At 41.9% G+C, this 278,053-nt stretch overlaps 1 protein-coding gene and 1 long non-coding RNA gene across 2 annotated transcripts; one reads left to right on the forward strand and one right to left on the reverse strand.

Moving 5' to 3' along the window:
• Positions 1–807: 807 nt before the first annotated feature.
• Positions 808–140,062, forward strand: PXDN (peroxidasin). The gene is made up of 23 exons (XM_045011683.1): positions 808–1,091; positions 37,858–37,929; positions 38,474–38,545; positions 50,203–50,274; positions 64,217–64,288; positions 64,899–64,970; positions 67,089–67,258; positions 71,789–71,906; positions 72,996–73,165; positions 74,912–75,184; positions 76,625–76,741; positions 78,450–78,608; positions 84,734–84,846; positions 88,335–88,491; positions 97,702–97,810; positions 98,379–98,536; positions 101,637–103,140; positions 103,854–103,988; positions 117,680–117,888; positions 124,038–124,158; positions 130,708–130,840; positions 134,276–134,389; positions 137,177–140,062. The coding sequence occupies exons 1-23, from the start codon at positions 883–885 to the stop codon at positions 137,300–137,302; spliced, it is 4,455 nt and encodes a 1,484-aa protein (XP_044867618.1). The 5' UTR covers positions 808–882; the 3' UTR covers positions 137,303–140,062.
• A 5,775-nt stretch (positions 140,063–145,837) lies between these two features.
• Positions 145,838–175,615, reverse strand: LOC123367632. Its single transcript, XR_006578572.1, has 4 exons — positions 175,509–175,615; positions 153,147–153,206; positions 150,115–150,188; positions 145,838–146,267 (listed from the first exon to the last, which is right to left on the reverse strand). It is a non-coding gene; the product is annotated as an uncharacterized LOC123367632 (long non-coding RNA).
• Between the last annotated feature and the right edge of the window lie 102,438 nt (positions 175,616–278,053).

The following is a 278,053-nucleotide window of genomic DNA, read 5'->3' on the forward strand; positions in this document are numbered from 1 at the left end:
GGTTCAGACCCCTGCCGGGGGCTTGTTGCTCAGCTCTGTGCCCCAGGAGTGGGTGGGGGCGGACCTGTGCAGGGGGCCTGCCGCTCTGCGCCCCAGGAGGGGGTGGGGGGATCGGACCTGTGCATGGGGCCTGCCGCTCTGCGCCCCAGGAGGGGGTGGGGGGGGGATCGGAACTGTGCAGGGGGCCTGCCGCTCTGCGCCCCAGGAGGCGGTGGTGGGGGGATCGGAACTGTGCAGGGGGCCTGCCGCTCTGCGCCCCAGGAGGGGGTGGGGGCGGACCTGTGCAGGGGGCCTGCCGCTCTGCGCCCCAGGAGGGGGTGGGGGGGCATCGGAACTGTGCAGGGGGCCTGCCGCTCTGCGTCCCAGGAGGGGGTGGTGGGGGGATCGGACCTGTGCAGGGGGCCTGCCGCTCTGCGCCCCAGGAGGGGGTGGGGGGGAGGCCCTTGTAGGGGGCCTGCCGCTCTGCGCCCTTGGCGGTGGTGGGGGTCAGACCCGTGCGCTCTGTGCCCTGGTGGGGGTGAGGGGATTCGGCCATGCGCTTCCCCGAGCCGCCCCCTGGCGGAGGAAGCCGCTTCCCCCTCTCCGGGCGGTGCCGCGCTGCGGATCGCTCCGCTCGGGCCGGGGCCCTCTCGCGCCCCTGCTCGGGCCGGGGAGCCAGTGGCGGGGCTGCCTGCCCAGCTCTCCGAGCGCGCCGGCTGGGGCGGTCCCACTGCCGTCCGTCCCTCCCCTCCCCTTCCCACTCCAGCCTGCGCCGGGCAGGGAGTCGCCTCCGCCCGCTGGCTCCAGGTCCAGGAGCGAGAGCAGCCGCAGCTGGGAGCGGAGCAGGCACGGTGGAGACCTGCTACCGCCCCTCGCCCTCCTCCTCCTCCTGCCCCTCGCACCATGGCCCGCTGCACGTCGGCGGCCGGGCTCGGCTTCGTGCTCCTGCTCTGGAGCGGGGCGCTTTTCCTCGCCGCCTCCCCGCAGCCCCAGCCGCCGCCGCGGGGCAGCGTGTGGTGCCCCAGCCGCTGCTTGTGCTTCCGCACCACGGTGCGCTGCATGCATCTGATGCTGGAAAGCGTCCCCGCCGTGTCGCCCCAAACCACCATCCTGTGAGTACCCCTCGAGCGGGGGGCTTCAGCAGCCGAGAGGGAGGGAGGCCGGGAGCTTCTCGCCCTGAACGTAGGGAGAGGCCTGGAGGGAGCAGTAAGGGGGGGGTGTCTCGGTCGGGACACCTGGGGCGGGGGGCACCGTGCAGCAGCCGCCACAGCCCTTTGTCTCTAGCCTGTCGGGTTGGAAGCCCCGATCACTGGGCTGCCCTCTCCCTCTGGAGTCTTTTGTTAGCTCCAGTGGAGACTGATTTGTAGAGCGCAGGGGGGTGAAACAGCCCCCCCCTCCCCCGGCTCTGGTAGCTATGGCCAATGACTTGCTCGCCGGTTGTCTCTGCCTGGCGTATTCCTCTCTCGCTTTTTTGGTCTCTGTCTGATTATCTGCTGAAGGCACCGAGGTGCTGCACCGTTCAGCTCGGCCCGCAGCTGTGTGGCTTCCCCCCTCGAGGCCTGGAGGCAGGACGAGTGGTGGTGAAGTCACTCAGCGGGTTCCAGTTTTCCTTTCTTGGATCATTTCATTAATTATTCTCAGCAACATCTTTCGGAGGGAGCCGAGCTGCAGAGAGCTGTTTAAGAAGCTGTTGCTTCACCATAGGAGACTTGGCTTTGATTCGCGTTTTTATGTGAAAGGTTTCGTCGCACTCCACCCAGCCCTAGATGTTTTCAATTGAACGTACTTTTTGGTTGCTTTCATAAATCAGGCTGTTGAATTTTAGAGCTACTGGATTTTGATCAATCCTTGTGGATTTGTAGGTGCTCTTAAAAAAAATCTGTTATTAGATACAAAATACCATGTTTTCACGATTACTTTTATTTAAATGTATGTGATTCCTAAAATCTTTTCACTGTGACTCTTACTAGTGGCTTGGTACAGTATATTTCATTGGTGGCAGTGGATCATTTCGGAATGTTATACGTTTGGCTCAGTTTTAAGCAGCACCATGGACATATAATAATACACCAGGGGCCAAATTCTGTCCTGAATTATATCCAATTCAGTCCAAGCCCCCAATCTCGCAAAGATTTCTGCAAATGCTTAACTTGATGGAGCATGAATGGTCATATTTATGTCAATGGGATTAACTCCTTGCTGCTTGTAGAGTTAAGTACATGAATAAGACTTTGCAGCATTGGGGTTCAGTTGATTTCAGTGGGATCACATGGGGTGAAAGCCAGTAAAGAATTTAGTCTACATATTTTTGACAATGATTTTTTTAAAAGAAACCAGTTTTATCCTTTTCCTCCACACCCTTTTAATAAAAAAGAGAATCCATACAAACCTCACACACTTTGATTTAGAGTTCACTATGAGTAAGGGATTGGCTCCATTAACCTGTTTGTATGTTTCTTGGGATACAGAAACACTTCTGGAACTAGAGTATTTGTGGCACCTTAGAGACTAACAAATTTAGTTGAGCATAAGCTTCCATGGGCTACAGCCCACTTCATCAGATGCATAGAATGGAACATATAGTAAGAAATACATATACACACAGAGAACATGAAAAGGTAGAAGTAACCATACCAACTGTAAGACACCAATTAATTAAGATGAGGTATTATCAGCAGGAGAAAAAAAAAACTTTTGTAGTGATAATCAAGATGGCCCATTTCAGTCAGTTGACAAGAAGATGTGAGGATACTTAACATAGGGAAATAGATTCAATTTGTGTAATGACCCACGGATCATTTTTCACATTCTCAGTGTGTTTATGTATTTCTTACTATATGGTCCATTCTATGCATCTGATGAAGTGGGCTGTAGCCCATGGAAGCTTATCCTCAAATAAATTTGTTAGTCTCTGTGGTGCCACAAGTACTCCTGTTCTTTTTTGCGGATACAGACTAACACGGCTGCTACTCTGACTCCTGGAACTAATTCCTGCCCTCACTTACACAAATGCAACCATGGAAAACTAGGAGAGCAGAGGTTGGCCCTGGGTATTTTCTGTATGACCTACTGTAGCATATTGACTTGTGACTTTCAGTTATTTTCAGAAAGGGCCCCATAAAGCCTTGCTGCATTTCAGACTCTAAATATCATAATGTGAAAAGTACAATTATTTAACATTTCTGATTCCCTCTTTGGCATGGTGTGAACCCTTTTGGCATGATTGGAGCAGTCCTGAAGTAGCTGTAAAAGTTTTAGTGAACAATACAGGAAGTGGGTGGTTAATGTTTCTTGCATTTGGAACTAAGTACATATACAGAGCACATTTTATATTGGTCATTGAGCTTTACACAGTTTTCTGTAGTCTCGTGTTGTGAATCATCTTGATTTTTTTTTTAACTCCTAACCATAGGGATGTGAGTCTAAAAGGTTTGGACACATGGCAAAGATATTGATGCCTACAATAGCAAAATATATTAGATTAAAACTGGACAAGGCAGAGCTCTCTCAGCATGGATGTTTATAATTTGTGAGTAAGTAAGAGGAAAATATATGAACAATATTTGTCTAACCTCTCCAATATCAAGCCCTCTAGTCTCTCAAATTTGAGTAACTGTTCTAGCCTATGATTTAGTAAAGAAATTAAAAAAAAAGATTAACCATTTATATATTCTCAGTTTGGTTTAAGGCAACTGTTCTCAAAGTGACAAGGAGTCCTTGTGGCACCTTAGAGACTAACACATTTATTTGGGCATAAGCTTTCGTGGGCTACAGCCCACTTCATCAGATACATAAGAGTAGAAAATACAGGAGCAGATATAAATACATGAAAATAACTTTTGTAGTGGTAATGAGTGGCCCATTTCAAACAGTTGACAAGAAGGGCGGAAATTAGCATGGGGGAAATTAGATTTAGGTTTTGTAATGACCCAACCACTCCCAGTCTTTATTCAGGCCTAATGTGATAGTGTGCAGTTTGAAAATTAATTCCAAACTTAAAAAACAGATTTCAACAAGAAACTGCAGAACTGTAATTAATTTGCAAACTGGACACCATCACATTAGTGGATTAGTATCAAGTGGAGTGCCCCAAGGATTGGTGCTGGGGTCAATATCTTCATTAATGATCTGGAGGATGGTGTGGACTGCACCCTTAGCAAGTTTGCAGATGACACTAAACTGGGAGGAGTGGTTGATACGCTGGAGGGTAGGGATAGGATACAGAGGGACCTAGACAAATTAGAGGATTGGGCCAAAAGAAATATGATGAGGTTCAACAAGGACAAGTGCTGAGTCCTGCACTTAGGACGGAAGAATCCCATGCACTGCTACAGACTAGGGACCGAATGTCTGGGCAGCAGTTCTGCAGAAAAGGACCTAGGGGTTACGGTGGATGAAAAGCTGAATATGAGTCAACAGTGTGTCCTTGTTGCCAAGAAGGCTAATGGCATTTTGGGTTGTATAAGTAGGGGCATTTCCAGCAGATCGAGGGAAAGGAAGGAAGGGGGGGGGGGGCTAATGTCACGGTTTCCCCCTCCCCCCTGCTCCTTCACCCCGCATACCCCATCTTCCATAGAGCAGGGGGATTACACACCAGGGCTCAGGAAGGAGGGAGCTTGCAGCCGCTGTGGTCTCAGCAAGCTGATCTAATTAACAAGGCAGTGTACTTAAAGGGGAATGCGCATATCTCCCTCCATTCCTGCTGCCTTGTAACTTGAGAGAGTTAACCCTTGAGGGCTCAGCCAATCGCTAGTTCATCATTTAGCAGTAAGGGAAATATCCCACCCTCTGGCTCCTCCACCTCAACCAAGCTTCACAATCATCATCTGTGTACCAGTATTAAATTGTTTGTTTAAAACAGGGGTCGGCAACCTCTGGCACACAGCTCGCCAGGGTAAGTACCCTGGTGGGCCGGGCCAGTTTGTTTACCTGCCGCGTTGGCAGATTCGGTCGATCGTGGCTCCCACTGGCCGCGGTTCACCATCCCAGGCCAATGGGGGTGGTGGGAAGCTGCGGCCAGCACATCCCTCGGCCCGCGGCGCTTCCTGCCGCACCCATTGTCCTGGGACAGCAAACTGCGGCCAGTGGGAGCCGCGATCAGCTGAACCTGCCGACGCAGCAGGTAAATAAACTTGCCCAGCCTGCCAGGGTGCTTACCCTGGCGAGCCGCATGCCAGAGGTTGCCGACCCCTGGTTTAAAACTTATAGTGTGTGTGTGTGTGTGTGTGTGTGTGTGTGTGTGTGTTGAAAAAAATTTCCCTGGAACCTAACCCCTTCATTTACATTAATTCTTATGGGGAGATTGGATTTACTTAACATCGTTTCGCTTAAAGTCGCATTTTTCAGGAGCATAACTATAATGTTAAGTGAGGAGTTACTGTACAGACTAACCCGGCTACCACTCTGAAACCTGTTCTCAAAGTGTGGCCTATAGATTGCTGGTGGTCTGTTGAGCTCTTACTAGTCACATGGTGATGACTATCCTCCATGTTTCCGCCTACTATGTCACCATTAAAAGGCAATTAGAAATATATCAAGTACTTTCCTAATAATATTTTCCATATAAGCAATTTCTGTAGCTGCTACAGTTATGTTATGTGGTGGTGAGTGGGAAGGAGGTGGACCACAAGATACTCTTACAGTATGGAAAAGTTTAAGAATCCCCAGGCACAGACACTGATAAAATTGATCTAATAAGCAGTACTTTGAAGATCTCCACTTGATACGAACGTATCAAAAGTAATATTTTTACCTGTAGCTCAAAGATATACACTATGAATACTTATCGTTATTTATTACATATGTTTCTGAGGTACTTATTGCAGTAATACTTAGGCACCAAATGGTTACATAATTATACTTCACTTCACTTAGTGCTACTTAGTTTGTTAATAGTATGTCCTATAAACTCTCACAGAAATTTTATGCTTTTATGGAGACACGTCATCACCCAAGTAGGAGGAATGTTATGAACTTTCCACCTTCAGGAATGGCTTACTTTTTTAGATAAAAAATAAAATACATTTAAATCACTTTCAGTTTGTGAATCATCAGATTATATCTCTTTCTTTTGGAATAAGTATTTTTAAGTGCATTAAAGAATATAAGATTGGCAAGGTTGCAAACAATGTGGTGTGGACCCTTGTCCATTATGAACTAGACTGAGCCAGCTAATGCATTTCACAGGGGTAAGGACAATAGAAATCTGTAGAAATTTTCCAGCCAAATCTATAAAGCATCTGTCAGTATCTATGTTTACCTTTATTTTCTATTCTATTTAGCTATAATTTTATGTTAGTGTTATATTTAGTGTAAGGCAATATAAATAATTTGTCCTGCATGGCAACAATAGCTGGATTGTTTCAAAGTATTAATTAACTGATTTAATTTAAATACATTCATTCTTGCTAGAATAGGAACCTATAAAAATCCTGCAAACAACACTACTGGAGTCTTAGCATGTTTTCACTGGAAGCACTTTATTTGCCATTCTTACCTTATCTTTTTTTTTCATAATGTATGGCTCTACTCTGAAAAGTGACTCTGTAAAAATGGCATAATGGGACGACCTTGTATATTATGTCTCATTGATTTCCAGAGCTCTTTTTTTTTTTCAGTTTATATCTGCCACACCATGGGAGCTGAGAGCTGAGCTGTATTCTTTCTGGCTCACACATCACTTCCAGTGGTGGATTAAAACAAAATGGACCTGGATACAATCCAGACAAATGTTCCCTTCACAGATCAAAAGTCTTCCTTCTGCAAAAGTGCTTGTTGCAGTACTGGTTTCTTACCCTCCTGCTTCCCTACTTTCTGACATTGCCGTTTCTGTACTGCATACTTGGAGATCCATATTCTGGCTTTGATTCACACAGGCAGACTCTTACATTAGTGCAGTCCTACTGAAGTCTATGGAGCTCTGCATAGACACATCATTTCACCTGAGTGGATCAGAGTGCAGGATCAGGTCTTCTGTGTGTCCACGGGCTATGTCCCAGTTCAATGTCTGCAGCTCCTTGAATCTACTTTCACTCCATCCCTGGTCCAGGGAATACCCTCTCCAAAATAGCTTGTAAAGCTAGTACCCTCTCATCCTTCTAATGGCATCTTCAAGACCCACTTCTTCCTGATGCCTACAGAAAATCTCCAAATAAATAATGACTAAGTAGAGTTCCTGTGGGAATTGCTGATATTTATTTATATTTTAAACATTTAAATGATTCAGAATCATCAGGTTGTGCATATAGCATCTAAGTAAATGTGTGTTCTTACTGTTGTTACTCCTGTCCTCCCTTTCCCTAGTTGCATTTCATCCTAAATTTAATAAAAAGTTCTTTGGGTCAAGGGTGTCATTCAGGGTTTTGTGCTCATGATTTGGGGCCTTTGAGTGCTGCTGTAATACAAATAATAATGGATCTTGCCTTAATTTACTCCTGATCATCACCAGTAAAAAAGATTCCACAGGCCAGATTCTGCTCTCAATTACACCTGTGCAGGCCTAGTCTGAGCTTCATAGTTTTTTTCCTTGGCTACACCCAGGCAGTCCCAGTTAAAAAACTGGGGTTGTACAGGTTTAATTGAGTTCACTGTATCTGGAATTCTGAGGGTGAATAAGAACAGAATACCAGCTTATTGTCTCATAGCTTTGTTAGCTATGCAGTGTGAACAGGACTAAAAAGTAGTAAAAATTTCCCACACAAGTGGATATGGCTTGTAATGCACATAGAGTGCAGATCTATTAAACATAAAGCTGCCATTTATGCAAAGTCACTTTCTTAGTAAGAACTATATTTTTATGACCATATTTGAAACATTTGTAAATCTTACATTGGGCTCCATGCATTTAGTACAGACATTCCACTATTTTGGCCCTTGATAAATCAAGACGCGATAAATCGATCCCCGAATGCGCTCCCCGTTGACTCCAGAACTCCACCAGGGCGAGAAGCGGAAGCAGAGTTGACGGGGGAGCCGCGGTCATTGATCCTGCGCCATCAGGACGGGAGTTAAGTCGATCTAAGATACATTAACTTCAGCTATGCTATTCTCGTAGCTAAAGTTGCGTATCTTAGATCGATCCTCCCTCCCCCCCCCAGTGTAGACTAGGCATTAGGTGCCACAAGGACTCCTCCTCATTTTTGCTGATACAGACTAACACCGCTACCCCTCTGATGTTGTACTATCGTCCTAAGTCTGCTGACAGATGTCTTCAATACCTCTGCTACAGCTCAGTTTTCCCAATTGGCTGTAGAATGAAAAGTGACTAGTCATGTCAATTTTCATTGCATCTACTGGGAACTCCAAAGGAAGCAGTGAGATTCACTAGAATCAGATCAGTTTCAATCTGCTGCTTTTGAAAGTTAAGAGCAACAGAAGCAGGCACTGGAGCTATTCACTGGGTAGAAAGATTCAAAAATGGATGCTTCGGAAGGGATACAGGAGCAGAGACATGGCCACCCTCCCTTCCCCAATCACAGGAGCCAGGAGGCTGGGGTGAGGGTACAGTAGTGAGATCCCTAATGCTTGCAGCAGTCAGGAGGCTGTGGGTTTAGTATTAGGGGGGCAAAGGTGTTTGGAGCAGTGGGTCTACATTTTTTTTTAAACACCTGTTAGACAAAGGCTGATATGAGAGGTAAGCATAATGAAAGGAAGGCACACTGATAAATATCCCAGCATCCTCCCCTTTCCAAGTAACTCATGTTGTCTTCTTACCAGGGAGGTGCTGCTCATTAGTGGGCTCTGTATCTTTTATTTAGCAGGTAAGTTTAGTCCTCTGGCTATTTAGTGTTTGGTAAAATTTTCAAGCTCTCTCTTTGTGTAAATTGATTGGTCTGAAGGGGAAGTAGTTGTTAGTTTGAAAAGAGAATTGGTACTGAGAGGGTGAGTTTGGGAGTAGAGGAAATAGAAAGTACAGGGGAGGAGGTAGATGTAGGGAGAAAATGAGAAGAGACTGAGGCTATGGCTACACTTGCACTTCAAAGCGCTGCCACGGCAGCGCTTTGAAGCGCTAAGTGTAGTCAAAGCGCCAGCGCTGGGAGAGAGCTCTCCCAGCGCTGTCCGTACTCCACCTCCCAGCGCTGGGGCTTTGACCACACTGGCGCTTTTCAGCGCCGCAATTTGCAGCACTGGAGAGGGTGTGTTTTCACACCCTGCTGCCGCGCTGCAAATTTGCAAGTGTAGCCATGGCCTGAGGCTATGGCTACATTAGAGAGTTTACAGTGGCTGTAGCTATGTTGGTGGAAAAGCTCTCCTGGCGATATAAGTGCTGGTGGGGACAACGCTAGGTCAGTGTAACTTATGTTGATCAGGGGGTGGCTAACACACCCGAGTGACGTAGGTTATATCGACATAAATGGCAGCATAGATATAGCCTGAGGGAGGCAGAAGGAAAGAGAAAACAGACAGTAAAACCACTGCTGGAGAAGATAAACTGTGATCATAATATGGAAAATAAAAGAGGAAAACATGGTAGAATGAAGTTAAGAAGAGAAATAAGATAGAACTAAATAAAAAGAGAAGTAGTAAGTTACATTTCAAATAAAGATATTAAATATAATCTTAACTAACAATATGTAGCAATTACACAAGAAATACATTTTATTCTTCGCTTGCTTGCACAGGTATTTTTAACCTTGTTTGAAAAGACTAGAAGATGGTGGGTATATTTTTCAAGCCCTGATTGCATGAAATAGTATAGAAATTTGAAACATTCTTTTTAAAACAAACTTTTCATAATTTTTTTTCTCAGGGGATTTCTCTGTCAAAATTGTAATTTTTACAAATATTTCATTTTGGGTTTATATATTGATATTCTTGGCAAAGATGGAAGGTAAAGATTGTGTTGCCCCATAGTCAGACTACATCTATAATGCATCAGTCCATATTTTAGTAGCTGTATATTTTGAATACTATAGGTCTCATCCTGGAAACATTTATGCTTATGCTTAACTTTCCTCAGGCTTTGGCTACACTTGCATTTCAAAGCGCTGCCGCGGCAGCGCTGCCGCGGCAGCGCTTTGAAGCGCTAAGTGTAATCAAAGCACCAGCGCTGGGAGAAAACTCTCCCAGCGCTGTCCGTACTCCACTTCCCTGTGGGGAATAACGGACAGCGCTGGGAGCGCGGCTCCCAGCGCTGGGGCTTTGACTACACTGGCACTTTGTAGCGCCGCAATTTGCAGCGCTGCAGAGGGTGTGAAAACACACCCTGCTGCAGCGCTGCAAATTTGTAAGTGTAGCCAAGCCCTCACTGTGAATAGTCCATAGGGTTCTGAACCTGTAAAGATTCACACTTGTGATGGGACTATTAAGAATGAGTAAGTAAGTCTTTACAGGAGTTGGGGCTAAAACTTTACTTACTGGAAAACTACAGTTGTAAAACTATTTTTTATAATATACATTGCTCAGCTTTAGAAATTTATAATGATTTATATGTTTGGAAGGGTTGCTGTATAAAATAATAGGATTTCTGAATAATTTTCCTCCCTTTAAAAAAATAATGAAATGGCTGGTCCCATTTACCTTAACCATTTGGTTCCACTCAGAAATTTTTTTTTTAAACAACATTAGCCTTACTACTATAAACATGGGCAGAAATTCAAAACAATCCAGAGAGGTGGTGCAATGAGCATTGGATGAACTAAAATGGAGTGACTCAAATGTGTTGAGGTTGTTTTTTTTTGTTCATTCTCTTATCCTGCTGCTGGGTTTTGTTTCTTTTTGCTATGAAACTATTACTGTTAACAAGAGCCAACTGATTCCGATACAAATAAAACTGAATGAACATCTAAGGTACAGCAAATAAAACAAGGATTCCCAAACTGTGTGTTTTTTGATGGTGCAGGCTTCCCTGTGGTCTCTCATGGAGATCTTCAGAACTACCATTGGCAGTGTGTGCTCTCAGCCTCTTGTCCTTGTTTGTCTAATCTGTGCTTATATGGCACTTCTTTGGGGCTGGGATTTATGAGTTGGTAAAGTGCCCAGCATGGGCCCCCTGATCCTTGTTAAGGTCTGTGGGTGCCACTGTAATATAACTTTAGACTAATAAGCACTACACAAAATTACGAAGCAGTAAAAGAGTTCAGAACAAAACTTGTGTCCTCTCTCTCTTCCCCTGAGTTACAAAAGGGAACTCTAACCAAAAACACTGGGATATACCCTGCTACCTTTTACTCTGATTTTACCTTAAAGACACTTTGCCATTACTCTCCTTCTCTGTGGGGTCCTCATGCTGCTGTTTATGTACTTTTTTAGTTTCCCCTTTTTCTCTTTCCAGTTACCACTCCCCCAAACCCTATGGAATGTTCTGACTCCAACATTCCTTCCTTCCTTCCTTCCTTCTTAAAAAGGATATGAAGCGTAACATTCTACTTGCTGCCTGTCTAGTAGAAGAGAGGAAAATAATATCACTCAATATATGCAGTGTTATATTTATAGTATTGGCCACTTTTAATGGGGATCATGCTCAGTGTTTATTTAGTATTAGCTAGATTGGTGCACGTAGAATCCTTTTATTAATCACTTTGCCTCCTTCCTTCTTAGAGAGTATATAGAGTATCTTTAATTTTGATTTTGATACTGTTTTCCAAAACATTTTATTCTTCTATTTGGCTGTAAAACATATCTGTGACCCTTAGTGGCGTACATTTAATGATTATTTGAATAAATGTGTCCAAAGTACCAGAACCTTTAAACTTTGCCTTAACTGAGGTTCTAACATGTTTTATTTGGTGGTCTTCTAGAGAACTTTTTTCTCTTGGCATTTTTTGAAAATATTTTCTAAGTGTACAGAGTTGCATGGTCCTAGTACTCAGTCAACTCTGAATAGCTCATTAAAAAATCTGTTTAAATAAAAATACTTCACAAATGTGAAGAAGGAAGGCATAACAAGTGGATGGTGCAGTGTACATTCGGGTGAGAAACCAGCAAACCCATATTTTTACTGGTTTATTGCGGAGAGGTTGCTTAACACAACAAGCTGCCTTTGAGCAATATTGTAACTCTTGTTTCTGAGATCTGATCATTGGAATCATCATTCTGGAAAAACAACTTTGGACAGGTTACATTTTGACAGCAACTTTTCTTGATCACAGACTGGAGGCAAGATCATTGGATATTTTAGAAAGGGTCAATCTACAACATGAGTTGCTGGTTGCTTGCCCTGACTTGGGGGCATCAGTAAAGGACGCAAACAATTGTGTTCAACAGCCAATAAGGGCAAAGTTCCATGTTGTTATGCAAAGTTCTTACAGAGCATCAAGATCCATTGTTACTGTGACCAGCTGGAATTTGATTAAGTAATGATCAGGGCACTTATTCCCTTTAGATTGGAATCTAGTCAATAATTTACTGAATTAAGCTAAATTGATGTAAACCAAGTTTAAATCAATTTAAGTGTCTACACAGGGGTTTTTCACCCGTTTGAACTAGCTAAAATTATTTTTTAAACTTAGTTAATTTTATGTGTAGACAAGGCCTGAGACTGAAAAGACAACAGGCAGGAGTATGGTAGATATGAGCATGTTTGGTTTTACTACCCACCAAAAAAAATCCCTTTTAATAAGGGGAGCAGAAACCTCCTTCCCTTCATCCCTTCTTAAAACATAAACAAACAAACACCCCCCCCTTAGCCCTCCTCATGACATTCCATTCAAAGGGTGCTCTATCAGTAATTTTTTTTAAAGCATAGTCAAAACAATTGAAATTTAAAGTGCCCTTTTAATACAAGCCATGACCCATTCTTCTTCTTTTTTTAAAAAAAAAAAAATTCTCCCCAAAAGTATTCTCATTTTAATCATTACATACCTTTTGTGTATGCTTTACATCAGTGGTTCTCAACCTTTCCAGAATACTGTACCCCTTGTAGGAGTCCCCCAAGTTACACCTCATTTAAAAACTACTTACAAAATCAGACATAAAAAAATACAAAAATGTCACTACTCAAGTTAGCCTTTTTTTAATTATTATTTTTTTCAGTGTAGACATGTCAGATGTGTGTATCTAACATACTTACTGAACATATGTAATCATGAATTGATCAGAGCATCTCTCTTTTTTTATGCCTCTCTGTTCCATGCAGAACACAGGGCCTTCACTGTCTTCCATCTCTGGGCCAGTCTCCTGCTGAAGTCTTAGCTTTTTCCCATGTCAATCAGAACATGCTGCTCAGTTATTTGAATCCATGTTTGATTGCTGACAACCTATTTTCTGTCAAGACAGGAATTATTTTTTTCTTCTTTAATTGGTAATATTTTTGGACTAATTCAGTTCTGAATATCAAAATTAGTCTGAATCAAAATAACAGTTCTTTCTTGATTATTGGTATATTTTTGAAAAATGTTTAAATCATTTAGGAGCCTAAGTTACATTTACTTTCAATGGGACTTAGGCTCCTAAATGACTAAATCACCTAGACACTTTTCAAAATTTTACCCAATAGAAATTATTTAAGATGTAATGATTCCAGGATGCCTAGTATAAACATGTAGCTATTGATTCATATATTAACTAGTGTAATATGTATTAGCTAATTGCCATTCTCATTTCTATTCAATAAACTTTATAATAAAGCAGCCTTTCCAACTGAAGGTCTTTACGGGTGGGGACTTTTTGTTTTGTGCTTGTACAGCGTCTAGCACTGTGGAGTCCTGCCTCCTAAGTGTTACTGAAATACGAATAATATAATTATGTAACAGTTTTTATTTGCAAGGCAGCTTAATTATTGTCAGTAATGATTTCAGAGGTATACGGCCTCCGTATCTATGTGAAGAAGTATCTCTGCCCTAGTATCTATGTGAAGAAAAGAAACTTGCTTTCACATTCCAGTAATATTCACAATCCAGAGACTCCAGACAATTCAGGCATTTCACAAAACAGTTTTCCATGAAGTTTCCTTCACTTTTTTCTCTGGATTCCATTGGGAATGGGATTTCTAATACTATTAACATATGATCTCTATCTAACTTAACTTGCCTGTATATAATTATTGCTCACATGGTTTATATTCTGCTTATTTCTCTTCTACTCCTCCATACTCTTCCTTAGAAGTATGATTGAATATGTATCTGAACACTAATCCTAAATGTTCATCTGTCATAGAAATGAGAATGTACATTCGTAAGATTATGTAAAGACAAAATATCTTTGATTTATTTATTGGCAGTTGAAATGGATTCTGCTTTTAAAAGTATCTTTATAACTTTGAAGACTATATTTCAAAATTCTGGTTCTTCCAGATGCTTTAATTTAAGAGGTATTAGACACAACAAATGTGAGGGCATAGTGGTGGTTTTTTTTTTTTTTTTTAAATCTTTGTCTCCACTTACTGTATATCTGGAACAAGATCTGAAAATAAGTAGAAACCTATTGCATCTGGTAAATGATTTTTCTATAGCAACCTGAACTTTGTGGCATTCATAGCATCTGTTGAAATTTAATTGGAAGCTAAAAGAGACACTTACTAACATTTTTTTTAAAAAGGGAAAAATCCCTGTGACTAATACGTAGTTAAAAATAGATAAATACTTTCCAACTTCTACTTTTCCCTATAAGCAATTAATAGAGCTGTCACAGGAATATTGTATTGGCATGAACAGGAAGTAGACCTGGGTGATCTTGAATGGAGTTGGCTGAATTTTTTCATGCACAATTTTCCCTTTGAAAAATATAGTTTTGTCACTTGCTGCTGCAATAGTGGTATTTCCACCATTCTCCTGCTTCCCAAGTCTCCATTTTGAATCTTCCTCTAGCTCCAGTACCTATGAATCTGTAGCTGCTTGCAACTTTCCCAGAAATTGCAGCATGAAACTGACTTAATTCGTATCAGTTTCTGAGAAGGTTCCCAATAGCTGCAATAAATACTGCTAAGTATCTTTTTGCGGTGTTGTAGGCCTGTTTGGTCCCAGGATATGAAAGAGACAAGGGGGATGAGTTAAAAACTTGTATTGATCCAATGTCTGTAGCTTGCCAGCACCAATAAAAGGTAAGTATCTGGTCAACTATCATTCTCCTAGTACTTGGAAAAGCTGTGAGCAGCACCAAAGGCAATGGAGCTGTCTCCCTGCAGATTTTAGACAGCAGTGAATCAGTTTTATGTTCATTTCACATCTGGAAGGTTATCTTGGGAACTTAAAGGGAAGACACTTTGGATACAACTCTCTGGTGGCCTCCGGCAGCTCAGTATCTTTGTGGTGGGACAAACTAGCTGTAGCATCATCTTAAATGCCTGTGCCTGATTTCCCCTATGGCATTTTCATAGTTAATCATTACATCCTCACAGTGTGTTAGTTCTGTGTCAGTGCAAACTAATCACTCAGAATTCTGGACAGATATCTCATAATGCACGGTTCTTCCACTCTGCTCCATGCTCTGTTTTTTCTCATGGTGCATTATGGGATGCATACTTGGAACTATGGGACTTGGGATCAAATTAACCAACTCCCATTATTTCTTTCCTGACAGTGCATATTGTTTGCTTGCCAATGAAAGTGTGGGTGAATTTATTTTGAGACGTGTATACTACCGTATTTAATATTCATATTGGAAAGAAATTCTCAGTTTATTCTCCAATACAAATTTTTCAGTAGGTTAGAATGCATTTTTGATTAAAATGTTTTTTTGTAAAAAAAAATCCATATTTCATAGCTGAGAAACTAATTAGGAGGGAATACTTTTCCTTATTACTGTTTTGAGTTTTAGATACTTGGCTACACATGATGTTCACAACTATGACGCTTTTAGAAGGTCATCTACTTACTATGTTCTGTTTCTGGGCAACTTCATGAGAAATCTTGTCTATTTCAGCATGATATATTTAGTATATTAATGCTACTGTGTGCCCGTTTGATTTATTTTAAAATACACCTATCCCTTGCTTTAGGCACAAATGCAACATTTTAATTACAAAACAGAGATTGCACCAATCCCACAATTAAAGAACCCAGACACACCTAAAGTAAAGTTGTGTTTACACTACAGAGCTTACAGTGGCACAGCTGTTCTGATGCAGCTGTGCCACTGTAAGATCGCTCATGTAGCTGCTCTAGAGCTCTTCCGTTGGCATAATTAACCCACCTCCAACGAGCGGCGGTAGCTATGTCGATGGGACCACTTATGCCACTGTAACTTATGTGCCTGGGGGGGGGGGGGGTTTGGAATATTCACAACCACGAGGGACATAAATTTTGCTTACATAAGTGGCTGTGTAGAAATGCCCTAAGACTGCCCTTAATCACTCAATATCTTATGCCCCCAGGGGAAGCACAAGAGAATAAACTAGCTTTGTAATTTGACTTCAAGATCCACAAATTTGGTCTCTGTCAAATAAAGAGGTGGGAGGAAGTGAATTCCACCGTTGAGGACCCTCTTGTGAAAATTTCCTTCTATTCTTTTGCCCCCTTCCTCCGCCACCAGTTAAAACTGATTTAAAACAGTGTAATTATTCAGATGGTCTTAATTGCCACAATATCGCATGAGGAGAGAGGCAGTCTCTGATAGCTAGGTCCCAAACCATTTACAGTATTCTAGGTATTCAAAATATTGACAACTAAATTATTTTAAAAAATATTGGTCCCATCTGCTCAATCTGTAATGTTAGATTTTTGGGTGTGTGTGGGTATTTTCACACACCTGCTTTTCTTAAGCACATGTCTGTTTATGCTAGGATATCTTGTTCTAAAGATGTTCTTAATATCAATTTCTATTTTCTCTGCTTATTCCATTTTTATGAGATTAATCAAATATTAACCTGCACAAGATTTAATTGTATATGTGTGTGGTGTGTTGGGGGCATTTTTTTGTATTAGGAACACTGTCTAGTAGAGTAATAAGTACCCAAGTTAAATATGTTGTTTTTGTAGGATGTGCGTAAAACTGCTCTCAGTGCCCCAAGTTGTGTTTTCATTGACTTGGAGCAAGCTGGTTTTACCTCACTGATGATAACAGATGATGCCGGTGCACAAGGAACTTAACTGTTAATTTTAAGATTTGGGTGCCAAATGGAAAGAACTAAGTCAATAATGAAAATAACTGATAGTTTTTAAGCTAATGTTAACTGATGGGAAGTGAAACAAAGTATAAAAACGTATTTGACAGGGTATATGTCAAGGCTGATGCCCCATTCTGGCACTTCAAGTGCAGAAGGTGGGCCTGCAAGGATTCTAAAAATTAATACTGGCCATTCCAGGCTGGTATTAAACTCCCAAGGTTGCAGCTTTTTTCTGGCCTTGGATTGGTAGATGCTGCCACCACACAAGTGCACAACCCCTTTGAGAGCCCATGAAGGTGCACTTGGGAATTCCTTCCTGTGGGGTGCCCTCAAACCCTTTCACCTCCCATCCAGGGTAGAGCTGAGAAAGACAAGGAAAAAAAAAAAGAAAAGAAAAAAAATCAGCTGTTGCCACCAGCTAATTAAACCAGATGTGCACATATCTCTTAAGACACACAAATCCAATTCTGTTCTTTAAAAAGGTAAATGTTATTAATAAATAAATAAAGAAAATACATCTGGGAACTCAGGCTATTGCTAGTTTTAAAAGAGCAACTACAAGGATTAAGCACCAAGAATAGCTTTCTTGAGGTCCAGTTTAAAGGTTACAAGCAGAACAAAAGCACCTGGGGTTAGCACAGAGGAATCCACAAGCCATAACGAAATAAAAGGGATAAACCTAATCATGTCTTTCTAGACATTTCCTGATCTACTTACATATCTGGGGTTTTAAATGAGTAGTTTCTAGATATGATACTGATGATTTTTTTCATACCTGGCCCAAGCTTCTTACCAAGCTGCTGCCCTGTCCGCCTCTCCCCAGGAAAACAGACAAAAGGGGAGTGTTTTTTCAATTTTAAAAGTTCTAGCTTTCCCATTGGCTCTTTTGGCAAGGTGCCCCCTCTCTTCCTTTTACCTATGCATAGCAGTGAGACTTTAAAACCATTTACAGGTAGAGCAATTAGAGAACAGCTACTAAGAGGGATTTTATAGGTACTGGCTGGGTGGGTGTCTATAAAAAGGAGCTATTCCTCTCCCCGCCCCCCCCCCATTTATCACAGTATATCTTCATTTATATGGAAGAATGAACTTTGTGTATTGTCTTCTACCACTTTGGTGTCATTTAAAAAAAATTAACACACAAAAGCATTTGTATGTGTACAACTGCTTCTTCCTGCTGTTTTATGTTTCTCTTCTTTGTTTACTGTAATAAAAGAATTAAAGGAGATTATAATTGATTTTGAAACATGTAGTCTCCTATTTCTGTTTCGCTTGGATTCACAAGACTTGGATGACTACTTCCCCCTTTACCCACATTTTGTATGTGTAAGCAGTTGCTGGCTGAACACTGATGATACTATCATGGCTTTGTTTGCTAGGAGGAAGAAGGTAGACAATTTAGACTAAACGAATTTGATAGCCTGAGGCTGTCAGTATGTAAAACGATTAACAACATATACAAGACTAGCAAAGTCTTCTTGGAAATGACAAACACAGCTATGGAATCTGTAACAGTCATGTGTTCTACTTGTCCTTGTGCTTTTTTGTTAAGCAATTTAGACTTACTTTTGCTGGGCAAAGGATGAGAAGAGATGTGTGAAGGGGAAAAAGTTTCAAATGTATCATATAGTTTAGTCCTATTTTCCAACATGGAATGAAATGCTTTGGTTGTCAATAATATCTTTCCAATGTGCAAAGCACATGGCAAAAAACAATAATACATCAATCTTTTATTTCCTAAATGTAAATATGAACGTAGGATTTAAGGTAAATTGTTACATGATGAGAGGACTGTAGCTTTAAAGCTGTTATAGTAGAATTGTTTGTAAACTTTTATTATCAGGACAGATAAGGCAAGCATAACATGGTCTTTCTATTGGTCTCTTTTTATCACCACATATCTTGTTGCTTTTCAGAAAGCACTCTGCAAGGCTATCTCATTGATCGCTCATTTCTGTTTTCAGACAGACAGCACTGCTGTTTGTGGGAGTGAGTTCTCTTTTCTAGAGCAGCAGCAGGATCATGGAGAACTTTGCCTCAGTGTTGCTTCTCAACCACAAATGTAGCCCAGGGTGGGATTTAGTGGGAAAACGTGTCCTTTTCTCCTGTCCCTATTGCTAGAAATCTAGTCTGGAGGTGTAAGTCATAACATATCTATACCCTCTTTCCCCCATTGAGATAGGCAGTGTCAGCATAAAGATGGTACTAAGCATGTGAATAAGTGGGGGTTGCCATAGAATGCAGTCTGCTCTCCTGACACCTGACATCATCACTGAATCTTCTCCTCTCCTGCCTTGTGGGGACAGAAGGAGCCATTACCAGGGCACTCTCTCTTGTGGAGATAAGAGTAGTTATGCTCTGGGCATGTCTCACCTTGCACAGGTAGAAAAAGTTGCTAACCAGAATGACCTGTGGGGAGGAAAGACGACCTCTCGTCCTAGAGCTCCCCAAGCAAAGGAGCTGTTCTCTCAGCTTCCTGTGCAAATCAGAGGAGTTCTAGTATATGCCAGCCAGTCTTTCCCCTTCTTGTGTTGATGAGTCTTTCACATCTGCTTAGTTCTTTCTTGGGGTGACCAAGCTTACCGGTACTGGTACCGTCTAAGCAGGCATGGAGATTTTGACTGACTTGGAACCTGTGAATGGCGGCTTCTTCTTGTGGGTTCCGGGACAGAGGTTTCTCCTCACTTCATCATTATTATTTATTTCTGGCAATACCAACAATTTCCAAATAGAAAAAAGGGTGTAACCGCTGCTCCGAGGAACTCATCACATGGGAGAATCCTAGAGCAGCTCCACTGGACCCTGCAAGATAGTTTGACTCCTGAGAATAACTACTATTGCCCCTTGCAGGAGGAGGGGTTATTCTGGGGGTAGGCTTTTCTGCCCCAGAAAAGGGGATGTCAGTAATAACGGAAATTGGGTGGGAAAAGATAGATGCAATTGTAGGATTGGGATTCTTAGGGCTGGTTTACACTGGGGGCGGGGCTGGGGGATCGATCTAAGATACGTCATAGCTGAAGTTGCATATCTTAGATCGACTTAGATTGACTTACTTCGTGTCGTCATGGCGCGGGATGGACGGCCACCGCTCCCCCATCCACTCCGTTTCTGCCTGTCGCCCTGGTGGAGTGCCAGCTATCACCAGTTGATAACCTCCTATTTCTGGGGGAAATTATTGAAATTGTGGTGGAGGGCTGACTCCAACAACATTTGATATCCTCCAGTTCTCTGCAAATGGTGTCAAGTGCTTGGGGCAGTGGTCTGTTGTCAAGCTTCCTTGCCCTTTCAATACCATTGACCATGGGGCTCTTTTTTTATGTGACTGTGGACCCCTGGCTGGGATGGACAAAATCATCTTAAAATGGTTTCACAAATTCCTTTCAAAGTGTTCCTAGAAGGGTAGAGTTGGCTGATTGCTTCTCCCTAGGACTCTTGGCTGTTGAATCCTACAGACGTCTGTCCTGGTCACCCTTTTTGTGAAATATGTCTGGAATGTTGCTGGTGGAGATTAAGTATTACTGCCTACAATGCCATCAATATGCTGATACTTCTCTGTCTCCCTTTTATTATGAAGAGAAACATATGAAGCTGGATATTTTATCAGTTGGATAGGGGATGTTTGGGGCTTTTGGAACCCATGAGGGACTGTAGGAAAATTAGCTGGATAATTCTGTTATCCAGAATAATCTGCAGTGAATTAGTTGAGTGTTAGAGAGACAAGGTGGGTGTCACCAAAAGATTGTCATCATTTGGTTTCAGAGGTATTGATTGTTGAGATGGATAGGGACAGTTCACACCTTGTGTAGTGTTATTTCTTCAGGCTGCATGCAGACAGAAGTGCCTCTTTTAAAACTCTATTCACAATTTTTAGCTTTTTTTAAACCAGTTGTGAGGATTAGGGAAAAAAAATGAAAACAAAAAAACTTGAAATCTTAGATTTTGAAGTACAGTTTTGGTCAAGTGGTGGACTTCAGTTTCTGACGGTGCAAAATACAAGAAGTTATGGTTATATCTATGTAATTGTAGTGCTTCCATTTTTAAATCTAGTGAAGTAAATGTATATGCCAGATAGCTTGCCTAACTACCCTGGCAATTTACAGCACTGCAACTTTCTCGCTCGGGGGTGTGAAAAAAACACCCCCCTGAGCACTGCAAGTTTCAGTGCTGTAAAGAGCCAGTGGAGGTGGGTTTTTTAGAGGGCTGGGAAAGTGCTGCACCGTGACCACACAAGCATAGGCGGCGAGTTCCATACCCACATGGTGCTCGGGCACCAGCAATATTCAGAGCCTAGGGGCCCAGCTCCATGAATATTTAGGGTGGGGGAGGGAGACCCGGCCCCACCTGCGGCCCCCCCATGCCTTTCCCGAGTGTCCCCGGGCCCTGACTTGCTGCCCCCACTGCCCCATGCTGGGGAAGGAGGCAGCCTCAGCCCCAGTGAGGCTACAGTCGGGGCAACAGCAGGGGAGGAGGCGCACGCAGCACCCCCCGGCACCCACCACGGGGGAGGTGGGGGAGATTCCTGGACCTGAGAGAGGCCCTAGAAGCACATGCAGTGACAGTGGTGGGGGTGAGTCTGCTGCTGGGGGTGGGGGGCAGGAGACGGGGGTTCCTCCCCCAGAGCTTGCTGCTGCTGGCAGGGAAGGGCTGGGGGGAGTCTTCCTCTCTGGCCCCTGTCCCGGAGCAGCCTGCCTGCACCCAAAACTCATCCCCAGCCCTGCCTGACCCCAGAGCCCACACCCCAGCCAGAGCTTTCACCCCCTCACCGCATCCTCAACCATCTATCCAAGCCCTGAGCCCCCCCAGCACCCCAAACACCTTATTCCCAGTCCCAGCCAGAGCCCTCACCCCCGACACTCCTACTCTCACCCTGAGCCCCTCCCACACCCCAAGCCCCCATTGCCAGCCCCAGACAGAGCCCTCACCCCCTACACCCCTACTCTCACCCTGAGCCCCTCCCACACTCCAAACCCCTCATCTGCAGCCACAGCCCTCACCCCTGCACCCCGTCCCTCTGCACCCTTCCCTCACCCAAACTCCCTCCCAGAGCCTTGGGCAGGTGGGGGGCCGAGTTGGGGGGGACGGAGTTTGGGCACCACCAAAATTTCTACAAACCTGCCACCCCTGCACACAAGCCGCGGCAGCGCTTTAGCGTTGCCAATGTAGACTAGCCCAGAGTCTTGGGCATCTGTAAATGGATATAACAACAGTTATCTAACTTTTCTGTTTTATTATTGATCAATGAAATTGACCTGTGCTTTGTTAATTTCACTTGCACAGCTGATTGGAAAAGCTAGCAAGACAGTAGCACCAGAAGCACTGAAGCTAATAAGATGACTGCATCGATTTTCATTTGATTCAGATTTGGAATATTTTCTTCTCTTGAAACAGCAAACTATTATTATTATTTATTTATTTATTAAAATTAACTTTTGCAGAAATTAATGACTTAGGTCTCTCCACATTCATCTGGAAAAGCATATTGTGAGTGGATTTTTACAGTCTGTAAATGCAAAAGGTACTGATTTAAAAAAAAAAAAAAGTGTGGAGAAACCAGCATGTATTTGTGCACATTATAGACTATTTGAATAGGGCAGTGTTTCCCAAACTTGGGATGCTGCTTGTGTAGGTGTAGGGAAAGCCCCTGGCGGGCCGGGCCTGTTTGTTTACCTGCCGCGTCTGAAGGTCCGGCCGATCACGGCTCCCACTGGCCACGGTTTGCTGCTCCAGGCCAATGGGAGCTGCTGGAAGTGGCGGCCAGTACGTCCCTCAGCCCACGCCGCTTCCAGCAGCTCCCAATGGCCTGGAGCAGCAAACCGCGGCCAGTGGGAGCCGTGATTGGCCGGACCTTCGGACGCGGCAGGTAAACAAACCGGCCCGGCCCGCCAGGGGCTTTCCCTACACAAGCGGCATCCCAAGTTTGGGAAACACTGGAATAGGGGAATGTACAAATGAGTAAGGCTGCACTGTTGATAATTTTTACAAGCTATTTTGTAAAAAAAAAAAAAAAAAAAAAAGATCACTGCGACGAAATGAGTTTGCATCCCGTGGTATTAGTTTCAGTTGTGGAAGAGTATTTTAAAAGCTTTACTATTCCCTTTTGTTATGAAATAATAGTTATTAAAATGAAAAATAAAATAAAATCCATTCACCAGTTAAAAATCCTCTCTTAGTTATTGATCTAAAATTGATAGGGGTTGTATTTTTATGTTTGGGTCTCTTTTATAGTTTGTGTTGTTTTTACTTATGAGAATTTAGGATGATTGTGTTTTGATATAATCAAATACTAAAATATTTAATTGTTTAATGAAAGGAGATCACTTACTGCTTTTAATGATTAGCCAGTGGGGAAGAAATCACCCACAAAATGAAATGCAAGGAGAAAATAAAACTTCAGATTTAACATTTTAAAATGATTGATTTTTAAATTTCCTTTGTTGGTTTTATATTCTAGAAGATTATAGGCTTTTGCACAGAGGGTTATTATAAGTAGCTAATATTGTTGAGAATTCATTTTAAAATAGTAACAAACTTATTATCTTGTTTGTTCAGTGTGTCACATAAAAGTGTCACTTTTTTTTTTAAAAACAGGGTAGTCATTAAAACAGCATTAATGTGCCATTGACATCTTCCAGTTACTGCATTGACTTGATTATATGACCTCTTTTGTGCAATTTTCATGCTTTGTTATGTTTGAATGTTTTTGCTGTGCTGATGGTTGTTTTTCATTTCCTGCTGCAATGACCCTGAATAAAAAAGAATAAGAATAAAGTAGACATAAGCAACGTAGTCTTGTTGGCATTTGCAGATCTTTTGTTCTGCATTGAGAAACATAGTGGCTTGGCATTTATGCTAGAGGATTTTCTGTTGCTGATAATTGGTCGTCAGCTGTTAGAAAAATATTTACTATTTCCTTAAAAAAAAAAAAAAAAAAGGCTGTACCAATGACAGAGTGATCTATTTGCGAGCATTCCGAGAGTAATGCTCATTGTTCTGAAGTACTCCTAGGAAACTGGAATGAATTACCAAAATATTTAATCAAGAAAAAAATTGTTTAATCATTAATCTTTATCTGTAGAATTTTGGTAATATAGGCCATTAACTTACATCTCTCTCTCTTTAAAGGGGAAAAAAAAGTTTTCTAGAGATTTGCACTATTTTTCTTGACAAAGGAATATAACCAGTTAAGACCAACTACATTTGATGAGTTGGAGGCATCACCAATTATTGCTAACTGGAGTTTCATAAGTGCCATTACACGCTGATGGGAGGATACATTCATTACATTTCACATCCAACCTTTTTTCAGACCTCTGCTGTCATACAAATTTGGGAGGAAAGTGCAATGATGAGCGAAAGGCCCACTTCTAATTTGATTAAAATCCTTTGAAAACAGTTTTGAGGAATATCATCATCCCTACCTATTCAAATAGAATCAAAGACCATGTTTCCTCCCTTCAACTTGCCAAATTAAAGCAATGAAGATTGTTTTACCATAGTATAATAATTATTTCTACATATGGAGGAAAGGTTTCATCTTTAAACAAGTGTCTAAGTTAAGATTTTGGATGGAACTTTCAAAACTATTTATCTGAGATCTTGGTCTCCATTACAATATGTAGTATCTGATCTCCTTACAGCGGTTAATGTATTTATGGTAACAACACTCCTGTAAGGTACCAAGTACCGCTATATTTATTTGCACATGGGGCAACTAAATGACTTGCCCAAGGTCACAAATGACATATGTGGTGGAATGGGTAATTGAGCCTAGGTCTCCTGTATCTAAAGATAGCACCTGAAATACTGGTCCATCCTTTCTCTCAAAGGAGCTAAAAATATGTAAATGATCAGGTGCCTAACTCCAATAGGCACCTTTAAAAATCCTAGACTTCATTCTTTTTCACTGATAAATGTTGCAGATTTGTCCTCATTTTGATGAAAAGTCACTACTGGTGTAAAAATGTCATGTTAGAAACACTGGTACATTGTACAAGTCTGGTGTATGTGCATCCAAATTAACATTTTTTTCTTCATAAAAGCTATATAAATCATTTTTTGGATGGAAAAGAGCAGCATCTCACTTTGCATATACTGTAGTTTGCTGTTTTTAATGGGATAATATAACTTCTGTACTGCCAACCCTATATAAGTTAATGTCGTTTTACCAATCTTACCTCTGATGCAGGCAATCTCACTGCATCCTCTGTAGATGACAGATATTATATTGAGACAATCTGGCAATGCTGCCTTACTCCCCTTTCCTGTGGAATTTAGTAATTTCCTTGCTTTTATTAATGTTTTTGTATGTAGTGTTGTCATGACACATCTTTAATATTGTAATCTGTAGTCTGCCACATTTTAGACAGTACACTGAAAGAATTAGCGCAATTATTGCTTCAGAACAACTTCTGTAAAGTTTGCATTTATCAGATGTTTATTTGCTGTGTTCAATGAGTTTTACTGATTGCATTCCAGCATTATAAAGCAAATGAGCAATGTATTTCCAGTATGGCTGGAAGAACTGTTGTGATGTAGGGGACTATTGAGCAATCACAGGGAGCCTGTGAAGTTTTGATGATGTGGAATTGAGGTTCTTTCATGTCACAAAACATAGGATTTCTATTTAAGTGAAATCCTTTATTGGAAAAATCTCAATGTCCTCTGTCTCCTCAATATGCTGTGAAACAGTAAAATAGCTAAATGCATTATTTTAAAATTTGCTTTGTCAGCTGAAAGGAGTCTAGAATTTATAACAAAGAATTTTGTGTTGACCCTCCAGGAGAAAGGACTAAAGCACAAACAAAAGAGAGATTACACATTATGTCTAAATCTTGGCATATGCATAAAGATAAATTCACCCTTAGGCAGTTTTTACTGCAAGAACAAAGAGGATGTCCAATGTAAACATAAGCTCCCTGATTTACTCAGTTTCAAGATTCTGCCGATATCATTATACGGAAAGTATGTTAGTGCATTCCAGCTGTTATTTCCAGAAACTGTTTCCCTATGTTCTGTGTTATAAAGCTCTTTACTAAATATTGTACATAGCAAATGACTCCACTGGTTATAATATTTCTGGTTTTGTTTTCATTCTTTCACTGTGTGGTTGGTGTTAGTTATCTCAAGGATGTTTAAAGCTGTTGTTTCCATCACTTAGCCAGGAAGCTGAGGCTTTTGATTTCAAGAGTTCGGAGTAGCTTTCAGCTGCCCTTCCTCTTTTTTCTATGTTTTATTTGAAAGAATTCATTTGAAGAACAACTGCATGCAGTTTAAAGTGTGCTATTCATTAACTGATGAGAACACTATGTATAATAACAGCTTTCCTGATTCTGTACATTACCTTTGCATAGGAACATACCGAACTTGTTTCATGATAAATATCATACGTTTATCGCCGTAAAGATTTTTGCTGATGTTCTGATTCCTTGCAAATAATGTACCCATATATAAGACACATGTCATAGCAAAGATGTTTCATTATCTGTCAATAAATCAGCATGGCATAAGGCATCCTTTATTCATGTGAGTTAGAGTATCCAAATTTCTGATACTGAAGTTTTTTCTTGTTGTTTTTATTGATCTGAGAACTCCTTTCAGAGGATTTTTCTTGTTTGGCTGTATATAGCTTCCCTCCCATCATTCACCAATCTGAACATTCAGGAGGCAAGCAGCGCCCAATAGACAAAATAATTGATACGGTGAAGCCATGATGCTGGGGGACTATGTGATGTGGGGAGGAGGAGCTCTTTCTGCTGTATCAGATAAGGGAATTGTGTATCTGTCTAGTGGAAAATTAGGGAACCTGGATCCACAACTGTGTGGATCTACCAGCTAAACACAAACATGTCCAGTGTGGCTCTGCTTCCTGCCTGGGGAGGATTTGGTCTGTCATCCACTGCCCAAGTCCTATAGAACTCCCCTATCTGGGTGATTTACTGGGGATATTTTATGGGGCCAGGATTTGGCCAGTGGAATATATAGAGATGGATATGCGCTAAGCAGTATTTAATACACATTTAATACAACTCCCGCATCTTGGCAGGGGGTAAATCTAAATCAGTGGTTCTCAACCAGGAGTACATGTATCCCTGGGGGTACGCACAGGTATTCCAGTGGGTACATCAACTAATCTAGATATTTGACTAGTTTTACAACAGGCTACATAAAAACCACTAGCGAAGTCAGTACAAATTAAAATTTCAGACAGACAATGACTGGTTTATACTGTTCTATATTCTGTACACTGGAATGTAAGTACAATATTTATATTCCAATTTATTTTATAATTATATTGTAAAAATCAGACGGTAAGACATTTTTCAGTAAATGTGCTCTGATACGTTTGTATGTTTATGTCCGATTTTGTAAGCAAGTAGTTTTTAAGTGAGGTGGAACTTGGGGTACCCAAGACAAATCAAACTCCTGAAAGGGGTACAGCAGCCTGGAAAGGTTGAGAGCCACTGGACTAGATGACCCTTGCAGCCCCTTCTAGCCCTATGATTCTATGGTACTATGCTCTGATTTTCCTTTTCTTTTTGATTACTTTAGAGATTTGCATTAGACTTACCATAGCAATCAGAGTCTGGTGGCACCTTGTGGATACAGACTAACACGGCTACCCCTTTGATACTTCATAACAATCAGGTTCTTCTTTGAGTGCTTACTCATGACCATTTCATTGTAGGTGTGTGTGCTTGCCACGTACACCGGTGTCAGAAGTTTTTCCCTCAGTGGTATCCGTAGGGTACAGGCTCTGGCGCCCTCTGGAGTGGCGTGCAAATGCACCGGTATACGTGCACCACTGGCTCCCCCATCCCTCAGTTCCTTCTTACCACTAGTGACGGTGCTGGAATGTCTCCTTTCCTTAGCAAGCTTTCCTATCCCAACTGTGCCTAGTAATGAATTTGTTGTATATGGTTGTTAAAAGTTGTATAGTTAATATTTCCCTTAGTGTTATGTTAGAAATAGTTAATTAGTCCCATACGAGATTTAGTCTAGGGACAGGGCATTCCCCGATCCCCAGGCTTCAAGACTTGTGACTGCTGCAAAAAACCTATGCGAGTCAGGGATCCCCATAGAAGCAGTCTGAAGTGTTTAGGGGAAACCCACATAAGCGATAAGTGTTGCATTTGCAAGAGATTCAGGCCGTGGACCAAAAAGGCTCGGATATTCATCTCTCAGCATTCCTTATGGAGTCAGCCCTCGCACTACACTCAGAGCTGATGAGATCAGACTCTGCTCCAAACACCGCGCGGCCTCATGGCAGAGCACGCCGCTGGCACCAACCTGTGACCGGCACCGACCTCTGACCAGCGCCGATCCCCATCCTCAGTAGGATGACCAAATGTCCCAATTTTATAGGGACAGTCCCGATTTTTGGGTCTTTTTCTTATATAGGCTCCTATTACCCTCCATTCCCATCCTGATTTTTCACACTTGCTGTCTGGTCACCCTAATCCCCGGTATTGGCTAAAAAGTAAGGAAAGGTGGGGAGAGGGTGTTCTCCTACATCCCATAAAGGGAGGGAGAGAGCTGGAGGAGAGAAAAGGTCTGCATGGGGCAGCTCTTCCCCTAGGGATGGTTGCCAGGTTCCAGCTCCCTTTTTTGGGCCCACTTCAGGGCCCACCCGCTAGGGCTTGAACAATGCTAGTGAGACATCTATTAGCCAGAGACTGAAAAGTATGTGTCAAACCAATGATTTCCAGGAGCAACACCCTGATGAGAAGCCCTGTTCTGCTCCTTCTCACCCTCAGCTGATGTAAAGGTGGAGGATGTTGGGATTCTTGCCAAGGAGCTGTACCTTTACCTTACCTCAGACTCCATCTTTTGGATTAGCCTCAAGTTAGTAAATGTCTGCTACTTACTGATGGTTAACAGAATTTATCTCAAGTGATAGGGAGGTGGGGTTTTGGTACTTTCGTTCCAGAGCTCAATCTGTACTGGTATCCATTGTGCCTGAATGTCTGTGACCACAGTTCATCACAGAAAGAATGCTGATTCAAGGTTCCCATTGTACCAGATTCTACATTTCACTATGAGCACTACCTTCTAGTAATCATATTAACATTATTCATTCTTTTATCTTACTTTGGTTAATCAAAAGAGTATTTAAAAACAAGCACATGCAAACCCTGAAAAAGAATATTTGGATTAATCTAGTTAAAGTAACACACAATTATTAAAGTAAACCAAGTGCACTCTGTTGTACTTAATGAAATTCCAAGCCTTAATTTCCTCCCTTGTATACACATCTTCTAGACGATGTGTTTTCCATTTACTGGAAAACAGACTTGTTTTTTAAAAATCACAAAAACCAAACAAACAAAAACCCCTTACATCAAAAGAATGTTAAATGTAAATATTTTTAAAAGCAATTTCCTGATTACAAAATTTAATTATGTTAATTAAATTGAATAATATCACTGCCTGAGTATAAGAGCATGTTTTGTTCTGACTAAAAAAGTCTCTTCACTAATAGAGATTACTGCTACTGGAGTGAAAGATGAAACAAAATATCTTTAACATGAGCCTTAACAGTTGTTTGGTTTTTAAATTCAGTCATTTGGTACCTGGGGAATTTATTGTGTAGCACAGTAGTGTGGTGATATATTCCCCACCAACAGCCCCAATGTGATGTAATTTCCTGTGCCTTAAACAAGGCTTTATTTCTTTATTTAATCTTTTAGTTTTTAATTTAATCTTTCAGTAAAGGCCTGAGCCTCTATGTTCCCCTCCCTTACAGAATGAGATTATATAATTCGCTACTTTCTTACATGTAAAATAATTTTTCTTTTGCTCAAATAATAGAGCCCTGGCTCTAAATAGGAGGTCCCAGGCTCCATGCCTGCTAAGACTGGAATCTGTATGTGTATGTGGCCTTGGGTTTGTTATGTTTCTCTCCAAGGGCCACCTCTATGCATTCAGATAAACAGAACTAGCAATGTCATCTGATGATTCCGAATAATCACCGTACTGCACCTGAAAGGGGGAAGGGAGACAGGGGCGGGATGGGGGCGTTGTGGCACTGACACACCCCGTGGGAATGTGAGGGCTGAAGCCTTTAAAAGGTGGAATCCCGGGAACTGGAAGCCCTTTCTCCGTGCAGCAAGCAAGGCAGCACCCATCCTCCTACCCACCCTTGAGGTGCGAATATCGGGCTGGGTTAGGTCCTGCTGTGGGCATTGCAGTAGTTGCTCCTTTGTAGAGGGTCTGGGAAGGAATTTTTCTCTCATCACCATATTGGCTTTGGTGGAGTGGGATTTTTTTTTGCCTTTCCCACAGCAGGTGTTAGGGAGGACCTATTATGGGAGGAGAAAAGTGGTTAGGCTACCTGTTGCAATTTATTTTGCAAGTGTGGGGCAGATGTCCAGTGCAGATACTCCATAGGAAAGGCATTCAGTGACCAGATAAATGCCCTGGTAAGGGACTTGAAAGAGATGCTGGTTAATGGAACAGGGCTGGGGGTTTGGTATGGCAGAGAGCCAACTCCCTCCCTTTCTTATGGCTCATCTTAACCCTGCTATGACGGGGAGAGAGGTGGATGGTAAGGTCCAAGCTATGGGCTGACTGGGGGACCTGGATGGAAAATGAAAGGGGGCTGGTGGAAACCCTGGGTAGTTATTTGAATGAACATGGATTTGTCTGCACTGTACACTTATCCACCAGGTAGTCCAAGACATCCAATATTAAAGTTGCAGCCTGATTAAATCCATATCAAGTGTCTCCTGTCCTTCTTTCGGTATAGCCAGGCAATGCTACCTTGCCATTCTGGAATATGAGATCTGTAGAAGTATTTCTGCTGACAGTAGATTTTGAATTTCAGGGCAGAGGGCGAGTGGTTGTATGGCATGGTCTCAGGTCTGGAATTCACTCTCCCTTTGTGATAGAATCAGTCTGTTGATCTGGAGGCAAGGTACATCTCTTTACATAGCTTTTAACTCCAGGTGGTTAGTTCTTATGGTTTTGTTTAGATACATTGGTCTGCTAATCCAGTGGCTCTCAACCTTTCCAGACTACTGTACCCTTTTCAGGAGTCTGATTTGTCTTGCATACCCCCACATTTCACCTCATTTACAAGCTACTTCCTTACAAAATCAGACATAAAAATACAAAAATGTCACAGCCCGCTATTACTGAAAAATTGTGTACCTTCTCTTTCTTTTTTACCATATAATTATAAAATAAATAAATTGGAATATAAATATTGTACTTACATTTTAATGTATAGTGTATAGAGCAGTATAAACAAGTCATTGTCTATCTGAAATGTTAGTTGGTACTGACTTCGCTAGTGGTTTTTATGCAGCCTGTTGTAAAACTAGGCAAATATCTAGCTGACTTAATGTACCCCCTGGAAGACCTCTGTGTACCCCCAGGAGTATGCACACCCCTGGTTGAAAACCACTGTGCTAATCATTAGGCATGGAAACTGCTGATTATTAGAGTCAACATATTGCAACAGTAAGGGCTAGTCTACACTTACCGTCCGGGTCGACACGGTGAGTTCGACTTCTCGGAGTTTGAACTATCGCGTCTGATCTAGACGCGATAGTTTGAACTCCGGAAGCGCCGCGGTCGACTCCGGTACTCCACCATGGCAAACGGCGGTGGTGGAGTCGACAGGGGAGCCGCGGAGTTCGACCCCACCGCGTCTGGACGGGTGAGTAGTTCGAATTAGGGTACTTCGAATTCAGCTACGCTATTCCCGTAGCTGAATTTGCGTACCCTAATTCGAACCCCCTTTTTAGTGTAGACCAGGCCTAACTGATGCTGTATATAAATTGTAAATGCTCTTGGAGGCTTCACAGTTGGCACACATTTTATTCTTAAGGTGATAAATATCAGGAGGAAGTCTTCCTTTCCCTTGAAGCGTGCTAATAATTTTTAAGGATTGTAACTTGCTCCATCATGGTAGGGTTCCCTCTTAACTTGTAGTTGCATAATTTTACATAGTTAATGACAGCTTGAGTATTGGGATACATTGTACATTCTAGAACTTCAAGAACTGGCCAGCAACCATTGGGGTATTAGATCACATTTGTTGGTAATATCTACACAATGCTCTCTAATATACGCTTAGAGGTTTGCATTTAATTTGGCCAGGAAAAATATTATTAAAAGGTTTTATATTTTAAAATTGTATTTCCACAGTGTTGCCCTTAGAAAAGACTCAAACCTAACCAGTGACTGATGAGCTTGCTTTTTCCAAGAAGCGAAATTTACAAGAACATGTTTTCCTGTCGTCAGTGTCAAAACTAACTAGAGCGCAGCTTTTCTATTTTGCTGTCCAACACACACTGCTGGTTTTTTTTTTTTTTTAAAACGATGTTAATATTTTAAAATATCATAAAAAAATGAAAATGGAAGTAGAATTTCAGTTACTGATTAAAAAATACAAGATGCATATTTACTTTTTTTCCACCTGAACTGATGGGTTTTCTTTTATTTAGGAACTTTTATCACTCAGATATAGATTTATACAAAATACGTGCACATATTGGAGCATAGGATGCACACTAAGCAATCTCCTATGTGACTCTCTGAACACTGTATTTATACTCATGTTATACTGTAGGGGCTTGATCCTGCAGACTTCCGAGTGCCTTCAACTTCTACAGAAGTCAGTGAGATTTAAGGCTGCTCAGTATCTTTAATGGTCAGGCTCTAGAAGAGGAGGGAGGGGGACAGAAGAAAACAAAACAGATTGCTGGCTGAGAGGTTTTAGTTCAGGGGCAACAGGGAAAGATCGAGGGTGGGCTTCATATAGGAGGCTTTGAAGGGTTTGTTGCAGTAACTCTTTTTCTAATACATGGGAATGGGGGATGGACTGTAGTTCAGAAAAAGAAGATATTTTGTATCCTTTTGGGGTACTATTCTTTGTATCTGACTTCGTAGTGGAAGACTCTAATGCTTATTTTTCAGAAAAATATAATTATTGCAAAATTAATATATATACCTGACCAACCAAAATGTCATTAAATGCATGTATAAAAGACAACTTCTGTAACATACAACATTACAGACTTTAGATGTTGAACTCTTTTCATTATTTAATTTATAATGAAGGATAGAAAATTGGAACTGGTTGCTGAGCTTGCCAAATTCCACTAGAAAAATTGCATGTTTGACAGTTGGCTTTGGCTGATGATTTAAAAGTCCACAGCCTTCAGTGTGAGTGTTTGTTTTATATGTGTGTGTGTGTATGTATTTTGCAATAGTTGAAGATTAGTGATCAATGGCTCCATGTCTAGTTGGCAGCCGGTATCAAGCGGAGTGCCCCAAGGGACGGTCCTGGGGCCGGTTTTGTTCAATATTTTTATTAATGATCTGGAGGATGGCGGGACTGCACCCTCGGCAAGTTTGCAGATGACACTAAAATGGGAGGAGTGGTAGATACACTGGAGGGTTGGGATAGGATACAGAGGGATCTAGACAAATTAGAGGATTGGGCCAAAAGAAATCTGATGAGGTTCAACAAGGACATGTGCACAGTCCTGCTCTTAGGATGGAAGAATCCCATGCACCGCTACAGACTAGGGATCAAATGGCTAGGAAGCAGTTCTGCAGAGAAGGACCTAGGGGTTACAGTGGACGAGAAGCTGGATATGAGTCGACAGTGTGCCCTTGTTGCCAAGAAGGCTAATGGCATTTTGGGCTGTATAAGTAGGGGCATTGCCAGCAGATTGAGGGAGGTGATCATTCCCCTCTATTTGGCATTGGTGAGGCCTCATCTGGAGTACTGTGTCCAGTTTTGGGCCCCTCACTACAAGAAGGATGTGGAAAAATTGGAAAGAGTCCAGCAGAGGGCAACAAAAATGATTAGGGGGCTGGAGAACATGACTTATGAGGAGAGACTGAGGGAACTGGGATCACCACCTTCCTAGGAAATCCATTCCGGTGCTTCACCATCCTCTTAGTGAAATAGTGTTTCCTAATATCCAACCTAGACCTCCCCCACTGAAACTTGAGACCATTTCTTCTTGTTCTGTCACCTGCCACCACTGAGAACAGCCTAGCTCCATCCTCTTTGGAACCCCTCTTCAGCTAGTTGAAAGCAGCTATCAAATCCCCCCTCACTCTTCTCTTCTGCAGACTAAATAACCCCACTTCCCTCAGCGTCTCTTCGTAAGTCATGTGCCCCAGGCCCCTAATCATTTTCATTGCCATCTGCTGGACTCTCTCTAATTTGTCCACATTCTTTCTTTAGTGGGGCGCCCAAAACTAGATGCAGTACTCCAGATGTGGCCTCACCAGTGCTGAACAGAGGGGAATAATCACTTCCCTTGATCTGCTGGCAACGCTCCTACTAATGCAGCCCAATATGCCGTTTGCCTTCTTGGCAGCAAGGGCACACTGCTGACTCATATCCAGTTTCTCATCCACTGTAATCCCCAGGTCCTTTTCTGCAGAACTGTATGGTCATAATTTTTAATGAAACATAATTCCGTGAAGATGCCAGAAGAATCTGACTTTAAAGAAATGTTAGGCACAGTAAGATGCACTGTAATTTGTTTGTCATGGCACTTTCTGAAAACTACTGAACAGAATGAAATAAGTTGCCATGCCTTTCTGCTTGACTTGTTATTCAGTCTTGCAGAAATTAATATGCAGATAGAAACTATAGCAGTAGCTAGGGTAAACAATCTTAACACATCAAATAATGTGTATTTATGGTGGTCAAGATTACCTATCCATAGTTATCACAATGGTATTTGAGTTACTACATTAAGGGCTTGCTCCTGCATTGTGCTGAGCGCTCTGATACTGATTCAGAGGGTTAAATGCTTACCTAACATGTTTAAATTAACCACATACTTGTTTGCTGGATGAGGGTTGAATGCTGATTCCTAATTTCCCATTCTAAATATAGATCATGATCATTGTGCTTGTTTTGGGTAAATGTTGACTTTGGTCACCGGTCCTTCTTTTAAAGGGATAAAGTGACCCAGAAGCCCAGGAGCCTAAATCCCATTGACTAACAGTGGGACTTAGGCACTTTTTAAATTTTACTCAAAATTAAAAGCATTGAAAGTACGGTGTTATTTTTACCTAAATTACAAAGAAATAATATATTTTGCAAAAAAATAAAATAAAAATGGAATTATTGTATGTGTAACACAGTGGTGAGTGTGTTTTACAAGTCCCTTTCTGTGCCAGTCCACAGAGGATATGGATCTGTTAAAGCTATAGCTAAGGAATCTTGGCTGTTTAGCACAAGCTGTTTAGCACTTGGCCGTTTACCTTTGGAGGTCCCTGGTTAAATCCTCAGAGTGTCTGATGTTAGTGGGAATTTGTTCTGGGATTCAAACTGTTGTGGGTCTCAGGATGAGCTTCCTTTTGTCAAAGGAAGTATGATCCAGTGGTCAGTCAGTGTGTGTTTTATGTCTGCCTGATCAACAAAAGATGTGAGTGCTTCAGCTCTCATCAGAGATCTTTAGCTCAACCTGTAGCAGCTTGTGCCTTTAGCTCTAGAGATCCCTAGTTCAATTTCTGGTGAAGATGGCAGCTGTTATAGACACATGCAGTTTAACTAGACGTGTCTGTGTGGAATGTCTTGAGATAAAGATAACATTTTATGTTATGTTCCTGGCATATAAACAGATACAAACAGATAAATTAGATAAAAACATAAAATACTCTTGCTGGAAGTTTGCAATGTGATGCTACTTTATTTCTTGGAAACCAGAAACGTAACACACAGCAACCCAAAACAGAGACAAACTAGGCTGCTCCCTAAAACAGGGAGGCACTACTCATCCTACCTTATTATGGGCTGTCTAGCTGCAGACTGACTCTGCTTAGCTGAGTAGAAACTGAGTAAGCATTTAAGGATTTGGTTCATGAAAAATAAGGGTTTAAGCTAGGGTGGGCAAACTTTTTGTCCCGAGGGCCACATCTGGGAATAGAAATTGTATGGCGGGCTTTGAATGCTCACAAAATTGGGGTTGGGGTGTGGGAGGGGTGAGGGCTCTGTTTGGGGTGCGGGATCCGGGATGGGTCCAGAAATGAGAAGTTCAGGATGCGGGAGGGGGCTCCGGGCTGGGGTGGTGGATGAGGTGCCGGGGTGCAGTGAGGACTCCAGCTGGGGATGAGGGCTCTGTGATGGGGCTGGGGTTGAGGGATTTGGGGTGCAGGAGGGTGCTCCGGGGTGGGATCGAGGGGTTCGGCGGGTGGGAGGGGGATCAGGGCTGGGGCAAGGGTTTGGGGCATGGGAGGATGAGGTGATGCAGGCTTTGGGCAGCGCTTACCTCAAGCAGCTCCCAGAAGCAGCGGCATGTCCCTTCTCCAGCTCCTATGCGGAGATGCGGCCAGGCAGCTCTGCGCACTGTCCTGTCCGCAGGCACCGCCCCTGCAGCTCCCATTGGCTGTGGTTCCCGGCCAATGAGAGATGTGGGGGTGGTGCTTGGGGCAGGGGCAGCATGCAGAGCAGAGCCCCCTGGCTGCTCTTAAGCATAGGAGCCAGAGGAGGGCCATGCTGCTGCTTCCGGGAGCTGTGCGGAGCAGCTTCTGACCCTCCTCCCCAGCTGAGTGCCCCAGTGCTGGCAAGCCCCATTCCCCAATCCCCAGTGGGAACTTGAGGACCAGATTAAAACAGCTGGTGGGCTGGATTTGGTCCACGCGCCGTAGTTTGCCCACCCCTGGCTTAAGCATACCCTTTGCAAAAGACTTTGGGCTAAGCTATGCCTTCAATTATGTACAATCTCAGTCAATGCAATAGGATGGGTGTAGCAGATGGCTGAATGTGGCTTTTCTGTTCTGTGATTTTTCCCGATTAGTTTAAGACCTAGCTCGGGGATTTGGTATGTAAAATAATTAAAATGTTATATGTATTTTTCAACTGAGGTGATTGTTTTGATTCAAGTAGTGAGATGATTGTGATGTATGTATTTATATGATATCTTTTAATAGGTGGATTGAAGCTATTAATTGTAAGAACAGTAAAACAGTAGTGTGACCTACACCACCACAAATTCCATCTCCTTCTTAGTCTTTCCCTTTGTGTTTGCATGCTGAAGCTTGATGGCAACACAGCTTACTGGGAGCAGACTCTTCTGTCCATGCTCTTGTGTGAGACTGAATGGCAAAGTGTAGGCTCCAGAAACGCTTTACCGTCAGCATGGTTCTTTTCTCTTTGATATTCTCTTTATATTACCCATACTGCAATAATTTGAATAAAACATCATTTATTAAAAACAGAGAAAATGGGATTAAAACAAAAACAGCTTGTTTAATGTAGTTAGATTTACACTTTTCATAAGCTACACTAGATAAGTCATTTTCATCTTTGCTGTTGGGGGAAAAATAAGATGTGAATAGCTTATGTCTCTTGAAAGCAATCCCCTTGCTGGCCAGACTGGCAGCCTCTCTGGCTGTCCTTATACCCACTCTTCTTTTGTCTTCCTTATTGTCCTTCCTTATTATCTGCCCTCCCCCATTCTTTCCTCATTTTTCCCAAACAGTTTCTGAAGAAAAAGATAAATCTGAACTTCAAGCTGGAATGTTTAAATTCCAGTTCAAGGAGACTACCTATACTAGCTCAATCACACACAATTGGAGCTGGAATTTACATCTTCCAGCTCGAAGTGTAGACATACCCAAAGAAAGACAGTAGAGTTTTCACCCTCTAGGAGATGGCCCTCTGAGGAAGCGAAGACCCTTCATGATTAATGGCTACTATTCAAAGGCTTAATAACCTAGCTTGGATACCGCCCTTCACAGACCACATTGTCTGACTGTATTCATTTTTGTTCAGCCCTCGTTTTAAATGAGTTTCACCCACCCTCCCCCTGTTTGATCTTGAGCTATGAATTATGCACAAAGGCGAGGACCCTTTGCCAAAATGGTGACCCACAGTAATGTTCTTCATACTGATGTGTGTTTGTTTTTTTACCCCACAGAGATCTACGGTTTAATAGAATTAAAGAAATTCAGCCTGGAGCATTTAGACGGCTTAAAAACCTGAACACACTGTAAGTTATTTCCCCTTGCGCCCCGAAGACACTTTTTCCCACCTTCAGTCAAATGATTTTTCTTAGATTATGTGCCAAATCCTGCTAATCGTACTTAAAAAGTCAATGGGACTATTCACCTGAGTGTGGCTAGCAAGATTTGGCCGAATTGTGAATGAATATACATGTCTTTGTTATTTGTTTTGTTTGTTTTCAAATATGTTGGACATTTTGTTAGAACTTTAGAGGCCTTAGAAAACACATTGACAGCCCCAATATTTTATTAAAGTTTATTACGCTTATTATGAGCATTTAAGCACATGATTTTGTAAGGAAATAGTTAAGCACATTTGGATTTAAAACAGAGAAGGCACAGATTCATCACTGTGTATTTCTGGTAGCAATTGCTGATGTGCCATTAGTTTATTTTTGTTTAATCTAGTTTTTGATGCTTGGCTTGTATAAATTTTCAGTCAGACACCCTGGCATTCTGGGTTCTTTTTAGTTGAAAATTGTTTTAACAATTTATGAATTAAGAAACATACTGTTTTCATTTCTTTTTTAGGCTTCTAAACAACAATCAGATTAAAAGAATACCTAGTGGGGCATTTGAAGACCTTGAAAATCTAAAATATCTGTAAGTTAATGTGACTTTTTTATATCAAAAGTGAATTAAACATGATTTCAGAAATGGTGAAAAACCAAACATAATTTAATGTTATTCACATTCTCAGGTGTCACACTCTTTTGAAAATCTTAAATGTGATTTCTACTACTGTGGGTGGAGTATAAATAGATAGTTTGGCATTTGCTAAAGTAATACTGAGCTTTTCACAGCGATACTGCTGGTTTGAATCCAGGCACAGTTGATACTAGCTGAAAATACTTGCTAGTTACATTAGAAATCTGTGTCGGGATTTGCAAAACATATGTTAAGGATTGGATTTTTAAAGGAGTTCAGAGTCCAAATCCATAGGATCCTTTGAAAATCTACGGTACTATTTCCTATACTTCACATACACCTCTTCCAGATTTGTGCAATTTCCCAAAAGATGTTTTCTATTTTGCATTCTAGTTGTTTTTGTTCCTACATTGTGTTTTATACCAAATAAACAATTTAACAGGGTAATTTAAAATTTTATGTATGGATATGCTTTCACTGCTGCTGATCAAAGCTTTATAGCAATTTTAACAGTTGTGCCATGCAAGTTTAACATTTTTTAGTTATTTAGGTTATGTATGCACCATTTTCTTCTAATTTAAGGAAAATAGCAAAGGACAGTCAATAAAATATTGGCCCATTCGTGTAATCAGAACCTGCAACTAAAAACTGGAATGGATACTGAGCTTTCTCCCATGAATACTCCCTCTGGAATTGGTCCTTCCAATACTGATTTGTGTAATATGAGAAGCTTAACTTTTGCAGCCTTTAAGATATTGAATATAATCTACCTATCCATATACACTGTATAGAAATAATGGTCTTCACTCTTAAACACTCTGACATTGTACCCTTTTCAAAATTACTTGGTGAATTAAAAAAAAAATCCTGAAATAATTCAAATTTGTATAATTATAACAGAGGTCGGCAGCCTTTCAGAAGAGGTGTACCTAGTCTTGATTTATTCACTTTAATTTGCGGTTTCACGTGCCGGTAATACATTTTAATGTTTTTTAGAAGGTCTCTTGTTATAAGTCTATATATTATATAATTAAACTATTGTTGTATTGTAAAATAAACAAGGTTTTCAAAATGTTTAAGAAGCTTCATTTAAAATTAAATTAAAATGTTGATCTTACGCCGCTGGCCTGCTCAGCCTGCTGCTGGTCTGGGGTTCTGTTCACCTAGGCCGGCAGCGGGCTGAGCAGGGTCTGCAGCCGGGACCCCGGCTGGCAAGGGTCTGGCAACCAGAACCCCAGACCAGCAGCGGGCTGTGCAGGGCTGGCGGCCGGGACCCCAGCCCACTGCCACTCAGGGTTTCCATCCGCCGGCTCCTGCCAGCCGGGATCCCGGCTGCCGGACCTGCTCAGCCCACTGCCGGTCTGGGGTCCTGGCCCTGCCCACATACAGTGGGTACCTACCTTCTCTTTGGTTCTGGCCCATTCTCTTCCTCTCTCTGCACTGAGCTGAGGGTGACAGTACACTGAGCACAGGGCTCGGGGTGAAGGGTCTGGACAGGAGCTAGAATGAGGGATGGGGCTCAGGGTTGGGGCAGGAGGTTTGGGTGTGGGGCACTTACCTGGGCAGCTCCCATTTGGTGCGAGGGGTGCAGGTGGGAATGTGGTGGTGGTGGTGCAGGAGCTCCCGTTTGGTGCTCAGGGTGGGGGTGGGGATGTGGAGGGTGCAAGAGTCAGGATGTGGGGGGTGTATGGGGTGAGGGGGTGCAAGAGTCAGGGCAGAGGACTGGGGGCATGTGAGGGGGGGTGCAGGTGTCAGGGAAGGGGGGGCTGGGTATGTGTGGGGTTGCCAGAGTCAGGGCTGGTGTCGTGGGGGTGGTGGTGAAGGAGTCAAGCAGAGGGCTGGGTGTATATGAGGGTGGTACAGGGCTCAGGGCAGAGGGCTGGGTGTGTGTAAGAGGGGTCAGGGCAGAGGGCTGGGGTGTGTGTGTGTGTGGTGGGGTCAGGGCTCAGGGCAGCGGGGGCTGGGTATGTGTGAGGGTGCCAGAGTCAGGGCTGGGGTCATGGGGGGGATGAAGGAGTCAAGGAGAGGGCTGGGTTTATATGAGGGGGGTACAGGGCTCAGGGTAGGGGTCTGGGGGGGGTGCGGGGCTGCAGGGCTCAGGGCAGAGGGCTGGGTGTGTGTGTTGGGGGTCAGGGCTCAGGGTAGAGGGCTGGGTGTGTGTGAAGGGGAGTCAGGGCAGAGGGCTTGTTTGTTTTTAATTCCCCCCAGCACTGGCTGATGCAGGCCCGGAAGAAGTTGTGCCCGTAGTAAATAGACACCGGCTCTTGGAAATATTCCAGGCAGATGGAACAAGAAGCTTCATCCCGGAGACTTTCTGCAGGGCTGTCTGCAGGCAATGGATCCTGGCGGGAAAGGGGTGTGTGTGTGTGGGGGGGGGTCAGGTCAGGGGGCTGATGGGGATATGCCCTTATTCCACCACCCCCTTCCCCAAGGCCCTGCCCCCGCTTCTTCTCTGCCTCTGCTGGGAGCAGCGAGCACGCTGACTCTGCTCCTTCCCGACCCCCTCCCTCGCAAGGGCCATCAGCTGATCCGCGAGGTGGAGGAGGGTCAGAAACCCAGCACACTACGGGAAGAGGCAGGGGAACCGGCAGGACCAAGCTTCTGCCCCTTGCCCCCTGCCCCCACGGGGGGGTGAGCGGAGAAGAGTGGGCCAGGCCGGGCTGGGCAGGATTTTTAATGGCACACTGCTGCTTGCCGGGACTCCGGAAGGAGCAGCGTGCCATTAAAAATCGGCTTGCGTGCCGTCTTTGGCACACGTGCCATAGGTTGCCGACCCCTGAATTATAATATACAAATTCAAATTTTGTGGTATATTAGATGCAGCTATGAAATAGCTATATATTGTCCCCACATATTCTACTTAGATATATCTGTGCACATATGCCATCTGTGTGTTAAAACTGATTTCATTCCATGTTGTTTGTTTAAGTAAATCAATAAAAAACATTGTTTACTAATTATAAAACTGGAAGAAGAAGAGGACCACCCAGTGCGGCGACATGATGAAGTCAGTTGCAGCACTATCTGTTATACAAATATACTTTTTAACTTTACTTATTTTCTGGTGTTTGTTCCTATCATAAAGGTGTACAGTAATTGAGATAATGTTGAACACAACAATTTCAATGAAAGGTTGAAAACAAACACTTTTAAATTATTCTCACCTGAGCTTCCCCAATATATCTGTCTTCCATTGTTATTCAGATCCTATGGATCTGGAGACTATAATATCCAGACCAAGGTTCTTTCCTTTTCCTCTTCCTGTCTGAAAGCTAGGGATGTGACATGGCAGTTGAATAAGATGAAACTTGGCAGTGGACTCCTGATCAATAACAGGACTTTGTCAGCAGAATTCTTTTTTTAAATCCTCTCGCCATTGTTTAATGTAGCTTTTAATAAGCCTCTTTTTACTTTGTTTTTAGTTGACTACTGAATGCAGTATAAACAGACACTGCTATAGTGCAGCCAGAAGATTTGTCAGCAGTACTGATGCTAATCTGGTGTTAATGTGTCAGAATGGAGTAGTTTGCTTACATGGTAAAAGTGTAGTGAGAGTGGCCTGCAAGTTTCAGTTAACTAAGCTGTCACACCAGGAGTGGCTCATGACCATGAGTGCCTACCTCAGAGCAGGTTGTCAAAAACAGGCCAGACACCCCAAACTGGTGGCTGTTCTATAATTAGATTTCACCAAGCCAGTAACAAATGTGAACTCCTGCATCCCTGTAACAGTCTTACCATGGAGTCACAGACAGTCCCCTTAGACCAGTGATTCTCAAACTGGGGTTTCCGCTTGTGTAGGGAAAGCCCCTGGCGGGCCCGGCCCGTTTGTTTACCTGCCCTGTCTGCAGGTCCAGCTGATCGCGGCTCCCACTGGCGGCAGTTCACTGCTCCAGGCCCATGGGAGCTGCTGAAAGCGGCGCAGGCCGAGGGACTTACTGGCCGCCGCTTCCAGGGTGGACCCAGAGGAACTCAGCCTCAATTTAGAGTCTCTGGCCCTGTCAGAGTTCAAACAGCCAAGAAGATAGAACATTTTCCTGTAACTTGGTTTTATATCCTTCGTTCAGCTTCCAAGCTCACAGGATGAAGTTCCTGCCCATAGTATTTCCCAAATGTGATAGGGCCATTAACCAATCCTTTGTATTGTGGTGTTCCTTGATGCTTGATCTTGTTTTGATAGTCCTTCTGCATAGGTAGGTGTGTGTGTGTGTGTGTGTGTGTGTGTGCGCGCGCGCAATTCCCAAACCTCGGTTCACAAGTTCATTTTCAAAATTATAAAGCAAACTTACATATTTTCTTATAGTGTGGAATACAGACATAACAAGTGAGATTAATGTGTGCAGCAATTTACAAGCATTTCCTAGCATCTAAACACTAAATACATTCTTATAAGACTAAAACCTGTTTTGAGCTAAACTAACATGGTGAACTGGTCTGGTCCCCAGCTATGAGTTTGTCAGTTCTTATGCTTGCAGCTTGGGCAAGAGCAGGGAAGCAAAGCTTGCCCCTTAACTCAGAAGGGATCAACTAAAATCGAGATTCTTTTATTAAGAACCATATATTTTTTCATGGGAAACATTACCAAATAATCCAAATTATTCTCAAATCTTTAGGTATTATTCACTTTGTAGGGCCCTCATCCTGCTAACACTTACAAACATAAATAACTTTATGCACTTGAGTAGTCCCATTAAATTCAATGACATTATTTGTGGAGTTACTTATTGTGACTCTCCTCAGGGCAGCCCAGAACCGTAAATCACTATTACCCTCTGCTTCTGTGAGTTTTGTTGAAGATTAGACTGTATGTCAGTTTCCTGCCATACAATCTGTCTGCTCACCAGCAAACTCCTCAAAACTCTGCCAGTTTGAATGTTGCCTTGCAGGCAACTATCAGTTCCCGAGTTCCCCAGCAACATCTCTCTCTAATGTCCAGTCCCTCTCACTGGGTCCTTACAGAAATTAAGTTTGCTGCCTCCAAGAGCCAGAGCACACACCAGCCTGAGCATTTTGAGCGCAGATCAAGAAAACAGTGCTTAACATATTTACTGACAACACCGCTGTAACGTATTCTGTGAAGAAGTTAGGGAGGAGCCCGCTCCAGCTAGCTTTGCCAGGAGGCAATAAAGTTCTGGCAGTTCTGCATCAAGGAGAGCATCATTCCCTCAGACGCTCATTTATGAGGAGCCCAGAATTACTTGGCTGATCATGTCACCAGGAATTTCTCCCAGAATCATGAGTGGTGTCTGAAAAGCAGTGTGCTGTGGTTCATCTTCAGGGAATCGGACATTCCTGCTATTGACCCGTTCGCAACAAAGGACAACAAGAAGTGCCATCAATTTTGTTTGCGAGCAGGTCTCAGTCATGGCTCCTTAATCAATGCATATCATACTCATTCCTCTGGTCTTCCTCAAGCTGATGCTGGATCATGCCAGACTGGCCAAGACAATGTTGCGCCAGCTTGGCCAAGACAATGTTGGCTCTTCAACCTCCTCTGTGTTTTGGTTTGTCTTCCCATTCCTTTTCCTTTTTACCCTGACATACTGACTCAATGTCAAGGTCAGATTTCACATCCAGTGCTGATCAGTCTGTATCTCACAGCATAGATGCTGTGTGGTTAGTTAAGGAAGAGGAGTGCTGTTCCAAAACTGATTGACAGGTAATAGCAGAAAGCCCTTTACTAGGGCTACTTATTTGGCTAAGTGGAAATGTTTTTCAATTTGGTCCCTCGCTTGGGGAATTCAACTGATGCATGTCTGCATTCAGAACATTTTGGAGCATCTGTTACCCCTTCAGTCCTCTGGTCTGTCTCTCAGTTCAACCTGGGTGCACTTGGCAGCAGTTTTGGTGTTTCATCCTCTATCCAGGAGAAATCAGTTTTATTGAGCTCTATAGTAGTGAGATTTCTGAGATCTCTTTAACAGTGGGAAAGAGACAAATGATCCCTTTGTGGGGCCTTAGTACTGGGCTGGCTGTCCTCATGGATCCTCCATATGAGCCCTGGGCAACTTGTTCTTGGTCTCTCAGATGCCAAAAGACAGTGTTTCTTGTGATGATAATTGCTGTGAGGAGAGTTTGAGAGTTGCAGGCCCTAATGGCTTCCGTATACTAATTATTTTTTAAGACAAGGTGGTCTTGGGGCCACATCCTAAGTTTTTGTTTAAAGTGGTGTAACAATTTCATCTCCAATCCAGCAATATACTTATCTGTATTTTTTCCCCAAGCCTCACTTGACCACAGATGAACAGCATCTTAGTTCTTCAGTTGTGAAATGAAGCGTGGCATTTTATGTGGAAAGAACTAAGCCATTTCATTCATCACCTTGACTTTTTATTTCTGATGTAGATTGCATGAAGGACCAAGCAGTCTCTGTGCAAACTGTTTCCAGGTGGATATCATTCTGCATTATTATGGCATGTGGGATAGCTCGGACTATGCTTGGGGCCTTTTCGAATAAGCTCATAACCTCTCTGCAGGCAGAATTGATCACATTCCCCTATGATGTTCTGATATTGGACATTTGCAGGGCTGCACCTTGGTCTTTCATATGTACTTTTACCAAACATTATGCTATTATGACTGCATTTAGATCAGATGCAAACTTTGGAAAGGCAGTTCTGCAGTCCTTCTTGATGTACACTCCAAGCCCGAACTCCATTAGTTACAGCTTGAAAGTCTCCTGAATAGAATACATGTCTGCAAGCACTCGAAGAAAAAACAGTTACCTACCTGTACTGTAACTGTTGCTCTTTGAGATGTGGGTGCAGATCAGACATGACAAACCCGTGGGGAAAAAACGCATAAATTGGACTTGTTTTTTACGTAATTAGCTTGTGGGTTGCTCGTTGGCTAGTTTTTGTCTTGTTGTTTGTTTGGCTTGTAGCTTGTTGCTTCTCATTTTTGATTGGCTCCCGACAAGCAGGGGCAAGGTGGGGAGAGAGTCAGGGGTGCAGAGTGGGCCCACCACAGTCCCAGACTGCACGCCGGGAGGATCTAGTCACATAGAGTGTTGGGGTTCTTAGGGATTGGCTTGTTTTGGCCTTGTTTTGAATTGGGATTAACTTGGTTTTTGGCTTATTGTGAAAGTCGCGGTGCTTATTAACTGTTAACTTGGCAACTGTGGTGCAAATGTGTATTCCACAGCCCACCCTCCGTTCCCGCTGCATCAGAGTATCTACTTTTGATGTGTGAAGCAACTGAGGGGAGTTGGAGTGGGGCTGCCCTTAAATACTAATCAGAAGGATTATGGGGCCAGAAGGCATGAGCACCACCCTTTTGAATAGTGCTAGGCAAAGTTCTCCAGCTTTAGTGTGCTGGGTGTGTGCATAACTCGGTGGAATACATGTCTGCACCCACACCTTGAAGAGCAGCAATTAGAGTACAGGTAGGCACTTGGGTTTTTTTCTCTATACCAAAAATATTAAGTATTTAGAAAGGAATCTTTCTACATGATCTATCCTTCCTGTTTCATAAAAAGAAGTACACTTTTTTTTGTTAGGTATGTAGCTGGGGTTATTTATTTTGTTTTTTAAATCAATGACTGCTACATTGCCACAATCTCTCTCACACAGTGATGCTACATTGTCTGAGATAATAATATAACATCAAATTCTGATGCTAAAAGTAGGACAAAATGAATTTTATTGCTATTAGACAACTGGCTTTGTTTTGCTTTGAAGCCTTTTATTTCAATTTCAGATTCTTAATAATTTTTGGTAGAGATTCTTTAGCCAATGTGCAACCCCCAGACATCCCCCCAGAACACCTCATCATAGGTAACCTAGGCCTTATCCATAGCATAGCTAATTCATGTATTTATTCTGCCCTGCAGTAACTGTATATTACTTTGGCTGCATGCTCTCCCTCTGTACCCTAGAATGTAAACACAGCAGTCAAAAATGAAGACTAGAATATTGTCTTCATTTATTAACTAAATAAATGATACACAGTATGTTTTATTCTTTCTTTGCTTTGTTACTCATTATATATGTATATGCTTTGTTCACTTCTGGTAAATTATTGGGTTGATTTGACAGTAGCAGTGACACAGAAAGACGGGGAAGAAAAAACCCCTAAACCTTTAATATATTTAAGGACTTGTGTAATGCTCTGGTGGGGAAAATTCCTTCCTCACCCTCAGCAGAATCAGCTTGCCAGATGCAGACAGGGAAACTATTCAGGCACAATGTACAGCACTGGAAAAAAGGAGGTGCAAGATAAAAAGATAGGGAAGTGTGTGGGGGAAAATGTGAGTAGAAATGTAGCTGTGATAAGATTAAAAAAAAACCCTTATGGGTGAGGACAAGGAGTTTGAATATGAACTGGTAGACAGGAAGCCATTCAGGGAGTTCAAAGCAGGGGATGAGGTGCTCAGCATTGTGGGAGATGATTATTTTTGCAGAGAATTTGGGGAATGCTGGCTGAGAGAGAAGTGAGAAGTCTAAGGCCAGACATGAAAGTTACAATAATCAAGGAGATAATGACCAGGACATGGAGAATAGTTTTAGCAGTGAGGAAGGGACAGATTTTGGAACTATTAAGATGGAACAAGTGGCAAGATTTAGTGAAAGTTTGAATATGGGGGAATAGGTAGAGAAGGAGAGAGCAGTAAAATGTAATACCAAGACGACAATCTTGGGGGACTTCTTAAGGATCCTCCTCTCTAGATTCTCTAGTATACACACATTGTCCCTCACCAGTTCATACAAAATGTAGCTGCTGATATTATGTTCCTTCTTTGATGAGCTGATCATGTCACTCCTCTCTTTGAATCTCTCCAGTGGCTCCTCATCTGCTCTTCCCTACTTATACTCGCTTGTCAAGTTTTGTGTCACCCTCCGTTGACATTGCTGTCTTTTTCCACATGTCTGTCAATCTCTCAAACAATCACTTCCATGGCTTTCTTTACACAACCTTCTATACATTACTTGAATGCTCTGAACTTGTTTGCAAGGCCCATATCTTGCCCACTTTTAAGTCTCACATAAAAATCCACTTCTTTTAGGCTGCCTGTAGTGAATCTTATTGATGTATAATAAAATCCTTTTTGTTATTCCCCTTCTCTCTGTCTGTCTGTTGGCTGTCCATCCCTACACCGTGAACTCGCTGGGGCAGGGATAATCTTTTCCTGAGTATTTGGAAAGTGTGCACCTCACTGTAATTGCTACTGCAAACAAATACTAACTGTAGAATTGTGTTCCCCAAAACTCTCTATCCTAGTAAAGTATATCCACAAGTCACTAATAACTGTTTATTCACCCCTTATAAAGTTCTAATAGGCTATAGGTTATAACAGATTACAGAATTTATAGTTAGTTAAGTGATATATTACTCTGTCCTTAATTACACTTTTAACTAGTACAGTGTTTGCAAAGTTCCTGTTGTTAGACACAGTTGGAGTTTAGTGAGAGTGTTACATATTTTTGGGTGATATTTAGTGTTTTGTCTCCTCACGGGTTTGTGTTCATTAGGTTGCTCTATTACTACTTGAAATAAATTTCTCTTTCCCCCTCTGTTAATGTCACATCCTATTTTTGCATTAAAAAAATCATATAACAGAGTGCTGATGTGCAGGTGCAGTAAGCATGTCTTACTGACATAGCCCATTTAACCCCAGGTATTGTTCAAAGTTGGAGTCTCCAGAGAGGGCACATGATGGAATGGGATCAGCTGAGTACTTGGCATAATGGTCCTGGCTCAGCCTGGAGAAAATGATAGTTGAAGTAAGACCTGGAGTGAAGTTTTACTATGGGGCCCTGGGAGGTCTAGGCAATAGGCAGGAAAAGCTACCCCGGGGGAAGGATTGTGTCTTCCCTTCCCTCCCTTCCCCTCTCTTCCCAGTATGCTGCAGTTTGGAAATGCCTCTAGTGGCTGGGACCAAGTGTTTTTGAGTTGCCTTTTGTTGAATCCAGTATTGCCAACCTCAAGAGATCAAAAATCATGAGTCAGGTCCCCCCAAAATCACAAGATTGGCTCCACAAATCATCAGATATTAACCTCATGAAACAATAGTTTTTAGTCTGTCTCTTGACTTTTTATCTCCCCTCTACTCTTCTGGCTATGTGTTGTGTGATAATTTCAGATTGAGAAGTCAACCTCTAATGCACACAAAATGTATGCTTCTGCCTTCCTCAACCCATGCTTGCTACTTCCACACCCATGACCAAATGACACCAGTCACTCCATTTCATCTTCATTTGTCTAATCCAATCTAGTCTGGTTTGCTCGACTAAAGCCCTCTAAGCACCCGCAAGACCCTTTCTTTTTTGGATGACAGCAAAATTTCTTCCTCCTGAAAAGAGGAGGAGGAATCCTCATATTACCTAAACATTTTAATTGAAATAACATCACCTCCCTCATTTAACAACTGTAGGTTGCAATAAAATAAAAAAAGGATGTCTCTTAATAAAGTAAAAAGGGAAACATCTCTTCATCTAACACAGAGAAGCTGCTTAACGAAGGAAACAGAATACAAATTCAATTAATTATGTCCAAAACCTGACTTCATGGGAAATATTGGGTTTCCTTGGTGTAAGTGACAGGAGACTTTTGATCCTCTGATTTCTGGAGTGGCACCAGTACTAATGTTTTATAGAACACTGAAACATCAATGTTAATGTGAAAAGTTTATTTTGTTCCCTTCTTAAATATATAATTTAGACAGAATATGTACCAACCTCTAGAACATCAAAATTGAGATGAGTTCAAAATGTGTGTATATCCTGGGGGTACTTAGCAGTTGCTCAGATTCATCCAGCAACTTGTTTGTTTTCATCCTCTAGGGGAGGAATACAACGCACATAGACACAACTTAGTATTCTGTATGCGTTGATTCTGGGTAGTACTAGCGTGGATATCAATGCAACATATCTAGCATCCATGTCCCATACAGGGAAAAATAATTTATTTTTGCTGTCTTAATGCCGTTATACAAAGATACTGAGTTGTATTTATTTTTGAATATTTTAAAAGATGGCAGATTATTGCAGAGACACTGTATAATTTTTCTCCTTTTTGTTACCTGAATTTGGTGAAGGAGAAATAGATTTCTATTAAAATGTAACAGTTTGGTCCAGTGCTTAATTTGTAATGATAGAGGTGCCAGGGCTAAAGCAAATTTTTTTTTTTTTACTTTCATAACTGACGCAGCAAGCCCAGAGATGCTGGGGCTATGAACTGCCACGCCCTGACACAAATTAAGCACTGGTTTGGTTCAGTGTTCAAACCAAATATTTTAAAGAAAACAGGATATGCTGCAAGCAACCTCTGTGTTCTTTGGGATATCCAGTTAATCAAACTAACACTCCCATCCATTGAGAGCCTGTCAGGAAATGAGGGCAAAGGAACCTCCAAAAGGGCATGGTAGCACCCAGAGGCCAAAGGCCCTCCAACTATCAGTGTCAGGGCAGAGAGGGCCCCCGAGTCTTCTGTGCCTTTCTGGTGGGCCTGGGGAATGGATTCTCAAGCAGGAAGCATTTTGAGTGTGTACATGTTTTTGTTTTGTTTTTCTAATATGTAGTAGAAAAACTGTCTTCATGTGTCAACTTAATTCTTCTTTTCCACCTTAATGTAGCTCTTGTTTGTGTACTAATATTACTGATTGTTTCTTGTTTCAGCTATTTGTACAAGAATGAAATCCAGTCAATTGACAGGCAAGCATTTAAAGGACTTGCCTCTCTAGAACAACTGTAAGTGCCTTTTCTCTTCTGTGCTATCATCTACGTGGTTGCCTTTCAGAGGAAAAGTGCACGTCTTGATTAGTATTTTCTTCCTGCATGCTTTGCATGTCTGCACTATTAGTCAAACGTTCTTATAATCATTTGCATGTGAAAAAAAAATTGATCGGTGTCAAATTCTTCATTTCTATGTTTGTCTTTTATTTGTGATTTATATTCCAAGCGTCCTAGTGCACTGTGTAGTAGACTTGGAGAAGAAGCATGATCACAGACAAATATTGAAAACAGTGTGCATTAATTAGAGATTCAAGGTCTGATTCTGCTTTCACCTACATAGGTTTTACAATGCTGCAACTCCTATGACTGCACTGGAGTTGCTCTTGTTTTACACTGGTGTAAATGAAAGTTTGAATCAAGCACTGAAATTTATTTCAGTACTTTTATCTTTAATTTAAAAAAACCCTTTAATTATCGATACACATGTGGCTGATCATTGCTGTATATTGGGGGAGGTATCCTCATTGTCTGTAATGTGGAAAGTGTTTCAGTTAGCTTTCTGCTAGCAACATTGTGTAAGCTATTGTTCTCTTACTGAGTTTCAAGTGAAGAAGAATTTAATTTGAAAATGAATGGAAAATAGCCTGTACTAGTATGATTAAAAAGAAATGTATTGTTTCAGCTATGTGTTTGGTTATTCACAGTTTACTTAATCAGAAAACAGTTCACCATTACACAGTAATTCAAGTAGTACTTGGACTGGTAGAAACAGCGATAACTAAATAGATAATATTGCAGATCTGTCTGCGAAGTCCAGAAGTCTTAAAGTTCCATTAATTTTGCAGAGGAGTTTTGCTTTGTAGGGTGAATTTCATTGTCTGTCGTTGAGTTCCTATAAAAGAGAATGTCCTTTCCTGCAGGGCAATAGGAGTTTTGAGTTTCCAGACTATATTCATATATCTGTATTTGTGCTATACATACTGTCTCTGCATTTTTATCCATCATATGAAGTTTTATATGCAAGAAAACTACACTTTGGAAAATACACAGAAAATCCATATACACATATTTTAGAGGGCATTTGGGTGCCTTTTAGGGGAACAGGTTCTATTTAGGTACTAAGTGTGAAACACACATGATAACTGTCATTTGTCTCCTTAATGCCTTTCTCTTCCTCCCTCTCTAGCACTGGTTACTGCAGCATACTGACAGCAACGGGTAGGGCTTACTGGCATGCTAATAGCAAATCTTATTTTCTTCATAGTACATTAATTATTTAGGTGTGCCTGTTAAATTACTAACTTCTGTAAAATAATAAGCTTTCATTTTAGGGTACGTCTACAGTCCAAAATTAATTCAAACTTATTCTATTCGAATTTTTGGAAGTGATTTTATACATTCGGTGTTGTGTGTCCCCACTAAAGCACTAAAGCTATTCCACAGTTCCTGCTGCCCATTGGAATTGTGGGTTAAGCTGCCAGTGCATGATGAGGCAAAAACATTCTTGCAGGTGTTTCTGGGTGTGTGCCATCACTCGCTCCTCCCTCCGTGAAAGCTACGGCAGACGCCATACTGCCAGCAGACGGTGCAGTATGGTGCAATGCCTGTCTCCTGGTACTATGAATCCACCTCGCATGTCCTCTCGTCTTTCTATCTACTCTTTTATCTAACTATTTCCTGCCTTTTTTCCGCTGCAAACTCTGCTCTCCCGCTCTTGCATTGCTAGCTAATTTTTCCATGTTGTCTGTCCTGGGCTCTCATGCAAGCTACAGAAGGCAACAATTCCCCGCCGTTTTTCAGCCATCGTGAACTGAGCCGCACAGCTTCTGCCGCTTTTTCCATGTTGTCTGTCCTGGGCTCCCGTGGAAGCTACAGAAGGCAACAATTCCCCGCCATTTTTCGGCCATCATGACCTGAGCCGCACAGCTTCCGCCGCTTTTTCCATGTTGTTGATTCTGGGCTCCCATGGAAGCTACAGACAATAATTCCCGGCCGTTTTTTGGCCATCGTGACCTGAACCGCACAGCTTCCGCCACAAACTCTGCTCATGCTTCTGCTGCAAATATTGCTCTCCCGCTCTTGCAGCTCTAGCGAGCTTCCCAACTCTGTGAAAGCTACAGAAGACAACCATTTGCTGCCTTTTATCGGCCATCTTGAACCGAATAGGCCTCCTCGTTTCGTGCCCTTTTCCCAGGATTACCCGTGCAGGTGCCATAGTGCGGCAATCATGGAGCCCGCTCAGATCTCCTCTGTAGTTTTGACTATTGTAAATATCTTGCACATTATCCAGCAGTATGTGCAGTACCTGCAAAACCGGGCAAGGAAGCGATGACAGTGTGATTACTATATTGATGAGGACATGGACACAGACATTCCTAGAAACATGGCATGTGGCGATTGGGTGATCATGGTGGCATTGGGCCAGGTTTACGCCGATTCTGGGCCCAGGAAACAAGCGCAGACTGGTGGGACCACATAGTGTTGCAGGTCTGGGATGATTCCCAGTGTGTGCGAAACTTTCGTATGCGTAGGGCCACTTTCATGGAACTTTGTGACTTGATGTCCCCTTCCCTGAAGCGCAAAGACACCAAAATGAGAGCAGCCCTCACAGTTGAGAAGCGAGTGGCCATAGCACTGTGGAAGCTTGCAACACCAGACAGCTACCGGTCAGTCGGGAATCAGTTTGGAGTGGGCAAATCTACTGTAGGGGCTGCTGTGCTGCAAGTAGCCAACACTATCATTGACCAGCTGCTATCAAGGGTAGTGACTTTGGGAAATGTGCAGACCATTGTGGATGGCTTTAATGCGCTGGGGTTCCCTAACTGCAGTGGGGCGATAGATGGAACGCATATCCCTATTTTGGCCCTGGCACACCGGGGCGGCCAGTACATAAACTGCAAGGGGTACTTTTCCATGGTGCTGCAAGCATTGGTGGATCACAAGGGACGTTTCACCGACATCAACATGGGATGGCCAGGAAAGATGCATGATGCTCGCATCTTCAGGAACTCTGGTCTGTTTGAACAGCTGCAGGAAGGGACTTACTTCCCAGACCAGAAAATTACTGTTGGGGATGTTGAAATGCTTATAGTCATCCTCGGGGACCCAGCCTACCCCTTAATGCCATGGCTCATGAAGCCGTATACAGGCAGCCTGGACAGTAGTAAGGAGCAGTTCAACTATAGGCTAAGCAAGTGCAGAATGGGGTGGTAGAATGTGCTTTTGGATGTTTGAAAGTGCGCTGGTGCAGTTTACTGACTCGGTTAGATCTCAGCACAACCAGTATTCCAATTGTAATTGCTGCTTGTTGTGTGCTCCACAATCTCTGTGAGAGTAAGAGGGAGACATTTATGGCGGGGTGGGAGGTTGAGGCAACTCTTCTGGCGGCCAATTTCAAACAGCCAGACAACAGGGTGATTAGAAGAGCGCAGCAGGGCGCGGTGTGCATCAGAGAAGCTTTGAAAGCCAGTTTCATGACTGGCCAGAGTACGGTGTGACAGTTGTGATGGTTTCTCTTGAAGTTACCTGCCCCCTATATATATGAAAGGAAATAAAGTCAAAATTGTTTAAAAACTGTTCTTTATTATTTGTTGCACAACACATTGAGAGAAATCCGAAGGTAGACCGCGGTGGGATGGGGGTATTGGGATAGGGGGGTGGAGGAGGAGGTAAGGACAAGTCCAGAAACCAAATCAAAAGTTTGCATATGCCAGCTTTCTGCTGCATGAGCGATCCTCTGGGGTTGAGTGTGTGGGTCCCTGTAGCCTCCCCGCTCGTGTTCTTGGGCGTCTGGGTGAGGAAGCAATGGAACTTGGGGAGGAGGGAGGGCAGTTATACAGGGGCTGCAGCGGCTCTCTGTGGTCTTGCTTCCTTTCCCACATTAGATCCATAATACAGCAGAGCATATGAGTTTGCTCCCCCATGAGCTTGACTATACCGTCCTGCCTGCTCTCATCGTGCACGTCCCTCTTCTCTTCGTGTTCCTGTAATGCTTTACGGGACTCCGCAATTGTTTGCCTCCATGCATTCAGCTGGGCCCTATCAGTGCGGGAGGACTGCATGAGCCTGGCAAACATGTCATCCCGAGTTTGTTTTTCCCTCCTTCTAATCTGGACCAACCTCTGGGACGGAGTATATAGGGGCCGCGTTGAAACATTTGCACCTGCGGGAGGAGAAAAAGGGAGGATAGTACTTTAAAAGATACATTTCAGAGAACAAAGGGGACACTTTGGTGTGAGCAAGCCATCACACACGGCCAGGCAACAGAATTCAGCTTGCAGGCAGCCTAGGGGCATGCAGGTTCTGCTTCTTCTACATTCATTTAAATGCTTTCAAACTGCTGGGCCCCCTTTCCCATAGCAAGCAATGCCTGGTGGGTTTTCCATATAAAAGGAGGGCCTGTGGGCTCTCTGGGATGATCACTTCGCACAACACCCTCCTTTCCCCCTGCACCCACTCCGTGGCTCCGATGAGGCTCTGAGCAGGGAAGAGCCCTTTAAACATGAACAGCCCATCGCGGCTGGGTTTCCCTCCTGCCCCCCACCGCTTGGCTCCGATCAGGCTCTCACTTACCAGAAGTACCTTCTCCAGGGTCATGGTCTGGGAGCCCGCCTTAGGAGTGGGTGGAGGCTATTGGCTCCAGCATTAAGAATAGTTCCTGGCTAGGGGGGAAAACTAATTTCCCACTTGCCACCTGTGCACTGTCCTCCTCCTCCTCTTCATCCTCAAATGACTCTGCCTCCTCGCTCCTCTGCAACTCCATCTTTGCAGGTGTCCACAGACAGTGGTGGGGTAGTGGTTGCGTCACCCCCCATAATTGCATGCAGCTCGCGGTAGAAGCGGAATGTATGGGGCTGTGACCCAGAGCGCCCATTCGCCTCCCTGGCTTTTTGATACGCTTGCTTGAGCTCCTTGATTTTTGTACGACACTGTTGTGTGTCCCTGGAGTAGCCCTTCTCCGTCATGGCCTTGGAGACTTTAGTGTACGTATTTGTGTTCCTTTTTTTGGAACATAGTTCTGCCATAACAGACTCATCTCCCCAACATGCGATGAGATCCAGTACCTCCCGTTCGGACCATGCTGGAGCTTGTCTGCGAATCTGGGACGCCGTGATCTCCTGTGATGGTGGACTCTGCCTGGTCGCCTGTGATGGTGGAATGTGCAGATGGTGACCAAACAGGAAGTGAAATTCAAAAGTTCCCACGGGTTTTCCTGCCTATCTAGCTAGTGCATCTGAGTTGAGAGTGTTGTCCAGAGTGGTCACAAGGGAGCATTCTGGGATAGCTCCCAGAGGCCAATAACGTCAAATTTCGTACACAATACCTTTAACTCGGGATTGTGATCTCGATTTAAGCGCTACTCCACTTGCCAAGGTGGAGTACAGAAATTGGATTAAAGAGCCCTTTAAATTAAAAAAAAAACCGTTTGGTCGTGTGGACGGAATCATTTTTCTTTTTCGAGTTAGCTTGGCTAATTCCGAAATAACAGACTAGTGTAGACCAGGCCTTATTCACGGGTGTGATATGCTGTAGGTAGCAAAAGACAGGTTTTCCCATGCACTGCCTTATTAGTGATCTGCATTATGACTGGGACATCTAACTCTCCGTGGGGGTAAATAACACATTCTTTATGTTCCTCTAGTTTAGATCTCAGTTGTGCACAGACTCTCTGGTTTGAGAATTGTCATGTAGTATTAATTTAATTTAAGAAATGACTTGAGACCATCAGTCTTATTACTTATAAACTTCATTTCCCTGTGGGATTCAAGAGACTTAGAACTTAGATTTTTGACAGTTTCAGTTTTATTTTTAAGTGTGAAGTGACATCGGATGTTCTGCTTCACTTGGATTATGTTTGTTACCCCAAGCAGTGAATATAACTTAGTTGCTCTTTTGAACAGTCTCCCCATTATGGAAACAATATCATTCTGTTAAATGTATATGCTAATATTAATGTAGCACTTTTTATTTGTATATATGAAAAGGAAGGGCAAGTATCATTATCCTCAATTTACAGATGTGGAAACTGAGGCACATATATGAAATGTTTTGCCAAAGGTTACACAGCAGTTCAGTGGCAGAGCTTGGAAATAAAATCGAAGTTGTCTGATAGTCTAGTGCCTTATCCACAACACTGTGCTACTTCACTATATTCCAAGCAATACAGGCTTCTTATTTTCTTTAGTTATTAACAAATTTCCTTCCTAGGTTTATTGACTAAACCAAATTTTGTACTCCAGTACACAGTGCAACTCCTTCTGAAGTCCTGAGAATTGCATGTACATATCGAAATGAAAAAATTGGTTCATAATATTTGGCATTCACACAGAATGAAACAGTAAGGTTTTCTGTGTGTATATTTTATTGTTACTCTATTCAATTAATATGTATATATGTATACATTTCAATTTAATAGAATAACAGAAAGTTTTGTTTGTGTCTTACCTGAGTTTCCTTAAGTTATGATGTTGAGAGAGAAACCATATATGCAGACAACAGTATAGTTTGCCCCCCATCATTGTCCGCAGGCAGGATTCCACTTTTCCCATAGGCTTTGTGGCATCATCCTCACCTAATGACTCATTAGAAACCTCCCACCCACCCATCCTCCGAATTTAGCAACTGGAGTTGCATCTCTGGACTAGATTCTGATCTTCTTTGTACCAGCGTAAATTTAGAATAACTCCAATAAAGTCATCAGGGTCGTGCATGCTCATTACCACTGAAAAATCAAGTCAAATTTATTTAGAAACCTGAATATTAAGTCAGTCATAGCAAATTGGAAGTGCCATAGATACCTAGTTTGATGGATGGCAGATATTATTTTAGCCCGGGTCACAGAAGCTGACCCCTTAATAAAATGAAATTCTAAATGCTTGTATGTATTATGTCCTGTGGTTTCTTCCCCACATTTTTCCTCCCAAGTAACTAACATATTATAAAGAGAATTGCTGTAGTACCTTTCACACAAGGAGAATAAAGGATTTCTGTGAAATCCTTCTAACAAGAAAAGCCTTCTTCTCCAAAATGCTAATTTAATTATTGAAGTTTTAGCTATTTAATTTTAGTGGAATGTTAATTATATATATGATTTTCACATTAACATACTTCTGCTTGTTATAACTTTATCTGTTCTAATATAAGAGCTATGCATTCAAATGAACATGTTCTTTGTTAACTGAGTCAGTAATAGTGTGCAATCTTACATACTATACTACAGTTTCTGAAACTAATATTTATCATGATTTTTTCTATTCAGTCTTCTGTGGTTTTGAAATGTTGGTATAAAAAGATGACAACTTCTTTGGAACAAAGACTGCCTTTTTATTGTGTGTTTGTACAGCATCTAGCACCATGGGAACTTGATCCTCGATTGGGGCCTCTATGACTTGGGTACCTAGGTGCTACAGTAATATAAATAATAATAGTAATAATAATAAATAATATGCACTAGCACAATACCTACATTAAATAGTAATAGTAAAAGGTGAACATTTTGCAAAACAAATGCAGGAATTATTTTGATCAGTTTTGAATAAAACTTTTCACAGTAGCCTTTTTAAACACTCAGAATGTAATATTATTTGCTGACACTTAAACATTCAGTACGTAGTTGGTATTCACTTTATGGATTTAAACACTTTTCCCCTACAGATCTGGAGGTATTATTAGACAAGAACAATTGACAGATTTTGAACTACAGACTATAAACTTTAACTCAGTCCCTATTCTAGAGTGCTTGCACCATATAGCTGTCCATTGTAGCCGATGATGATACCATGGCATGACGTTTTCTCATGTCTGTGATGCATGAATGCCTGTGCACTTTTTTTAAGTGAGAAGACTATTGCACAGAGGCAATCTCACTCTCTCATCTGCTGAAGTCAAAGACTAATGGCATGCAGGGTTGCAACAACTGGGAACTTTATTAGTTGCACTGGATAGCGATTGACATCTTTTTGCCTTGTCAGGCTTACATATTCCACACAATGTTGCTGCAATGCCTTTCCGGCTGTTGGAGCAAAAGTTCTCCTCTGCCTTGTCCACCAAAGCAGAATTACTATGTGGGGGATAGACATTTTCCATCACTGTGGGTGTTTCCATATGGCAACTCTCAACTTGGGTTAACCCACCAGTAAAAGAGGTGTCTCATGGTGTGGCTGCTGTTGCATACTGGGAGCTACCTTGACCTACAGGTTAGAGCTGGGTACAAAGTGGGGACCAATGAAAGTGAACCACTCGAGGGTGCGACTTCTCTGAGTTTCAGAGGTACTGCCTCTCTTTGTACATGCCATACTCCCCAGTGCTGCACCAGGGACATACGGGAGAAACTTTATTTTCAGTGGCCTTTATTAGAATGTTTATTCTGTAAAAATAGGTGGGAAGAGAGCACATGCATGTCTGATGCTGAAGAAAAACTAGTTTAGGAACTGATGCATTAACACAACTGTTCAGAAACTGGTATCTGTGAGAATCTGATCTTTGTATTTGTGTGGTCATTAAAAACCTGATGAGTAAGCAGAGCTGTATAAGATTCTGGTGAATAAGTGCTGTGAAGCAAGTTAAAAAGTTAATGCCACCTGGAGGGTAGCACCTCTTTTTCTTTTTCTTTTCCCCCTATGACTGGAGAGGAGTTAATGAGCCACTTCACCTTGAATGGTCACTTGAAATATGTGAGAGACAAGGTGAGATAACATCTTTTACTGGACCAACTTCTGTTGGTGAGAGAGACACCCCCAACTCACCAAGCTCATCATCAGAAGGAAGCTTCCCACAGACTAAGGCTATGTCTACACTGTGCACCTTACAGTGGCACAGCTGTGCCACCACAGCAGTGCCGCTGTAAGGTACGCATTGTAGCTGCTCTGTCTCGGCAGGGGTATTTTTTTTTCCACACCTCGACGGACAAAAGTTTTACTGCTGAAAGTGTAGTGTAGACATAGCCTAATACTCACAAATTCAAAGCAGGGTCTGGTGTGACCCTGCCAGAACAACACTGCTAGAATGATCAACACCTCCACAGCACACCTTTCAAGATCCATGTGTCGTATACTTGCCCCTCACAAGATGTGTTGTAGCTCATCCAGTGCACTAAATGCCCCAATAGCAACAATGTGGGTAAAACCAGACAATGCTCTGGAATCAACTCTCACAGGAAAATGATATAAGACAAAAATACCAGATCATCTGTGGGTCAACACTTTTCAGAAAGTATCGGAGAGGTAGCCGTGTTAGTCTGGATCTGTAAAAGCAGCAAAGAGTCCTGTGGCACCTTATAGACTAACAGACGTATTGGAGCATGAGCTTTTATGGGTGAATACCCACTTCACCCACGAAAGCTCATGCTCCAATACGTCTGTTAGTCTATAAGGTGCCACAGGACTCTTTGCTGCTTTTACTTTTCAGAAAGAAGCATGATTGATCTATCCTTATTCTCAAAGGAAACCACAATACCTTCTAAAAATGAGACTGCGAGCATAAATTAATAACTTTGCTAGATACTACAAATCATGGACTGAATAGATACACTGTGTTTATGGCTTATTACAACAATCTATAATCCACTTAATCCCCCTGCTCAGCTTTTGTTTGTATGTTTTTTTGTTTTTTCCTTCCCCCCACCATTCCTGGAGAATTGTTAATGGGCCACTTCACCTCCAACAGTCCCTTGAAATACGTCTTAACTACTTATACTAAACAATCTGTTCCATCTTGTATTTAGCTGTGACACTGAGACTATGTCCACACTAGCACTTTTGTTGGTCACCCCCTGACCAACATAAGTTTCACTGACAAAAGTGCCGGTGTGGGCAGCACTATGTCTGCGGGAGACGCTTTCCTGCTGATATAGCCACTGCCACTTGTTGGGGGTGGTTTAATTATGCTGGTAGGAGAGCTCTCTCCTGCTGGCACAGAGTGGCTACACAGGAGACCTCACAGTGGCACAGCTGTAATGGTACAGCCGTGCCTCAGTACAGCTGTGCCACTGTGAGGTCCATAGTGTAGACCTAGCCTGAGTACATTTTCCAGATCTGAAGAAGAGCTCTGTTGTAATCTTGAAAGCTTGTCTCATTCACCGACCGAAGTTGGTCCAATAAAAGATACTACCTTACTCACTATGTCTCTCTCATATCCTTGGACCAACATGCCAACAACAGTACTGTAAGCAACATGTTCTAGGATAAACAGTATAAGATATTTCCTCAAGATTATTCACTTTTGGGCCATGATTTATTAGTGTGGAATGTCTGTCCAATGTGTGTATATATAAATGAATTGATTTTTAATATCATCTTTCGTATCTCAATTTGAAAAACAACATTAAAGGTCTACATCCAAGTGTGTTATCCACTCTATGGCTTCTGATAATATGGAGTTAATCAGGGTTGTCCCTCTGGAGAAGGATCTTAGAAGGCAATAATTCACTAGATGTTCCATGGTTTGGGTGACTTCTCCACATTCACATATCAGGCTCTACTACATTTTCCATTTGTATAATAGGTAATTGCAACATCTGGGTCAGATTTGCTGTGATCCATATGTTACGTGAAGCCAGGTGGGTGATCTGCAGAATTGGATTTATAATCAGGCCTTGATTCTTGACCCTGCTATTTTTCCGCAGCCTCTGCTTTTTTGGTGACAGTGCTGATGTTTTAAGAGCTTTGGCCGCTAACCAGAAAGGGTCCCTGGACTTAAGGAGGCATTCTGGGTTGTTTTGGAGATCTACATATATGGGCATGTTTGGATGTGTTATTGTGCAGTCATATTCACATACTATTGCTGCTTGTCTTTGGAGGGATGGTAGTAAGATATGCATAAGGAGAAGGAGTCATTCTGTCAGTTTTGAGTTCAGCACTCTTGTGACAGTTCTCATAGCAGTGTTCAATTACACATTGACAAGTTTCATATGTACACTAACTGATCACAATGGCATGAAATATTCATCAGCTTAGAAGATGAGGGTCAAGGTGGTTGTTTTCAAGGTGTGAGCATCTGTTGCCCAATTGGTCCCAGTTAGTTTGTGGATTATATTGTTCCTAGCCTTTATGATGGCAGTGGTCTTCATCAGATGTTGGCAGGATGTGAGGTTACAATCCAGAATTATTCCAAGATATTTCAGGAAATCCTTGTGCCTGAGTTTGGTGTCACAGAAGGTGACATTCAGGTGTTTCTTTGCATGTTGGTTGATCAGGTGGAACACGGAGACAGCCGTTTTTGAGGGTTTGCTTGTAGTCGCCGTAATCAGTAATACACTTATAGTGTGGTCACATTTTCTGCTATGGTGCATTCCGCTTGGGTGAAAGTACTCATTTGATTGGCGAGTGTGAGATCATCTGTGTATCCAAATTTCAGTGACTAGGTCAATAGTACATTGTTGATACAAATATTAAAGAGCAATGGTGCCAAGACGGATCTTTATGTGAGCCTGTTCATTAAACAACAGGCTGGTCTGTTGTATTAGATGTATGCAAAACTTGTGGTTGGTGAATTTTAAAATACTTAAACAAGGAGGTTTATATGAGTTGTTGGTACAGACAAAAGTGAATAAGACATAAGTAATAGAGCGCAGGACATAGAGCGAGGAACTCTAGAGTTCTAGTCCTGGTCCTAGTTTTGGAATTGAATTTGTGACCTTAGCCTCTATTGGAGCTAGTCAAACTATTAGTTGCAAATAATTTCTTCTTCTTTAGATTTGGCCCCTTCTCTAGTCATGTGAAACAAATCAGGGTTTATATTTTGTCATTATTCAAAATTAGTTCAAATAACTTCACAAATATATTTGAGTTTATGGCTAGTTAATGAATTATTCATTATCAAATAGTCAGAGTATTACCGTAGTTTAGCTGCTGACCTAAGTCATATGGCATGGTTTCTGATTGTATGACCTAACGTCTATAAACCACTTGAGTGCCTGAAGAAACTGAGATGTTAAATCTCTCAGGAAAAGGATGGAGAGCACTTTAGGGAGAGATGCATTGGAGACAAAAAGGGGAAAGGATTTTTTGACACTGAAAGTCTGCCCTATCTCCTGTACAAGAAATAGCTATATATATTGATGGTATGAACCTTTATGCATATGAATTTATGTTGGCTAGGTACATTGGCTCCAGGTGTAAAATAATTCTGAGTTGCTCCATGATTTAGCAGAGAGAAGGTCACAAGCCAGGTTTAATGTCTAGTAGATTTGACATTAAAATTTCACTTGTCACATTCACCTAGGCTTATTGCTTTGGCTGTTTCTCTGGTCTCCCTACTGGAACCACTTACTGGCATACACTTTCTCCTTGATGATAGTGCTGAGGCTGATGTGCCTCTTTCCTGTCAGCAGCCCATCAACATTGGATTGTTGGGCACTTGTCTGGTTGCTAAACCATGTATGTGGCCCTGTGCTTTGAAAGGAGTAGCTTTATGGGGCAGTGGTTTCTGAGATTATCACCACTGGGTTTTTTCCCATCCCTCTCCCCACTTGATTTCCAATATCTGGCCATGTGGCAGGCACCTTGCTCTTTGGTCTGGACCTGGAACATGGTCAGAGTGTTTCCAAGCAAGAGAGTTTCTGCTCTTTAAGTGTCTTCCATCTTCTCATGCTGCATGCTTCTCAAGCTTCTCATGCAGCGGAGTTGGTTTTTTGATGGTTTTTTTGTTTTTAGCTTAGTGGTTTATTTAATTACTGTTTTTTCCATATTTTCATTCCTGACAGAATTGTTAATACTCACTAATATGCATAAACCAATATGAACCTAACCTTGCAGCCCTTGATCATGAATAGCCTGTTACCATTAGTGGAACTACTCATGTGAGTAAGGATTGCAGATTCAGACCTTCCATAAGTGCCAAGTATTTTTTTAATATCCAAGGCTTTTGTACTCCAGAAGGAACCTTAATAACCAATATATATACACCAAATAGTGGGCATCTTTTTCTTTTTAGTATTGCAGTTAGATGTCTATTCATACACCAGACAGTAATAATTATTGGGTAGACTTTTTGGGGGGAGATCTGTCCAGTTGGTGATACAGCCCACCTGCACTGATTTTGTGTTTATGAATTTCTTTGAGAATAGTATCCTTCTGGTTAGAGGACAGGAGTCTTAAATTTTTTTTTGAGAGGGGATAGGAGGAGGTTAGAATTGCCATAGCTTTAAGTTTTACTGATAGGGCAGTGGTATTACAGGCAAAAGACCTCTCTTGAGACAGCATCTTTGAAAGGTTTCAGTCATTCTCACGGTATTCAAAAGGCGAGATACCAAAAAAAAAAATGTTGGGATGTCTATTGAAGGTTGCAAATCTTTACTAATAAAGCTACAACTTTTTCCTACAGAAAATTCTTTCATATTCATTTTTTTCAACCACACAAAATAAATCAAGTGACTTCATGTGGTGGTCTGGGTGGTAGGATTCGCTAGGAAAATGATAGTTGCAGGAGAGAGGGTCAGAAAATGTAAAACCAATATTTCTCTAAAAGCCCTGGTTCTACTGTAAATAAAACAAGTTTTATTACATATTAACTGGTTGATCCAAAATTTGTAGAAAAGATTCTATAAGATTTCTAATATTGATAATAGCTATCTGGGTTTTTATGAAAAAAATGTTTTTTGGATCTGTGATCTGACGTTTTTTGCAAATTCTATACTGTCGTTTTGTCCCATGAGTTCTTGTAAATACTTAGTTTTGACAGAAGATTGTTTGAAGTATGATTAGTTGATACAAATATATTGTTATTTTTACCAATATAATAGCAACTTTTAAAACCTTCCTATTATGTAAGGCCTCTTTCTTTCATGGAAAAGTGTAGGATCCAAAAGACATGAAAAGACAATTATGCCACTACATCATTAATCTGTAATCATTTACAGATGTGCTTAGCAGCATGAGAAGGCCTTTACATACCAAGTTTCTAGCTGCACAGTACCACTTCCATTAAATAAATTATTTCAGTGATGTTTTGGTATCTACAGGTATCTGCACTTTAATCACATAGAAACATTGGAACCTGAATCCTTTACGCATCTTCCAAAACTTGAAAGACTGTAAGTTTTACTTATGTTTGGAAATTTTGGTAAGCTGTAGTAGTCAGTAGCTTCTTTGTCTGACCCAGATCAATAGCTTTTATTTTGTACTGAAACTTTCATGGTGTAAGAGACTGAGGAGCGAAGTGCTGAGCCCCTTCTGGCAAGTGTGGCGCACCTTTATCTCCCAGTGACTTCTGGTCAGGCCCTAGTTGGGGAAATGGTTTAATAACACTGTTTTGTGTACAATTTGCAATCTCTAAATGAGTTCAAAACAATTGTGATTGATGTTTGTCTATCATAAAATAGATTGTATGAAACATGACATAGGAGGATTAAATTTGTGTAAAAATGGTTCATTTGATTACTCCCCCCCCCCCCCCGCCGTTGTCTGTCATCTAGTTTTGTCTCCAGAGTAGACTAAAAATGTTTTTCTTGGGTGGAGGAGGAGATGAGGAAAGGGAAGTCTTCTTTTAAAAAAAAAAAAGTAGCAGAAGAAAGTTGATTTAAAAAATTTGTATTTGTACGTTGTAAAATTAGTTTCTCTTTAAGGAATTCCAGAAGAATGTATATGGAATGAAAACATTTCAAAATCTGAACTCATGCATGAACTCCTCTGTATTTTTAACAGATTTTTGCATAATAACAGAATAGCTCATTTAGTTCCTGGGACATTTAGTCATTTGGAATCTATGAAGAGACTGTAAGTAAATTAAATTTACATACTGAAATAATTGAAATAGTCTAAGTATACTTATGTCTCATCTTATAGTGTCCACCTCCTTTGGCAGTTTGTTCCACTGCCTAATTGTTCTTACCATTAAAGAATCTAGTCTAAACTTTTCCTTCCATGGTCTTTATCCTTCAGTCTTTTGTGACTGTGACTAAACCCCTTCCTTGCTTTATTATCTTGAATTTATTTATAGACTGTGGCCTTGTCTGCAATGAGTCTTTTATATTGTAGACTAAATAAGCTCAGCTTGTGCAGTCTTTCCTCCTAATTCTGTTTTAAATTCCTTTGATCTTCTTGTATAACATTTGTTGCCCATTGTATTTTCTCTAGGTTGCTTTTTCTAGATCCTTCGTAAACTGTAGAGACAGGCTTTGGCTACACTTACACTTCAAAGCGCTGCCGCGGCAGCGCTTTGAAGCGCTAAGTGTAGTCAAAGCGCCAGCGCTGTCCGTACTCCACCTCCCTGTGGGGAATAACGGACAGCGCTGGGAGCGGGGCTCCCAGCGCTGGGGCTTTGACTACACTGGCGCTTTGCAGCGCCGCAATTTGCAGCGCTGGAGAGGGTGTGTTTTCACACCCTGCTGCAGCGCTGCAAATTTGTAAGTGTAGCCAAGCCCATGTAAAATTATCTAAAGTGCTTTAGTACTTTCGGAACCTAAGGGCATGGCTACACTCGAAACTCCAAAGCGCTGCCGTGGGAGCACTCCCGCGGCAGCGCTTTGAAGTGCGAGTGTGGTTGCGGCGCCAGACCTGAGGGCACTGGGCTGGGGCACTGTTTACACTGGCGCTTTACAGCGCTGTAACTTGCTGCACTCAGAGGGGTGTAAAGCGCCAGTGTAGCCATAGTCTAAGTGACATTTTTCTAAAGTGACGCAGGCACTTTGGTCCAAGTTCACAAAGGGACATAGTCATTGCAACACTTAACTTTCAGGTGCTAGCTACCCAGTGGAATCCTCAAACCCTGAGTTAGTTGCCCAGGCTGCTTATACAATGAATGAGGAGAGATAGAAGCCTAAGAATGGGCTCCACAAAAACCAGCACGCTCGGCGGGAAGTCACCTAAGTTAGCCAATAGCAGATGCCATGGAGATCATTGTGTCCTAAGCCCTGGACCTCTCCGAGCATTAGGCACCTAAGATTGGGCTGGAGGGAGGCTCCTATCTCCCCTTGGAAGCCACAGTTGGGAACCCTCTCCTAGAATCAGGTGGCTCAGACGTTCCCCTCAAGAATGGAGGTGGCACATGCCTAACTCTATTCAAAAAGGCCCAGAGAAGAAGGCAGCGGCCTCCCTTATGACCGTTAGTCCAGTGGTTAAGGCACTCACCCGGAATATGGGAGACGCACAGTTCAATTCCTCCCTCTGCCTGACAAGGGGAAGGTATTTGAACATGGGTGTCCCACCTCTCAGATGATTGCCATTAGCTATTGGACTATGGGATATTCTGACATGGGTCTCTCTCAGCCTCACCTGTTGAAGCTGTTCCATTGTATATAAATAAATAATTATGCATTGGGCCAGAGAACGAGTGAGAGTGACTCCATAGTCCAATAGTTAGGCACTCACCTGAGAGGTGAGAAACTCATGTTCTACTCTCTTCTCATTAGGTAGATAGGGGAGTTGAATCAGGATTTCCCCCATCCTGGGGGAGTTTCCTAAAAACTGGTCTAAAGGTTGAAAAGGGAGTTCTCCTCCTCCTCTCAGCGATTTTGTGTAGAGTTAGGTATCCTCAGAGAACAGCTACCAAATTGGGGTCTGCAGGTAGGATAGGTGGGGGAACCATTATTGAATGATGAGGATAAAAAGTATTGAATAGCCTGTGACAGAGAGCACCATCTATCCTGTACAGTGAGTGAGTAGTGGTCGGGGTGGGGAGGGGCGGGGAGGGGCGGGGGAAGAAATAGTATGTGACGATGTCATTAAAAACTATATCATAATGCATGTGCACAAGGGGACCTAGATGGCTTTCTTTTAATGTAGGTTTTTGTATGTAAGAATAAATAGACAGGGAGTATTGCCAAGTCATATAAAATCTACTGAATTGTTCCGGCTGATTAGGAAGATTTAATGTATGATCCTCATTTTACATAGGCGTCTGGATTCAAATGCTCTGCAGTGTGACTGTGAAATCCTATGGCTGGCAGACTTGTTGAAGACATATGCAGAATCTGGTAATGCTCAAGCAGCAGCTACTTGTGAGTATCCAAGGAGGATCCAGGGGCGATCAGTGGCCACAATAACACCAGAAGAACTTAACTGTGGTGAGTTTTCCACTTAATGTTCAGGGAAAAAAAAAATTCCAAAACCACCTATGTTTTTCATGGGATTTTTTCCCCATTGTTTTGGCCAGTGATGCTAATAGCTACTTTCTGGCCATCTCTAAATCTCTCTTCTCTGTATCCATTCCCCTCTGTCTATCTGCTGCTTTTTGATACAGCTGATCACTCACTTGACTCAGTCTCTACTCTCGGCTTCTTTGACCACATTGTTCTGCTTTTCCTCTTATATCTCCACTTGCTCACTTTTTAATATTGTCTCTTCTTCTCTCCTTCTGTCTCCCACCTGTTTTCACATGGTTTGAGGATCCCTCTCGGGCTTAGGTGTGAGACAGGCATCCAGAATGAGGTGTTGTGCCCATTCCCAGAGGGAGAAACTTAGGCACCTAGGGAACTTTTTCTGACTAAATTTAGGCACTGAGTAAGTTTAGGCACCTACAGGGTTAGATGTCAGCCAAGCAAGGGTTTTGTGGGTCACAGTGGCACCTAAATCTGAGGTTTAGGTTCCCTTTGTGGGTAATGGATTACAGTAAACATACAGGATGATAACCTTAGGTAGTCAAGATGCCAAAAATCCAACAATAAATATGTCTATATAAGGGACGTGCAGACATGAAATAATTGAACACTTACTGAAGATAAAATCAGAAAGTATACTGGAGAGAATACTTTGTACTTTTGTATTATAAGCAATGGAATACAAAAAGCTGACTTCTGAGTTTGCCTTCTTTGCATTCAAAACCCCTATTGACTCCAAAAGGAGACCTGAGCATAAAAAGAATGCAAGCTGAAGTCTTTAGTGGTCAATTTTGAAGTTTAATATTATTTTGTATACTGCACTGCTCCTCAGACAATGGAAAGAGGGAAGGAAATGGTATCCTTAAGGAATTGTTCCTGATTCCTCTGAAGTCACTGTTAAATCTCTCATAGATGTCAGTGGGAGTAACATTAGGTCACTGGATTTCTATCACTCAGCCGGGTTTGAGAAGCTTAGTTAACAATCCGCGAACCCCTCTCATTAAATTGTGAACCCCTGAACCAGTGAACCCCTGCCTAAAAATGAATATTTCCAGGGATTTAAGTTTAAATTTCCTCACTTTGATGGATGTGCTTGCTTTGCTTTGCATAGCTCTTGGAAGTCCAGAACCACTGGAAAAAAAAACCTTTTGAAGTGAAGGTTTTTGTTTTTTTGTTTTTTTTCTCCTGCTGACGATAGCTCATCTCAATTGATTAGACTCTTCCTGTTGGTATGCATACTTCCACCTTTTCATGTTCTCTGTATGTATAAATATCTCTGTCTGTGTGTTCCATTCTATGCATCCAAAGAAGTGAGCTGCAGCTCACGAAAGCTCATGCTAAAATAAATTTGTTAGTCTTTAAGGTGCCACAAGTACTCCTGTTCTTTTTGCGGATACAGACTAACACGGCTGCTACTCTGAAACCTGTCTTTTTCCTCAGTGTTCAATATCTGTGTTGAGAAAGTGGTATCATCAAAAGGGTTGTGAATCCAGTCATTATTGCCTGATATAGCTGGAAATTATTCCCTGAAAGTTGTGGAAAGTCCTTTTAAGTGTGCAGTTATATTGGTTTTAGTGCACTGATCCAACTGAAGTTTATGTTCTGCCAGGAAGTCATGAAGATTACTGAAACACTCAGTTTGATTGTTTTCCAAACAACTTTCCCAGAACTGCAACTTCTTTATCGTGGATTCAACTCACTCTTGCACATTGAAAACTGTTATATTGAGGCCTTGAAGAGATAAATTTAGGTCATTAATTCTTAAGAAAATATCTGCAAAATAAGCTAGGCTCTGGAGCCAGACATTATTTTCCATGCAGCTGCCTAGGTGGAAAAGGTGGCTGTTGAAAAAAACTAGGATTTCTGTTCTAAGCTCAAACAAGTGCACAAGGATTTTGCCCCGTGAGAGCCATCTAACTTCGGTATGGGTCAACAGACAATTGTGTATACTACCCATTTCTTCACAAAGTAAGTGAAATATTCTGCAATTTGTTGGCCGTGATTTTATGAAATTCTCCATTTTCACTGCATTATCCAGCACTTCCTTCAGTCCCTCAGACATGTGTTTTGTTGTCTATGGATACTGCAATGACTCCAAGAGACTTTTGATGCAACCTTTTTTGTTCGAGCTACAAATCCAGTATACTTCCCCGTCATTGATGTGGCCCCATCAGTGCAAATGCCTAGGCATTGAGACCAATCTATTTCCTTTTCTTGAAAATTTGCATTAGTCAGATTGAAGATATCTTCTCCAGTTGTACATTTTTCCAGTGGTCAGCAAAACAACAAGCCTTCTTCAACCATACCTTCATTCACATAATGTACAAACAGTAGCAAAATAGCTAGATTAGCTACATCAGTTGATTCATCCAACTGTATAGCATAATATGGACTATTTTTCACTCTATGTACAATTGTAGTCTCTGCATTATTTGACTTGTCATTAATTCTTCGTGACACCGTACTATTGGACAAAGGTACCATGTCAATCCTTTTTGCAGCCTTTTCTCCCGGCATGCAATGAATTACGTCTTTTATAAATGGACCAATGATGCGCTCTGCCATGGTATGGGCTTCTGATGCTTTTGCTACGCAGTAGCTCACGCGGTATGACGCTTCAAGTGCATTTTCATTATCAGTACTTGCTTTGGATATAAAACTGGTAAAGTCACTTTTCCTCTCAGCTAATTTTCACTTGAAAAGATCAACAGGCGTATCAAGTTGTGCAGGATGCCTAGTTTCTAGATGGCACTGAAATAGAGAAGGTTTGAGGTTGCTGTTTGCTAGAACATTACCACAAGTTACACACAGTGGTTTCAGACGTTCTTGATCACCAATGCATGTAAAGGCATATTTTATATAATCATTGTCATATTTTATTTTATTTTATTTTATTTTAAGTGACTTTCTAGGACCATCATGATCATTAGACTTAGATTTTCCACAATGTGGACTTGAGGAAACACTAGCTGATTCTTCTGTCTTTACACTTTCCTTTTTCAGCCATCTATACATTGAACTTGTGCACAAAAGTTCTAATAAAAATAACAAAGAGAGAATGCTAACAACCAACAAACTAGAAAATGAGTCAATTGTGTCTTGCAAAATGGCACTCCAGAGAGAATGACTTAGTATCGAATTACTGAGGCACCTTAATGCTGCTACACTGGCTACAACGTGGTTCCTGCTGGTCTGGCATACAAACACTTTTTCTTCCGACACCAGGGCTGTCACTAGGGGGTGCCCACGAGGGACAAATTAGCCTGGGCCACCTCCCACATACAGCCTGGTCCCTGCTCACTCTGCCCTTCATGTCGCCCAACTTCCCCCGTCTGCCAAGGACAGGAGTCCGAGCTGCCACCTGCGCCCCTGGGGTCCCAGCTGCCCCCTGCCCACCCTGGGGCTCAGGCTGCTGGCTCCGTGACGAGGTCTGGGCTGCTGGCCCCAACTGCCCAGCCCCACGTTCCATGGGGCTTGGGCTGCCGACCTCATGCTGACAGCAGGGGCTCTGGCTGCTGACCCCCCCCCCCCCCGCTGATAGGGGCAGGGCTTGGGCTACTACCTCCAACTGCCCAGCTCCGCTCTCCATGGGGCTCGGGCTGCCAGCCCCGCACTGACTGCTGGAGTTCGGGCTCCCACTGACCGCGGCACAGCTGCGCCTTCTGCAGAGCTCGGGCTGCCAGCCCCAACTGCCGCGGGCTCTGGCTGCTGACCCCCCTGCTGATGGGGGCAGCTGTGTGCTCCACAGAGCTTGTGCTGCTAGCCCCAACTGTAGGTTACGTTTGTTAATACTGCTGGGGCTTGGGCTGCCAGACCCAACTTCCGCGGGCTCGGGCTGCCGGCGCCCCCACTGACCAGGGCCTGGCTGCCTGCTCAGCGCTCTATGGGGCTTGGGCTGTCTGCCCTGCAACTGGGTCTCACCTGCTGCCTCCCATGCCCGGGTTCTCTGGCCGCCATTAGGGAAATTTTTCTGGCGAATCCCCTGTAACTTTGTGCCAACCCCCAGGGGTTTGCGAACCCCAATTTGGGAACCACTCGTCTATACATACACTGAAGAATTTTGTTACTGAAAAGTTACTGTTGCTTATGTTGCAATACTTTGCCATGCTGTAGCCCCAAAATATTCCAGTAGCCAGTATAAATAATTTTAAATGTCACTGTGCTGGTTGGAAGCTCTTTCTTGTAATGCAAATCAGATTTCTGTAAAACTAAATATATACAAGTTCTTTGCTTCAGAATCTGATATAAATTTACAAAAGCCATGTTTTAGTTTTTAAAATTGACTCTAGTAAATTTTGAGAGAGGTCAGAAAACCAGTGATAATTTTGTGTAGAGAAAAATATGTTTAATCTTGATTGATAAAGTACTTTTACTTGAAATATTTGTGAAAAATGTTCATCTATATACAGTGTGTGGGGGGGAATAAATATTTAATGATTTACTTTAATCGTTTTAAAACAAGCAAGTTTTCCTTGATACCTTTTATTGTTGATACAGAGAGGCCAAGAATTACGTCAGAACCTCAGGATGTGGACGTTACCTCAGGGAATACAGTGTACTTCACTTGCAGAGCTGAAGGCAATCCCAAACCAGAAATTATCTGGCTTCGAAACAAGTAAGTTAAGGAAAAAAAGGAGAGAAAGAAAGGAATTGTTTGTTATGTTTGCTTTAGTTGGTGTATGAAATTCACCATGCATGTACACAAACATGAAATACTTGAGAACATCATATTAGTATTATAAAAAATTAATATATTGGCAATTATAATTAGATTTAGTTTCTTTGCAGTTCAGAGTATAACAATCATATAATAAAGAGCCTTATATAATAAAGAACCCGATCTATGATACCATGGGCAATTTTTCAACTGCATTTGCATCCACAAAATTTCAGAGACCTGCAAAACCCTAGATTAACTAAAGTAATAGGCTTTTGTATATAAAGATCAGGTAATTCTATAAATGCATGTAATATGTAGTTTGCAGGTGCAGCAGATATTGGTGAATTTTGTTCAAGGGCACTCATTGTTTCATTACCTACTATGTGATATCTGTCTGCAGTCCCTATGCTGTAGCTAGAAGATCAGTTTCCATCCTGAATTAATATCACTTTAGCAAATCAAAGAGAAAACTTGAGAGCTACTTTTAAACATGAGATGGTAAAATATTTTATAGGCTTTTTTTAAAAAACTTCACTTTAAAATCTCAACACTGAAATTATCACCTTTTTATAATCATCAAAAGCATGTATTCAGAATCCACATATGAAAGAGTTTTAAGAAGAAATAAGAGAGATTCGGGTGTGGGTTTATTGACACTGGCTTGAGACATTTAGAGATGTTTGGCAATGAGAACAATTGATATCCTGAATAAAAAACTGGAAATGGATGTGTGTAACTCACTCTTGTTGTTTTTCCCTCCAAACTGTATAAAACATTTATACTTCTAAGATTAGTCTAGCTTTTCAGTTCTGAAGTCGGAATGTTTACATTTTTTAAAATGTCACACTGTTTGGTATTCATCTCTGCTGCTTTTTGTTAATTTAAGACTAAAAGTTCTATTATTACACTTACCTGGACCTATTACGCTAAAGACTTATTCTTGTAGGTTACGTTTGTTAATACAATTAGACTTTTGTTCTTTGATATGTTTTTTCTGTGGTTTTGATTTAAAAGATTTAGTTCAGCAGATTTCTGTCTTTACAGTAATGAGCTCAGTATGCAAACAGATTCCCGTCTAAACTTGCTAGATGATGGCACTCTGATGATTCAGAATACTCAAGAGACAGACCAGGGTATTTACCAGTGCATGGCGAAAAATGTGGCAGGAGAAGTGAAAACTCAAGAAGTTACTCTTAGATACTTTGGGTCACCAGGTAAACAGATTTTAGATACAGAATTGTTTGTTTTTTATTAATCAGAAGTCCACTTTCACAGTGAAGTACATTTGCTTTTATACATTAACTGCAGGTTTATACTTCCTTTGCATATTTGCAACTTCATTTGCATCACCATCTAGTTATTGCAATCCTGGAAATTATCAACCCATTATAGTAGTAGTTGTATTATACCATTTAATCAGAGTAATAATGTAGATTATCTTTAGTAGTATATGAGGGAAGGAAGAAGAGAATTAAATGGTTCTGTTGTTATAGTGTACTGATCTTTAGAAACCTGAGTTCAGATGCTCCAAACAAAAATAACGATGTCACCCACCCAATTTAATGGGTGGAAGACTTGATAGGACCTACAAGGTGCCAGACAGCTTTAGAATGAAAAGGGGAGTCTATCAGACGTGCCAAACCCGTGGAAAAAACACAGAAAAATTGGCTTAATTGGTTTGTGAGTTGCTTGTTGGCTAGTTTTTGGCTTGTGGCTTGTTGCTTGTCTGGCTTGTAGCTTGTTGTTTCTGTTTTTTGACGGGCTCCTGGCAAGCAGGGGTTGGGGGGGGAGAGAGTCAGTGGGATGGAGCAGGCCCCCCCACAGTCCCAGACTGCACGCCGGGGGGATCTAGTCACATAGAGTGTTGGGGTTCTTAGGGATTGTTTTGGCCTTGTTTTGAAATGGCATTAGCTTGATGTTTGGCTTATTATGAAAGTCGGGGTGCTTATTTACCGTGTGAAAGTTGGCAACTGTGGCGTCTATGCAGGCATAGGACTCTTCTTCTCCTGGGCACTCTGCCACCTATTGTCCAGGCAGAGGGAGATGGGAGCTAATTGTCTCCTTGCTTCCCTCAATCATTCATTTAAAACTTTGCCCAGGGTTTCTTAAGTCTCTTGCTCCATTTCAGCCACCCATTTTAGGGGTGTGTATGGTCCTGAGTTATGGTAGGTGATAGGAGACCTGTAAACCCTGCACTGGATCTACTTCAAGGGGTGGTACAGGGAGATGGGACACATAGCAGCCTTCCTCCATATTAAGTTTAATAAAGTTATGACCTAACATTTTAAATTCATCCCTGTGCCTGTCATTATTCACTCGCATGTCCTGCTTAATGAGCTAGTTTGTCACATTACAAAGTCAAACAGTTTCTGGTTTTTGTTCAAGAAGGAGCCAGGATGGAGAATAGCAAAAGTGGTACAGGTCAATCATGAGATGCATTGGAGATGCATTGCAGAGGACTAAACAATACTTTTGGTACAACCCCTTCTAGCACTATGTCAGAGTCTTGCCTGTGTTTCATATATATGACCACTAACTTCACCCATAGAATTGTTTTCTGGAGATGTATTACATATGTTTAAAGGGACACCAGCAAGTTAAAAAATTACATTCCTGAAAATATTGTACCTACTTTAGTCACAAGTTACACTTATGATTGCTATAATTGAAAGAAGTTATTTAAATTTTTTTAAATCTTTTTTTCTCTCATTTTGTGCATTCTCCCATTTTGTGCATTAAACACTTTGTCTGTTTTTTCCCCCCTCTGTATCAGTTTCTTTCTTAGTGAAAATAACCTTTTAAACAGCAACAGATTATCTAATGTGTGCTTTGTGCTCTGATATTTTTTTCATAAATTCCTTAAACACAATTTTATAAGGGTTTTTCTTCTAGCCTGTTGATGTTTATAAAGATCTGGAAATGGATGAAAGCCACATTTAAGCATGGTTCTCTTCTGACAGCCAGGCCAAGTTTTGTGATCCACCCACAAAATACAGAAGTATTAGTTGGAGAAAGTGTTACTTTGGAATGCAGTGCAACCGGCCATCCCCAACCGCGGATCACATGGACAAAAGGCGACAGAACTCCTTTACCAAATGATCCTCGCATCACAATAACTCCTTCAGGAGGCCTATATATACAAAATGTGAACCAGGAAGATAGTGGCGAGTATACCTGTTTTGCAACCAACAGTATAGATAATATCCATGCAACTGCTTACATCATAGTGCAAGGTAAGTAATATTAAACAAGGAAAGACATTATATTTTTCAAAACGACAAATTAATTCAAAGGAAGCATATTTCTATTTTGTTTTCTAAAAAGCTGGAAATGAATTAAACCATAAGTGCATTATTTTAATTGTGTACCTTGTTCCCTCTCTAAATATTTTGCCATTGACTTCAGCGAGAGCAGAATCTCAGGCCCTTAATCTAGAAATAAAACTTTGGAAGAATTATACACAAATGTTTATATCCTCATTCATGTTTTGAAATGTCTGCTGTTCAAGATTTTGTCTGCTGGTCTGTTTATATAATCACATTTATACACGCTGTCAGTGCCCAGTTTGTGTGGGACTCAAATGTTTTCTGCAGCACCTGGCATGTCTAAAGATGTACGCATATACTACTGGACGTGGAGTTCTGAGTATTGTTCTGTGTCACCCATCTTTCCTAATCATTTTTCTTTTGACTGATTTGCTGCATGGAAGCTAGCAATCCCTCCAGCCCCCTGATCATTTGTACAGCTCTTCTGTGAACTGGCAATTATAGTAGTACAAATTATTGTAATCAGAGTAACTTTATTTTCAGTATAATTTGCCAATAGCCTAGAATATAAAATATTTTCCGGAACACTATATGCAATACATTTCTTTTATACATAGGCTATTACTTGCTAGTTTTTAAAGCTGGTAGTGATACTAGCAGTTATATTTTTTCATAGGTTTCTAATATCTTTTAAAAAATTAAATTTGTTCTTTCTTCATCAGTTTTGATATTTTCCCACTTTTTTTCTTTTAGATTGTAAACTCCTTAGAGCAAGAACTGTGTCAACCAATACATAATTATTTTTCAAATTATAGAAAACAAATTCCCCATATGTGTTTAGTTCCACTTTTCCATCAGCTAACAGGTGGATGTATTTTGAGAACTGAACAAATGCCTGCTCTCATTGGTAATGCTACAGTGTTACTGCAGAATCTGGCCTGTACTTCGTTCATTGGTTTTCTTTTGTATAAAAGCACTGTGTGTGTGTTACAAGAAAAGAGCAGCTCAGGCTGGTTGTGATCACGTTGTGTTTTCTTCATAATTTAGTTGAGGATTTTTTTAAAGAAAGAAAGCAAGCAAGATATTTTGAATCCAGAGAACATATTCTACTTGATTATACCAGTCTTAAGGTACATCATATTTTGGATCTATTATTATGATTATGATTTATTATTTATTTGTATTATAGTAATGCCTAGAGATCCCAATGGAGATCAGGGCCCCATTGTGCTAGGCTCTGTTCATATATGTAAGAGACAATTCATGCTCCAAAGAGCTTACAATCTAAAAGAGCTAGCAGGATCCCTGTCCCCACAGAACTGTGCAAGTCACATAGAAAATAAGTAATATCAACCAATGGAGCATCTTTCAATTGTTGTTTAACGTGTTCTTTTCTCCCTCCTGTAGCTGTTCCTCAGTTTACTGTCACTCCTCAAGACAGAGTAGTGATTGAGGGCCACACTGTTGATTTCCCTTGTGAAGCGCAAGGCTATCCACAGCCTGTTATTGCCTGGACTAAAGGAGGTAAGAAGTTGATTAGACGTTTTACTTTTAAACCTTGAAAATATTACATCCCTTTTAGAATCACTTATGAAATAGCAGAAAATGTGCATGTGTTTGCTATACAATTGCCTTAAAAACCTCTTTGTCTCTGATGGAGGATATCAAGTTGTTCAGTTAAGGTAAAACACTTAGTAGTTATAAATCTAAGTAGATTAAACATATAATGTGATAATCTTTAACTGCAATCTGTAAAATGTTTGTGCAAGAAATATTCTTTCCATTCATGTGGAGTAGATGAAAGACTTTGGCACTGATCCTGAGCTATAATCCACTAGCACTGGCACCTGTTCCACCCCTTAAAGACATTGACAAAATAAATGACCAAATGGAGGTTCAAACTGGAGGTAATATGACTTGGCCTGGGCACAGGGGTCCACTCTAGTGGACTGTATTTCAGGAATGGTAGTGTAAAGATGCTAGGCCAAATTCAGGGGTGATAGAAATGATAGTGTACATAAGATGAGTAAGTAGATCTACTACAGGGGTCGGCAACCTTTCAGAAGTGGTGTGCCGAGTCTTCATTTATTCACTCTAATTTAAGGTTTCACATGCCAGTAATACATTTTAACATTTTTAGAAGGTCTCTTTATATGTCTATATTATATAACTAAACTATTGTTGTATGTAAAGTAAACAAGGTTTTTAAAATGTTTGAGAAGCTTCATTTAAAATTAAATTAAAATGCAGATCCCCCCGGACCAGTGGCCAGGACCTGGGCAGTGTGAGTGCCACCGAAAATCAGCTCACGTGCCGCCTTTGGCATGTGTGCCATAGGTTGCCTACCCCAACCTACAACATGTGCCAGCATAGTGGTAGGGTGAGGTTATAGCAGGAAAAGCAACTCACAGGAGGTTGCAAGTGGTGGCAGATAAAGCAGAGTTCTAGTAAGAACTTGATCATTGAGGCTCTGACAGTGTCTATGGATTTTCCCTCTCCTCCACTTCTTGAGGTGGCTCCAAACAAATGTTATGTACAATGGCCACCAATGAAGAAAAATAGAGTATGGTGGAAAGGTAGCAGGGGTGGGTGGACAAGACTGGCACTCAGCATTATTTTTGTGCATTTTGTTTAATTCCTTTTACATTGATATATCCGGTTCTGCAGGGCTGTTCACTTTTTTCTGATAGTTAGGTGGGTGAGATGGAAAAAAGAGATGACATGAAAGTAACAATGTTCTCCATTTGCATACTTCCTATAGTGATTTGTTGACTTGATGCTTCTTGGGTGTGAATATCATGCTTTTCTCTGTTTTCTGCTGTAAAAAGTAGATGTGATAGAGGTTCTCCCATCAGCTTAGGTACTCCACCTCTCAGAGAGGTGGTAGTTAGGTTGATGGACGAATTCTTCAATTGACCTTACACTGTCTATACCAGGGATTGGGTCAACTTTACTTCATTGTCCAGGGTTGTGGATTTTTTACACCCCTGAGCAATGTAGTTATACCGACCTAATTTCGTAGTGTAGACCATGCCACAGTGTGTGTTCTGGAGAGTAGGTAGTAGTTTCAAAACATTTTTTCTAAATAATTTGTTTTGTGAAACCTACTTTTTTATTTAAAAAATTGTGTAGGCTTTGTCAAATACTAAATGGCTCTGGGTTGTCTCTGAAATATAGATAGTATTTTATTTTACATGGCTGTAATTAGTAAATAACAAATGCTGTGTTTCAGGGAGCCAACTCTCTGTAGATAGAAGACATCTAGTACTATCATCTGGAACACTGAGGATTTCCAGGGTTGCTCTTCATGACCAAGGCCAATATGAATGTCAAGCCGTCAACATTGTAGGATCCCAAAGAACAGCTGTACAGTTAACAGTACAAACTAGAGGTATGTTCACTATATCCATATTTGCATCTGTTCAGAAAAAGTACATTTAGGGCCAGATTTTAACAGCTATTGAGGGAGTATCAAGGGGAGTTAGGCGATTAAACACCTTTATAAGTATGGGTCTTAGACTTATGTTAAAATACTCAATGGAATGCTTGACTTATTATTTTCCTCTTCTAAACCATGTTTGAAAGTTGGAGTTAATATTTATGAGTATCAGAATAGGAGACATGTTAGTCTGTGTCCACAAAAACAAGGAGGAGTCCGGTGGCACCTTAAAGACTAACATTTATTTGGGTATAAACTTTTGAGGGTAAAAAACCCACTTCTTCAGATGCATGGATTAAACATTACAGATGCAGGCATAAATATACTGATACATGAAGAGAAGGAAGTTACCTTACAAGTGGAGAACCAGTGTTGACAGGGCCAATTCAATCAAGGTGGATGTGGTCCACTCCCAATAATTGATGAGGAGGTGTCAATACCAAGAGAGGGAAAATTGCTTTTGTAGTGAGCTGGCCACTCCCAGTCCCTACTCAAGCCCAAATTAATGGTGTTAAATTTGCAAATGAATTGTAACTCTGCAGTTTCTCTTTGAAGTCTGTATCTGAATTTTTTTTGTCGAAGGGAGCCTACTTTTAAATCTCTTATAGAATGTCCAGGGAGATTGAAGTGTCCTCATACTGGCTTTTGTGTGTTACCATTCCTGATGTCTGATTTGTATCCATTCATTCTTTTACGTAGAGATTGTTCGGTTTCGCCAAATTACATGGCACAGGGGCATTGCTGGCACATGATGGCATATATCACATTAGTAGATGTGGAGGTGAATGAGCCCTTGGTGGTGTGACTCATGTGGTTGGGTCTCCTGATGGTGTTGCTAGAGTAGATATGGAGATAGAATAGGCAGCAGGGTTTGTTACAGGGATTGGTTCCTGGGTTAGTGTTTCTATGGTGTGGTGTGTAGTTGCTGGTGAGTATTTGCTTCAGGTTTGGGGGCTGTTTGTAAGCGAGGACTGGCCTGCCTCCCAAAGTCTGTGAGAGTGAGGGTTTGTTTTCCAGGATAGGTGGTAGATCCTTGATGATGTGCTGGAGAGGTTTTAGCTGAGGGCTGCATGTGATGGCCAGTGGTTTTCTGTTGTTTTTCTTGTTGGGCCTGTCCTGTAGGACAGCATTTTGGGTGACTTCTAGGTACCTGTCTTGCTCTGTCAATCTCTTTCCTCACTTCCCCAGGTGGGTATTACCGTTTTAAGAATGCTTGCTAAAGATCGTTTAGGTGTTTGTCTCTGTTTGAGGGATTGGAGCAAATTAGGTTGTATTTTAGGGCTTGGCTGTAGACAGCGGATCGTGTGATGTGTCCTGGATGAAAGCTGGAGGCATGTAGGTAAGTATAGTGGTCAGTAGGTTTCCAGTATAGGGTGGTGTTTATGTGACCATCACTTATTTACACAAGTGGATCTCTTGTGTGGACTGGTCCAGGCTGAGGTTGATGGTGGGGTGGAAATTGTTGAAATCCAGGTGGAATTCTTCAAGAGCCTCCTTCCCATGGGTTCATATGATGAAGATATCAGTGTAACACAGGTAGAGGAGGGGCTCTAGGGGATGAGAGCTAAGGAAGCATTGTCCTAAGTCAGCCATAAAAATGTTGGCATACTGTGGGGCCCTGTCAGCACTGGTTCTCCACTTGTAAGCTAACTCTCTTCTCTTCATGTGTCAATATATTTATGCCTGCATCTGTAATTTTCACTCCATGCATCTGAAGAAGTGGGTTTTTTTACCCACGAAAGCTTATGCCCAAATAAATCTGTTAGTTTTTAAGGTGCCACCGGACTCCTCATTGTTTTAGCTTAGAACCTTGTCCAGCAAATCCCTTAAATACATGCTTAACTATGGACATGTGAGTAGTCCCATAATTCAATGGGTAGCAGAGATAAAGAACTCAATTGTCTCTGTTTGTTCAACATCTAGCTCAATAGGACTGTGATCTTGACTGAAATCAACAGGAAAGCTCACATGCTTATAGTTATGCATGTGTTTATGTGCTTTGTTGGCTCAGAGCCTAACAGAATAGGATTTTTTTTTTGTCAGCTGGAAACTTTGCTACTCATTCTGGATTCCTAGTTCATAAATTCTGACGACGTGTATTTTTAGCTTCCGGTTTTCCTTACTGTTTGCTTAATAAATGAAAAGGTCAGAAGCTGACCAGTATTTATGTCAGAGTACTTTTGTTTGAAGAAAATGCTGCTGTCTTTGAGACATTTTTCTGATTTTTTTTTTTTTGTGGAGGGAGATTTACTCTTTGGATGACTGTTTTTTCAGATTTTGTGGGGTATTTTTGTGTTGTGAAAATTTTGCCTTTCTTCTGCGTGTGTTTCCCATAAGACTGCTGTACATGTGTAACTAATTAGGCTATGTGTTTTTTCATGGTGGCCAGAACCCCAAAATTTTCTGTTCCCAGAGCAAAGGAAAGATGGCCTTCCCATAGTATTTAGTGTCATTCCTGAAACAGAAAATCAAACAACATGAAAAATGTTGTCCATTTCCCATTTTTTTTCTTTTTTTTTCTTTTTTCATAAGCTGCCTCTAAGGATTAAGTGGGAACATTTTAGTTTGTGTTTTGTACTTGATCCTCTGTGTTGACATATCAGTGTTTCAAGTAATATTACTAGCTGAAAATGCTTTCGAATTACATGTTTAATCTAATTGAGTTCAGTCATTGCTCAGGGAAAATACCCATTGACTTCAGCTAAAAAAACCAATACTGATCTCAGTGAGGAATCTAGAGTGGACAAGGACAGAAGCTGCAGGACTAAAAATGTATGTTCATTGACTGAACTCATTAATTAAAGTTAAATCTAAATGTTGCTGAATTTATACAAAATATTACATTCAAGAACCTATGTTAAAAGAATATTATTTAGATTGCAAAGTCAATCACATAAGTTAGAAAGTGCCACAAAAAGTTGCCTGTGCAACAGAATGGATGGTGCTCACTTAATGAGAAGTTACTCAAAATTTTGTTTTCCCCTCATTGTTCAATATGTTGCCCCATGCCTTAATTGTGGTATGCTATTTAAACCCTGTTCTGCAGACAGAATTACTCCTTTTTACCTGAGCTGTTCTGTGGTGCTCATCATTATAGTATCTGAGGGTGTCATAAACAGATAGTTAAGGGTTAAGGTCTGTTTTACCTGTAAAGGGTTAACATGTAGTACCTGGTGACCACCTGACCAGAGGACCAATCAGAGATAAGATTTTTTCAAATCTCTGTGGAGGGAAGCCTTTGTCTGTGAGAGAACTGTTTTTGGATCTAACAGAGGACAGTCATGTCTCCAAGTTCTCCTGGAGTAGTTTCTACTAATTAATAGTGAGTATTAATTAGAAAGGCGAATTAGTCTTATGATTTGATTTCTACATTTGCAATTGTGTGTTTGCTAAAGGAAATGCTTTATTCCTGTTTGCTGATATTGCTTTTACTGAGAAAAGGGGGAGAGGGGATTCTCTGAGGACAGATTCAGTTACTGGTGTTTCAAAGCAGAACAGTTTTATGGCTGAATGCTTGAGGAGGCAGGGGAGAGCAAGCCAGCTCTCACCCTCAGACCCTTTGAATTGGTGTGGTATCTCTGTAAGACAAAGTCCAGCCGTGGAATCCATAGCAGCTAAGAAGTTAAAAGCTAGTGTCTGTGTTAATGCAAATTACTTGGCTGGCAGGGAGAAGAAAGACTTGCTAATAGCTGTTAGCACAGAGGGCCCACCCCATCAGCCAGTGAATTCTGTTAAGCAAGAGAAATCAAGGTTTAATCCTGCAGGACAAGGAGGAAAGAGAGAATCCCCTCTCCCCCTTTTCTCAGTAAAAGCAATATCAGCAAACAGGAATAAAGCATTTCCTTTAGCAAACACACAATTGCAAATGTAGAAATCAAATCATAAGACTAATTCGCCTTTCTAATTAATACTCACTATTAATTAGTAGAAACTACTCCAGGAGAACTTGGAGACATGACTGTCCTCTGTTAGATCCAAAAACAGTTCTCTCACAGACAAAGGCTTCCCTCCACAGAGATTTGAAAAAATCTTATCTCTGATTGGTCCTCTGGTCAGGTGGTCACCAGGTACTACATGTTAACCCTTTACAGGTAAAACAGACCTTAACCCTTAACTATCTGTTTATGACAGAGGGCTTCACAAATATTAATGAATTTATTTTTGTCAAATCTCTGTGAGATGAGGGAGTATTATTATCCCCATTTTGCACATGGGGAACAGGGGCACACAGAGATGTAGGTCAAACATATCCATTAGTTTTGGGTGCCTGTTTGAGACACCTGGCACCTGATTTTTTACTTAGCATTACATACCACTTTATATGTCAAAAGCACAGCTCCCATTTTCTCCATTTCTCAGCACTTTTGACATTTCAGTGTCTGGATGAGATGGCACAGACTCCTCTGCCCATTTCCCCCAGCCATGACCCTTTGTGTCCTGTCCCCTCCAACCTGTCCCAATCCTGTCTCTCTCCTGATTTCTCATCCCAGTCCCATTCTCCTCACTTAGCCAGTCCCAGTATCCACTCTTCAGGCTTCTCATCCCAGGGCCAGTCTTATAGCCCAGCAAGTCCTAGTCTCACCGCTTTGGACGACCTCGCTGTTCTCACTCCCAGTCTCTCCCCCTGTGGCCTACCTGTGTGTCCCAGCCAGTCGCAATCTCTCCCACCCTTGGCTCCTCATCTGATGTCTCTTCTCTGCTCCCCGCATCCATCTTCCCCGTCCCCACTAGCTTCCTGTCCCAACCTCCCTTCCTGTGCTCCTTGTCCAATCTCAGTGTCTCCCCCTCACTCCCACCAGCTGCTTGTCCCAGTCTCTTTGTCCAGCCAGTCCCATTTCTCCTTATGCACCTTGCTTCTCATCGGATCTGTCTACCCTTCCCTTCTTTCCCCCATCTCACTGGTCCTTGCTCAGACAATCCTTTTTCTTAGTCCCCACTGCAGCTCCTCATCTGTTGTCAGTCTTCCATCCATATACTTGGTTCCAGCCCCTTCCCTCTTGGCTTGGCTTCTAGTCTTCTTGTCCAGCTAGTCCCAGTCCCCCTCACCTCCCTGATACCTGGACCAAGTCTCTTTGCCTAGCTTGACCAAGTTTCCCCCATCAGTCCAATTTCCCTCTCATCCTTCTGCCAATCTTCAATCAGTCTCTCACCACCTGGCTGTTTATCCCAGTCTACTCCCCCATTGCCCACCCAGGTCCAGCTCTTGTCCCCTCTGTATTCAAATCACTCAGTTTTTTCCTCCATACTTCCTAGGCCTAGCAGGGGGCCTATTGAAAGCACAGGGGAGTGTCTCCCAATTCTCCGTTCCTGTGCCTGGACCCAGCATGGCCTGTAGCAGCCCATAGCTGCAATCACAGGGTAAGTCCTGCTCACATCTTGACTGGAACATGCCCAATGTGCATTGAATCTTTGGGGGGATTTAGCTGGTAAAATCTAAGTTGTTTTAACAGAGCATTTGTGAACTGCAAAATTTTAAATAAGTCTTCCAATTTTAAAAAATTTGGTCAGATTGGCCAGGAAAAGCACATCCCTCACAGAAAGGCCATACATACCCCTGTCAGATTTCAAGTGCCTGCTCCAAAGCATGGCAGTAGAACTATTAAAAAAAGATCTCCAGGGACAATAAGCATTTTAACATAGGCAAAACAACATATTTTTACATAGCTTCATGCTTGGAAGTGGCTGCACTATTCTACCTAAAATTTTTTAAACAAAAATTCAGCCTGAGGAAAATGGAAAATTTCAGCCCAGTGGTTAAAGTTTGGCAAAGTAACAAGCAACTGAAAAGAGGTTCTTATAATGGGAAGGGTTGGGGAAATAGGTGGTGTATGAGCCCCACCTACAATCCTTATTCTGAACTTTTTGTGTGCAAATAATAGGATGAGTAGTTTATTTGAAAAAGTTTTCCTGTTTTTAGTGCCATAATAAAGACTCAACTGTTGTATATGCAGCTCTTATTGCATTCGTTCAGCTAAGTTGTTGTATGTGATTTTGAGCTATGCCGTTGTAATTTTCTTTATTGTATAAACTTAAAATACTTTCACATTTTTTATTGTGTCCATGTAACATTGTTTTAGTTACTCCTGTGTTTGCTAACGTTCCGAGTGATATGACAGTAGAAGTTGGCACAAACGTTCAGATTCCATGCAGTTCTCAAGGAGAGCCTGAGCCAGTAATAACATGGAATAAGGTAATAAATCTTTGTTAGATTGCTTTAGAATGCAGTGACTTTTTCAGATTTCACCACAGTTAAATCAGGCTTTATTAGGCGTGCTGTGGCTGATTGTTGCTTGTTCTGTGTCTAACCTCAAATGACATCAGCAGCTCAGGCATCTGTGCTGCCAAGGGTGTTCAGAGTGTAGGTCCTTAACCTGAGAATTTGTCTACGCTACAGTGGCACAGCTATTGCACAGTGGCTGTGCCACTGAAGTACTGTAGTGTAGATGCTTCTTAGAATGACAGAAGGGTTTTTCCATTGATGTAGGTAATCAGTCTCTCCAAGAGGCCATAACATAGCTGCATCTACAATGGTGGGTAGGGTGACCTAAGTACATTGCACAGGGTGTGAAATTTTTCACATCCCTGGGCGCTGTACCTAGGTTGATCTAAATTTTAGGAATAGATCAGGCCTGTGGAGCACCTCTAATACAGGAATTGTGCCTAAAATTCACATCCCATTTTGAAAAAGGATGTTCAAAGGTATTGCAAAGGCTTTTCTATTTCAGTTTTGTGCAGCTCTGAAAATTACAAGTCTATATCAAGAATAGGATAAGGACTGCTTGCAGACATTTTGCTAGCATTGTGGAGGCCCTAGACAGTACTGTAACTTCAACCAGGAGAGTGGTTGGTGGCTCATGGTGAAGTTGTTGAATTGTACCTTTCTGTCTGTGCTTCTTTGACAAATATCTTTTAAAAATATTTTCTGTAAATGAGAGCATCGTAATGAAGAAATCTCACACGGAGATGATATTAACTTAAACAAATGAAAACTAATGAAAGCAAGAAAAGTCAGGCAGGCCTCCCACTCAGTCTTCGATTTCCACTGTAGTCTTAACCATTGCAGGAATCTGACAACAGCGGATGATCATGTATAGCATGCTACGCTGTACTAGTGTCCAATTACATGAGTTAAGAATAAAGTGCCAATATGAATCTTGAATTTCCTTGATTCTCATACCACTATAATACTGCTTTAATTGTTGCATAACAAGTCTCCCCATATGCTCCAACTTTCAAAAGCATGTTTTTTGTAAATGACTGCAGATACATAACATGTGTATTAGATGAATATCACTTTCAATTGGGACTCACTGCACTTTGATGGCCTTATTCTCCACAGTTCTTTGGCCTCCTTCCTTTCTTGGGTTTGTGTGGTTCCGGTTTTTATTTTTTAGTTGCATCTGCTAATCTTGTTTTATTCCCATTCTTTCTATCAATGATTAATTGATTTCTTTTGGTAGTTGACTTTCCTGATGGTTAACAGGTTTGCCTTTTGCCACCTATGTTTCATATGATGATTGTGTATCTGGGTTGGTTGGCTTCTAATTTTTTAATTATTTTGTTTTGTATTTTTTTCTCTTGATCTCTTGCAATAAGCACTTCCATACATTTTTAAATAAAAATCAATTATTCAAAATTTGATTGACAATTTTAGCTTAATGTTCATTATATGTCCTGCAGGGAACAGTATCTGCTGTCCCATCTCATTTTGGCAAAAGCCAGGGAGCCCTCATCACCACTATGCCTTGCTCCCTACCCCTTTCTGGTGGTTGAGAAGCCCAGTAGCCTTTACTTTATTAAAAAAATAAAACCTCTGCTGAATCCTGCCATTGTTGCTGTATTCACACTCAACTGCAATCTGAGTCTTCCATGAGGACACTGGATTGAAAACCCTGGAGCTAATCTACAATGACCACTGAGATTTCTGAAATTTAGTGCCTACAATAAAGTATACAACATGCGCAGAAAATGGCACGCACCTCCTCTCCTTCCCCTCTGCCCACAGATTTTCTGTGTTTCCCTACAGAAAACGGCAGGGAAGCAAAGGGAAGCCACACTGGGAGGGGTTATTGGGGGCGACCATGGGCACATTTTGGGGGGAGGGGATTTCTCCCCTCCAAACAGAGGTGAAGCATAGGGGGCACATTTGGTTACATGCTACTGCCCCCACTCATTCTGCAAGCACAGAGCTGCCCAGGCGAAGGAGGCTGTGTCTCGGCTCCACTGACTCTGCAGCAGATAGTCCCTTGGCTTTTGGGAGGACGATGGGCAACCTTGTGGGACAGAGATAAAGGCAGCTGTTCTTGGTGACTATTCAGCATGACTAAACAGGAGTTTCAAATATGTGTAGGCATCTCTGGAGTCTGTTGTGGTTGAAAAATAACAGAACTCGCCTACACAGTGCAGATGAGAACATTACATAGTGGAAATAAACAAATGATAGTGCACTTGACATCAGTTTCTCTCCAATAATGGAAACTGACCTGCAGCAAGGCCCTAAGGTCAACCACTGCTTAGCTGAGAGGCAACAACAACGTACTGAGAAGGCACAGAACACAGGGAAATGTGTTCAGAGCTATGGCCCTGTGGAGAGGGTACTGAACTCCGCCTTCCTGCTGAATTATTGGCAATATTCCTCTCTTTCCCCGTGAAATGGTTGGGGTACTCAGATCAGGCTGGAGGGCTGAGTGCCAGCAGAGGGGCTACTGGGTACCTCTGTCATGAGTGGGGACTAGGATTTCCTCTTTTCCCAGTATTAGAGAGGAGGAAAGGAGTCTGAATGGAGTGTTTCTGTTCTCCCTCCTCTGAGGATAATTAGCATTTTGCCAAAGCATTCAGTTACAGGAGGTTGTATTCAAGTGAATATGAATGAGAATTTGTATTCAAGTGAATTCAATCCATTCCCTACAGCAGGCGTAGGCAACCTATGGCACGCGTGCCGAAGGCGGCACACGAGCTGATTTTCAGTGGCACTCACACTGCCCAAGTCTTGGCCACTGGTCCAGGGGCCTCTGCTTTTTAATTTAATTTTAAATTAAGCTTCTTAAACATTTAAAAAACCTTATTTACTTTACATACTACAATAGTTTAGTTATATATTATAGACTTATAGAAAGAGACCTAAAAACGTTAAAATGTATTACTGGCACACAGAACCTTAAATTTGAGTGAATAAATGAAGACTTGGCACACCACTTCTGAAAGGTTGCCGACCCCTGCTCTACAGTATATGACCCCACAGGGTCTTGTTTTAGTATTTGTTGGGCCTGCATTTTATATGGAAAGGGCACACAACTGTGAGGATATTTTATATTGCTTTTTTAAGTTCCTAGACATAATAAATACATTCCGTATACTGTTCTGCATGCAAACCATCCTGTCTCAGTAGAACTGTGCAGTACTGTGAGTTATGCTGCTTTTTCTTGGTAAATTTTGTTATCTAAACTATTAAAAAAAAGTTTCTCTGAGATTTATTAATGGATTTCTGTTGGGTTAATTTAAATGATTGACTTGGCGTATAAAATTGGTCTGAAATAAAGATAATCTATTACTGTTCTCAGAACAAGTTCACACTGCTATAAGAAAAAAAATATTTAAAATCTAAAACCAATTTAAAATGCTAATAAAATTGCCAGAGATGAAACATTCAGAATAACTGAACATTGTGCTTTGCTGCAGGATGGAGTTCAGGTAACAGAAAGCGGAAAGTTTCACGTTAGTCCGGAGGGATTTCTTACCATTCGTGATGTTGGAACAGCTGATGAAGGTCGATATGAATGTGTTGCCCGGAATACTATTGGATACTCCTCAGTTAGCATGGTGCTAAGTGTTAATGGTAAGGTTTATAAATTATAATGGGTAGCAAGATATGAGTTAGATCATACAATTTATACTGTTTAACCTTAAAGGCATAAAAATGCAGTTTCAACACCAAAGGCCAGCTTGTGAACTCCTTCCTCACCTAAGTGATTGTGTTGATTTTAGTGAGACTACTCAGGTGAATAATGGCTCCCCAATGTGAGTAAGAGATTCAAAATCTGGTCCTTGGGGAATAAGTCAGCCAAAATCTCTAATATTCAAGCATCTATGTGACTTCATGGCCTAGCATTCTTGGAGCATATTCATGACTGAAGTCCAAAAGAATGCTTTGGGCCACAGGAGGCCACACTAGCTTCCTCTTGAGATATTTTTTGGCTCTATCTGAACTTGCTAGTCCCATGCACAAACTGACTTTTGGGAATGACTTGACAATAAATCCACTGGCATTTTTAAAGGTAAAAAGGTTGCAGATCAGTTTTTAAATTAAGAGATGGGGGGAAAGCCGATTGCTGCAGAGGAACAAATGGATTGGACAGAGACTTCCCTTAGAGGAGAGTCTATTGATAGAGATTCTCTAGGTTTTAGTCAGGAGGAGAGGATGGAAGCGGATAAAGTATGGGCCAGATCAGAGAAGAAACATTCACATAAAAAAGAATCTGACACATCAGAAAAGGGCAGACAAATAAACAGGGACAAGATTTTAAAGCACTTGTACACAAATACTAGAAGTCTAAATAATAAGATGGGTGAACTAGAGTGCCTCGTTTTAAAGGAGGATATTGATATAATAGGCATCACAGAAACCCGGTGGAGTGAGGACAATCAATGGGACGCAATCATTCCGGGGTATACAATATATCAGAAGGATAGAACAGGTTGTGCTGGGGGGTGGGGAGTGACACTATATGTGAAAGAAAATGTAGAATCAAATGAAGTAAAAATCTTAAATGAATCTACATGTTCCATAGAATTTCTATGTATAGTAATTCCATGCTCTAGTAAGAATATAACAGTAGGGATCTATTATCGACCATCTGACCAGGACAGTGATAGTGACAAGGAAATGCTAAGGGAAATTAGGCGATCAAAATAGAGAACTCAATAATAGTGGGGGATTTCAATTATCCCCATATTGACTGGGTATATGTCACCTCAGGACGAAATGTAGAGACAAAATTTCTCGATACTTTAAATGACTGCTTCTTGGAGTAGCTGGTACAGGAACCCACAAGGGGAGAGGCAATTCTCGATTTAGTCCTGAGTGCAGCACAAGATCTGGTCCAAGAGGTAACTATAACAGGACCGCTTGGAAATAGTGACCATGATATAATACCATTTAACAATCATGTGGTGGGAAGAACACCTCAGCAGCCCAACACTGTTGCATTTAATTTCAGAAAGGGGAACTATGCAAAAATGAGGAGGTTAGTTAAACAGAAATTAAAAGGTACGTGACTAGAGTGAAATCCCTGCAAGCTGCCTGGACACTTTTCAAGCTAAGATACAGATGTGGGGACCCGCAAGAAAGACCCCCTAAGCTTATTTCTACTAGTTTAGGTTAAAAACTCCCCAAGGCACAAATTCTCCCTTGTACCTTGGATTAGGTAATGCTGCCACCACCAAGTGATTAGACAAAACTCAGGGAAAGGATCACTTGGAGTTCCTCCTTTCCCCTAATATTCCCCCAAGCCCTACACCCCCTTTCCTTGGGAGGCTTGAGAATAAACAAGATGAACACAAACCAACCTTGGGGTTTTTTAGACCACTAAAAAAACCCAATCAGATTTAAAAAACAAACAAACAAAAAAACCAGAACTTTATTAGGAAGAAAAAAGTTAAAAGAAGCACCTCTGTAAAATTAGAATGGAAGCTAATCTCACAGGGCAGTCAGATTCAAAACACAGAAGATTTCCCTCTGGGCAAAACTTTAAAGTTACAAAAAGAAAACCAGGAATACACCTCCCTCTCAGCACAGAGAAAATCACAAGCCAAAATAAAAGTAAGCTAACGCATTCCCTTGCTAGTACTTACTAATCCTAATGGAGTTGGATTGCTCGCTTTCTTAATCCGTCTCTGGCAAGCACACAGAACAGACAGACAAAGCCTCCCCTCCTCCCCCCCCCCCCCCGATTTGAAAGGGGAATCTTGTCCCTTTATTGGTCCTTTTGGTCAGGTGTCAGCTAAGTTACCTGAGCTTCTTAACTCTTTACAGGTAAAAGGATTTTGTGGCTCTGGCCAGGAGGGATTTTATAGTACTGTATACAGGAATGTTGTTACCCTTCCGTTTATATTTATGACAACACAATAATAGCGGCCCAACTTAAATGTATACCCCAAACTAAAAAACACAGTAAAAGAACTAAAAAAAGAGCCGCCATGGCTTAACCATGTAAAAGAAACTGAGAGATAAAAAGGCATCTTTTAAAAAGTGGAAGTCAAATCCTAGTGAGGTAAATAGAAAAGAGCATAAACACTGCCAAAGTAAGTGTAAAAATGTAATAAGAAAAGCCAAAAAGGAGTTTGAAGAACAGCTATCCAAAAACTCAAAAGGTAATAACAAAATGTTTTTTTAAGTACATCAGAAGCAGGAAGCCTGCTAAAAAAACAGTGGGGCCCCTGGACAATCCAGATAAAAGAGGAGCACTTAAAGACGATAGTCACTGCGGAGAAACTAAATTAATTCTTTGCTTCAGTCTTCACAGTTGAGAATGTTAGGGAGATTCCCAGATCTGAGGAATTGTCACAGATTGAAGTGTCATTAAAGGAGGTTTTGGAATTAATTGATAAACTTAACAGTAACAAGTCACTGGGACCAGATGGCATTCACCCAAGAGTTCTGAAAGAACTCAAATGTGAAATTGCGGAACTATTAACTATGGTTTGTAACCTGTCCTTTAAATCAGCTTCTGTACCCACTACAGACTGGTAAGTCTAACATCAGTACTGGGCAAATTAGTTGAAACAATACTAAAGAATAAAATTGTCAGACACATAGAAGAACATAAATTGTTGAGCAAAAGTCAACATGGTCTCTTTAAAGGGAAATCATATCTTACTAATCTATTAGAGTTCTTTGAAGGGTCAACAGACATGTGGACAAGGGGGATCCAGTGGACATAGTGTACTTAGATTTCCAGAAAGCCTTTGACAAGGTCTTTCACCAAAGGCTCTAATGTAAATTAAGTTGTCATGGGATAAGAGGGAAGATCCTTTCATGGATTGAGAACTGGTTAAAAGACAGGGAACAAAGGGTAGGAATGGTAAATGGTAAATTTTCAGAATGGAGAGGGGTAACTAGTGATGTTCCCCAAGGGTCAGTCCAAGGACCAATCCTATTCAACTTATTCATAAATGATCTGGAGAAAGGGGTAAATAGTGAGGTGGCAAAGTTTGCAGGCGATACTGAACTGCTCAGGATAGTTAAGACCAAAGCAGACTGTGAAGAACTTCAAAAAGATCTCACAAAGCTAAGTGATTGCACAACAAAATGGCAAATGAAATTTAATGTGGATAAATGTAAAGTAATGCATATTGGAAAAAATAACCCCAACTATACACACAATATGATGGGGGCTAATTTACTATAACTAATCAGGAAAGAGATCTTGCAGTCATTGTGGATAGTTCTCTGAAGATGTCCACGCAGTGTGCAGCAGCAGTCAAAAAAGCAAACAGGATTTTAGGGATCATTAAAAAGGGGATAGAGAATAAGACGGAGAATATCTTATTGCCCTATATAAATCCATGGTACGCCCACATCTCGAATACTGCATACAGATGTGGTCTCTTCATAGAATCTCAGGGTTGGAAGAGACCCCAGGAGGCCATCCAGTCCAACCCCCTGCCCAAAGCAGGACCAAACCCAACCAAATCATCCCAGCCAGGGCCTTGTCAAGCCCGACCCTAAAAACCTCCAAGGAAGGAGACTCCACCACCCCCCCAGGTAACCCACTCCAGTTCTTCACCACCTTGTGAAAAAGTTCTTCCCAACGTCCAACCCAAACCTCTCCCTCTGCAACTCGAGACCACTACTCCCTGTCCTGTCATCTTCTACCACTGAGAACATCTCTTCATCTCATAAAAGATATACTGGCATTAGAAAAGGTTCAGAGAAGGGCAACTAAAATGATTAGGGGGTTGGAACGGGTCCCATATGAGGAGAGATTAAAGAGGCTAGGACTTTTCAGCTTGGAAAAGAGGAGACTAAGGGGGGATATGATAGAGGTATATAAAATCATGAGTGGTGTGGAGAAAGTGAATAAGGAAAAGTTATTTACTTGTTCCCATAATATAAGAACTAGGGGCCACCAAATGAAATGAATGGACAGCAGGTTTAAAACAAATAAAAGGAAGTTCTTCTTCACACAGCGCACAGTCAACCTGTGGAACTTCTTGCCTGAGAAGGTTGTGAATGCTAGGACTCTGTAACAGGGTTTAAAAGAGAACTAGATAAATTCATGGAGGTTAAATCCATTAATGGCTATTAGCCAGGATGGGTAAGGAATGGTGTCCCTAGCCTCTCTGTTTGTCAGAGGGTGGAGATGGATGGCAGGAGAGAGATCACTTGATCATTACCTGTTCTTTTCATTCCCTCTGGGGCACCTGGCATTGGCCACTGTCGGTAGACAGGATACTGGGCTGGATTGACCTTTGGTCTGACCCAGTATGGCCATTCCTTTGTTGTTTTAATTGTTTTATAAGAAGCCAGTGTAAAAACAAATTAGTAAAAATATAAACAAAAATAATAGGCTGGCTGAGAGACTACCAAAATCATTTGTAACTCTTCCATGATCTTATATAGACTAATCCCAAAGCTCTTCTTACTGATTGTAACTGTTTTTTCATTGAAAATTTTACACAATACAGTACACATTTTTTCCTTTCATTAACTAATTTAAATCTAGGTAAGAATGGCACAATATCTGTGTAATATAAAATGAACACAAGCTACTACATATTTAAAAAATATATATATTTGGTTATTGTTTCTTGTCCTGAATTCTGTTTTGCTCTTGCTAACTTTATATAAATGTTTTACTGTGCTGATTGCCCTGGCCTCTGGCACATAAACATAAAAAAAATATGCAATGCATAAAATTATATTGCATGTAATAGACAATTCAAAGCTCCCTCCCCCCATGTACTGCTTCATCAGTGATCCATAGTCAAACACATTTCTGACCAAAAATAAGTGATGTGCTCCGATCTCTGAATGTCATGAACTTGAGCTCTGTCAGAATACCAGAGGACACAAATAGCAGAGTTGGGAGACCTTCACTGAAAAATCTTTATTTCCAGGGAATGAGGGATGCAAATCTAGTGACAGTGTACAAAGGTATCAGCTGATCTCAGCCTCCATGGTGATTCATAGAGAGAAAGTTCCTTAAGTTAGTCAGGTCTCAAATGAAACCTTGAATTGCACCATAACAAATCAGAAGCCAGTGCCATTCACATAGTGCAGATGTAATGTACTAAGTCTAACCAGGTCCAATAAGCAGTAGCCACAATGTTCTTCAGTGTTACTGAATAATATCATCAGACAAAACGCACTGAAGAAGTCCAACCTTGGGGTGATAAAGCCACGGTTAACTCTGGCATGAACAAGGAAGGATGGCTACATTTTACCTAACCATCTGAAGAAAACAAGGTATAAGCCACTTATATTACCTGAAAATCCAGTGAAATGTGGCCACGCTACACTGCACAATAATTTATGACTGGAATGTACTATATATACTTATATATGAACTATAATTTCAGAAAGGGGAACTATGCAAAAATGAGGAGGTTAGTTAATATATTTAACTGATACTTAATCTCAGTTCTTCTTCTTCTGTGTCCAGGGCCACCCAGGGGGGAGTGCAAAAGGGGCAATTTGCTCTGGGACCCTGTTTAAGATGGCCCCCAAACTGAGTGGTGTTGCGAGCTGGCACCAGGGGTCACAGTGCCACTCACTCAAATTTGGCCTGCCTACCCCTCCGTCATAATGGACAGAGGAGTGACTGGGCCAAACATGAGTGGAGCTGTGACTCTGTGCTCTAGGTTGCAATGCCCAGAGCAGGGAATTGTGCCTAGTATTGCGGAACAGAAGCTGCTGCTACAGGGTGAGTGTGGAGCTGGCTCACTGTACAACCCCAAACCTCTTTCTGGGGCCTCTGTCTGGGGCCTTTTTTTGGAAGGATATGGGGGGGCTCAATTTCAGATTCTGCCTGGGGCCTCTGTGTGGCCTATGTGACTTCCTATGTCACAACATCCACCCAGTCATAGCCAACAAAATTCTCTTCACCTCGATGTCGCACAGACTCAGACTGCAGCCTCAGACTATTTTCAAAGCATGATGCAAATCAAACTTTCTTACAAACTTCCCCTCATAAACAAAGCTTGAGGAGCAATCTGGTATCGTTTCTTGGTGGGAGGTAGGAGATTGGGAATGAGGCTAGGAGTAGAAGAGAATAGGATCCTTCATGATCAATTGGTAGCGAATATTTAAAACAAAATTAAAATAATGCAAAAATGTCTTTAGACATCCGACCATTGCTTCCATTGTTTAGATCTTGTCACGGGCTGCTCTACTCACTGCTGGTGCCGCCTCCTGGCGGTTCTGGGGATTAGCTCAGTCAGGCTGATGCCCCTTTCTGCAGTTACACCCCATCTGTTTCTCCTCTGCAGCTGTTCTCTCATGTTAGGAACCACAACCTTCTCTTTGAGAGTCAGCCCTCCAGCCTTCTGGGGGAGAGGGGGAGAGAGACTAGATGTGTATCAAAGTTCCTGCTCTACAGTAATCTCAGGCAGTCTTTCACTTCACTACCTCACAGTGCCTTTCCCACTGTGGCTGGCAGGGGAACCTGGGCACACCTGCTACTCTGGGTTCCAGCTCAGGGTCCCTCTACACAGGAGCCAAGGCCTATTCCCTGCATGTTACTGTCTTTCCCTGAGCCGCTTCCATACCTCCTGGCCCTCCCCACTTCTCTGGATTTGACAGTCTCTTCACTCCCTAGCTTCTGTTTGCCAGAAGCTGGGAATGAGTGAAGGGGAATGGATCACTTGATAATTACTTGTTCTGTTCATTCCCTCTGGGGCACCTGGCATTGGCCACTGTCGGAAGACAGGATACTGGGCTAGATGGACCTTTGGTTTGACCCAGTATGGCTGTTTTTATGTTATGTTCTCCCTCTCCCCAGGGAGTAACTTTAGGCAACTTGTCTCTGCAGCCTCTCAGACACAACTCCTTTCTCGCAGGGAGTAACTGCAACCTTCTCCCTGCCAGTCTTTCCGCTTCCAATTTCCTGTCTTTTATAGAAACCCCACCTGTCCCTCACAAGTGAAATTCTGTCTATTTAGCTGCCTTCAGATTAAAGCTCCACTGTTTGCAGCCTAGTTAGCTGATTGGGCCCACCTGGTCTAATTCAGCTCTGGCAGGGCTGGTGTGGGGAGCTGCACATCCCATCACAGATCCCCAAAATTATTTTTCCAAGCATGTTTATCGCTACTCAGAAAGACCACTCTACTAGAGCTGTAATAGAGCCAGACACTGAGCTTCCAGTTATGCAAAGGTAGTGAAACCTTGCTCTGAAGAGTGCGCTGGGAGTTTTAAAAAGCACATTGGACAAAAATATTACAGTCAAGTAAAACTTTCATGTCAAACTAACAAGAGCAAGGATGTTCAGAGTTAAAGTTGGTTTTGTATAGTCACCCATCCCATTATGGCGTATTCGCTGTGTTCTCACATTAAAAGTAACAGTGCTATTACTCTATTCATAAAATACTTTTCACTTGTATAGCATCTTCATTTGAAGATCTCAAAGCCTTTACAAACATTAAGCCTCATAACAACTGTATGAGGTAGGTAATGATCAAAGAGATCAGGCACCTACTGAAAACCTGCCTCTTTTCCCCCCTTTTCTCTCAGTGTCACTTTACCAACCTTTCTGGGGAATCTTTCGGTATTGCCACTGGATCTGGTGGCCTCCGACACAGGGTAGGAGAGAGGCACTAAGGTGTAGATTGTATGAACCCAGCTGCACTTCAATAGCAGCAGTTGCTGACCAAACATTTCATAAAAAGGCAGTTTAATGGACTCATGAGATCTTGCATTGCTAGCATTATGAAGATTTGTATGTGGTCTTTGAGCTTGTGATCTTTGGCCTACTTTTCTGAGGCTAGATAATGCTGAAAATAAAACAAAGATTTAAAGCCCCCAAAATTGGTGTGTCTTGTTTCCTAGAGAGAGCCCAAGATGATAACCATGAATGATTCCCCAAAGCTACTTGGGAATCTCTAAGTAGCTTTTCAGGAAAAGCCCCCTTTATGGGGGGAGGGATAGCTCAGTGGTTTGAGCATTGAGCATTGGCCTGCTAAACCCAGGGTTGTGAGTTCAATCCTTGAGGGGGCTGCTTTTTTTTTTTTTTTTTTTTTGGGGGGGGGGGGGGGGGGAAGCTCAGTGGTTTGAGCATTGGCCTGCTAAACCCAGGGTTGTGAGTTCAATCCTTGAGGAGGCTACTTAGGGATCAGGGGCAAAAATTGGTCCTGCTAGTGAAGGCAGGGGGCTGGACTCGATGATCTTTCAAGGTCCCTTCCAGTTCTAGGAGATTGGTATATCTCCAATTATTACCTATTACCTTATTACCTTTTATTATTACCTCTGAAATTATGTAATACAGCAATACGTGTTCTAAAATTAAAAATGAAGCCTATAAATATGTGGCTTTTGACTGTAGTGTTTCATGTTATCCACTTAAACACATATGCTTGGGGCCCAATCCAATATCCATTGAAATCAATGGTAATGTTTCCATAGACTTTAGTGGATGCTGGATAGGCTTTTGGTCGCAAACACTTTTAAGCTGCAGAAGCTGAGCTAGAATATTGACTTCACTTTTTTTGCTTTGGTCATGTTTGTATAACAATTGTAAGACTATTTAACAGCTACTTAAATAGTTTTGTTTTTCACACACTGCTTTGTTTTTACAGTAGCTTCATTTTAACTGAACATTTATTTGTAACTGGCATTTCAGAACAAAACAAAATTTAATTCTGCAGGGATGTAAATGTGTTTCAATAGAATTCCCAAATGATTAGTAATTTTAAATTTGGAGGAAGTAAAACTTAAGGAAATGTGGTTTTCTTTGTAAAACTGAAATGATGTAGTGTCTAGACATTGCTTTTATGAGTAACTTTTTTGTGTTCAGTAATTTTTGCAGTAATATGCAGCTTTGTGTTTTTCTAGTTCCTGATGTCAGTCGAAATGGAGATCCATTTGTAGCAACATCAATTGTTGAAGCAATTGCAACAGTTGACAGAGCTATAAATTCAACACGTACACATTTGTTTGACAGGTATCATATCATTTGGGGGCTTTTTATGGGCAAGTCAAAATTAATTTTGGGTATGCTGAAAGAAATGCTACAATCAGTAAACCTATTTGACTACAATACTATTACACATCTGAAAGATGAGACAATATAATGATTTAAAATATCAAACTTTAACATCTGGTAGTTTCTGGAGTTCTAGCAATTTAGCAAGAAGGCCATATTTTTAAATGAAAACTGCACTAAGTGCCCCAACAAACAAATTTAGCTAATAGGTTATTTCAGTTATTTTGGGGGAACCAACTCGTTTAAAAAGCTTGGTTTTATTCAAAAGCCTACTGGTATTTTAATGTTGGATCTAATGCATTTTAATACAAATTTAATCTATTTGCATGTTTAAATATGTTTTTCAGTCCTCTTGTATTAAATGTAGATATTTATTTTTATTGATTTTTGCCTTCCATTTTGGGATGAGTAACAAAGGTATAGTCAATCACGTCTAGTGATATCTTAAGTTTCTGAAACTTTTTAAACCATTTGTAGTCTTACAGTACTTGTGTACACACTTACTATTTTTTCAATTATCTGTTAGTCGTCCTCGTTCTCCAAATGATTTGCTAGCCTTGTTTCGATACCCAAGAGATCCTTACACTGTCGAGCAAGCAAGAGCTGGAGAAATATTTGAAAGAACATTACAGCTAATTCAAGATCATGTACAAGATGGTTTAATGGTTGACCTAAATGGAACAAGTCAGTACCTTTACTTTACTTTCTGTGTTTTCTAGTGTATAAGCCATTTCAATTCATTATGCTTCAAGGAGTATTAATTTTAAAAGCTCTGTGCCCCATTGTGCAGCTGTTACTCTTGTTGAAGTCATTACGGCTTCTTGAGTGTGCAAGAGCTCACCAACATGAATAAAGATTGCTCACTTGGGTCCTTGATTCACACATTGCTATATTTTGATGTACCTTGTTTGTCTGAGATGTGCTGGTACGTTATTTTAATTCTTCACTATTTGACATACTAAGGAAAAAATTGATGCAGTCAAATTCTTCCCTAAGATAAAACTAACACACCTCAAGTACATGGGGTTGGATGGGTGTTAACAAAGGGGTGAATTTGGCTAATAGTTTCTTAGCAAGATTTAGAATTTTTCAGTATTTGTCAGTATGTTAAGACAGTATTTGTATTGGTTATTGCATCAAAAGAAAACATGGTAATCCCTGTTTAGCTTATCACAGAGGGTATATAATATAACAGCAAAGATATGTGCACTGTTTGTGATCACTTTACAGACAAGTGTTCCTACATTTTCTGTACCAGTTTTCCTGAAGTAATTGTTACTTGTTCTTAAAGCAGAGTACAGTGTCAAACTAAGCTACAACAGTTTCCTGGTAGTCTGTTCTCAAATTTAATTTGCTATTAAGAAATATGTATTTTGTTGTTTTTTTTATAAATAGTAAGAAAAAAGTAATTCAGAATTATAATGCCCAGCCTGAAAATTTAGAGCTAAACACACTTGCAAAGAGAACTGTAGGCTAATTGTTCTGCCGTGCCTATAAGTTCTTGCTTTTGGCAGTTGATATACAATATGTCAGTGCGTGAGACTTATGACTAAAGCGTTTGGAAATGATGGAGTTTTAGGAGAGATTCTGAGACGTGGCATGTAGCCAAATGTTACAGCTAGACTGGAATCTGAGGAAATATTTTTACTTATAAATGCTACTTTTATAATTAAGAATTTCACTGTAACTTTCTAAAATTTTAACTGTGACCCTGAATTAGGCCAGTATGTACAAGGCCAAAGACTGTAAGCTTTGTAGAATTAGAGCACTATAAGATTTGTTAGTAAAAATGGACAATTACTCATAAAGCTGAGCAAACAATTTGCAAGGAATAATTTGTCACACAAATTTGACTTCTTTGAGTACAGAACATTCACAAACAGATCGTAATTTCATTGAGTTTGCTGCTAATCATTCAGAATTATTTGACATTTTCTTCAATATTTTTTTTTTTACTACAGATTGCAAGTATTTGAATCTTAACATTTGAGAAATTGCAGTTTATTAGGCTAAATAGAGGGTTTTTTTGTTTGTTCCATGATTGGATGCAAGCATTTGTAGTATAAATACTGGTGCACCCAAATCTAACATTCTTTTTTCATAAATACTCATGTATGGAACACTGAAATTTAATTTTTATCAACTTTAATGCTAGTAAAAACAACCATTCTAATGTTCGCTGAAAGTGAACACAATAGGATCGTGAGCATGGCCAAAGTGAATTCATTTAAAAATTCAAAGCTAATAATCTCAGACAACATTTTATATCTATTCACAACCAGACCTGGCTTTTGGTCCCTTCAAAATCCACAACCATGGCCCCAGGATTTCAGAAAACTAGAAATGTAAAGAGAATCTGTTTTCATTTAAACACCCCTCCCCCCTAAGTTTCTAACCCTAGTCCTTGCAATTGTTTGGTTTGTGTTTTCAAAGCTAACGAATGTAAGCTGCTACTAAAGTTGAAAAAACCAAGTGGTTGGGTCCCACTTTTGCAGCAGAAAAATTGGGGGAACCTAACAATTGCCAATCTATGAACTTTTGACTAAATGAAGCTATTGAATGTCAGCTGTATCCCAAAGAATCATCTTGCTAACACTTCAGAAAAAAATCTTAAACCAGGCTTATATATAGTGGTAATGGACAGGACTGTGTTACATTTGGAGTATGGTGGCAAAAATTAATTTTGCAGGCCAGCTTGTCCAAAAACATGGAAGTTTGATTCTGCTCACACCCGTGTTTCAGAAATTTTGATGGAAACTAGGATTACCACAACATACAATCATTTATCTCAACTGTACACAAGAAAAGAGCAAAAGGAAAGAGAGATTCAGAAGACTATAATAAATGAAGATAACTTAGAAAGGGGTGTTATTGAAAGGGTGACTTGATTACAAGGACAGGCCTTGGAGTAGCTGAGCCACAACATCCTCATCTTAAAGTGTTAAAAATCCTCAAAACAGTGTATTATGTTCTGGTCTTTAGTAGCCAGTGATGATTCTGCACCATGGTGTACCGTGTTTCAGAGACCAGAATAGTCCTTAAAATATTATTTGTAGGGCAGATAACTGACACCTACTCTTTGAATTTTGCATTCAGATCATTATTCTTGAGTGATTACCATTTAATTGTGCACGCTGTTAGCCTCTGTAAACACATTATTTTATTACCGTTAACCTCCTCCCCTCTTCCTGCCTATTGTTCGTTACGCTCATTTGTCTTTGATTAGATTGTAAGATTAAGGACCACACCTACCGATGTGTTTTGTGGTTCCTAGCATAATGGGGCACTTGTATTCTGAGCAGGGTGGAGGGTGTGTGTATCTCTTGTATTGCTGTAATATTTATATAACATAAAATAATATATAATAGTAATATATATATTTTGAAGTAATCAAAAGCTTGTATAAGATAACAGAGTTCTGAGGTAGAAAAGCTTCAGCTGAGGTTAGTTTGGGGCACATTTTCAGATGTTCTCAACATCCAGTTACGACCAGATTTTCAGAAAAGCTCATCTCCCATTTAGGCATCTAAATGAAGTGGGCAGATTTTCAAATTATTCTCAATGGGAGATGTTTGTTGTTGAGTACTTTCGAAATCTGCCTATTTAATTTAGGTGACTAAGTGGGAGATGAGATCTTTTGAAAAGCTTTTTATCATTGGTTTCATGCAAATTCTTTTTCCTTTGAATTTGTCCAAGGGTGTATGGAATTTTTTTAAACCAAAAGATGATTGTATCCAAAATCTGATAAGTTTTTAATTTTCCCTTTGCTTCTGTTCTGTTTCAGGCTATCACTATAACGATCTTGTATCTCCACAATACTTGAACCTGATAGCTAATCTGTCAGGCTGCACAGCCCATAGACGAGTGAATAACTGCTCAGATATGTGCTTTCACCAGAAATACAGGACACATGATGGAACTTGCAATAACTTGCAGCATCCGATGTGGGGTGCCTCTCTGACAGCCTTTGAACGGTTGTTAAAGTCAGTCTATGAAAATGGATTTAACTTGCCTAGGGGCATTGGATCTAATAGACGCTATAATGGATACACGCTCCCCATGCCTCGCTTGGTTTCAACATCGTTAATAGGAACTGAAACAATAACCCCTGATGATCAGTTTACTCACTTTCTAATGCAGTGGGGTCAGTTTCTTGATCATGACCTTGACTCCACAGTTGCAGCTCTGAGTGAAGCCAGGTTTTCTGATGGTCAGCACTGCAGTTCAGTTTGTACAAATGATCCTCCATGTTTCTCAATCATGGTACCACCAAATGACCCCCGAGTTAGAAATGGTGCACGGTGCATGTTTTTTGTACGCTCCAGTCCTGTTTGTGGAAGTGGCATGACATCTCTTCTAATGAATTCTGTTTACCCACGAGAACAGATTAACCAGCTGACTTCATATATAGATGCATCCAATGTGTATGGCAGTTCAGACCATGAGTCACAAGAAATCAGAGACTTGGCAAGTCAAAGGGGTCTTCTGAGACAGGGCATTGTACAGAGATCTGGCAAGCCTCTTCTTCCATTTGCTACTGGTCCACCAACAGAATGCATGAGAGATGAAAACGAGAGCCCAATTCCTTGCTTCTTAGCTGGGGATCATCGTGCTAATGAGCAGCTGGGTCTTACCAGTATGCATACATTGTGGTTTAGAGAACACAACAGAATTGCTACAGAGTTACTGAAACTCAACCCACACTGGGATGGGGACACAATATATCATGAAACACGCAAAATTGTTGGTGCAGAAATGCAACATATAACATACAACCATTGGCTACCTAAGATCTTTGGAGAGGTAGGCATGAAGATGCTTGGCGAATATAAAGGTTATGATCCCAATGTTAATTCTGGCATAACTAATGAGTTTGCAACTGCCGCTTTTAGGTTTGGTCACACACTTATCAATCCCTTACTGTATCGGCTGGATGAAAACTTTGAACCTATTCTGCAAGGCCATATACCTCTTCATAAGGCATTCTTCTCTCCCTTTCGGATTGTAAATGAAGGAGGCATTGATCCACTGTTAAGGGGATTGTTTGGGGTTGCTGGTAAGATGCGAGTACCATCACAGTTACTCAATACAGAATTAACAGAGAGACTATTCTCCATGGCACGTACTGTGGCTTTAGATCTGGCAGCTATGAATATTCAGAGAGGCAGAGATCATGGAATTCCTCCCTACCATGATTTTAGAGTTTACTGTAATCTTTCTTCAGCTCATACTTTTGAAGATCTGAAAAACGAAATTAGGAATCCTGAAATCAGGGAGAAACTTAGCAGGTGAGCTTGAGGTGAAGGTTAACAGTTAAAAATTCAAATGTACTTTTATATCTAAATGTGCATGTGAAAATAATTATTTAAATGTCTAACCTAGAAGGAAGTATTTGTTAGGAAAGGTATAAAGGGAATATCCCACAAAACTTCCTGCCAACATCAGGAGACATGTATGGAAGGCTCAGGGTTCCCGAGTACCTGCATAAGCTACAGAATGTCTTTCCCCCAGTGAGACTTACACAGATCTGATTCCTCCACTCCTTGAGTTGTAGGAACTCCATGAAGCTGAGCCCATCCAGAGACCATGTATTCATGTATACACCCATAGGAGATTTTTTTTTTTATGAGTGATATTTAAAAAAACTAAATACATTTAATACTGAAATCTCATGATAGTATTTATATCTTCAGTTTTCATAGAATCATAGAATATCAGGGTTGGAAGGGATCTCAAGAGGTCATCTAGTCCAACCCCCTGCTCAAAGCAGGACCAATTCCCAACTAAATCATCCCAGCCAGGGCTTTGTTAAGCCTGACCTTAAAAACCTCTTTGAATTAAGTGCAGCACAATGCAGGAAGAGAATGCTAAAGGTTATTTAATATCACGGTCATTTTTGCTGTGAATAGTTCAGAATAATTACCCTTAGTTTTGTCGTAATACTGAATGCTTTTATAAATGTATAATTTTAACATATCTATTTGTATTTCTCTTGTTATAGGCTCTATGGTTCACCTCTGAACATAGATTTATTTCCTGCTCTTATGGTAGAAGATTTAGTTCCTGGTAGTCGATTGGGGCCAACTTTGATGTGTCTATTGAGTACACAGTTTAAACGTCTTCGAGATGGAGACAGGTAAAGCCAAAATGCCCATGGAAAACTTAAGTGAATTTAGAATAGATTTTTTTTCATTTTTTAAATTGTTAAATTAGTGACTTTTTTCAAATCCAAACTGTTTTCTTTTTCTTTTATGATCTGACTATAGAAATGAAAGTGATAAAAAGATGATTTTATAATTTGTCAAAGCAGCTGAAATAACAGCTATGCTTATTTATTTTTAAGACCTGTTATCTTTTATGGTGAAAATAGCATATAAAGCTCCAACAGGCAATACAGTGTAGCTGACTGAGCAGGGGACTGGGACCCAGGAACTCCTAACTTTCCTATTTCTGACATTGCTTGACTGGCCTTGTGCAAATTACTACTCAGGCTACTTCACTGTAAATTGAAGAAAAACTTTCTTCAGTGATTGTCCACGTGTATTCCATTTCCGATGCACATGCATCCATATGTGTGAGATTGGATTCTGTTGGGCAGCAATGTCCACTGGGCCCTTTCCTGCACTCTTACTTCCTGTGGCTGCAAGATGGAAACCCTGTATTATCCACTTCTCTGCATACTGTGTAACCTTACTAGTTGTGTGTGTATGTGACTAGTTAGCTAGTAATACTAGCATAGTTATTGTCGTGGTTTTTGTTTTTTGTTTTTTATACCTATTAGCTATATGTAAAAAGAACAACAAAACCCTCTTCTTAGTGTTTGGGACTTTTCCCACCTTAATGGAGATTAGCTGCTATGGCTGAAATGAAGCCCCTGGGCTTCAAAACTTGCCCTTCCTGTGAAGCAACTATTTCATTTAATGACAGACACTGAATGTGCCTCTTTTGTCTTGGAGAGGATCATTTGCCCAATAGATGCTAGGTCTGTTACTTCTTCTCCAAAAGCATGTAGAAGGCAAGAGAGGCCCATCTTAAATGTTTTCTCTGGGAGCACTCAGTGCAAGCTTCCTCAGAACAGAAGGGAAAAAAAGCCAACTGGGCCTCAGCAGGCTTCCTCAGTCAGTGCTCCTGTGACCTGCTGCCCAACTCAGCTCCCAGGCTCACTCTTCAAAGAAAACTTCATCCACTGAGACTAGCAGAGCAGCCAAGTCATATCCTTCACTTAGTTGTCTGAAAGGGGTCAGAAGGGACATAGTTCCCACAGTAAGTGCAGGCCTTGGTTACCCTCCCTGGAACCTAATAAAAGGAGGCATAGATCTCACACTACTTGGCCAAAGGGTAGTTCACAGCCCAAATTTGGCCCCTCTGACAACCTGGCAAAACCTGGTCCCCGAGCCCAGAGGGTGCTGTCTCAGGCAGCAGTCCACATTTTGCCGGCACCAACCTCTCAGTAGTAATATAGGTAATCATGGATGCTCTTGACACTGACTTTCTTAGCATCAAAGTTATTCCTGGTACTGAGTGATCTGGCAAGGAAACCTAGCTCTGTTACCACCAATAGATATTGATCTCCCTTCCCTGTGAAACTTGTGGTTCCTTGAGAAGGACATCTGGCACTGACTCACATTATACCCCAGTAAGAACAGGAAAGTGAGGAAGAACACTTGCAAATAGAGAAGCACTTGATCTCAGCAGTGATCTCCTCTTCCTCACCAGATGAAGCAGTTGTGCACTCCACATCCATTCAGTCTGACTATTTTAAAAAATTTCAGGAACTTCTGCATCACATGGTAGACACATAAATTCAAGAATTTAGGGAGGAACCTAAGTCTTTTGTAGCTGAGGGACAACTGGTAGCATAAGACGCATTGGACATGGCAGCACAATCAAGACAAACTCCACTGCCATGCACAGGGCTTCATGGTTACAGTCTTCAAGAGTACAAAGGAGGTCCAGGCAGCTACCGAGGTCCTCCCATTTGAAGGTTATAACTCAAGAACTGATAAAGCCCTACGCTCTATAAAAGATTAAAGAGCTATTGTCCATTTCTTGGCGGCTACATGCCAGCCCCTAAGACAGAGCAGGCCTGGTTACAAACCACTTTAGATAAAGGGTTTTTTTATGTATTATTATAACCCTTGAAGATACTGTCTACATCAGTAGCAAGCATGTTCCAGATGCATGGAAGAAATCGAAACAAGACTACGATGAAGAAAGGTGATCCAAAAGAATTGAGCAACTACCATCTGATCACAATCCTCTCACAAGATCTTCACCCGAGTCATACTCAATTGGATTAAGAAGGATCTTGAAATGCATGAAACCAGAGAACAAGCTGGTTTCCGCTCAGGGTATTCAACAATTGATCACATCTGCTCAGTTCGGCGGCTCTTTGAAAAAATGCAAGAAATACAAAGTACCATTGTATCTTGTATTTGTCAGCTACAAAAAGGCATTTGACTTGGTGGAGATTAACGCTGTACTCAATGCGCTCAACGAAATTGGAATCGACCCGAGGTACATTGACCTGCTGGAAGAAATTAACTGCAATTGTTTGACACAGATAACATTATTCAATGTCCTGTGCATTATTATTATACATAGAGGAGTCAGACAATCACTGAAGCTGTTTTCAGCAGTACTGGAGTCGCAGTTAAAGAAATTATACTGGGAAAAAGGAATCAGAATTGACGGAGAACAGTTAACGCATCTTCTCTTCACTGCTGATTGTGTAATATTGGCAAAAGACACAGGATAACTGGAGAAATTGCAGTAATTGCAAACACTTTCACATGATATCGGGTTGGAAGTGTACACTTCGAAGATGAAGTGGATGTGGAATGAGCATTGTGCAGCAGGAATCATCACTGTAAACGGGAAAGTAATCGAAGAAGTCGACAAATATATTTAGCAGGTGAACAGAGACAACTCATTTGAAAGGGAATGCAGTAGGACGAGAAAGGCAGGGAGGGGAAGTTTCAACAAAATAAACTTCCCATGAAGAAAAGAAGTTTAACTCCAGTGTTCTGCCACCAATTATGTATGGAGCGGAAAGCTGGTCAATGTGGAAAGCAGAGGAAGAAAAATTCGCAGTCACTCAGAGAGCAATGAAAAGGCAAATGTGTAAGTTATTGGTCCATGATCACATACTGAATCAAGAGATTAGAAGGCGTACAGAGGTGACCGATGTTGTGCAGGCAATGTAGGACGCAAAGCAGAGATGGGCAGGTGATATAATCCGTAGGGAAGACAATAGGTGGACAACCCACATCAGTGACTGAATCCCTAGTGACCACAAGCAACTGCTGGGCAGAACGAAAACATGCTGGGCCAATCCCATGACAGAACTCTTTGGCCAGAAATGGAAAGAATGTGCTCACAACAAAACAGAATGGTGTGGCATTGACTTGCATTCGTGGAGGGATGGACAAGGACAAGCTGGACAAAGGTGATTATAATCCACAAAGGTCATGTGAGCCACCAATGAAGGAGCAAAGTTTCCAACACAGAGGCTGTCTTCCTTTGATGCTGCACCCCTAGATCCACCTCATGGCAGCAAGTTTGGACACCATCATTGAGAGCCATATAAAGCGTTTGGAGAATCAATACCCTTCTTGCCACCCCCATGTCTGGCAATCACCTTTTTATTTTTTAGAGGCTTGGAATTGATTTAACTCAAACCACTGGGTTTTAGAGATTAACAGTGTGAGGTATTATTCATTTGTAGTCCCTTCCTACCCCTCTTCAAGGACTCCTCTTACAAAAAATGGTTAAGGTAAGAAGTGAATTCCCTTCTAAATCTCTGAACAGTGGAAGAAGAGCCTCTGGAGTTAAAAGGGGAATGGGTTTTGCTCCCATTATTGTATAATCCCTAAGAACAAGGGAGACAAGCATCCAGTACTAGATTTGAGACAACTCAAACAGCTTCATCCGTCATTTCAAATTCAGTTTGGTAATTCTAGCCTCTATAATCTTATCCTTAGATCCTCAAAAATGGTTCACAGCTCTCAGTTTAGAAGACACATACTTTCGCATATCAATTCACCTGGCACACAGAAAATAACTAAGATTCCAAGTGGGAACTTCCCACTACCAGTACAAAGTCCTTCCCTTTGGTCTTTCAACAAAACCAAGAGTATTCAGCAAGTGATTGACAAGCTCATCTTAGGAGGCAAGGGATCTAGGTATGCCAGTACTCGATGACTGGCTCATTTGAAGAAGATCACCATGGCAGGTGAATGATTCTATTCACTTAGTCCTACATCTTTTCACCACACCAGAATCTAAAAAGGAAAGTCAATCACTGTTGCAAACCCAGAGACTAGAGTTCATAAGGGTAGTGCTAGATTCCCCATCAGTAAGGGCTAATCTGCCACAGGACAGATTCAAGACCAAGGTAGACCTCATCAACCAGCTGCAAGCTCACCCAAAGACTTTAGCTAGAGCATGTTTCTCACTTACACCACATAGCATGCCAGATTTCACCTCTGTTTCATAGAAATGTGGTTGAAAATCGTGTATCTGCCCCACATACATCACATGGACATGAGGACACAGGTGCCCTGAGAAGCCTTCTCATTATTAAATTGGTGGAAGGACTCCCATGTGTGCAAAGGAGTACTGATTTCTCCAGCTGTATTTACCTATCAAAACATTGGTGACTTCCATGCTTGGGTGGGGAACCCACTTAGACCACCCACAGGTCTGTGACCCAAGTTGCCTATGGTAACCCACACTGAGAATGGCCAGGGCAGGGCAGGCTGCAGAAAGGAGAACAGATTCTCCCAAACCTGGTGCTTAACACTGTAGTTAGATTCACCAGCCAGTCACAAACTGTGCTCCTGGTCCCCCCCCCACAAGTTATCAAGGAGCTGGGGAAAAAAAAAAGACTGCCCAGCCCTTTTTATTGCATTCCATTCTTTGGCTCACAATCAGCAAATAGGTCCAGTAAGGTGAGAAGTTATTTAAAACTGTATGCTCTATACAAAATGTTCTTCTGATCCCCAAAGGGCCAGCCACAGTACCAGATCGATATTAGTTTGGATCTTACCCAAAATATCATGCTGCCAGCAATCCCTTAGTATCTAAAACTAAAGGTTTTATTATAAATGAAAAGAAAAGAAAGAGAAGAGAGATGTTAAATGGCCAAAGCAGTCAGATACATACACATGACTTCAGAGTCCATATATCAGGTTTTAGCAACACTGGTGAGTTTGCTGGCTTGTAAAGTACCCCTGGAACATCTCCAAACTTTTCAGTTTGTAGAGAAGTTACTCCAGAGGTGAGAAGCAGGATTGAAGACAAAATGGAGAAGATGTAGCTGCCTTTTTATATCCTTTGTCATGTGGCTTGGCTTGTACATCCTTTATCCCAAACACAAGCTCACAGCACACAGGCATGGAAAAGCTCTTGGAGTCCTCTGTCCACAGGCATGTCACTACATGTCCTGCTGACTCATAGGCGTAGCCCCTGGATTCTCTCTGTTGGTTCATTGTACAGTTGATGGCCCTTGATGGGCCATGAAGCAGGCTGGATAGTGCTGATGCCAATCTGTATGGAGATGTCACTCAGAAAAACAGCACAAATTTGAGATACAGATCTATCACACATATTTATAACTCATGAAACAAAGATGATACATACATATAAACAAGATTATCAAACTTAGAAAATCATAACTTTTGCACTGATACCTTCTATGGCATACCTGGTAATATTCATTTTCTATTTTGTAATATTGGTATCAATAATATTATAAATGGTCACCCATATTCCATACAGCATCACAAGGCACAAGGCCTCTGGACTGCCAAAGAGATTCACATAAATGTTCTGGAACTCGGAGCTATTTGTCTAGGATGCAAAGCATTTCTTCTTATGCTGTGGACTAACAGTTGAGGAAATGACAGACAACACAACAGCAATATTTTATGTCAACAAACAGAAAGGAATACAATTATCCCTCCTTTGCTAAACAAGTTCATCTCTGGAATTGGTGCATTCATCAACAGATTGTACCAGTAATTCTGCTTCTACCAGACTTTCAGAATGTCCTGCTGGACCAGCCCTCTCATCTGCAAATTGCCCGCTAAGGATTTGAGCCTGCAAACCATCTTCTGCAGGTGAGGATAATCAGCAGTGTTGCCTCAGATGAGGGTGAGAGATTTGGGGAAAGGCTGAATACAGTCTTCTTGTCAGATGCTTTCCTTATCTCATGAACTCTGAGAAAGTGTACCTATTCACTGATTATGTAAGTGAGGCAATATCTTTTATTGGACCAACTTCTGTTGGTTAGAGAGACAAGCTTTCAACCTTACAAAGAGCAGTGACACTTGGGGTTATTTTCCCATACTAAAGCAGAGGTCTTTGTAAGCTCAAAAGCTGGTCTCACTAACAGAAGTTGGTCCAATAAAAGATATTACCTCACCCACCTTATCTCTCTCTGTCAGTGAAAGAAGCTGTTTAGCTGAAGTCCAGAATATTTTTGTGCATAGCAGGAAGGACTCCACTAGATTGACCTATGCACCTAAATGGAAGAGGTTCTTTATTTGGACGACACTATGCCACTTGTCTCCCTTAGAAGTCGCAATTCCTACTATTCTGATCTATCTGATATGGCTAAAGCATTCAGAGCTATCCATCAGCGCCATAAGGGTACATCGAGCAGCAATATCGTCCTCCCATTCAAGAGGAAACCATATTTTCTCACTCTATAGTTGCTATATTCTTAGGGGCCTTATTTCATCTGTTTCCCACTTTCTGTGAGCCCCCTTCCTTTTGGAACCTGAGTATAGTGTTAGATGGGTTAATGGGGACCCCCTTTTGAGCTGTTAGCAACTTGCATTCCATATCATCTTTCTGTGAAAATGATCTTTTTAGTGACTATAACATCAGCTTGAAAGGTAAAGGAGATGCAGGTCCTCACAGATGCACCACTTTACACTGTGTTCCATACAGATGAAGTGATCCTTAGGTTTCATCATAAATGTTTTTCAAGGTTATCTTAGATTTTCATTTCAGTTAGACTGTTCACCTGCCATTTTTATTTCCTTAGCCCCACTTCAACCAAATTGCACATCCTTGATGTGGTTAGGACTCTTTCATAATTCCGCAAAAGAACAAGAGCCTTCAGGGGTTCCCCTAGGCTGTTTGTAGCATTTGCCGATTGGGTGAAAGGTCAGGCAGTATCCACGCAAAGACTGTCTAAACTGGTATTTAATTGAATTAGGGCATGTCTACATATAAACCACTACAGCAGTACCTCTGCAGCTTCGCCACTGTCGTGTTTCAGTGAAGACACTACCTATGTCAGCGAAGGTAATCCACCTCCCCAGGAGGCAGTAGCTAGGTCAAAAGGAGAATTTTCCCGTCGACCTAGTGCTGTCTACACTGGGGGTTAGTTCGGTTTAACTGCGTTGCTCAGGGGAGTGGATTTTTCACACCTCTGAGCGGCACAGTTATGGCGACTTAATTTCCTAGTGTAGACCACACGTAATGTAGACATAGTGTCATGGCCTTAGATAATTCTATGAGTTATTTAGATTATAGCCTACTCCACCAGGGCTCAGGATCTTTTCTGTCTTCTGTGGGAAGCATACCAATTTCAGAAATTTGCAGTGCAGCTACAATGGGGATGAGTCCACACTTTCACCCAGCTATTCTTTAGTTGAGGCCTCAAGATTTGATGTCCTCTTTGACAAGGCTGTCTTGCAGTCTTGATTTAAATAAGGCTTCTAGCAACCTTCTCCTAATTATGAGGTCACTTCTCCCTAGTCACCAGAATACACGTGGACAATCATTTGAGGTAGAAAGAACAGTTACTTATCTTCCAGTAACTGTGTTTTTTCAAGATGTGTTATCCACATGAATTCCATGACTTGCTCTCTTTCCCCTCTACTAGGGAGTCGACACCACTTGGATTCTGAACTGGACAAAGGAACTGAGGGACACTTGGGCCCACTCCATCCTTCATGCCCTTAGGTGAAAATATAAAGGGGATAAATATTAATTATTATTGTTACAGCACCTGGCACCCCTTTTGGTATTTGACCACTCTCCCATCTCAAATTCTGATGTCTGAAAATCCACATTTCCCTCCTTTTGATGTAACTTGTAGTCTGTGATGTCTTGCCTGGTTTTGCCTCTCTTGAGGGAAGAAAGTCAGGTTTCTTTTTATTGTAGATACCTGGCAATGATTAGCCACATTTTAATAGTTACCACTATCTAATTAAGTTTATTTTTTTTATAATTAAAAGGTGCCTTAAGAGAGGGAAAATTGAGAGAGAGCATGAATCATGAAATAAAATTTAATTTAAACTAAAGCCTCAGGCAAATATTGCTAAAATATCATTAGAGAGGGTGGATCAGAGCTTATCTTACAAAACTGTAGTCTGGTAATTTAAACTCTTAGATCATAAATAAAGTATTTGGATACCCGCCAGTGAATGTTACAGCCCTCTCAGTACACTTTTCTGTCTTTTTTTTTCCTTTGCATAAAACCTACTTAAAATTTTAGAAATGGAATCCAGAACTGTGTAAATCAGATGTCTGTATGTAGATGAATGGAAGGGAGAAATTCGGACTCAGAAATAAGGGCTCCAAACTTCTGGTAACAGCATATACCCACATATGTCACACAAGGTTAATCATAGAATCATAGAATATCAGGGTTGGAAGGGACCTTAGGACGTCATCTAGTCCAACCCCCTGCTCAAAGCAGGATGAGTCCCCAACTAAATCATCCCAGCCAGGGCTTTGTCAAGACTGACCTTAAAAACCGCTAAGGAAGGGGATTCCACCACCTCCCTAGGTAACCCATTCCAGTGCTTCACCACCCTCCTTGTGAAAAAGTTTTTTCTAATATCCAACTTAAACCTCCCTCACTGCAACTTGAGACCATTACTCCTTGTTCTGTCACCTGGTACCACTGAGAACAATCTGGATCCATCCTCTTTGGAACCCCTTTTCAGGTAGTTGAAAGCAGCTATCAAATCCCCCCTCATTCTTCTCTTCTGCAGACTAAACAATCCCAGTTCCCTCAGCCTCTCCTCATAAATCATGTGCTCCAGCCCCCTAATCATTTTTGTTGCTCTCTGCTGGACTCTTTCCAATTTTTCCACATCCTTCTTGTAGTGTGGGACCCCAAACTGGACACAGTACTCCAGATGCGGCCTCACCAATATCGAATAGAGAGGAATGATCATGTCCCTCGATCTGCTGGCAATGCCCCTATTTATACAGCCTAAAATGCTGTTAGCCTTCTTGGCAACAAGGGCACACTGTTGACTCATATCCAGCTTCTTGTTCACTATAACCCCTAGGTCCTTTTCTGCAGAACTTCTGCCCAGCCATTCGGTCCCTAGTCTGTAGCAGTGCATGGGATTCTTCCGTCCTAAGTGCAGGACTCTGTACTTGTCCTTGTTGAACCTCATCAAATTTCCTTTGGCCCAATCCTTTAATTTGTCTAGGTCCCTCTTTATCCCAGTTTAGTGTCATCTGCAAACTTGCTGAGGGTGCAGTCCGCGCCATCCTCCAGATCATTAATGAAGATATTGAACAAAACCGACCCCAGGACTGACCCTTGGGGCACTCCACTTGAAACCAGCTGCCAATGAGACATGGAGCCATTGATCACTACCCGTTGAGCCTGACGATCTAGCCAGCTTTCTATCCACTTTATAGTCCATTCATCTAGTCCATACTTCTTTAACACTTTGGGGGACAGGGTTAGATTACAAAATGACCTTGATAAATTGAAGAATTGGTCTGAAATCAACAAGATAAAATTTAGTAAAGACAAATTCAAAGTACTCCATTTAGGAAAGAAGAATCAGAGGCATCGCTATAAAATGAGGAATAGTTGGCTATGTAGTAGTACTGCAGAAAAGGATCGGAGGCGGGGAGAGGGTTATAGTGGATCACAAATTGAATGAGCCAACAATGTGATACAGTTGCAAAAAAGGCAAATATTCTGGGATGTATTAGTGAGTGTGTTATATCTAAGGCATGGGAGATAATTATTCTGCTATACTAGGTTCTGGTGAGGCCTTAGCTGGAGAACTGTGTCCAGCTGTGGAAGGTACACTTTAAGAAAAATGTGGATACACTGGATAGGACAACTGGGTCCTCAATACTGTGGCACAGGGTTATGCCCTCCAGTTTCTTTTTACCCCCTGTAAACGGGCTACTCACCGCCGCGGCGCCTCCCGCTGGTTTTTCTGGGGAATTAGCTCTTTTTCAGCCTGGAGCGCCCTCTGCTGGCCGGTGATCCGCCTGTTTTCTTATCGGCCCCGGGTCCCTCCCAGGACCCCGGTGCCCCTTTAACTGGGTTTCCCCCTCCCCGGGGAACCCCCACCCTACTATCCCCACTTTGCCTCAGTAGTGACCACTGACAGTCATGGTCTAGCCCCACACCCTGGGGCAGACTGCAGCATCGGCCCACTCATCACAGGCAAAAGGGGTTTGGACCTGCTCCTGGGTTGTCCCTTGCAACCCCCAGTACCTCTTGCCCTTTCCTAGGCCGCAGCCTGGGGCTTTCCAGGCTGGAGCTTCCCTGGCTCCTCAGCCCTTCCCCAGCCCTGCTTCACCATAGGTACCTTGTCAGCCTCTAAGCAGCCAGGCCCATCTCTCTCTGGAAGCAGAGAGAGACTGTCTGGGCTCTGGCTTCCCTGCCTTCTTATAAGCCCCAGGGCTTCAGTTTGGGGCGTGGCCCCAGCTGTGGCCACTTCCTTACTCAGCCCAGCTTCCAGAGCCACCCCTCTCAAGCCCCGGCAGGCAGCTTTTCAAGCCCCTCTGGGCAGGAGCAGGGTCCACCCTGCTACACCCCCCCTTCCCGTCCCTCTTCAGGGACCCTTCTCACGAGACTCTTCTTGCAAAGGAGGTAGAAGGATTGCTGCAGCTAGGTAAGGTGGAAAAGGTTCCTTGCAAGTACAGGAACAAGGTACTATTACCAATACTTTTTAATCCTGAAGGCCAAGGGTGGTCTACAGCCCATCCTGGACCCGCAAGTCCTCAACAAATACTTAAAGAAGCTGAAGTTCTGCATAGTCTCCCTGGCCTCCATCATCCCCTCCCTGGATTCGGGAGACTGGTATGCCACCTCGATTTGAAGGATGCATATTTCCATATAGCGATCTTTCAAGGTCACAGACGCTTTCGCAGTGAAAACCGACCACTATCAGTCCTACCGTTCAGCCTTGCAACAGCACCGAGGGTGTTCACCAAGTGCATGTTAGTAGTAACCACTTACCTCAGACATCGAGGTATCCAGATCTACTCGTACCTCGATGACTGACTCGTCAAAGGCTGCTCCAGGTCCCAAGTTAAGAAGGATGTTATGGTGCTGCAGGCCACGTGCAGATCCCTGGGCCTGCTGGTAAATGACAAAAAGCTGACGTTAGTTCTAATGCAGAGGATAGAGTTCATTGGAGCGGTGCTAGACTTCACCTGTGCCAGAGCATTTCCAGCGCAGGAGAGGTTCCAGATGATGGTGGACCTCATCGCAGGAGCTTCCACGTTCTCCCTGACCATGGCCAGGGTTTGCCTGTGCCTGCTGGGACACATGGCAGCATGTACGTATGTCATCTGCTGTGCCAGGTTCAGGATGCGGCCCTTACAGCAGTGGTTGGCGCCGGTCTGTTACCAGTCCAGAGATCACCTGGAAAATTCATTACCATCTCACTGATGATACTTACCTCACTACAGTGGTGGACCAACCCCAGAGTGGTCCTGGAAGGAGTTTCATTCGACAGCCCTCGTCAGTCAATCAAGTTGATATTGGACACCTCGGACCTTGTCTGGGGAGCACATCTCGGTGGCCTCCAGACCCAGGGCATGTGGTCCCCAGAGGAGATGAGGTTTCACATAAATGTGAAGGAGCTCAGAGCGGTACGCTTGGCCTGCGGAGTCTTTCTACCACACCTGGCAGGCAAGGTGGTGAGAGTGTTGACGGACAATATGGCCTTGATGCTTTACATCAACAGGCAAAGGGGAGCACGCTCTTTGGCCCTCTGCCAAGAGGCACTGCGACTGTGGGATTTCTGCATTGACTATGCGATCCAACTAGAGGCCTGTCACCTCCCCAGCATCAGGAACACACTGACAGATCGCCTCAGCAGATCCTTTTCTTCTCACTATGAGTGGTCACTCCATCCAGAGGTAGTCCGGACCCTCTTCCAGAGGTGGGGAACTCCCCAAGTGGACCTGTTTGCTACCAGACAGAACAGGAAATGTCATTTCCTCTGTTCCCTCTCTCTCCGGCGCCTTCCTCCTTTCATGGTCGGGTGCTCTGATTTACGCCTTCCTGCCAATCCCACTCATCAGCAGAGTCCTGTCAAAGGTCAAGAGAGACAAGGGCCAAGTCATCATGGTCGCCCTGGATGGACCTAGCGGTGGCTGCTCCCTTTCCATCTGACCAGATCAGCTCTTGCAAGATCACGGGCATCTCTTGCATCCCAACCTTGCCCCCCTCCACCTCGCAGCGTGGATGCTGTGTGGTTGAATTTGGAGGAGTGGGCCTGTTCTAAAGAGGTCCAGCAAATCCTCTTGGAAAGCAGGAAGCCTTCCACTAGAACAACCTACCTGGCCAAATGGACGAGGTTCTTTCACTGGGTGTCTGAGTGTAGCATCTCTCCAACGCGCTTAGATTACCTACTCCATCTTAAGAACCTTGGGAGTCACCTAATATGGAATGGACATGAGCAAGCACTCGAAGAAGAAAAGACAGTTACTTTTTCCGTAACTGGTGTTCTTGAAGGTGTGTTGCTCATGTCTGTTCTATAATCTGCACTCCTTCCTCACTGTCAGAGTTTCCGGCAAGAAGGAACTGAGGGTGGGGGGAGCTGGCAGCACCCCTTATACTGTGGCATGTGCGCTGTGCTCCAGGGGGCGGCAGAGGCGGTCCCCTATGGATACCACTGAAGGAAAAACATCCGGCACCGGTGCATGTAACAAGCACACATCCCTCGTATGGAATGGACATGAGCAACAAATCTCAAAGGACACCAGTTATGGAAAAGCTACCTTTCTTTTATAACTAACTATCCCTAGGAAGGCGCATGAGCATGACACATTTTGTCTTCAGTCTGCATTTGTAGATAGGCTTGGGCTAGATCGATCTTGGAGAAATTCTTCCCACCAGCTGATTACATGACACAATTACATACTCTGTTCTTAATAAAGAATACTGAACTGCACACAATACTAAAGGGTATGTTTTATCTACTAACAGATACACTTTCAGTTATGTAAAACAGCAAAAAAAATCATTAACCCAAAGTATTTCTTTTCACAAACTACTGGTGCACCAAATGTACTCCATAGAGGGGAAGAAGGACAGATATTCTAGGGGTATGTATGTTCAGGAGAAAATGGGAAACAGGAGGGAGGGGGAAATTGAGGAATGTGTGCACATAGGAATGTCCGGGTGCCTTGAGAGGGTAAGAATTTGGTGCATATTTGAGCATACACATGACAGGAGGGAGAGGGAAATTGAGGTGTAAGCTTTGGTGTCTTTGCGCAAAGCAACTGTAAATCCATCTTAATTTGCAAGTATGCTCTGGCTGCTTTGTCTTTTCTGCCAAAAAAAAAATTTGTTCACTTAGGAAGATTTGTGGACAGAGGCATCATGGCTAATTAGAAGGCAACATTAAGACCTAGTGTAAAGTCATCTGCTTTTAGGAACTGTGTATTTTTCCTACGGTGATCTGGTTTTCAAAGAATACTATTTTGTGTTGATTATTATATCTCTATCTGTATGTATGTCTTTTATTTTATTTACCATTGTCTTAACTATCTAAGAACTTAACTTTTCTTTCTGTGAGACTACAGGTTATGGTATGAGAATCCTGGTGTATTTAGTCCACCTCAGCTGACTCAGATCAAGCAAACATCTCTTGCCAGAATTTTGTGCGACAACGCTGACAATATAACCAGAGTGCAACGTGATGTCTTTAAGGTGGCCGAGTTCCCACATGGTTATGGTAGCTGTGAAGAAATTCCGAAACTGGATCTAAGGATGTGGCAAGATTGCTGTGAAGGTCTGTATCCAGGGCGAGTATTGGGAGTGCATCCTTTGTTTCTGGTTACATTTTAAATTGCCTGCTTTTGAAGAAATTTTAAGAGATTTTTAGTTACTATTCAACTCTAACTCAAGCAGAACTAGGAAGATGGATAATGTGCTTACAAAACCAAATTTGGGGTGTGCAGAAGTAATATTCCCCTTCCCGTAGAAGGAATCTGGTCAGGAGATTGATTTAGCTACTGTATAGCTAAGGTTTTGGTTCTGTTGTATGAGCAGCTTATGTATAAAAAACACTGAAACCTTACAATTTTTCCTAACTGACATTAAAAATTCTAGTAAATTTTATAGTTTGATTAAAATTTAGAATGTAAGAATCAATGTTGTGCTCACTATACTTAAATTTATATGTACTAAGTCATCCATGTATTTAATTTTATAGCTGTGTAAGTAGGAAGCATCTGTTTTTGTTATCCTTCCTGTTTTGTTCAGTGCAAAATACTTTTCCACATGGAGGGCAGAGGAGCAGACACTTAGTTACCAAAAGCTGTTACCTCTTAGATTGCTTGAACAAAACCCGGATTTAATTTATTTTTAGATGCAACGCTGTTCTATTTTATAATAACAAAACCAGATTACCTCCAAAGTTTACTTAACTAATCATACAGCAGAATTACTGATTTATCATTATAAAAGAATTAGAGTTTAAATGAAACACCCAGGATTTTCTTTCTACTTTCTTGACGTTCTAACCTGCTGCTTGGGATTGTCACAGGCCCCAGGCAGTAGCGTAGCTAGGGGGGAGCAGGGCAGCGGCCGCTCTCCCACTGAGCACAAGTGGTGTCTTTTCAATTTCTTGGCACCTTTTTCATGTTTACTCACCCGGCAGCGATCTGGGTCTTCGGCGGCACTTCGGCGGTGGTCCTTTCACTCGCTCCGGGCCCGCTGCTCTTTACTCACTGAAATGCCGCCAAAGACATTCGCCGAAGAGCTAGTGAAGGTCCCGCCGCCGAGATGCCACTGAAGACCCGGAGTGCTGCCTCGTCAGTAAAAGTGCCGCCGAGTGAGTAAAAGTGCCACAGCAGGTGGCGCCTTTTTTGTGATCGATCCCCCTTTTCCCTCCACCTGGCTACGCCGCTGGCCCCAGGACCTAACTTTTCTGCAAGGTGAACTATTTGAGCTATGAACTAGCCAAATTCAACCTCTGTGGCTTTTTTCAGTATCTTAACAGAGGAACAATTACCCCATGTTTCAAGTAGTCAACTAAGACTCAGGAGAAATGGTATCAATTCATGGCTCTGCCACATACTTTCTGCTTAACATTGGGAAAGTAGCTTATTCTATCTGTCACTCAGTTCTGCACCTGTAAAATGGTGATGATGATGCTTTCTTACCTCAAAGGAGTATTGTAAAGATAAAAGTATTAATCTTAGTAAGACTCTTAGTGTATGTCTACACAGCAATATAAGCCCTTTTGGGCACCAGAGTCCCATCGATAGCATTGTCACAGTTAGGAAACAAGGTGGGCAATAGAGTTTTCCCATGGTGCAACACATGCAGAGGGCTATAGTGTCGACACTGGCAGGCAGGGACACTAGACACTGAGATAGGGTTACTTTGACTCGGGTCTGTGCACTGCAGTGTGGACTCCAGAGCCCTAGGTGTGAACACAGGTCAGAAAATCCTTAACCTAGGGTTAAAATGCAGTGTAGACTCTTAAGGGATTAAAGTACGTACTTTATTTTAAGCATGTAAATTATAGGTTTTTAGGCCAGAAGGGATCATTAGGTTATCTAGTCTGTACTCCAGTATATAGAATTTCACCCAGTTACCCCTGTATTGTGCCTAATAACTTGTGTTTGACTCAAGCATATCTTCCAGAAACAAGACATGGAGATTCCACCACTTCCCTTGGTAGTTAGTTCCAGTGGTTATCACTCTCACTGTTAAAATTTGAGCCTTATTTCTAATCTGAATTTATTTGGTTTTAACTTATAGCTATTGGTTCTTGTTATGCCTTTCTCTGATAGATTTAAGTGACCTTTGGTACCTGATATTTTCTCCCCAAGAAGGTACTTGTACATTGTAATTGTCACATCTCAGTCATCTTTTTGATAAGCTTAAACAGATTGTTTTCTTTAAGCATTTTCTTCAGCCCTCAAATCAGATTTTAACTTTTCTCTTTTCCTTCTCCAATTTTTCAACATCCTTTTAAAACGTGAACATCAAAACTGTGCACAGTATTCTAGATCTGTCTCACAAATTCTGTACACGGAGGTAAAATGACCTCCTTACTCCTACTTTGCAACTCCTCTGCTATAGACATCCAAGGATTCCATTAGCAATTCTTTTTGCCACAGCATTGCTCTGGGAGCTCATGCTGAATTGCTTGTCAACTATGAACCCTACATCTTTTTTTAGAGTCACTACTTTCCAGGAAATAGTCCTCCAGTCTCGAGGCAGTGATCATTCTTTGTTCCTCAATGTTTGACCTTCCATTTGGCTGCATTAAAAGGAATTTTATTTGAGTGGGCCCACTTTCCTAAGCAATCCAGATTACTCTGTATGACTGCTCTTGCCTCATTGTTATTTACCACTTCACCAATTGATGAGTCATTTGCAAATTATACCAGCAGTGATTTTATGTTTGCTTCCAGGTCATTGATAAAAATGCTGAATAGTATCAGGCCTAGTTTTGAAGCTTGTGGAACTTCAGTAGAAACACCTTTTTTTTTGGTGATGATTCCCCAGAGACGACTACTTTTTCAGATCTGTCATTCAACCAGTTCTTAATCCATTTAACATTTGCTTTATTGATATTAAATAGTGCTAATTGTAATGAGAATGTTGTTTAGTAACAAGTCAAATGCAATACAAAAGTTTTAAATATATTACATCTACACAGTTACCTCTATCAACGAAACTTGTAATCACATCAAAAAATGAAATTGGTTTTTTTTGACAAGACCTGTTTTCCATAAAACCATATTGACTGTCATTAATTATAGTTCCAGCCTTCAGTTTTTTATTGATTGAATACCATATAATTTTTTCCATTATTTTGCCCAAGATTGTTATAAGGCTAACTGGCCTATAATTACTTGGGTCATCCTAGTTGCCCTTTTGAGAATTGGCACAACATTAGCATTCTTAATTCAACAAGAGCCAAGAGGCTCTTGCTCTTTGACTTCAAAACCCATGCAGTAAGTGTCCGTTATACTTTGGATATTAGATTTAAGTGCTGCTAAATCCTGAAAAGCCACTTTGTAAAATTGTATTGTATTTCAATGATTTGCATAGCTGATTTGCTCAGTTTTCAAGTTAAAAGATGCTTTTGAGATTTTGACCTCTGCCCCAATATTCTGCAAATATCATAGGTAGTTCAGACTTGTCCATGAGGCTCCTGGGCTTGACTATAACCCTTTCATCCTTTACTAGATTCTCTGTCTCCCGTTTTGCAAACAGTGTGTTTGGTTAGTGCTCAAGCTTACTCCATTGCAATCCTAGCTTTTAAAACTGATTTGTGGTAGTAGTGAGCAAAATTTCTTTTCCACGATCTCTCCTCTCCCTCCAAGGGGTCTTTTATTTCCAGTTTTGTTCTCTAAATGGGACATCTTCCCATCCCCATCAAATGGAACAAACTGAACGCAAGACAAACTCTCTCTATGAAAAGACCCTCTTAGGAGTCTCAGAAGTGGAGCTCGGCCATAATTTCTCCCAGCTCCCAATCCCTGCTTTACAAGGGGAAGTCTGGGTGGCTTATTGGGGGCCTCAGCATCCCTGCATTGCAGCACCCCTACTGCTAGCTGAAACTCCTCAAGAGGTGCTTCTGCAGGAGATGGGACTTGGCAAACCAGACTGCACTTATCAAAGATACTTCAGGGATAAGTACAAAAATCCTCTTTGGCTCCCATAAGTCAAAATAAAACCTGAAAAAGCAAAATAACATGGAGGTTGGAGAGGGAGACCATAAAGCACTCCAGATTATTATATTCTTCCATTGTCATTTTGTTCATCTCCAAAGATGAAGACCGCTCTTTCAGTTTATAATCCAGAGACAGAGAAGCATGAGAGGTTCTTTCCTCTAGAGATTTTGAATGTCTTGGGAAGAAAATGGTTGTCAACACTGAAGTCCAGCCAGAGAAGGAAGAGAAGATAAAGCCAAGGACAAATATCTCCCTTCCAAAACTAGGACAGATTTTTCCAACCCCTACATTCCATTTTCAGCAGTCATTAGCAGAGGTCACTGCTGATCTCCACCACTACCCTGTCTCCTTTCATCCAATTCTACATCTGAGTTTATCTGTCTGACATCTCTTTGTACGTGGTGTTGTCTTGAACTAAACATAGTTCAGAACTAACACAGAATGCCTCATCTTCCCTCCTGTTAATGCCACCACCATCATCCACATCCTATTCAGGTCATTCCATTTCTTCCACCTTGACATCTCCAAGATCTGTCCTTTTCTTGCTATCCTTAGTGCTCAATCTCTCATTCAGGACCTCATCTCTCTCCTCAAATACTGTAAAATCCTCCTCTGTGGCCTCCCATACACACATCCCCCCTCAGTTCATACAAAATGCAGCCAATAAAGTCCTATTCCTTCCCTGTGCATGGGAATGATTTGTAGGCATCATGGCCGGTGCAGGTTTTAAAATTTACAGATTTTGACAGGAAATTTTTCCCCTGTGTCAGGGACAACATGAAGGAAAGCAAAAAGATGCTTAACAGAGAAATGGACAATTGGGCAATTGATGGTGGCTCTGTTGTCCGAGTGAATGTGGGGAGTGACAATCAAGGAGCTAGCAGATCTAATAGATGGGGTGGGCTAAATGGTAAAAGGCCTAAAAAAGGCAAAGACGAGGAGCTTGGGTCTGATGTATTAAAAAAAGGGGGAGCCAGATCAATATTCCCTCTAATTTTTCCCACCCATGTGCGGAATTAATTTTGTTATGTGCACCAATATGGAGGTGAAGTGTGACACATCACTTCCATATTGGTGCACATAACATAATTTATGTGGCAGGGGTGAGGCTGAGGGATTCAGGGTGCAGGAGGGGGGCTCAGGGCTGCGGCAGACGGTTGGGGTGCAAGGGTGGGTGAGGGCTCCGGCTGGGGATGAGAGGTCTGGGGTGCAGTGGGGCTCCCTGGGGCTATGGTGGGGAGAGAGGATTCCCCTCCTTCCCCCTTACTCCTAGCTCTCTCTGTCCCCACAGCAGCACCTGGTTTCTTATTTTTTTCTTTGTTGCTCATTGCTTCTCAAATATCTCGCACTGAGCGAGAAGTTATGACTAGAATGGAAAATTAGTTATCTGATTACTTCCGTCCTTTAGGTGCTTCTACAATGGCCTCTTTTGGTGGGCACGTCTACAATTAACAGAGTGGAATAAGAGATTAGTGTTAAGAAATGTATATTTGGAACTGAGTATTTCCTTTTAACTTTGCAAGGTCTTATCTAGAGACAGAAAAGAAAGGGCATGCTATGTCCTGGAGCTTTGTGGACAAATCTGAACTGCCTCCAGTATTTGCAGATATTTCGGACTTGGAGAGAGGTCATTTTGAGAGGGGAAATCACCATTTTTTTTCCATTTTCTAGCTTCCAGTGCTGCAACTCAAACCTGGGGCTTTGAAAGTCCTTCTTTTGAATTACTAGTAACCAGAATTCCAATTTCAGAATCTTTTTAATAAAGAGAGGTTCTGTAGAATCTATCTTGCTCTCTCATATCTCTGTTGACTGTGACAAGCCAATAGAAGGAAAAAGTAGTTTGAAAACTTATCATTGAATAGATACAAGAAGATCTGATGAATGCTGTTTTTGTTTAGCATCTTTTCAGAGTAGAACTACACTATAAACAAAATTATAGACTTCCTGAAGCAGGTATAGGTCTGAATTGTACAAGGAGGTGTGAAGATCTGATAATGTATGAAAGAGGTGAACATAGTTAAAGGAAAAATAATTTAGTACTACTAGGTGAATAATTTAAAAAAAAATCACAAGATTTAATTAAAAGAAAAGAAAAACTTCCATAAGCCACCATACTGAAGAAAACAGGATTTAATTCTGTAGTTTTTTATATGTTGCTAGTATATTATTTACAATTATTATTGTCATAAAATTATAAATTTATAATTTAATTTCCAACATATAATTTGTTGTCTTATTTCAGATTGTAGAACTAGAGGGCAGTTTAATGCATTTTCATATCACTTCCGGGGAAGACGTTCTCTTGATTATAGCTTTCAGGAGGACAAGCCCTTGAAGAAAATGAAAATGCACAAAACAGTGAGGTAAGCATTTTGTACTAAGGTCTGAAAAAGGGTGGGTTTTTTGAAGCTTGTGGTTTGTTTTGGTTTGTTTTTGTGTAAGATGGAGGAAAATTGAATGATTTCCTGCAAATGTACATTAGGTTTTGCAGTCTCCAGTCCATCAGTCTGGGAATGATGCCTTTCACTCTGACGCTTCTAGATGTTCAAAAGCAAAACAAAATTGAATGCTACAGGTTGTTGTCAACTTTAGGTCCTGTTTCTGCTGTGGTTTACCTTCCAGCTCTAATTTTTCTAAGACCTTCAACATGTGAAACAATAACACTTAAGCCCTCAGTCCTGTTTACATTTCACATTTCTTCTGAGGAAAACAAAGAAAAAGCAGCAGAAAATCTGGGTCTTCTACATCCGTCAATAACAGCATCTGTTTGCCTGGAAAATGCCCACACTCCTGCTGTCCCCAAAGTGACACAAGCAGGGATTACAGATAATATGTGCCCCACCTCAGTGTCTAGTATTTGCTTAGAAGCCAGGGCAGGGCAACTATTGGGGCAGTAGCACTGAAATCAGTAATAATGGGCTAGATTCTCTCATGCCAAGATTCATTCACTGCAGGAATGGGGGAGAGAAGAGTTTTGGTTATGGCTTCCTGATTCTCAAGTTGCACCAGCACTGATATAAGTTACAGAAGCGTAAGGTCTGTTCTGGTTTAGGAAAACTGTAGGGGACCCTATTCCAGCTGTGAACTGGCGAAGTAGAGGTGGGTTCTTCTCCATCCAGATGTGCCCTTTCCCTGCCCTTACACACACCTTACTCCAGTTGGTGTAGGAACTAGTGTCACGTGTTTTATGATATTGAGTGTCCCGTTCTAGAGGAATTCTCAAACCAGCAGTAGCAGCCAGATTCTAGTTCTTTTGCAGCATCTGGAACTTAGAAGGGGAGAATCTGTCATAGTATGTTCATATCTCCAGATCTACAAGAAAGGAGGCCCTTGCATAATAAGATTCCATCTTGTCTCCTTTTTGTCTAGTAATTGTGTTTCTTGTGTCCCAGGTACCCCGTGATTTAGATATTAAGCTGAATTCTTCAGTTATAACTCTCTCTCAGATGCGATCACACCCCAAAACAGTTTCTCAAGAACCTCACCTTCATGGGCACCTTTTGAGGATGAAAACTTATTCTTCTTCGAGTGATTGCTCATGTGCATTCCACAATAGGTATGTGTGCTCACCATGTGCACTGGTGCCGAAAGTTTTTTCCCTAGCAATACCCATAGGGGAGCGCCCCTAGCGACCCCTGGCGTGGCGCCTCCATGGCGCAGTATAAGGGGTGCTGCACGCTCCCCCCACCCTCAGTTCCTTCTTGCCGCCAGGGACTGCTCTGCTCCAGCTTGGCTGCAGCTTTCCTCTTGAACTCTTGTTCGTTCATAGTTAGTAGTACCTGTAGTTAAAGTAGTTTAGATTAATGTTAGTTTAGTTTAGTGCGCCCAGGTTGGGGCATGCCCCATGCCCTGGGCTTTAAGTCATGTGACACTTGCAGGCGACTGATGCCAGTGAGTGAGCTGCACATGGACTGTTTATGCTGTCTGGGGGAAACCCATCTCAGCGATCACTGCAAGATATGCAGATCCTTCAAGCCTCAGACCAAGAAAGAAAGGAACATTTGGCTTCTGAGCCACCAGTCAACACTGCCCCAAGTCCATGGAGCACGCCAAGAAGGCTAAGAAGAAGTCTTCTCCGCCAATAAACCCCGTTAGCCTCAAGGCGTCCGACTCAGGTTGAGCAGAGCAGCCTGGCCCACTCGGTGCCGACTTCCCCAGATGTCCAGGTGCCTTCCATGCGGGAGGTCCTGCAAGTGGCTCGGGACGTCATGTCTCTGCCAGTTCCAGCAGCACCACCACCGTTGGGTCCCCGGTCCAGAGGCAAGCCACCGCTTGGATCTCCGAGTCACCGCCTGATCGGTACAGTTCGCGTTCTAGGGAATGTTCCCGATGCTGTTTGCCGATCAGCGACCGCCCCGTGCGCAGTCTGCGCCGGTCCTTGACCCCCCACCGGGGGTTGTGACTGGCAGGGGTTCCAGGCACTGCTTCGCCTGGAGGGACCATAGACCTCGCCAGGGGAGCAGGCCCCGTCGAGACCGGGACAGACGGCACCGGAGGTCCTTGTCACTGAGGGGCCATCATAGCCCGTCGCAATATGGGCATCAACGCCATTCCCATTCTTCATCTCGCTCCAGGACCCCGCCACGGCACCAGTCCCACAGTCCCAGGTGTCGATCGCCGGCACCTCGCTGTCGCGGATCCACCCGTTGGAGCCAATCGCTGAGCAGCTGCTACTGGTGGTACTCCCCTCCTCCATGCCAGGATCACGGTCTCATGGTTGGCACCGTTCCCAACACCTCTGCTCCTCCCAGTTCCGGGACAGCGGCAGCTCGTACACCAGCCCTTCATAGTCATCACTCGATGAGACAGGCTAGTCAGGCTGAACAGCCTGCTCCGCCAGTGCCACAGCAGGTGCAGTGGCACCGGACTCCTTGTCCGGCACCGTGGTACCAATGAGCCCAGTGGCCCCCGACGCAGCCCCTGGTGGTGTCTCGCTTGGTGGCCGGAACCTCGGAGAGACCGTCAGCCTCCCTATCTCAGCCCCCCAGAAAGGAGTCGGTGGAGCGTTCATCTCTGATTCCGCGTCTAGAGGGCGACCAAGTGGTGGGACCTCCGGCACTGGTGGGTACGCACAGTAGTGCACCCCCCATCCTCATCCTACCCTGATGAGGCAATTATGGCCCCTCCTCCACCTGTTCCTCAGGAGGACTCTAAGGCCCACCAGGAACTGTGGAAAAGGGTGGCATTGAGCCTCAATCTTCAAGCCAAGGAGGTAGAGGAAACATCAGACTCCCTCTTCAATGTCTTCTCAGCCTTGGCACCGGGCAGGGTGGCCCTCCCACTCCACGAAGGGGTGGTGAAAATTTCAAAGGCTTTGTGGCAAACCCCGGCCTCCTTGTCCCCCATCTCTAAGAGGATGGATTGGAAGTACTTTGTGCCCACCAGGGGACATGAATACCTGTACACCCACCCTGTCCCCAACTCCCTGGTGGTCGAGTCAGTCAACCACAAGGAGAGTCAGGGCCAACCAGCCCCTATGCCAAAAAATAAAGACTCAAGGGGGCTGGACTTATTTGGGAGAAAGGTTTATTCGTCCTCGAGTTTCCAAGGCTCCTTGGCCTAGGAGAGGTGGAAGTGGTGCCAACGGAGTTCAGACGCAATGGGTACTACTCCTGCTATTTCCTTATCCTGAAGGCCAAAGAGGGGCTCAGGCCCATCCTGGACCTGCAAGGCCTGAACCAGTACATGGTAAAGCTCAAGTTTCGCATCGTCTCTCTGGCCTGTATCATCCCTTCCCTGGATCCTGGGGACTGGTACGCTACCCTCAGTCTGCAGGATGCGTACTTCCACATTCATATATTGGAGGGGCACAGGCGTTTCCTCCATTTCACAGTTGGGCAGGAACACTACCAATTTACAGTCCTCCCGTTTGGCCTGTCCACTGCTCTCAGGGTGTTCACAAAATGCATGTCTGTGGTGGTGGCCTACCTCAGACATCGTTGGGTTCAGAGCTTCCCCTATCTCGAAGACTGGCTGGTCAAGGGCAGCTCCAGATCGCAGGTGTGGGATCACGTGGCACTCCTCCTGTCCACGACACCAAGTACACATTAGTCCCGGTGCAGCACATAGAGTTTATCGGGGCAGTCCTGGACACAACATCAGCCAGGGCCTCCCTCCCACCGGACAGATTTGAGACTTTAAAAGGGCTCATCAGCACGGTCACAAGGTTCCCCATGACCACAGCCAGAGCATACCTCCAGCTCCTGGGTCACATGTCGGCATGCATATATGTGGTTCGCCACACTAGACTCAGGATGAGGCCCCTCCAGCTCTGATTTGCCTCGGTATTCTCCCAGTCCAGAGACAGGATGGACAAAGTCCTCACTGTGCCTGAACATGCTCCATGGGGTCCTGTTCGGGGCAGGCCCCCATCGGTGGAGTTTGTGTCCAATGCGTCGGACCTAGGTTGGGGGGCCCACATGGGGAACATTCATACCCAAGGTCTGTGGTCTGCGCAGGACCTTGCTCTGCTTATAAACGTCAAGGAGCTCCGAGTGGTCCGGCTGGCATGCGTGGCCTTCCGCTTGCACCTGGAGGGCAGAGTGTTCAGGGTTCTCACGGACAACATGGCCTAGATGTTTTACATCAACAGGCAACTCCTACCCACCTCCAACAGATATAGCTTGGAATCACCTGTTGTGGAATGCACATGACCAATCACTCGAAGAAGAAAAGACAATTACCTTTTCCGTAACTGGTGCTCTTCAAGATGTGTTGCTCATGTCCATTCCACATCCCGCCTTCCTTTCCCTGTCAGAGTTAGGTAATAGGTAATAATTAGAGATATACCAATCTCCTAGAACTGGAAGGGACCTTGAAAGGTCATTGAGTCCAGTCCCCTGCCTTCACTAGCAGGACCAATTTTTGCCCCAGATCCCTAAGTGGCCCCCTCAAGGATTGAACTCACAACTCTGGGTTGAGCAGGCCAATACTCAAACCACTGAGCTATCCCTCCCCCCCTGGCAAGAAGGAACTGAGGGTGGGGGAAGCATGCAGTGCCCCTTATACCACGCCATGGAGACGCCACTCCAGGGGGGTTCTGTGAGTGCTCCCCTATGAGTACTGCTAAGGGAAAAACTTCCAGCACTGGTGCACGTGGCAAGCATGCACACCTATTGTGGAATGGACATGAGCAATACATCTCAAAGAACACCAGTTACAGAAAAGGTAACTATCTTTTATAACTAGTCCATCAATAGAGGCCTTCATCTGCTCACTCTCCCACAGAGATGTTGGAATCCTCTCAGATTCTGAAAGAGTCTGAAAGAAACAAGCTTTTACATACATTTTGTCATAGATTATTTATTTGTGTTTATATGTATAAACCTTTCTCAACCAAAGCCCCAAAACAATTGGGACAAAATTACTCTGACTAGTCAGAGAAATCTGAGCCTCTGCTGTCAAATTTTGCATTAGTAAAATACAAGCTATACACATAAAACCACTTGTTCTTACAGCAAACAAAACATTTTATTGCTGCTTCTGTATGTCTGATGAATTATAAACAACATTGAACAAAATTCATGTATGGAATAACTCCACTGAGACTAATGAAATTACACAAGGAGTGAATTTGTTGCACAACATGTCAGCCATTTTAACAACTTGTATATACATTTAATAACACTAAGGAAGAGTAGGAATAAAAAATGCTTAACAAACACTGTAACTTTCACTTTGACTGTTAAAAGTTGCCCTGAAGTAGCAGAGCATTGTAGATTATGGTTCTCCTTCCTACATGAACTTTTACCAACTTTTACAAATTTCCATAGCATAAACAATAATATACAGGCAAAAGTTCTTTGTCACATATTTATAAAGCTATAAAGAAGTTAAGTCCCATAAAAATTAAAGTAAAAAGAAAGCATCAGTTTCTCCTACCCTGGTAACAAAGAGAATCTTTTGAACTCTTTTTTAGTTAGAACAGAAATATCAATAGGGAGGAATTTCCCAATTTGCTAAGTGAGAGATGTAGAAACTACTTATACCAATGGGATGCAAGGGCTATATTCATACTTGATGTAAAAATTGTGTTACTACAGAGATGCCTCTGGCATCAGCAACCCTCAAACAGGAATGTTTGGCATACTCTGCTACATGGGCCCCGAGTGCTTCATGCGGTAAATTGTTTAATAATTAATACTATCTCTATTTTTACTCAATGTTTTATGAAATCTGTCTAGATGATATAATTAATACTGAATATGTCAATTTTCTCTGATGTCTTTACACAATATTTTCACTGAAGATTGAACTGATTAAAATGATTTTGGAATGTAAGTTTGCCAGATGTCAATTGCAATAGGCAATAGACAAGTGGCTCTACATTATTCTGTACTGTAAAAACACTATTGCCTTCAAGTGCTTATGAAATTGGAAACAGGCAAGTAAACCAACTTGTTCCATTTTCAAAGACTGAGGTTTTAAGCACAGATGCTTTTTCTGACGTCTATTCATGGAAGAAATTTTAAAGTGAGTCCAAGCACAGTGCTGATTACAATTACACAAGTAAATCAGTAGTATTCTTTCACTCTGAATTATTGTTGGATGTTTAGCTTAACTGCTTCACTGGTTCTTTTCTTTTGTGAATAGTAGGCAATGCCATGAAAATGGTATTGACTAACAACTTTTTTTGTCCCCTAACATAGTAGACATAAAACTTTTAAGACTGATGCATTCTGTCCTCAAAACTTCCTGTCCCTGCTGGTATAAGGAATAATACGTTAATCTACCCTGACACCATATCCTGCTACAATGGCACTGGTGTTCTGTTGTGCTTCATAAAACTCATACAACCAGCTTCCTATACTTAATTTATTCATAATTTACATTTTGGATAGCCCCTATGCAAATAGCCTGTCTATTGAAAATTTATTGGGTGAATATCCTGATATATTTTCCTCTTGTTGCAGTTCTACAAAACAGGGTAAACATTTTAATAATGCCACTTCAGCATCTGATGAACATATAAAATTACCTGTGGTGAATGACTTCAGAGAATTTGTTTTAGAAATGCAAAAGACGATCAAAAGTCTCAGAAATCAGGTAAGAAGATGTAATGAACATTTTCTAATCTTACATTTAATTTAAATCATTTTAAACTTTAAACAGCATATTTACAAAGAATATTGATCCTTCTGTGGCCTTAAATATATAGACTTCCCTTGCATTCCTCAATCCAAAATTTATCTTGTAATCTTTTGACAAAATGGAACACAGCATAGTGTACATATTATTGTTTATTTTTGCGTATTTTGTTAATCTTATTTAAAACAAAGATTATACAGTTTCTTTGTTGATTTCTGTCACCAAAACCTTGTGTAAGCAATGCATTCCATGTATGTATGAAACTGTTTATGGAATTAGCTTTTTCCTTCATGCTTAGACCTGGAATTTATAGAATCTGGGTTTATGGTTTGCATCTGATTAAAATCTGTGATTGAGTCATATCTGTGATATACTATGCAATTGTTATGAATAATGTGGTATGTGCCAAATTGTAATTGTAAATAATTATACCCAGGATTCAGATCTTTTTAAAAAGACTTTTACAGTGTGACATAAATTAAATCTCTTAATAATCAGACTAACTAAAGTAGCCATAATAGTAGCCACTCAAAAAAGTTATTATTTATGCACAAGATATTTTACATATCAGAGAACTCCCAAAGTTGGTCATAAGGAATGAAGTTCCTTCAAAAATAACTCCACATTAAATGTACTGGATATGTTAGTGATTTCTAAGCATATATTTGTCTGGACTGTAGTTTGACCTCCCTGTTCACAGGTGCAATTTACACTCACAGTGTGTATCTACAACCTAGGTAATTCAGCTACTCAAACTTGGAGTTGAATGACCAAAATTCAGGTACAAATTACAAAAGGAAGTCCACCCATTTGGAATTTTCACTTTATTATATCACAAGCATGTTCAGAAACAACTAACATTATCTAGAAGCAGCAAAGAATCCTGTGGCACCTTATAGACTAACAGACGTTTTGCAGCATGAGCTTTCGTGGGTGAATACCCACTTCTTGCATCCGAAGAAGTGGGTATTCACCCACGAAAGCTCATGCTGCAAAACGTCTGTTAGTCTATAAGGTGCCACAGGATTCTTTGCTGCTTCTACAGAACCAGACTAACACGGCTACCCCTCTGATACTTAACATTATCTAAATATAGTTTAGGTCTAAATCAGAACTCCAGATCTGAACATCTTACAGCTTTGGACAAGTTTGGATTTGGATCTGAACTGTACAACCATAGATAATTTGTAAATTGGAGCCCAAAACAGTATAAGTTCAGATGACTCTGGCGTATATTTTCAACCTTACTGTCTTCATTCTGCATGCAGGTTTAGTCTCTAAGGATGAGTATATATTTCCCAATAAATGTCTAAAGTTTTCTTTTGTAATACAGAAATTGGTATGGAGGAGGTTTGGTATCATGTAAATTGACCTTCTTACCTCAAACTCTAGCAAATTAAAAATGCTGTAAGGAAAGTCTCATATTTCCATCAGTAGAAGTGGCTGCGCAATTGTTCTCCAAAATATAAACATTAATTTGGAAAAATAAAGCCACTCTTGGCCATTTATGGTTTAACTATGATTTAATATTTTGTATCAATAATTACTTTTACACTCACACAAACACTAAAGCCAGTAGCAAGTTACCATCATACAATTCAGTCGTTGCATTAGTTCCTAGAGCACCTGACTAAAACCTTTTAAAAAAAAATCCTCTTAACATTTAAATTTTCTCTTTAGATGGTAATCTAATCTTTATTATAAAAGATACTTGTTAATAAGTACATTTTAATGTAAGTTATGTAACTTTGACATGTGGCTACAATACTGAGGAAACCAGAATTATGGTGCGATTGTCATTCAGGAGCAAACTACCCTTTTGTGAGAGAATACAAAATACTATGGGCTGGCCAACCTCCATTCAGCATTTCCATTCCCAAATGAGAGATTGTCTTTTAGCTGGTTCTGCCACTGGTGCAATTAAGGGTTTGTCTACACTGTAGAAATCTTATGGTGGCATGTAGAGTACATACACTGCACACAGTCTATCACAGGTATAAACAGTTGATTGTGAGGCACTGCTTAGCCAAGTAGAGTACAGACATGCCAGAACCTTAGAGAATGGTTCTCTATACCCCCAAGCAGTGCCTCTACCATCTACATTGCTATTTTTAGCAGTGTGGTATCTCCCTGTTGGAGCCTTTCCCCATCACCAGAGCCTTTCACTGACAAGTGTACCTACACATTGCATGTGGACGCAGCATGTTTTTCACTGCAGCATGTAGCTTCACGTATAGTGCTGGTATCCTACATGCCACTGCTAGTGTGGACAAAGCCTAAAAGATATCTGTATGGGCTCTAAGTTGTGCCCTTCTGTCTATGGTTCCAAAGGATCATTCTGACAGCTGAGTGTTGCTGCAGTGCACGGGGTCTCCAGGTACACTCCCCTGCCTTAGGTAGACAGGTAAACTAGTTTTATGTCTCCTTTGCATCATTAGAATGGTCACGGAAGTCAACAAGAGTGGAGAAGTTACAAATGCTTTCAAAGTAGCCATTTACTCAGTATTCTACAGCTGAATAAGCTAATCTTCCTTTTCCTTATGGCAGTCTTATGAGTTTAGTTTTCTCTCTCTACATTTGTCATCTTTTTGTTTGATGCTCACATGTTTGTAGGTGTGTATTTCAAGGGTAAGAAAGAAAATATGTTTGTGGTTAGTTTTCTCTTGTAGAGTCTCTTTCTATATGTGTTGCTTGCCTCCAGCCTTTTAGTTTCTCAACAGTTATACTGAGTAGAGTTGACCGAAAAAGGGGAATCCTTTTCTGCATTTTCGAGGAAAATTTTTGTCCCCAAACGTCAAAAATATAAAAAAATTAATGGAAAGGGATTTCAAGAAAAGTCCGCTTAGAAAGAACCAAACTGGAATATTTTGGCTTCCCATCTACTTTCAGAGAATGTCCTTGTTATTTTTGCTTGTGAAATTGACATGAGCCTGCCAGTGTGGCGACCAGAGAGGCAGAAAACCCAGTCACGTTGCCTCCCTGCCAACCCCAGAGCTTCAGGAGGCTCTGTGCCTCTCCATCACCTGCAGTTGGGAATGTTGGGGGTGGGGAAGCAGAGTCCCCTCGCTCTGGGCTTCTCCATCCCCTGGATCTGGGGGGTGGAGAGGCAGAGCACCCGAGGGTTGTGCCTCTCTATCTCCTGGAACTGGGGGGAGTCATAGCGCCTGTGCTCTGCTGTGTTTCAGCCAAAGTTTTGCTGAATCTGTAATAGATGAAGTGAAACATTTCACCACACCCAATCTCCAGTATATCTGACCAGATCAAAAACTGAGTAATCAGCCAGATGCACCCACATGAATGTTGTTAGGGGATTGTATATAAGGTTAAGGCCATCCGTAAGCAGGAAAAGCTTTACTTTGGTTCAATTAATAACTTAGTTTTTTCTGTCTTCAGATAAAGAAACTGGAATCACGTCTCAGTAGAACTGATTGCACCGATGAAAAGGGTAAATCGTACTCCAGCAATGAAACCTGGAAAAGGGACCCTTGTACTATGTGTGAATGCAAAGTGAGTATGCTGGAATCCATTTTCCATTAAGCCATATTGTGATTTGTTTTTGAGATGCAGCCTCTGATGATGATGTACCCACAATTTTGTAGATTCTAGTCATTATTGGTTCAATCTGTACCTGCAGTTAGTTGCTGGGGAAATTGACACCATTCAGACATCCATCTATCTAACAGTACTTACAAATCTAATGATTAGACAGCTACATAACCTAATTTCCATCATTTGGCTGGTGTTAAATTATACTTGCAAAATTGTGGGTAAAAAGGGGGAGGCCCCAAAGAAGCCTTTCCAAAAGCAGCATCTCATAGAACGTAAAAATTGGTAAAAGCTCATATACCGAAATCTTAATATTTCCCTTGTTTTTTTACCTTTAGTGAAAAAAATAAAATAATGTAATGTAGGGAGAAAAAACTGGCGTTGTGGGATCCCTGAACTTTGAGTGAACTTCAGATGATAAATCAATATATAACTTTTAAATTGTATTATTAATCATGTTTAGTCTGGTAATGTCTAAGGACTAAGCAAGAATATAGCCCCATTGTGCTAGGTGCTATACAAACACAGATTAGTAGATAAGAACTTACAGTCTAAATCAAGGGTGGGCAAACTTTTTGGCCCGAGGGCCACATTTGCAAATAGAAACTGTAAGATGGGCCATGAATGCTCACAAAACTGGGATTGGGGTGCGGGAAGGGGTGAGGGCTCTGGTTGGGGGTGTGGGCTCCAGGGTGGGGCCAGAAATGAGGAGTTCAGAGTGTGAGACAAGTTCTAGGCTGGGGCAGAGGAGTGGGATGAGGGGTTCGGAAGGAGGGAGGGGGATCAGGGCTGGGCAGGGGGTTGGGGCATTGGGAGAGGCTCAGGGGTGCAAGCTCCAGGTGGTGCTTACCTCAAGCAGCTCCCGAAAGCAATGGCACGTCCCTCTCTGGCTCCTACACGAGGCACAGCCAGGCGGCTCTGCACACTGCCCCATCCGCAGGGACTTCCACTGCAGCTCACGTTGGCTGCAGTTCCTGTCCAATGCGAACTGCAGGGGCGGCACTTGGACAGGGGCAGTGTGCAGAGCAGAGGCCCCTGGCTAACCCTGTGCATAGGAGCCGGAGCGGGGACCATGCTGCTGCTTCTGGGAGCCGCGTGGCATGGCCCCCAAACCTACTCCCCAGTTGGAGTGCTGGAGGGGGCTGTGCAGCTGCTTCCAGGAGCCGCATGGAGTGGCCCCCGACACTGCTCCTCTGGAGCGCCAGAGCGGGGCAAGCCTGCTCCCCAGTGGGAGCAGATTAAAACAGCTCAGGGTCAGATTAAAACAGCTGGTGGGTCGGATCCCGCCCGCAGGCAGTAGTTTTCCCACCTCTGGTTTAAATAGGCAAGACAAATGCATTGTGGGATAAAGGAGTATAACATACAAGCAGCGTTGTTAATTATATGCAGCACAAGGTCATAAACTCACAGAATCATAGGCCTGGAAGGGACCTTGAGAGGTCATCTAGTCCAGTTCCTGGCACTCATGACAGAACTAAGTATTATCTACACCATCCCTGGCAGGTATTTGTGTAACCTGCTCTTAAAAATCTCCAATGATGGAGATTCCACAACCTCTCTAGGCAATTTATTCCAGTGCTTAACCACCATGACAGTTAGGAAGTTTTTCCTAAAGTTCAACCTAAACTGCCCTTGGTGCAATTGAAGCCTGTTGCTTTTTGTCCTATCCTCAGAGGTTAAGGAGAATAATTTTTCTCCCTCCTCCTTGTAACAATCTTTTGAAAACTGTTATCAAGTTCCCTTTCAGTCTTCTCCAGAATAAACCAACCCAGTTTTTTCAGTCTTCCCTCATAGGTCACGTTTTTTTAGACCTTTCATCATTTTTGTTGCTCTTCTCTGGACTTTCTCCAATTAGTCCACGTCTTTCCTGAAATGTGGCACCCAGAACTGGACACAATACTCCAGTTGAGGCCTAATCAACACGGAGTACAGCGGAAGAATTACTTCTCATGTCTTGCTTACAAGACTGCTGCTAATACATCCCAGAATGATGTTTACTTTTTTTGCAACAGTGTTATACTATTGACTCATATTTAGCTTGTGATCCACTATAATCCTCAGATCCATTTCTGCGGTACTCCTTCCTAGGCAGTCATTTCCCATTTTATATGTGTACAACTGATCGTTCCTTTCTAAGTGGAGTACTTTGCATTTGTCCTTATTGAATTTAATCCTATTTTCATGTTAGTTCAATGGGTTTTTTAGATGGGTTTGGTTAAGAAGTAATAAGCTAAATGGGGGGAAAAAAAGTGAAAGGGGAGAGGACATTGAAGGGCAGTGTCAGTGAGAGGGGGTGAGGGATAGCTCAGTGGTTTGTGCATTGGCCTAGTAAACACAGGGTAGTGAGCTCAATCCTTGAGGGGCCCACTTAGGGATCTGGGGCAAAATCAGTACTTGGTCCTGCTAGTAAAGGCAGGGACTAGACTTAATGACCTTTCAGGCTCCCTTCCTGTTCTATGAGACAGGTAGGAGAGGCAGGTGTGGACTGACACTTAAGAGTTGACACTGTGAGAGAGGGGAAGAAAGAGTGTTAGAGCAAACTGCCATTAAAAAAGTTGTCATATAAGGTGCTTTCTTCTAGATGCAAATTTTAAAAACCTCAAAACAAACCATGATACATTCAGAATTTGCCCCAGTAGCCAAAACCTTAGAAAGAATGCCTGGGAATACATTCCTGAATAATGTAAATACCGTATCTCTTTTTTTGTAGACAAAGCTAAAACTGTTGTTATATTTGTGCTAATACAGGTTGGTCAGATTACCTGTTTTGTAGAATCATGTCCACCAACTGATTGCTCTACACCAGTGAAGGTCGAAGGAGTTTGCTGTCCAGTCTGTTTAAAACAAACTATTAGCAAGGAAAAGAAGCCATAAATCTCCTCTAAGAATTTAAGATGTGTCCTCTTCAAATCATAACGATGCCTGGTGATGGCAAATACAGGTAACCAGAAGCTTAAAACAACAGCAAGAAATCAAGATTTTACATGACAACATTCTAATGGTGCTGTAACAGTATAAGATGATGTATTATTTTACTATTTGCCCATAAAAAGAAAACTGCAATGCAAAAATGTTGAACGGGAAATAAACAGGTCAAGATAATTCTGTGTTAAGATTCTCAGGTTAGACAAACTGAATCTGGTGCTACTTCAAAAGGACACTGTCAAGTAGTTTTAGGCACCCAAACTGACTTACCTTAAAACGTTTACATTATAAAAATCAGAACATCTCCCATTTATGAGAAATAAGCACAATAAAAATATTTACTTTTTCTTTTCAGTATTAGTGTGACTTGATGTTCAGTGCTCTGCTAATAAAGTCAGAAGAAGAAAAGCTAAAATAAAAGCTTAATAAAACTATGTTCAGAGCTGTGCTAATACAAGGGCAATTTCTGCAAGCCGTCTGTGCATTTGGATTGCTTAGTCAATTATGCCAGCATATAGACAATGAAGTAAAAACAAAAAAAATCTGTTACATTTCACCCTCTCTTTAATTGAAGAGGAAAATTAATCAGTGTTTGACAAATTGAAGAGCATAAAATTGCTAGGGAATGAGAAACAAACATCAAGTTTCTAGGACGGTATTAAAACAATGTGTATTACAAAAAGTGTTTGACAGTGTTCCTTGAATGTTATTCCTCACTTTAGGAAGCAGTACATGACTCATAAGTAGCATTTGATAATAAAATTAATATAATATTTTTTGTCAAAACATATATAATTGCTTGGCTACTTTTTAGATTCATTTATTTTAAATCAGTGTAAAGTGACCATCCAAAGTCCAGTTTGCAAGCATGCTTCTCTCCATCTCAGACGTGCTCACAGTCTAGTTACTAAGGCCCCGTTGTGAAAATGTGAAAATGTCACATGCCATTTTGCATACAAAGATAGCTACTGATTCATTGTACATATTGTCAGTAGACATATGTTCCTGAGTATATTATGGCACTGATTGTTTATGAAAAGAACAATCAAAATGAAGCATTAACCATTAATTGTGGATTGACTACTCCTTTTTATTTTTTTCTGACAAGGTATTTGAGTTTATAGGTTTTCTCCATTTTTCAGCTAGTACATGCATACTTATAACTGAGTCCCTTTATATGACTCATGTTAAAAATGATCCTCCAGTGAACTTTACTCCTCACATAATTCATTTTTTAGCACTATAGAATATATGTCTATGTCAATGCAGTGTATGTGTTAAGCACACCAATTCTTCACCTTTTTAACAGGCATATGTTATTACATTCAGTGAAAGACAACTATCATACCTCATTTTACAGTTTTGTTTTTCATTTATAGTGCATCTTCTGAAAAAATCCCTAATTTCCTACAATTCAGGGCTCAGTTCTGCAGTCCTAATGCAGAACTCTTACTGAAGTTATTGAATTCTCTGGATTCTGAGTTAATTGTTAGGATTTAGGAATCAGGGATTTAGGGATTAATGAAATCTGCACAAATGTAAACATTAGAGAGACAAAGTGGGTGAGGTAATATCTTTTACTAGATCAACTTCTGTTGGTGAGAGAGACAAGCAACATGCAAGTCTTTTCAAATTATGTAGACTTAATTTGCATAGTAAATCACATTTGTGTGTAATAGCTAATCTATTGCAACAATGCCATTTCCACTATAATATTTTGGCACATAATTTCCCTGGTTAGTAGCTTTAATGTTCTATAATTTGATAACTACATACTATGACACTGCTTTCAAACTTTGGTATATATTACAAACTTACTACAATGACTTGTTTGACGGTGTGGTAAGAGTAATATGTACATGTGAGTGGGGTGTTAAGCAAAGATGTATGTTAGAGGTACATGGGGTATTTTAAAGAATATTTCAATTGATTTTTATATATAAAGTTTTGACTTATGTAACCTATTTTAATATTTTTAGAAACTGTGTGGAAAGCATGTTTGAGTATCCTATGGTATCTAGGGCTTCACATTCCTTCCCCTTTTTTGATACTCTAGTATTTTATTCTGTTTTCTTGAGAGTCCAAATCACACAGTCACCCTGAAAGCCCTATGCACATGGAACTCCCATTGATCTACAATAAGAATTCCTCAAGAGAGAGGCTTGCAGAACCAAATCAAATATCATAATTTAAGTATGTATATGGTTATATAGACCAATAAAAAAAAAAGTGCTTCCAATGGGTTATTAATTTCATCCCCCCCACGTTTATATGAATTAAATATCCTTAGAATTTCAGATCATAGCAGAAGAGCTTTTCCATTTATACACTATATAACAGTACCATGTATCTCATTCCCCCGCTCCCTGCCGCAGAATAAAGTGAATATCTGTTGTTCTTTGATCAGTGTTTACTCATACAATATATAAAAAGATTCTGGAATAACTCTTGAAATGCTTATACCGCTTCATCTTGAGTTATTTTACATAAACATAAAATATAAAGAAAAAGCAGATCGTCACCAACAATTTTAAATGTAATAAGCAATCAAGAATTGTATAAATTTACTTGTATTAAAGTGTCTACAGATTCAGCACCGATATTAACATTTCTGAAACAGTGGCCAGTGGCTGCATGATCATTTCCTCAGTATCCACTGTGAGAATATTGCTGTAATATGTTGCAAATTGTGCATATTTATTTACTTTTTAAAACTGTTACCAAAAGCAGTCTTTGTTATTTTTATTGTAATCAGTAAATTTACCAAAGAACTGTTTGTACTGTGTAATGAATGCTTCTCAGTTGAAATAAATGGGCCACATTTCCAAATATTCTACCTGTTAATTTCTTGAAGCTACAGTGTGTATGTTTTTTATCAGCCAGACCAACAATTTCCTCGAAGAAGCTTAGTATTAACCCTCCATATCTGACACTAGAATTATCAATTAGTGGGATAAGTGAATGTCAGTTTAATAAAGTTATAGATTTGTATTTAGGTTGTGAAAGTATATATTTACCATTTACTCTATGCAGGGAGGGAGGACAGAGAGTAAAGACAGGATCAGAGAAGGAATTAGTTATTAGCAGCTGGACACTTTACAGCTTCCCAGTCTGGTCCTTTCTCAGGAAAAAAAAAATTGAAAGTTTTTTTGATATTAACCTTTCTTCACCCTAAGTAAATTGCACCGAGACACTAAGGACACTTGGAGGCCTCATATCACCTACCCATGCCTCATTCCAACACAATTCCTTCAGTCTCCCTTCCACCTTCAAAATGAGTGCACTGCCACTTTTTTTATCTCCCTCTTCTACAATTAGAAGAGGTTTCCTTCCTCCCACAAATGGGTAGTCAGGCTCAGACTGCTTGTTAGCAGCCGGCTGCTGCTACACCACTGAGCTTCTGAGGATGCCAGGCCGGGAAGTACTGCTTCTGGCCTCTGCTACAAGTGCATACCATTTTCCTTTTGTTACTTTTTGGGCTGTGGTAGAACATGCAGGAGTAAGTGTTTGTCACTGAGAAGGGCATTTGGAGTTGAGCAGGATTAGGACTTAATGCAGACAGGAGTCGTGACCCAGTCCGTCTGCTTAGCAGCCGTGGAATCACCCTTCTTTCCAGCATAGATCTTCTTAATGTCTTCCCCACAAGCTTAGAGCCCTGTTCTCTCACCATAGGATATGAGTTACTGTTGAAATCAGTGTTAGTTACTCATATCTTTTGGTGAGAGTCTAGTGCTCAAGGGATACTAGCCAGTCTTTAGGACCATCAGCCTGGAAAATGGCCAGTTTCTTAAACATTTAGTACAATACAGGTGGTGATGTTTATAAAACAACAATTTGACTAATATACCTCTGGGAAAACTAGGTATGCAATATCATGCAATAGGAAAAATTAAAGACTAATGTATTCCAGAAGCATAATTCCAAAATCTACAATAAACTGCTGTAAGAAATATCAGTAATTGAACTTGAGTTCTGCGTTCATCAAACTTTTTTCAGTTACCAGAAGAGATGAATTAAAGAAGCAGAAAACATAGATAATGCACTTTTCTGAGTAGTATTCCTCTAGGTGCTCTGCTTCAGGTATGCATTAACCTCCATGTGCCTTTGGTCAGAGATGTTTGGAAGCAATGCCCATTCAGCCGACTCATGCCCCCTACACATCTTCATTTCCGGTAGTATATAGGTCTGTGTGGGTAAACCACCCACTCTGCTGTGTTCATTAGATAGTAGTTTGCTATTTTGAGATTTCTCTTTATATTTTTCCACATTTCTGGCATAATTTTTGGACATTTATTATGGGATATGACAGGATTGCCTGGCTTTAAACATTTTTCTTCCTGCCAGGAATCCTTCTCAATTAGCAATGGACACTCTAAGTGTCTTAAGCACTTGCAGGATACAGCTTGAGAGTATATAGGTAAAATCTGCTCTTCATCTAAAAGCAGATCCCATAATAATAGGGAGATAAAATTCAAACTCTGCGTAGTAGATCAAGCCCTGAAACCAGCTTCTGACCAGAGCACCAAGAACGCTCCTGTATATAGTGTCCCATCTACTTTTAGATTGTGGTCACCAAGAACTTTTATGGGTAAGACTGTTGCTATCCCATCCTTTGTCGGGTCCCAGTCATCGAGAGCAACAAGGGTTCAGACAACCGTTACCCCCATTCTCCTCAAGGTTCTGGTTACTGAGAGCTTTGAGGGATGAGATCTACATCTGCATCTGTGGTACCAACCATCAAAAAGAGCACAACTATTAGATCTCCTTTAAAGAGGTCTCAGTCACTGGAGACCTGAGACCCCAAGAGCAGTGTTACTGAGGCGTCAGATGTGTCCAGTACTGTGAAGGTATCTAAGGCTTCTAAGAGACATGGCTCTGTGAAAAAAGACCCAGTACCTAAGACCTCTGCTACAGCTGATTACAGCCCTGTTAGCAGACATTCTACGACAAAGAGATCAGCACCATCTGGCTCTTTAGTATCCTTGATCTGTTTTTCAGCACCCCGGGCTGCTCCATCTGAGTCTACACTTGCACAGGCTCATCTTACCATGCATAATAGTCAGATATCCACCCTTGGTATTGACATCGAGCTCCATTGTTCCTCCTGTACCACAGGAGTTCCAGTACTCAGAGACCTATTTTTACCCAGTGAACCAGAGTCTCCTCTACTATCAGGTTGTACACATCTCTCAGTACTGAGATCCTCTTGGTCACCGACAGCACCTCGTCAAAAAACCCCAATTCACCAACTTCTACCATCCAAGGAGAGCACTTATCACCTCCCATGGAGAGATTCTGATTGTGACTCACAACTCTCAGTTCAGGGAGCTCATGTTTATTCAGTGGGACATCTTTTAGGATGACTGACAGTGGCTATCTCCTCCTATGCCTTATGGTCCACCACAGTGGCCTTATTGGGCCTAGAGTTCCCACTGTGATTCTCGCTCTCCCATACCTTCCCTTCCTCCTCACCAGCCAGAACCAGTAGAGGACACCTTTGAAGAACAAGAGGCAAGGGCTGATAAGGAGGTAATACCTCATATGAATATTTCATTGTCATTCCTGGATGAGTCTCTAATGCCTCCACCATCTTCCATATGAGATGATTTCAGGCAATTCCAGGAGTTGACTAAGTTAATCACAGATATGCTTCAGATTTGCCCCGAGGAAGACCAGGATTCCCATCATAAATTCTTGGGCATTTTACACGCCTCAGCTTCAGAATGTGTGGCCCTCCCAATTAATAGGGCTTTTCTGCAGCCAGCCAAGACAATCTTGCAAACTGCCACTACAACACCCTGCTACATGCAAGTTTTCCAACAAGAAGTACTATGTCCAATCCAAAGATTCAGAATTTTTATTTATACACTGAATTCCTTGATTGTGGATTCAGTGAACAAACGCGGGCAGCAGTACAACGCCAGTGGCACCCCATATAATAAGGACCAGAAGTATCTTGATCTTTTCAGTAACAAGAGCTACTCCTCTGCAGCATCACAATTCAGGATAGTGAATCAACAAGTTCTCTTGTCAAAATATGACTCTCTGAATTATAACAATTTTAACACTTTTATTGAACATTTACAAGTGGAGCACTGTGAGCAATTCAAGAACATCATTGCAGGCCTCCTTAGATGCAGAAGATACTGCAGCTCAATCTGTTTCCACTGTTATGGTGATGTGACGTGCATCTTGGCTACAGATGTCGGGACTCCCTAGGGAAGTGCAGAGCACTGCTGAGGACTTTCCTTTTTGAAGGTCACAATTTTTTTTCAGAATCTACCAATGCCTTCCTTTACAGCTTGTAGGATTTGATAGCTGCAAATAAAAGAAAGTTTAGCACTTCTCAGGCTTCTCAGAGATCTCACACAGCCCATTAGTCTACTTCCAGAGGCCACTAAAGCCATCAGCCAAGAGGCCTAGATATTCAAAAAAGAAACCAGCTACTATCAGAGCTGCATCATCTCAGCCATGTACATCATCTAAGTGGCAGTTTTGATGGATAAGTTAAGAGTTTCAACCACCTGCTCAACAGGGAGTTATTGCTCCACCATCCCAGCCTCCTTTTCCCTTTGGAAACTACTTCTCCGAATTTCAACCCAAATGAGATAGCATAACATCTGACAAATGGGCTTCTGAGGCCATAACATCTGGATACACCATCCATGTCACCTCTTTCCCTGTCCCTCTTCAGGGACACATCTCATGGTCAATTGCTGAGACAGGCTGTTGCCTCTCCCCTATATTTAGGGGCCATAGAACCAGTTCCATCCAGACATGGAAAGGGATTCTATTCCAAGTACTTTCGGTCCCCAAAAAGAATGGGGGATGTAGATGAATGTTATATCTCAGACTCTCAATGACTATGTGAAACAAAAGAAATTCAGGATGATAACCCTGGCAGCTAAAATTCCCTCTCTAGATTCTGGGGATAGGGTTGTAGTTCTCATTAGAAAATAAGAATGACCATAGTGGGTCAAACCATTTTTGAGGTGGGGTGACCAGAACTGCATGCAGTATTCAAGATGTAGGCATACCATGGATTTACACAGTGGCATTATGATATTTTCTGTCTTATTATCTATCTCTTTCCTAATGCTTCCTAACATTCTGTTAGCTTTTTTGACTGCAGCTGCACATTGAGCAGATGTTTTCAGAGAACTATTCACAATGACTCCAAGCTCTCTTTGTTGAATGGTTAAATAGCTAATTTAGATCCCATCATTTTGTATGTATTGTTGGGATTATGTTTTCCAATATGCATTACTTTACATTATCAGCATTGAATTTCATCTGGCATTTTGTTGCCCAGTCATCCAGTTTTGTGAGATCCTTTGCAACTCTTTACAATCTGCTTTGGACTTAGTTACTCAAGACAGTTAATCAAGATGATTATCTTGACTCTTGAGTTGCAAGACGCATATTTTCATGTTGCAATTCACCCCCTCACAAGACATTTGTTCTATTTATAGTCAACAATGATCACTTTTAATACAGAGTGTCCTTCCAGCCACTCTTCTGCCTCACAGATCATGGCAATTTTAGCTGCTCATCTACATTGTCTGGGCATAATTGTCTTCCCTTATCTCAAAGACTGGCTTCTCAGGGGCTGATCCTATAAGGAGTTCCTATCGGTGGTACAAACAGCTAGGTCCTTATTTCACAATCTATGCCTCCATATCAATCTCAAAAAGTCTGTTTTGATCTCAGGTTCAACCAATAGATTTTATAGGAGCCTTTCTAGATGCCATGACAGCCAGGGCTTGCTTACCATGTTCATGAATCTGCAGAATCCTATTTCAAAGATTCAGTTAAGTTACTTCAGCAAGGAATTTTCTTAGCTGCCATATGGCAGCATGTGTCTTCATAACCCAACATGCCAGATTGCATCTCTGCTCTTTACAGGGAATGCTCAGGACAATCTACATACCAGACAAGCACAGTCTCGACAAAAAGGTCTCTGTTTCTTTGGATTCTGGACTCATTCGATTGGTGGAAGAATCCCTCCAAACTCTGTGCAGGAGTCCCCTTCTTTCAAGCACATCTTGGTCCTCACACCATCCAAAGTAAATGGTCCTTCTGAAATTGAGGGCAATCAGGAATCCTTATTCCCACTTCCTCCCACTGATCGGAGACAAGTCCAAGATCACAACAGGCAACATGGCCTTCATGTTCTACATGAATCATCAGAGTGGAGCTCGCTCCCCTCACTTTGTGCTGAAGAAATAAAACTCTGGAACTGGTGCATAACCAACCAGATGGTCATCTCAGCTTCTTACCTACCAGACGATAATCTCAGCAGACACTTTTTCCAGAGTTATGAGTGGCAGCTGGATTCACGAGTCCTCAACAGCATATTTCTAAGTTGGGGATTTCCAGAAATGGACGTTTGTGCCACTACAACCAATATGAGATTCAAGAGGTTTTGCTTGAGAAGGGTGCTTGGTCTTTAGTAACTAGAAGATACCTTCCTCATTTCATGGACAAAGGACCTTTATTATGCATATCCATCAAAACAGTTGTTCGTGAAGGTTCTCAATGGGAACAAGCAGGATAAAGATAAAGTCAGTTTAATTGCACCATCGTGTCCAAGACTGGTTTGGTATCCTTACCTCATTCAACTTGCTTCTGACCCTCTACTGCAAATTCCACTCAGCCCCATCTATTGTCTCAGGAGGCAGGTCAGATACTTCACCCCAGTCTCTGGAGATCCTGCAGCTTCAGGTGTGACTACTTGATGGTCTCTGGGTTAGAGACTTTATATTCAACAGTAGTGCAAAAGGTGGTATTAAACAGCAGAAAGGAGTCCAGGCATCATGCTTATCTTCAGAAATGGAAGATCTATCAACTCTGGTGTACCCATAGACAAGTTTCTGTTGTCCACTCCTCTCTATTGGCTGACCTAGACTACCTGCTAGAATTAAAAGGAATAAGTCTTACTATGAGTTTGGTCATGGTTCACTTGGTTGCTATAATAACCTTTCATTCACTGATAGAAGGTTTTTGGGTTTTTGCTTATCCCACTACATCAAATTTCTCACACGCCTGGTTAATCTTTTTCCACAAATTAGAGGACCTACTCCAGTTTGGGACTTGAAACTTGTCCTTAATTGTCTTATGAAATATCCCTTCGAGCCACTAGCCACATGTTCATTGCTTCACCTATCAATGAAAACAGCTTTCTTGGTGGCCATCATTTCTGCCAGAAGGGTTGGTGAACTGGGAGCTTTAATGACAGATCCCACCCCCATTTACAGTGTTCTTCAGGGAAAAGGTCTCTTTATGACCACATCCTAAGTTTCTACCTAATGTATCCTCTGAATTTCATATTAACCAGTCCATTCATCTTTCCAAAACCGCATCAGACTAGGCAGGAAGATTGCTTCCATATCCTGGATGTCAGAAGGGCATTAGCCTTCTATTTGGAAAGAACCAAACCATTCAGAACATCTCCCAGGCTGTTTGTTTCAATTGCAGATGGATCCACAATCTGCCCAGAGACTTTCAAGATAGATCTCTGGCTGTATCATTTCATGTTATGATTCTGTCAGGAATGATTAAAGGATTAGAAAACATGCCTTATGGTGACAGACTCAAGGAGCTCAATTTATTTAGCTTCACAAAGAGAAGATTAAGTCTATAAGTACCTTAATGGGGAACACATATTTAATAATGGGCTCTTGAATCTAGCAGAGAAAGATATGACACAATCCAGTGGCTGGAAGTTGAAGCTAGATAAAATCAGACTGGAAATAAGGTGTAAATTTTTAATGGTGAGAGTAATCAATCATTGGAACAATTTACCAAAGAGTTGTGGTGGATTCTCCATCACAGACTAGAGCAGGGGTTCTCAAACTGGAGGCTGGGACCCCTCGGGGTTCGCGAGGTTATTACATGGGGGGTCACGAGCTGTCAACCTCTAACCCAAACCCTGCTTTGTCTCCAGCATTTATAATGGTGTTAAATATATTTAAAAATGGTTTTAATTTATATGGGGGGCGGGGTCACACTCAGAGACTTGCTTTGTGAAAGGGGTCACCAGTAAAAAAAAGTTTGATAGCCACTGGCCTAGAGGATCACAATGGTCACTTCTGGACTTACACTATAGGAATCTATGAAAACTCAACCTTCTTCTAGACTGCTAACTCATTTTATAAGGCTGCAGTCTACTTCCATGGCATTATTCAAGAATGTTCCATTTGATGAGATTTGCGAGGTGACAACCTGGACTTCCATTCATACTTTTTCCAAGTAATTTGCCTTACTACATGTCTCTAGAGTCGATGCTGTGGCTGGCAACACAGTTCTGTTTTCTATATTAGACTCTGTTCCAAAGCTCCATCTTCTTTGTGGGGATACTGCTTGGGAGTCACCTGAAATGGAGTACCCATAGGGATACTACTCAAAGAAGAAGTAGAGGTTATTCAGCTTTTGCATTAACTGGAGTTCTATGAGACGTGTGTTCCTATGGGACTTTCCTTTCTCTCTACTTCAGATTTTCTTCTGCGGGGCTTCATGGTAGAGAAGGAACTGGGTGATGGTCATCCATGGAGCTCTATATATCCTTGCTACAGGGCATGAACATATATGAGCTGCATGCATGGACTAAATGGGCACCACTACCAAAAATCTCTGATCAAAGATAAAGGAAGCTCACATGCACCTGAAGTGGAGCGTCCATAAGGACACATCTGTCAAAGAACTCTAGCTACTGCACAAGGTGAGTAACCTCTCCTTCTTGCTTATTAGCCACAGGTTAGTGAAGCTACTTGAAGTAATGGAAGCAGCAGGTAGTATCTAAATAAGGTTTTTCTAGTTCTGTTTCTAACTTGGCTTTTTTCATATATTTTGGATTAGATATAGCAGGTGTGGCCAACCTGAGCCAGAGAAGGAGCCAGAATTTACCAATGTACATTGCCAAAGAGCTGCAATAATACGTCAGCAGCCCCCCATGAGCTCCACCCCGCCCCACTCCCAGCGCTTCCCATACACCAGCAGTCCTGACGATCAGCTCCTCCCCCTCTCTCCCCACACCTCCCAATCAGCTGTTTTGTGGCATGTAGGAGGCTCGGGGGGGGGGAGGGGTGAAGGCATAGCAGGCTCAGAGGAGGGGGCGGGAAGGGGTGGAGTGGGGTCAGGGCCTGTGGCAGAGCCAGGGATTGAGCAGTGAGCACCCCCCAGCACATTGGAAAGTTGGCACCTGTAGCTTCAGCCCCAGAGTCGGTGCCTATACAAGGAGCCGCATGTGGCTCCAGAGCCACAGGTTGGCCACCCTGAGATATAGGGTACTATACTGTCAAAGCCAAATGTGAGCTTCACATGATCCTGTTGGGCAATACTATCACAGCTGAGATGAACTGAGGCTCCCTATAAATAGATGTGTGTGTATATAAAACATATGTGTATTATATAATATTTCATGAATGAAAAGTAGGAGGGAGCCGTTTGCAGAGTGTTTTATATGAAACTCCCTCAGCTCTGGAATTCAGTCCCCCTTTGGTCCACCACAGCCTGGATTTGTTATCCTTCAGGTCATACTGCAAGGGCCATCTTTGCTCCTAGACATTTGGAGAAGGTGGTGTTTATGCGGAGGGATGAGCAATTTAGAATCCATTAGGCTGCCAGTTGGTTATCCCCTCTCATACAGTGTAGACTTTGAGTGTCAACTTGAAACGAAGACACAAAGAAGCCAAACTAATATGCCACTAAATTATGCCTCCCCCCGCCCCAAAAAAAATTGTTGACAGAGAATATTCAACCATCCTCCTTTAAAATGCTTCCATTTCTGAATAATATTTTTGTCTTCACCTTAGGAGAGAATTGGTGTGGCAAAGTTTTGGGATACCCTGATCTAGTTAATTATATGTCTGACTTGTGGTTTTTTTCACAGATATACTCAATTTCTCTTCGTAATCTAATAGGGACCAAGTGCTTGAACTTCAGTAGAGGGCAACTTAATAAATAAATATGTAAAAGGGGAGAACCTACTCCTCCAAGAGAACCTTTAATAATAGCAGAGTTCATAAGTACATTAACAAACTTCATCCCTTCACTACAGTAATACATTCACAAAAATAAAGACTCAAATCTAGGGGACAAATTGTTTGTTTAATATTTAATTCTATTAGAGTGCTTTTGTATTCATCACTGAGTGTCTCTCTTTTAGTAACTTGTCATGATTGTAAAATAGATGGAGCCTTGCTTAGAAGCTTTTGCTTCCATAAATGTCTTTGTCTTCGGCCAAGCTGGAGTACTGCCAGGGTTCAACAGAGTTAACTGCCAACTTTAGTAATGGGGGTTTCTAAAACTTTCTGGCTGTATTTTGGGAAGGATTAAATTAGATTTGAAGTACTCTGGGCTAATTGATTTATTCCTGTTGTTTAACTTCATGCAAGGAAAGACGCTGGGATAGGAACAGTTAATATGGTTAGTTTTTGAATACTGGACAGTATCTTATAAAAGCCCCCCCAAAATAAATAACGACTACAGCTTATATAGTCTCTGTTCTGCTACATGTCTGCTGCCCCCTTTGGCATATGACCAGTACTATGGATGTTTGTGTGTGTACAAACCAATTCCCATGGCAACTCGTAAAGATAAAAGGCAGCCCATGAGAGAATTGCCCATTACACAGTCCTGGCCATTTGCAGGCTCTCAAGGGCCCGAACCACCTTACAGAATGCACTTCATTAGGCAGACAAGGAACAGTATGTCACTATAAATTAAGGGCAGAGTTTTCTTGAAGGAATTCCTTCTGCTACCTGCAAGTTCATCACTGCATTACCACACAGTTTTAGGTGACGGCAGCCCAGGATGTATTTCCAAGACAGAAATCCTGTGAAAAGAAAATATATTCGGTACAGGATTTGTCACCACTTGTCATCAATTTCTCATTCGTTTTGCTGAAATCTCCTAAAGGGTAAAGAAAAAGAAAAAAGGCAGCCGTGTGGGCCATGCTCTAATATTGACTGGTTACAAGTGAAATGCGGGTATAAAAAAATATCTTTCTGGCCAGACTTCATGACTGCCAAGCATTCATCCTATTGGAACAGGTGCTCCCACTGCTTCACCCCCTGTCAGCAATATATCAAATTACCCTGGGCAGTTTACCAAATTATGAGAAATGTGGCTGCTATTTAGGATTTCAATTAGCAGGTTTTGGTCTTCAGAGACAAATGAGCTTCTCAAGGTTTCTATTGTTACATCAGTCATTGCATAGCAGAGCAAGGAGACAAGCACAGAGCTCAGGGCTTACAGAGATGTATTCATTAATACTTTCTTCCTTGGGGCCTTGAAAAGAAATTCCTGCTATGTCACTGAAAAAACTAATCCCTTCCATCAGTTAAACTTTAGAGCCAATTAGCTATCTCCATGGAATATATTAACTTCAAACTGTAAGATAGGAAGAAAAAAATCCCATGGGATCTAAGTAAATGCTTCTGAGAATCTGGCTCCCTGTACTTACTCATATGAAGGACAAGATTAGGGCCCTACCAAATTCACGTCCATGAAAAACACGTCACGGACTGGGAAATCTGGTCTTTTGTGTTCTTTTAGCATATACTATACAGATTTTCAGGGAGACCAGCGTTTGGTCTTGACCCAAAAATGAGTTGCGGGGGGTTGGGGAGGTCATGGTATGGCGAACCATAGCCACTGGGAGCTGCGAGTGGCCGTACCTGTGGACACTCAGGTAAACAAAGCATGTCGCGGCCCACCAGGGGCTTACCCTGAACAAGCCACAAACCAAGTTTGGGAACCCCTGGCTTAATTATAAAAATGTTACACAAAGTGTGTTGGTGCAGACCATGAAGCATATACAAAAACTAATAAGTCATTTATTCTTGAATTGTAATAAATCTAAATCCATCAATTCTATTTTTATTTTTTTGGCACCTAATTTCTTGGTGAGTATCTACAAAGGTCCGGTCAATGTCTACAAAGGTCCACTGGCATGATTTTAAAAGAATCTTTATTCCTTCTATGTAGACTGTGTTGTAACAGATACTTGCAATATTTATTAGGTACCATTTTGTAAATTATTATTTTACTATGTTGTGTACTCCTTTGTTAATAAACTTAAGGTAGCAAATAATCTTATCGTGAAAACAGGGCCTCATTCCAAACCAGTCAGTCGCCAAGTAAACTGAACTAGCCTATATCAAGATTTTAATCGATTAATCACAGTATTAATTGAATAAACTGAGTATCTGTGGATACTCTCCTCAATACAATCTATGTAATAAGACTCCAGAATTGTCACTCTGTCTATATGTCACTCTGCAGTCTAGAATATCTGTTGAGTCAGTATGAAGCAATGGAAACAGCTACAAGCATGATTCAGAGCTGTTTTTGTTTAGAATATCACCAGGGTCAATCATTACTCGGTTGACAGTCTGTTCACATCCATTATTAAAGTTCTCAGTTATTTCACACTTTATGCATTACACCATTATGACAGCACAGGCTTACACTTAGTAGTACTATACTCCTTTGAGTTGCTACCAACATGGATTTACATAATACTAAGAAGTGTAATTTGTACTACTGTTGTGCAGAAACCTGTATTTTAAGTTGTCCAACCTGGCCAGTTATATAAAGTTGTTTATAAAAGTAAGCAAAAGCTAGAGAAAGAAATCATCTATCTGGATTGTTTCAGTTAAAAGAAATACACAAATGGGTCTTCAAGGCTTCTTGTAATGTCATGAATTGGTCTCATAACAAGCTGAAAGATTCTCGAAATGGGAGGAAATGTTAGTAGTTAAAAGCCCCAACATGTGTTTTGACTAAGTAATTTTAGCGGGATTTGGTTGCCTCACCTTTCTGGACCTTGTTTATCTGGAGCTTGCTGAAAGAGCCAGCTGGACAGCAGGTCTGTTGGACTGGAATGAGTGAGCTACACAAGCATGGCTGCTGTCTCTTTAGTCCTGGGATCCCACCAGGAAACCATTGGACTATCATTGTTCTGATCCTACAGATATTCTGACCTAGCCTGAAAGAGGAAACCAAGTGACATCCCCACCTCAACTGGCTTCGGCTAAGTCCTGAACACCCCAGTGGGAGGCAGCATGGATAGAGCACGGCCCTGTGATTCAGGACAACTGGGTTCTATTCCCGGCTCTGATATTAGTCTATTGGGCAAGTTACGGAAACTGAGGCACAAAGAGGCAAAGTATCTGTAAAATAGGGACAGAGATGCTGTTCTCTTTTGTAAAGCACTGTGAGATCTACTGCTGAAAAGCACTATATCAGAGCTAGAGAGTATTATATTATCCAAAATGTGAACCTGAGGTTCCTGATGGAATTCCTTCCCTAATGTATCATTTTCCTTCTCTCTGCTTTCTTTTTCCTATTTTTGCCTTTTGTCTAACAAGATTCTAACTTGCAGGCCAAGACAAATCCACCTTTTGAAACATTGCTGTGCGCCTGGGACCAGAAGAGCAAGCAATGCTTTGACACTCAGAAAACTGTGTCATGTCTCAAAGTGCCTGATAAAACCACATGTTGAGCCAGTAATTTCCCAGCAATTAAGATTAAGATTAAGCATCAGAGATGGAAGAGAGAAAATGTTTCTCCCTTCATGTGTGTGAAACAGGCTCAGACTTGAGCAAAACCCACCACCACCACCAGTAGCTCAAGACCATCTAAATTAACTTTTAGTCTTTTCCCCCCAAAAGGATATATAATTAATGCCATCTAAAAAGACTGCCAATCTGGGTTTTCTCCCCATTAAAAGACTCAGTAAAACTAAAGGGAAAAGGAATACGGTAAAATGCTAAAATGAGAGACTTACTTAATTCTTTAATCATCAAATTCCTCCACTGGCTATCTTCCTTCTTTTTGTGTGTGTTTACTGAAAGATTGAAAAGATTTTCAGTGGTGGTTGTTACAATGGGAGTAAACCAAAAAAACCTCACAGGAAATCCTGAACCATACCAAATGCTTTATTCTTTCTAAGCTGGTAAAAGAGTAGACTGTGTTGTGACAGATCATTGCAATATTTATAAGGTACCTTTTTGGGTTTTTTTAAAAAAAGTAATAACATTTTATCCCAAGCTGAGGTAAAACACAATACTGTATAAGAAACAGTGTGCACTGTCATAGACAACATCTCTAACAAATAGTCTCACATCTACCTGTATAAGATACTGCTTCTCTGTGAGATGTACTGCCACAGTTGCAGGCAGCAGAGGCACCTGGGTTGAAATAGTATATAGAAGACAGGGTGCCAGGCATGTAGCCTTTATTTTAATTTGACTGGCTAGTCCTGTGTTAAACTACAGTGTCCCTATTGTGTGAGCTTGGTTCCTATGGTGCTACAGTTTTCAGATCAGTAGGGTGAAAGTTACCTTTTACGATTGCCTTAGAACGGGAGACTTTTAGAGCCACACAAAGAACAAATACACTGACCAGAAACTCAGTCATAGGTGAAAAAAAAACAAAACCAACCTCCTCACCTATCCAAAGATATTATAGAGCCTGTTGAATCTATCAACAGGTGGTCATTGATAGATGGGTGCTTCCTCCTGGAGTCTCCCCAGTGAGGTCTTCCATCAGGGTCTTTCCACTTTAGCCGAGCCAGGGAACCTCTTGGTGTTCTGACCATGCCTATCATCTTATACATGAAGGTTCCAAACCTCCTTTTTCTTATCTGAACTTCCACACCCCATAAACTTTGGGATGCCCCACTTTACAGAGGTTAAGAACATAAGAATGGCCATTCTGGGTCAGACCAATGGTCAATCTAGCCCAGTAGTGTTCTTCCAACAGTGGCCAATGTCAGGTGCTTCAGGGGGAATGAACAGAACAGGTAATCATCAAGTGATCCATCTCGTTGCCCCCATTCCCAGCTTCTGGCAAACAGAGGCTAGTGACACTTCAGAGCATGGTTTTGTTATCTTAGTTCCCCTTTTCAGTATTATCATTTTATTAACATTTACATCACCTATTTCCAGGGTAACCTGCAGTCAGAACATAACTTTCCATGATGTTACAATCAGGTGTCTTACAGTCTAGATGTGTACACTGCAACATATTTCCAGAACATCATCTATTGGCACACTCTTTTTAGTAATAGTTACTTTACTGGCATGGGATTATTCTTAGGTCACCCACTTAAATCTAGTGTCATTAAATTGAAATCTTACAGCCCTTAGCCTGTAGGCCTTGCACTACAGCCATGCTTCACTTATGCACCTAATACACACTCATCACTCCTAAATATTTGACAATCCTACTTATCTCTATTCATCACACATTGATTACATATTTAATAACATAAGTTAACGACAACAATAAGCACAATTAAATGATAACATTAACTAATTGTGTACAGGCAGGGCTCTGTCCATTAGGGTCCAAGACCTTTAGTACTCACTTTCTCCCCAGATCTGTAACAGCCTGAGTTTGTTACCCTTGAGGACATCCTGCAAGTTCCATTTTCCCCCCTCTTGTCTATGAGAAGATGGATATTGGGTAGGACATTGTTACTCCAGAAAAAGAGACTATCCTGAGGATGCAGAATCATTCTCCCATCTAACCTGCCAGTCTCAGTACATAGCCATTGGTACAGTTGAGTCTGCCAGTAGTCCAAGATCCAACATTTTCTAGATGAGTTCGAATCTCCTTAGGAGTCTCTTCAATCCCAGGTAGATGCAGCCCTGGACAGAAGCCCTAGAAGGTCAGGGACCCAGCCTCTGGCCAGACAAGATTGGCCAAGTTACAGATGGTACTGTATGCCATAGGGTCCTCCCTCACCAGTTGATCCCTCTTACTGGCACTATTGGGGGCTGTCGGTGCTCTACCTTAGACACCTGGGATTGGTGCATGAACCCTATTTACCATTGCCTGGCCTACACCTACTGCCCCATTAGAGTATTCAGAAGAAGTATGATGGGATTCATTCCCCATAGCGGCACCTCCTGTTGGCTGGCTTGGGGATTAGCTCTCTCAGCGGTGCACCTTCTGGTGATGCCTCTTCCACCACCTTTTCTTCTGGCAGACCCACCTCAATCGAGAAACCACAGTGTCCTTTTCATGACTCGGCCCTCCAACTTTTCATCATCTGTGTTTTCTCCCCTTCCAGAAAGGAAGTATCTCCCAATTCTATAGTCCAGCCACTTCCCCGGCGGCAAGTGGGGGGGACCCAGTCCTGCCCACTACTCTGGATCTTGGCTGAGGGATCCTGTAAAAGAAGCCTCTGCTATGTCTCTTTGATTTCTCTGCCAATACTGCTTCAATTCCCTGGGCCACTTCCCTGTGGCCCCAGGACCTTCTGTGCCATTTTTTCAGGGCCTCCAGCTTGCAAGTCCCAGGAGCCAGCCAGGAGCACACTCTTACTCCCCTGGTCCCTGCAAGCAACTGCTCTGTCCAAGGTGCTATTTTCCTGAAGCCTGCTAGAAACACAGACTTCTCTTTTTGCTCTAACCACAGCCACTGACTGTCTCTGAATCTCCATCTCCTTTTATGTAAGCCCATGGGGACCTGATTGGCTTCTCTGTGCAGCCTCTCTGCAATTGGCTGCTCCCCGCATAGCTTCCCTAGGCTGCTTTTAACCCATTCCTTTCTAGTGTGGGGTGAACTCCCCAGCACAGGAAGAAAGCAAGATGGTGCCAATGGTTCTGGGGGCGATTTCACCAAACAAAGTGGTTACACGATCATCTCAGTCTCCACCTGATTATTTCAGACAATATCAGGGTGGTGTCTGAGCTAGAGATTCAGCTTGAGTAAGTTCAGGAGCCTCAACAGAGATTTTCAGCCTTCCCAGTCAGATGGCCCTTCCAATCAAAAAGGCCATCATGTACCTAGCAAAGGTGGTGTGGCACATTTCTGCTTCTTCTGCTCCCACCCCAAAGAGGGCCAAGAAGTGTTACTCTTTTCTGTCCAAAGTGGGGCAGGGAGTTTTTATCCTCACACCCACTACCTAAATCCTTGGTCGTACAAGAAGTTACTGAGTGATACAGGAAACAACACCCAAAAGCTACTCCCTCTGACAAGGCACCCAAGCACCTAAATCTCCTGAGAGGTTTCTTTTCTTCCACCTCCCTTCAGTTTAGGATCTTAAATTATCAGGACCTCCTGGATAAATATTATTTTATGCCAAGTTTCTAGACTTTAAGGACATGTTCTCAGTAAGGGATAGATCCCACTTCCAGGCCTTAATTAACAAGGGCAAACCAGTGACCAAAACTTCCCTTCAGGCCATGGTGGATGCTCTGGACACTGCTTACAGAGAAATGGCTACAGTTATTGTTATGAAATAGACTTGTGCTTATCACCCCAGGTTTCCCTAGAGATGTGTTGAGTACCATCCAGGATCTTCCCTTTGATATCATCAATCTGTTCCACAAAATGACAGATGCAGCTCTCCATTCCCTCGAGGACTCAAGGAAAACTGTTTGCTCTCTGGGCTTCTATATTTCTGCCCCCAGGAAAAAACATCATAGACAGTGTTATAGAGTGAGAGCATCTCCTCAATCCTCATATCATCAACATCATAGAATCTCAGGGTTGGAAGGGACCTCAGGAGGTCATCTAGTCCAACCCCCAGATGACATCCTCAGGAACTACCGTGTAAAAGACAGAGGGTTTATAGGACCAGGAATGCAGCCCTTGCAACATCCACCACCACATCTCACTGTAACACGCAGCCAAAAAGTTTCTTTTCATGGTACTGTTGAGACACACATTCCTTTATTGATACTACATCATTTCCCTCCTCAGGGTTTTGGAAGCCACCTTATCCAATTTGTCCAAAACTGGAGGCCCTAACTACTGACAAATGGATACTGGAAGTTATTCACAAAGGCTATCAAGTTGAGTTTCTCGCAACTCCTACCCATAAACCCTTTTCCTGGTTCCTTTTCAGGGACCATTCTCATGAGCCATAGAAAGGGTTTCACTTCATCATCAACAGAAGGGGTTCTACTACCTTTACTTCTTGATCCCTCAAAAGAGTGGGATATGGAAGCTGATTCTCAAACTGAACATATTCATCCAAAAGCTAAAATTCTGCATGATCTCTTTGGCATCAATAATTACATCTCTAGAAGAAGGCACATGGTTTTATGCCACAAGGCCACTGCATACTTTCACATAGACATTCACTCATCCCACAGGAGGTTCTTCAGATTCCTCCTCAGTCTAGACCATTATTAATTAGTCCTCCCCTTTGGATTAAGTAGGTATCCAGGGTCATTACAAGAGTTTTTTCAGTAGTGCAGCCTGGATGAGAAGAAAGAGTCTCATGTCTTCCCATACCTCAACAATTGGCTTCTGATGGGCAGATCATATGAAGGAATCCAGCAGGCAACCTACTGCCTTCACTAGATGTTTAAGTCAATGACAAAGAATCCATGTTGATCCCCATGAAGTCCACAAACTTAATAGGGGGGACATTGGACTCATACATAGTAAGAGTTTATCTGATTCTTGGGCGGTTCGAAGTTATGGGTGTGTTTATGGCACGTTCAGACCCTGGACTTCAGTCAGCACTTGCCTTTCCCTTCTCGGACACATGGCCTCACTCACACATGGTGCCATTTGCCAGGATCTATCTTCATTGTCTGCAACCTTGGCTCCTGTCCATGTACTCAAAGAGGAGCAACATCACAACAAGATGACAATTCTGTCCAAGGTTTTGGACTATTTTGTCTGGTGGACAAAGCTGGTAATGGTGCAAATTGGGGATCCCTTTCCTTACATCGACTCCTGGGGAAAGAATCATTACTGATGCCTCCCTCTTAGGCTGAAAAGCTCATCGGGGCAAACATACCACACAAGGCATCTGAACCCTTCAGGAGTCCAAAAAGAATATAAATTTACTAATCTCAAGTTTCATATGAGTCAAACCATCCACTTAATGGTATTTTTTCCTAAATCACATGCTTCAGATTAAGAGGATGCTGTATTCTCTGCATGTCTGAAGGGCACTGGCCTTTTTATCTATAAAAGATATTAGAAAAACACCTAAACTATTTGTTTCCATAACACAGAAACCAAGGAGTCAAGCTATAACTGCACAGAGACTTTCAAAATTAATTTCTGGTTGTATTATCCTTTGCTTCCAATTAGCCCTAGGGGGGGATGAGTGCTCATGCCACCAGAGTGCAAGCAACCTCTGTGCATATCTGAGAGATGTACCTCTACTGGAGATATATAGGGCAGATAATTGAAGCTGCTTGTACACCTTCACAAAACATTATGCTTTGGTTCAATCTTCTACGGCAGACACAGCTGTAGGGACAGCAGTATTACAGTCAGCCATCACTTCTGTGTCCTGTTTGACCTCCTGTTTGACCACTGCTTGTTACTCTCCAACATGTTGAATATATACACAGACTATCAGTTAAGGAATATATGGAGGTTACTTACTTGTACCTGGAGGTTCCTCTAAATATGTGGTCCCTATCGGTATTCCACTGTCCCCTCTGCTGCAGATTATTTGGATTTGTAGTAAGAGTAAGAACTGGAGTGGTGCTGGTCTGCACTGCTCTTTATGCCCTAGGTTTGGGGCATTAGGAGAGCTGTGGCACATGTGCAGACCAACTGACATTGCTTGCAAGAAAACTCCAGACCCGGGTGCATGGTGCACTTGGGTACCCACATGTGTAATACAGATAGGAACCATGCATCTCAAAGAACCTCCAGTTACAGGTAAGTAGCCTCCATTTTGTTAGCTGCTCTGGTCTCAGTGCAGTGTCAGGAGATCCTCTGACAAGAATACAGTGGTTCCATGAAGAAGTTGTCAGTGAGACGAGGTATAGTTTGCTAGCCTTCACTGTTAAGACAGGGCACCCATTTCCACATGAGGGCTCAAATCATCGACCTGAAGAGCAGTTGGCAGACCCTTTGCACCCCCTTGTGGCTGCAGTGCCTCTGCTCTCCTGCTTCCAGGCCCTTTTCTTTACAGACATTTCACACACTTGCTTGTCCAATCACATCCTTTAGAGGGGTCTGTGTTTATTAAAACAGTTCAAAACAAAACTCAGGGTACGTCTACACTACAAGACTATTTCGAATCAACTTAATTCGAATTTGTGGAATCGACCTTATGAAGTCGAAATTGTGTATCCACACTAAATACACTAGTTAGACTGTGTGAGTCCACAGTAACGGGGCCAGCGTCGACTTTGGAAGTGGTGCACTGTGGGAAGCTATCCCACAGTTCCCGCACTCCCCGCTGCCCATTGGAATCCTGGGATTTCCCCCCAATGCATGCTGGGGGGAAAAATGTGTCGAGGGTGGTTTTGGGTAACTGTCATCATTGAACCGTCAATCACGCCCTCCCTCCCTCCCTCCCTCCCTCCCTGAAAGCGCCTGTGGGCAATCTGTTTGTGCACTTTTCTGCTCAGTGACAGCGCGGGCGCCACAGCACTTTGAGCACGGATCCCGCTGCAGTTATGGCCGTTGTCAACTCCTCGCACCTTATCGTCCACCTCTTCCACAGTCAGCTGCTGAGAAATAGGGCTACTTTTCAATGGTGCTGCGAGCACTGGTGGACCATGGGGGACGTTTTACCAACATCAACGTCGGGTGGCCAGGCAAAGTTCATGACGTGCGTGTTTTCAGGAACTGTGGTCTGTTTAGATGCCTGCAGGAAGGTAGTTTCTTCCCGGACCACAAAATAAGTCTTGGGGATGTGCAGATGCCTATAGTGATCGTTGGGGACCCAGCCTACCCGCTAATGCCCTGGCTCGTGAAGCCCTATGCAGGCGCCTTGCATAGCGACAAGGAACTCTTCAAGTACCAGCGAGCAGTGAGCAGCGTGACCTGTGACTGTTCAGTTTCTTTACAGAGAAGCTGAAGCTGCCCCTGTTTCTTTACCAAGTGACTGTTGACTAGCATCTGCAGTTACATACCCCGCCCACCCCGCTTCCCCAACTTCCAACACACATTTAAAAATAAAATACATGTTCCACTGTAACTTTACAAAGGTTTCTTTATTGATGACTTTGCGTTACAGGGTTGAAACTGGGACACGGACTGTGCTGGGTAGGGTGTGCAGTGATGTAAAGACCGCCTGTAAACTCGAGGAATGACAGGCTCCTGCTCCCAGAGCAGTCTGCAGTGCCGGACTGGATGTTTCAACGGAGCCTGCCATCCCTCCTTTTTGGGACTCTGTGTGCGGGGGCTATGTGGCCTTTTGGCGGGGGAGGACGGATACAGATTCCTCTGCTGCGTGGCTCTGTGGTCCAGGACAGGGACCGTTGCATGAGATCTGTAACCCCCCTCCCCCGCTACAAAGTCACGTACCCCCCCACCCACACAGAACCTGCAAACCACCTCCCATACCGACCATGGTGCGTACTGACTGCAGTGTGTGTGTGACCTGCTGCTGATCCTGCCCCCATATCTGTACCCTGGTAAAGGTGATTGTCCTGTCAAATTACCAACCCCCTTCCCCCTCTTCAAACACAGTCTCCTCTAAAAGAACATGACGGAAACAGTAATTAACAGAAAAGTATTTTTTATTATCAACTAGACAGGGGATGAAACTGGGATGGGGGCTTGGGTGAGGCGGGAAGGAAAGGACTTCTCAAAATTTAGGGTATGAGAGCTTTTGGGTACTTGAGCACTCTGCTGGGGTGCAGTGACAGTTTACACGGCCTCTGGCGCCCCTCCTTCTGGTTATTTTGGGTGAGGGGGGTATGGGACTTTGTGGCGGGGGAGGGCGGTTGCCGATACACTGCAGGGGGGCTCTGTCCTCCTGCCTGAGGTCCTGCAGAACATGCACAAGGCGCAGGAGCATGTCCGTTTGCTCTCTCATTAGTCCAAGCAGCGTTTGAGTCGCCTGCTTGTCTTCCTCACGCCACCTCTCCTCCCGTTCGCTGTGTGAGCGCTGGTACAGAGAGAGGGTCTCCCTCCACTGGCTCTGCTGGTCCGCGTCGTCTCGTGAGCACCCCATAAGTTCAGCGAACATCTCATCCCGTGTCTTTTTATTTCGCCGCCTAATCTTTGCCAGCCTCTGTGAGGGGGCTCTGGAGACAGTCCAAGCTGTGTGATGGGAAAAAGGGAGTGAATTCCTTGCAAAGATAAATTTTGGCGAACAATGAACACAGTCTAGTCTGTCTCTGTGAATTCTGGGTTGAGATCCCAGTGCCTGATGGGGCAAAAACCATTTTCGCGGGTGGTTCTGGGTAAATGTCGTCAGTCATCCCTTCCTCCGGGAAAGCTATAGCAGACAATCATTTCAAGCCCGTTTTCCCTGGATTGCCCTGGCAGACGCCACAGCGTGGAAACCATGGAGCCTGTTTTGCCTTTTGTGCCTGTCACCGTATGTGTACTAGATGCCGCTGACAGAGGCGGTCCAGCAGCGCTACACAGCAGCATGCTTTTGCTTTTGCATGACAGCAGAGATGGTTACCAGCCATATTGTACCATCTACCACACCATAAATTGGTAATAAGAGGGGCATGGTTACCAGTCCTTTTGCACTGCACCATTTGCTGCTGTCATAAGTGCCAGGGGCGCAAAAGCCAAAATTGGGAATGACTCCCTGAGTCAATCCCTCCTTTTTGGTATCTAAAAATAGAATCAGTCCTGCCTAGAATATGGGCAAGTGTACTAGAGAACCACTGTATCAGAGAACCAGAGAGCACAGCCGCTCTGTGTCAGATCCTGCATAGATTATGAGCTGTATGCTATTCACAGGGGGTGCTCCTGCAACAACCCCACCTGTTCATTCCATTCTTCCCCAGCCTTCCTGGGCTACCATAGCATTGTCCCCCCACTTGTGTGATGAAGTAATAAAGAATGCAGGAATAAGACACAGTGACTTGTTAGTGAGAAATGAGTGGAAGGCAGCCTCCAGTTGCTATGATAGTCCAGATAGGACATTAAGGAGTGTGGAGGAGAGGAGCCCAGCATCCTGCTGCTAGTCCAGGGGCAATTGAATCTTTTCTTTACACATGAAGGGTGGGGGCTGATGAAGCTCAGCCCCCTGTTGCTATGATGACGATGGTTATCAGCCATAGAGTACCATCTACCAGGAAAAATTAGGGCCAGGCGCCCTTGATCGACCTCACGGATGCTTGTCTGCATGGTTACCAGCCCTTTTGCACTGCCCCATGTGCCAATAGGCTGATGATGAGGATGGATACCAGCCATATTGCACCATCAGCCATCCATAGCGTGGGGGGAGCAAGGATGTTGGTGTTGAGTGCTGCACCATCGCGTCTATCTGCAGCATTCAGTAAAGATAGGGTGACATGTAAAAGAGTCAAGAGAGGATTGTTTTCCCTTTCACTTCTGGGGGTGGGTGGGGGGGCTGCGTAAATTGCAGAGCTATGCCCTGACCCACCGCGGACACTGTTTTTGACCCTAGAAGCATTTGGAGCTCAGCCAAGAATGCAAATCCTTTTCGGAGACAGCAGGAACTGTGGGATACCTTGCGTCCTCAGTCCCCCCTCCCTCCATGAGCGTCCATTTGATTCTTTGGGTTTCCGTTACGCTCGTCACGCAGCAGCGTGCTGAGTCTCTGCTATGCCGTCTGTCCGGAGATTTTTTAAAAATACTTTGGACCAGGCGTAACATTACAGTAATTCCCCTAATTAGATGTAGGAGTCTCCGAGCGAGATCACCCTGAGGACGGTCACTGAAGGAGATAGAGAGCGCATGCTGCGTGAAAGCCAGCACAAACCAGGGCCCTATGCAGCCGTGCTCGGGGAGGCAATGCTCCCTGAGTACCTCATGAAAGCCTCGCGCGGAAAAGTGTGCTACCACGGAGCACCCAATAAGGCAGCTCTCCCCAGGAACCTCCTGCGGAGGCTTTTCGATTACCTCCAGGAGAGCTTCGTGGAGATCTCCCAGGATGATTTCTGTTCTATCCCCATATATAGAGAGACCTCCTTTTCACATACTTCAGATTCCTGTTATATTAAGAATAAAAGTTTACATGGTTAAAGCACTTACCGACTGCTCCTTCCCTTGATTCAGGATCCGGGTTAATGGCCGGGGACGGTTGGTAGGGGATCTCCGTGACGGTGATGAAGAGATCCTGGCTGTTGGGGAAACCAGCGTTGTAAGCGCTGTCGCCTGCCTCGTCCTCCACAAACCCTTCCTCATCTTCCCCGTCCGCGAACATCGCCGAGGAACTGGCCGTCGACACTGTCCCATCGTCAGAGCCCATGGTCGCTGGTGGGGCAGTGGTGGCAGGCTCCGTAGCGTCCGTTTGCTGCTTTGATTTTTTTGTTGCCTTGTCTGGGGTCCTTGATTTTCACGCGGCGCTGCGTTGCATCCCGGCTGTATCCTCTGTCTCTCATGGCTTTGGAGACCTTCTCGTAGGTCTTTGCATTCCGTTTTTTGGAGCGCAGCTCCAAAAGCACAGACTCCTCACCCCACACACCGATCAGATCCAAGAGTTCCCGGTCAGTCTATGCCGGGTCCCTCTTTCTATTCAGAGATTACATGAACTCCTCTGCTGGAGAGCTCTGCATCGCTGCCGGTGCTGCTGAGCTCGCCCCGATGTCCAACCACGAAATGAGATTCTAACTGTCCAGACAGGAAAAGGAATTCAAATTTTCCCGGGACTTTTCCTGTGTGGCTGGTCAGAGCATCCAAGCTCGGACTGCTGTCCAGAGCATCAACAGAGTGGTGCAGTGTGGGATAGCTCCCGGAGCTAGTAAGTTCGATTTGCATCCACACCTAGCCTAATTCGACATAGCCATGTCGAATTTAGCACTACTCCCCTTGTCGGGGTGGAGTACCGAATTCGAACTAAAGAGCCCTCTAGGTCGAATTAAATGGCTTCCTGGTGTGGACGGGTGCACGGTTAATTCGAATTAACGCTGCTAAATTCAAATTAAAGTCCTAGTGTGGACCAGGCCTCAGAGTCCCAAAAATCTGTTCCAAAGCATGGCTGTAACCTCAGAGCATGGGCTTGGCTTGCAGCTGGCCTGCTCAGAGCTCACTCCCCAGAATCAGCTCTCCCAAACAACTCCTTCAGCTCTCTTATAAGGAACCAGCTACTTGTGGTTCCCTCCCTGTGCCAGTTGTGTCTGGTTAGTTCATTTAGCAAGCCTGTTTCAGGCCTCAGGTCGCCTGCAGGCAGCTGCCTCATTCCCTCTTACTCCTTTTGCTCTCTCACAGACACCTAGAAAATAACTAGAATTCACAAAGCCTGAGGTTGGTGCCTCAGCTCCCTACAAAATTAATGGGGAGAGCTGTGTGCCTGAGAATGGGATTCATAAAAGTCAGCACACCAGGCAGCTCCTCACCTAACCTTGCCAAGGAGAGATAAGCCCTGCCCCTCTCTCTGAGATAGGTGCCTAAAATCAGACTGCAGGGAGGTTCTTCCCTCTGCCTGGGACTCAGTTGTAAAGCCTCTCTAAAACAAAGCCCTAGGGCAAAGGCTGTTGCTGGTAAATTTTAGCCCAGTGTTAAGGGCACTCACCTGGGATATTTGAGGCCCCGGGTTCAACTCCCCCCTTCACCTGAGGGGAAGAAGGGATTTGAAATGGGATCTGCCACCTCTCACAGGAGTACACTAGGCACAGGGATATTATGATTTAGGGACTCCCTTTGTCTCTCCTGTTGAAGCTGTTCCACAGTAGAAAAATAATTTTAAAAGTCACTGAAGTAGCAGGACTGGATCCTCGGTCTCCCACCTCTCAGATGAGTGCTTCAGTCACTAGGCTACAGCATCATTCTTATGCTTGCTATCTCTCTGGCTCATTTACTCTGTAGCCTGATGGTTAAGTACTCATTTCACAGGGGTGTTGTGCTAATGAATTTATTGATGTTTGTGAAGCACTCAGGTACCATAATGAGCATGACAGCAAAGTCATTGAGGAAATTAATAATTCTGTTTTAAGAGCAAGGATTGAATACTGTGCAATAAATGAGGTCTGGGGCCACAGGTAGAACAATAAGGAGAAAACAACTTATTCAGCGAGTGCCATCCATCCCGTGCACTGAATGAGACATAGGGTCCTAGAGAAAATTTATATGATCATGTAATTAACAATTGTATCATAATGCATACACAAAAAGGAGCCAAAGTAAGGTTGTACAGGGACTCTCAATTCTGGCATTTCCTGACTTCTGAGGGCTTGACATTGAAACTGTACATTCTTTTAATGTAGTTTTTTTTAATACAAAATTTTCAAGAAACCTTATTTCAAGCAAGGTGTAGAGTGATATTTAAGGTGTAGTCAAAGTAATAATAGTACCCAGCTCTGACCATAATCATTGTACACACCCTGGGAATGTACTGACTTGGCATTCGATGGAAATGATATGGTAGTGACAAAATTCAATCTTTGCTTTGGTTTAACATTTCAGGATAACTCTTTTTCTAGTACATCCTGTGCAAGGCAATATAAAGAACCTAGAAAATGCAGTGTAATCTTTGTAATGCCATATAATGTACTATCATTGCTGGAACTGCACTGAGTCCACATCACTAAAAAATGTTGTGCCTTCTTCTAAAGATATGGTTGACAGGGTGTGACTCATACATTAGGCTTTGTGTGATGGGGTGGATTAGGCCCTGAGGCCCCCTGCTGGAGGCCTTGTGGTCCTGCCACACCCAGCCCCAGAAAAGGGCAGTAGAGAGGTCCTCCAATCTGCCTAAAGCGGCAGTGTGGGAAGCAGCCAATCAGGGCCCAGCAGGTCAGTATAAAAAGAGCTGCAGGGCTAGAGTGAATTCAGTTCCTTGGTAGAGTTGGGGGAGACTGTATAGTGCTCCAGATTGCTTGTTGGGACTCCATGAGGCTAAGGCCCTGAGGTAAGGGTGAAGAATATGTGGGAAGTGGCCCAGGGAAGTATAGCAGCAGCAGCAGCTCTGTTTATTTAAAGGGACATTGTGAATGGCTGCTATCTTTAGGGTCCTTGGGCTAGGACCTGGAGAAGAGGGTGGGCCTGGGTCCTGCCACCAACCACTGTGAAAGTGGCCTGGACTTTGAGGCACCCCAGAAGGGGAATTGAACTGTAGTGGCCCAACTGAAGAGCTGGAGGCCAGAAAGGCCCTGAAAGGGCGAAGACACTGACTCCAGGGAAGGAGCCCTGGGGCACTGATCTAGTCTAGAGCCAGGACAAACAGAGAGACATCACAGAGGGCACTGAGTGAGGCCCCTGTTGGACTTGTATGAAAGGGGTTTGCATTGCTTTTATATCAGACAGCCTGTGTACGGCTTGGCCAGAGGGCTGAGTCACTGAAGATCCACCACAAACAGAGAGAGGGTGCAGGCACATACACTCAGCCAGGGGATGCTCGTGAGAGCTGAGAGTGACCCTATTACATTCCCTTTTTATGCTATCATCTTAAATAATTAGTCTGCCTACTGTTCTATGTGGATTTCCAGATATGTCACATACAGGATAGACAACTTTTTTTTTAATTGGGGGAGAAGGGAGGTAGAGTTAAAAATAATAAAACAAGTTGTTGAGTATCATTTAATGAGCAATTTTGCACTATGACTAAATATGTCCACTTTTAATAAAGTGAGACAAATGAGCTTCTATTCCAAATACAGTGTTACTTTATTTGTGAATGTGATTCCTCAGTTTTTGGGAGGCCCTGACCCCTCCAAGGCCCCAGTTGTCAATGCCCATGATATAATAGGCACTCTGGCTTTAAGGTTTTTCATTTGGCCAGAGGTAATAAGTAGCTGTATGTCATTTTCATCCCAATAATAGTTCAAAATACCAGACAAAACAATATACTGATGTAAACAGCATATTTTCAGCCTTTCTTTTCCTCTGGCACAAGGCCACGGGCAGGGTCAACAAGTTTAAGATTTTCCCAGGTGTAAAGCCACAGGTTTACCACTGGTTTTGTCAGATTTGGTCTATTCAGCTGACAATGAAGTAAATTTCATGTTTATTCTAAGACAGCAGGGATTCGGGGATACTGTCATAATGATATCTACAGTGGCTAAGAGCCATATCATGATCAACTGGAAAGAGAATAACCCAAAATAATTTAAAATATTTATAATCCCCAGTTTACAGATGGGGAATTGAGGCATAAACCGATTAAGGTCAAAAGTGTCCATTAATTTTGGGTGCCCAATTTGACATGCCTCTGTTTTGTTTGTTTGTTTCAGAGTCCTTAAAGTTTGATAGCACTTAATTGTTCAAAGCATGAGTGGTTGCTCCGTGGTGATTACTCAGCATTTCTGTAAATCAGGCCCTTGGGTCTCAAGTTGGGCATCCAGAAATATGACCATCTGTGAAATGTTTGGGTTAAGTGATTTGTCCAGCATCACACAGGAATTCTGTGGCAGTGACAATGTTAGAACCTAGTTCTCCAATGCAGCATTCAACTGTCTAAACCACAACCATCCTTTCTCCTGAAAACTACTGCATCATTCATGACACACCTTTCAATTTAAGTAATATATGAGGCATGAGTTCTACAGTCTCCTTCATCACACAACTCTGATTAATCCCCCCAGCAGATCCATCCTGTGTACCTAATGAGGTAGGATCCGGTGGGAAAATAGCATATTATCATTGTCACGGTTCAGGGCAAATGCACCTGTATTTCTCCTCCATGGTCCAGCAAGAGAACCCACTTTTAGGCTTCTGACTTCCTAACTATCATCTTGGGCAGATGTCTGTCTGTGTGTGTGTCTCTCTCTCTTTCTCTCTCTCTCTCTCTCTCCTGAATGGGTTTTTTCCAGGCTCTGCAGTCCCCTGCCTAAACTGCATCATTCCCAGAAAGCCAAATGGCTTTAACAGCCAGCATCTGCATTTTGCTTTCTCTCCAGAGGCTATGAACAGCAGGGGCGGCTCCAGGCCCCAGCACGCCAAGCGCGTGCTTGGGGTGGCATGCCATGGGGGGTGCTCTGCCGGTCGCCAGGAGGGCGGCAGGCAGGCAGCCTTCGGCGGCATGCCTGTGGAGGGTCCGCAGGTCCACCGGAGCCGCGGGACCAGCGGACCCTCCGCAGGCACGCCTGCGGGAGGTTCACTGGAGCCGCGGGACCGGCCACCGGCAGAGCGCCCCCCACGCATGCCGCCGTGCTTGGGGCGGCAAAATGTCTAGAGCCGCCCCTGATGAACAGTATACTTGCCCCCAGTTATAAATTACCATACAGCTCTTTCTAAGCAAGCACACTTATTGTTAAGGTGAAAGCATTACAGAGAGAACATAGAACAACAATAAAAGAACCTACACACATGCTAATAAGCTTACTGGAGATTACTGAAACTCTAACAGCTCTGGTAAGTGATCAGTCCTATAGACCCCATGTGAGTTTTTCTATGGTTACAAGTTCACAACTGCTTTAGCTCAAAAGACCACCCCTAGGAACAGTTAATTCTTTCCTTTATACAGCTTGGACCTTTGATCTTCTCCTTATGTAAAGGTGATCTGCATACAAGGGACCCTCCTCAGGGCATAGCTTCAAAAGGCTGAGTTTTTGCATAAGCAGAGGTGGTACATTTGCATTGACTTCCCCCTAGAGATTTCCTGGGAAATCCGTGTAATTTTCTTTGTCCCAGAAATTCATGCTTGTCTGGCACATTGTTTCAATAGTGCTTTGAAGTTCATAACACTTCTCAGGTCATGTCTCCCCTGCTGTAGAAGTTGCATATAATTCCACAATAATACAGAAACTTTGCATTTTCAATGCACTGGACTCCAAAGCTACTTTAACTTACAGTAATGTTTCTCAGGGACATTACAGGAAATTACCATATCTGCCACAGTCATGTAATTAAAGACTGTATCATAAGAGTTTTGGAAGGAGCAGTAAATGTTGGTAAACATCAGTTTCACCACACATGCACACAGATGCATTTCCATCAATAGTAATGAAAATTTAGAGATCAGCAAAGCAAGGAAAATGCTGCCTGAGAGCGTATTAGAGTTTGATGTACAGATATTTAGTTTTTATATTTTGACTTGATGATGACAATTTTGTGTTTAATGGTTTTAAAGTTTAACATTTTGAATCTCAACGGTTACTGTAATTAAATAATCATTTTCTGATAACCCCCACACCACATAATTTTCCTGTACTATGAAAATCTGAACAGATTAAAAATTTAAAAAAAATGCTTAAAAATAAACATTGACCAAATTCTGTCAAGCCTAAGCACAATGTAGCCCAAAGGATTAATCTATTTGCTTGCATAGATATCTCTTCTTATAAGTTTAAGTATTTTATGTATTGTAATAGGTTTATAGCTTTTATATTAAAAATAAGTTTGGGTGTAATGCAAGAGACCAACAGGCCAAAAACCTGTATTTTAAGCTAAGGCAGTTAGCATATCTATACTGGAACCTTTTACCCAGAAAGTAAAGTTGACCTTCATTTTGTTACCTAAATGAAGTACCCATGCCTATGTCTAAGACCTTTACCTAGACCAACAGACAATGAAGAAGGGCATAGGGGGGTTTTCAAAGTTGTACCCACAGACTTAACAAGTACATCACAAGAAACTGATGTGCGTACGTACATGTCATCAATATGTACATACATACTAGCCTATGGGGTAAGCGTATCCTAACATTTTTTGTGGGTAAGGAATTAAATTTGGGCATAAGAGGAAGGATTTCCAGCACTTTTGCCCTATAAAAAAAGGTGACCTATCTTGCATCTTTATCTTCATCTAACTATGGATGCTATCCATCCGCGATGGCTATTAACTATGAATAGGCCGTACTTAAAGTTTGAAAAGAAAATAAGTTCCAAGGGGACTAGGCTAAGCTTGGTTTCCCTAAATTTTTGTTCTTAGCCTTATTTATTAGGTTTTAATTTTAAGTTAAGTTAGATAAGTAAACTTTAAGGCAGCTTTGACAGCTCTTCCCATTATTTTCCTCTGCACACCTCTGCAAAAGGTGAGAAATTGGAGCCACCAGAGGTGAGGTCCTGTGTCTTTCAACACCAGATTATCAAGACAGGGTGTGAGTATATTAACCAAAGTTTTGCAGCACATAATATTGTACTACCATATGTATCTCTTGAATAACAGTAATACAATTGTAACTTTGTAACTCTGACTATTTTACCATTTACTTACTATTTCAATGATTTTAATAAAAAGTCTTTATGAATATATCTGTCTTAGTGTGAGCTTCCTGTCATACCCCCGAGGGTCCTTGGTAAATTCTGTGGAGCCTGATTCGGGACAAGAACTTTCATCTTCTGATCAAACAGATTGGTGGGCTTAAAACCGGTACTAATTAATAGTAATGAATTATTAATATTAATATTAATTATTAAACTTAAATCGATAGATTAAATCAATAGTACTAACACACCCTAGATCGGGCTACAATAATGTGTATATACAAAGGAGCTGAACTAAAGTTGCATAGATGCCCTTAATTCTGGCATTTCCTAGCTTTTGAGTGCTTGACTTTGCAACCTTAAAATTCCTTTAATCTATTTTTTTTGGGCTGAAAAAAACATGGAATTCCATCATGTGGAAACCATATTGACTCCCACACTGTTCATCAGTGAGGTTGAACCTCTTGTCTCTACTGCACCTACCTCTCCCACTTAAGCTAACAGTAACTTGTAGTAGTGAGTTGTCATCCTCTGTGTGAATCAGCCTCTAGAGTGAGATGAGGCACACATGATGCCAGTTGGTTTCACAGCTATTTGCCGACAGGAATGAATGTTAAAACTGTGAAACCTGGGTTCTGTTCCAGGTTCTGAGGGGAATGTTCTCTGGAGGTTACAGTCCTGCTTTCGTTCTCTGTACTCCCTGGTGTCCTTATCTCAATCTCACTCTAATCCACCTCACCCACATCCATACATGTATCCTCTGCTCCAGTCCCTTCTTATTGCCCCTTCCCCTTGGCTGCAAGTCCCATTCCACTTCCCTCCTTCCCATCTCCTCCTCTTAGTCCACTCACCCCCTTCAGCTCTTCATCCCAGCCTCCCCCTCCCCCATCTCCATTCCCCTGGGCTCCAAATTGAGTTTAATTGGAAGAATCAAACATGTCAACAAGTCCCAATATATCATTTTTTTAATTCTAATTGAGGCAGACATTTCCTGTAAACTCAATACCTGGATTATTTCCCTGTTACAAGAATGGCAAATGGATCACAAAATGATAGACTTCAGAAATGCAATATTATTTCAGTTAAAGAATATTTCATGGGAAATTCCAAACAAGCAATTGGAAATGAACTGTAGTCCAAATCTCTACTGAGCATCACAGAAAAAGCAAGTCCCTGGGTTCATTTAGATTGCTGAAAAACAAACTGTGGCATGATATCATCAACAGATGTTGGATATATAACTTGATGTATTTCTTGTGGTTAGTAGGCTAAAGAATTGACCAAACCATTATTCCTCTTTGTGTAAAAGCAGCAATACATCTGTTAGAAATTTCACTGGAACCGTTGGGATTTTCCAATAGAGCTATATAGCTTTGCAGATGTAACTAGTGATACATTGTTAGATATGGAAGATTTAGACATTATTTTGCATAGGAAATTATTTAATATTTTATTCAGTATTAGAGGTCAACATCTTTTAACATTTTGAATTTATTGCCTCGGCAAACAGAATATAACATCCAGTTTTGGACAGCCTTAATATTTTGAACAAGTACCAACTACTTCTCAGTCATTGTTATCAACATACAGTACCTGACATTTATATGTCAGTATTTACCCACTAATATCACTAGCTATTTCCAAGTACAGAGAAATGGTAACTAGGGTGAAATGTTGAATTTGTAATGGTCACTGTAGGAGGAAGACATAAGCGTTTTGCATATGGAGCATATTGATTGGTTACATAAGTAAGGTCTAATCAACTGAACTTTTTAATAAACAGACAAGAGAACAACAGTAAAATGTAGCTCACTCTTATTTTCAGCAGCTGATGGTTTTCTCTGAAAGTTAAATAACTAATAAACCATTGTTCTCAATGAGGAGCAAGGGATTTAATTGTAATGGAAGATGTCTGGTGAAAACCCTCCCCTTCTTTGAAAATATCAACACATTTGCTTTAGATCTGAGATGTAGTAGTATTAAAAGGAGGCACTGCCAATGCTGCTAAAATTTAAACTAATCTGCTCTCAGAGCTATCTTTAAAAAAAGTTTAATCCCTCCAAAAATATCTTCTGTGGGCCAATAGCTGAAAAAATTTGGTGAGCCATCCGTGTTCCACATTCTATGAAGCCAGCTACATGTCTTGGAGGAAAATCTGTACTCTACTTTGACCAATGATTAGTCATTAGTCTGTGCCAATCCCCATTGTCAACAGTCTTTGCCTCATTTGCCTTACATGGTGATGAAGCTTCAGGTGACAGCCAAATAAGTTCAGGCAGTGCCTCAGCTACCCTAATGTGAGTGAGTTCTAGTCAGCCAACGAAGACCTTTTAAAGGGCCCGTGAACCAAAATTATTGGGCTTTTCCATGGCCCCTGTCACAGTTCAGGGCAACTGCACCTGTATTCCCCACTAGGGTCCACCAAGGGTATCCACTCTCAGGTGATGGATGTGAAGCCAGAAGCCCATCTTGGGCAAATGCACACGTCTCACTCCCTCCTGTCCTGGGTATTTCCAGGCTGCACAGTTTTCTGCTTACCTTGTGAATTCCTCAGCAAAGCCAAAGAGTGGCCTTAGTCTCTAGTGGGGAGACATGACTAATGTAAACCCTGGGAAGTGTTATGAGCTTCAAAGGGCTATTTGAAACTATGTGCCAGACAAGAATGAACATTTAAAGTTTTGTGGCGTTCCTAGAATCTCTAGGAGGCGGTGTAAGCAAATGTGCTCTCTCCAGGTATGTATGAACTCAGCCTTTTGAAGCTCATTACACTGCCCAGGGTTTATATTAGTCAGGTCCCTTCTCTTGAGAGGTTACACATGCTCCCACAATAATATTTAAACTCAATTCAGTAAGGTGTAACTTAGTTGAACAATGTTTGGCCAGGATCTTTGCAGGAAATTATCATATCTGTCACAGACACTATGTTAGTCTTTGTCAGAGAGATTTCTGCCAGTACTTTCCTTCTTAACTTCTCATCAAGAGACCAGCAGCTAGCAAAAATGGCTCTCCCCGCCTGGTTTCTGACTTGTCATTCTAAGAACAACAAAGCGGTAAAGTGATTGTGCAGATTCTGAAGATGTAGGGAGAAGAGGTCATATGATGTTAGCCATGGATGGATGGATGCATTGCCCACAATCCAACTCCGTAAGAGGTGGAAGGTTTGTTTTGTTTATAAACAATAGTAATTCTGTGCAGCACCAGCACCTGTCCTCTGGAATGTTTTACATGTGGAGGATGTATTGTTGCAGAGTTCTTTCCCTTCACCCATACTCAGGTTGGAGATTTATTCCAAGATAGAGCCAGCAAGTTCCATTGCCCCTCAGACAAGGAAATGAGACAAAGCAAGATTATGGACCAGACGCTACTATCCGCGGAGACTATCTTGAGCTACAAAACTTCTGTGCCAGCTGCCCCTCCCCAACCCTGGCATAAGAGGGACAGTGGCGCTATACCAATTCTCCACTGGTGCAATGTCCTGATGTGACATCTTAGCGGCCACACTTGGGATTGAACTAGGGAACCTCTAGAGCTAAAGTTTGGGCATTGACTCTTTAGCAGGGGGGGCTGTAACACCTCATATCCTCTAGGGGCTGGCACAAAGGGGGACCTGTAGCACCAGGGAAAACCTACACAGGAGAGGTTCTTTCTTGGGCTGGTACTGGGCACTTCTCAATCAGGGAGCCACAACTGGCTCCTTGGGGCCCTGCATTTTCACTTTATCCAAGCAGAGTGGAGGATCAAGCCCCATGAATCTCAGAACTGAGGGGTGTGGGTGTATGTGTCCAGGCTCAACTACCTTTCCTCCCTCTATGGCATTTCTTCTATAACCATGGACTGGCCATCTGCTGCCTGTTAGCCACACAGTCTGTTGCAAGGCACACTCTCGCACACATCTGTAAATCTCCTGGTCATTGATAACCCTTCTGGCCAATGAAAGGGGTGTCATGTTCACAACATACATAAAAAGATATTAGAGAAATAATATCCTGCTTTAAAGTGATAGGTTGCAGTTCTAACACATTCCTCAATATACCACAAGAAGAATGAGGCAGAGTTGCAGCAAAGCTTTCAAAGCAGGGAGGGGAGGCGTAGGGTATAGTATAGATTATTGGCACTGATGTCAATGGTAGTGAATGGGACTTGAGGATGGGGTTCTGGCTATTGTCATTGGTGTGCATGTGTGGTGCAGAGCACCTGGAACATGACTGTGGAGCTGTTTGTTGTATTTTATTCAGAGGCAGTTTGCTGCAGGCCAACCTTTCCTTCGACTAGATCAACAGAACCAGGAATTTCCAGTGCTTGTGCTACCCAGGTGGACACAACTTTCTCCTGGATAGAAAAATCTGTTCTGAAGATGCCAAGATTGGATTTATATTTAAAACTGACCTTCACCCCACAAGCAAAGTTTATTTTAAAAATTATTATCAAACCCATAGCCTTTTGTGCCTATCAAAACCAGAGAGCACACGGCATCTTCTGCTTGTGTCATAACATTCGGGGTCTTATTAGTTTACATTGAGTTCCACAGTAAACCTGGGCTTTGTCTCATTGGTTTTAGATTTAGCACCACAGCAAGGTCACACTGGAAAAATAAACACATTCCCAGAATCCTTAAGGTCTAAAAGAGCAGGACAACTGGCAAGCTACTGTGCATTAATTTTAAGGCCTGTAAGACCCTTGACAGTATTTTTTAAAGGAAAACAGAAATTAAATAGACTTAGTCATTTGTTTTGCAGTTTAAATAATCAGAACTATTTTCTCTCCTATTAGCCAGTCCGGTTTTTGAACACCAGGGAGTTCTTATAGGCCAGCTTTTCTCAGTATTTTACTCTCTTCCAGGTGGCTGAGGAAAATAATGCATCTGTTTCAAATCTCAGTAGACCCACACATTGCAGACGTCACCAGAGTCCTCAAACAAACATGTTGTATAAAAGCTGGAAAGATTTCAAGCAGTCTCATAATTATGAATGTATTTAGTATTCACTATAGATGCAAAGCAGCTTGGAACAAATTCTGATCTTTCTTAATTGGTGGTAACAGGCTAGCTGTGTATAAGTTCTCCACTGTGGGTATGATAGGGGTGGAAAGTATAGTGGTTGGAAGGTTCCCTATTGCTTTATTGGCAGCAAGGGAAGGTAATGAGTGGGGCCTGGCACTCCTAAGACCAATGACTTTCGAATGGGGTAATAGCTTACCTGACCCAAGTTCTATTTTCCTCTGGTGACGAGTGATAGTATCCACTGATCCAAAGCGTCATTAAAAGGCACAGAGGAGAGGGAGAGCTCTCAATAATTCAAAGCAGATCCTGTGTTCCAGAATTAACTCCCTTTATTCTATCTTTATGAATTATTTCACCAGGAAAAATCCCTTTGTGACACGCCTCATGTTTGCAAGGAGATGCTGGAAAATCATTATGACCTCCTGGTGGATATTTTAGTTTGTCTCTAGCTGGAACATAGCTAACATCATGGGAGATTTAAAAAGGTTTTAAGATGGAGTTTGTATAGGATTTGATCAAGATTTAAACATCAACAATTTTTATTGACAGCAGATCATGTTGTGGCATCTCATTGTTAAAGATTCAAAGACATTTCATTAGGCTTAACCCTGTTTTCAAATGTTCTAACCTAACCATCATTTTTGGGATGACATTTTTCAGTCGTTTTCTCTGTCCAGAAGCAAATGTATTTCAAAGGTATGGGGACAGTCTTCTCAGTAATTTCTGAGCTATAAGAGAGTGAAATTTTTACACATTTAATAACTATCATTATTAATAATAAATACTTTAATACATCTGCCTTGACCCCTACACACTAGCAGAGTAGCATGATAAAGCAGTGTGAGCGATAGTGTAAACATTGTTTTAAAAAATGCCTAAACACACTTTTTTGAACAGGGCTGTAAGTCCCAGTTAAGTTAACTAAAGTTACTCAGATGTATAGGTTTTTGCAAGGCTGGGACCCAGACAGACAGATGACAAAAGTAAAGAGAAAACAGAGAAAGGAGGGGGTGAAAAACAAAGATTATAAAAGTAAGGGTATGGCTTAGCTTAGCGATACAGTCATGTCTTTATTGTTTATTTTAAATGTTGACCTGTGTCTTAACTACTCTGGACTTCATGCCAAACTGCTGCAATTTTGATTGTCTCTTGTTTTTAATCCATGCCTATTTCCTACTTTTTGTTTTATTTTGAACCATTATCTATTTTTTATTTTATACCTTGACTGTTTCCTTTTTCTTATTTGTAACTCATGATTCTTTCCTGTTGTTATTTTCACTAGTGGAATTTAGAGGTGTTTTCCCTCCCAACCCTAGATAATCTCTTTAAGACCATAAGAATGGCCCTACTGGTTCAGACCAAGGGTCCATCTAGCTCAGTATCCTGTTTTCAGACAGTGGCCAATGCCAGGTGCCCCAGAGGGAATGAACAGAACAGGTGATCCATCTCATCATCAAGTGATCCATCCCCTGTCGCTCATTCCCAGCTTCTGGCAAACAGAGGCTAGGGACACCATTCCTGCCCATCCTGGCTAATAGCCATTGATGGACCTTTCTAGAAAATTAACTACCCTCTTTCATAATTCTAATTCTGAGCTCTCACTTAGCCCTCATTCTTTTTCCCCCTCTCCAGCCCCCAGCTATTGCAATTCCTTAGCCACCCTGTCAGGGTTCCCTCCCCACTCTGAACTTTAGGGTACAGACGTGGGGACCTGCATGAAGACCCCCTAAGCTTATTTCTACCAGCTTAGGTTAAAAACTCCTCTATTGCTTGGATTAAGTAACGCTGCCACCACCAAGTGATTTAAACAAACATTTAGGGAGGGCCACTTGGAGCCCTACCATCCCCAAATATCCCCCCAAACTCCTACACCACTTTTCCTGGGCAGGCTTGAGAATAATATCCTCACAAATTGGTACAGGTGAAAACAGACCCAAACCCTTGGAGCTTAAAACAATGAAAAATCAATCAGGTTCTTAAAAGATGAATTTTAATTAAAGAAAAGGTAAAAGAATCATGTCTGTAAAATCGGGATGTAAGTACTTTACAGAATAACAAAAGACTCAAGAACATAGAGGATGTCCCCTCTAGGCAAAACCTTAAAGTTACAAAACCAGGGATAAACCTCCCTTTAGACAAGGAAAATCACAAACCAAGATAAAAGTAAGCTAATGCATTCCCTTATTAGTACTTATCAATTCTAATTGAGTTGGATTGCTTGCCTTCTTGATCTGTCTCCGGCAAGCAAACAGAACAGACAGACAAAGAACAGACAAAACAAAGCCTTTTCCCCCTCCCCAGATTTGAAAGTATCTTGTCCCCTTATTGGTCCTTCTGGTCAGGTGCCAGCTAGGTTACCTGAGCTTCTTAACCCTTTACAGGTAAAAGGATTTTGTGCCTCTGGCCAGGAGGGATTTTACAGTACTGTATACAGAAAGGTGGTTACCCTTCCCTTTATATTTGAGACACACATGCAGAAATATCAAAGCCAAGCATAGAGAAAGGATGATTCCAAATACATGAACCCAGTGCTGCTTTTTTCTGTGGCTAGTTAACATAAAAATGGCCATACTGGGTCGGACCAAAGGTCCATGTAGCTCAGTATCCTGTCTTCCAACAGTGCCAGGTGCTTCAGAGGGAATGAACAGAACAGGTAATCATCCAGTGATCCATCCCCTGTCACTCATTCTCAGCTTCTGTTAACAGAGGTTAGTGACACCATCCTGGTTAATAGCCGTTGATGGACCTATCCTTCATGAAATTATTTAGTTCTTTTTTGAACCCTATTATAGTCTTGGCCTTCACAACATCCTCTGGCAAAGAGTTCCACAGGTTGACTGTGCGTTATGTGAAGAAATACTTCCTTTTGTTTGTTTTAAACCTGCAGCCTATTAATTTCATTTGTTGACCCGTAGTTCTTACATTATGAGAAGGAGTAAATAACACTTACTTTCTCCACACCCGTAATGATTTTATAGACCTCTATCATATCCCCCTTTAATTGTCTCTCTTCCAAGCTGAAAAGTCCCAATTGTATTAATCTCTCCTCATATGAAAGCAGTTTCATACCACTAATCATGGATAGTGCATGAAGCAGAAAGCAGACTGCACACTAAAATACACAATTGTATGTATGTACAGATCAAAAGAAGAAAGAATACACCAACATATAAGTATGAGCTTGGCAGGATTGCTTCACGACACTGCCGTCTCCGACCTCACATTTTTACCAATTTTATTGTCAGAGAGAGTATTTATTTATTTAAATAAGTTTTGAAGGCGTGGTCAGAATTTTACCAGTAGCAGCTGGCCAACAAAACACTGCCTTAGGAGACTGATAGCAGACTTACTCATAGAAATAGTAATTTTACAATTGAAATTATAGTGTTTTCTCCATGCTGGCCTCCCACCTGTCAATGAAGGGTAAGGGTATTTGTGTAGCCAGATGTGTATATTTTTGTCATATTTAAATGAAAATGTCTATATTTAGAGAGAGTCTTCTTTTTCCCATATCTCCTTTATTTATCAACCACTTTTGATAAAATTTGAAATGGAGTCAGTTTTTTCTTTTTTAGAGGCCCCTCATATTGTGAGGCCTTAATCCGAAACTGCCTGTGCAGCCAGACCTAAAGAAGATAGTTCCCATCATTGTGATACTAGAATTTCATTATTTAAAACAGTAAATGTATCAATGTGTGTCTTTTTTCAAATAACTAGAGAGAAACCCAGTCTAGTGCTGCAGGGGCTGCCAATGGTAATGGGGGTCATTACAGAAGAAAATCTGAGCCTGTTCAGTTTTCTGCTGTGGGTCCTAGTTTGTCAGCAGGTGGCTTACAATGGAGGGTCTCTCATTATGGAAATCACTTCATCCGGTAGCGTGGCAGAAACTGAGTTTGACCTTTAGTGAGTGATGCAAGGCACATCTGTTTGCTGGAGAGGATTATTTTGAAGGTAAGTTGGAGCAGTGCAGGGATGAGGCTCAAGATGAGTCTTAGTCTTTATTTAGATAAGGATTAATGTCAATGGGAAATTTATGTGACTATGGACTGCAGGAGTCAGCCCATGTGGTATTGTGCAATGGTGTAGGTGACGCCTTAAACCTGCACATTTAAAGTTGCTGTGAGCACCATAGCTTTGACTTTCCTGATCTTGGTCAATGTGAACTCTCAACTTAAATATAATATTATTTTTTTGTTTTATTTTAATGTGCTTTTTGTTGTGATGTCAATAAGTTGCTGAAAACATTACTCTATTTTATGAACTGCAATTCCAGCTGCTCATTATCTCTAGTCAGTGCCTGCAATTGTCTCCTTACAATTTATGCCTCAGATATCACTCCACTTCCTGGGGCTTCTCTTAAAAGCTTCCTTCTTGCTGACTGGATTCTCTGCATCCCTATATGTAGCTGAAACAACACAATAATTTTATTACATTATGGCATTGAGCAAATATAAATGTGGGGTGGGGATTTGGAGTGGTTTTAACAGCCAATTCTGTTGACCATCTGTGATGCTTTTTAAAAGTTATTTTGCAATAAATTTCAAAGTAGTCTATGAATGCTCCCAAAGATCCTAGTTACTGAGTACTACCTTGGGTTTGTCAAATGTTGGATAAGTTGCACTGCCACTGTCAGTACTATTCATACAGCTGTTCCTCAGAAGCGCTTGGGTGGGGAAATCAGACAGAAGCCTGGGAGTGCTTTGGATGTTGAGGTGCTGCTCAGAAGATCAGCCTGGGCCTTGAGACAGGCTGGGGAGGTGAGAGAGGGCCTTGGAGTGTGTGGGAAATGGGCAGAGCAGCAGAGTCACCTAGAGAGCTCTGGGAGTGTTTAGGGAAGTGCCACTATGTGCTAATTTTAATAGTGACCACTGTGTCAGTCAGAGACCCCAAGAGTGGTTTTGTGGGATATCAGATGGGGAACCCTGGGATACTCAGAGGAAGGGAGATTAGACACTGCAGAGGGCTTGGCATGAGATCATCAATTATAGCCTGAAAATGACCTCCATACCCTTTGCCCCTCTAGAAAATCAGTCAACGTTATAGCCAACTCTTTATTTTCATCCCTTTTGTGACACTTGGATTTCTTTTTGCATACTTAGACTGATAATCACTGTGTACTTTACTGCTAGTAAGCCGCAGAGATCAGGCCTTTTCTGTGCCGTAGTTAGGAATGGACTGTTTTTCTTAACATTTTTTCCGCTTGTCCTGAGAACAACTTGTTGGTCGGCGGTTACCATAGGGACTAGAAAGACTTGCAACAGGCTGTTGCACAGTATTTGTGCAGGCTGCTATAGGAGCCTTCACAATTCCAGTAGCATAACACCATGTTATCTGTATTGTTTAAGAGCGTATCTTTTCTGTTAAGGAAAAAATGCATTCCAAATTGTAGGCTGTTCATAAAATTCAACAAGTGATTCGGAACATTTCTCTGGCTCATTTTCTTTCTATTTCTTTTCCCTCTGGTTTCTTAAAGTCACTTTGAAGACTGAGTTCAGTCTTTTATTTTATTTTTTTAATCTGTGGATCTGAGAGTAGTGATTCCCCTTAAGTTAATGAACTTTTAAGTTCTTTTGTCTGCATTCTTGTTTCATGCAGTGCCCTTTTAGACCTACCAGGCAGACAAGCTTATTCAAGATTAATACAAAAGACACTTCATTTATGTGTTGGGAAGGGTAGGGATGGAAATCCTCTTGCTATTAGTCATTAGATCAAAGCTATGCTATAGACACAACATTCTTTGTTCAAACCTTCAATATCACTCAGCAAATAGTTATGGGCCAAAACTTTCAGACGTGGTGTTTAAGTTAGGTACCGTAAGACCAGGCATCTTAATAAACAGATTTTCATTTTCAAAGATACTGAGCACCCCCAGCTACACATTTATTTCCACAGAAGCTATGTGTGTGCAGCCCCTTTGATAAAAAGACCATTGTTATGTTGGTGCCTAAGTATGGGTTTAGGATGGGATTTTCCAAAAGCCTAAGTGACTTAGGGACACAAGTCCCTTTGATTTTCAATGCACCTAAATTTAGACACCAGAGCCAAAATTTCAGAAGTGACTAGTGATTTTGGATGTCTGAATTTTTGAGTGACTAATTTGAAATAATGTAAATGGGTCTGATTACCAGAGGGCAGGTGCTCAACACTTACTGACCAACAGGCCCTTTTAAGGTGACTCTAGATGGAAGCCCCAAAATTCAGGCCTCTGAACCCCTCATCACTTTTGAATTGCCCCTGGAATCTGAAGAGGCTGTGGAAGTTTGCTGCTGATCTAGTTGTAGAACTTTTGGCTGGGATCTTCTGTTAAACATTTTGCTTGCCTTTAAAAGGTGGGTATTGTAAGCAAATGGTCTTCCCTCTCTCTCACACACACACACTCTCTCTCTCTCTGGATCTGGTCCAAACATACCCCTTCCTGAGGCTTGCCTTTTTAGTTGAGCTGAATAACAACAAACCATAATGCTTCACTGGGAAGTATTGTCCTAAGCATAGCTTTTCTTCCCTAGTTTTTCTTTTCAGGGCTCCTGTCTCCTTGACCCTGTTTTTTTTTTTCTTCTGCCTTAGAGAGACACTCAAACCCTATTTGGCCTGACTGCTAGGCTGAGTCAGGAGAAATAATGCTTCATTTCTATGCCGGGTCCTAGCCCCTGACACAGTGCGAGTTAGCAGAAATGCGAGTTAGATATAGGTATTTGCTGCACAACCCTTCAGGGCAGGTCTACACTAAGGGCGGGGGTCGAATTAGGGTACGCAAATTCAGCTACGTGAATAGCGTAGCTGAATTCGAAGTACCCTAATTCGAACAACTCACCCGTCCAGACGCGGCGGGGTCGAACTCCGCGGCTCCCCCGTCGACTCCGCCAACTCCTTTTGCCGAGGTGGAGTACCGGAGTCGACCGCGGCGCTTCCGGAGTTCGAACTATCGCGTCTAGATCAGACGCGATAGTTCAAACTCCGAAAAGTTGAACTCTCCGCGTCGAACCGGCAGGTAAGTGTAGACGTACCCTCAGTAAGGGACATTGTCCAGGTGAATGACAATGGTGCTACTCCACTTACCCCTCCACTTGGCCCACCTTGCCCCACCCACAATAGAGTCTTGTTGCACTCCACATGCAGGTAATGGCTAAACCTCTCTGGGTGTGGCTTCCAGCCCCCCGAACCCCTTTCCTGTGCAGCAGAACCGTATCAGTTCCCCAGCCAGCACAGCCCTCCATGTTTATGGAGAGGGTAGCACTACTTTCTTCTGTGTAATTGGGCTTGTAAAATATATTTTGTCCCTTGATTAGAATATGTGGTGCTCCTTTGGGTCAGCAAGAACCCCATGTCTTGAACATTGCCATGCAGAAAGTTAGCTAGGCACTCATCAAGAACCTTGTGCTTGATCAGATAAGTCCCCATGTCCCTGACTATCTGAGCAGTTAGGGCTGTGATGTTAGGTGAGAACTCATCACTTCTAAAAATGCCATAAACTGTAATGTACATGAGCACTGATGGCAGAAATGCCAGGCATTCCTTGCAGTACCAGGCTTTTAAATTGAATGTGTGTGTGCATGTAAAAAGAATCAGTGAATCAAATTAAGGATGTAGTCTAAGAATTCTTTCAGCAGCGCTTACACACTCATTGTTAATCTTTCCTTTGTTTCAGCTAAGGTGCAGCTGTAGTGTGCAGGACCGTAGGTCACTTACTTCCCTTAGCTATTTAGGCAGGTTGACTAAGTGTGAAAAAAAATCAAAAGAGTGACTGAGGGAGGTCTACGGTCAAAGAAATTGCTATTGAACCAGAAGTGAATCTGCTCCCCGGCCAGACTTTGGCTGGACAAAAGATTATTTGTTTTCCTTTTAGTAGCCCTGGTGGCATGGCTTTATTAGAGAGTTATCAGGCCAGGGTTACAGCTGTACTGGATTGCCAGCTGGCATTAGCAGCCAAATGATCTAAAAAAACCCAAGGAGTCCGGTGACACCTTAAAGACTAACAGATTTATTTGAGCATAAGCTTTTGTGGGTAAAAAACCCACTTCTTCAGATGCATGGCTACCCCCTGACAAATGATCTAAAGTAATCCATGAGAGAACAGCTGTCTCTATGAAGTCAGGAACATATGATGAATAGCTAAGTATGTAAGTGGGGAGGAGAGAAGTGATAATGAATGATATTCTAGAATGTATGTAATGTCAAATATTCTGAGAGTTGGTTCTCAATTAAATGAACTTGGCATCCAAAAGTCAGGGAGATCACTGTCTGGGAGCAGAGATGGGTCAAAAGAAGAAGCTCAAATCCATTTCCTTTTGATCCTTTGAGAAGGGAGAGTTAGATTCAAATTCCTTTGATTCAAACTGCCACTTAGCTTTTGATTTCCAGTCAGATCCCAAACCATTTGCTGTTGAGATGCAGTCTCAATCTCATAAGAACAGTCATTCTCAGGACATTGCATGAGATTTCTGCTAAAATCTCATGAGAAGAGTTCACAGGATTTTCATACTATAAGATCTGTGGCCAAACCAAATCCCAGCTCCCTTAATGCTTCAAGCCTGAACTCTGAATTCTAGTCTGAACTTAATCCAGATCTGTAATCTGTCTTCTCTGCTAACAAATACATCTGAGATTTTGTCATTGTTGGAATAATCAATAATTGTGTGAGCACCTGTGGGTGCAAGACAGTGTGATTGCACCTATTTACACCAGTGTTGAATTTGACCCAATATCTTGAGGGCTTCTATATTTATAAATAGCTAACTCTGCACATTATATGTCTGTCTTCAAATTAATTAGATGAACGTTAAACAGAGAAAAGAGTGGTTTGTCCCTTATAAACCCTCCAGGCTTTTACCATTACTGGTGCCTGGCCTACACTAAAAAGTTAGGGCAATTCAGCTATGTTGTTCAGCCATGTGAAAACTCCACACCCCTGAGTAATGAAGTTAAGCTAACTTAACCCCCGATATAGACAGTGCAAGATGAACAGAAGAATTCTTCCATCAACCTAGCTACCATCTCTTGGGGAGCTGGATTACCTGTGCCGATGGGAGAATCCCTTCTGTTAGCATAGGTGGTGGAGTTACAGTGCTGCAACTGTTGCATTTTAAGTGTACACAAACCTTGAGTTTGTTTCTCTCAAGTAGGCACAATACTTCAAGTTAATAAGTACAGCAGCATGCAAACCTCAGCTGGTAGTTGCACTCTTTGAGTTAAAAAAGAAAAGAAATTGTCCCTTTCCTTCTTGAAATGCTTCATGGTGCTTGTTTCTGTTTCTGACTTAGGTAGCTTGTTATGTGGTATAAACACCCTTTGTGCAAGTAGGTTGAAGTTGATAACCAGTATGGGGGGAAAAATGCTACAAGACTGAACAGTTTTCCATATTTGGCAATAGCCCCACATTTTCAAGGTACCTTCTGCTACCAAGCGTCTAAGTCATCCGGGTGAGCTAAGCAATAGCAATGGACTAAATCACTGTTGTAATCACTGGTCTACAATTTTTGAGAAGTTGTCTGCTTCAGAGATAAAATGTGGTATTTATTATGTATTTTGATGTGCTGAATTCAAATATGACAATTAAAACAACCGATTGGCTACTGTTTCTAAGATATTTAAGTTTTTACATTTTATGTCTATGTATATTGTGTAGATAGTAGAGTTTTAATCATAAATTGTAAACCTAGGTCTTTTCATGTGTTTATGGTTGCTTTACATGATAATATTTCACCTGTCCTGTTTATGTAACACTTTAAAAATCAGCAAAAGGGTTATATAACTAAAATTTATTGTGAAACAAAAGGCAAAAAACTATTATGTACATAGTTTAGTCCTATTCAGTGTCTACTCGGCGCTTCTTGGCTTGTCTTTTGTATTCATTAAATGGAGCATCTCTTGTCACTCCGCAGTTCGGTGGAAAAAAATCTAGATGAGGGTGCAAAAAATGTATCTTTAGTGACATGTTGCAACCAAGGCTTTTGTATGCCTTGAGGAGGTTTTCCACTGTTGGTGCCACTAAACCTGAGTAAACCAAAGTTGTGACTGCAGGCCTGAGTGAACCAGAGGTCTTCCATGCTGTGAACTTTAACCAGCCTAAGATGCTAACAGACTGCAAGCAAAATGTGTAACTGTCAGCAATCTCAGCTTGCAAATGTAGGAGTTTGAAACAGCAGAAGCGGCGGGGAGGAGGGGGAGAGGGGGGAGGAAAATTTGTATGCGTTTGTTCTGTCAAGGCCAGAGATAAGCTTGTGGATGAGAACCTTTTCTAACACGCTGAAATGTAATGCCTAATGTAGCTGCTGCTGGGAAGGGAGGGGTGAGGGGGAAAACCGAACAAAAGGCTTACACAAACAAGGGGGGTATAAATGCTGGAACCCCGCCTGTGCGCGGGTGTGCAGGATTTGAGAATGCTTTTCTCCCTGGCACCTTTCTTTGGGCTCAAATAAACCTGGTTTTGCTTCTCCACCCTGGTGTGATAATTAGTGCGACGCACTCCGGGCAACGAACCGCTGTTGCTCCGCCTCGGGCTCTTTGAGCCGGCAACACCACCAACAACCTGTAGTTGTCTGCCTTGTTGTTTCCGAGAAAATTTATTGCCACTAACTGGAAGGCTTTCCATGCCGTCTTTTCCTTGCCACGCAGTGCATGGTCAAATGCATCATCTCGAAGAAGTTCACGAATCTGAGGACCAACAAAGACACCTTCCTTTATCTTAGCTTCACTTAACCTTGGACATTTTCCACGGAGGTACTTGAAAGCTGCTTGTGTTTTGTCAATGGCCTTGACAAAGTTCTTCATCAGACCCAGCTTGATGTGTAAGGGTGGTAACAAAATCTTCCTTGATTCAACAAGTGGTGGATGCTGAACACTTTTCCTCCCAGGCTCCAATGACTGTCGGAGTGACCAATCTTTCCTGATGTAGTGCGAATCTCTTGCACGACTATCCCATTCGCAGAGAAAACAGCAGTACTTTGTGTATCCAGTCTGCAGACCAAGCAAGAGAGCAACAACCTTCAAATCGCCACAAAGCTGCCACTGATGTTGGTCATAGTTTATGCACCTCAAAAGTTGTTTCATGTTGGTCATGCAGTCCATATGAAGAAAACCTATGGCAACTGGAATTGATGGCAAAACATTGCCATTATGCAGTAAAACAGCTTTAAGACTCGTCTTCGATGAATCAATGAACAGTCTCCACTCATCTGGATCATGAACGATGTTGAGGGCTGCCATCACACCATCGATGTTGTTGCAGGCTACAAGATCACCTTCCATGAAGAAGAATAGGACAAGATCCTTTTGACGGTCACGGAACATGGAAACCCTAACATCACCTGCCAGGAGATTCCACTGCTGTAGTCTGGAGCCCAACAGCTCTGCCTTACTCTTGGGTAGTTCCAAATCCCTGACAAGGTCATTCAGTTCACCTTGTGTTATGAGGTGTGGTTCAGAGGAGGAGGATGGGAGAAAATGTGGGTCCTGTGACATTGATGGTTCAGGACCAGAAGTTTCATCCTCTTCCTCTTCCTCGTCTGACTCAAGTGAGAATGATTCTGGTGCATCAGGAACCGGCAGTCCTTCTCCGTGGGGTACTGGGCGTATAGCTGATGGAATATTTGGATAATGCACAGTCCACTTTTTCTTCTTTGACACACCTTTCCCAACTGGAGGCACCATGCAGAAGTAACAATTGCTGGTATGATCTGTTGGCTCTCTCCAAATCATTGGCACTGCAAAAGGCATAGATTTCCTTTTCCTGTTCAACCACTGGTGAAGATTTGTTGCAGAAGTGTTGCAGCATCTGTGTGGGGCCCACCTCTTGTCCTGATCTCCAATTTTGCAGCCAAAATAAAGGTGATAGGCTTTCTTAACCATAGTGGTTATACTGCGCATTTGTGATGCAAAAGTCACTTCACCACAAACATAGCAGAAGTTATCTGCACTGTTCACACAAGTACGAGGCATCTCTGCTCACTTTGGCTAAACAGAAATGTGTCCCTTTGCAAAATCAAACACTGACAAATAAGAGAGCATGACACTGTATGATTTCTAGAGCTGATATAGGGCAATTTGTTCAGCAGAGTGAGTGATGTAAGCTTCGTTATGATTGCATCATCCATGACTTCTAGGAATAACATGATGCAATTCATATCATGTATGACGCAATACCAGCTTCAGATTGCATCATTCATTGTTTTGCCTAAAAAGCAAGTACTGTCCAAACCCAGTCATAGATTTATTCATAGATCCAGTCAAAGATGTATTTTAGTCATTTCTGGTTTAAATTGAGATCCCTTCCCTTTATAACTCACTTATCCTCCGCTATTCCCAAGTCAAGGGTCATATATACTGACCCAATAACATATCTTGAAAACTAGAGCCAATCAACAATTGTAAGCATCATTTTCGTTCTCAGTGACCCAGATTTAGTAAAGTTAGACTACATTTATTTCAGAAGCATTTTGGCTGTAGAGCAGTGTAACCTGAGATTCGTCTTTAAGTGACTGTCCACATGGATTCTGCTCTTGGTGAGCATGTGCCCCATGTATGTGAGATCGGATTCTTTTGGCCAGCAATGTCAACTGGGGCTGTGCCTGAGCTCTTGATGTTCTCGTGTCCCCACCCAAGGGCAGAAAGGGTGGCAGGCCTAACCTGGCATTCATCTGACGAAGTGGGTATTCACCCACGAAAGCTTATGCTCCAATACGTCTGTTAGTCTATAAGGTGCCACAGGACTCTTTGTTGCTTTTTACAGATCCAGACTAACACGGCTATCTCTCTGACACCTGAGGATCTAGGATCTAAGATTGTCTACTTAGAGTGTGGAGGAAGGGAAGGTGTGATTTTTTTTTTCTGTTTTTTTCAGTTGAGGTTACTCAATCAAGTTAGATTAACACAATCCTCCCTTTATATCAGGGCTCGGCAACCTTTCAGAAGTGGTGTGCCGAGTCTTCATTTATTCACTCTAATTTAAGGTTTCACATGCCAATAATACATTTTAACATTTTTAGAAGGTCTCTTTCTATAAGTCTATAATATATAACTAAACAATTGTATGTAAAGTAAATAAGGTTTTTAAAATGTTTAAGAAGCTTCATTTAAAATTAATTTAAAATGCAAAGCCCCCCGGACCAGTGGCCAGGACCCAGGCAGTGTGAGTGCCACTGAAAATCAGCTCGCGTGCCACCTTTAGCTCACATGCCATAGGTTGCCTACTCCTGATATATACCCTTGAGATAGCCTAGGTGACAACATTCATATTTTTCCCAAGGTCTTTGGCTGGGCACTCTGAGGTAGGTACTCAGAGAGCACTACAATGGCATAGTATATAAATTTGGATATGAAGCACACTAGTCTAAGATACAATACAACCAGGGAGTGTTTGGCAGGGACATAGAATTCATCTCATTGGGGTTCCAAATATCCTTTTCTCAGTCCATGTGGAGAGATGGAAAGGATGCAAAGAAGCTGGAGAGTTAGCAAGTAGTCCAGCAAGTACTATGGTCCTGACTGATTAATAGAGTTGATCAAGAGAGTTCACAGAAACTTTTTTTTTAATGAAAAGTGATTTTTTGATATGAATTGTTTTGATCAAAATTTTCTATGTTGTCAACAAAAACAACCTCCTGATAATTTTTATACTAAAAAAACAAACAAAAAACCCTTATCACTGAGGGGAAAAATCTATGAATAACTATGAGCAAAACAAAATATTTCATTCAAACATTTTCAAGGAAAATATAAAGCATTTTGTATTGCCTCTATTGATGATAATATTAATACTTAGCTCTATATGATGTGTTTCATCCATAGATACTAAAATGCTTTACAAAAGAAGGTAAGTGTCATTATCCACAATTTTGTAAAGATAGAGAAACTGAGGCACAGGGCGATGAATTGAGGCCCAGTAGGTCAGTGGTAGGATAGAACCAAAGTTACCTGATGCGGTACAATAACCTCTGCACCCTGGTAACTGTTACTTTGTGGTTTCCTCCCCCACCCCCAACTAATGTAAATTTTAATGTGTAATCACAATGATTTCAATTCAGCTCATTTTTACCATTAGAAAAAGATAGTCTGATACTGGATCTGGTTATAGAACAATTCAAACGCCATGAGCCAGATTTTCAGCTGACACAAGCTGACATAGCTCCTTTCCCTTTAATGGTGCTAACAATGGCTGAGTATCCTCTGTTCTAATGAATTCCTGTGCATAACACAGCAAATAAATAAAGAAAAAATAATAATAAAAAGTCTGTTGTGTCTTTTTCCAAGATCCCAGAATAACACAAGGAAGTGGGGAAGTGTCCATTATAGGAAAAGATTCTTCTTTTCTTTTAGGTGTTCTATTATGACAGCTTGAGCCATTGAATGATTTTGTCTCCTACTGAGCTGCTCTTTTTCCAGCTTTGTTTCTCCAACTTGACAGTTAATTTGTTGGCTTTCTTCTCCACTCTGCCTTCCTTTCACTCTTCTTTCACAGCCTGTTTTCTAGCTTTTGTATCCTTTCTGCTCTCCTTTTTGGAACACAGCTGTGTGGATACTCTTGGCAGGTCGCTGTTGTTAATCATTTGCATGTGCTCAATCTACTTTGCTGTAACACCTCTCTGAGGAAAAATATCTAGTGGGATTCCAGCATTACTGGAAATTTTGAATGTTTTGAACTTTGGTGGATTCTCAATAAGTTTTGAATGAACATACAAATTTGAGTATTTACACTGAGTGGATTTGCAGTCTTATTTTCCTTTGGGTTTCTTAATAACTAAAGCTAAGATTTCCACCTCTTCCTTTGCTTCTCACAGAGGTAACAATCTGAATAATGTGTATTGGGTAGATGGTATAAGAACAAAGAATGAAAAATTCCTGAGAGACCCCATTAGTGACTGGAATTGGTCCAATAAAGTTCTTACTCAGAAGAAAAATTTCTGGGCACATAAACAAAATATAAGGAAATTAAAGCCTGAATTAACAGATATAGAGAGGGGTGGAAGGGGCATTAGAAAATGGGATATGTGGATCAAAGGTAGACCTCACTATTCCATTCCTAGGAGACAAAAAACAATTGCAACAGAAATTGGAAACAAAACTCAGTCCATAGCTTTTGTCAGAAGGAACCATTCTACACTCTTGAGAAGAAGAGCTGAGCAAATAATAAACTATCCATTGTGTACTAGACAAATCCCCCCTCTTGTTCTCATCAAAGAGGATAAGATTATGATACCCTTGCTCAGGGTGAGCCTTACCTTATGTTAAAAGTGGCTCCATTGAGTTCATTGTTAGTAAGGGGCTCTCAATCTGACCCATGATGTCTGACATTAGATGGTGGTTATCCAGTGATGAGCTGCCAAAATCTTAACAACCGGTTCCCTATAAAAAGTTCTGATTTAAGAGGGGGGAGTGGGGGAGGGGCCGGGGCAGGGGGAGACATACTCGTGGGGCTGGGGGCCCCAGCAGGGCCTGGGGCAAATTGCCCCACTTGCCCCCCCCCGGCAGCCCTACAGTGCAGCCTCCTCCCCCCTTACCTACCTGCTCAAAGCAGGATAACTCAGATGGCCACGCTGCAGCTGGGGGGGAGCGGGGGAAGGGCCGGGGGAGCTGGGAATCCTGGGAGCAACAGGATGGTCCAGCCTGCAGACCGGAGTTCTTTGAACACTCCCTGGCCCTTTAACAACCGGTTCTCCACGGAGGTCTAATTTTAGCAACCGGTTCTTGGGAACCTGTGGGAACCGGCTCCAGCTCACCACTGTGGTTATCTAATAAAATGTTGGTGATATTAAAAATGATTCAAACTTCATTTACTCTTTTGCAAACTTCATTTACTCTTTTACTTGCTCTTCAAATTGAGAAATCTAAAATTCAGGTTTTGTTGATTACTTGTGTTTTGTTACATGGCTTACGCAGAATTGTTTGTGTTCCCTGATTGGCTGAATGTAATTCTTATAATCATGTTTCTGGCATTAATGCTTATGAGAACTTGTTTTCCACAAGTATTTTCCTGAGGAGCCATTACAGAATTCAGTTGCATGAAGATTTATGGAAAGAACACAAAAGAGGCTAAACACAGTCAAAGCAAATGTTTAAAAATGTGAATATTTGTAGAAAATGTGTGCAGTGTTTGTGCTGAGCCATTAATAAGAATGGAAATCACAGGAATGTAGGAATCACTATCTGGAGCAGATCAGTGGTCCATTTGGTCCAGTATCCTATTACCAGCAGTGGTTGCTACCAGCTGTTTGAGAGGAAGGTACCAGAAACACTGCAGCAGACAGTTGTGGAATACTTACCCGCAAGGAAAGTTCCTTCCTAGCCTCCAGTAGTTAGAGGTCAGTTTATTCCCGGAAGCAAGAGGGTTTATATCCCTTACAAAACTTCTGTGTAATTTTTAAAAATCCATACCCTGGATATTTTTAGTATTCATATAAATGTCCAATCCTTTTTGGAACCCTGCTAAGCTCTTAACTTCAATTATATCTTATCAACTACTGCTACAGTCACTTTCTAGAGCAGGTAAAACAAAAGCAAATTTCACACATCACAAAGTAAATCAAGATTAGTAAAATCGATGCTCGAGAAACAGAGTAAAATTCATACATACAAGGCAGAGAAAAATTCTGATGAAATTATGTGCAGCAAAAAAGGAAGAGCAGGCTTATTCTGTTTAGATCAGGGTGAAAGGACAGGATTTGAAGGAAATGAGATGACTCAGAGGGGTTGTTAAATAAAAGTATTAACATTAGTCCCGAAAGGAAATATATTGAATCCACATTTGCAATTCCCACTAAGAGTAATGGCAGCTGCAAATGAAGATCCAGAGTAATTTATGGCCGTATGTGAATTTACACAAAATGCTGTTTTTTTACAAAGGATTGCACACTTTCTGTAATGAGCTACATTATAATAATGTTGATAACTTGGAATCTGTAAGGAAATTGTTCTTAAGGACTGAGAGGAAGAATATTTTACTATCAAGGGGGAAAAATAAAAAGTATGGAGGAATGAAGCATCATGTTATCTTTGTATTGCTAACAATTCATGAGTTAATTATATTGCATGGTAATAAGTACTATGATTTTAAAACTATATCAAAATAGGCTCTACAAATCAAATCAATAAATAAATGTAACCATCACTGAAAGGGGAGAAAGAAGAAAGCAGCTAGTAGAAATATAGTAGATACTGGTGGAGGTGGAGCTGTTATGTAATAATTTAAGAAATACCGTATGAAACCTACTCATTGAGATAGACTGTATGGTTATACTGGGTTAGTGGAATGTTTACTGTATGCTTATATCAATAGTGATTATCACCAGGAAGAAGACAATAGCTCCAAGATCAGACTATCCTAGTACATGCTGGAAAGACAATAGGAAAGCAATTGGCTTTGAAGACAGTAGGCTGTTGTTTTTTTTAAAAACCTAGCAGCAGTAGTAGTTTGCTGGATGCTCAACATGCACACCCATGAACTTTGCCTCCCTGTGCTCATCTCTACATGCCCTTCTCCTGCTTTGCTCCTCCACTCCAGATCCTTCCCTGCACCCAGTCTTGTTCCCATCCTGCTCCAGCCTGGCTCCTGCCTCAGAACCAGCCCATCTCCTGCCTTCCCTGACTCCTGATAATCTGGTTCTGACCCTCAGCTCTGACTCCTGACTGTGACTCTACCTCAACTCTTCACTCGGCAGACATGCCAACTCTTGCAAATTAATCACAAGAGATTTGATTTCTTAGTAAAATTAAGCCTGACTCATGATCTGGGGATAGAATGCTCAAATGTTCCCCTGCCAGCCTGGGAAGTGGGAGAGGAGACCCAACTGCAGCCCCCACCCCAGGCCTAGGGAAGTTGAAGAACCCTAAGAGGAGCAGAGGTGAGGCTGGGAGGGGTGAACTATGGCCCAAGGGGCTGTAGGGGAAGCTGAAGTGAGGGAGGTGTGTGTGAGGGGTCTGTACTGGTGGGTTCTGAGCAGGTGGGGGGTCTATGGGATAGGGAGGCTAAATTGATGGGATGGTGATGATGGGGGCTGGGTGACTGAATTAAGGAGAGCTGAATTGGGGGGGATTGTGTGGGGACAGAACTGATGGGGGACTAGTGGACAGGATTAATTACTGGGGATGAGAGCTCCTGCAGCAGGGGCCAAAATCACATTATCCAGTGGGCAGCACTAATTGTCACATGCAAACACCCTGGGAATGGGCAGGGATGCTCAAAAATCAAGCAACTGAGCTAAAAGACACAATATTATCTATTTTTAAAATCTTATGATTTCTTGTGGTCTGACTCATGATTTTTGATCTCCTTAAGTTGGCAATACTGACTCTGGCATTCAGTCCTGACACTCAGCTCTGATTCCTGACTCCGACTCTGTCTTGACCATTGGCTCTGGCATTTGGACTCCGACCAATAGGCCTGACTCCTGATCTGACCAATAGTCCTGACCACCTATGACCTGATCAGCTGACAGTAAATTTGAAACTGAACAGCTTATGCTGTTAACTAAGATTGTAAAACATTGTGCATGCATCTACCATACTGTGACCCTAAGAGTTCCTCAGTGCCAACTGGCAGAGGGCCTACCATATTGTAACTCATATTAAGCCTGACACAGTTGTCATAATATGTAAAATAATATCTAAAGGGTGTCATGTAAGGCATCATATGTAAATTAGTGACACACTGGTGAAAACTGCTAATGCAATGATTGTAAGTTGCTAAATATTAAGCTTTAGTCACTAGAAAGCATGTTTTGTTTTGTTTTTAACCATACCTGTCTCTTTTTCTCTTGCTTTGTATCACTGAAATCTTTGTTCTTTATTAATAACCTTGCATCCGAAGAAGTGGGTATTCACCCACGAAAGCTCATGCTGCAAAACGTCTGTTAGTCTATAAGGTGCCACAGGATTCTTTGCTGCTTCTACAGAACCAGACTAACACGTCTACCCCTCTGATAATTAATAACCTTATTCTTAGTTTTACTATAAACCATCCCAGGCTGTCAAAGTGTGAATCTTCAAGTAAACTAACAGGCTAGTGTGGGCACTATCTCTTTGGTGGCAGTGAACTTAATAATTTCTATGAGTCACCAGTAAGAGAGGCTGGACTCTACAGAAATACATCTCTGGGGAACTTGGGAAATGGGGTTCACTGTATGTTACCTGCAAGACAAGGTTTGGACTGGCAGACTCTCAGGGAATTTGCTAGTGAAGTGGATGGATTGGTGTGGCAGAGAGCTGACATATAACTCACTTGCTGAGGCAGAAGCATAGCACAATGGCTTAGTTCTGGGTGTCCTGAACAGACCATCATACGTACTTAATTTTTCTAAGTTCTAGGTGTATACAGACAGAAAATAAAGCAAGTGTAAATCCTCCGAAGTGCAGTCTATACAGTTGTAAATGTAAGAGTTTGTCAGATAGTTAGAATGTTAGATCCTGGGATTAACGTAATTAATTGGGAAATAGGTAAGAAGGGTTGACAACCAGAACTTGGTGAATTGGCATGAAAGTAATTGATCAAATTGTCTTGTAATCTAATTTTAGAATGTTTTGCCCCTGTGTTAGCAACAGTGGAGTTGATAATCAATAGGCACAAGTGAGGGCCTATGCTGAAGGATTCTTAGTCAAAAATCTAAACAATGTCAACTTCCCAAGATAGTAATTGCATATAAGTGTTATTTTCTTTTGTGGTTGTATGATTTGATTAAAAAACCTGAATAAGAACCTAAGACCTTCCATTCTGGGTCAGACCATGGTCTACCTTACACAGTATCTTGTCTCTGAAGTGGCTCGTACCAGAGCTTCAAGGGGAATATACAAAACAGGACAATTATGGAATGATCCACTGCATCTTCTACTCCTGGCTTCTGGTAGTCAGAGTCATGCTGAGCCTGAGGTTCTGTTGCTGACCATCTTGGGTAATAGCCATTGATGGACCTATTGTCCATGAACTTATCCAGTTCTTTTTCGAGCCCAGTTATACTTTTTGACCGTCACAGCATCCCAGGGCAATGAATTCCACAGGTTAGTTGTATGTTGTGTGAAAAGTATTTCCTCTTGTTTATATGAAATCTGTTGCCTATTAACTTTATGAGGTGACCTCTGGTTTCGGTATTGAGGAAAAGAGTAAATAACACTTCTCTGTTCACTTTTTCCAAACCATTCATGAATTTATAGACCTCTTAGTGGTCTATTTTCTAAGATAACCAGCCCTAAGCTTTTTAGTCTGTCTTTACATGGAAGCCATCCCATACCCTTGATCATCTTTGTTGCCCTTCTCTGAACCTTTTCCAGTTCCATTATATCCTTTTTAAGATTGAGTGACCACAGTATTCAATGCATGGCTTCACCATGGATTCATATAGTGGCATTATGATATTTTCTGTCTTATTATCTATCCCTTTCCTAACAGTCCCTAACATACTGTTAGCGTTTTTGACCGCCGCTGTACATTGCATGGACTCCAAATGATTCCAAGATCTCTTTCTTGGATGGTAACAGCTAATTTAGCATCCGTCTTTGTATATATACAGTTGGGATTATTTTTTCCAATGTGCATTACTTTGTACTTATCAACACTGAATTTCATCTGCCATTTTTGTTGGTCACCCAGTTTTCTGAGATCCCTCTGTAGCATTCTGCTCTAGACTTCACTATCTTGAGGAATTTTATATCATCTGTAAACATTGCTACTTCATTGTTCACCCTCTTTTCCAGTTCATTAATTAATATGTTGAACAGCACAGGTCACAGTACAGATCCTTGGTGGACCCTGTTGTTCCATTGTGAAAATTGACCGTTTATTCCTATCCTTTGTTTCTATCTTTCAACCAGTTACTGATCCATGAGAAGACATTTCCTCTTATATCATGGCTACTTAGTTTCCTGAACAGCCTTGAGTGGGGGGCCTTGTCAAAGGCTTTCTGAAAATCCAAATACACTATATTGATTGGATCACCCTTATCAAAGAATTCCAATAGAGTGGTTATCCATGATTTCTCTTTACAAAAGCTATGTTGGCTCTTCCCCAACAAATCATGTTAATCTATCTGTTTTATATTATATTCTTAATTAAAGTTTCAACCAATTTGCCTGGTACTGATGTTAGATTCAGCATCCTGTAATTGCCAGCATCTCCTCTGAAGCTCTTTTTAAAAATCTGTGTTTTATTAGTTACCTTCCAGGTACAGAAGCTGATTTCAGTTGTAGGTTACATACTACAGTTCCTTCAGAACTCTTGCCTAAACATCATCTGGTCCTGGTGACTTATTACAGTTTAGTTTATTAATTTGTTCTAAAAACCTCTTCTATTTACACATCAGTGGTTATATTGACCAATTTTCTAGTTTATATTAGCCAAATCATAGTCCAATAGTATTTTTGTCTTCTTATACCCTATATTATTAGTTGCTGTTGTTAAAGATATTTAATAAAACTCTATAAAACTAAAGCAACTCTCAAGTGCTTTTTTATTTTATTTTTTTTAGTTAAGCAATCAAAATTAAAAGAACCTAAGAAAAGTGGTAAATGTAATCAGATAGGCAGTTGTTTACTTAAGGTTTGTTTTGTACCCTATCTTTCTTACATTTGCCTTAAGAAAACTGTTTGGTCACTGGATGTTAATGGTCACTGCTTGTACTGAACCTATGTCAGGCCTGCAGAGGAATTTATAGTTAGCACCAGGGAATTGCAACCCAACACCCAGTCTAAGAGTGGGAGGATTGCATGATTCCACCCTGAGAGGTGATAGCTTTAGGCCTGAGACCTGGAGAGGTCAGGGATGCAGTTAGCCCAGTAGCTGTGACACAGGCCATTTTGGTATTGCTTTGTATTTGAAGTGGGATGACGGGTTCTGTTTATTAATATTTATATTAAATCATGTCCAGAGGGCCTGACCTATTGGGCTAGGCACTGCACACAAACAAAGCGAGGGGCAGTCCTTAGCTCGAAGAGCTTACATACTGAGTAAACAAGACAAAGCATGGGAGGAGAAACTGAACAGAAGCACTGAGAAGTGAAATGGCTTGCTCACGGTCACTCAGCAGCTCAGATGGAGATAGAATAGAACCCAGATCTCCTGACTCTACTAGCCCATGATAGCACACTCATGCTATCCATTACCAAGGCTAGAATTCAATTTCATATTACATGGCCATTCGCTAATCTGGACCAGTAACGGGCATGTTATATGAAACTTGGAGCAAGGTCTAGGGAGAAAATAGCACTTGCCTGGGGAATTGCTCTGCCAAGTAAGGGCAAGAAGAAGAACCTCTCTGATCACAGAGCTGGAGGAGTGGTGGATGATTGAGGCTAAAAATAGAAAGTGTAGACAAAGCCAATATCTTTTTCTGTTCCTTTTGGCTCACTGGAGAATGCACTATTCTCAGGAGTTTGCCCATTTCAATGACATTCTTAGCCTGATCAAAAAAGGGACTTTTCTGCAATTTGTGGTTGTATTTTATTCTTTTTCTACAGGGCTAACATGATTACTGCTTCTGCAGTGTATATATCAGTTTCTGCACTGTAAATACCAATATGCTGAAAGAAGGCAAAAATCACAGGTGTTTCTGACTAATTTTAGCTAGCACTTGATGTTGCAATAAGAAAACATCATTAACAATCCAATTTGGAAGTGCTCTGTGCAAAGGAAGAGGTGTCCTGTCAGCCAAAAAAGCTCCTAAAGGAATTTTATTTAGATATGAAAAAAACATAAATTCACCGAGAAGAATCTATAAACTAATGATAAAATATATTCATATCCAGACCAGGAGAAATTAATGCGATGAATTTGTTCCCTTGATACATAAAACTGGCTGTGTCCTGGAATGTCTCAGATTGTAAACTGTAATTCACTCTGTAATGGCTGCTGAATTGCTTGCTCCCTTCACATATTAATTAATTGCAAATGCGTTTTGATGCAGAGGCTCAAAATGTTCAGTCTTGAAAAAGGCCTAGTCTTCAAAGCAGAGTTTGTTTTTTCTCTCTCCCCTCCCTACATACACACACTCCAGTTGGATGTTCTTTTTCTTATTAAACAATAGGAAATACCTTTCCAGCTGTGAGATTTACTGCTCCCTACAACTGTCTGACAGTGAACCTTGGCAGTCTTTTCATGCAAAAGGATGCAAGTAAAATTTGTGAAGGTTCTGGGCCTCTGCTCATCTGGCAGCTGACAGAATCCAGCAAAGCCTTGCTTGGCCCAGAGCTGCAAGTGTGGAAGTTTTAATTGTCGATGTAAATATTCTAAGCCAAAGGGTAACTTACACACAGAGAGAAACTTTCCAACATATCAGACTTACAGAACATATACCTGGTTTTATTTCAGGTATTTGAATTAATATTTCTTACTATTTTGGCTGTCAATGATGTGTTTTCTCTCAATTTGTTTTCACTGGATATCCTGTAGGCAGCACTAGATGGTCTTTTCCATCTCTAATTTTTATGAAACATTCCATGTTAGCAAATCAAGTCCTACATTTGACATGTCACAATAAACTGGGCATTCTTAACAGGTGTCCCTGCTAAATATTCTCTTTGTCTCCCTCATTTTGCAACATTGTCCTAAATTAATAACACCGCAATCATTTGTCACAAGAGACTGCACTACTATCAGGATTGTCGGCTAACAAGTACTTCTCTGCAGGATCACAGAGAAGTTGTATTAGGAAAGAGAAGAAAAAGCATAAATAGCTGAACAATCAGCAGTCAGAACACGAAAAATGGTTTTGAAATGTGTTTTATATTATTCTCTTTTCCAAAGTCACCCTGTGAGCAAGTATACTGTCAACTTAAATTTGCCACCACATTTAGATTTCCTAAAAAGCAAGTTTTTACAGAATCTAAACCAAACAAATGTTTCAATGATTTAAAAAAAAATTAAATGGAAGCAGATGTTTTAAAATAAATAAAAAATCCTTTTTAGTGTTTTTAACCCACACACTGCAGCTCTGGGGTCCTGAAAGTGAAACAGACTATGCAAAAAAAAGTGAAACTGATTTATTGTTTATATTGCCCAAGGTGAGAGAAATGCAAAAAGGAAGCAGTCAATATAAATAGTGAAGTCGAGTTCTGAATATAAATATATTTCAAAGTTGTTATTGTCAAAAAGCACTATATAAAAGCTAATTATTATAATTATTTAATATTATGGGGAGCCAATAATCATCCCTGGGTAACTCCACTGAATTAGATGTACTGATATCAGTGTGTCAAAAACCAGGAACTTGCCTAGTGGTCAGAGCTGGTTGGAGCTGGAGTCAGCAGCCAGGAACAAGGCAGGCACAAAAGAGATCACAATGGTGGACATGTGCACTGAGCAACCAGAGATCAGTTGTTACTGTGGGGCTAAACGTCAGGCTTGCTGACTTCCTCAATCAATCAAGTGGCCCTGCTGTGGCTCAGCTGTGCTTATGGGCTGCCCAGGGAGTGGGCAGCTGCAGATTCTCATTCCTGACACAGTGATGGTTTTGGTTCCTGGATTTTAAGCTTTTTATTGTACCTTTTAAAGCTCTTATTTAAAATTCTGAATGCAAGATGCCCGCTTTCTCAACACGGACACGTGGGCTCTAAGTGAGCGAACATACTATATAGCACTTCTATTAATGTTAACTGGAGTTGCGCATCTAAATCCCACCAACAGCAGACATAGTTCTCACCCCTTCAGGATGTGAGGTCAGGGGTCTCTCTCTGAAGTCAATGGGAAATCCCCATCTCCTGCAGGAGGAGAATCAGGTCCCTTGATACATAAACTGCTATTTTGTGGATGGGTAACAGCTAATTTTAAAGTTCCCTGCTGGCAAAACTGTTCTTACAAACCAGAGAAATAAAATCTCTGGAGACCCACCATTTAGTGCTAGATTATGCCTTTAGGCACATCCCTTCACATGCATAGTCAATCTGTGGAACTCATTGCCAAGGGATGTTGTGAAGGCCAAAACTATAACCTGTACAAAAAAGAATTAGATAAGTTCATGAAGGATAGGTCCATCAATGGCTATTAGCCAAGATGGTCAGAAATGCATCCTTATGCTGTGGGTGTCCTGAGCTTCTGTTTGCCAGAAGCTGGGAGTGGAGAACAGGGAATGGATCACTTGATGGTTACCTGTTCTGTTCATTCCCTCTGAAGCACCTGGCATTGGCCATTGTCAGAAGACAGGATACTGGGCTAGGTGGACCATTGGTCTGACCCGATATGGCCAATCTTATGTTCTTAAATGGTGGTGCTTAAACTTCACCAATGGAGGAGTAGCCCTAAAAGTCATTTGCCTCTACTAGTACCACATTACATTTCTGAGTCGTTAGACCTAAGATCCATGAGGTCTGTGCGGGGTTTCAAAATAACTTTTATTCCAGTTCTCTCAATGGAGCAATGATTTACAGTAGCTAAGGCCCACATACTTTAACTATCAAACCTCTCTGTTTCAGTCTGATTTTGTGCTTTTAAATAGACACTTTTTATGTAGGTTTTGCAATGTTGGACATTTGGGAAAGGCAGCTAGTTAGCGGAAGAACACAAGTCGACACACTGTAAGACTTGGTCTAAAGCTACATTGCTCAGGGCTATAAAAAATATTGTGTCCTATTCAACATAGTTAGGTTGACCCTAACCCCCACTGTACAAGTAGCTTGGTCAACAGAAGGATTATTTCATTGACCTAGCTACCGCCTCTTGATGGGGTGGATTTACTACAGCAACAGAAAACTCCCTTCCATTGGTGCAGCGTCTGCACTACAACAGCATAGCTGCAGTACTGGAGCTGTGCTGCTGTAGAGCTTGTAGTAAGAGACACCCTAAGACTTATCTGTTATATCAGCCCTTTCAATTCTGGCAGAGGCTCAACTGTTTGGCATAAGAATAAAGCAGGAATCAATCTGACTTCAGATCAATACAGACTAGACATTTCTAGATGCTCCTAATTTCAGTATTTGTGCAAACTTTTGTTATGTGTGTTATAAATCAACACTCAAATACAATTAACAGTTAATCAACAAGGACACAGTCACTATGAAAATTTGAATTTTTTTTTTATTTTTTCCCATTAAAATGTGGGGGGAATGTGGATTTATGATTATCAATTGTTGCCCAATAACAAAGGGCAGAATGGAGAGGGAAAACTTATTTAAAAGCTTTTAAAGAGACATTATGTGCAACATAGAGTAAAAAATGGTAAAACTAAACAACTGGCACCAGAGATTGGCTGATAATGCAAGATTTTAGTGTTAGCTGGGGAACAATGATATCTGCTTATTTCCAGATGCTAGGCCATCTGGTCTACTTCAGTCCACCTGCCTGTTCTACGGTTTGACACCTTGGATTCAAATATGGGGATTGTGATTTTAAAATTAGCACATAATGTCTGCTGTGCAGCTTTGTCATTTTCATTCAGTTACCCTGTGTCATTGCTTAGATACCAAGGTGATAGGCATCTTAAAACTACAATAGGGCTAAATCCTGATTTACAGCCACACTTTCTCTGACAGTGTAAAACTCCTTGATGAAAGGCAAATAGCAAAATCATTATGGAGTTGTGTCCAGCTATAAATTAAATGCATAAGGCCTGATTCTCACACTGTTGGAAAGCAGACATCATGCCACTAAACTCAGTGGAGTTACTGGTGAAAAGCATTATAAGTGAGATCAGGCTCAGTCCCATAACTGTGATATTCATTTAGAAGTTCCTTTAATTAAAATGATCTTGGCTGTATGCATTAGGGCAAGTAGACATCACCTCTAACGACAAGGGCATGTGTTCCAACTGGTCTGCAAAGGAGAATGTTTGCAGAAACTGTTTGGCAAGCAAACACTTTTTAAAAATGGATCAGTGAAGGATTGCTGTGGACAATACCTTACAACTCTGATCCAAGATACTTGTTGCCAAAATGTTTGAATAAATGCTTCTGAATGGTGCCAGGGTTAACACTGGTTACTGAAGTCCTCTACTAACAGAAAACATTCATTAGAGGCAGTAGCAATACAAGTTTCCCCACATTGCCCCAAATATGCCTCACCTTGTGAAAGGATAATTTTGGGGTAGAACCTCAGCTGGTGTAAATCACTTAGTTTCACTGAAATCAGTGCAGCTACACTGATATACACCAGCTGAGGATCTGATCTAGTTTCTCTTCAGGGTGTCTCTGCTAACACTGATGATAAGTTTGCCAATTTGTTTTGGGAGTTTCACACTTGTTTGTTAATAAAGTGAGACAAATATGGTCAAGGCCTATATGATGGGTCAAAAACACACTATTCTATCTTTACCCTTGGCTTTCCAGATGTCGAATCCTGCTTGTTGCCCAATGGAATAGTTTAACAAATTGCTGTTGTTTCTTTGTCCTTCTCCCTTTCTTGCACCCAGTTCATATAAATGTTTCATACAATTTCAAATATTAACCTCTGCCAGTGCCTGCTCTGTGATGTGATCCTGCTTTCACTGAAGTCAGTATGCAAAGCACCATTGATTCTGTGATGCAGGATCAGAATCCTAAAGAGAAAGAGCTCAAGAATTAACCCAATGCTTCTGACAGGCCCAGACAGAAGCCAGTGACACCAAAGGAGTGGTAGTCTCTCTGTGGGAGATGAACCTACTGGGTGAAAAGTAAAAGGGATGTTTACATGAATTTAGGCTTAACATTTTACTGAATATAGCCTTGTTTTGGTTCTTCCATTGCAAAGCTGCTTTTTTTGTGACTGTTCAGATTTTTTTTAACTTCACAATTCAAAATCTAAAAAGTTTTTAAAGTTGTAAAGCTCTCAAGTACCAGGATGACAAGCACAGTGCATAGATATCGGTAGCTAGCTAGAAGCTTTTGGTTACACCTAATGAATAAAGATAGACTATTTGAAAATTGTGTTTTCATTTGTTTGGATTGGCTAGTGAGGCATTTAAATGGTGGTTCCATCCGCTCTCCATGGACATTAAAAATCCCATGGCTCTTTTTTCTAAGAGTAGGGGTTTGCTGCAATGTCTGTTGCCAAAAATGTTTTGCAGACTCCCTGTTGTATCAGTCAGGCAAGGTAGTAACAAGCGTCAACAGGACTTTATTTTTACAGTGGAAACCTCTTTACCAAGCTGCTACTGCACACTCTGTAACTCTCACTCTGCCTCCTCAACTCCTCCCACCTCCTTCCTGTTTCCTGTCCTTTCAGACTCCCAAAAGCCAATGCTCCCAGTTCTAATAATTACAAGCACATCTAAACACCACATTCCCGTGGAACCATCAGATGCTCTCTGAGTTTAAAAGTATGAGCCCTGGTCTCTCTCACGTTCTTCTCTCCACCCTTTAATAATATTTGTGAAACATTTATTATATTTACCTATTTTAAAAAAATTGTAAAAATAATTAACAGGAATAAAATAAAACAAAGAATCAGGAATTTGGAGCTTGATCCTGCAGAATATTTTTCTATTGATTGTGATGGGATTACTCATGTGAGGAAAGGTTCCTTACTTATATGGGGCAGTTGCAGGACTGGATCCATAATTTTTTAGGGTACACATAGTGCTAGAGAAGACAAGGTGGAAAGATAATAAGAAAACACTTCAACTCCAGGTTATGGAACACAGAATTTTAAAATGTGCTAGTTGGCTGCATTTTCTGAGTGAATATTCAGCACTTCTCCTTGTCAGTGTTAGGAGCACATAGAATGCAGATTTTCTGCTTGTTCTACCCAAAAGATGATAGATTTTTCTTTTTCCTTCTTGTGTCATATCTCCAGCATTGTGGGTTACAAGGCTGGTACTCGCTCTCTCTCTCTCTCTCTCACACACACACACAAAGTCCCCAAGCTCTGATAGGGTCTCACAGCTTTTCCATGCAACAAGAATACTGTATCCATCATAGAGAAACAATAAACAAGATTCTGTCATAAAGGACTTCATCATGTTCTTAAGCAAGCATCCAATTTCTTTCTGTCCCTGACATCAGATAATGATAACTTCTGCTCTTCCTGCATAGAATTTCTCCTTACTGATGTTAGATAGCACTTCTGCAAGCAAAGAGTCTTCATTATGTGTTTGATCCTGTCCCACTGAAGTCAATAGGAGTTTCACTATTAATCTCAATGAGCGTAGGATTAAGTCCTGTTATCTTTAGGTGCTGTGGAAGGATTTTTCTTGTATCTAGTCCTTCCACACAAGATTAGAGACCATGAACATAGATGTTCTAGACTTTCAATTGGTTCCCACATCCTTTTTATTGTTTTGGGAGTACAGATTTCCTTAAGGATTTTTTTTATCACTTTACCTCCACCTCAAGAGTAACCATCTCCACAGTTTTTTCAGCATAACCCCTCCCTTTGCTTACACACACACTTGCTCACTCATCCTCACCTAGCCTAGGCCATCACATTGAATTCAGAGCTAGCTCTACACTTTTTTCCTTGAAGGGGGATAAAGTATCCCAGAGTTCATAGACATTGGTTCATCAAAGGGACTGGCATGTTTTTTACTGCTGCTTACTGAGGCTCAACCTGAAGGTGGGGAGAGCTGGAAGAAACAGCACAAGTGATGGTGTGACAGTCCTTAGTCAGCTGTAGTGCACTCTGCTCAATAGCATAAATTTTATCTCCTTTATTTTTAGGCATAAAGTAGCCCTATTCTTAAAGAGGGATTTTTGACTATGCCATGTAACAACCCTTTGGAAGGCAGGAAACCTCTCTCCCGATAGCTTCATTAATAGAACTGGAGTCATAGGAATACATGGCTGGAAAGGATCTCAGGAGTCTATCCCCTCATGTTAAGGCAGGATGGTAGTTATTTTTCTTCCCTTGTTTTACTTTTCTAGTCTTGTTTTCACTGTGATAATATTCATTTTTATCTGTACAGAAATTTTCACTGAGTCAAATGAGAAGGTTTCTATTTTTCAAAATGTACCGTGGCAGATTATGCTCCAGAGAAGTATTTGTGATAACAGTAGTTCAGTGCCTTCCTGTGGGCTAATGTTGGAGTTCACTTGAAAAATAAGAGATATCTTTGGTTTACAGTTCCCTTGTAGTTCTTCTGAACCATTAACCTAATCATCTCAAACAAACCAAACCAAAATGCTGTGGTTAAGAGCGACTTAATTCCTGGACAACATTAGCTGTCTGCAAAGTGTACAAGGATTACCACATCATTATTTTTATTGTGTAGTAATGAAGTGGGATATGACTGACCCAGAAGTTAAAGGAGCATAACATAGGGAGAAATAGGGATTTTGGTTATTTGGAATCTTAGTCTTTTGTAAATCGATGGTTCACATAAACCCTGGGGCAGTGATGAGCTGCCAAATTTTTAACAACGGGTTCCCTCCTCCCTCCAAAATTTTAACAACGGGTTCCCTCCTTCCCCCCCCTCCGTGGGGGGGGGTCGTGCCCCATCCAACCCCTCATGTTCCTTAACACACACACTCCGAGACCCCTGACCCATCCCCCCCTTCCCTGTCCCCTGACTGCCCCTTGCCGCCCCACCCAACCCCTCCTCTCATTCTCAATGGCCCCCCAGAACCCCTACCCCATACAACTACCCCTTCTCTCTGTCCCTGAGTGCCCCCACCACCTCATCCAACCCTGCTCTTTCCTGACTGCTCCCCAGGACCCTTGTCCCCATTCAATCCCCCTGTTCCCTGCCCTCCTACTGCCCTGACCCCTATCCACCCCCCCACAACCCACCCCCTCCCTGCCCCCTTACCACACTGCCTGGGGACCGGGTCCACTCTGCCAGGACCACGACCGGCGCCACGGGGCCCGACTCCCCGGGCCGGGCCGGCACCGGGGCCCAGCCACGGGGCTCGACTCCCCGGGCCAGGTCGGCACCGGGGCCCGACTCGCCGGGCCGCTCGGCCCGACTGGCCGGGCCGGCACCGGGGCCCGTCCGCTCGGCCCGACTCCCCGGGCTGGCACGGGGGCCCGGCCGCTCGGCGGCAGCCGTGAGGCCCGACTCCCCGGGCCGGCGCTGGGCTGGAGGGAGCCGCGGTCTGGGACCGGGAGCTGCTGAGCCAGCCGCACCTCCCCTCCCCCTCTGCGCCCCAGCTTACCTGCTGGCTGCCTCCATGCTGCTTGTTCAGGCTTCCCGCGAACATCTGATTCGCGGGAAGCAGGGGAGGGGGAGGAGAAGGGGGCGGAGCAGGAGAGGAGTGGGCGGGAACTTTTGTTAAATTTAGCAGCCCTTAACAAGCGGTTCTAAAATGGCTGCTAAATTTAACAACGGGTTCCCGCGAACCCGTGCGAACCCGCTGCAGCTCACCCCTGCCCTGGGGGATTGTGAGTTGGTTTGAATAAACTCTGCAAGAGACAGTCTCCTCATTTGAGGGTGATGATCTCATTTCACATAGTTTATGGTGGGGATGGGGAGGATTTTAAATGCATTCAATAAAATTTCCTTGCTTTAGTTGTAACTACAGTGAATACACATACATTAACCAAGTATCAGGGGGTAGCTGTGTTAGTCTATATCCACAAAAACAACAAGGAGTCCTGTGGCACTTTAAAGACTAATAGATTTATTTGAGCATAAGCTTTTGTGGGTAAAAAGCACACTTCTTCAAATGCATGGAGTGAAAGTTATAGATGCAGGCATTATTATACTGACACTGAAGAGAAGGGAGTCACCTCACAAGTGGAGAACCAGTGTTGACAGGGCCAATTCAATCAGGGTGGATGTAGTACACGCCCAATAATTGATTATTATAATTTTCCTCGACAGAGGAAAAAGGACAGTAAACTATCTAAACTCCTACATGCCACAGGGGGCTACAACAGTGGAACCCTTAACTCACCTAACAATATTGTTAATCTATCCAACCACACACTTAACCTGGTGGAAGAGTCTGTCCTATCTCGGGAACTTTCTGCCCCATCACCCCGATGAACATGATACAGTTCTGCAGTGATCTGGAAGCCTACTTTCATCGTCTCCGACTCAAGGAATATTTTCAACACAGTGCTGAACAGTGCACTGACCCACAGGAACCCTCCTACCAACACTACAAGAAGAAGAATTCTATGTGGACTCCTCCTGATGGTCGAAATGACAGACTGGACTTCTACATAGAGTGCTTCTGCAGATGTGCACAGGCTGAAATAGTGAACAAACAGCATCACTTGCCCCATAAACTCATCTGTACAGAACGCAATGCCATCCACAACCTCAGAAACAACTCTGACATTATAATCAAAGGGGCTGACAAAGAAGGTGCTGTAGTCATAATGAACAGGTCGGATTATGAACAGGAGGCTGCCAGGCAACTCTCCAACACCACATTCTACAGGCCACTATCTCCGATCGCACTGAGGAGTACCAAAAGAAACTACTTCATCTGCTCAAGAAACTCCCTCCTACAGCACGGGAACAAATCTACACAGACACACCCCTAGAGCCCCAACCAGGAGTATTCAATCTGCTACCCAAGATCCATAAACCTGGAAACCCCAGACGCCCCATCATCTCAGGCATTGGCACTCTTACAGCAGGATTATCTGGCTATTTGGACTCTCTCCTCAGACCCTACACTATCAGCACTCCTAGCTATCTTCAAGACACCACTGACTTCCTGAGGAAACTACAATGCATTGGTGATCTTCCTGAAAACACCATCCTGGCCACCAGGGATGTAGAAGCTCTTTACATTAACATTCGGTCAGCTAGTAAGCTTAGAGAGTACTAATGACCCACTAGAGATTGGCAGAAAGCAGCATGTTTATTATACTGATGGCTAAGCTCAAAAGAAGTGTGGGGGGTGTCACACTCACACTCGCATACTCATGCTCCCAGGACAGGCACGGCACTGGAGATTTCAGGATTCTTCAAGGTAAGTGTCCCACAGCGCAGCAATGGATAGTGTGATGACGGTAAGTCTTCCCGAGGCATGATGGAATGCAATGCGGCGAACCACTGGCCAGGCGGTCCAGGTGAAGGGCCTTCATGGGCAGTACAAGCTTGTGAATGCCCTCCTGAGCACATGGCCCCTTACCCTTTTAAGGACCTGCTCCTCATATTCTGCGACTAGAGATGACTTGGCCATGTCTGGTTGGTCACACTCCACCTCGGATAGTTCCCATGCAGACTAGTGTCCATGCATTGGGTATGTGAGTGCTGCCTAATTAGAGTCCCAGGCACCTTGTCTACCTGGGAGATCTTCCGATCTTCCAACTGTTCAACCAGCCCATTCATCCCACAAGCATTCCAGGAGGGAAGGGGAGGGGGAAAGCCACTTCACAGGTATTCAAAGAGAGAGAGGAGAAAAAAGGTGGGGGGTATAACAGACCTTTTGAGCATACAGGTTATACATAGAATAGCCATACAGAGCATACAGATCACAGCTGCTCCTACAGCACAGCACATCTACTAATGTGATATATGCCATCATGTGCCAGCAATGCCCCTCCACCATGTACATTGGCCAAACTGGACAGTCTCTACATAAAAGAATAAATGGACACAAATCAGACATCAGGAATGGTAACATACAAAAGCCAGTGGGAGAACACTTCAGTCTTCCTGGACATCCTATAACAGTAGCTATACTTGAACAAAAAAAACTTCAGAAACAGACTTCAAAGAGAAACTGCAGAACTAAAATTCATTTGCAAATTTAACACCATTATTTTGGGCTTGAATAGGGACTGGGAGTGGCTGGCTCATTACAAAAGCAACTTTGCCTCTCCTGGAATTGACACCACCTCATCAATTATTGGGATTGGACTACATCCACCCTGATTGAATTGGCCCTGTCAACACTGGTTCTCCACTTGTGCGGTAACTCCCTTCTCTTCATGTGTTAGTATAATGCCTGCATCTGTAATTTTCACTCCATGCATCTGAAGAAGTGGGCTTTTTACCCACGAAAGCTTATGCTCAAATAAATCTGTTAGTCTTTAAGGTGCCACTAGACTCCTTGCTGTCTTTATACATTAACCAACTAATACAAAGTGCTACTGAATTGACCTCTCAGCTTTCTGTGCAAATCACTTCTATCCTGGATTATATCTGAGCCCACTGAAAATCAGTCAGGTTGACAACTGAGTCTGAAGCAATGCAAGAGTGCTAGCTGTTGTTGGATTTCATATATAACACTGATACCTGTCCTTAGCTGTCTGAGCTAGAGAGGCCAAAATGGTTATGATTGACTTGTGATTCTTTTGGACAGTTGTGATGTTGTTGTGAGGTGCTGCGGAGGTTTGATTTGGTTCATGGCCTGTTTTATGAGTCAGGGACATTCATGTTCAGAGGATAGCACTGGACATTTTCATGCCTCATGTATACGGCAGGGGACTGGACTTGATGACTTCTCGAGGTCCCTTCCAGTCCTAGAATCTATGAATCTATAGTAGATTTCTTGTCATCAAGATAGCATGAAAGGATTAAAAATATATAGTTCACGGCAGGAGGTTCAGTTATAAAGATATCACAAAGTGATATTAGGCTGTGAGAGCAGAGGCCCAAGGACTTAAACACACATCAGAGTTTCTGTACCGTATGTGTAAAATGTCCTTCTGGTTAGAGTGTGAAAGAGTGACTTTAAATTTGGGGGATAAAAAATACCCCTCAAAGTCTGAAGAAGAGCATTAATACCATATATTACTCTCTATAGATAAGGGAACAATCCAGAGGTGATGTGTAAATTAGATTCCCTTTAGCTATGTTAGACTCAAATTCCATGTTTGCAGAGTAGTTGTAGCCGTGTTGGTCTCGGAATATTTGACAGATAAGGTGGGTGAGGTAATGTCTTTTATTGGGCCACCTCTGTTGGTGAAAGAGACGAGCTTTTGAGCTTACACAGAGCTCTTCTTCAGGTCTGGGAAAGGTACTCAGGTACCTACACTTAAAACGCTACAGTGACAGTGCTGCAGCACTGTAGCACTTACTACATTGACGGGAGAGGTTCTCACATCACTTCAGTAAATCCACCTCCCAAAAGGCAGTAGCTAGGTTGATGGAAAAATTCTTCATATGAACCTAGTGCTGTCTACACAGGGCCTTAGGTCAGCTTAATTATGAGCTTGTCTACACTTGAAATGCTACAGTGGCACAACTGCACTGCAACAGCTATGCCACTGTAGTGCTTCAGTGTAGACACTATCTACTCCAACAGAAGGGGTTCTCCCATCGGCATAGGTATCCACTTCCCTGAGATGTGGTAGCTGGATTGACAGAGGAATTCTTCTGTCAGCCAAGGGCTGTCTACACATAGCGTAAGGATGGCTTAACTACACCGTGTAGGGGTATGGATTTTTCACACCCATGAGCAACATTGTTAAGCTGGCTTAGTTTTCTAGTATAGAAGAGGCCTAAGTGGCTCACACCCTGAGTGACATAGCTGGATAGATCTAATTTTCTAGTGTAGACCAGCCCTCAGAATGTCACAGCTAAATACAAGGCAGAACAGACTGTTAAGCATAAGCAGTTAACAGATGTTGCAAGAGACCATTCAAAGTGAAGTGGGTAGTTAAAACCTTTGAAGTTATAGGATAAACAATGGGATGAAATGAGACAATCACTGTAATGCTGCCTGCAGTGACTCAAGAATGTAAGTATCAACCTCAGGGCAGATTCTTAGGAGGCAGGGCACAAACCCCAAATTGGCTGTGAGTGCTATACTTAGATTTCACAAACCAATTGTCATGTGGAAATTTCTCAGACGCTATAATAGTCTTAACATGGAGTCACAGATAGTCCCCTTGGGTACTCCGAGCTGTCTCACCACCCATGTGAGCATACCTTTGTGATAGATAGTCCCTTATACCAAGATCACAGCAATATTCAGGTTACTCCCAGTCCCAAAGGACCAGCTGCTTACCGCAGGTCAATTGTACCTTAGATCTCACTCCAAAGGCAACACTTGTAACCAGTCCTATAGGAAATTATATAAATATTAAGTTGGAAAAGTAAATTAAAGTTATTTACAAGGTTAAAGCAGGTAAACATGTATACAAAAATAAGCTACAATCTTAAGTTTCAAAAGGTAATAGAATAAGCTGGCATTTGATGTCCCTTAGGACTAACCCAGGGTAACCCTGGGGTCTCTTGCTGATGCTTAGAAAAGCTTTGCCCCCAGAGTACAAGCAGCATAGAGATATCTAGTTCTCCTGCCATGTGCTCTCATGATGCATAGTCAGCTGGTGGGAGAAATCAACTTGTATGACTAATCTTCATGGTGGGGGATAGTAGAACAACAAAGTATTTTGTCTTCTTTAACATCTGACAATAGTCCATCTGGTGTCGATGGGCCTTTCCTTTTGGGAAGGATGTAAAACTGTCTGTTGCCGATCAGCATTTCACACTAATTAAAGTATCTCTTTTCTGATTTACATAGAAGCTCACAATACAATCATTCAACTATTACCTTACAATATGGGATACAGATGTTATAAATGAGATTAATGCATGAAGCAACTCACAAGCATTCAATAAAGTCTAAACACTAAAGAGACAAGGTGGGTGAAGTAATATCTTTTATCGGACCAACTTCTGTCCAGTCACCCACCTGGTCTCTCTAATATTCTGGGACCAACATGGCTACAACAGCAGTGCATACATCTAAACATTACACACATTCTTATCATTCTAATACCTCGTTCAACAATGCTAACACACAAGTGAGCCAGAGCAACTCCAGCTATGTATTTGTCAGTGTTCAATTGATACATGGAGATTTGGCATGATCTGGCACCTGGTCTGCCAGTGTCACAATCACTACACTCCCCAATGAATTCACACAGAAAAATGATAAAAGACAAAACCTATGGGTGATAAGAGTGTTTAACACCTTTCATAAAATATGTTCATATCTCTCCTCAACCTCAAAAGAAACCTGAACAACACATTCAAAAGATGAGCATGGGAGCTTAAATTCATAACTTTGCTAGACACTACAATTTATAGATTCAATAAAGACACTGAATTTATGGCTCAATATAGCAATCTTTAAACCACTAGCCCTACTTTATTCTACAACTGCAAAGGTGTTAACAGCCCAATTCACCTTGAATGTTCTCTTGCAATATGTGTTAACTACTTACACTTACCAATCTGTCCTACCTTGTATTTGGCTGTGACACTTTGAGTACCTTTCCCAGAGTTGAAGAAGAGCTCTGTGTAAGCTTGAGAGCTTGTCTCTTTCAGCAACAAAAATCCAGTAAAAGACATTACCTTACACAGTGTCTTTCAGATTCTAGTACACTTAGTTATACTTCCTTAGACCAATTTATACCTACTAATTGATGTGTAAATGATTGTAAGGTAGTCTAAGCCAGTGTAATTTGGACTTCAAGGAGCCACATTCAGAGGTAATGGCTAAGAGTGGATGTGAGTTACATGTTGGTAAGATCAAGTGAGTCTAACTAAGTTGGTGTAAGGCAGCTCAGAGAGATTCTAGGGCCATGTCTACATTACAAAATTATGTCAACCTAACTTAAGTTGGCACACAGACACCACAGTTATTAAATCACTTGTGTGTGTGCTCTTGGCTCTATGATTCAGCGATGCACTGCCTCACCAGAAGCGCTTGTATTGATTATATTGTTAGTGGGGGCATTGTGGGATGGCTCCTGAAAGCCAGTAATAGTAGAAAGAAACAACGCAATGTCTACACACTGATTTTGCTTGAACCGAATTACATCGACTGTGACTTCACACCACTCGGGGAGGTAGTGTTGCTAAATTTGCATAGAGAGGCACTTATATCAGCAGGAGCCAAATTTAAGTGAAGACACTTCAACAGCTAGTTGACACAAGGCAGCTTACGTCTACCTAACCATGTAGTGTAGATCACTCCTAAGGGCACTCTACAGGTTGAAGCATGAAGGGGCATACAAACGTTTAGCATATCTGGCATGTAAATACCTTGTAATGCTGGCTACAACAGTGCCATGCAAATGACTGTTCTCACTTTCAGAGGATGTAAATAAGAAGTGGGCAGCATTATCTCCCATAAATGTTAACAAAGTTGTTTATCTTAGTGATTGGCTGAACAAGAAGTAGGACTGACATCCTCTTTAAAGAGATTGCACTACAGTACTTATATGAGGTGAATTGAAAAAAAACCTATTTCTTTTGTTTATCTTTTTACAGGGCAAATATTTGTAAGAAAAATAATATAAAATGAGCACTGTACACTGTGTATTCTGTGTTGTAATTGAAATCAATGTATTTGAAAATGTAGAAAAACATCCAAAATATTTATAATAAATTTAATTTGTCATTCTATTAGTATTTAACAATGCAATTAAAACAGTGGTTAATCGCAATTAATTTTTTTAATCAAGTTAATTTGTTTTGAGTTAATCGCTTGAGTTAACTGTGATTAACTCACAGCCCTACTATTTATATATTGATATAACTGGCAGTAAGCAGAGCTGGACCAAAATGGTAAGAATGTTTTGTAAAAGCCAATTGAGAGAAACAGTTTTTTCTTTCATTCAAAATTTTCTGTGATTTTTTTCTCTTTTTAATTAAAAATATTTTTGTGGGGAAAATAAAACACCTTTATCTCAATTTTATTTTTCTCTGTGGTTAAAAGAAGATGGAGAGGGGAAAAAAAGAGTGTTTTATTTTTTCTACCTAAAGGAAACATTTTTTGAAAAAAAAATGGTCTCATTTCAAAATTTTTGGACAAAGTGAAATGTTTTGGTTGAACAGGCATTTTCCCACCTATATCTATATCTATAAAAAGCTGTGTTGGAAAATTTTCAATGAGTTCTAGCTGTGAATATTATGGGTTCTGCTCTAGCTTTTACAGCCCAAGTTGTGGTAGAAATGGGGTATGGAGCAGACCTATAACAAGGGCCGTGGCCAGGCGTGTTTGCTTTGCCACGTGCTGAGCTGGCAGAATGACCTGAAGGATACAGGAGAGGAGAGAGAGAGAGGGGGTGTTTCCAGCCTCTGATTCCGTAAGGCTTCAGGGCTCTGGTCATGCCTCTCCCTTCCCAGCATGGCCCCTTTGAAGTGCTGAGTACGTCTGGCCATGTCAGACCACCCTCCTATTTACAGTCAGGGAGCATAACTCCTCTGTGTATGCTACTTGTCTTGATGACATAGAATCATAGAATATCAGCATTGGAAGGGACCTCAGGAGGTCATCTAGTCCAATCCCCTGCTCAAAGCAGGACCAATCCCCAACTAAATCATCCCAGCCAGGGCTTTGTCAAGCCTGACCTTAAAAACCTGTAAGGAAGGAGAGTCCACCACCTCCCTAGGTAACCCATTCCAGTGCTTCACCACCCTCCTAGTGAAAATATTTTTCCTAATATCCAACCAAAACCTCCCTCACTGCAACTTGAGACCATTACTCCTTGTTCTGTCATCGGGTACCACTGAGAACAGTCTAGATCCATCCTTTTTGGAACCCCCTTTCAGGTAGTTGAAAGCAGCTATCAAATCCCCCCTTCATTCTTTTCTTCTGCAGGCTAAACAATCCCAGTTCCCTCAGCCTCTCCTCATAAGTCATGTGCTCCAGCCCCCTAATCATTTTTGTTGCCCTCTGCTGGACTCTTTCCAATTCTTCCACATCCTTCTTGTAGCGTGGGGCCCAAAACTGGACACAGTAGTCTAGATGAGGCCTCACCAATGTCGAATAGAGGGGAATGATCACGTCCCTCGATCTGCTGGCAATGCCCCTACTTATACAGCCCAAAATGCCGTTAGCCTTCTTGGCAACAAGGGCACACTGTTGACTCATATCCAGCTTCTCGTCCACTGTAACCCCTAGGCCCTTCTCTGCAGACCTACTGCCTTGCCATTCGGTCCCTAGTCTGTAGCAGTGCATGGGATTCTTCCATCCTATGTGAAGGACTCTGCACTTGTCCTTGTTGAACCTCATCAGATTTCTTTTCGCCCAATCCTATAATTTGTCATACCTAAAAAGGAGCTAGTAGGATGTGCACCTATCATCAGCCTAATCCCTTTGCTTGTAAACTGTATCCTGCTACCACTCAAGCATGTTTAGATTGTGAGCTCTTAAGGGTAGGAACTATCTTTTAGTATGGGTATGGGTACACTGCAGCTGGCACTCTCATTTTCAGCTTGTGTAGGCGTACATGCAGTAGCTTTCATTGAGCCAGCATGCTAAAAATATCAGTGTAGGTTAGCCACCCGAGTACTTACCTTGGGTCTTGGATGCGGTTGCACTCAAGTGGTTAGCTTGTGCAATAGTCACACTGCTAGTTTTAGCACACTGGATCCATCAGAGCTAGCTTGTGTATGTCGACACAAACTGGAAATTACAACTCCAACTGCAGTGTAGACATACCCTATGTGTTTGTACAACCTAGTACAATGAAGCTTTGGTCCTGACCAGGGGTGCCTCCAGGCACCAGCACAGCAAGCAGATGCTTGGGGTGACCAACGGAAAGGGGTGGCACATCCAGCTCTTCGGTGGCAATTCGGCGGTGGTCCATTTCTACCAAGAGAGGGAAAATTGCTTTTGTAGTGAGCCAGCTACTCCCAGTCCCTATTCAAGCCCAAAATAATGGTGTTAAATTTGCAAATGAGTTGTAGCTCTGCAGTTTCTCTTTGAAGTCTGTTTTTGAAGTTTTTTTGTTGAAGTATGGCTACTTTTAAATCTGTTATAGAATGGCCAGGGAGATTGAAGTGTTCACCTACTGGCTTTTGTATGTTACCATTCCTGATGTCTGATTTGTGTCCATTAATGCATCTGAAGAAGTGGGTTTTTTACCCATGAAAGCTTATACCCAAGTAAATCTGTTAATCTTTAAGGTGCCACTGGACTCCTTGTTGTTTTTAAGTAATTCCTGGTTCATCAGTGGTAATACCAAGCACTTTGCCCTCTGATTTTCCCCTCTTCCTCAGGCCATCCACTCTTTCTTGCACTATGTGAAATTGTCTACAGTGGCAATTTACAGTGCTGCAACTTTCTCACTCGGTGCTATGACACCCCCCCCCCGAGCGCAGTAAGTTTCAGCACTGTAAAGTGCCAGTGTAAACAGTGCACCAGCACTGGGAGCCATGCTCCCAGCACTGGTAGCTATGCCTCTCATTGAGGTGTTTTTTTTAGAGCTCTGGGAGAGCACTCTCCCAGTGCTGCACCGCGACCACATGAGCCACATTAAAGCACTGCGGCAGCGCTTTAGCGTTGCCACGTAGACTAGCCCTTTAACTGGCTTGTTGTGCTGTTCCAAAACGTACAGAGTATTACAAAGATAAGGGATCGTCTCTGTCTGAATAGCTAGCGGAAGAGCTAACTGGTGTTTATTGATCTAATATGCTTTAGATATTCCTACAGCGCCCATTACAGTTTGGAGTATAACATAAAGAGGAATTAAATGGTTGAACTGAAAAATCAGAGTTGCAATACAGGATGTGTTGTGTAAATATATATAATATATAATTATGTAAAAAAAAATCTTTTGAAATCCTGTAGATTTTGAAGTACAGGTTATTGTACTTTATTGGCCTGAGTGAAATCTAGTATTTAATTTAGCTGGGGAAAAATCAGGTTTGTTTGTTTTACAAATGAAGAGACTTATTCTTGATCATAGTCATTCTCACTGGTAGAAGCCACCGTTAATTATGGGAAGTGGCTGTCTTTTCTTATATTCTTATCTACTCTGGAGTAGATAAGATAGTATTAGACACATGCTTACTACTCTACTAATCAAAACCAGGCAAAATCTGGAGTCTGGATAAGCTCGTGATTAGGAAATGAAAACGTATTCTGCAAGTACTCTTATTAACTTGTGCAGTCACAGTCCATCGTATCATTCACTTGAAGTCAACTCATGGTTTTTTTCATATTGCCTAATGCACTGTACATGGGCAGTATCTGGTATATACAATGTGTACAAATTTTGCGTACATTATATTTGTGTAGCATGTAACCTCATTGTCCAATGTCTGCTCTAGCGCTTTCCTTGCTATAGATCAGGGGTTCTCAAATTTTAGCAACCTGAGGACCCCCCATTTTGATTTAAAATTTTTCGGGGACCCCTAAAGCCCCCTGCTCAGCTCCAGGCCCTGCTCTCACTCTACCCCTTCCTTCAAGGCCCCACTCCTGCCCCATCTCTTCCCATTCCCCCGCTCATTCCATCCCCCCTCCCTCCATCGCTCGCTGTCCCCCACCCTCACTCACTTTCATCAGGCTGGGGCAGCGGGTTGGGGTGCAGGAGAGGGTGAGGGGTGCAGGCTCTGGGAAGGAGTTTGGGTGTGGCGTGCAGGCTCTGGGCTGGGGCAGGAGGTTGGGGTGCAGGAGGGGTGAGGGGTGTGGGCGGCTGCTGGGTGGCTCTTACCTCAGGTGGCTCCCGAAAGCAACTGGTACATTTCTCAGGCAGGGGCTCCTAGGTGAAGGGCCAGGCGGTCTCCGCGTGCTGCCCCCTGTTCGTGTTGGTGGGGGGGGAGCACGTGGAGACCCCCTGCCCTCCTAGGGGCTGCAGGGACGTGCCGTCTGCTTCTGGGAATGGTGCGGAGCCAGGACAGGCAGGGAGCCTGCCTTAGCCTTACTGCACCGCTGGAGTTTTAGCACCTAAAATTTCCTAGTTTGGCTTCAGTAGCCTCCAGGAGATAGAGGGAGTGGGAGGAGTTGATCAGCATGGCCAGCGGACTCCCTGGAGTACTCTCAGGGCCCCCAGGGGTCCCCAGGCCCCAGTTTGAGAAACACTTCTATAGATCAAAGTTTCTTCGATATATAAATGATATTTTATTCTATTTCTCAGAGCCAGGCTTCACAATCACACATTGTAGACATGTTCCAGGATAGGCATTAAGTAGAATGCCTACCCTAGAGCTAACTGTTGTTTATTGATCTAATATGCTTTAGATATTCCTACAGTGCCCATCACTGCAGTAACTAATCGTTATATTTTCATCCACTGAACATCTCCCCAAAACCAGTAACGCTCACTTTCTGCATGCATTCTGCAGCCTTCACGACTATGTCACTGGAAACTCTTGAATACTCCAGCCTCTTTACTGAAAGGCATTCTCAACCTCATGACAAAACATTTCAGTAATATTTTTAAATTTTCAACCTAGCTATATAAAATATAGTCTTCCACTGTTCCAAAAATGGATTTCTACTAAGTGCTATTGTTCTGTGCACTTCAGTCTGACAGCACCATTTCTTCTGTGATGTAGCACTCATGAAATGGTTTATCTAAGGGGTCAGGTTGCCCTGATAATGCAGGCAGGGAGGTTATCTCTACAAGCTGTTATAAAACAGTTTCAACCCAAAGCGAAATGCCATGCCAAACAATTGATTCAATTACAGTTAGGTAAACCTATAGCAAGCTGCTATGTTTTCCAGAATCAATCTACAACAGAGATCATCTTGAGTAGGCCTCAGTGTTTCTGAGCCCACAGACTCACTAAGCAGGGAATTCTCTGTAGCTCTCAACTCCTGGTATGTCTGCTAAGGAAGCCTTTTTAAAATCATAGTAAATATGAAAAGATATAAGTTAACATTTTATTTTAATTGGTGAGACTTGATGATGTATACAAACACTAAGGCCAACATTTTCAAAAATAATGTAATTTTGGGTGCCCCAGGTTTTGGGTGCACAGTTTAAGACACATTAAATTGGCCTGATTTTCAGAAAGTGTTGAGGACCCATCCTCTGAAAAACAGATCACTTTAAGGTGTTTCAAGTGGGTATGCAAATATGGAGGTGCACAAAATCTAGAGTTGGTTGGGAATTTTTCAACAATACCCTTTTTTTTTTTGGAAAATGTGGATTCAACTAAATGGATTTTTTTGCAGAAATATTTTGGTTTCTATTAAACTTTCATTGGGAAGATTTCTCGGGTCCAGGATGGACTTCTGGAGTGAGAGAGAAACTCCTAAATAGCCAGTAGCCCAGTGGTTTGGACCCTAAGCTGGGTGCTTCAAAGCTGGCCAAGTACAGACTTAAACCTCATGTTAGTCTGGATCTGTAAAAGCAGACGAAGTGGGTATTCACCCATGAAAGCTCATGCTCCAAAACGTCTGTTAGTCTATAAGGTGCCACAGGACTCTTTGCTGCCTTTACAGACTTAAACCTGTGTCTCTCACAGTCTGAGGGAGTGTCCTTAACACTGGGATAGTGTCTGTTCTGGTGTTGGGGCGCCTCGCTCTCATTTGTGTGTGAAGAATTTAGAAAGGTCTTGCTTTCATCTCAATGCAGGTTGAAACCTCAAACTTTTTTTGGCCAAGTGGAATTGTTTTCTGGCCAGCCATAGCAAAAGCACTAGTCATGTTTGAAAATGTTGGCATAAAGGCCTAAAGTGAACTAGCAACAATGTCTGCCAAAGTCACAGACAAATGCCCTTGATTTTTCCATATTTAACTTGATCGAATATTTGTAACCACATTTTAAAGGGATTTTAATAGTGCTTCTGGTTATACTCTAGGATACAAGGTGACCAATGAATTAAGAGATGGCAAGAACTGAAATAAACAAATCCAGAGCTTTCCCTAGGCCCATCTCAGTTTCATTAAAAAAAAAAAATAATGAATCCAAGTTATATTTAGTTACAGAAAGCTTTTTCACAGGCTAGCAATCTGAGATCAAGCAGAAGGCAGTGGCTCTAGAAACTTGTTAGGGCAGTATTGTGTCTAGATGTGGTTTTAAAACAAATTAATGGAGCCAAAGAGTTGGGGCATTGAATTACACTGATGCCCGAGATGAGATATGTAAAGTAATAGGCTCTAAAGAGGGGTCATTGACCTGAATGCTCATTACTTACAAGGCAAAATGCCAAATGAAGATTTGCTAGAGAAAGGAATGCAGGATTATTAGCCTTGATCTTTACTAGCAAAGTTATGTAGGTTTGTGTGTATAAGCACCAGATAAATTACTGAAAAAGACAGGGAGTCCAGGGGAATCTGGTTAGTATTAATGAGAATGCTTTTGTGTGGTCTCCAAACTACTTCCTAGAAGCAGGGATAAGCTGAAGAGGGGAACCAGTAGTCAAGCGCCTTGTGCATGTCTCTTCAGACATGCCCATAAGCCACAGAAACCCCCGCTCCCATCCCCTTTTTCAACCTGCAGACCATGAGTAAGGCAATAGGTATGCATGGGGATTATTGTTATTATATTTATTTAGTTATGTGATGGTAGCACCTAGAAGCCCTAAGTGAGATCAGGGTCCCATTGTGTTAGATGCTGTGCAAGCACAGTGAGAGACAGATAAGAGAAAGGGAAATGGTAAGAAGGGAGAACAAAGTTCGGAGAGGTCACACAGGCCATTAGTGGTAGAGGCAAGTCTGGAACCCAGCTCTCCTGAGTAAGATTAGTTGACATTTTTTTTGTTTGAAATTGTGAGGGGAAAAATAGCTTCTCCTTTTTTAAAAAAATCAAAACAAACATTTCTGTAGGGGTATGTCTGTTTTCCACAAAAAAGCAGCCAAAATGTTTGCCTAATTGGCCAACATTTTTTAGTTTTCAGTTGCTGAAAACCAAAACATTTCTGAGGCTGCTCAGCTTTTTTGGTTTTGAAAGGTAACACACAAAAAAGTCTGGAGACATTTTGATGAAAATGATTTCATTTTCAATGGTTTTTTTTTTCTACCAGTCTAGTTCTGTGTCCTAGTCCTGTTCCCTATGCCCTTGATCATGCTGCCTCTTCAGTCATCCACTTCTTAATCTTACTGATGCCCACACAGTTTTTGCTCACACTTGAACTGGAGCACAACAACCATGCATTCTGCTGCTCACTGCACAAAGATTGGCAGGGTCAAAGACACTAGTGGAATTTGCAAAGTATAACATGTCATTATTTTAATGTATCCACCCTAACGATATGTGTAGAAGGAGGGTATGTTGGTCTTTCCATTTGTATATGTGACATTGGAAAAACAGGTGCCAGCTCTTGTCAAGGCTGTAGCAGTCAGCTGAGCACTGACAAATTCATAGCTGGAAACCAGACCAGCTCACCTTTATGTTAATATTGTTCAAGATAGGTGTTAGCCTTGTAAAGGTGTGTTTAGTGCTTAGACTTTATAAAATGCATGTAAGTTGTGGCATGCATTAATCTTATTTGTAATATATGTATCCCACGCTATGAGGAAGTATGTAAACTTTGCTTTATAATTAGGGCTGTCGATTTATCACACTTAACTCACGCGATTAACTCAAAAAAATTAACTGTGATTAAAAATTGTGATTAATTGCACTGTTAATAGAATACCAACTGAAATTTATTAAATATTTTTGCATGTTTTTCTACATTTTCAATTATATTGATTTCTATTACAACATGGAATACAAAGTGTACAGTGCTCACTTCATATTATTATTTTGATTAAAAATATTTGCACTGTAAAAATTATAGACAAAATAAATAGTATTTTTCAATTCACCTCATACAAGTACTATAGTGCAATCTCTTTGTCATGAAAGTGTAATTTACAAATGTAGATTTTTTTGTTGCACTTCAAAGCAAAACAATATAAAACTTTAGAGCTTACAAGTCCACTCAGTCCTACTGCTTGTTCAGCCAATTGCTAAGACAAACAAGTGTGTTTACATTTATGGGAGATACTACTGCCTGCTTCTTATTTACCATGTCACCTGAAAATGAGAACAGTCATTTGCATGGCACTTTTGTAGCCGGCATTGCAAGATATTTACATACCAGATATGCCAAACATTTGTATGCCCCTTCATGCTTCAGCCACCATTCCAGAGGACATGCTTCCATGCTGATGATGCGCGTTACAAAAATAACATGTTAATTAAATTTATAACTGAACTCCCTGGAGGAGAATTGTATGTCTTCTGTTCTGTTTTACCTGCATTCTGCCATATATTTTATGTCATAGCAGTCTCGGACGATGACCCAGCATATGTTGTTCATTTTAAGAACACTTTTACTGCAGATTTGACAAAACAAAGCAGGTACCTGTCTGAATTAGCTGGGGTTCGTTCAAGCTTGGTATTGAGTGAGGAAAAGACAGGCAGGACCAGGGTAACACTGAAAAGCCAAGTGGCTGCGTTTATTTAGGGATTTCTTTACACCTTGGGCCGGGGGAGGAGGCAATTCCCAACTGGGACTCAGATAAACAATGCAAGCAAATTCAAACCAATAACAATGTACTGTATACTGCTCGCCACACCACCAAATAGACAGGCACACCAATCTCTCAAGGTAGGAATCGGGTTCGTCAGGGCGATGCCCGGTGCAACACAGAAAAGAGACCCACGGGCCACTGCCTCAGCCACCCTTGCATTCACACAGAGGATAAATCCAGAGTGTGGTGCGGCTGCAGCTGGGCAGATTCCACTCACTCAGACCGCGGGGACTGGACCCCCTTGGTCAGCTACTCTCTAAGTAGAGGCAGCTCCCAAGTTTAAACACACACACACCGGACACAGACAGAGCAGTGATTCATTCACATAAACAGTTTACAATTAACAATTTAATAACAACTAGAACTATTATACAAGCTAGCTAAACAATTGTGCAATTCTGAGCAAGTTAGGGAGGGGAAAAACAAGAAGCTAAATAAGCTAACTGTCAGATATTAAAAAGCAAATACCGCACTCCAGGCGCAGCTGACCAGCAGAACAGACACCAGAAGCATGACGAGCTGACAGGGATCGGGTCCAAACGACAACGGATCCAAACGATACGACACGAGCGCGCTTTACCGGGAGGAGACCCTGGCCGAAAGAGTGATCAGGTCCTTCAGCTAACACGCGGATGCTCCACACAAATTTTGGGGGGAAACCTAGTTTTATAGAAGGGTCTCACTCCCTCGTGTCAACATCTGATTGGCTCCCTGGTCCCTCCTCCCTTCAGGCTTTGAGCTGTTGCCACCCCACGTCGGAAGGATTTGCACACGGCACACTGGAGTTGACAAGTAAACAAACTTGACCCTTAGATGACTGGGTCCAAAAAGAGCGGGAAAGTGAGTCTCTGGGCAGAATTAACCTGACCTCCAGACGACCGACCCAAAAAAAACAGGTTGCTGGGCAGAATCAGGCCTTCACACACAGAACTAGCCTGACCTTTAGATGACCCAGCAGGAGAAAGAAAAAAACAAAAACCCAGGAGAGCATACACAGCCAGTGTTGCTGGGCAGGATTGAGTCTCTTCCCTCTCCTATACAACAAGAACTTGATCCAAGATGGAGGCTGCCTTGTCCTTTTAACAGGACAAGATGGCCATGGACCGACAAGTGGCCATACATAGCCATAACTGTGCAACGGATTGCGACAGTACCATAGTCAGAATTCTAAGGATAGATACAGCACTCAACCCAAGGTTTAAGAATCTGAAGTGCCTTCCAAAATCTGAGAGGGACGAGATGTGGAGAATGCTTTCCGAAGTCTTAAAAGAGCAACACTCAGATGTGGAAACTACAGAACCTAAACCACCAAAAAACAAAATCGACCTTTTGCTGGTGGCATCTGACTGAGATGATGAAAATAAACATGTTTTGATCCACTCTGCTTTGGATCGTTATGAAGCAGAACCCATCATCAACATGGATGCATTTCCTCTGGAATGGTGGTTGAAGCATGAAGGGACATATGAATCTTTATCGCATCTGGCACATAAAGATCTCATGACTCCGGCTACAACAGTGTCATGTGAATGCCAGTTCTCACTTTAAAGTGACATTGTAAAGAAGAAGTGGGCAGCATTATCTCCTGAAAATTGTAAGCAAACTTGTTAATCTGAGTGATTGGCTAAAGTAGGACTGAGTGGACTTGTAGGCTCTAAAGATTTACATTGTTTAATTTTTGAATGCCGGTTTTTTTGGTACATAATTCTACATTTGTAAGTGCAACTTTCATGATAAAAAGATTGCACTACAGTACTTGTTTTAGGTGAATTGAAAAATACTATTTCTTTTGCTTTTTACTATGCAAATATTTGTAATAAAAATAAATATAAAGTGAACACTGTACACTTTGTATTTTGTGTTGTAATTGAAATCAACATATTTGAAAATGTAGAAAACATACAAAAATATTTAAATATGGTATTCTATTATTGCTAACAGCACAATTAATCACAATTAATTTTTTTAATCGCGCACTTAATCGTGATTAATTTTTTTAATTGCTTGACTGCCCTATTTATAATTGTAAATATGCCTGCATTGAACTTGTAAACCTAGGCAGGAAGAATGATTTCCCTGACCATCAAGGACTATCAAGAATAAATGAACCATTGTAAGACAAAAAATTTGTTGATTGCCCCATCCACCCAGGAAGAAGTTACATGCAGGAGCCCTTACACCATCAGTTTGAACTCTGGAGGAAGACCATATAAACACTGTCACAAGAAGAAATGGTTATCCCTTTCTTTGCTGTTTGGCTCTCACAAGGACTGGAGCTAAGAAACAAAAGTAGAGATCCCCAGGTTCAAAGACATTCAGTGGAGACTACATCTCGGTTACCTTTTGGAACCTAAGATTGTAACTTGTTTGCATTTATATGTTGCCTGATTTAACCTGTAAATAACTCTCTCATTTTTTTTCCTAGTTAATAAATCTTTAGTTGGTTTACTGTGGAACTATCCACCTGCCTCTTCCATGGGAGTGTGTGTGGCAAACCCTTCCCCTGCTCTCCACACGGAATGGAAAGCTGTCTGAAGATAACAGTGATTTCCCTCCCTCCGCACAAGACCATTTTCTGAGAGCTTCTCTATGGAAGAAGGACAATCCGTTTCATGGCCACCTAACTACCGTTATCTATCTCATTGTAATATGTCTTGAGATATCTTAGGCATGAAAGGTGCTATTTAAAAACCCATGGTCCATTTGGAGCACAAGTTCTGAAAGAAAGAAAACTGCTTAAAAATGGGTACACATAGCCTTCCAAGAGATTTGTTTAGTATGACCAGTTTCTAAAATTGCTCCTCGTGCATCAATCAAAATTAATCAGTCATGTATCCCACCTCCCTTGCCACCAACAAATAATAATGGAAAATAAGACAATTGATTTTTTAGCCTTCCAAAATAACCAATTAAGATTTCTGGCAAAAACATCTTCTCCTAGGAGATTCCATACCAACTAATATTAAAAATCTGATTTTTTTCATCAAGAACTGTATCCCTTTTTCAGAGAAAGGTATGTCTTTCTTAGGAACTTATAGCTAGCTTTCCTTCACTAAGAAATAAACTAATCTGAGGTCCCAGTCAGAGTATTACTAGAACTACAGAGACATTCTTAGCTTACAGTGATAACATACACAAAGGGGAGCTTGCCTGGAGTCATTCAATAATTTATCAAATATAGAAAACAATAGCGTCTCTCCCTCTTTCCCCCACCGTATTCTTCTGCTGGAAGTTGCTGCATTGCAGTCCTTTAACCCCAAATTTTCCTTGTGGTTGTACAGTGTGCTCTGATTGACTGTCAGGTGCTCCCTTTTGGATGATTATAGGAACATTATCATCTTCTATGTGTCAGCATGATTTGACTCTTTAAGCACATAAAATCACCAGTCAGTGAGAAATAACCAATTAATCCATAAGTGATTTATCCTTTTTGCCCAGCATATATTTAAATCCAGCTGTCCATAACAGATGACATAGAAATACTACAAACCTGTGACAGTAAAAGACAAAACAGCCTTTGTTTACAAAGGAAGGTTTGGGCAGGACTTTCTTTACTCAGAGATTTCCATTTTGTTTTGTAGAGCGAATTCCATAATTCAGATTATATAGCTGTGTTGGTGCAGAACCCTGTCTTGTTTTTACCAGTTCAGTAACTGGTTGACTTCACGCCACTAAATCCCACATACTTGGAAAATGCAAAGTAATTTTTATAGAATTACATGTAAGTGCTATTTTGGAAGCCTGCCATTCCTCAAAAATATTATTCAAATGTATGGGCACAAATAAAAGATACATAAATGTCAATAGTAACAGAGAGAGGTCCCCAAAATTATATGACTCTGTATTGGGCTCAGTACAGGAATAACTAGGTGAACGTCTTTGGCCTGTATTTTGCGGGAGGTTAGAGAAAATGATCATAATAGTCCCTTGTCACCTTAAAAATATATGAGCTGAATATCTTGTGAGATACTGAACAGCAGTGCCTCAGTAGGATGCTGCAGTACAGTACTTGACTACCTACATGGGACAATAGTGATAGTTTCTCTAGCTATAGACAGGACCTATGTTAAGCGCCTTTGGGGAACTGCTCTTGACAAGAGTTCTTAAGAAAAAGGAGCTGACTTGTTTCCATGGACAGTGTATATAGGATCAGGGAGAAGGTTAGTGGGGAAAGGGCCTAGTATCTTTAGAGTAGGGAGGAGGCTAATAGCAGAAACAGTCCTTGGAGCAATGAATGTGGTCTGGAAGAAGAGGGAAAACCTACCAGTACTAAATCAAGAGCCAGATGAAAAATGGAATATCAATTACGTAAAGCATTTCCATCTTTTGAAATCATTTTTGTTCCAAAACTAAACGAAAAATGTTACAAGCAGGGAGTAAACATCGTAAGGGGAGAACAGGCAATCTGAACCCCAAAGAATAAGCAATTGCCTCAACTTATTATATACATTGGTATTGGGTATAAATATTTGTCTAGTAAGATCTTTTATGAATTCTGAAATTAGCCATTAGGAGCTATGTATGCAGGTTATTAATGGATGCATGTATCTATGCGTAGAACAATGTATGTGTAACCAGAATTCAACTACAGCATCACCTCACAGCAGTGTGGGGAAGCAGGCAGGCAGGCAGGGTGGGGCACCTTTTCACAAAACTAACTCCAAACACCTAGCATTGTACAACACAGGGAAAGACAATGGTAGACCATTAAAGTAAATGGCAAGACATCGAAACTATAAAGTAAAACCTAGTACTGGAAAACTGAGGAAAAGGAGGGAGTTTTCCTCTCTCTATGTAATCATTAATTACTATTGTCTGAAAGAAAGAAAAAAAAACCCCAGCAAACCCCTGTTTAAAGGGAAGAGGTGGAAATGAAGGCTAGCCAGAAATGGAGGGCCAGCATCTAATCAGGAATGAAACACTGGATTCCCCCTGGTCAGTGCTGTCCTTAGGGGGGGTGCAGGGCCCAGGACAAATCACCCTGTATGAGTCTCCCCCCCCGCCTTAACATTTTTTATACAGATGAAATCTAGTTACAGTGAACTTCAAGGGCAGCTGCAGGTGGCAGGTTAAATATTGATAGCAGCCAGCTGTATAATTATAATGTAGTTATATTATATTGTAGTTCTTATGTATAATTATAATGAAGTTCATATAATTCAAAAAACCCACTGTGAGGCAGCCCCACCCTAGGACTGAGCTGTGCATGGACCCTCTAGCTGGGGGCCAGCGTCTGAGCTGCTTCACACCCCCATGGAGAGTACATGGGCCAGGGCCCGGTGGGCTGGATAGCTCCCTGCTCCACATAGAAATAACCAGCCGTGAAGGGGCCTCTCACAGGCTCCCGGAGCTGGGGCCTTCCCGTGATCCTACTGCTGGCTGTCTGGGCCGGAGACCCCGGGAGGGCAGCACTGACCCCTGTGAGATGGGACGGGGAGGTCCCGGCCCATGGGACAGCTGCACTCCCCCCGTGGCCCCCCACACACACCCCGTCGTCCCAGCGGTACCTCCTGCCTCTGATCCCACCACAACCCCCCGTCTCCAGGGCAACTATACAGCAACTAACCATGGGGCCTGCGCAGAGACAATCACCGCCACTTCCAGTGCTGCGAGGTGAACCGAAGAACCACCACTAGGATCCCCCCATGGATTGCAACCGGTGCCCTGGGATCCCCCAGCCCCGTTCGGCCCCTGGGCTCCTTGAGCCTCCCGAGCAATGCACATGCACACTCTAATGGGTGCATGTGAAGTATTGCATCCGACACTGTGCTGTCAAAGTGCGGGGCCTGGAGTGGTCACCCCGATTCTGCTTACCCAAGGGACGGCTTTGCCCCTGGTAACCCTAGGCACCTCTATATTCACACTCTACTGAAATAATTTTTCTACAAAATATGTGTAGTATCGGATTAAAGCTAATAGCACACTGGTTATTAATATCATTGCCAAATTCATGTGTTACTGTTATATATGAAGTTATGAATTCCCTCTGTATGCTGTTACTAAAACATGTTTAAGGCACCGCTATGGGCACCCGCATGGCCCCACAATATGCCAATATTTTTATGGCCGACCTGGAACAATGCTTCCTCAGCTCCCGTCCACTCACACCCCTTCTCTACCTACGCTACATTGATGACATCTTCATCATCTGGACATGGGAAGGAGACTCTGGAAAAATTCCACCATGATTTCAACAGCTTCCACCCCTCCATCAACCTCAGCCTGGACCAATCTACACGGGAGGTCCACTTCCTAGACACCACAGTGCTAATAAGTGATGGTCACATTAACACCACCCTATACCGAAAACCTACCGACTGCTATGCCTACCTTCATGCCTCCAGCTTCCATCCCGGACACACCACAAGATCCATTGTCTACAGCCAAGCACTGAGGTACAACCGTATCTGCTCTAACCCCGCAGACAGAGACCAACACCTAGAAAATCTCCACCAAGCATTCTCAAAACTACAGTACCTGCACGAGGAAATAAGGAAACAGATCAACAGAGCCAGACGTGTACCCAGAAGCCTCCTACTGCAAGACAAACCCAAGAAAGAAACCAACAGGACTCCACTGGCCATCACATACAGTCCCCAGCTAAAGCCCCTCCAACGCATCATCAGGGATCTACAACCCATCCTGGACAATGATCCCACACTTTCACAGGCCTTGGGTGGCAGGCCAGTCCTCGCCCACAGACAATCTGCCAACCTGAAGCATATTCTCACCATTAACTGCACACCGCACTATAGTAACTCTAGCTCAGGAACCAATCCATGCAACAAACCTCGATGCCAACTCTGCCCACATATCTACACCAGCAACACCATCACAGGACCTAACCAGATCAGCCACACCATCACCGGTTCATTCACCTGCACGTCCACCAATGTAATATATGCCATCATATGCCAGCAATGCCCTTCTGCTATGTACATCGGCCAAACTGGACAGTCTCTAAGGAAAAGGATAAATGGACACAAATCAGATATTAGGAATGGCAATATACAAAAACCTGTAGGAGAACACTTCAACCTCCCTGGCCACACAATAGCAGATCTTAAGGTGGCCATCCTCCAGCAAAAAAACTTTAGGACCAGACTTCTAAGAGAAACTGCTGAGCTTCAGTTCATTTGCAAATTTGACACCATTAGTTTAGGATTAAACAAAGACTGTAAATGGCTTGCCAACTACAGAACCAGTTTCTCCTCCCTTGGTTTTCACACCTCAACTGCTGGAACAGGGCCTCATCCTCCCTGATTGATCTAACCTCGTTATCTCTAGCTTGCTTCTTGCTTGCTTATATTTACCTGCCCCTGGAAATTTCCACTCTTGCATCCGACGAAGTGGGCATTCACCCACGAAAGCTCATGCTGCAAAACGTCTGTTAGTCTATAACAGGATTCTTTGCATGTTTAAGACCAGACAGCTTAGACTAGGTAAAGGTGATAAACAGATCTATCCGAGACAAAGGAATGTGGGTTTACTTCAATTTACATATTAACAGTAAACAAAGCCATCAGGCTAAACAAGTGTGTGTGGGGGTCATCCTATTTGTGAACTTGAGAGACAGAGACTTAACAGGTTTCTGAACCCCAGAAGACACAGGAGACTGAGTACCAAGGAGAACTTCCTGACTTGTGAGACAAAGACATCCCTTTGGGGATATAGGTATCAGAGAGTCACTCCATCTTTATCCTTCAGCTTACAAGACAAAGAAACCAAGCAATTTGATCTCTGTGATTGGTCCTGACCAGTACAAATCTGGAAAGGAGACGGGGGTGAAAGACACCATCTTGAAAAAAATTGTCTTTTGCTAGATTAAGTTTTAGACTTTTAGATGTGTGTTTTCACTTTTATTTGTTTGTAACCATCTCTGCCTTTATCTCTTTTACTTGGTATCACTTAATCCCTGTTCTTTTGTTAATACATTTGTTTTCCTATCAACCAATTCACTGCTGTGTTTGAAGAGAAGGGTTTATTTACCTTAGTTAAATAGGTGAGCTGTAATATACTGACTCTTTAACAGAGCAGCAAACTTATTATCATCTGTGAATGTACAGGGATAGGTGCTGTGCATTGCAGAGAGAAACATCTCTGACAAGCTTGGGGGCTGAAGTTCACTGATTATTACCTGCTAGGCAAGGTTTGGGCTGGGAAAGCCTTGAAGAGTTTGCTGGTGAGGAAGACAGACTGGTGGGGTGTGGACTTGACAGAGTCTAATCGACAGCATAACTTATGCTTGCTGTGCAGAGAGGTAACCCAGTGGCTGACAGCTCTGGGTATCCCCAGGAGTGTGTCACATCCTCTATGACAGAGGGCACACTGGGAAACTGTTAAGAGGCAAAAGGTAACTTGCACTAGAGAAGGGAATTTAGCTGGTATAGAAGTTTAAAGCCTGAGATTGTGTCTTTATGGCTATTTTCTGTGTAACTTTTTGTCATCTTTGAATCTGTGATTTTTCTAAAAATATTTTCTTTGTTTATTTTTATCTCAAGCAGGTCTCTGTTGTGCAATGCAGGTGGTGTGTGTGTCCACAAGTGGACTGATAACAGGGACACATTTCACCCCTCCAGGAGTGATGAACTAGAAGAGAAAATTCTGAGTGTCTGGTAATTAAAAACATGGGGGACAGACCTGAGGGACTTGGAACCAGATGGCGTATTGTGCTCACCCTGCAAGGAGTAACTAGGTGGGTGGAAGCCAGGTGAAACTTTTATGCTTGTGGGCTGGCTGCTGGTGTCAGGACTCTGACCCACAGCAGCATTGCATTAAGGCACCCAAAGTAACAAGGTAGGTAGTGACAGAATCCCTTACTGCTCTGGGTGAGCCTTGAAACATCAAGACTTCACAATTCTCCACACAATGAAAAATTCTGACAGTTTCAAAATAAAAATTGGCAAAAGGGAAGACATCAAGATTTTCAATAGAACACAACGAAATTTTAAATCAAATGGATTGGAGACATTAACATGTGAACCTGGAAAAAGAAGTCTAAGAGTTGCCATTTTTGGTTTGTGTCTTAGGGCATCAGTGGGCAGATAGGGAAGGTGGATTTTCCTCCGCTGCGCACCCTTAATAATCAATAACCTTCCAAACCATACCAAAACAAATGCATTGTGAAATGGGGAGAGATGAGGAAGAGAGGAAGGAGGTGATCGAGGGGGAAGTGGCTGGACCCCATCAGCAGCCTAGGGGTAGCAGAGAGAGAGGGCTATAGTTACCTGCATAGGTCTTGGAGGGAAGAGCACAGGTTTCACGAGAGAAAAGTCCAGAGGAGGTAACATGAAGTCAGTCTGTGTGCTCATGGCTGGCATCCTAGCACCTTTGTAAATAGTTCTCTTTTTAGTTTAGTTTTAGAAACATGGTGTCCTCTCATGTTATTACCTAGCACTGGGTATATGAGAGACCTACCCTCAGGGAGCTTCTCACAGTGGTTTTGCTTTCTGCATTACTGGGGAGAATGGGAGTGGAGGAGGCTCACTTGTTTACAGGAGTCAGGAATCCAGCTAGTCCAAGGGAATGGAGAGATGTCACACTTGTGGATGGCAGCTTATACTAGCTGTTTTAAAAGAGCTGGCTGATGAGCTTGGTGGACCGTTAATATTGATTTTCAGTAAGTCTTAGAATATTGTGACAATATTTTCAAAGGGTAAACAGGATGCCCTGGTAATTATAGGATTGTCAGAGTGACACTGAACTCGAGCAACATAATGGAGCAACTGATACAGGACTCAGTTAATAAAGAATTAAAGAAGGATAATGTAATTAATGCAAATTAACATGAGTTTATGGAAAATATATCCTAATTTGATTTTTTTAATGAGATTACAAGTTTGGTTCATAAAGATAATAGTGTTGATGGAATATACTTAGACTTCTGTAAGGTGTTTCAGTTGGTACCGCACAATTTTTTCATTAAAAAACTAGAACGATATAAAATTAACATAACACAAATAGATTAAAAGCTGTCTAACTGATAGGTCTCAAAATGTAATTGTAAACTAATGGATGTATGTGTTTCTAGTGGAGCCCCTCAAGGATTGGTTCTTGGCCCTATATCATTTAACTTTTTTTTATCATTAACCTGGAAGAAAACATAAAATCGTCACTGCTAAACTTTGCAGATAACACAAAAATTGGGGAAGTAATAAATAATGAGGGGATAGGTCTGTGATACAGAGAAATCTGGGTCATTTGGTAAGCAGGGCACAAGCAAATGTGTTTTAATATTGCTAAATGTAAATGTATACATCTAGAAACAAAGCATGTAGTGGGGGAATCTATGATGGGAAGCAAAGACTCTGAAGGAGATTTAGGGGTCTTGATGGATAATCAGCTGTACATCTCTTGAGTGTGGCCAAAAGAGCTAATGTGACCCCAAGATCCATAATTAGGAGCATTTTGAGTAGAAGTAGAAAAGTTATTTTACCTCTGTATTTGGCACTGGTGTGATGGCTACTGGAATACTTTGTCCAGTTCTAGGGGCCACAATTCAGGAAGGATGTTGATAAATTGGAGAAGGTTCAGAGAAGAGGCATAAGAATGACTAAACTTGCCTTATAGTGATAGACTCGAGACAAATCTATTTAGTTTAACAAAGAAAAGGTGAAGGGGTGACTTGATTACAGTCAATAAGTACCTCCATGGAGAACAAATATTTAATAATGAGCTCTTCAATCAAGCAGAGGTATAATCCAATTCAGTGGCTGGAAGTTGAAGTTAGACAAATTCAGACTGGAAATAAAGTGTACATTTTAAAATGTGGCGGTAATTAATCACTGGAATAATTTACCCAGGGTCATGGTGGATTCTCTGTGACTGACAATTTTTAAGTCAAGATTGGATATTTTTGTAAAGGATATGATTTAGGAATTATTTTGTAGGAAGTTCTATAGCCTGTGCTATGCAGGAGATCAGTAGATGATCACTATAGTTCCTTCTGGCCCTGGAATCTGTGAACCTATATGATAGAGCAGGGATAGGCAACCTTTCGCATGCGGGCCAGGACGGTTTGTTTACCTGCTGCGTCCTCAGGTTCGGATGATCGCAGCTCCCACTGGCTGCCATTTGCCGCTCCAGGCCAATGGGGGTGGCGAGAAGCGGAGCGGGCCGAGGGATGTGCCGGCCGCCGCTTCTTGCTGCCCCCATTGGCCTGGAGTGGCGAACCATGTCCAGTGGGAGCCGTGATCAACCGAACCTGCAGACACGGCAGGTAAACAAATCGGCCTGTCCTGCCAGGATGCTTACCCTGGCGAACTGCATGCCAAAGGTTGCCGATCCCTGTAATAGAGGAAGCTGGTGGTAGGATGTTCCCCATGAGTGCCCCTTGACTTTGAAGATTGCTACTTGATTAGTTTTCAAATCCACAGTCTTTCCAAGCATGCTATAAAGCCGATCATTTGAATGTGTATTGGGGGAGCTAAGACATGTTGTTTCCTTTGAAGGGCAGTGAGATTTTTTTTCTGACTTGTGGTTGTATATAAGTAGATATTTGCTGCCATTTTGTTTTGCAATGATTTAATTGTTTAGGAATTTAACTAAGGGTAAGCATTAGAGCCTGAAATAGGAAGGTATTTTCTGTTCAAATCAAAATAAATAAATTGAGGGTCACTTTCCTTTGCAGAACAGAGATACTTCTATATCACAACCAGAAACTCAGGTTAGGTTTCTGCTGGGGGACCCTGTGATGCTATACACTGCAGGATGTACCACCCAGTGTGCCCCTAGTGGCCCCACAGCGTACTTATTGGCTCATGCCAATATATAGGCCAGGAAGCCATCACAGAGAGCTGTCTGAGGAACAATACAGACTGCCTGCTTGCTTCTGCTCCAGCCCTTGCCTTGCTGTGAACCCTGGATGCTGGCTCCTGAACCTGGTTTGTCCCTCATTCTTAGGGCTGGATTACCCAATAGGCAGACTAATCATGTGCTTAGGGCACCAGCAAAGCAGGGGGCACCCCCCAAAAAAGATTTTTTTTTGGTAAAAATTTGATATTTGATATTTCAAAAAAAAGCATCGAAGTAGTCATCATGGGAAAAATCAGAACTTTGTTAGACTTCCTTACACTCCACTACACACACTTCCCCCGTTTTTCTGTTCTCTATTACTTATCCCCACCTAAACCAGAGGGGCATCCGAATAACGTAGATTGAAATAATGCAAGGAAATCAGAGACTGTAACTGATCATCCTACTCCTGGTGGTAAAACAGACATTGTTCTAGAAGATGTGGATGTGTCAGAGACTGAACCTGCTCAGGCTGTAAATAATAGGAGAATAGATCCTGGTATGTGGGTTGATTTTAGTACCAATGATGTAGCTTACTGGATAGATCATAAGCCAAATGACTGTCAACACCACACTGGGCCATTTGAGAAATCATGTCAGACTTTTACCAGTGGCAAGCAAACAAGATATTCTCCACAAAAAATATTTTTCGGCATGAAAGCAAATGGTGAGAAATACACTCGAGAATGGCTACTGTATTCATCATCAACAGAGTCTGTGTATTGCTTTGTTTGCAAACTTTTTGCATATAAGCCTTCAACATCCCGGTTTGCTGCAGATGGATTTAGTGACTGGCGGAATACTGTTTTAATTGAACAACAAGAAAATAGCACTACTCGCAGAGATTCAATGTTGACATATTTAAAATTGAAGACAGGGCTTTGGATTGACACAAAAATTGGAAGAACAAATTAAAGAGGAGTGTGAATACTGGCAACATATCTTGCAGTGTGTTATAGCTGTTATTCAAACATTAGCTGAATGTAGTCTGCCTTTCTGGGGATCAAATGACACATTTGGATCATTGCAGAATGGAAATTTCTTGGGATTGCTGGAGCTTGTGGCTCAGTTTGAACCGTTTTTAGCAGGCTATATCTCAAAATATGAGAATGCTGGGAAAGGTAACCTATCATACTTATCCAAGACAATATGTGATGAACTCATTGGTCTAATGAGTGACAAAGTTCGTTCAGCTATTGTGGATGAAATAAGTACTGCTGGGTACTTCAGTTTATCTGTCGACTCTACATCTGATCTTTCACATATTGATCAATTGAGTATTGTACTAAGATATGTGTCTCCCACAGATGGAAAACCAGTTGAAGGATTTATAACATTCTTCAGTTTGAAAAGCCACACTGGTGAAGAAATGGCAAATCAAGTTCTGCATTATCTGTGCCAAGTTTGCAAAATAGATTTCTCAAAGTGAAGAGGTCAATCTTATGACAATGCTGACAACATGTCAGGACGTTATCAAGGAATGCAGAAGAAGCTTTTAGAACAGAATATGCCATATTCATACCATGTGCTGCACACTCTCTCAATCTTGTTGGCCACAGTGCTGTTGATTGTTGTCTGGTGGCAGTAAGATTTTTCTCAACAGTCTAGTTACTTTATACATTTTTCTCTGCCTCAACACACCGATGGGCAGTTCTTAAAACATATTTGGGCAATGATCGTGTGTTGAAATCTCTTTCTAATACTCACTGTGAGGCACATGCAGTGGCAACAAGTGCAATTCTGGAGTCCTACTCAAAGATTGTGGATGCATTAGACAGTATAGCTGAAGACCAATCACAAAAGGGAGAAACTATACGAGAGGCAGAAAACATTGCAAACAAGATGCAAGAACTAGAGTTTATATTCATGTTGACCATGTGGAATGAAATTTTACAACACTTTTATCACACAAGTCAAGCTCTCCAAGAAAAAGAATTGGATTTGAAAACATGTGCAGACCTCTGTCAATCATGAGCAGACTACTTACACGCTTTGAGGAATGATTTCAAAAGATTTGAAGACATATCAAAAGATATCTTGCCTGATACTAACTGCAAAGAAGCCCATTCCGCAAGCAAATCAGGAAAAAACAAGCAAGTGATAGCAGTGCAACAGAAACAGCATGAATCCTAGAGACAAATTTCGGGTATCTACTTATTATGCTATAATTGATACACTTGAAGCTCATATGAAGCGGAGAGGTGAAGTGTACAAAGAAGTATCAAGTAGATTTTCTTTTCTAAACGATATGGACTTATCTGACAAACAATATTCACAAGGTTCCCAAAAGCTAGTTGACTCATACCCTATTGACTTGAACATGAATCTGTGTGGAGAAGTACAGCAGTTCCACTGTTATATGCGGGCAAAGTTTAATGAAACAGGAAAAATGAAATTCAGTCACATTGATCTTCATGACACAATATTGAAAGATGGAATACAATGTGTATTTCCAAATGTAGATATTGCACTACATATTTTTCTAACATTGATGATTACTAACTGCTCCGCAGAACGCGCTTTTTCTCAGCTGGAAAAAATAAAAAAACATCTGAGAACAACAATATGTCGGGACAGACTTGATTCATTTTCCCTATTGTGTATGGAAGCAGACATGCTTCGTCAAGTCAGTTTCGATGAACTTATCCAGAATTTTGCAATCAGAAAATCTAGAAAGAAGCTATTTTAATTTCAGCATACATGTAAGTTGTGTGTCATTTCAAAAAATAAAATTTTATTTTACGGTATAGTATTGTTTTTATTTTGAAGTACATGGGGGGGGCATCATAATCTTTTCAGTACTTAGGGCCTCTAAAGGTCTTAATCTGGCCCTGCTCATTCTGCTACTTTCAACTTGGTGCCTGACTCTGACTTTCTAGTATCCTGACCCAGCTCAATCCTGACCTACTCTTTGTCTCCTGATTGCAACTTGGTACCTTACCTATACTTACAGACTGTTCATTGCCTGGCCCTGACATTTCTTGACACTACAACAAGAACCTACAGTATCGGAAGAGAATTTGAACTTTTTCCCATGACTGGATTTTATGCATGGAAGGTTGTTTATGTCTCCATGAGGTTTCTTTAGAATCTAAGTAACAAGAACCTTATGAATAACTTTGCAAACAGTGTATGCTCACTCTTTAGTAAGAATGATGTGTTAATTGAGTGCAGATGGTTTGGTTCTCTGGTTAACTAAGTTATTCGATAAGTAGGGTGACCTGATGCAAAGGGAACTGCAACATATAATACAAAAAATTATTACTAGTTCTAGCTAAATTAAACTAATATACTGTAATTCACTCTGCTAGATACTGGGGTCACAGCTAGAAAAGGCTGTTCATTCAAAACCACTTAGATCAACTAATATTTCTAACTGCTGCCTGTCTAGAAAGATTAGGGTTGTGCAGCATTTACAATTTTTCTTTGGCAGCATTTCTCACGATTTTTTTTCTGTGCATTAAATGACTTTGCACCTGCAAAGGTTTTGTTTGCAATTTTGTCAAAATGGATGTACTAACATCACATGAAATTTGAGTGTTTACATATTTTTAATATGACATACCTGCAACAGAAAAGCATATATATTTGGTTGGGAGTTGAAACTTGAGACTTTAATTTCCTATAGGAGGATGTCAAAAGCTTCTAAAACATTTCAGAAGAATGGAACTAATCCAGTTAAAAGATTCTTTCAATAATCCCCCACTTGCAAGTCAAAAAAACTCACAAAGGGACATAGTTGTCTAAAATGACAGTTAGGCACCCAAATCAAGTCCCAAACTTAGGCATCACCAGTATTTGTAAAAACCCCACTTTGCGGCTGTCACACCCTCATTTGGACCCTAATTTTTTGCAGTAAAAGCTCCTTACACACGTATGTTTCATGCCCGCTGCTGCCTTACTCTAGGCTTCTAGACACCTGTCTCCTATCTACATCCTAGTGAAATTCACAGACTTGCCTGCAGACCCAGTGTAATAGGTGTTCTCGGAGAAGGGGAATTTGTTCCTGGGCTTTCCAAGTGCTTCGTGAGTGGCTGACCCACCAGGCTATAGCATCATTTTCATGTGCTATCACCCTCTGGTCTAATGACTCTTTAATTATTTATCCAAAGTGGAACAGCTTCAACCCAAGAGATTGAGACTGCCTCCAGCCCCATCAGCATCACCAAGTGGTTAGGGCACTTGCTGAGAGAGGAGAGGTCCCTGCTCAAATACCTGTGCATCAGGGTGAGGGGAGACTTGAACAAGTAGTTTCCTGCATCTCCAGGTGAGGACCCTAACCATTGGGCTAGAGGTTATATGAGAGGTGCTGATGATGTTGACTCCAGGAGAGGGTTCATAGCTCACACTCCCATGCAGAAATAGACACCAAACTTCTTGAGAAGGGCAGGGCTTCTCTCATCAGCATCTCCCATTGGCTATCTTAGGCAGCTCCTTGCCTAGTATACTGGTTTTTGTGGATCTCATTCTTGGACACTTATAATCACAATGCATAAGTCTCTTTGTGAATCTAGCCCATGGTCACTAGTATTGAGGGCTTCTTGTAGATCTCACAAGTCCAGCAAGAGTATTTCCCTGGTGTCTAGGTTATCAGCTCCAAACAACATCATTCTAAGGCCTTGTCTCAAGAATGCAAATGCTTTTCGGAGACAGGATTTCTGTTCTATCACCATATATACAGAGACCTCCTTTTCACACACTTCAGATTCCTGTTATATTAAGAATAAAAGTTAACATGGTTAAAGCACTTACCGACTGCTCCTACCCCTGATTCAGGATCCCGGTTCATGGCCGGGGAGGGTTGGTAGGGGATCTCCGTGACGGTGATGAAGAGATCCTGGCTGTCGGGGACACCATCGTTGTAAGCGCTGTCGCCTGCCTCGTCCTCCACAAACCCTTCCTCATCTTCCCCGTCCGTGAACATCGTCGAGGAACTGTCCGTCGACACTGTCCCATCATCAGAGTCCATGGTCACTGGTGGGGCAGTGGTGGCAGGCTCCGTAGCATCCGTTGGCCGCTTTGATTTTTTGGTAGGCTTGTCTGGGGTCCTTGGTTTTCACGCGGCACTGCGTTGCATGACGGCTGTATCCTCTGTCTGTATCATGGCTTTGGAGACCTTCTCGTAGGTCTTTGCATTCCGTTTGTTGGAGCGCAGCTCCGAAAGCACAGACTACTCGCCCCCCACACCGATCAGATTGAAGAGTTCCCGGTCAGTCTATGCCGGGTCCCTCTTTCTATTCAGAGATTACATGAACTCCTCTGCTGGAGAGCTCTGCATTGCTGCCGGTGCTGCTGAGCTCGCCCCGATGTCCAACCACAAAATGAGATTCTAACTGTCCAGAAAGGAAAAGGAATTCAAATTTTCCCGGGTCGTTTCCTGTGTGGCTGCTCAGAGCATCGAAGCTCGGACTGCTGTCCAGAGCGTCAACAGAGTGGTGCACTGTGGGATAGCTCCCGGAGCTACTAAGTTCGATTTCCATCCACACCTAGCCTAATTCGAACTAGCCATGTCGAATTTAGCGTTACTCCACCTGTCGGGGTGGAGTACCAAATTCGAACTAAAGAGCCCTCTAGTTCGAATTAAATGGCTTCCTGGTGTGGACGGTTGAGCGGTTAGTTCGAATTAACGCTGCTAAATTCGATTTAAAGTCCTAGTGTAGACCAGGCCTAACTGACTGAAACCAAACCACGAAGGGGCAAAGACACCTATGGGACCAATGGTGACTGGAGCTGTTTGAACTCAATTTTCTCCATAATCTTCCAAAAAATAGTAAGTTAGAGAATGGGGTTGTAGTTGGTGAGCCTGTTCATGACAAGAGGCGGTTTGTTGAGCAGTTGGTTTGCCATTGCTTATTGAAAAGTAGCTGGCATTCTTCCTTTAGAAACCAAAGTATTGAGAACCCTTGTCCATTGTAGTCTCAAAACATTTCTGCTGGTCTTGACAACAGTCAAGGACTATGGACTAGGATTCATATTACAAGTAATTTTCTATAAGTCTCCAAATACTGATAAGTTCTCACTGAGAAAAACCAAGTGGAACTCCTCCAGGAAATGTGGTGGTGCTTCACAGTTAATCTCCTCTTCTGGTATTGCTTCTACATTACCAGCTGAACTAGCCCAGATCAGATAACTGTTTTTCACCAAATATGTAGAAAACATCCTCAAGATCTTTAATGAGGGTAAGACATGCCAGATTCACCATTCTGCAGTTTGAGGTAACCATTTACCTCCTTGATTACTTGGTTATTAAATCTAAAGTCTAGGAAAGAGGTGAGTATAGCCTTTATATAGGGTGTGTACTGTGTTTTTAGAGTAAATTAGGAAAGGTAAACCCAAACTCTCCAAACTCTTTCCAGCTCCAAGTGCTCAAAGCAGAAAAGGAATTCCACCCCTGACCATGGCACATCTGGCCATAGACTTCCAGCTGTGAAGTGAGTTTGCTTGTTATAAAATAGAGCCATTAAACTGATCATTTGAACTTGAACCTTATGAGAGTGATTTAAGTGGAAGTGTCACCTTTCCCTATAGTTTCAGTTCTTCAAGTGTATGGCATTTAGTCAATTTTAAAGTTTTTTTCTGTCTGTCCTGTAGTCAAGTTGCATTCATTTCAGGATCATATCATCCAATGAAAAATCTAAGCATGTGCATTTCTATTCTATTTAGTTGCTTGCTGTCTATTTTAGTGCTGGCTTTTGGTTTCTTCTGCATGAAATCAGAAGAGGGAGTCAAATGGTACTCAGCAGACAGTTGGAAAACCTATTATTTCCTTTCACCATTGCTTCTAGCTCTAGATACAAGCAACAGTTCCATCATCTAATTCTAGGAATATTACCATAGATATACATGGTTACTCATATACATGGATGTAGCTGGATCTTCCCGAAACTATTGCTATGCCATAGCGCAGGCCTGCACAATTAGTAAAGCAGCGAGGGCCATATTACTCCAAAGAAAACAGCTGAGGGCCGAACCCTCTCTCCCCGCTGAAACACATCCGCCGCCCCGGCGCTGCCCGGCCCTGTGGAAACAACCGCCCCCCCAAAATATAAAGCCTCACCACCACTGCCCGCCCGCCCGGCTCATCATCCCGCCATGAAATAAGGGGAGGGGAAAAGGGGGACAGTTTGAAGGGATTTTCTGGGGCTATGAACTAAGGGGCGGGGAAAGGGGGGCAGTGTGAAGGGATTGGATGTGACTGTCCAACGCACAAACACAGGGGCCGCAGGGAGCCCGAAGGGAGAGGGGGCTGTGTGATAGAGGGGCCGGGGAGGAGGAAGGTCCCTGGACCAGGGAAGGGGGCAGCAGTCGGGGCAGGGCAGGTGCAACATACCCACACACAGAGACACAGAGACACACACACGTCTCCCCTGGAGATTTCCTGGCTGCCCATGAACAGTTCAAACCCCACCCCCGATCACTATGGAGGCTGCCCTAGGACCAACCAGCGCAGTAGCCGTCCCACCCCCAACTGAAGGGGGGGGGTTGGGAGGGGTCTCGGCCCAGTCCCCCCACCCCAGAGCTGCGGCTCGAGCCCAGTCTGGGTGCCCCTCCCCTCGCTCAGCACTTATCAGCTCTGCCTCATGCCCAGCGCTTCCCGCCTCAGTGGGCCCCGGAAGTGACGCACCCACTGTACGCTGTGGGGGTGGGGGCAGGAGCAGGAGACAGAGACACATGTGGTTCTGGCCGTTAGGGGCTGTGAGGCAGGTGAACCCAGCAGCCCCATCCTGCCGCTTGCCCGCAGGCCGCACAGTGAGCCTACGTGGGCTGCATGTTGTGCAGGCCTGCCATAGTGCATTCACCACCTAATGTTTAGTAATGGTAGCCTTTCTAACCCCTACCATTACCAGTGCTGCTATTGATTTTGGCCTCTTGGACAGTGTAGCCCACCCTCCTAGTTGGAAAAATGAAAATCCCAGTTTATTTAGGTTCGCATGTATAAAGGAGAATGATCAGCGTACAGTATGTTATGGAGAGATTCAGTTTCAAGAACTTTGCAAAAGAAAGAAAACAAAATTTGCCCTGGAAAATGAATCATGCACTGCTGAGTAATAGGAATGTATGGGCTGATTTTGTCTCCATGTTGCAAACCAGTTCAGATGCTGGGTTGAACTTTTTGGTGTTTACACATGTTCCTTTCAAGTGAGTGGCATGCACAAGGATTTGTATCTAATTTTGTATCTGGGAGCAGTTGAAATCACTTCTCCAGATGTTATTAAATAAAAAGGAAATGACTTAATAGTGTCACAGAGTTTAAGGGAAGAAGGCACTATTAGATCAGCTAGTCTGACCTCATGTATATCACAGGCCATTAAATTTCTCTGTTATCCCTATAATGAAGCAAATAACTTGGGTTACACTAAAGCATTTTAGTCATCAGAAGACAAAACTGTTAGGTGACACAGTCAGAGAACAAGAGACACTGAGGTGCCATCAGTCCCTGAGGGCCCTGCCATAGTAGGGAACTGAGTAGGTGAGATTTCCCTAGATGATGATGAATCAGTGAGTCAGATCTTTATGAAGTGTTCTTGTGCAGGTGTTGGTCCCAGGATAGGAGAGAGACAGGGTGGGTGAGGTAATATCGTTTATTAGACCAAGTTCTGTTGGTGAGAGAGACAAGCTTTTGAGTTTACACAGAATTCTCCTTCAGATCTGTCCTCAGAGTGTCACAGCTAAACACAACAATCTACAACCCACTAACAACACCCCCACTGCTGCCTTATTACCCTCCTTTAATTTCTCCCCTATGACTGGAGGGGTGTTAACAGGCCACTTCACCTTAAATGGTCCCTTGAAATACACCGCTACCTCGATATAATGCCACCCAATATAACATGAATTTGGATATAACGCAGTAAAGCAGTGCTCCGGGGGGGGCGGGGCTGCGCACTCTGGTGGATCAAAGCAAGTTCAATATAACACGGTTTCACCTATAATGCGGTAAGATTTTTTTTGGCTCCCAAGGACAGAGTTATATTGAGGTAGAGGTGTATCTGTAAACTACATATGCTAAACAATCTGTTCTGCTTTATATTTAGCTGTGACACTGAGTATGTTTCCCAGACCTGCAAAAGAGCTCTATGTAAGCTTGACAGCCTGTCTCCCTCACCAATAGAAGCTTCAAAGGCTGAGTTTTAGCATACCCAGAGGAGTTCACATTTGAATACATGCCTTCCCCCACTCCCCACACACCCCTCCACAACTGCCTGAGAAAGCCACTTAAATTTAAAAGTTCCCAGTGTTTCAAATAGCCCTTTGAAGCTCATAAAACTTTCCAGAGTTTATATTAGTCTGGTCCCTAGAGAGTTGCATACAATTCCACAATAAAACATAAACGCTTGTATTTTAATACAAAGAATTCCTAAAATACGTAAACTTAATTCAATAACATTTGTCCAGGATATTGCCATATTTGTACCAGTGGCCATTTCAGATCACTAACAGTAATCTGTCCTCACTGTTTACTACCCATCAATATTTGTGTCATTGACAGGAATATTTATATCATCTAGATTGTTGATAAAGATATTTACTAGTGTTGGCCCAAGAACCCATTGCTAGAGGACCCTCGAACAGAAAAGGCCCTGCTCATTGACAATTCCCCATTAAAACTACATTTTGAGAGCTATCTGTAAACCAGTTTTTTAATCCACATGACATGTGCTCTGCTAGCTCCATATATTGCAAGATTTTAAATAAAAATGTCATATGGTACTAAGTCAAATGCCTTGGAGAAATCCAAGTTATCAACACAATTGCCTTTATTTTCTGTATATTAGGGACATATTTCTAATTTCTTCTACAACTCTACGCAGGGGCATATGAAGACTATATTATGCTGCTCTTTCATCTAAGAACAAATATTTCAAATTTGCTGCTGGCTTAACTCCATTGACTTTAGTGCAACTGGCCCAGAGGAATTATATAACAACCATTTGGGTAAAAGAAGATTTTTGGCTATTCCAAAGGAAAGGATGTAGCTGGTTCTATAGGAATTACAGAAAGAATATAGGAAGCTGAGTAAAAGCCAGGCCAAACCCTGATTTCATGAGCTTGATAGCAAGTGAAAAAAATAAATTGATCTCATGTAGGAGAACTACTTGTGCCCTTGTTCTCTTAAGGACTAGCAGGATACAAGTGCCTTTACTGGCTAATTTAACCCATGTGCATTCTGCATCACAGCTTTAAATGTGGATACCATTATGTATTCTATGGCTATAACTTGTACCAATAAAAAGTAATTTAATACCTTTAACTATCGGGATTGACACATTTGTGGACCTTGACACTTTCAAGCAGATCAGTTCAAAGTTAAAATTCGAAACACATATTTAGTTTCCCCTGCCCTATATTCAGTCTGGCTCCCCAAATGAGACAGTACCAAGCTAAGTAGAACATAAAACCATGCCAGAAGCAAAAAACCCCACATTTGAATGGCGTAGCTTAACCTGAAGCTGATCATTTATAGCTATTGCATGTAAGTAATAGACAAACCTTAGTTTAAGATACACAGGGCTAGATGCACAAAGGGGACTTAGGCTTAGTGTTGCAATGCCTAACTTTAGGCAACCTGCTGCCTAATGTACTGATTCTCAGTTGAGGATCTGCAGCCCCCTAGTTTCAGGGAGTATGCCAGGGACAGGGCTTCAGGCGGTAGGACTTGGGGTGGGAGCACCACCTCCCCCACAACGCACCTCAATGGGCCACCCAGCCTGTCTGAGTTGGGGAGGAGGCACAACCAAAAACTGCAGCATCGCTGCAGAAGAGACGTCTCCCCATGGCATCAGACAGGGTGGCCTCACAACCACACCACTGCTCTGCCCTGATACATCAGTACTTCAGGAAGCAGGGTCAAATGGAAGGCAGAAATCTGGGGAGTGGGGCATGTGACCCTGGATGCCCCCTGCGTCACCTCTGGCTGGGGGTCTGCAGGTTTGTCTATTTGAGTTTTAAGGGTCCCAGGTTAAAAAAAGGTTGAGAATCACTGGCTGAATGGACACCAGAACTCCAAGTTAACTCAGGCTCCCTGTGCAACACAAGGAGAAGGTTAGGCACCTAGGAATTGGATCCACAAAAGGCAGTAAGCTGAGGAAAATGCTGGGGAGAGTGGAGTAGCCTAAGCACCACCCCTCAAAAAGACTTAGGCATCTAAGGCCAGGTCAGAGGGAAGTGTCTCCCTCAGTTGGGGATTCACGGCCATGAACCCTCTCCTGGAGTTAGGCACCTAACCTCTTTCTCTGAAAGCATCAAGGAGAAGGACCCACAACCTCTCTCCTCTCCCCCCCTCCAATAACCTTTAGCCTGGGGTTAGACCACTCACCTAGCCTATAAGAAACTCATGTTCAAATCCTCCCTCAGCCAGATTTGGAACTTGAATTCACATCTCCCGCTGCTCTAGAGGCTGCCCTCACCACAAGGCTGCAGGATATTTTCAGGTGGGGCTCCCAATCTCTCCTGTTGAAGCCGTTACACTTTGTATAAATAATTAGATACCCATTAGGCTTGGGTGCCTGGACTGAGGCATGCTTACTAGTAGATTTTTAGGGGACCTTTTTGATGGAAACTAAGGGCTGGCCTACACTTACTATGCTTAGTGAAGCCCCTGCCTATGCCAACAGGAGAGCTTCTCCCATTGGTGTAGGACTCCACCTACCAAAGAGGCAGTAGCTATGTCAACAGGAGAAGCCCTCCCATCAACATAGCACTGTTTACAGCAGGATTAAGGTCAGTATAACTACGTCGCTAAGGGGAGTGGAAAATCCAATATAAGTTTCTTGTGTAGACCAAGCCTTAGGCATCTACAAGGTTAGGTAGCAGATGAGTGGAGGGTTTTAGGCTATAAATTTTGGACTTAGGCAGCTAAAGCACAGTTGGGCACCTAAATCCCTTTTTGGACCTAGCCCAGAATGTATGCACAAATATAGGTACATTGCTAAGTATTTTTTGACTTAGAGCTGTGAATGTACATGATCCACCTTAAAGCTTATATTACTCTCCCTCTCTCTGTAAAAAATCTAAGCCAAAAAGAATAATTTAGGGAAAGCTGCTGGAAGGTTATTTTTGAAAGTGATAGAAAAAGTTCTTGCTATCATCAGAGTTGTGCCTAATACTGAAGGATCAAATTGTGGGAATGAATGAGTCTCCTTTTTCCCGTCTAAGCATCACTAAAAGCCAAATCTAACTAATCTTTTCTCAAGATTCATTTCTCATGAGTCACTTCTGAGTTGCCCTCTGATAAACCATTGAACCCTGTGATGTCTTATTTGAAGAATTTCACATGCTTCTAAATGAGGCCTCATCAGGGCCAGAAAAATGTCTTGAGGTTTAAACTCCATATCTCAGTAGACATGTCCTGGGACTTAGTTTGTCTTATTTTATTGCTTCAAAACAGTATGTAGGTAGTTTAGTATCCACAATCACTACCCGTTCTCTTCCTTGATCTAGGTCTATGACATTGATAGTAAACATTATAAATAGGGCTGCCAAATGATTAAAAAATTAACTGCAATTAATTGTGAGATTAAAAAAACAGTCGTGATTAACCATAGTTTTAATTCTTCAATAATGTTAATTGCTTCTTCCTCCCACTTGTCTGTGTTTGACAAGCTCCAAAATACTCACTTATCATACAACAAAGTTCCTGCACTGCTGCTAAATGCATGAGAAATGTGCTTATAAGCACTTTGTCAAGCCCTGTAGCTAGAAGAGTCAGCAAAATCTACTCATTCATGTTTCTCACAAGCCCTTCCGCACGCTTCCCCGCCCACTATCACAGACAAAAGGACCGCGCTGTGTTTATAGTGCACTGTGAACAGTTTCATTGCTGCTGATTAAAGACAATGCATATCAAACCTTTGTGAGAATTTACAGTTCAGCAATAAATTCAGTACATGCCATACACAAGCCTATTAAAACTTCCTAGGATGACCTTTATTCATTGTTCTAGGATAAAGAGTATGGACTCTGATGAAGTCCCCTATTTGAAAGGAGGAAAATCCTTATGTAGCTTACTATGGGGTCCAAATGCTATCTTTATTATATGAGATTAGGATGGGACTTCACCAAAGTATCCTACATTCTGCAAAGGCTGGAGGATATAGATGCCACAAAGCTGTCTCAGTATTGTCAAACATAACAATAAACTAAGGAAAGCCAGACTGAAAAGCAATTCAAGCAGAATTTCTTTACACAGAATAACTGCACAGAAGGAGTAGGAAATAAAGGGGCCAAATTTATATTGGTGTAAATGTGGAGTAAATTCAATAATATCAAATCAAAATTTGTATGAACCATTCATTAGGGGGATGAGACACATATTGTCAGTGGGTTTTACAGCTATTTGATACCAGAACTCACAGCAGCTCTTGTCTCCACTGTACTTCAGTAAGGTGGCTTCACCACACCTTTTCTACATGGGCACCAGCAGAAAATTCACTGAGAGCCCAGGGAAGACAGTCTCCATGCTCTCAGCCCAGTGCCCAGCCCACCCTGATCTGAGCAGCAACTGCAAGGAAAGTCCTGCTCAACCTCTGCACGCCTGGGATAGAGCATTGCTCATGCAGACAGAATCTTTGGATAATTGAGCTTCCAAACCCTAACAGGTCTCTAGTGAGCAAACATATTTCCAAAAGCAAAATTGGGTGTTTTTTCCCAGCATCAGCAAAATGCACATCCTTATTAAGGTTGACTCCTTTGCCAAATTTGAAGTCCCTGTTCCAAAGCATGGAGGCACTAGAGATTTTCAACAAGAGACTTGTAAGGATTTTTTTTAACATGTGCAAAACAACATATTTTCCCTGATCTCATTCTCAGAAACAGCTGACCTGATTTGGCTTAAACTTTAAAAAAAAAAAAAAATCAGCCAGAGGCAGATACCAGCATGGAAAATTTCAGCCCAAACAGATAAAGTTTGGCAAAGTTATAAACAACTGAAAACAGGGTCTTATAATGGGAAGTATTGGGCAACCTTAACAATAAGTGACATTAGCAGCTCTGCCTCTAATGAGTAATATTTTTTCCTTTCATGTCACTCATTTCTTTTACTCCTTCTTTTCCTATGTGTTCTCTTTCTTCTTTATCCATAATCTTTAAATCACTTTCCTCTTTAGTCTCTCCTTACTGCTTGTTTTCCCTATTAACCCTCCCTTTCCTCTATTCCCTCATCCCCAGTTTCTTTTATATTTTCCTCTTCCCTCTTCTAATCAGTCCCTTCTAGCCCTCACTGCTTTTACCACCCTCAGCTCCATTTCTACCATGCACTTTCTTTGTCCTCCATTATCATTTTTCATTTTCACTATCTCCCATTCTTGCTTTTGCTGCCTTCCACGCTTTCTCCTGATTGTTCCTTTCTTCTCTTGTTATGCTTTCTGGCCTCTCCCCGATCCCATCCCATTAAATCAGCACATAAGAACATAAGAACTGCCATATTGGTCTAGGCCAGTATCCTGTCTTCCGATAGTGGCCAATACCAGGTGCCCCAGAGGGAATGAACAGAACAAGTAATCATCAAGTGATTCATCCCCTGTCGCTCATTCCCAGCTTCTAGCAAACAGAGGTTGGGACACTATTCCTGCCTATTAGCCACCACTCCCCAGTATGCTCTCTGTCCAGCTCCTCTATCATGCCATGATTCTACTCTCACTTCCTTTCCCCTCCCTTCTCTCCTGGCCATTAGCCTCTGTACTTCTGATCATTTAGGGACTGGCGTTACCCATGTGATTTGGACTGGCTTCAAACTTCCCTAAATGAAGCACAGGGAGGATGTTAATGAGGAGGACTGGCAAGGTGTCGGTCTGCATCTATATAGTCTGTCCATACTGTACAGCTGGCCTTGTTCATTTGAGCATTTTCTTTGTTTCTATTCACATGGCTTTACTCTCACAGAATCAGATATTTAGTTGTTGTAAATCAGCATAGCTCTATTGAAGGAAATAGAGTGAGGCTGATCTACACCGGGTGAGAAAGTGGGCCTTAATTTTTGTTTTTGAAAGGCGCTTACAATTGAAACAACAGAGTTTCATTTGATGTCATGTCAAAACTGGGAGTTAGGCATAATTTCAACCATAAACTGGCTCGGGGTGCTTGGACAGGCTCAGGAAATTTAGGGAGTCTAGATAAGGCTGCTCTGAGTTCTGAATTTGTAAAGATCTCATATTGTTCTGGGTGACAGGTTTTGTTGCAATCATTTTGCACAGCTCTAAGGGAAGTGCAGTGTTTTAATATTTGAGTATGTACTACACCCTACAATTGTCCTATGTCCTATCTGCAGTCCCCATAGTTAGCCTGTATTGTCCTGTGCTGATTGTAGAAGAGTGAAGAATCTTGAGTAGCTGCTGCTGTGATGGTTAATTCATTTCCTCCTGGTCCCTGTAGAAGATTTTTATCAGGAGTGTTCTTCATTCCTTCAAAATCAAAGTCACTCCTCCCCACCAAAAGAAACCTCTCTCATAGTTTCTCCTCTGTAAGAAAATAATACTTACCTCACATGGTGGCTGTAAGGATTAATTACTTCATGGTTGTACTTTGAAGATGAAAAGCACAGTATAAATGCTAAGTACTATTGTCTCATATAAATTCTCTTAAGCCTGATATAAGACAAATACCAAAGAGGGTGGGATGGCTAGGTTTTTTATGTAAGGGATCCTCTTTACAAAGGATGCCCCCATCATGGATTAAGGCAGATCCTTGGAGTTAGAAGGACCCACCTTTAGCTGTTTGAAACTAGTCAGACATTTGCATGCTACTATTTGAAGCTGTGTCAAAGCAGGTAACTTCTGAGGTAGCCGGTGTTATCCCAGAAATTATCTGACAGATATGCTCTCTAGCCTTCACAGCCCATAGAAGAGGAATTTATCTGAGCTGGCTTTTAAATGTGGTTCTCTCAAATGATTGCAGACATTTCAGTAATGTTCCCAGATCACCAGGCTGCCTGAAGAAACCACTGAGGTACAAATTCTGCTTTCATGTGTGTGCATGCAATTCACAGTTTAAAAATTTCAAATTTAAATTTGACACTTCTGTCTAATCAAATTTGGTTAAAGGATTGTAGTTTTTATCAGATTTCGACAGGTCTAGTGCCTTTATATGTGCATCGGGGTAACAAATGCACAAGAATGACATTGGCCTGGTCTACACTAGGCGTTTAAATCGGTTTTAGGAGCGTAAAACCGATTTAACGCCAAAACCGTCCACACTAGGAGGCACCTTATATCGATTTTAATGGCTCTTTAAACCGGTTTCTGTACTCCTCCCTAACGAGAGGAGTAACGCTAGTATCGGTATTAACATATCGGATTAGGGTTAGTGTGGACGCTGATCGACGGTATTGGCCTCCGGGAGCTATCCCACAGTGCACCAGTGACCGCTCTGGACCGCAATCTGAACTCGGATGCAGTGGTCAGGTAAACAGGAAAAGCCCCGCGAACTTTTGAATATTTCCTGTTTGCCCAGCGTGGAGCTCCGATCAGCACGGGTGGCGATGCAGTCCGAAATCAAAATAAAAAAAAGAGCTCCCGCATGGACCATGCGGATGTGATCGCTGTAAGGGCAGGCAAATCCGTTCTATCCGTTCTATCAGCGCTCCGTTACAGAAGATGAAATTCAGAATCCTTTTTTAAAAATCTCCAGACAGACGCCATAGCTGGGACTCAGCGCACTGCAGCGTGACAAGCGTAACGGAAAGCCAAAGAATCAAATGGATGCGCATGGACTGGAGGACTGAAGCTATCCCACAGTTCCTGCAGCCTCCTAAAATTATTTGCATTCTTGGCTGAGCTCCAAATGCTTCTAGGGTCAAACACAGTGCCCGCGGGTCAGGGCATAGCTTGGCAATCTACTCACCCACCCCCCACCCACCCCCAGAAGCGAAAGGTAAAACAATCCTCTGACTCTTTTACATGTCACCCTATCTTTACTGAATGCTGCAGATAGACGCGATAGTGCAGCACTCAACACCAACATCCTTGCTCCCCCCCCGTCATGGGCGACTGATGGTACAAAAGGATGGAAATCCATCCTCATCATCAGCATAAGCTGATTGTGCAAAAAGATGGAAATCCATCCTCATCATCAGCCTCAGCTGATGGTACAAAAGGACTGGTAATCGTCCTCGTCATCAGCCTATTGGCCCTAATTTTTTCTGGTGGATGGATGGTGCAATATGGCTGGTAACCATCCTCATCATAGCAACAGGGGGCTGAGCTCCATCAGCCCCCACCCTTCATGTGTAAAGAAAAGATTCAGTTGCCCCTGGACTAGCAGTGGGATGCTGGGCTTCTCTCCTACACACTGCTTAATGTCCTGTCTGGACTATCATAGCAGCTGGAGGCTGCCTTCCACTCATTTCTCACTAACAAGTCAGTGTGTCTTATTCCTGCATTCTTTATTAATTCATCACACAAGTGGGGGGACAATGCTACGGTAGCCAAGAAAGGCTGGGGGAAGAACGGAATCAACAGGTGGGGTTGTTACAGGAGCACCCCCTGTGAATAGCATACAGATAATAATTTCTGCGGGCTCTGACACAGAGCAGGTGGTTCTCTAGCACACTTGCCTATATTAGGCAGCACTGATTCTATTTTTAGATACCAAAAAGGAGGGATTGACTCAGGGAGTCATTCCCAATTTTTGCTTTTGCGCCCCTGGCTGATCGGCCAGGGGCACTTATGACAGCAGCCAATGGTACAAAACGATGGAAGGTACAATATGGCTAGTAACCACTCTTGGCTTTTGCGCCCCTGGCTGATTGACCAGGGGCACTAGCAGCAAATGGTACAAAAGGACTGGTAGCCATGATCATCCTCAGTTCCAATTTATGGAAGGATTTGGATGGTGCAATATGGCTAGTAACCATCTCTGCTGTCATGCAAAAGCAAAAGCATGCTTCTGTGTAGCGCTGCTGAATTGCCTGTGTGAGCGGCATCTAGTACACATACGGTGAGAGTCACAAACGGCAAAAAAAGCTCCATGATTGCCATGCTATGGCATCTGCCAGGGCAATCCAGGGGAAAAAGGCGCGAAATGCTTGTCTGCCGTTGCTTTCCCAGACGAAGGAGTGACTGACGACATTTACCCAGAACCACCCGCGACAATGATTTTTGCCCCATCAGGCACTGGGATCTCAACCCGGAAGTTCCAAGGGGCGGGGGAGGCTGCGGGAACTATGGGATAGCTAGGGAATAGCTACCCACAGTGCAACGCTCCAGAAATCGACGCTAGCCTCGGACCATGGACGCACACCACCGATTTAATGTGTTTAGTGTGGCCGCGCGCACTCGATTTTATAAAATCTGTTTTACAAAACCGGTTTATGCAAATTCGAAATAGTCCCGTAGTGTAGACGTACCCATTGTCTTCCACCAGGTGGTGATGTCGGTTATAAAACCTCTGATTTAGAGAAAGAAAGATCATCTGATGTCATCAGTTCAGTCTATTTGTGCCTAGAAAAGATTTTTCTTTCTCTCCAGTCAAGTTATGGTAAAACTAATAATACATTTGATAACACTGCATTTTGAGATCTATGGATAAAAAGTTCTATATAGCAGTGGCTCTCAACCTTTCCAGACTACTGTACCCCTTTCAGGAGTCTGATTTGTCTTGTGTACCCCCAAGTTACACCTCACTTAAAAACTACTTGCTTATAAAATGAGACATAAAAATACAAAAGTGTCACAGCACGTTATTACTGAAAAATTGCTTACTTTCTAATTTTTACCATATAATTATAAAATAAATCAATTGGAATATAGCTATCGGGGGGAAGGAATAGCTCAGTGGTTTGAGCATTAGCCTGCTAAACTCAGCATTGTGAGTTCTATCATTGAGGGGGCCACTTAGGGATGTGGGGCAAAATCAGTATTTGGTCCTGCTAGTGAAGGCAGAGGGGCTGGACTCAATGACCTTTCAGGACCCCTTCCAGTTCTATGAGATAGGTGTATCTCCATATATATTGTATGAGGAGAAACAAATCATTGTCTGAATGAAATTTTAGTTTGTACTGACTTTTCTACAGCTTTTTATGTAGCCTCTAGATGAGTTGATGAGACCCCAAAGGGTACACATACCACTGGTTGAGACTCACTGATATATATATATGAAATACTATAATATTAATGATAAATAATACATTTTCAAGGTGACTCATTGACCTACTGATTGCCTGGTGGCTTAAAGTATCTAAACAAATGGTGCAGAATCATATAAAAAGCCAAAGGCAACAAAGTCCAATAAAACAGAAGAGCAGGTCAGGGGGAAAAAGGGCCTCCCCCCCTCAACTGTAGAAAGCTCATTTCCAAACAAAGATGTTTCAAAAGGTTAAATGAATATTATGTTGAGCAGATAAAAAACACTGCCTAGACATTTGTACTGCTGCCCAAAGGCAATCCGTTGTCTACCTTTTAAAAAATACTTTTAAGTGGATGTAGTACCGAATGGCACCCTCTTGGCAAAAAGAATCCACAGCTTCCCCCATGCTGGTCAACTTATGTGCCAACAGGTTTGTGAGCAGTTTGGAAGGATAATTCAGTCTTCATGCTCATTCCTTCCTTCCATGCACCTCTGATCAGCCATCAAGAAGAGTGCCAGTGTTAGTAGCTTTCATAACATGGGCATCTGTCTAATAGGCAGGGGCGGCTCCAGGCACCAGCACACCAAGCGCATGCCTGGGGCGGCAAGCCATGGGGGGGGGCGCTCTGCCAGTCTTCGCGAGGGCAGCAGGCAGGTTGTCTTCGGCGGCATGCCTGCGAAGGGTCCGCTGGTCCCACGGCTTCGGCGGACCTCCTGCAGGCATGCCGCCGAATCCGCGGGACCGGGGACCTTCCACAGGCAAGCCGTCAAATCCGTGGGACCGGGGACCTCCCGCAGGCAAGCCACCGAAGGCAGCCTGCCTGGCGTGCTTGGGGCGGCAAAATACCTAGAGCCACCCCTGCTAATAGGCACCGGCGAGAAATCATCCCCTTATTTCGCTCAGGGTGCCAAAACTGTCAGATGGACACACCTTTTGGTGTTTACTGAAGCAAGCTGAATTTAAATCAGGAATGGAAACGAGAGAAGTTTTGGGTTCCCTTACCAATCCCTTGACCCATCCAGTTCCTTTAGCATTTAGTATCCAGTACTAAATGTTCTGGGCACCTCAACCTGCCATGTACTTCAGAGATTGGTTAATATCTGGTAGAAGAGCAGCTCAGCATGTCACTATAGGAACTTTGGTTCTCAAGCTTATTACAAAAATACTCCTAACTGTATGTGCACATATGTGCAATTGATTCCATTTTAGTTCAGTTTTCTGAATTCTTAGGATAAAATTACTATAACATTAACTATCATTCTGTTTAAACAGCTACTGGAAATACCAGAGGATATAGCTGGATATGCCATTTTTGGCTTTTTTACAAGATAAACATGAGATTAAATTTTATTTTTCAAGTGATATGCAGTGACATGGCATTTCCTTCCTTCAGGAAATAAAAGTGAATCCACAATCATTTTCCAAACAAAATATCATAAGGTATAGTAATACTGCCACTTTGTGGCTAGGAAAAGTATTTCAGCTAATTTCATGAATTATTCACAGAGACTTTAGTTTTCTCTCATGTTGCTGAAATGATAAACAGAAAAATATTTAAACAGACGTTTAGTTTTCCTTGCAAACAATAAATGGCCAAGGAAGATGGAGACGGATTCAAATTTTTGGCTAAGTGCCTGTATCTTTGTTAATCTTGTCACCTTACACACTATTCCTAAATGAGGAACACACTATTAGTTGCCACCTACACCAATTTTAGTTTAAGCCTCAGATTTTTAATGGTATACAGGTCTTGCTCTGCATTGCAAGGCCTAGTGCCTAGATCCTCAAAGGTAGTTAATATTGTCCCAAAATCCATGTCTATCGGACACATTCAATATAGTTGTTTGAACTCTTTACAGTTCCCAGGTCTCGCATCGCTCAGACTTATCACTGGAGGTTTTTAAGAACAGGTTAGACAACCACCTGTCAGGGATTGTCTAGCTACACTTGGTCTTGCCTCAGCACTGCAGGATGGACTCGATGAGTGTTTCTCAATGACTATTTGACCATGTATCACCCCTAACACCAGCATGTCAGCAATTTCTCTCTGCAGGGTCTGAGCTGTTTTCCTATTAACCCTGAAGGGTGAACTTTTAATCAGAGCCTGGGGATCCATCTCCACCCAGTGTACAACAAAAGGAGGAAAGTGGAAAACACCCGTTGCTGAGTCTGAAGTACCCCTCTAATCTCTGCTTGCTGTGTGGGAGTTAAGTGATGAGGGAGTGCTATCGAGTCCAAAGAGCGCTATCGAGTCCAAAGAGCTCTATCGAGTCCCTGGGTCAACCTAAGTACCCTTATATTCACACTCCTACTGCAATCACACTACTGCAATGATGTGTGTAAAATATGGCTTGTAAGTTGTCGTTTGAAAACTAATAGCACACTGGGCATTAATATAATTGTAAGATGCATGTGTTAACCTTATGTGTGAAATTATGAGTTCCCTCTGTATAATGTTACTAAAACATGTTTAAGAAGACAGCCTAATCTAGGTAAAGGTGAAAAACACATCTGTCGTAGACAAAGGAATTTGGGTTTACCTCAATTTCCATATTATCCATGAACAGAGCTTGAGCCTGTACTCAAGAGAGAGAGAATTAACATGGCTCCTGCACCTCAGATGGACACAGGAGATTGAATCCTCTGTAGGTCTTACTAACTTTTTAGAACAAAGACAATTCTGACTGTGGCAAGTGCCAGAAGCTTCAGAGGGAATGAAAAGTACTGGGCAATTATCAAGTGATCCAACCCCTATCATACAGTTCCAGCTTCTGGCAGTCAGGTTTAGGGAAATCCTAAACCTGGATTGCGTCCTTGACCATCCTAGCTAACAGCCATTGATGGATCTATTCTCCATGAACTTATCTTCTTCTTTTTTGAACCCCCCTTATACTTGTGGCTACCGTAACATCCTCGGCAATGAATTCCACAGGTTGACTGTGTATTGTGTGAAGAAGTAACTGTCTTATGTTTGTTTTAAACCTGCTAACCATTCATTTAATTGGGTGACACCTGGTTCTTGTATTATGTGAGGGAGTAATTAACACTTCCCTATTCACTTTCTCCACACCATTCATGATTTTATAGACCTCTATCAGACCTCCTTAGTCATCTCTTTTCTAGGCTGAACAGTCCCAGTCTTTTTAATCTTTCCTCAGATATCTCAAAAGAGTTTTAAAAGACTTCATTGAATGAAGAAAAAACACTTAAAGCAAACCATAATATATACATTACCATGCTAAAATCTACAGTAGTATTCAGGGTTATACAGATGAATGCTCAAAAGTCAGAGTCTGAAAGATATAGCAAGTGTCCACATGGCTGATTATGACAGGTAGCAAGAATTTTTATGGTGCAAAATTGCACTAAAAGAGATTATGAAATGTTTGTGGCTGTGATACCACCAATAGGCAGCTACATACAACTGTATGTAGGGTGACCAGACAGCAAGTGTGACAAATTGGGACAGGGAGTGGGGGATAATAGGAGCTTATATAAGAAAAAGCCCCACATATCAGGACCGTCCCTATAAAATTGGGACATCTGGTCACCCTAATTGTATGCTTCTTTGTTGCCAAACCAAATTGATCCCTTTGATTTCCAACTGCATAGTGGACAACTGGGGCTTGATGTGAGTGGGCCAGGCTAGTTAAGGCACAATTCAGGCAAGGGGGAGGCAATAGTGATAGGGATTATGATTTCAAGATGGTGGTAAGTGGCACCAAGCTTACAGATGTGTTCTTGTCTTTAACACTCAGATGCCCAACTCCCAATGGGGTCTAAACCCAAATAAATCCATTTTACCCTGTATAAAGCTTATTCAGGGTAACCTCATGAATTGTTCACCCTCTATAACACTGATAGAGAGGTTTGTACAGCTGTTTGCCCCCTAAGTATTAATACATACTCTGAGTTAATTAATAAGTAAAAAGTGATTTTATTACATACAGAAAGTAGAATTTAAGTGGTTCCAGGTAGTAACAGACAGAACAAAGTTAGTCACCAAGCAAAATAAAATAAAACACGCAAATCTATGTCTAATCAAACTGAATACAGATAATCTCACCCTTAGAGATGCCTCAGTAAGTTTTTTCCTCAGACTGGACACCTTGGAGGCCTGGTCACAATTCTTTTGCCTGGTACAGCTCTTGTTCCAGCTCAGGTGGTAGCTAGGGGATTCCTCATGATGGCTCCTCCCTTTGTTTTGCTCCACCCATTTATATAACTTTTGCATAAGGTGAGAATCCTTTGTCCCACTGGGTTGTTCCCCCCCACCACCATGGAAAAGCACCAGGTTAAAGATGGATTTCAGTTCAGGTGACATGATCACATGTCACTGTAAGGCTTCATTACCCCTTGCCAGCACACACATATACAGGAAGACTTACAGGTAAAACAGACCCATCTGCAGTCAATTGTCCTGGTTAATGGGAGTCATCAAGATTCCAAACCACCATTAATGGTCCACACTTTGCATAATTACAAGAGGCCCTCAGAGTTATATTTTATATTTCTAGGTTCATATACAAGAGTGGTACATTTATACACTCAGTAGATTATAAGCTTTGTAATGATACCTTACAAGAGACCTGTTACATAAAGCATATTCCAGTTACATTAGCATATTTTCATAAAATCATATAGAGTGCAATGTCACACTGGTGTCAAGGCAGTTTGCAGTATGAGGGTCAAATCTCTGATAGCTCAGGAGTCTCAGGTGACATCAGTGGTCAGATGCATCTTCTTACATCTGTGCTTAGTTAAATGACTGGACATTTCTTTCCCCTGCAGATTTCATCACCATCATCTATCTATGCCATAGATTACTGAAATGCATGCGGCATGGGACCTCCCAAAGGTCTCTCCTCTCATGCATTCATTCACACATGCAAGCTGCCCGTCATGCTTCGCCCCCATGCCAGACTGAATGTCACATCTCTCAGCTGCGCTGTGAACAAGCAGAGGGGTTTGGGACACAGTTTAGAATGGTTGCAATCAGGAGCTGCTGTGGCATTATCCAAGCAGGCAGCATGTCTATCGCCCTCTCTGGTTGCTCTCTATTTCACTTGTTACTGTCAGTCATGTGGCGTAACAGAAAGGGAAGGGTTGGTGTTGGTAGCCTCAGTAACCCATAGGTATGGGAGGTGAGGGGATACTGAGGGAGGACAGGAGAGACCAGGGACAACTATTACTTGAGAAAGGGTACAGAGTTCAATGGGTTGGGAGAGCCAGGGAAAGAGGCTAAGGAGTTAAGGGAAGAGCAGGTGTCGCTGTCAGGGCCAGCTCCGGGTTTTTTGCTGCCCCAAGCAAAAACAAACAAACAAACAAACAAACAGAAAACCAACAGCGTGCCACCCCTTGGAAAGAGTTGCCTCTTGAGAAGTGCTGCCCCAAGCACATGCTTGGAACGCTGCTGCCTAGAGCCAGCCCTGGTTGCTGTGAGGAGCAAGGGCTAATTTGGGAATAGAATGGGGGAACAGAATATGGGGCTAGTGCCACCCTGTATCAATGCCCCATGTTTCCCTTAACCCAGCAATAGTACCCCTTCAAAACCTTCTTGTTATCTCTAGCTTCCCTCAAGCCATCCCCCATCCCTTCTAAAAGGAATTCAAGGAATTAGGTCCTTGCTTACCCATGATCCCACTGGTCAGCGGTTCCCTGCAAGAGAAATTTTATTGAATCAGTTTTGTCAGCAACAAAGCCACACAATGGTTTTAAAATGGATGTTTATGGTTAAGTGCAAATTATTTGCAAATATATGAATAAGCTACTTCGCATTAAATATTACAAGGACCGTAACACTTGTCTTAGAAGCTGTGCATGGGTCAACCCTTGAATACGTCTTAGAAGGATCAGCTAGGGCAGAATGTGTCTACCTAGTTGTTTATCAGCAGCTGTGATACTGGCAAACCTGCTAACCTGTGTATGAACTCTAACAACTTTACAAGAGGCATTTAAAGTGTATTAGGACAATTCACTTGTATGTGAATATCAAAGAGATGTACTAGACCAACAATCACTAACCCATTCAATAGAAATTAAGGATAGATGCTAAATGTGTTTGTTTGTGTATCTGTATCCTGTTAGAAATTTACCAAGATAACCAAATTAGCTTTTAGATGCTAAGTCTTTTCCATGTCTTAATTGCCTTAATTATGTATGCAACAGTGTTCAGTTAACCTTAAGATCAAAGATGTGAGATACTGCAGGAAACTAATAATATCTACATTATCTTCAGTTTATCGATCCCTGTTATAATTAATAAGCAACTGTTGCCTTATAGTGTAACTAGATTACTTGTGTAGGCATAGGACATTGAATATTAAACTTCAAAGTGGTGGGTCAGTGTCTGCTTAACAAAGAAGAATCCTTAGTCACATGCTGTGCTCAAACATTTGACAGCCTGCTTCAGCTATAAAAGTGAAATCTTTGGGCCTGAGCCTGCATCTCTAGTCTGCTGAATTTTAAACATAGAAAGTTTAATCTGTTGGACTCAGGTCTTCCAAGTAGTTATTTGGAATACCCTGGAAAATACATGGAAATCAGATTTTATATCTAAGCTGCATTTGGATTCTAAACTTTTGGGATGATTCCAGAGAGACTTTTGCAAGCCAGAAGACTCATCCATCACTGCTACAAATCTCATATGAGGACCTTGCAAGCATTTGTAATGTATATAATCTTTTAACCATTCAATAACTCTCTTCTTTTCTTTTATTAATACATATTTAATTAGTTTACTAAGGATTGGCTGAAATTGTGATATTTGGGTAAGATCTGAGATGCATATTGACCTGAGGGTAAGTGTCTGATCCTTAGGATTAGTAGAACCTCACATATGGTGAATTGGGTTTTCAGTAACCTCTTACTAGATTAGACCTGTTTCCCTAGATAGGTGCCAATGAGTGGAATGCTTCCTGTGAACCAGTGTGGTACTACAGAAGCTCTTTTGATGCTAGTTTGGTGACTCTAACTATATCATAGACCACCAATTTGGGCGGATTGTCTACCCTGTTTCTTGCAATCTGTCCTGAGTGTGGCATTCTCAGGGTGGCCCATCCTAGGCACCAGTCATAGCAGCTGCCATTGAAAACAGTGTAACATCTGATCTCAAAGATGCTCTGGTTTCTCATATATTTTCTGTGCAAGTCTACATATTGCTTCTGAGCTACACAGCTGCAATGGGTGGCGGTCCTGGTTATCTAAAAGACTCTTTCCTTGTCCATTAAAGTTAAGATCAGTTACTTTCTTTGATATCCTAAATATAGTCATGGGACTGGCAGATTGTTTTCAGTGGAGCAAATGGTCAGTCATTTAGCTAAGCACAGAGGTAAGAAGATGTATCTGACCACTGATGTCACCTGAGATTTCTGAGCAGAGATTTGAAACCCAGATTGCAAACTTCCTTGACACAAGTTAAGCAAAGCCATTTAATAACAGGCAAAAGGAATCACCTAACTCATTATCGAAATTGTTCTCTCCATGAGCATTGCCTCCATCTTAGCTTGATTTCAGTGATGAAAGGCCGGGGAAAGTTGTTTTTGGATTGGCTTCTTAGCTGTCTGTGGCAGGTTGCTAATGTTGTTGGACAGGACATGTTGATGAATGCTGTGTTGGAGCAGGGTAGCACAGAGAGAGAAGGGTGTGTGTGCTCACTTCAGAGTTTTATATCCTCTTCTTCCTATTTTATAGGGAAAACAGATTTTAGCCTGTTCAGATTCAAAAGTTGACTGCTATCATTCTTTCATTGGCTCTGTGCCTTCATGTTGATTTTGGTGACACACTCCAGAATATGAAGTCTACGTAATGAATATGCAGCACACTTTTGTTTTCTTGTGATGGGACAGCCTCAGATAACTTTTAAAGTTACTTTCACCTCTTTCTTTTTATTCAATCAATTTTCTGGGAAATTTCTTCAATTTTATTAGCACTCAAGAGAAAATGAAATTCTATTTTCAGAAAATCCAAACCTTTGTGTTCTTTGTATACAAGATTTTAGCTCTCAAATTTATTTTTTGTTCAATTTTATTTTTCCAATTATTTTTTTGTAAAATTAAATAATTTTCAGAGAGTCTTTAGTTTAAATTGTTATTAAAGAAGTTGATTCTTCATAACAATTCTTGGAGAGATGATTCTTGTTGTTTTTCTCAGTTGGATGAGGGAGTTGCTTATGTATTTAATTCCCCATTAATCTAAATATTCCATGTTTAAGTGGATTCTTATATTAGTAATTTAGAAATTAGTGATTAGATTTCAGATTGGTACATAAAGTATTAGCATTTTACATAGCAATGTTATTAGAAAATTACATTGAAAATTTTTAATTAAGCTCACATTTGCAAGTATGCATTTTACAAAGGGGTTTGCCATTTCAACATTAAGAAAAATATATATATACTTCCAACTACACATCATGACACAGAATCATGGAGAGGAGAAGACTGAGCAGGGGACATTATAACAGTCTTCAAGTACATAAAAATTGTTATAAAGAGGAAGGTTATAAATTGTCCTTCTTATCAGACAGGACAAGAAGTAATGGGCTTAAATTCAACAAAGGGAGATTTAGGGAAAAAATTTAGGAAAAACTTCCTAACTGTAAGGGTAGTTAATCACTGGAACAAATTACCTAGGGAGGTTATGGAATCTCTGTAACTGGAGGTTTTTAAGACCAGGTTACACAAACAGCTGTCAGGGATGATCTAGATCAGTGGTTCTCAAACTTATTTGATTATGCCTCCCCCACCCCTCGTTGTGGCTGTAGTAGTTTACACCTCCTGCCACACAAGTACATATACGGTGACGGGTTGAATCACAGAAACCCCCTTGGGAGCTGCCAACTGATGTGCCAAGACTACTTCTGCCCTGGCTTTCCCTGACAGCTTGGGACCCTAGCACCCTGTCTTGCTGAGCCAGACATGCCAGTCTGCTCCAACTCAGACCCAGGGTCTGAATTACTTGCCCCAAAGCTGCAGGCTTCACTGAAAGCAGCTTACAGAAGTGTTCTTATTTTTAACACTCAGATGCCCAACTCCCAGTGGGGTCTAAATCCAAATAAATCCATTTCACCCTGTATAAAGCTTATACAGGGTAAACTCATAAATTGTTCGCCCTCTATAACAATGATAGAGATGCACAGCTGTTCCCCCCCCCGTATTAATACATACTCTGGGTTAATTAATAAGTAAAAAGTGATTTTATTAAATACAGAAAGTAGGATTTAAGTGGTTCCAAGTAGTAAACAGACAGAACAAAGTAAGTCACCAAGCAAAATAAAATAAAACATGCAACTCTATGTCTAATACAGCAAGAAACTGAATACAGATAAGATCTCACCCTCAGAGATGTTTCAATACATTCCTTTCACAGACTAGACACCTTCCTCGTCTGGGCACAATCCTTTCCCCGGTACAGTCCTTGTTACAGCTTAGGTCGTAGCTAGGGAATTCCTCATTGATTCAGAAACTTAGAAAAGTTCTGCTTCTAGCATTGGCATAAACACACTTGGGTGGAATAAACAGACTGATGGCTTAAAGGAGGGGTGTGATCTTCCTTGACACTTGGGAAGTTTGTCACATTGATAAGGAACAGAATTCCTAGGATTTTTTCTTAACTGTGACATTTCATATAATTAAATAAGAAAAAGTATATTCCTCTGAGATACTTTTCTCCAGTCACCATATGTATGAAAGTAACGGTAACAAATTCAGTAAAGGCACAGGCATATTTGTAATGACCTAACATTTTAAGAATAAGTTATAATAATTTTATTATTTCTGCATGAATATTGAGGTCTCTTCACCACAGTCTAATCTCTAGTATATTATAAATCCATAACATGTGATATGTATTTGTAAGGAAAACTAAATATGTTAAACAAATTAATCCGCTTAGCAAAAAGACAACAGATGATGCTCAGCTCACTATAACTGATCCAGGGATTGATTTTTCAGTCCTCTGCTACATTCACAACAACTGATTCTACAAGTTACTTGCTTGTGAAGAACATTTCCCAGAGACATGAGCCTCAAAACTACACTATCCTCAAAACTGAGACAAGAAAAAAACTGTTGTATAAAGTGTACACGAACAAAATTAACTTTGAAAAGAAAAGGAACACAAAGGTTATCCCAGACAATGAGAGACTTAGACATTGCAAATTAAGCTACTGTGATTATCAATACACCCCTACCAAATAGTTGAGTATATCCAAGCACAACAATCTGATTGTTTTTGGTAAAACACTGTTGCACGTCTCAGTTCCCACAGTAGATGGTGCTGTGCGATAAAGTATGTATTGTACCAGCTACACTACTTTTCAAAATAGAGAGGAAAGCAATACAGGATTAATATACAGCTCTTTGTGATGGGTCCACATAGACACTTATAAAGTGTTTATAAACTATCATGCATAAAAGATTATTATTTGATCAATATTTTATTTTGGAAATAAAAATATACTAAATAGATAGCAAGTCAAAATGGAGATCTTTACCATAAAAATAAGATACTGCGATTTATTAATGAGTCCATGTGTTGCTTTAGAAAAAAAATAGAAACCACATTTAGTTGTTTAGATGGATTAATCTTTTGTCCCTTGTTTTGGGTCTCAGCTCTGGACCTTGGCAAGATAAGAAAATCTGTCTGGTAATTTCCTCTGAGAGCAGATCCTAGACATTTCCAATCTCATCTGTCTTATACTAGACCTTTGCTTCAACTGGAATCATTGTGAATTAGTATTCTGTATACAAGACAAATACAGGGCAGGGGCAGGAAAGCTCAAGTTTAGTGCATATGGCACAAGTAATACTTACACAAGTCTTTAGGGACAGTGAGTTATATTTTTCTGCTCCAAGCTGAAAGATAAACTGTACCTACAGAAAAGAAATTAGTATATCATTTAGATTGCTACACGCTACAAGCCAAATTCTGATCTCACTTACCCAACTGACTCCAGTAGAGTTCCTGGAGTAAATGACAGCAGACTGTGACTCTATTAGACTGCTTTAAAAGAACACAGGGTACTCATAATTTGAGAGTTTTAATTTTTGGTTTCTTATTCTATATTATTTGTACTACAAAGCTAGAAGTTTAAAACTCCTGATAATTTTGTCTCTTTTGAATTGGCAAATGCTGATTCTTATGGACAGCAATACACTGTTCTCACTCCCCAATTTACTTTTTGTTTTTGTTGCATAAGCAATGTAATTGGAAGGTTGTTTGCTAGTGAACTATGCTGGATTTACTTCTCTAAGTGCAGCAGAAGAGTACAAAATTAAAACTAGAAGGCCTGCGCCTGCTCCCACTAAGGTTAGTGACAAAATTCATATTGAGGCCATGTGAGCAGAATAAGTCCATTTCTCCTTTTTCTTTTGTGTGGCGATAGGGGAACAGTGAAAGAACCTAAGAACGACCTACTGGGTCAGAGGAAAGGTCCATCTATCCCAGTATCCTGTCTTCCAACAATGGCCAATGCCAGGTGTCCCAGAGGCAGGGCCGGCTCCAGGAACCAGCATTCCAAGCTGGTGCTTGGGGCGGCAATGTGCAAAGGGCGGCAGTCCCTGTTGTTTTGCCCCCAAGCAGCGCACTGAATTGCCGCCGTGGGCGGCGGAGGCAGTCCGAGCGCCGTTAGGGCAGCAGGTGCGTTTCCGCGGTGGCTTCAGCTAAACATAGAAGCTGCCGCCGAATTGCTGCCGCTGCGGAAACCCACCTGCCGCCCTAAGGGCACATGGACTGCCCCCGCTGCCCATGGCAACAATTCATCGTGCTGCTTGGGGAGGCGAAAACTGTAGAGCCGGCCCTGCCCAGAGGGAATGAACAGAACAGGTAACCATCCAGTGATCCATCCCCTGTTCTCCATTCCCAGCTTCTGGCAAACAGGCCAGGGACACCATCCCTATCCATCCTGCTAATAGCCATTGATGGACCTATCCTCTATGAATTTATCTAGTTCTTTTTTGAACCCTGTTATAGTCTTGGCCTTCACAACATCCTCTGGCAAACAGTTCCACAGATTGACTCTGCATAGTATGAAAAAATACTTCCTTTTGTTTGTTCGTTTTAAACTTGCTGCCTATTAATTTCATTTGGTGACACCTAGTTCTTGTGTTATGAGAAGGAGTAAATAACACTTCCTGATTTCCTTTCTCCACACCCGTCATGATTTTATAGATCTCTATAATATCTCCCCTTAGTTGTCTCTTTTCCAAGCTGAAAAGTCCCAGTCTTATTAATCTCTCCTCATATGGAAGCTGTTCCATACCCCCAATCATTTTTGCTGTACCTTTTCCAATTCTAATATATCTTTTTTGAGATGGGGCATCTGCACACAGTACTCAAGATGTGGGTGTACCATGGATTTATATAGCAGCAATATGATATTTTCTGTCTTATTATTTATCCCTTTCTTAATGATTCCCAACAGTCTGTTTGCTTTTTTGACTGCCACTGCACATTGAGTGGATGTTTTCAGAGAACTATCCACAATGACCCCAAGATCTCTTTCTTGAATGGTAACAGCTAATTTAGACCCCATCATTTTATATGTATAGTTGGGATTATGGTTTCCAATGGGCACTATTTTTCATTTATCAACGCAATGGTGTCATTACAGTTGGGTCTTAAGTTCAGAGAAGAGGGGGTAGCCATATTAATGGCTGTGACACCTCCACAATGAGCATAGATTGGGTAATCGCCTGTGATGTGCCGGACAGTTTGCACCACCATTCAAGATAGAGTGGCCTATTAACACCTCTGCAGTCACAGGACAAACAAAAGGGGCTAGTGGGTTACAGATTGTTTTAATAAGCCATACATCTAGTGTCTCTGTTCAGTCCATGGTTTTTAGTGTCAGCAGAGTTATGAATTTAAGCTCCCAGGCCACTGTACCATGAATGGTCCCTTAGAATATTTGCTAACTACTTATGCTAAACAACTTATTCCACCTTACAGTTAGCTGTTATGCTCGGAGTACCTTTCCAAGACCTGAGGAAGAGCACTGTGTGCATCAAAAGCTTGTATGTCTCACCACCAGAAGTTGGTCCAATAAAAGATATTACCTTAGCCATCTTGTCTCTAATATCCTGGGGCCAACATGACTACAACTACACTGGTCCTCTCAAAGTCAGGGTTACTTACATCTTTAAGTTGAACGGACTTTTGCCTATAATTCACTAGTCATCTTTATGGTATGTTAATAACTTAATTGGAAGTTGCTGTCTTTTAAAGAGCTTCCAAGTTTTATGCATCTCATGTAACACTCACACCTTTAGCAGCTTTTTTCTGGCCTCTCCCCAGCACAACTGCCCCAACTATTCCCTGCAGTCAGTCCCCAGCCATCAGTTGCCACCCCCAAGCTATCAACTGGGTGAAGGGTGTCAGCTATCTCTTCCAGCTGGAGATTATTCCCTCACTGCTTGATGCAGGGCATGGGAAAGGAAATCAGTGACATTCCACCATCCATGATAAATGGCGAAGAGCTGCAGAAAATTTAGCAGCTATGTCACAGTGGGCAAACTAAGGCAATAATGTGAGGATTTGAATGCTATGAATATTCACGTCGAAAAGTCCTATTTTCTGTGATGTTAGTTAGCAATAGATTCACAGTGTTAGAGCAGTTTTAAAACAATTAGCAACTTTAGCGATTTTAGGGGGCATAATTCTGCTCAGTTTCCAACAGTAAGGTATTCCACAAATGGTTTACATGTTGTCCCCTCTGATTTTCACAGATGTTATGCTACTCACTTTGAGAAAAGTTTTGCCCTTGATCTTCTGATCCATGTAGCATGGGAGGCAGATGTGTGGTAGCAGTTGGGTGGAAGGTTTCTAATCCTGAGCCATTGGGTCTGTATAGGACACAGTGGCTCACAGTGGGATCTGGAAGAAGCACTGTTTACTGCTGACCTAAGAAAGCAGCACATATGCACCTTCCCTCATCCCCCCCATCACCTTCTGACAGCAGTAGTATTAGGAATGGGCCATGACTCTCAAGCTGTCTGACTTTGGGGTATGGAGTGCCACCAACCATATTAGTCAAGTCTCCACATGAAAGCTTCAACGCTTAAGACTCTGTCCTAGTCTGATCCTGTGTCTCCTTTAACCTTGTTGCCCTTTCTCTAGTGAACCTGTGTAGGACAGGACCAAATTTTGTCCCATGATTTATCAGTTAGTGCTGAACATAGATTATGATCTGCCAAGGGTTACCTGACACCTACAGTTTGAAGAGAATTTCTGAGGTAAACAAAAGACAAATAATTTTCCATAAGAAACTTCAGTTGTGATTGCTTGATCTGAGGAAAATTAATTAAGGATGTATATAAGGTAGCAAAAATTGACAGTCATAATACGTCCTTGAAGCTATTTGGCAACACCATTTGTCACTGACAAAGCACTTTCACCAGTGGAAAAAACTTTCATGGTACAGAATGAGCTGTTCACAAACTATTTGCAAAGAATAATTTACTTGCCCTTTTTCTGTTTATAAATTTTCAATTAGATTGATGTTTATTAATTGTTTATTTGGAGAGGCTTTGGTCTGAAATCTTCTAAAGCTAATAACTAACATGAGCGAGAATTAGTTATAGTAACTCAAGTTTTCAATACTGAAAGGTGAAATCAATAGTTTGGATTAAAGTGGGTGCCCTTTCATAAAGCCTAAATCCCATTAACTTTAGATGGAATTATGCTCAATTGTCACTTATTTTGTTCCATTGTTACTATCCACCAAAAAAAAAAGACATTTATATGTCTTCTCAGGCTGGAATATACTTTTTTTTGCACTGCTATAATTATTCCAATGTAGCTACTCTAATGCCCCTATTATAGATGCACTGCACTGATATAAAAAGACAATTTTCAGTGGGCTAGTCTTCTGAAAGGTATTTAGGTGCCTAAAGAGGAAAGCAGGCACCTACTGGTATTTCAAAAATGCCTAGGTACTTTTGAGAACCCAACTGGATGCCTATCTTCAACTTTAGGCATCCAAATACCTTTGAAAATCTTGCCCTAAGTCACTTTTGAATATGGACTTCACTCTTAAGTCACTTAGATGCTTTTGAAAATTTTATCCAAAGCCTCAGTTTCCAAGTCTTTTTTCCTCAATCACTTTCATAGTTCTTTTCCTACTGCTCCGTCCCCACATACTAATTCCTATCTCTTCTAAAAGCACGTCTTCCACAATGCCCATGCACACTGTTTTTGTATTAATAATGACAACATTAAAAAAAAAACATTCTGGGATGTGGGCCAGATCCTCAACTGTTGTAAATGAGGCTAGCTACATTGACTTCAGTGAAACTATACCAAGTTATTCCAGATGAGGATCTGCCCTCCTAAATAGGGTGACCAGACAGCAAGTGTGAAAAATTGGGACGGGGGTAGAGGGTAGTAGGAGCCTGTATAAAAAAAAGCCCCAAATATTGGGACTCTCCCTATAAAATTGGGACATCTGGTCACCCTACTCCTAAAATATAGGCTCTTTGAGTACAAACAACTAATAAACAATAAATAAATATTTATAGAATAATATACTTTAGTATATATATTGTGCTCTTGCTAACAACAACTATTATATTTTCTTAATCTGAGTAATAAAACTATGTAATTACTCCTATGTGCTCAGACAGAGTGAAAGTATATTCATTTTCCTATACCTGTGGCAAAAAAGTTATGAATATCTTGCTTTATAGGACCCTTGAATACAAATGAAAATCATTATCATAAAAGGGCTAGCAAAATAGCAGATCATTAAGACAGGAATAAATCATAGAAGTTCCTAACTCTGGTAAGATACCTTATCTATTTAACAGTATAACATTGATCTGCTTTCTATCTTTTTAGCCATGTCTTTAAAAAGAAGCCTGAGAATTGTAGTTAGGCTGAAAGGTACAAACTTATTGCATGCATGGTCCTTCCACAGTACAGCTGTGTAAAATTTAAATTTTGCAGAACTTACATGGTTTTGATTTTTTGGTTAGAGACTAAAAATTCATTCCAATATTGTCAAACGTTCACCAAGATTTATAAACATTTTGAACTAACAAACAATTATATCTCAGCCTTGAAGAACCCTTTCATTATCTTTAGTTATATAACACCGAAAGAATGATGGATTGCTCATAGAATGAACAAAAAGACCTGGCATTATAAAGTTTGGATCCTAAGGCCATTGTAGTCAACTGACGCCCTTCTGTTGGCTTTAATGGCCTTTGAATTGCTCCCTGAGTTTATACTTGAAGCAAAGAGTGAGTGTAATAAGCAGTAAAGGGATAGGAAAGAATATTGTTATTATTAATAAAATAATGAATAGTAATAATACCTAGCTCTTATTTAGCACTTTTTATTAGAAGATCTCTCAGCACTTTGAAAAGGAGGTCAGTATCACTATCCCTATTTTATAATGAGCCACAGCGAGGTGTAGGGGTTTGAACAAGGTCACCGAACAAACCAGGGGCAAAGCTGGGAATAAAACCCAGCTCCTCTGAGTCTCAGTTGAGTACTTTTTCCACTGGGCCATGCCACATAGGTCACATGGTTGCTCTGTTTTGGCACATGTGCATATTGATGATTTTATAAAGATATTTTAAAAATATAAATTGTATATTTAATTTAAAAACTTGGATTGATTTTTTTGTTTCACATTGAAAGTATGCTGAACTGCTCATACATGAAAGTAAGATCAATTTGTCACTTTCAAATTAGTTTCTCTTTGTTACCCCAAAGTCAAAGCAACACTTAGGAGTTGCAAACACAGCTAGATCAAAGGTGGAGGAAAGGGGCCTTGTCCTGTGAAGCACTGATCACCTCTGTAGAATAACTCAGCATCACCAGCTCCTGTTCACTTCTGTCATAAACAGATAGTAAGGGTTAAGGTCTCTTTTACCTGTAAAGGGTTAACAAGCTCAGTAACCTGAGGAACACCTGACCAGAGGACCAATCAAGGGACAAGATAATTTCAAATCTCTGTGGAGGGAAGGCTTTGTCTGTGTCCTTTGTTTGGATTGCCGTTCTCTCTTTGGATCTAAGAGAGGCCAGACATATTCTTGAAGTTCTCCAAGGTTTCCTGAAGTATTTTCTTCTATTCAGTATAGTGAGTATTAGAAGGCGGTTTAGTCTTATAATTGATTTCTACATTTGCAATTGTGTGTTTGCTGAAGAAATATCTTTATTTCTGTTTGCTGTTACTTTGATTATTCTGAGGAAGGAGGAGGGGGGGAAAAGCCTCTCCAGGCTTCTAAGTTAGACCCTGTATTTTTTCATCCTGGTAATACAGAGATAGTGTACTTTTTTCTTTCTTTAATAAAATCTTTTCTTTTAGAACCTGAGTGATTTCTTCCCTTGTTTGGATTTTCAGGGGAAGGGGAGGGGGAAAAGTGAATCCCTCTTTGTTTGATTCAAGGAGTTTGAATCAAGGTATCTCTCCCAAGGACAAGGGGAGGGGGAAGAAGGTGGGGGGAATGGATTATTTCCCTTTGTGTTAAGATCCAAGGAAGTTGGGATCTGTGTTCCCCGGGAAAGTTTGGGGGAACAGGGAGTGTACTAGACACTGGAATTTCTAGTTGGTGGCAGCTTTGCCAGATCTAAACTAGGATTTAAGTTTAGAGGAGTCCATGCAGGTTCCCATCTTGTGGACGCTAAAGTTCAAAGTGGGGAATAAACCTATGACAACTTCACTGGGCCTTGAGCTTGAACTGCAATTCGGAGGAAGAGCACAACATCTAACAAGACTGGACCCTGCATTTGGTGGACAAAACCCACTAAATTCTGAATATTGGGGAACTAATCACTACTGAGGTGTTACTCTCTGTTGCACAGGAATAACATGATTGGTTAAGGTGTTTTTGAAGAATTCTCACTCGTGGAAGTACTGCTAATTGCTTCTTAAAGCAGTTACTAATTTACTAGCAACCTTGTATCGGAGACCAATGAGTCTATCTGGGAAGGAAAAAATGTTAAAGGGGGAGGATCAACAACAACAACAACAACAACAAATAGAAGCCTTCTCTCACCCACTAGAATAAGTAAATAGTCAAGTCTTGTACTTTTTTCCCCTTAATGGATGTGGGTTTAGTCTGTAGCCATATGAATAGACACATGACGTGTCGGGGAACAGTCAATACCAATCTATTAGAATTCTTTGAGGGAGTCATCAATTATGTGAATAATGGTAATCCAGACAATACAGAACACTTGGATTTTAAGAAAGCCTTTGACAAGGACCACACCAAAGACCTTGAAGGAAACTAAGTAGGCATGGGATAAGAGGGAAGGAAAAATAGGAAACAAATGGTAGGAATAAATGGTCAGATTTCACAATGGAAAGAGTTGAACAGTGGGGTCCACCAAAGATCTGTCCTGGGACCTGTGCTGTTCATCATATTCTTATTGATTTGGAAAAGGCACTAAACAGTGAAGTCGCAAAATCTGAAGATGAATTATTCAAGATAGTTATGTCCAAAACAGATTGCAAAGATCTCACAAAATTGGGTGATTGGGAAACACAATGGCAGATGAAATTCAATGTTGATAAGTTCAAAGTAATGAACATTGGAAAAAATAATCCTAACTGTACATATACAATAATGGGTTCTATATTAGCTGTTACCACAGCTGCCATATGAAGAGAGACTAAAAAAAACCTAGGGCTGTTCATCTTAGAAAAGAGATGATGGCGTGGTGGGGGTGGGGGAGGAATGATAGAGGACTATAAAACAATGAATAGTGTGGGAAAACTGAATAGATAAAATGTTTCCCACAATTAAAAAACGAGAGGGTCACCTGATGGAATTAATAGGCAGCAGATTTAATATAAACAAAAGAAGTTCTTTTTCACCCAGCACACAACTAACTTGTAGAACTTATTGCCATGGGATGTTGTGATATCCAAACATATAACTGGGTTCAAAAAGAAAAACTGGATATATTCATGGAGGATAGGTCCATAGATTTTTTCATTAGCCAAGATGGTCAAGGATTCAACCCCATGCTTGGGGTGACCCTAATTCACTGGAGTGGAAGATGGGTGGATCACTCAATAATTGCCCTGTTCTATACACTCTCTCTGAAACTCTGGTACAGACCACTATTGGAGACAGGATACTGGGCAAGACAGACTGCAGTCTGACCCAGTATGGCAGCTGTCATAGGTTTCACCCCCACTCTGGACTTTAGAGTACAGATATGAGGACCTGCATGTGAACCCCTAAACTGAATTACCAGCTTAGATCTCATTTTGCTGCCACCATCCAAATGTTTGAGTCATCTGGAAAACTTTGTCTTCCCCCAAAAAACCTTCCCCTCCCTAGGTAGCCTTGAGAGACTCCTCCACCAATTCCCTGGTGAACACTGATCCAAAGCCCTTGGATCTTAAAACAAGGAAGAATTACTCCTTCCCCTTCCCTTTCCCCCCCCCACCACCAATCCCTGGAGAGTCCAGATCCAATCCCCTTGGATCTAAAAAATACGAGAAAAAATCAATCAGGTTCTTAAAAAGAAGGCTTTTAATTAAAGAAAAGAAAAGTAAAAGAAAAAAAAAACCTCTGGGAGATAGCATACAAGCTGATCTCACAGACAACAGATTTAAAACACAGAGGATGTTCCCCTGGGCAAAAACCTTAGTATACACAAGAATACCCAAATCTGATTATTCCCCTAATTGCACAAAGACAAGTTATAGAAGAAAATAAACATAAACTTACATATTCTTTTCTAAAACTTACTACTCTGATAAGAGGCTGGTTCCTTGATCTTTTTCACTCCGACTGAAACTGAAACTGACTTTAAACAAAGGAAACTTCCCTCCTTTCTTTTGAAACATCTTGTTCCCCCATTGGTTCCTCTGGTCAGGTGTCAGCTAGGCTAGGTGAACTTCTTAACCCTTTACACGTAAAAGAGGCATTAACCCTTAACTATCTATTTATGACAGCAGCTCTTATGTTCTTATGAATTGGTACACTGCACAGCATGGGAAAACTACTTAGGTGGTGCACCTCTGAATAGTTCAAAGCACAACCCAAATGGGGACTGCTTGTCTGCTGTCATGTGGGAAGTGCTAAAGGAAAGAGCAGATGGCAGGGCTGGATGAGGACAGGGCTGGTGAACCTGCTGCGGGAACAATTCTTTTAACGGGGGTGCTGAGAACCATTGAACCAAACTGCAAACCCTGTATATAATGGAAACCACTTAGAGTCAGGGGGTGCTGCAGCACTCCTAGTTCCAGCACCTAGGGCTGGTGGAACCTAAGTAACTGCACTACACACACTTTCTTTGCACTTCCTGTTGCTGCAGGAAAGGTTATGGAGCTGCATCATTGGGAATCAGTGGCTTCAAGACACAATTTGGCTGCAAAACTCATTTTTGTTTTGTGAGTTTTAAATGGTGTATTATTCTTGTAAACTCCATGATAAAATATTAATGTGTGTAGCAGGGCTGCGATCAACACATTTATTCACTTCTTGCAACATCCATCAAAATGCAAACCTATCCAAAAATATAACTACTAGGAGGCTGACTCTAAATCAGCAATCACATCCACATCATCATCCTTAGTTTTCAATTATTCAAACATTCTCATTGATTTACCTTTCACTTTTATTTTTTAGTGTTTTGGAAGGGATGAGTACAAGCTCTTGAAAATTATTCCTGCATATGTGAATCTTTGTAGAGCCTGCGAATGATCAGATGCTAGCAGTGCTTTCTTTTAAAACAGAAATTATATAGAAGCATTAAAACCAAGTGCAAATACAGCATATTCTACTGGGTTATATCCCTGGGAGAAATATCTTTAAGGGAAGATATGCCTGCAATTTAATAAGCCAGAACTGTTTATGGTTGATTTAAAAAAATATTTTTCATAGCCCAATTTAAATATAATATATATACATTTGTATATAAATTACCTTGGAAATCTCCCTTACACACATGGGAAAATATGAAATGGACTATTTTCCACCAAAATCCTGGAGGTCCTCTGTCTTCATTACAGAACCCTCTGGATATAGCTGTGTTGCAAACTGTGTTCTTACAGGAATCTATGTATTGTGTACAGGCAGCCTCTCATAACTGATCTGTGACCCTGGCATAAACCAGAAAGAAAATAAAAAAGCATGGTTTGGGCTTCAGTTTTGAGCCTGGATCTAATCACCACTGAAGTCAAATATAAATTAGATATATGTAAGATCAGAATTAGGGTCTTTGTGTTTTTTTCCTTTGGTTTAGAGAATTTTACAACTTAAAGTTTAAAGCTGTAATGGAAAAGGGCAGAGGAAAATGCATGAACTCGCTTTAGAGGATTTCTTCATCATCTTGCTTGTCACATGCAGTCTTATTTGCAAAGAGAACTCGACAACATTATACTTCAGTTGTATGCAATAACATTTTCGCTAACAGTCAGCTCAATTGGAGCAGCTCCCATGACACACAAGGGGGAACTGCACTGTGTGCATGGAAAATGGCATATAAATTTTGTTTTCTAATGTAACAGAATTTGCACATTCTGAAGATTAATGTTGACATAAGAGATACTGTAACAACTAAGCACTCTGATGTAAAGATAACAGACATATTGTGCCAGTTATAATTTTAAAACCAAAATGCCTGATTAAAGGACGACAGTAATTGACAATATTTTTAAGTTAGTGAAAGCTAGCTGTTACTCAAAAAAGCACAGGTGAGAAACTGCAGCTCTTTGGATCTCACTAGACTCTACAGCGTGATTGTGCTTCCTTTTGTGCCAGATTAAGGCCTGGCCTAGAAGGGTGTGATATCACTGAAGACAGGAGAGATGCACCGATTTAGGGCAGGGATGACTCCCTACTTTACTGAGATTTGCATTTATCCCTTTCTCTCTCTGATTGATTGTGACATACCAGGATGAGTCACCGTGTCACTCTAGCCCCATAACCTGGGGGGCCCTTTACAATACCTTGCAGCTATAGCCTCCAACCTGGACTGCTCCCAAACAGCCTCCAGCATGTCAGTCACTCCCAGCAATGTCTGTGTGCGCTGCAGCCAGCCAGCCACACCGTGGCTCTTACCAGACTTAAATATTACCACAGGTTGACTCCAATACACTCCCAGTCTCAGATATCCCCCAGAAATGTATGTACTGTACTGACCAGCCCTCTCCTGGGCAGTACAAACATATTAAGTCAATTATTCCTTTAAGGGAATAATATGCATACAACTTGTTATCCCAAATGGAGTTACCCAGATGCTTGAACTTGAACACACTGAATTAGATAAAACAATAAAACAATTTCATTAACTTTAAAAAGAAAGATTTTAAGTGCTTATAAGTAACAAATCATAAAAGTAAAAAATGATTACAAGAAAAATAAAGACTAAACACTTACTGATGACTAACTTAAACTACATTAGATTCAAAGCAAAGTTTTCTCACCACATGCTTTCAAGAGACTTAATGACCAAACCCTTTAGGTCAGGATCCCTTCCCCAGAGTCCAATGGCTGCTTCCTTTGTCTCTTCAGGTACAATAAATGCTGTGTCTGCCCCTTCTTTTTATAGTCCTGTTCCCCCTCTCAGAAGCATTTCCAGAAAGGCAACAGGCCCTCCTGTGTGGAAGGAAACTCCATGCTGTTTCTTTGCTAAGATGTAGATTTTTGCCCCTGCCCTCTTTCCTGCCACAGAATGGACATTTAGCAGGTAATGGTCCATCAGCCTTGTTTACACCTGGCTGAGGCATCAGCTTGCCCTCTGTCTCTGAGGAACTGATTTGGCCACTCTCCAGACTTATCTGGAAAACATACTTTTAGTCATGGTATCAGCTTATGTTTATAACTTCACATATAACACTGCCACGTGCATTTTTGCCACATTACTGATCAGCAAGTCATGAGTTTTTAAATGATACCTCACAAAGCATATCTTAGACAAACATTATTACAGTAGTGTGTAGGGTGTGAACACAGAGGTATATTCTGTCACACTTATACAGGGTCATCTTTAACTATCTTGCCAAAAGCAAACTTTGCATTGCTTTCTACTGTTCAACTTCCCTCTGACATATGCACCAAGTACAGACCCTCAAATGCACAAGTCAGCCCCTCAGAAAATAACAACACATGTTACACCATTATCATATCCACTATGAGATCGGCAAGTCTTATCAGAAGCTCTGCAGGAATAAGCTCTTGACTGAAAAGTTTAATCTCTACTCTTCCCTTATTTCCAAAAGGGCTGGCAATCCTTAGTCCCTTTTGTGCGCTATTTATTCTCTATGCTGTCATTCCAATGTACTCTCCATTCCTGGTGAGATGCAAAGAATCTGCTTCCTTCCTTTAATCCAGTATTGCCCCACTTTGTGACAATACAGGCCCCCCTCATATTTTTCTTCTCTTCTCCCCTCCCACGTATTTCTCCAATGCTCTTGACCTTTCCATCATCACATGGTCCATTCACAAAAATACTTGCACATTTAACCTCTTACCTCCTCTATTGTTTGGTCCAGGTCTTCACATGAGCTGGAAACCACTCTCCTCTCTATAGTCAGCAGCCTCCTTATTTCTGCTGATGAAGGCTCTTTCCGCTCCTTGTTCTCCTGCATTTCAATCTAGCTTTTGACAGTCCTGGACCCTTCTATTCCCCTGAACTGTCTCTATATCATTGCAGGCATCTCTGTTCTACCCCCCACCCACCCCGCCCCAATACCACTCCTCCTCTCTATCTCATACACACATTTCCCCTCCCAATGCTTAGTTTTTTACCACTGATGATAGAACAACAATCTTGGTGCCATGTTATGCAGAATGACATAATTTGCTTGTGCGTTATTTCTTTTTTAATACTAGTTCATTAAGCAAACACAATTAATTACATTAATATTTAGAGAGCATCCTCTATGCAAGCACCCCAGGATGTTGTACCAAGCCAATATAAAATGCATACAATAAAATATTAATAAACTACATTTTATTAAGAGCTTATTACATTTGCTATAAAAATTGGCACCAATTCTGAAGCTTTAGTGCAGGATGAAAATTAATCTAATAAATGAGGAGTAGAGATCGTTGAAACTACTATATTGCATCTGCAATATTACACACACAGACAATGGGTCTGGTTCACCTTGCATTAGTATAAATCCAGAGTAACTCAGCTTAAATCAGTGAACTCAGCACTCCATGGCAGGAGGAGTAAAAAAAAAATCTAGGAGAGCCATCTAGTCACAAAAGCACAGTCCTGAACTTAACCGCAACAACAAAAGCTGTGTTGATATTGTCAATTATATAGGTTGCAGGGGAGTGGGAAGGGGGGCAGAGGAGAGGAGGTGACCAACTTCCAAAATTGAAGTGTTGCAAAACTTGAAAAAAAAATTGAAACATTTCAAGTGTTTTTATTTATAACTCAGCTATTTTGAATGACTCTTGCCATGGTGCTGTAAGATTTATCATCCAAAAAATCTCCCCCTTTAACAAAAATAGTTAAACACCTTTTTTGTTTAACAAGACAACCATAAGATATTTCATTACAACTGGTATGACCTTTGCATGCAAATCACTCTTCCTGTAAGCTGAACATACAGCATGGTTACATTACTGTGAGGGTCTAGTAAGCAGGGGTGGCTCCAGGCCCCAGCACGCCAAGCACGTGCTTGGGGCGGCAAGCTGCGGGGGGCGCTCTGCCGGCGCCGCGAGGGCGGCAGGCAGGCTGCCTTCAGTGGCTTGCCTGCGGAGGGTCTGCTGGTCCCGCGGCTTTGGCGGATCTCCCGCAGGTGCCTGTGGGAGGTCCGCTGAAGCCGCGGGACCAGCGGACCCTCCGCAGGCAAGCCGCCGAAGGCAGCCTGCCTGCCATGCTTGGGGCGGCAAAATGCCTAGAGCTGCCCCTGCTAGTAAGTCTTTACTGCTTATGTGTGAACTGTGATTTTACAAAGGCTTATAACTTAACCAAATTTGGGTAGATTTGCACAGGGGACAGCATAAAACACATTCCTGACACAGAGG

This window comes from Mauremys mutica, chromosome 3 (genome assembly GCF_020497125.1).
Source record: "Mauremys mutica isolate MM-2020 ecotype Southern chromosome 3, ASM2049712v1, whole genome shotgun sequence".
Lineage (NCBI taxonomy): Eukaryota > Metazoa > Chordata > Testudines > Geoemydidae > Mauremys > Mauremys mutica.

Excerpts from the sequence above, each read along its gene's own strand:
- PXDN (XM_045011683.1), top strand. The coding sequence starts at position 883 with ATGGCCCGCTGCACGTCGGCGGCCGGGCTCGGCTTCGTGCTCCTGCTC. Across the intron at positions 64,289-64,898 it reads CTTCCAAAACTTGAAAGACT|ATTTTTGCATAATAACAGAA; the intron begins GTAAGTTTTACT and ends TATTTTTAACAG. Across the intron at positions 98,537-101,636 it reads GGTTGACCTAAATGGAACAA|GCTATCACTATAACGATCTT; the intron begins GTCAGTACCTTT and ends GTTCTGTTTCAG.